At 38.5% G+C, this 288,358-nt stretch overlaps 6 protein-coding genes across 17 annotated transcripts in view; 3 read left to right on the plus strand and 3 right to left on the minus strand.

Annotated features, from left to right (window-relative positions):
- Window positions 1-1,315, plus strand: part of FBXO33 (F-box protein 33) — a 20,171-nt gene extending 18,856 nt beyond the window's left edge. For both annotated transcript variants that reach the window (XM_030042464.2, XM_041128533.1), the window contains exon 4: window positions 1-1,315. This exon is cut by the window's left edge and continues 1,098 nt beyond it. The gene's annotated coding sequence lies outside the window, so the exon portion shown is untranslated.
- Window positions 1,316-4,841: 3,526 nt separating this feature from the next.
- On the minus strand, window positions 4,842-44,443 carry MIA2 (MIA SH3 domain ER export factor 2). Of its 8 annotated transcripts, none has more exons than XM_041128467.1 (29): window positions 44,151-44,426; window positions 42,533-42,666; window positions 40,591-40,677; window positions 37,856-40,250; window positions 34,932-35,147; window positions 34,709-34,809; window positions 31,362-31,493; window positions 29,357-29,378; window positions 29,155-29,243; window positions 28,687-28,758; window positions 27,882-27,992; window positions 27,490-27,561; window positions 26,947-27,051; window positions 23,235-23,357; window positions 22,054-22,177; window positions 21,180-21,226; window positions 20,892-20,982; window positions 19,454-19,592; window positions 17,401-17,502; window positions 16,035-16,095; window positions 15,667-15,702; window positions 14,632-14,699; window positions 13,835-13,917; window positions 13,343-13,474; window positions 11,286-11,438; window positions 9,783-9,914; window positions 6,875-6,951; window positions 6,240-6,465; window positions 4,842-5,401 (listed from the first exon to the last, which is right to left on the minus strand). In XM_041128467.1, exons 1-29 carry the CDS (start codon window positions 44,263-44,265, stop codon window positions 5,250-5,252), a joined length of 5,397 nt encoding a protein of 1,798 aa, XP_040984401.1. In that variant the 5' UTR covers window positions 44,266-44,426; the 3' UTR covers window positions 4,842-5,249. The 8 variants fall into 8 exon arrangements, with proteins under 8 accessions (XP_040984401.1, XP_029898248.1, XP_040984404.1 ...); XM_030042388.2 differs by having other exon boundaries at window positions 34,932-35,150; XM_041128470.1 differs by having other exon boundaries at window positions 39,095-40,250; window positions 44,151-44,421.
- Window positions 44,444-50,528: 6,085 nt separating this feature from the next.
- On the minus strand, window positions 50,529-61,201 carry PNN (pinin, desmosome associated protein). The gene is made up of 9 exons (XM_030004424.2): window positions 61,011-61,201; window positions 60,474-60,545; window positions 59,518-59,586; window positions 58,293-58,365; window positions 58,118-58,212; window positions 56,082-56,157; window positions 54,212-54,367; window positions 53,991-54,129; window positions 50,529-52,920 (listed from the first exon to the last, which is right to left on the minus strand). The coding sequence occupies exons 1-9, from the start codon at window positions 61,121-61,123 to the stop codon at window positions 51,632-51,634; spliced, it is 2,082 nt and encodes a 693-aa protein (XP_029860284.1). The 5' UTR covers window positions 61,124-61,201; the 3' UTR covers window positions 50,529-51,631.
- An 884-nt stretch (window positions 61,202-62,085) lies between these two features.
- TRAPPC6B (trafficking protein particle complex subunit 6B) lies at window positions 62,086-69,705 on the plus strand. 2 transcript variants are annotated; one of them, XM_030004455.2, is made up of 7 exons: window positions 62,086-62,561; window positions 62,642-62,709; window positions 63,893-64,010; window positions 65,490-65,573; window positions 66,640-66,733; window positions 67,415-67,463; window positions 68,140-69,705. In XM_030004455.2, exons 1-6 carry the CDS (start codon window positions 62,481-62,483, stop codon window positions 67,444-67,446), a joined length of 477 nt encoding a protein of 158 aa, XP_029860315.1. In that variant the 5' UTR covers window positions 62,086-62,480; the 3' UTR covers window positions 67,447-67,463; window positions 68,140-69,705. The 2 variants fall into 2 exon arrangements, 1 of the variants encoding a protein (XP_029860315.1); XR_003921939.1 differs by having other exon boundaries at window positions 62,087-62,561; window positions 67,415-68,950; window positions 68,994-69,705.
- Window positions 68,203-111,548, plus strand: SEC23A (SEC23 homolog A, COPII coat complex component). Of its 3 annotated transcripts, XM_041122008.1 has the most exons (24): window positions 68,203-68,288; window positions 77,362-77,412; window positions 79,308-79,478; window positions 79,679-79,847; window positions 81,048-81,316; window positions 86,189-86,430; window positions 88,271-88,328; window positions 88,589-88,675; window positions 89,851-90,087; window positions 90,195-90,274; window positions 91,199-91,343; window positions 91,685-91,843; window positions 92,681-92,796; window positions 94,899-95,022; window positions 96,182-96,262; window positions 97,993-98,082; window positions 99,361-99,467; window positions 100,322-100,475; window positions 101,213-101,290; window positions 102,345-102,506; window positions 104,005-104,091; window positions 105,568-105,723; window positions 106,337-106,402; window positions 110,013-111,548. In XM_041122008.1, the coding sequence occupies exons 6-24, from the start codon at window positions 86,210-86,212 to the stop codon at window positions 110,100-110,102; spliced, it is 2,298 nt and encodes a 765-aa protein (XP_040977942.1). In that variant the 5' UTR covers window positions 68,203-68,288; window positions 77,362-77,412; window positions 79,308-79,478; window positions 79,679-79,847; window positions 81,048-81,316; window positions 86,189-86,209; the 3' UTR covers window positions 110,103-111,548. The 3 variants fall into 3 exon arrangements, with proteins under 3 accessions (XP_040977942.1, XP_029860253.1, XP_029860270.1); XM_030004393.2 differs by lacking the exons at window positions 68,203-68,288; window positions 77,362-77,412; window positions 79,308-79,478; window positions 79,679-79,847 and having other exon boundaries at window positions 81,250-81,472; XM_030004410.2 differs by lacking the exons at window positions 68,203-68,288; window positions 77,362-77,412; window positions 79,308-79,478; window positions 79,679-79,847; window positions 81,048-81,316 and adding an exon at window positions 81,681-81,786.
- Window positions 69,883-78,208, minus strand: GEMIN2 (gem nuclear organelle associated protein 2). Its single transcript, XM_030004442.2, has 10 exons — window positions 77,989-78,208; window positions 77,231-77,315; window positions 75,946-76,035; window positions 74,216-74,275; window positions 73,938-74,048; window positions 73,298-73,342; window positions 72,478-72,546; window positions 70,951-71,061; window positions 70,674-70,732; window positions 69,883-70,348 (listed from the first exon to the last, which is right to left on the minus strand). The coding sequence occupies exons 1-10, from the start codon at window positions 78,108-78,110 to the stop codon at window positions 70,309-70,311; spliced, it is 792 nt and encodes a 263-aa protein (XP_029860302.1). The 5' UTR covers window positions 78,111-78,208; the 3' UTR covers window positions 69,883-70,308.
- Window positions 111,549-288,358: the final 176,810 nt, after the last annotated feature.

Raw genomic sequence — 288,358 nt, forward strand, 5'->3', positions numbered from 1 at the left:
AGCGCCTGTGTCAGCTGCCAAAGAATAGATTAAAAACGAAGAAGTGCCCACATGCTGGCAGGGGCAGGCCAACTTTTGGCCAGCCAGATACTGCTAGATTGTAATATATAAGGTCGAATTTCGACCTGTGGTACACAGCTGTGCTGTGGCTCAGTCAGCAACCTCAGAACTCTTAACAAACATGCACCTGTTTCACTGTGAATAGTGAATGTAAAGGAAGGAAAGGAAACAAATACAAAGCTTGTTCTATCACAGGTATGAGCTGCTATGATGCATGAAGAACATTCCATGAAGTATGTTTTAAAATCTTGTTATATCTGAGAGGCTTTAAAAGCCGACTTAACTGTTTCAGGGCAACCGCGGTACAGACGTGGTCTCTGTGAGACTTCCACCTGACCCCAGTTTTAAGTGGTACGAATGTTGTGCATTTAATGTTTAAAGGACAGTCTGCAATAATAAAGTAAGTGGCCAACGTGGGTGCCCAGCAGTGCTGAGACCTGGCTGCTATATTGTAAGCTTTGGAAAACACAATTTATGCAACAGATGTCCAGATATGATTCTATTTATGGAAAAAGTTTATATGTGTTTTACAAATGGTTTTACCATCTTATATTAAAATGACCTTTTGACAGGTGTGCGCTGTTTTGTCTCCAGTGAGCACATACCATGCGGATTTTATATGTACATCAGTAGAGTGAATCCACTGGCACAGTGTGTGTATATGCCAGATGTGGTGAGATTTTATCTTATAAATGTGATCAGATTAAAAAAAAAAACCTCCTGACAGAAAATGTAAGGAAACCAGCTGAATGTTTGAATTGATGACTGATGTTGTATGGTTTATGTTAAATGTATATTCTTTTAATCAATGAATAAAGCATTAAAAATTGATTGCTGTATAAAACATTTTATTGTATCAGCATGGAGATTTTTAGAATTAAAATGCAACATCGTTCATAAGCTGTGTGTAACTGGTAGCTCCCATTGTGTTTAGGTCAGCAAAAGACTCTAAAATAAGTCGTACAGTAATTTTTTTAAATTTGGCTGAATTTTGTCAACATTTTGGGGGGGTGGAGGAAGGGGAAGGATGCTTTGCTAAAGATCAGACTATCGGACCAGTTAGCACAAACAGTATATCATGATATGACTTATTAGACTGATACAGTAAACTGTGGATTGTAGAATATAGAAGACTATTTTTGAGAAATTCCTGCATCCATTGCAATTGCTTAAATCAAAATCTAATATGTGCTCAAGAAAAATGTGTAGTACTTCTTTGGTGTCCCACTATTAAATAGATTATGAATACCTGCAATGCTTCAGTTTGACATTTTATCTGTACTCAAAAGTACGTAGCTGTGCATTCTGAATGAAGACTGCAAATGTCTGGTAAGCTGTCGAAGAGCTGCCATGCCCTGCAATGGCTGATTGTGCTGTGAGAATTGGCGGAGTGGCTGTTCAGTGTGTGCGTGCCAAGCACAGATTTAATTTGAGCTTTTGAACTTCATTTTATGATGGTCCAAACCCCTATCAAGCGTGAGAATTGCACTGCTTGTTGTTTAAGCAGTCTCCTAGATCTTCTGGATTTGGTAAGAAAGATCATTTACCACCTTACTGAAGAGATGCTGTGGGTAATAAATACAGTTACAGCTTTTCATGTTCCCGTAAAGTGAAATAAAGGGACTTGGTCTCAGCGCCTTTCAGGGCTCAGCCTCAGGAGGGAGGTTTATGTAGCAGTTAAATCTGACAGTGACTGTTAGCATCATCTGGACCTTAAATTTGGTTGTAAAGTGGTCAAGATTTCTGGCTTTTTCTGTGCGACTTCCTGAAGCAAATGCTGCATCCTCTGGTTTAAACAGTTGCAGGGTGTGCATTTTCCCTCTGCAGATTACTGTGTTTCTGTGGATAACTGCTTGCCTTAATGCAGTTGGGAAGTAACTTGTTTACCTTTCTGTTATATAAACAAGGTTCTCTTTTTAGTCTAACCTGTTTTCTGCTCTGTTTTTAATTAACTTAATCTTGAAAGATAAGATGAGGAGCCGGAGAAACAGGTCACTTGATGATGGTAGATGTGTAGTCCTTTTTGTTTACTGCAGTTATAGCCACAATGTTTAATATAAGTTGTATCAATGGATGTCTGTTGTTAGTGCTCCAGGTCTGATTTTTTTTTGTTTTCACAGTCTGAAGTCTAATCACTGCTATGGCTCGTGTTCCAGGTATGAAGTCAATGTACTTAAAACAAACCAACTACTATAATCTTTCTTAACTTTACAAGTAGTAAGTCCAGTAAGGCATGAGTGTGTGGTGAAACCCATACCTTGAACAGTGTTGGAGAAATACACCTCTGATTGATTGTTGTATTGTCTTAGAAATAAATAAAAGTTGGTTTTGTTGTTTGTATTTTTAGCAATAATCTGAATTAGTGATACCAAGATCAAGGGTTTCAAGCTGAAGCAATCTGAAATCGAGTGTTAGGAAACTTAAGTCCTAATGTGGAAAGTGCACTTGCATTTGGAGTGGGACCTTACAGACTGTGTGAAATTGCTTTGAGCTTGGATAATCCCAAATGGGATTTTAAATTTTTTTTGTTTCTCTTTGTTTCCTAAAGAGACAGCAGTGTCAAGTTAGTCTTGCTGCATTCTAGATTTAGCAGCAGGATCTTGGAACACAAGCCCTCAATTGTTAAAACTGGATTGCATTTTCTTTTGGGGGAGGAACAGGGACTTCCCTACATACGCACTTGTGTGACCCTTCTCAGTTAAACATAACTAGGTAAGTACATCTGTTGGGTTACTACACCCTGTTCATACTGCAAAAATCTGAGCTTGTTTTTAAATTGCTTGTCTGCAAATCAAATGTTGGGCTATTACTGGGGAAAAAAAATGTCTGAAATCATTCCATTCACTCTGTGGGATGATCTAATCCATGCTTGTCCTGCATTATCTTAGTCCAGCTAACTTTTGTTTTGGCTGCAGCTTCCAGTATCATTGCTGGGCATAGAGTAGATTGTTTTGGTGGAGGAAGAATTTTTTGCAGACAACTTAGTTACAAGCTAGAACAACTATTTAATCCACACAGAAAATACTGTATTTTCTTGGAAAATAGTTACATTCATAAGTAAGTAGTTTGCAATCGTTAAGGTGAGTTGGAAGGAAAAAAAACGGGGGGGGGGGGCTCCTATGGTGGCAGCATTATCAAACTAAGGACTTCTGTGCTGTCCACTGGCTCTACGTACAGAGGTAGTTGACAGTTGGCAGTTCTGGTTCTACAACTGATATCAAGGGCAAAGGTAAAACTGAATAGTTTCTTTTAGAATCTGGTGAAGTCTTTCAGGAAAACTTAGAGCCCTTTAGAAGGCAAGTAATTGGCTAAAAATGATGCAACAGCTGAATTAAGCTAAAACGTAGTTAAAACAATTTAACATGGATTATGCTTTAAAATGTCTGTTGTCAGAATTTGTTGCTGAATAGCTCAGGTACAAAGGCTTATCTAAACGCCTTTGAGGACTAAACTAGAAATAGAAAGGAGAATAAAGAAGTTGCAGGAGTGAGCCCTGGAAGAGTTCTGCAGCTGAAATAAGCCTAGGTGGAAGTAACGGAGTAGTGAGCTACAGAAAAAAAAAGCTCTCTTGGCAGACTTGACCTAAGCATTACAAAAAAAGCAGGCTGGAGGTTTTTTTGGTAACTTCTAATTATGTGGTGTGGTGGCTGCATTTATATTAAAGGCTGAAACTGTTCTCTGTGTGTGTGTGTGGGCAGAGAACAGGGGAAAGGCAGTTCAACTGCCCACTGCTGCTACTGCCAGTGAGGGCTTGTCTAGAAACAGTCTCCTCCTTTATCTTAAAGGGTCCTGTACCAAATTACTGCATTGTGAGTAATTATATGGTTTTCAAGTTGAAGCCAAACTGTCAGAACAGCCACCAGCTTCTAGCAGAAGTCTTTAGATTGTATGATAGTCAGTGAAAACGGAGCTAGGCTCTGTCCTGATCTAGCAGGGCATCGGAATGCCCACCTGTGCCCTGATAAGTGCACTGTGATGGCTGCTACCACAAGGGAAGAACCAAATGGTAACTTGATGTGAAAAGGTGAATGAGTCAACATACTAAATGCTTTTATAGGCAACAAAATCATTAATGGTCTAGCTCGCCACCTCTTTTGTATTTTTTTATTTCTCCTTTTTTGCAAAGCCTAGCAATCACTACAAACTGTTCATGGACACAATTCATGTCTAAAATCATGTTTGTTTGGGTTTTTTAAATGTTTGCCACAACAGCAAGTTCTCTGTTGTTTTTTTTGGTTAAGTGTATTTGGTATACTTGCTTCTTTGCTTGCCAGACAAAAAAGAAATTCTACCTTGCATTGCAGTTTTAATTATCTGTACAAGGTGTTGGGATAAGATTTCCCCACTGATAAATCCTGAGTAGTCTCTGAAGTTAGAGTTGAAGGAATGGGGAAGTGTTTTTTTTCTCCCACCCAGCTTCCCAAATGCCATGTTGAGACAGTAAAAAAACTTAGTAATAGTTTGCTGCAAGGTTCTGGTGGTGCTGAAGCATCACATAGCTATGACTCCTGTCAATGCCATCAAAAAACCCATACACACATCTTCAATAAAACACTACCCCCCACACTATCAGTTTTGAAGAGTGAGGGGAGAGTTGCTCTGTGTTTCCACTTCCAGTTCCCTCCCACTGTAGTGGTAGGACTAACTGCTATTCTGCAAAGCTGGGACAGCTCTAAGATTACGTATGAGGTCATTAACAGAGTATGTATGTAGTAGGGAATGATAGTAATTCCTCTTCACTTCAACTGCTTCTATAGTACTATGTTAACAGTGACATTGCCTTAATTTTCAGTAGACTTTTATTAACTGTTTCAATTTGTTTTCACATTCTATTCATAAAGCAGCAAACATCACTTTTGGCATGCAGAGAGATTCCCTGTACAGCTAAACAAGGACAAAGCAGCTGGACTTTTAAAATACAGTTCACATGACAATTTTACACACCTCTGAAGAGACTACTCAAGTTAGAAATACTTAATTTAAAATGACTATCATACAATGGAAATCACTTATTCACAATATTCATACTTATTTAATTCTTTATTTACAAAATACTATCCTGAGAATTTTCTATTAAGCTTCAATTTGAGCAAAGTAGTTTATATATACCTAAGTAACAATGGTTACTTAACACAAGGGAAAATGCCTTTAGGAGAGTACAGAAATGCTTCATTGCTCAAATGTCTCTGTCAAGTCTCCTGCTTTGGTTCTGGTTGTTCTACAGCTGATGGATTTAGCTGAGGTGGCTCAACTCTATTTTCAGGAGGAGGGGGTGGAGGCAAAAATCCAGGTCGTTGAGGTGGATAGTGAGGATAAGATCTCATTGGAAATGGATTTCTTACTGCAGGAGAATCAGAGTAGTCCAAGTTAATATCAATCACAACAGTAAACACATACCTGCTCCTCCTAACCCATATATGGCCTGCCTAAATAGAAGTCACAAAGTAGACCTAGGTTAGGTGTTATGCTCCAAGGAGACAAAGATGCTAAGGAGGAGGACAAAACGATCACTTTTCTCAGAAGTTACCTGTGACAGGCTCACAGCAGCAGCCCATCACTGTCTGTTAATGGGCTGCTGCTGCCACCATCACCTTTGGTCTGCTGTAGCAGCCCTTGGCTGTCATACCTTACAGATCCTTTGGAAGATAAATGGCTTAGTTCTTCACAGGTTAATCACAGAACAGCAGGAGGCAGAAAGAAGCCCTTCAGTCTGATACTTACATGTTGCTCCACTAATGCAAGCTAACACAAGCTCCAAGGAAAAACAATTAACAGGTATGTCCCAAATGCATACCTTTGCATGGACACTAGCATACCTCAAAGATAAAGGATGAAGCTAAGATTTATATATGATGCAACCTTGTAGGAGGAAAAGGATTAAGGTAAGCATCTACTTGCTTTCATACCCCAAAAAAGAACCCTTTAAATCCTGAACAGTATGTGTATGCATATTTTCCAGCCAAAGCTAGTATTTGTAAAAACACTGTCAATAGCAGCAATTGTGAAAAAGAAAGTGTACAATGTTATTAACCTTAATCAGAAAAGATGCTCCCTGTTAGTTGAATTGAGAAGTAGTATTCAAATAAAGATGTAGATATTCACCTAGTGTGGTAACTGACTACCTGCACAGAACACTCAAGTTCATCAACTTGAAATAAATGCTAGCAGAAGCTACGTACTTGGCAGTGGAGGGCGCGGAAGCCCAAAGTCTCGTACTGGAAAACATTCACGTGGTCCATACATGCCAGCAGGAGGAGGGGGAGGAAAAGGAGGTCCTCGTCTCATGAAAGGTGCTCTAGGATCCACAGGCATCAATGGTGGTCTGACTGGAGGGAAAGGTGGAGGAGCAAACCCTGAACTGATGGCTTCACTTTCAGATGTCAGTGACGGATCAGGTAGTGAGTTCTGCAACACAGTGAAAACAGGGAAGTTAGCTTAGGGAAAGGGATGAGGAGAGGCAACATCTCCAGTCCCATCAGACCCACTTTGATGTAGACTGTCACACTAGCTAACAGCTAGTTCCAACTCTGCCTCAGCTACAGCATAACTGTGAGCAAGGCTATCTGTGCACTGACCATCAGCTTGACCATAGTTTCATCTTTTGTATTACAATTAGTTTTCAGCAGGCATTATATTAGTCATACATAAAAATTAATTCACAAGATAGTAAGTGCTGTGATAAATGTAAAAATAATTTTATAATTTGGATGGCACAGTGCAATATAACATGACCAATGCACTAGAGACAAATTTTCCTAAACATTTTGCAGAAAATTAAAGCTTCTTTAAATCAAGTTTCTGTTTGGCTACTTACACTAAGGTTAGAATGGTCTTTCATCCCATTTCCACTTGGTTCTGTTCGTGGGCTATTTTCTGAAGATGTTTGTCCATCTGTAAGCGAAAGTTAAAGAAGTTATTCAGTGCTGACCTCCTTTTCTCCACCACTGATTTCAGTATTTTTTCTGAAATCAGGATATATAGGCAAGGGAACAAAAAAAAAAAAAAAAAAAAAAAAAAAAAGCACTGCTGTACAAAGCCACTGTTCTGCAGGCAGACTGAAAGACAACAGAGGAACACAAAGCTATGTTTAAGTATTTTCTCCAACTTCTGTACAGATTGCATATGCATTACAAGGTTGCAGCTTTTACCAAAGTTTCTTGTATACAAATAAGCCTTTTTCTTCTATTTTAGTTTTTTTTTTTTTTTTTTAGAAGTTACAAGTCCATTTTCCTAGCGATACATAACATTACTGTAGCAGTTCCCTTGTTCCCCTCCCTCCTGCTAATTCTTTCTTTGCTAAGTCCCACTCTGGGACTGACTGCACTATGATACGCTCTTGGCATACAGCTTAACAGCAATCCTATTCAAGTCTGACAAAAACTGATTCCTTCCTTAGTTGCTAAACATTAAGGACACTTTCAGAACTGCATCATTTCTGGATAAGCATTCAGAAATGAGAATAATCATCCTCATATTTGCTGTACTCACTTTATAAATTAAGAGATAAATAGGAACTTCAGTGTTTTTACCTTTATACATCCCTGAGAACAAGTATTTTCAGTAACTGAAGAAAATTATTAAAGAGAATTGTCAGAGGAGAATCTGACTGGATATAAATACACTATAAATATATACACTAAAGGTACTCCTTTCTTAAAAAAAAAAAAAAAAACAACACCACACAACCAACAAACCCAAAACAACAAACAAACAAAAAAAACCAAACAAAAAAACCGACCAAAACCCCCACCCCTCTCCAAGATTTCAAAAATACTGCTTTCTTACACATCTGCCTGAATTAAAGACAATAATACTAAAAAGCACAAGACTGAAACCATACTTCTCACACATCACAGATTTTTCATCTACATGTTGCATCTCTTCTCCTTTGAAGAAAACAAAGCTCTTTTCTCAATGAACAGATAGGTCTTTTCCAAAAATCTACATTACTTGTCATTTCAAGCAGGCCCTGCCTTTGCTGAAGATACAGTTACTTAACAATCTGAAGCATTTCAACTGCTTGTGTCACACACAGAATATTCATGCCTTGATACTTAGGTTGCATAACACTTTGCATTTTAAATCCCTGTAAAGTTGCTCACAAACTGTGTCAAGCTTTAACCCTTCTTTCTGACCAGAATTTTGCTGCTCCAGGTACCTGCCTCAAGTTGAAATTTCATTTTTGTAGAGTTAGTCACCCCAGCTTAGGAAAATGACTATTATTTTGTTCACTTTAAATAACATTTTGATCATCTTGCTTATACACTCTTTATAGTTGGAGCCTGGATTCAGTACTGTGAGACATGTTACTGTTCTGAAGTCAGATGGCATGTGCTGGATGGGGTGGGTTTTTCTTCTTTCAATTTGTTGGAGGTTTTTTTGCTATTTTTACAAATACTCACCCAAGTCTAGTGAAATTACATGCCTCTAAAAAGCAAGATTCACATATGCTTCATGACCTGCTAAATGCTGGCACCAAGATTATCCAAAACCGTGTTTCCATTAAGTAGGTTTTGAACTGCCCAAGAACTGAATACAGCTTTTTTTTTTTTTTTTTAATTGTTGCTTGCCAGCAGCTGAAGAAAAGGGTAAAAATGGATGCAACAAGTGACTGCAAAGACAGTGTACCTCTCCTGTCCTTCAGTCAGCATCCAGGTGCTAGAAGAAAGACCTTAGTGGAACACAAACTATTAGAAAGCAGAAGTGAAACAAAGAGAGGCTTGGGAAAGAGGGTAGGAAGGTGAGTGGCTGTACAGGAACAGAATTGTCTTCCAGTAGAGAAAAATTCCCTGTAAAACCTGAACCTTCAACCCGAAACAGAATTCAGCATTCCCAGTTCTCACATTACACACCAAGTAACAAAGGTTCTCTCTCCTATTGCCAGAAACTGGGCAACAAAGATTGTAACTTACTACTAATCATAGGAGTAAGTGAATACCAGGTGGCAAAGATTCTGTTGTGAGTTTAATGACTTCAGCCTAGCTGATCAATCAGACACATGTGATTTACTAGGCATTAAATAAGGATGAAAACTGCTTAATAAGTATTAGGGCTTTAAGCTCTTAAACTGTTTCAGTGATGAGGTTTAAGTCACCAAAACTTCACCTCCGAGCTTCTGGCTGTTGCTAAGTATCACAAACTACAATTTATGTAATTGGCCAGTTTAAAACAAATGGTACTTGGGTCAGTGAAATGTGTGATTAAGTTGGGGGCAACTGCACTGTGAACTACAAAAAGCTGCAAGTATGGTAAATAGTTTGAAGGAGGAAACCTCAGGACCTTCTACTACTTCAGTACACAAAGCCAGCAGGTATTTGAAAATTTTGCTGTTATTCTTTTGGTCTTATTGACTCTAACTCTTTCTAACTTTACCAGATATGGCATGGAAATGCAAGTGTGGGTTTGTGATATTTTAATGCTGTGGTGAGCCTCATGGGAGGGGCCAAAACAGACTCAAGGCCAATCCTGAATGGTTAACATACAGAACAGTGAAGGTGGACAAAAAAATACCTCATGACTACCATTCACTGAATCCCATCCACCTGACAGAAGAGACTGCTGTTGTTGATAAGAGGGAAAGGCTAGCAGGTGTTAAAATGTTTTTACACAATGGAACATCAGGTCTGTGGTAGCTATAAAGTTGTCCTCTTACCAAGGCTACTACACATAGTCAACTTACATTGAGATTCTCCATTTGATAGTATCAAGGAAGCAATTCTCACCTGTTTTATCAAAAGACTGCACATTATAAGTTCGTAGTTCTGCTGGTCCGGAAAGTCTTCCAGTATTTGGAGGATTAGGGAAAAATCTTTCTTGTCTTCGAGGAGGAAGAACTGGATCAGTGTAAGGCTCACCTAACATTGAAGAAATCACAAGACAGGTCAATGAAGATTTATTCCCCCCATTCCATATAATTTTACACCAGCAAAATCCTCTGGATAGCTTATGCTCTTGTAAATATCCAAAGTAACTACTAACGTGGATGAGAAAACAAATTTCAAAAAACCCCAAACATAGGAATCCCACCAAGTATGTACTATAGCTTATGTTTCTAAGGAGCTGCAAAAGAGAAAGTTCATTGATTTTTGGTTTAACATACAGTAGAATTTTGAAAGTTATGATTGCCTAAGTCATAAACAGCAGGGCTTTGAAACAAAGGTTCAGCATAGCAATGAAGGTCAAAGGCAAAATAAGGTGCTATACATTTTAAGCCATTCTTAGATGAGTGCTGTTTTCTGTTACGTGTCATAGTGCTGTAATGTGTTTCCACCAACTTCCTTGCATCAGATCTAGCAATCAATCATGCAGCTACAAGACAAACTGTATCAGTGAGATCAAAGAGCAAAGATGGGGTAAGAACACAGCTCAAGTCAAAGAAACAAGACTACCTCTCTGCATTATCCTGTCAATAGATCAGATCTGGCAAATGATAAGCTGCATCCTGAGTGGACTTTGAGTTTTATAATCAGGCCTTCACACAGATGTGTAGCAACTACAATATCGCTTGCTGCATCTAATAACCGAGGTACTTTAATCTACCTAATTTGTAAAAATTTTTTTTAACTTGTAGCATTTTTGGTTCTTTATTACAGGTGTACAGGAAGGTTGTCCTTCCCCCTGCATTGTTTACTTGAGAAATATCAGCAGTACCCTCTTTGATTCATCTGTCTTGAGTGATAATGTACAATACAGACGTTTAGCTGAAGAAGTGAGAGTGAAGACTGATTTTGTTGTTGTTAATTATTAAAGAGGCAGTATCAACACAAAAATATGTACCGAACATGATGACTGTACCACGGTACTCCTGTATAATATAAATGTTTTTTGAAAAAAACAGTATTTTTCAACATTAGCTTTTATTTATTTATTTATTTAAGGCTAATGTACCATTAAAACTTTTTACTTTCACAGATCTCTTAGTAATTATCCAGCCCAGACAGGTCTTTTAAGGCACTAAGCAAACCCCCAGTAAAATGATGAAACCAAACAGCTGATTGTACGCTGCTAGTACCAATATATATTTTAAAAATAGCATAGAAGAAATGCAAGTGAACGACACCATTCAAGAAGGGGAAAAAACTATTAAAAAACCCTTTCCAGTGCAGTTGCACATGCAGTTCCAAGAAGACGTTTCATATTTTTAAGCAAAAAATACTTAAATATACACACTTCAAGTCAGTAACTTCACTTTTCCATAGATACAGTAGCTAAGCAGATTTTTATACCTGGTGGAGGCAGAATTATCCTGCGTTCTCTGTCCCAAGGAGGAGACAGGGATCCAGTATCTGATGGTGGTCTGTGGGGATCAGTTAATCTATCAGAAGTCAGCTCTCCTCTTTCATTACCACCTTCATACATGGCAGTTGGTCCTCTGGATCCTAATCGAAGAAATCAGATAGCTATTTACCCAGGTATTTTAAATCCTCTATTATGGCTTTCTTCATTAAGTCTGAAAATAGTAAAATAAATCACAGAACACCAACACTGTCAAGATAGGAGAGGCGCACGGCTCCACAGGACTCTCCAGCTGTTTGCTGTTACGTTTACTGGAAGTGTTTAAAAGGTTTGTTTGGAATGAAAAAGTCTTAGTTCAACAGTAGTGCAACCTAGAGTACCTGCAATTTTTAAAAAAAAGAATAATCATTTTAAGAGTTTCAGTTCATTCAGATCAGAGAAACTAGTGCCCTCACAATAAATCTTCTTCTCAGTGCTAAAAAAACTGCTGCTAATCAAACCAAAAATTAGCACACTGGAAGTTAATACCCTCATCGTAAGAAGACAGCCACGTTACATTCAACACTCTTCTGGTTCTTTCTAATTCTTTATTCAAGAAAAAAAAAAGAAGAGAAGACCAAGTCAACACATAACCAAAGGCAAGAGAAACTGTAACAACGAGTGATTTTAAGTTGCAAGCTTCCTTTAAAATAGATTTGTTCTGAAAAAACTGACAGAAGTACTGAATTCTGATATCATTCTCTAATTCTCTACCCTAAAATTCAACCTAAAATTTGAAGCCATTTTGTGTCTTGTACAAAGTCAGATGAGCACTATAATTGCTCTGTAGCTGGCATTATTTAAACACATCATTTGTTTAATCTGCTGAAGTTATGTTAGTGCTCCATTGTGAAATGGGCAGTAGTTATGCCTTTGCATAGTCTCTTTCCTTGTTAATACTGCATCCTGAAATCCAGTTTTTAGTCTTCCTCACCAGCAACAGCTGAGCTACAGTTTAAAGATACACTGGACAGCTCAGTTTCATTACTTACTGTCTCTATACAAATAAATTGTCAAGTATGATTTTGCTTGTGTGTGGTACAGCTACTGTTGAACATTCAATCTCAAGCTTTTCTGACTTAGAAAAATGAATCAACTTTCATGTGCACTTGGGTATGCTTTTTACAAAGAATTAAAGTAAATAAATAGGCCATAGTGATCTTTAAAAATCATTGTTGACTAGTGAAATCCTTACAGATGAGACATTTAGACATATTTCCCATTAAATAAGTACAGGTTTCAACAGGTTTAACAGTAGTAGAGCTTCTTTATTACCTGTAACAGATGCTGAACTCCACTCTAGCATTTATCTACACTATTTCCATCAACATCAAAAACATGAAGGAACGGTGTTTTTCTTCTCTTACAACCCCTGACATCACGGCTTGCTTTCACCTACTCCTCAATCTCTGAATTTTACTCCTTGCACACAACCTTCCTGGTCCCTTTTATCACTAGGGAAGAAACTGTCTCCATGTATATGACTGCCTCAAATTTAGAACAAAGGGAGGAAAACAATTTACTGAATCGGTAACTTTCTAGTATCATGACCCCCAATAAAACTCTCATGCTTTTGACAACACAGGTACCCTCTTCTTCTTTCACCGACTGCAGACCAATGAGATGGAAGTGGCAGTATTCTTTCTTCAGAAAACTAATCGACTCTTGTTCACTTTAAAATCCTAAGTTTATTTCAGCAGAACCCCATTTGTCCAAGAAATAAAACAAGACTGATTAAGTTGGGCTTTTCACTTTTCTCAATCTATGCTTCTAAAGTAAATCCACTGACCAACCTACTAGCAACAACTAAAGTTTCTATTGTACTGTTACACATTAGACAGCTTTAGAAGCAAGTTGAAAAACAGGAAGAGTTTTTCCAATTAACTATTGATATCGAATTGGTTGTTTTAACACTTCTTGTCACCAGCAAGAGGAAAAGGTGTGACAGGTTTATAGTAGAGGAGAGAGAAATCCAGAACAGATACATTTTCAAGTTTAAGAATTGTACCTCTTCCTCCTCCTCCACCTGGAAGCATAGGTGAAAGCCTTAAAGGACCCTCCAATAAAGTTGGAGGGGAAAGAAAAGCTCTTGTTTCAGATGAAGGCCGGCCCATTGGTGAGGGTCCATATGGGGAATGCTCTGGAACAGTTAAAACAAAATACTCAAGTTCACAATATTTAGTTTAGCAAAGTGTATAAAGTAATTAACTTCTCAGGTGAAGTTTAAAACTAAAATTGTATAAGTGAAATGAAAATTGTGCTCTAATTACCATGTGTATCATATACCTAGTCTACTCTCATCGATACTACAAACACTCTTAGTTTCAACAAAATACTCGACATGACCTAGAGTCACTTATGACCCAATTATTTTTTTAAATTACTTATTTGTACATACACATGGCCAAGATAGTTTTCAAACAATTACATGCGTGTGGTCTTGGAAAACAAAACCATATACCAAAATAATTAGGCTCTATTTTACAATTCAATACTGTACCTCTGCCAAATGGTCTAACTGGAACATCAAGAGCATAAGGATCTTTTTCTAAAAGGTCAAGTTTAAATTCCGTTTCAGTTAATCTGCAAATAAACAACAAAAAAGTAGTAAATAACCAAGAAGTGCAAAAGTTTTACTGGACCGCACTGTTTACTGCTAGGCTTTCTACTTAAAGGGTTAATGAAGCAAGGTATTTTATTCCCTAAATAAAAAGACAAAGGATGTCACAGAACTCTGAACTTAAGAAATCCTGAAAGTGTTTCTCTATGCTGCTGTATTTAAACTGTAATTCGGAAGTTGAAGTGGCGTGTTAGATGTCACAATTCCTAGCATGATATTATTCTCCTGAGTACTCTAAATTGCATTCCAAGTATTAACACCTAAAGGTTCCTCCCAGCCACCACCACCTGATCTGTTAGCCCACTATTAACTTCTGAGATAAGCTGTAAAATCATGAGGTAACCATGACATCTGGTTGATACACACTTATTTAAAACAAACAAACAAAAAACAAACCCCCAAACCCTTTGAGTTCTAGTACTACCTTCTGCTTCTTTCCTGAAATATTTCAATATTTCACATAGTTCTTAAGTTCTTTCTTTCTTGCATGTTATCATTACAGGAATGCTCAAATGACTCCCTTTCTTTCAGAACTCCAATGGAACACTGTGCTCTCTCTGCCCTGTCTGGGCCACAATTGATTAACACAGGTCTAGAAAACATCAAATTGCATAAATCCAAAACATACTCACATGCCAAATTGCATTTGTTTAGAATTCGATCAGAATTGCACTTACTTTTGTCTGTTATGTGCATTTTCTTTTTTTATATCATTGAGGTGTCTTTCAGCTGCTCGGGCTGTCAGCTTTGGGGAGGGACAAAAATCAGATGCTTAGATATTGTTATTTATTAATTAAATGCTTCATAAATGTGACAGGTCCTAGATCCAAGACATTTTTTTCTATCTGAAGCATGTGGCCTGTATTTTCACAAGATATGACTTGTGTATAAGGCATATGAAACAGATCCTCACATACGTCACCAAATGGCATTAGCAGCTCTACTACGCAAATTTTTGAGGAATGATACGGCTTTCTGCATGTTCTTAAAACTGCAGAAATTAAATTATTTGGCTACAGCTGCTTTGAAGCATCTACAGAATACGTACAAGATTTAAAGCCTCAAATTTTATATAAGAAAGTTTTATGTTAAAATCATATAGTTAAAAACTGTAAAATTATGACCATGAAGTACCATAGCTTTTAACAGTGTTCTATCTTATACAGACTATTCTGTGAAACTGAAGAATGTATTAGTCAGGAGATATTTTAATAAAGTTTCTTGTTTGGGAAAAAAGGTAAAAATGGATTTTGTGGCAACATTTTCAGGAAGCTGTCAATGGAACATACTGTTCTTACAGGACATAACGTTTTCTATTAGTAGATAAAAGGAGTGAAGTACATCCACGGAAAATACTAAAATGGCATTGAAACAAGGCCAAAAGCTTTTATTATTAGCAAAATGTCACACACTTGTTAAGTGGTAACATGTTATTCCAGCAGATTTATTGCTACAGCAAATAATATTGTAATATCATTCTACTGTGCTCACTGCTATCCAGCTTAATTATTCCAACTATTTTATATGATAGAAGTACTTTTAACATGCTTTTGTGTATTTCTGCAATAAAACTGTATGTTTAAAGGTGACAGGTTAGAGTTAATTTTGATTATCTGTTTTTAATAAGAAATAAAAAAGTGATAAAGAAAGCTATTCAAATCATGGAAAAGGAAGACACACAAAGTTCAGAAAATTCAGTAGCTGGAACTTACCCAATTATCGTGAGCTTTTTTCTCATGTGAAGTAATCTGTGATAGAGAGATTTCATTAGATCATTATCATGTAAAAAAAGAAAACTTAAGATTGAGTATATGCTCTTATCCATAAACTTAACATGTGTGGATAATTTATAATGAGACATCTAAACTTAAAATTTAACTTTATTAAAAAGTTATCTGGTGATCTCTGCTATGAAACTGTGTCAGTCAAAACCACACAGCATTGGGGCGGTGCAGGGAGCAAAAAACCACCCAACAAAACCAAGCCAAATACAGTATCACAACCTAGCTGAAAGTGGTATTTCAGTTGCAATAACAACCCTCCTGCTTGGCATAGATGGTAAGTAACACAAAGCACATACCTGATTCTGGTAAGAACGAATGGTTCTTTCTAGCTCTTCTTCAAGATCTTTTGCTCGCTGTCTGTAACAAAATTAGGATTTATGACATTGTAATAAAATGTGGAGGAAAGTAATTTTAAATACAGTAAACACAATGGTAAACACAAGGTATAGTTAAGAATTGTCACTTAGGCCCATGGGATACATAAAAATCATAGTAGCAGTGGAAGTTCTAGGTCCTAGATTAGTGCAAACTGAAATGTAAACAAAAGAACAGAACCAAAAAACCCAACACCTCCCCAGCTTTTCAGTGGTCTGTGATATGTTTCCAACACAAAGGATATCCCTCCACATATGCCTAACAGCCAGCCTCACCCAGCTCAGCAAATGTACCAGTCTGGCTGGAGCATCATGCTGTTACAGGCTACCACAGTCAGTCCTGAGGGATAGTCACTTGCACTAAGGTTATTTCAAGACCACAGAAAGTATGATGCCACCTTTGCTGCCAGATGCCCTGTGCACAGCCTCTCTAGGTTCTACCCTCTCTCAGCAGGAGGGCCAAAGACACATTCATTGTTTAGTTATACTCCATCTGCAATATTAATAATCTCTTTAAAATTAAGATGTCTACGAAGTTCACGTTCTGAGTAAATCAAGAAGGGTGAATTCTGTCTTCCTGTATGAATACTGAAGAATGTCTACAAGAACTTTCTAGAGAAAGAATTAATCTAATTTACTCTTCAGGAAATATTGTTGATCAGTATCATTCAGTTAGTCAATACCTCCATAAACATTGAAGGAAGATGGGGAATATACATTACAGATTGAAGAATTATGCCATAGTTTGAGAAACCACAGAAACAAACCAGAGGTACACAGTAGGTGCAACACAAAACAGAGCAAAGCAGTTAAACAACAACTACAGAAAATATTCCCACATCACAGTATTATAGTAAAGAATTTCTAAACAACAGTACTATTTGACAGGCTTAGAGATACAGAAACAGAATACTATAACTATACAACATAAATATGTTACGATCTATAGGAAAACTGAACATTGCATTTATTTTACAGTATTCTCTTAACTTCATATTTTTATCTCTGTTCAGTAAACGGAACTAGATTAGAGACGCACTTCTACCATTCCATTAAAGCTAACACGTCAATACAATCAGCATTCTAATGGAAGAAAAGTTACTAGTGATCGATCTTCCATACCCAAATTTTTTAACAAAGCAAAACCTCCCTTAGTATGTATTATTACACACAAACACACAAAAACTGGAAGAAAATACATTCACTTATGCTGCTGTTTTTATTAATTCTCTACTGCCGTTTGTTCACTTTGGAACAAGTGATTACAGCAACTAAAATCTGTAATTACCTGTAGCTGTTTAGTTCTTCAGCAGCATGATTAATTTTTTCATCTACTTTAGAAAGCTTTTCTTCCTTCTGTAGGCGTTCTCTTTCTTCTACTGTCAGCTTCCTTTAAGAAAATTCAAAAACTATGGTTAATTCTGTTTCAAGTCAACAATTTTGTAGTTGGTCTGTCATGAAAAACTTCTCCAATTATTTAGGTGTGATGAATACATGGTATTTATCCAGATAAAAGAGTTTTATAGGCGATATATGAAGTGGCATAAATAACACTAGTTTGTATTCATATTAGTTTATTTAGTTTATTAACTGTTCTATATGAAACAATTAGATTACCACTATTCCTAAAAGGAATCTGGAAGACAATCTATATTCCCAAAGAATATTTCTATTTGGGATGTCAGGGGTAAGCAGCCACAAATCAAACAAACTAAAAATCAAACTACACTAACTTTCAGTGATATGTTCTGGTACTTTTTTACATTTTACAATTATTTTCCAGAGAAGAAAAAAGGTTGTTATTAGCTATTAAAAAAATAGTTATTAAAAAAAATTCTTTCCAGGTTCCTCTTTCTTTATGCCTTAACGGGCACTACAGAAGAGAAAACCCATATTCCAGACCACAGATTATGCACAAGATAATTCTGCAGAACACACACAGATACTACTGCTGCATACAGCCCTGAATGGATAAACTGGTCATTTTCCTGTAGGCAGCAGTCCTTTGCAATCAAACTATCTAAATCATGGGTCTTTTGAACATGATTTAAACTTTTCTACTCAATCTTCATTTCCCACTTTTCTATTTCCCTTGTTTGAACACATATAGGTTTTTAAAAGATGCTTTGTTAATACTAATAGCCTCTTATTCTGCTATCTCATCACGGTAGCTTCTCTCCACTCCTTTTTGGCTTTTCTAAAATCTTTGATAAGCAGCATACTCTTGCTGAGCTTCAATGTGGTGTTTTTAAATACCATCCACCCAGCCTGCAAACATTTTTCCTTTCTGACTGCACATCGTAGCTTCTTTTTAACAGGTTCCCTCCACTCTCCACACCACACTCCCACCCCCCTTTTTTTAAAATCAAATGTTAACGTAGGGGATTTCTAGGTTTTGTTGCATCTACAAAGGTGCCAAATACCTATACAAATATATATACACTACAGAGAAGATTACTGAAAGTAATACTTTAAGAAGGTCCCGCATACCGCTCAGTACAGGACCAAGACTTGTGCTGCTTCTCTTGCTGCCTTCAAGATTACATCTGCTACTTGAAGAAATAATTTCTGGCTAGTAAAACTGTAATTTTACCATCATGCCCTAAAACGATGCCCTCTGCTCCCTCCCTGCCTCATGCACACACACACACTTCTGAAGGTTACTACGTGCCCCATCCCATCCCAATCAACTTTATTTCTAGTCCTTCACATATTTCTGATTTCAGTCAGTAAGTCATAATCCCTGCTACCATCCTGACTGTGAGGCAGATAGTACAGCTCTCATATTCTATCTTTCCTGGTGAGGAAAAAGCCTGATACACAGATGTTCTATGTTGCTTACTGGTAATAGTTAGCTGGCCTATGTTTTAACTCTAAGCTTACTTTTATATATAGCATCACTCCTCTGCTGACATTACTAGCTCTCTTTACTATGTAAAATATACCTCACAGTTAAAGCAGCTACTGATTATCTTTCTTTCAGCAACTTTGATAGCTGTATTACACCACATCTTAATTTAATTAAAAAACAAATAAATAATCAAGCTTTCCAACTTTACCCACCTTATTTCATAGATTAAAAATTTGTTACTTCTTATCTTTGTTTCTGTACTTGCTTGTGGAAAAGTCCTAAAATAATATACCACTACTTTCATGGAAACAATTTCTATACAATTACTGTGATCATAAATGTACATGAAGGTGTAACATAACAGGGTCTTCACAATTCAGAAAACTCTGGAAAGCAGTATCCAAATTTTCAATAATTTTCAGCCCCCCAAATCAAGGAGTTTTATTCAAATCAAACAGAAGGTATTGAATATAAAAAGAGAAACCAGCACCTGTGTAGTTTCATTTCATTCTCTTGATAAAGCTCAGTCATTACTTTAAGTTTCTGCTGAAGCTTTTGAACTTCACTTTCCAAACGTTCATTTTCAGACTGCAGGGAAGCTTGCTGACTTTGAAGGTTTTCTATACGTTCTATCAAATTGAGAAATAATTATATTGGGACAACGCAAAAGTTACAAAATTAAAATATCTGCAATATTTTAGTATATAAAAAGTCTGTAAAAACCTTTGATCCTATGTTGATTTAATAATATAAGCAATAACATGTTAATATATTTCAATAATTTATACAAATTGAGAAGCAGTATTGCTCCTTTTTATGGGAAACCAGCAACTATACTCTCTACCTGCCACAAAGTGCAGCTCTGAGCGCATATCTAGCCTTTGCTCCAAATTGTATAGCTTCTTTCAAAACAATGCAGTTTTGTAATTCACAATATAAATTTTCATTTAGGGCTCTTATTATTCTAATTATTCTACTAAAGGAGTAAAATAAGTACCATCATACACTCTTGCAGATTTACCCACGTGAGGTCTTGCTGAGTAGCGTGAAGGGATAACTTGTATTTGTCAAACTACCTTATCTTTCCAAATTAAAATCAGTCATGTTTCTTTTCCTATTTACTACTCCTATGCCTCTCTTCAAGAAACATAGAAAACTTCAATTAAGTTTGAATATCTTTATGGGATAGAGTTACAATCAATTTGGAAAACACACTAGCTCAAAGAGTCAGTTTAAAGGACTATCAAAAACTGAAAAATACAGTTTTACAGAGCATTTAATCACCCAAATAACAAAGCACTGTACATTCATACATGATGGCTACTCTGCTGGCTGTTATCTATGAAAGCAATAGCTAATTACAGGCTTTAATTTGAATTAAAGTGGCAATGTTTTCATTTCATAAGGTTTACTTCAGTATGCCCTACACAACAAAGGAAAAAACCACAGCAAGATGCTTTTAGGTTCAATTCTCCAAACGCAGTATTTTGGATTTTAAGAAGTATTGAGCTTGCACCCATTACAAACTAATTACAATTAAGCTACCATTTTTAAGAGATGGTTTTAAAATTTAGACTAAAACTCCATTGTTTCATGTCCAGAAATTATGTAAAGAAGGTATTAGATATTTACTAACATCACTTTGCCCACATATTTTAAGATTCTATAACTTAACAGTTATAGAATATTCTAACAGAGTACAACAAAATTTGCAAATGGTGCTTTAGCAACTTCGATTGCTTTACCTCTAAAATCAAATATTTAAAACAGCTAAGCAACTTAAACTCAAACAGGCATTTTAAAAATCAAGCAGAGCTATTAATGTAAACTTAATTCAGTTTTCACTGGAAGCAATACTTACAGTCTGTAACATCATTGTACAAAACCAACATCTTACTAATCTTAAAGGCAGAACAACATTTAATTACCTGTAAGTTCTCCTTTAGCTTTATTTTCATCAGACAGTTTTGAATACATTTGATCTCTTTCTGTTTCCAGGGTCTTTAAACAAGCATTTAACTACAATCAAAATTTTAAAAAAATGAGCGTTTTAAGATTTCCAGAAACTGTTTGCATGCAAAAATATCTAATTAAACATTAAAAGGTGCTGAACTCTGTAATACTGATACCTACATGCAATTAAACTTACCAAAACCATTGCATATATTTCCTCTAGTTTCCCCCCTTCCATCCATAAGTTTCTTAAAATCACATACCTTTGCAGCATAGATCAATTTCTTTACAGTTCGTTTTTGCTGATCATCTGATTGACAGAATAGAATAATATGTCACATAAAAAGCACAAAACTGTTTGTGACAGAGCTTACTAGTATTATTTTATTTTGTTTTTATAAAAAAAGCAATCCCCAACATACCACGATAGGCATAGCATACTTGGAGGAAAAAGGGGGGGGGGGGGGAGAAAGGGGGGCTGTGCTATATTCTAGTGCTTGTTTGCCAATCAGACTCAGAATGCTCATGTTAAAAGTGAAATGCTTAATACACACTGTAAGATTTACTGGGATGTGCCCTACTGTATAATCAACATCAGCATAAGAAGAAGCTGCAGCAAGAAAAAGGAGGAAGAAAGGCTCCTCTGTGCTGCTGTTTTGAGGGGACCCACATCTACACCCACCTGATTCCAGTGCTATCATATTGCCTGCAACAAATAACACCTGTGTAAGGACTAGGAAACAGAAATTAGGCTCTGAGGACCCACAGTGCTACTGCTGGGACAAGCTTCAAGAAGAAACGAAAGCAAGGTTTCCACCTAAAAATGTTCGAGAATCACTGCTTAATACTAACATAGGCTGAAGTCATTCTGCAGGAGACTGAGCAGAGTCTTTACATTGCTCTATGATAATATGTATGCTTTAGCTATTTCCACACACTGCTAAATAGTAGCACAGGTTGTTATTCTGGAGGTGTCCAAGGATCAGTTAACTGTCTGACATGAATAACACTGGGTGAGTTTTTGAAAATCCAACTCTACAAAGCTAATGTTACAACCTTCCTGAAAGTTTGTTGGTTCTGTATTTCTAAAACAGCTATTAAATTAATATTTAAGATGGGAAGCTATACAAACCATACCTAAGTGCTCTCCATTCTCTGTTTCACCCTTTATATCCGTGTCCCAGTGATTATCTTCACTGTCATCATCTTCTCTTATTGCTGAACTCCAGTCTTTCATCTTCAGTAAGTATTGTGTCAGTGACTAAGAAAAAGCCACCACAAAACACAAACAGTAAAATAAACACAAACAATTAAAATGTAGTTACCATTACAATTACATTTTCAGGATTTCTGTCCTTCATTTAGTTCCCTTAGTAGATTAAGGGAGTGCCATATACAGGATTCTAGATGCCTGATATGACTTTTTCTACTAAAACATATACCTGCAGGTCAACAGGTGTGCCCTTGTGAAGACTTTTCAGATAGCCAAGTATGCATGCTTTTAGCAGAGCTTGTGTATATAAGGTACACACATGTAAGAATACACTCCCAACTCCCATGCTCCAAATTCAAAAAAATGCAAATACTCTACCAGAACTAAGAGTTTTTCCTTATCTAATGTGCTGGCTTCCAAGGCTATCAGACTGCCCCATTGTGCTGCTAAGCAACCTTTTTGCTTAGCAGGAAATAAGACATTAGAGGATGGAGACAGCAAACAAAAACCCAAAACATCTTAATGCATATTAAGACCAGGAGAGGTTGTTAGACTTTCTTGGAACTTGGTGATTAGCATCTGTCATGGTTTAACCCCAGGCAGCAACTAAGCACCACGCAGCTGCTCACTCACTCCCCCCCACCCAGTGGGATGGGGGAGAGAATAGGAAGAATAAAACTCATGGGTTGAGATAAGAACAGTTTAATAGAACAGAAAGGAAGAAAATAATAATGATAATAATAACAATAACAAAATGACAATAATAATCAAAGGATTGCAATACACAAAACAAGTGATGCACAATGCAATTGCTCACCACTTGCCAACCGATGCCAAATTAGTTCCCGAGCAGCAATCCCCCCCCAGGCCAACTCCCCCCAGTTTATATATTGGCTGGGCATGAGAAGCTGAAAAATCCTTGACCTAGCATAAAGACTAGTTAGCAACAACTGAAAACATCAGTTTGTTATCAACATTCTTCTCATACTGAATCCAAGACATAACACTATACCAGCTACTAGAAAGAAAATTAACTCTACCCCAGCCGAAACCAGGACACCTTCAGCCTGAATAATTCGATTCAATGCCAGCTGTCATAATTTACCTTGACTTGACTCTCTTTATTTTTCAATACTTCTTCTATATCTGCTTTAGACGATTCAAACATCTTAGTTTGTTCATTTAGTTCACTGAATCGTTCACCCCATCCTTCAGCTTCTTGTAAAAGCTAAAAAGGGAAATACCAGATTAGCATGATTGTCTATTACAACCGAGAATCAAGGATGAACAGTACTTGAGCCTGTTACATATATTGTCTACACATAAGCAGAATTTTAACCTCTCACCCATCAGTAAAAATTAAGAGATAGATCACAACACAGTTAAATCTCAAACGTTGAAAAGTAAGGCTTCTGTTATTGTCTAGTTGCTTTAGCCGCCATAGCTCTCCGTTGTAATTAGTTGTTAGGATATTTTTAAACATTTATAAGAACAGTTCAGTTAATATTCCACTCATTTGAAAAACCCTGATGTGACAATAGCAATGGATATAAAATAGTGACAATTTGTGTAACAGCTACAAACACTGGGGAGTGGATGAAGAGGAAAACACTCATTCCCCAACATCCATACACACTTCCGCAATTGTACCCATGTCTTTTCAACCTAGAAGAGGTTGGAGAGGTAAGGAAAACCAGGAAGCTTTTTAGACATCTATTTAAATTCACATGACTTGCAAAACTACATTATTTTTCCTACTCTCCTCCATACCTCTTAAATTAATTTTAAAATTTTATTTTAAAAAAGCTTCCCTGTTAATGAAAGTCACAGCAACTGTATGTAATCAACACTTACTAGTATGTATCTTTGTAATTAACTGTGGTTAACTAAAAAGACAGGTAGACTCCAAGGTTACATTTTACAGACATCCCCTAGTAAAATGTCATTTCACAAAAATACTTCACTGCTGTAAAGGGATTAGTACTCTGAAGCACGCACCAGTTCATTAAGAATAACCACTGCAACATATTAACTAATTAAACCATGCCTTCATAGTGTGAGAATGAAATTGAACTGATGCAAATTTCTGTTAAGACAAAACATGCAATACAAAAACATAGGGTACAGTAAAAAAAAAAAAAAAAAAAAAATCTTAAGTCTCTTTCAAAAGAATACTGCTTAAAGTTGCCCAACAGGCAACCAATTTAAAAGCAGTGAATGTACAGAAAGGAGTAACTAGGTTGAGCAACAAGAACGTAACAGCCAGTTATACTAAAAATAAAACCAGAAAATGGTACTTAAACAGGGGAACTGCCATGCAAATAGACAAGCAAGCCTGAACACTACTTATCAAAGATAAACTGGAAGCCATAAAACAAAAGGTATGTGACCAGAATTGGATGAACCCCACTTGGCACACAACTGCACCTTTCAAGCAGTAAAAGCCACATATGAATTTGCAGCATCATGCAAACTACTTATTACAGATAAAACAAAAATACTCTTTATGCTAATACTGCTCAGAAGACATACACAGGCAACTAGTTTTATCATTAATTGTCACCCTCAAAGGGAAGCTAATTAAGATATTCCTTCTTCACGAAGCCAAAGAGAAAATAAATTGATATGACTTTATAAACCTGTAAGAATTACAATAAAGAGAAATAGCAAGGATTTGCAATAAGCTGAAGCAATATGTATTTCTAAAGTTCCTGCAAAAAACAAAGTACAGAAAGTTTGGAGTTTAGTAACAGTTCCCTTGTTCAAACTAAAAGGCCCAATCCTCTCTCTGACACATCATAAATCTGAGACAGCACATCTGTTATGTTTAAGCTATGATGTGCCAGAAGATTATGACCCATTAGTGCAAATGGACAGAGGAAGAAAGTACTCTAGTTTCTGTGAACAAATAACATCTTTGTTACCTTTTGAGCATAAGTGAAATTCCATCTTTAAAAAAAAGTAAGAAAGAAAAATAAAAAGGGATATGCATATTCTAATATAGCAAACTAATTCACATGCTTACAACAACTTCATAAAAGAGAATATAAATAAGCAAAGCAGATACTTTCTCTTCTTTCCTTATCAGGTTCCATCAACTCTTATCTGGTTATTTATCTACTAAAAAGCATAGCAAAATACAGTATACACAAATGTTCTCAAATTATTAAAAACTGCAACAAAGCTCAGCTAACAAGAAAACGTAGTAATTCATCCTAAATAATGGGGTTAAGGAACTGCTATATCTAGGTTATTTTATCCAGAAGGAATGCAAAAAACCCCTTATTTTTATCTAGGAATACGGCAAGTTAATTACATCCCGAGAGTTCTTTTTATTGATTTTTTTTTCCTGGTTTTGCTTGATATAAAATGATTGCCTATAAAATGTATAGTAATTGTCAGCACTTAGTATTATCTTACTGTAAGTACTATTTTTTAATAAGAGGAAAGAAAAAGAAGATTATTTTCACACACACAAACAACTGGATAATTTCTGTTTGAACCCAAGGAATTACCAGAGAAAAAAACCAAAAAAAATCCCTCTCTATTAAAACTTGTGTACTGCTTCTCAAAATTTATTATATAAGTATACTGTCACATTTTAAATAAAGCACCGAGACCAGACCCTTCCTCCTCACAGAAACAAAGAGGATGTATAGATTAGACAAAAAACTCTTGAAAGAAAATAATTCTCAAGCAACTTCATCTCACAGTGATAACACCCAAATCTGTTTCTCCACTCACAGCGTCTCATAAAATTGTCTTCCTTTTTTTTTGTAGTCACAAACAGGTACCCTTCTAAAATTAGAGAAAAATTTGAAGTTTCACTGATAACAGAATTGTGCAAACTGAAACATTCTTCCTGCAGAAAATTTTCTATTTCCAGTAATCTTTTTTTTTTCCTGAATCAGTAAGTCTGATATGCACAATGTTTTGATAGAGAGGACTAAAGCACTCCCCAGCTTTTTATTAGACTGCAAAAACCAACAGGCCTGTACTTCTACTCCCCATCTGGCAAGGTATCTATCAGGTTACTGTTCAGACAACAAGGAGATCATCAGCCAGTCAGGAAAATAAGCACATATCCATTAAAAAAACAAAAACAAACAACCCAAACCGCCCCCACGAAACCCAAAAGCATTCCATGGAACATTTAATGTTCAGAGATAATACCTTTTTGTTAGAAAAAAATTAGAATAATGTCACTAAAACTAGTTATTGCACAGGACAACTACTGCATATGCTGAACATCTTAAAATAACCAGCATTCTTTGGGATCTGGCTATGGCACTGTGGAAAATAAACAGCTAAAATTTTGGAAGTAACATTCTTTTCTGTCCCTTTGTATTACTTACCTAACTTTCCATGAATTCATCCATAGTGGTACTACAGTAAGTTTTTTACCTGCCTTTTGCATACTCTGCAATTTCTTAATTTGTTTTCTGGTTCAAGTATAAGCATTTTCTCTCTGCCTCTGTAGAGGATCCTAGCTGTGGATGTGCTAAAATCTTTCTGCTTTCCTCCAGGTCTCAGCAACATTCTTATTAGTCTTACATTACCATATGCTCTCTTTCTCACTGAACTCTATGCAAGTTTCCCCACAAACTGCAATTATTAAATTTCTTTTAAAACAGGACTATTTTAGACAAAGTTACTCCAACATAAAATCATTTTAAAGCCATGTCCTCTTCCTCTTTCCATTTACTAGAGCACACAAGGGGTATTAACACACTGAGGATGAGCTCCTCAGAGAAATCATATTTAAGTAATATCATACCAAAATACAGTGTTTCTAAGGATAACTATGTAGAACCTACCTGTTTCTCACTTTCTTGGAGATGGCAGTTTTCATCTACTGCATCTTGAACAGATGTCTTGAGTCTCTCTGTATTAATCTGATACACTTTTAGGGTGGACTTGGCCTAAGTGGAATAAAAAATTGTGTGGTTTAAACAGTACAGGTGAAGATACAAGTGAGGTCATGATGGTATTATTGGACTTATTCTTAGGTTTTCTAGCTGTGCTATATATGTATTCTCACATTTTCCCTACAATTTCAACAGTTTTTGCTGACTGTAGTTTTGCAACACTACATATCATTGTGGAGTTAGAAGGCAAAGAAAAGGTAACTGTAAAAAAAAAAAAAAGTACCTGTACTTCCCAATAAATGTCAATCACTATATGAAATTCGAAGTTGCTAAATCAAGTCACACAAAAGTACTAAGCCTTACAAAGTCTTTTGGTTTACACAGCATATTATTTCTGCACCCTTAATAGAAAAAAAAATTAGAACAGTAACTACATGGAGAACAGATAAATTGCAAAGATTTGAAAACAGAAACTGTAAAGATTGGACATACCTCATCAATTTGTGACTGGATAGATTTTGCTTCATTCTCTAAAGACTCTACACTCTTCTGAATTTCAGCCACCTGAAAATTATTAGTTGTCATATAGCTTCTTCCACAGATTTGACTGAAAAGGTCTAAGCAATTAATAAAGTTATTCTAATTTTCAAACTGAGAAGGTTCTACTGCCAAATCAGTAAAAACACCTTTTCTTGAGTATTTTCCTTTATGGGTGTTATTTTTCCAATATGCTACAGGGAGTATGAGGGGAGACAAAATGGGAAATGTAGTTTTTGTTTCAAAAAACCCAAAGAGAATAGTTTGTCTTCTCCATGGAGAATTTTGGGGGGGGGAACTTTTTTTTCAATGAATAGGAACAAAGACAGGATTCTATTTATTCTTACCAAGTTATCATTTTCAGATTGCTTAGATTTTTCTTCTTCCAGTTCTTTTTCTAGATTCTCTATTTCTTGGTTGAGTTCCAAGTTTGACTTGTTCAGTTTTTCATGCATTTCCTAAATCAAGTTGTTTTGACAGTTAACATAAAACATTTGACATTAATTACATATGAAGACGACAAGTATGTTTTAAACATGACAGCAGAGTACGTTTAACAAATTTCACCATATCAAGGAAAAAATCTCGAAGTACTCTTGCACGTTAACAAAACCTGTAACAATTAGCTCTACAGGATCTGAGGTGCAGAATGAAATAAATCTATTTGCTTTTTTGTTACATAAATTTTATAGAACCCATCAGGTATTTGGTTCAGTTTTTTAGAACTCTTTTACAAATGTATTCTCAGTTTGGGGGATATAAACAATGTAGTGGCAATTTTTGTTTACAACTGTGCTCCAGTAGCCTATAAAATACATTTGAATTAAATCAGATGTGAGAAAAAAATACTTCATGCACTACTCTCTCTCTCTCAACTAGAAACAGGAACAATTTACTTTTAAAAAAATTAAATATTGTCTAATATGCCATTTGCTCTAGTATCAATCATTTTTAATGCAATTGTTACAAAAACGTCTCTTAATTTCAATGCCTCACTTCTATGTCATTTTCAGTAATCCAGGACTAAAATAACAATGTTCTCAATTAAAATAATTAAGTTTTGGGGGGTTTTGTTGTTTTTTAATATGGGCAGCATTTTCCTGAAATACTGCCTTAAATTGTAAAAATAACAATTTCTATTTATCTTTTTACCTCAAAAAAAGATGTGTCTGTTGATTCTTTCATAATGTTATCATCCTTCAGAGACAATTCTAAAACTTCAAACTGAAAAGGAAATACTTTATGTCAGAATGTATGAAAGAATTACTTAAATAATAGCAGCAATTTATGATGCTCTAGTCTGAAACATAGCTGCTACCTAAATATTCACAAATGCACCTTGCTGGAAGACAGGAAAGCCTTAGCCCTAGTAGATTATCGCAGCAGCATAAAACAAAGACATTTTAAAGTTGCTTCCAGTGAAATATATTGTATTAAGAGTTAAAAGCAGAACTTGCTAACACCTTAATGGCACTTAAAGGCAGTGACAGGAAAAGGCATTTGATGAATCACTTTAAAAGGTTTTAAACATCTTACTTTTAGATAAGTTTAATACTTTAAATACTTGATAAATTGAGCCCATTTGTGACACATCTGAAGGCAATAAATGAGGACCATTACCTCTTTTTTGCAAAGGCTGAGTTTTTCAAGAATTTTGCATTTGTCTTCAAGTAGTTCAGCTATTTTATTGGCAAGCTGTTTTTCCCTTCCTAAAAAAAGAAAGGCAGTTAAGTGTTGCAACATCTGAACAATTAAAAGGAGAATAAAAAAGGAAAAGAAAAAAAGTCATACTCCAAAGAAACAGTATGAAAAATAAGCTTACCTACATAAAGTCGACTTCTAACCTGAAATAAAAAGAATAAATACTGAAAATGCTGATCAATTACTCTTGCATAGTATCTGAAAACCAATCTTTTAAGCTGTGGTTCCATGATCAGTTTAACCACAGAATATAAATACAGGCTGCTGTTAAAAATGGGCAATTGCATCCTCTGGTCTTACCCCTTCTATGGCTGTGTGTTTGCCCTGTCCTTCTCCCACTCTAATTAAACAGAGAGAAGAGGGGAAAGGAGGTTAGTTTCCACCTGGATCACTTTTATAACACACCTCTGTATAGTCATCACATAACCATGACTGCCAACACAAAGTGGTAGTGGACATGCACAGCCAAAAGAGTGGGAAAAGGGAAGGAGAGGGAAGCTCCACATACCAGCTCAGACTATAACTTCCTATGAGGAAAAAAACCCACATGTTATAATGCATAACAGTGAGAGCTGCAGTAAGGGTACTACTTGATGGGCATCCTGCCCAGGTGCAACTTAGTGGGAAGTGCCAAATCAGCAGCTGCCACGTGGGGTCTAGTGCCACATAATAAAAATCTTACAAACTGCAGGACAAAATCAGTCACAAATGGCCTGGGCAAGAGATGCAGACTCGGCTGAACCCACAAAAACTTTACAGCACAGCATTCCCCTCAAGGCTGAGCCTGGGTCATGTGCCTAATATACAATGGGTCCCTCAGATTTTCCCTGTCTCCTTCTCATTTAAAGCCATGGGGTGGCCAAGAAGTCCAAGTAATAGAAAAAGGAAAAGAAAATCATAAGCACACCTTATCCTATCACCCTCCCAAAAAACCCAAACCAAACCTCATTACTTTTGACTAATCATTAATTCTTCAAAGAGCAGTCGGGCAGTCCTAAGTATGGATGACTGAAAAAGCTATCAATAACTTCTGTAATATCTAAGGCCTTAGTGACATGTGCAGGAGGAAAACAATACTAGAGTTGCTGCTTGACTGATTTCAGCTGAAATGCCTCTTTCATACCACCTAGAGGGATGCTGCTAGAAAACAGGAGGAATGACCCAAATTATAGATACATTAACTTATATAAATACAGATCCCCTTCCAGACAATCTGAATCGCTGCTGCAGAATAAGGTAGCATTTTTCCAGATCTAAGTTGACATTAGGACCCTAAAAATGCAGTTGCTCATATCTGAAAAACTAAACCGCTATGCAACCTATCTTCAAACACGAGCATCATTACACCTAGCACCAAAATCACATTATGTTTATTTAAGAATATGCAAAAATGGGGGAGAAATTTAGAATACTGAATTATGGACACTGACCCCATTTCATTAGTAGGGAGAGTATGGTAGGCAGCTGTTATTACTCAGATCCTTACTGACTCACGATAGAAGACAACCCTTACCTCAAAAATATAATCTGATTTGTGCGTTAAAACGTTTCAGTGCTGCATTTCTCAAAGTCATCAGCTTAGTGCTCACAAACAGCACAGAGGAAAATTGGTTCAGTGTTCCAATAAACAGAATCAAGGTCACTGCCCAAAGAGTTTTCAAATTCCTCCCTTAATGGGAATCCATCTGGATTGCTTTTGCTTACAATTACCTTGAAAGACTTGAGCTGGTCTGGCTATAGCCAGGGTAGTCACAGACATATCAATACACACAGCAGTACATACACCCTAGGGAAGACCTCTATATCCTATGAGAATAATTTAAGGGCTGATGTTGAAAGTCTGGTGTAGAAGTCAAAAAGAGAAGGAAAAAGGCAGCCTTACTATGGTGAGTTTCATTGCATTTCCTCTAATGACAACCGTCACTCAGTACACATCTAACCACTTACTGTCTTGACAAAACAGACTACTTCTCAATTTCTCTTTTAGAGGGATTCTAAATTCAATCACAACAGATTTAAAACTCTGAATCATTATACGTCTTAAACAGAATAACAATTTCAATTCAAACCATTTAATTCAAACCATTAATGCACTCTATGTATCTGCATGTAATTTGAACACTTACTGACTGATAACTTCTATAAAGGAACAAGAGAATCGTAAAAGCTCCAACAATGCCAGCACAAATCACTATTTCCCAGGGGAGACCATACAGATCAGGACCGGGTCTCATATCTTCAGGCAGTGAAGCCACAGCCTGAAAAATAAAGTAAAAAGCTTCAACTAAAGGAACAAAGGTTAATATTTTCAACAAAAATAGACATTACATGTTGACTTAGTTTACTTCTAAGGCTTGTACATCTATTTTTTTTCCAAAACTCTGAGAAAACGGTTAACAGAAGCCTTTGATTTTTAAATTATACATTTACCAAGTGAAGAAAAAAAATAAGAAAAAAGTTCCAACAAGATATGATGATGACTAGATAAACCTCAGAAAACTTTTCCTTCTGAACCTACCAATTACGGTAGATTCTTGTTCGAGTTGTCTACACGTTTCACTGTTAGAAGAATTAATGCTAATAAATATTCTGTGATTTACTGGTAGAAAGTGTTTGGTAGAAAAACCTGCTCAAGCAACTTCATGCTAAAACAACATAGTGAACACAGTCAATCATTTAACGCATTTTAAATGCTTAAACGCACTCACATTTTGTTTGTAAACTGATATCACTATTTTCTCAAAGATATAACCTGCTTAACGTTGCTCACATTTACTACGTGTGACCTGTGTTTAAGAACGTGTCACTGTGCAGTAAAGTCTTAATGTTGATTTCTTTAATAAACCGGCCAGACTACCCCCATTCTCAAGCCAAGGGGTGCGGGGTGTGTGTGTTCGTTTCACTGCTTTGGCTTTTCGAGACGTCCGTTACTCTCCGAGAAACGGCCAGCTTCAACAGGACCCGCGCAGCCTGGGGTCCCGTCCGGGTCCTCCCCGGCCCCGCAGCTCTCGGCAGGCTGCCGGGCCCCGGCGCACGCCAGCGAGGCACAGCCCGGCTCTACGCCGCAGCCGTGCGCTCCGGTGCGGGGCCGTTTCTCTCGGAGCCGAGCCCCTCGCCACCCCCGGCAGCGCCGTTTCCCCCAACGCCGAGGCGGCGCTGCACAAGACCCCGGCCCTCTCGCGAGGTCCGCCAGAGCCCACTCCGGGGGGCAGGCGGGTCCCGCACTCACCCTGCGCGCCCCTTCCAAGGCCAACCCGCAGTAGCGCTGCGCGCTCTCCCGCAGGCCCAGCCACAAGCTGGCGGTGGCGACGTCCAAAGCATCCCCGCGGCCGCCGGCAGCCATCTTACCGCAAGCGGCGGCACCGGCCCACCACCGCGCGGCCCCTTCCGGCTCGCTACTTGACAACCGGCCTGTACCACTGCCGCGGGGCGGGGGGAGCCGACGACAGCGCGGGCACAGGTGGGAGCAGCCGGGGGAGCCTGAAGGGGGTGGCGGGCTGTACCACTGCGACACGAATAGGGGCGCAACCCCACCGCCGGCAGGACGGAGCGGGAGATACCACTGCCGGGGGAGATGAGAGCGCGGCGGCGGCAGCGGGCCCCGGGCCTCACCGCCCCGCTCGGCCCAGAGCGGGGGTGCCTCCGGACGCGGCTCCGAGCTCCAGAGCCGGCGGGGCCGAGGGGCAGGTGCGGGGGGCGCCCGCGGCGGCGGGCCGGGCGGTGCGGCGGGCCCAGGCAGCCGCGGGTCTCCGGCACCTCAGCCAACAGACCCTCCTCTTCGCATGAGGCCCGCAGGCGGGAAGGACCGACAGCTCCCCTCCGCGTGCGCCCGCCACCGTCCCCCCGTCCTCCGCTACGGACGCGGCCCCGCTGGCCACGAACCTACTACTCGTGCCGCTCCTTAAAGTTAATGCGCAGCGACGCTCACCTCCCCTTCGGCGTCCGCCGCGTCCATCCGTACCCCTGCAGCAGCAGCTCTTCACAAAAACAAAACTATCCGGGCTAGGTTCCTCGGGCAGGGCCTGGCCCCGGCCGGGGAGACATGCCACCTCGCCGCTCGTGTTCCCAGACAAGGAGCCGGAGCGGGCATTTGCCCGGGGGTGGAGGGCGGCGGGGGGGGGGGCAACAGGTGGATCAACGACCGGCGGCGGGCGCCCTCCCTCCGCCTGACCAGCGCTGGAGCCGCTGGTGCTCGGCGGTAGTTCAACGTCATTAAAACTAGGTTTGCCCCCCCATCTGAGTTGCTTTGTTAATAATTGATCGTGCTGGGGCTGCTGATGCAGAAATGTAAGGGAACGTGGCAGAAGCGGTAGCTGCAGTGCCACATGGCGATGGATTCTTTATAATCTCATTCGCTAGGACTAACTATTTTTGTATTACATTTTTTCTCTCTTTTTTTTTTAATGTACTCAACTACACTCTTATTTTTTAACATATGCTAACTCAGTTTTCACAATGCGAGTGACTTGCCTGTGAAGCTGGTACCACCTAAGAGACAGTGATAAGTAGAAAGTGGAAGTGGCTTTTTTAGCTCTGTCAATACAAGAATGAGTTTGGTAGTTCACTGCTATGGCCAGTGAGCATTGAGATCCAGTCTGCTTCATGAGGAAAAAAAGCAAAGCCTTTCAGCTGTTTTTTTTTTTAGCCAGAATCTATGTAAGTACACTGGAAATTCGGAACAGATTTATGTGGTTCTTAACCTTCAGTTACCGAATCTAAACAAAGTTAAACCAAAGTACCAAAATTAATGAAGCTTACCATATACCACTTTACCTGATATTACTCTTCTGTTTAGAGGGGACGGTGCAACACCATCTACCTTTTCTCACATTCCTCTGGCAGCATTGTTTCTTGTGCAGTTACGTCCAGTAAGGTCAACCTTCACTCTGTCCCTACGTTTTGATACTTGAGACATCCCCATAGCAGTCAAAATCCCATTTTGTATTTTATATATTTGCTTAGAAAACTATTTTTTATGTAATTATGAACTATGGGAATCTTTGGGAAGCAAGGGTTTGAAATTACTCTTTAGAAACAACAGAAGTATTCCGATTATTTTATTTATCCTAACCCAAACTTTCTAAGTCCAAGCAAATTTAATCAGTACTGTCATGGGAACTAGAGGGAGCTATGACTTTCATTTAAAAACAAACAAAAGAAGCCAAATGCTGATATTTTTGGCCACTGAGGTGTTTTGTGGCTGTTCTGTAAAAAAAAAAAACCCAAACCACACTAACTTCATCAGATTCTGCAGTGCAAACAAGAGAGGCAGATGAGCAGCAGCTAACCTGACATTTTCTTGTTCCATCTCTATCTCATTTAGCATCAGATACCCCCAGAAGCAAGGGGACTGCAGGGGGTTTATTTAAAAGGATCTATCTTTCTTTTTTTAGGAGCTTCATTGCAGCACATAACAAATAACTGGCTTAATTTTGCACTACTGTCAGCAATACATCACATAAAAAATTCTTACCTTTCTGATAATACTCGTCACTGCTGAAAATACAGATTTTATCGATTCCCTGATCTCAAGAGCATTCAAGCACAGAAGTATCTGATACATCCAGCCTCCTTCTGGTTTGTTCATAAGGAATAAAAAGTTTTTACATTACAATTGTAAACTTAATATAATTCCAACTAATTTTTTTTAAGATTGAAAATTTATTTTCCTTAAAATTAAGAAACTTAACACTTACCATTACTTGGAACATAGTTCTGGATGGCATCTGAGAGAGGCTTTTCAACATCAAATGGAGACTCAACTACTAAACTGTCCATTTTTTCTTCAGAATTTACTGAAGGAATTGTTATTGCTTTTGAACGTTGGTCACTGTCATGTTCACTGTCTACAGCTGCATTTATTTCATGTTCCTTCTCTGGTGTTTCTTCTAGTAGCTTTCTTCTGCTGCCTACTCCTGTAAATAATTGTGAAGGGAAATCATGCTTATATTCAGAGGATTCAACTTACACACACACACACACACTTTTATGATATTAACCTCTATAGAGATTTTCTTTTTTTTTTTAATGTTATTTTCCTCAAAGAGTGCTACGTTAGAGTAAAAATGTGCTACAGATTTATGATTTAAGAAATAATGGTTCAAATAGTGGTCTCAGAACACAGTTTGGAAGATAGAGCTTTAAGCAAAACTGGTCATGTAGTAAAGTAGTTAATGTTCAGGAAAAAATATGCTTGGTTTTGATAGTTTGCCTATAGATTCCTTGTTTAGGATTAGTAGGTCTCATTCTTATATCCAAATACAAGTGGGAAAAGCTTTACAAAAAGAACAATTAAAAATGCCACATAGGATTAAAGATTAACAACTTCCCCCAAGATAACAAATTTTACTGCGAAATACAAGAAACCACAGGCATGTTCATGCAGAAGTATGTTTGACTGCTCCTAGCTGCCTCAGTTTCAGTGACTTAGAATAAGTTTCCTGAAGCAAATAAAATACCACTTTCAAAAAAACTCACACCTTGCTTACCCATGTAAGGAAAAAAAAAACAACCCAACAAACATTTACAAATTGATTTGTTTTTAATTCTATGCTTCAAGCCACTACTGGCCAAAGATACCCATCACAATAGTCAAAAGTCAGGAAGAGTAACTGGCTCTTAAACTGTTGCTATTATATTAAATAGATCTGTATTATCAGATCCTCAAAATACCATAAATCAGTCATTAACTACTATGAGTTAGGCTCGCTACCTCTTGATTTTAAATCACCAGGAGACAGTGTTTTATCTGTTGTATAGTTTTCCTCAAACAAAGCATATTTTGTTCTTGCTAAATCAGTGTTAACAAAGCATTAGTCCAGTACCTTTAGCTGCAGTTTGGGCTGCACACTTAATTGTTATAGCAGACAAAAGCTCTGGCAGCTCTAGAAGAACATTCCTTTTTTCCATACATTTTTCCTGCCCAATGTCAAAATTGCACCCCTTTTGTGCAGACACAATCACTTGTTTCCTCTGCATAACATTGTCTTTACATGAGTAAGCTGTGATTTCAGGATGAATCTTTTCAAATTGCTGGTGCAGCTGCGCCACACAGAGATGCTCTAAGGGTTGCTTAACATCTTGTTTTAAATTTAAATAAAATTGTTGGAAAGTAATCAATGGGTTTGGTAAATCTGAGTGTTTATCATACAATATTTGCCTGGTTTTGCTTGGGTTTTGGGACATGAACTCTGTCTGCCCTAGCATGGTTTTGTCAATTTCCTTGCTTTTACTGGATTTTGCAGCGGTATTTTTTCCAAGACGCCAAGCTGTCCTTCCTCAAATTTATCTTGCATCATTTCTAAATTGATTTCATAATTTTCTGCACATTCTACAGATTTAGTAGTATCTTTTTCTTGTTCAGATTCCTTTTCTCTTAACTCCATCTCATTCTTCTGTGCACTATTTAATTCTACTAGTCCTAGTGTCATCCCTATTATCTTTTTTTTTTTTTTTTTTTTTTTTGAGAAAACATGTATCCTCAGACTTTTTTCTACAGGCTTAATTGTTAGTTTTACTAAATATATTTGCCAAGAACCCTGATGGTCTGGTAAAAATACTACCTGGAACCCTTTCTGTTAGAATATAATTTTTATTATTTCTATTTCTGGACTTTGACTCTCTCTGATTTTCAGATTCTTTCTTTTTTTCTCTCCCTCTCCTATCTTGTTTTAGTAGCAGCAATTAATTTTTCAGTATTATCCATCCTTTCAGTTATAACAGTATCTTCTTTTTCAACATACGCTTTATCAGCCATGTCTCTCAGCAATCCCAGGTTGCTGGGATTGAATTAATCTGGTTTTTTTAATAGCAGTCTGGCTTTCTAGTTTGAGGGTTTTAGGAGACAGTAACTGTAATGCTTTTTTTTTTTTTTTCTTTAATATTGTCTTCTATTTTAGAGGGCTTCTAGGGTAAAAGTTCACAATCAGTCGGACTACTATCATGTGACTGCTCTGTTGCTTTTATTGTCAATAAGTTTTCTTTATGAATTTTTTTTTTGGACTTTGATTCAGCACAAGACTTTGGTATTACTGTGCCTTTTGAAGTGGTGTTTGATGATGCCTTCCAAACCTCAGATTAATTTTCTATGTTTCTGTATCTTGTCATAACGGCTTGAATTGATGGACCTAAATCTGGTGATACAGAATAATCTTTTCTTTTACTATATCACATGTGATTTTTATATTTCTTTCTAAAATCTGGATTAAGATTGTCCTCTGACCCATTGTCTGGTACTAGAGGCTCATATTGGGAACATGAATCTTCCCATATTATTTCTGCTTCACCTTTCTGATGATGTTGCACATTCATAGGAATTTTTTAATTTTGTAGCTTCCCTCAGGAAGAGCGTTAAGTGTTGTCCTATCTTTTACAAGTCTGGTAGATTTTATCGGGTTTTTTTTCTTCCACTGCCTGTTTGTTATTTTGCACTGCCAGCTGGAGAGAAAGATCATTCTCTTTGGAGGTATCTGCATTACTGTTAATCTGATTCGTTATGTTTATCCTTCTGATTTGAGGTGCCTTCAGTTTCTTTTACCCATAGTATTTTATGAAGGCTTATACTGAGACCTTTTTTCCTTATGGAAGCTTAGTTGTTCTATTCTCAGCAAGCAGTTTTTACCTTCCATTCTGAAACTCCATATGTCTTGCAAGTGGCCAATTTCTTCAGAAGCTTTGGTACCTGTTAAACTGAAGCAACTAGATGAGGGTTGAGGAGAAAAATGTTGGTCTGGAGTCAATTCTTGGGACTCCTGAGATTTCTGATCCTGTTCATCATTAAAAATACCCTGACTGAAATCTTTGATGATGTTTTCATAAAAAAACAGTGGGTCATTTTTATTCTCTGGTTCGGGAATTTTCTCTTTTACATCACCATCCATTTTGGACTGACTTTTCAATGCTGAATTTTGTTCTGTATCACAGCATTCAACTGGTTTGCCTTTCTCAGATGTTTCCACAGTAAGACTCAGTTCACTGTCACATGGGTTCCTCTTGATGCCCAGATGATTATCTGCAGTTCCTGGTAGTTCCCCATAACTTGGTAATTTGTTTTCTGAATTTACTGATTCTTGAATACAAGTGTTCAGGTTATTTTGTTCTTTTTGCACTGTTTCAACTGTTTCCATTTTTGATTTTCCCTGTAGATGAGTTCCAATTTCCCCTGTATTTTCAAAATTTAATTTTGAAGGTAGATGTAGAGAATCTTTGGAGACAGGGTCATTATAATAACCTTTTATATTGGTGTTTTCCTGACTTTCACTACTCTTAGAAACATGTTCTTCAGCACTGGAATAACTAAAGAAGGGGACATATTGAGATACTTCAAGTTGTACTAGTGTTTCAACAGATAAAGTTTGTGAAGCATCGCTATTGCTAACTAATTTGACAAAATGTTTTGCTTTTTCATTACTGTGTTCATTATTTTGCACAGCTAGTGAGGAAAACAGATTGCTTTCTTGGATGGTACCCTCATCTTTTTCAGATAGCTCCTCACTAACTCTCTGATTTACTTGTACTTTCATTGCTCTGTTATTATTTCCTTGTAATATTTCATCATCATTTTCAGTTTGAGGGGTTTCTTCACTGAAAAACACATAATCTTGCAAACTCTGCACTTGCTCTTTGGCTATTGAGCTCCGGAACTTCAGTATGTCTGCAAAACGACTAAAAGAGAAGAAATGGCTCTGTCCTTCAGCTATGTCAGGCTTTTCTTCTGTATTTTTTGTGGCTGAGGGATCACAATTCTGAGGGGGGCTAGGAAAAGAAATTTGATCTGATGCAATTGATTCATGTCCCTGTTGATTATCATGTGTGTCCATATTATAATTAATAAAGCTATTATAGATATTTGTATACCAACCTGACTGGCCACGTTTGCTTTCTGACTTCTGGTTTCTCTTTTTAGCTCCTGTTATTTTCAGCAGTTGGCTTTCTGATACCAAGTCTTGTTCTGAACTGTAAGGTTCAATTGGCTTCTCTTTGTCACCTGTTAGTATATCAAAAGATGATTCTGTGGTATTTGAAGTGGTTTGGGTGTCATTAAGACTACGCACACTTGCTGGTATCTCCCCAGGATTTGGCATATCACTGTTTGAATCTAGTATTTCTTGTGCATAATTCTCTTCATCTTCTGCATTTGTCACTGCTTTAACTGTCTCCTTTGATTCTTTGTCCATGTGTGATTCTTTCTGGTCTAAAGTCTGCTCTTCATTCTTATGTGCTTCATCCTCTCTTTCTCTGCTTTGCTTGTCTTCCATAGCAGTTGTATCTTTCTCAGCATTGCCAAAATTAAGAACATTACTTAAACCCAAATTAAACCAATTTGATTTGGATTCTTGGCTTTCACTCTTTTCTTCATCTGTCAGTAACTCTGTGACTGTTGTTTCCTGTTCATTACTGGAATGTCCAGGCACACCAGAAACATCATGGATTTGTGGATCATTTTTTTCGGATGCCAAACCAACATCCACATTCTCTTCACCAAAATACAGAAAGTCCATCAGTCCACCTTGAAACCAAACAGATGCTGGGGGATCTTGTTCCTCATCATTTGGGTCCTGTAAATAATTTTCAGCAGTTACTGCTATTTTTCGGCCTCGATATGTATTTTCTTCTAAAGATTCAGTAACGGCTTTTAAGGGCTCTTCATCATTTTTACTTCCTGTGGTGAACCATCCTGCAATCCAACTAGACTGAGTTGGAATGGGTTCTATTGGCAGACTGTTTTGCATTTGTGGCTCTTCAGTATCATCTTTTCTGTTCTCATTTTTTCTAACCAACTTTTTGCTTGCAGACTCCTCCTGAGTGTGAGATTGCTTGGAATCATTTTCAGAAACTGATTCAACTCTTTCTTCCTTCTGCATAGACTCTCTTGTATGTTTTAAGAGTTCATTTTCATGCAGCTTTGATTCTGCATCAGATGATGAATATTCACTTACTTTCTTGTGATCATGTAATGCGCTATCTTCATTTTCAAAAATGTACTTATCTCCATGAAGACAAAGAAAATCAGTTTCCTAAAAGAACAATATTAACTTTTAAAATGTTTTTATGTGTAATTTTCTACAGCACTGTGTAGCACAGCAACATATCTTTATTCTCTTTCTGTGTAGTTAATATGTGTGTATAACTTTACACAAAGGACTGTAAATAATGATATTATTCCTAATGGTTCTATATCATTTATTAGATAAAAATTATTTTAGAGGACAATAGACATGCAAGTGGAGCAATAATGAAAAAAACATGTTTTGAATTATCTGAAATAAAATATGCATTGACACTTGAATTTCTAACTGGATATTAGATTTTCAATTGCTGTGAACTACATTGGAAAATCTGGTGATGTTGGTTTACCTTAGTGAGCACTTCAACTTCTTCTGCAATAAAAACTTCCTCAACCTTCACAGCATCTTTTGGGAAATATCCAAAATGCTTTCCTTTCTGTAAAAAATACAAAAGGAATGAGAGCATTTAAACTTCAGTGATAAGCGTGTTAGGTGTTTGCATATATGCTAGAAAAGTATGAATAAACAAATAATATGTTTACAGGACTGCCTCCTACCCCCTTCATTTTGTTTGGTCAAAAGGTTGGTTTATTTTTCTTTCACGAAAGTGTTCCATTTGCCATTTCAGAAAGGAAGGGGAAATATATTACTCCATATTATTATTTTCTGTATTATTTTTATGAACATGTGTTTGTGCAGAACCAAACCAGTAGCCTTAACACTGCTCCAACTGCAGACAGCGTTCTGTGCACAGATGGTCTCAGCCATGTCCTACTAAAATCGGCTGCAAATTTCCCATTGACTCAAGTGGGAGAAAAAGTGTGCCTTAATAACTAATGACCCATAATAAGTTACAAGAAAACCAGGATATGAAATTCAGGTGCGAGGTCAGCTGCAGCTGAAGAGAAAATGGCAATGAAGATGACAATACTACAGAGAATAAGTTGATGATAATGCCCAAAAGAATCAAGTAAGGGTCAGTCTGACCAAGAAACACACCACTAGCTTTACATCAAACCATTGCACATAGCCTTTAGTGGAGGAATACATCTTGGAAAGCAAGGAAGAGTGAGGCACCTGCAAAGATACACTCAGATGAAAAAAAGGAAGACAGAACTTCACTGTTAAACAATAAATGTGACAGATCATTTACCAAAAAAAAAAAAAAAAAAGTTTTACCAATATCTTCTGGTTTTGAAGCACTTACACAGTTTTACTAGCAGTTGGATTTGGATCAATGCATCCATTCCTTCTTAGCTATAAAATAACTACATGGCTGTTCTGACTACATTGTCAGTTGTTCCAAATCATTAAATATGCATGATAACTTCTCTGGGAACTTTCCTTGAGCACTGAACTGTGAAGCCAGGCCCCACTACTGGATCACTGATTGAGCAACTGTAAAACCTTCTTACCCACAGACCTGTAGGTAGGTACCTGACCTGATAGACCTGAATGTTTGTAAGGGAGCCAGATTAAATCATTATAGATGATTAGATGAAGGAGTGTCATGGTTTAACCCCAGCCAGCAATTAAGCACCCCACAGCTGCTTGCTCACCCCCTCCCTGCCCTGTAGGATGGGGGAGGGAATTGGGGGGGGGAATAAAACTTGTGGGTTGAGATAAAGGCAGTTTAACAGGACAGAAGAGAAGGAAAAAAACCCCAAATATAGAAAACAAGTGATGCACAATATGATTGCTCACTACCTGCTGACTGATGCCCAGCCAGTCCCTGAGCCACAGTGCCCCTCGTCCAACTCCCCCCAGTTTATATACTGGGCATGACATCATATGGTATGGAATACCCCTTTGGAACATTTGGGTCAGCTGTCCTTGCTGTGTCCCCTCCCAGCTGCTTGTGCACCCCCAGCCTCCACTGGCAGGGCAGTATGAAAAGCTGGAAAATGCTTGACTCTATATAAACACTGCTTAGCAAAAACTAAAACATGAGTGTGTTATCGACGTTATTCTCATCCTAAATCCAAAACACAGCACTACACCAGCTACTAAGAAGAAAATTAACTTTATTCTAGCTGAAACCAGGACAAGACGACAGAAAACTTGGATTCTGATCTTGACTTTGTTTCTCCATGAGTGATCTCTGCCAAGATTTGATTTTCCCTCTATATAAAGATAGTACCAATGACCCATCTCCCAAATACTATATTGATCCATGACTGGTTAATATTACCAAAGAGACGGAAGATCCCTAGAAGCAAGCAGACTGCAACTGCTACACTATTAGACTATAGATTATTTATGGGGAAAGTCTTTCAGATTGAAGTACTTACACTTCCTGTCCACAAGTTTTCATTTTTCCTTGAAAGTTTGGAGTATACCATTATCTCTTCCCCTGTTTTGAAGTTAAGATACCGGCAATCAGGCCCTAGGTAGTCTGTAGTGGCTTGAACTCTGCTCATTGCCGCTAGAGTAGTACGTAGAAAGAAAGAAACAAGTAAGTACAGCAGCCATATTGCCTGAAGTCAGGTAGGTTACTGAAGAAGTATGATATATATAAATACATTAAAATGTTTGTTAATACATCAGTATGTGCTTTGTTATGATACTAATCCATTTATACCACCAACTGGAAAGCAACTAATACAAAAAGCAGCCCTATCCTATTTTCTTTCCTATTTACTACAGATCTCAAGGAGAAAAGCACTTGTTCTATATGAGCACTTTCCAGTCCTTGTTCAGCCAAGCTTTCAATGCTGAAATGTGTGTGGAGAATTAGGAAGTTAAACTACTAAAGCCAGATCCAAGTAGCTAAAAAATATTTCCCAGACATATTTGTAATTGTATATTTTAGAAATTCTAAGTTAAATCTAGTAATTATTTCGGGGATTTTGTCCTCTATTTTGAATACATTTATCTTATGAAGAAAATAGTTAAGTTTAAGCAATATAAACCTTAAACACATTGTCAAAACCAAAGTTTCCAATTCAATTTGAATGACTTTACATTCTCTTTGCCTCCACCCCATCTCCCCACAGAAACCACTACTGATGTGCTCTGGTCAGTTTGGAGCCCATTCCACATGCTGTGCCACATCATAGACAGACATCTCTGAGCATCCAAAACCCACTGAGGTCAGCATGGCTCCACAGGAAAATAAAGATCCATCAGCAGAGGAAATCTAAGGTCTCTTCCACTTCAGCACAAGCTATCCAAATTGAAAGCACAACAGTTAAGGCTGCCAAGCCAATGGAGACAGCTTAGAAACGGCTTCAACTTCATATGATTATGACAGGTTTCACAATGGTAGTCAAAAGATAATAAATAGGGCATTATATATCGCTGCCCACTCCTGATTCGGTGGCTCTGCCTCCTGCAGAGCTATTTACTTCCCAGGAACCCCATAACCAGTTACTGCTCTTATTTCATGTTAAAGCAGAAAAAATAAGTAAAGAAGATATATTAACAGGGTCTTTTGTAATAAGGATTACAAAAACACCCAAACCAAACAGTTTGCTTACAGTAGAAAAAAACCCCAGAGTTTTGCAGAATGGGCTTTGAATGTACTATAAACACAAGATACATAGTCTTCTTTCTCAATTTATAGCCTACCACAATTTGGGGTTTTTTAGAAATTTCTTTTGTACCTGTATTTAAAGCTGCTTTATACTGCCCATTTTGAGCAAACCTGAGAAAAACTAGCCATTCAAGAGTATTTTTACTGAACTTTGATCTTTATATACTTGCACAATGCAATCCAGCAAGTATTTTTTTCTGTTTGAAAAGTTTAAGCTTATTGCTCATAAACTTAGTATATTGACAACAAACATTTTCTATGGCTACTCATTTTCAGTCTGTTTCATTGCTAATTTTGACATTATGGTTAGTAGTAGCTGCACATACACCACAGACTCCTTTTGAAAAAAAAAAAAACAACACTTTTTTACTTACTCTCACATTCCCGATCACCACACTTCTTCCATTCTGAAAGTACCTTTGTACTCTGTAGCCTTGTTAAAAATGAAATTACTAACAGCAAAATTCTCCGATCGAAGATCCTTGACATTTTAGATGAATGCAGTGAAACTGTGGAAACTGCATTGATGTGCGGTTAGCAAGAATATTCTACATTATTTTTCTTAGCCTAACAAAAAATTGCAAATAAACTTATAATCCTATTTTCCTCCTCTCATCTGCTTAAACAGAAGTACACTCTGCTAACCTGCTAACAAACTGCAAAGTCAGGTGTCCTGATTATACATGTCTGTTTAATAATTAACTATGTTCTGATAGCTAGACCTATGTTTTGAATACAAAGAAACTAGTCCTGGTCACATCAAAATCTATCCTCTATCAGATAAGTTCTTTTGTACTGAGTTCGTAGAAGTTTGTGTTAGGGGAAATTCAACAAGAGTTGTATTAGGATTTTTTTCTGGATTATGAATGCATTTTTAATATACATCTTCCATTTGATTTTAACATGGACTATTGATTTTATGCTTATATTGATTTGCATGATTGCTAATATAGCTACTGACAATTTTCTAGTTTTTTTTTTTGTTTAATAAACTATATTTTGGATGCACTGATATGTTTTAGATTATTTATAGGTGGTCATTGGGAACTCACAACAGAAGTTTTTTCAGCATACTCTTTTGGAGTTTTCTCACACACTAGATGCTAAGTACTATCCTTTAGCATGGGGAATACTTACTCAACTCCAAAGTCTTTTAAAGGTGCTTAGCAGTTTTCAGGCTCTTAAGACAACGAGAAAATCCATATGCTATCTCTACATCGTATATCACAGAGCAATATACCAAAGCTAAGCAGATGATACGTCCTGCTTTTTGAGGAATACCCTCTGTTTCTTAGCAACCTATTATCCAATATGGAGTTATAAATAATGTTTTCTCAAATACAGGTTATGCTTTGAAGTAGTAATTGTGCAGGGAGTTGTACACTGGTTATATAGGTATGATGTTGTGCTATAAATGAAATCTTGCAGAAAGGTTCGCGTTAGAAGTAAGCTTTGCTTCAAAGGCTTCAACATTGTTGTCCTGCACTTCCTTGGTGACCAAAACCCCGTATGTCTGATTTACATACAAAAGGGGCTTCACCTTTCCTTTCCCACTCTCCTGCATGAGGTAGCCTCTTCCCTCTCCCTTCTTGATAGGGCCCCAAGAATCTGCATTCCTTCCCAACCTGATAATATTTGCAGCCTGCCCCTCCTTCAGTCCTGAGCATGACTCACGCAGAATTTGCTCTGCTTTCTCTTTCCATGAACCTAAGCTGTATCCTACTTGCAGCATAGTTCCCCCTCCCTCTTGCTCCACAACTCAAACCTGCCAGATGCCAGTGCTTAGCCTGACCTACTGAGCCAGCAAACAGATCATCTACTGGAGGTTGAGAGAGAGGGCACAAAGTGAGCCAGGGTCACGTTAACCGGCAATGTCCTGCAAACAAAAAAAATCACCGCAGATGACACGTCTTCCAGTTGCAATCTAACACTTTGGCCCCTTCCTTTGCCACATGACCTGGTAGTTGGACAGGCCTATTCTATGACCTAGTACACCAGCTGCCTCTGCTGTTAGGTAATCCACCGGAGAGCTGTCTTGTGCGCTGGGGAAAATACTATAGATCAGCCCCCCCCCAGTTGCTCCTGACTAGCTTTCATGCAGGCCCATCCCAGCATCCACATGCCCTTCCCTTCACTCCCCTGGATCTTGTGTTGCTTAGAGGGTCTGTGATTTGGGACTTTCCCTGAGGTCCTCCAGGTTTATCTGAAGGAGGTAAAAGGGGAGAAATGGAATACCAAGCAGCTGAAACACGACAAATGCAAAGAAACCTGGTGAGCAGAAAAGTAGGATGGGCATTTTTTTTTCATTTCCAAGTCTCTACAGATTAGGACAAATTAGTGAGGAGGAACATACAAGAAATTTATATTGGGGGGACTCTCTATATATACTAAGTGTTGTGCAAAAATCAAAAAAAGGACAGCATTTTTATCCCACCAAGATTATGAAACACTCTTCTGCCCAGTTGTTAATGTTGCACACCAACCACGGAACATGGGACAAAACCCAATAATGGGCCTAGAAAGGTTAACAGTCCCTTTTTGAGCCTGGTAACATGGAGCTGATTCACCTAAAAAAGGAAATGCCAGGTATTCTGACAGCTGAAATTAGGTACTTCAGCAAGTTTGTGCAGGAGAACAAACTATCAGACCCACACCTGAAGATGTGCACATTATGTCTCTATTTGACAAAATAGCTCTGAAAATGGCTCTGACTTCAGTTTCATATGGATACCCAAACTAATTCTCAAGTCTTTATATGGAGAGAAAACGTTGCAGCTCATCTTAGCTGATCAGTTTAATCTACATCTGCAATTTTGAAGTTACTCTGGGCACTGCTCATTGTGTAGTTTAATCTCAACAATCATTCCTCTAGCTCTGAAGCTGTGAAAAGGCTGATGAGCACTGCTCTGATCTCTGTGTAACCTGTTCCTCTAGTAACTTCAATAATAAATCATATTTATATCAAATATTCTTTTCTTCTGGGTGTAAATCCTATACTTGCAGATGTTATACAAGCATAACTTCTAACCACCTTTGAACTAAAGTCAAAGATAAAAATTCATGGAGTTTATCATAGTTGGCTTCCAAAGGACAAAGTTGAAAGCTTTATAGCAGACAGAGTGAGACTTCAGTTAATTTCTGTTCTGCAGAACTGAAGCAACAAATGTGAGTACTATTCCACATGCGAAGACAACCAATGCTAATGAGAAAGTAAGATCTATTTCCACAGCTATTGCTAGGATGAAACTATTAACTTTTTATTTGCTATGACATCTTAGAAACTTTAACTACTGAGATAGAAATGCAGAGATCCCTTATGATATATTAAAATTCACTGAAGGATCAACTCAGAATTAATAGTGTAATTTAAATAAAATGAGTAGTACAGCACACTGAATGGCTCTTTTAAGACATGGCTTTGTATAAGAGATGTTGCGTCTCCTAGACTATTCAGTATCTGCATTAACAATAAAGATCCCAAAGCAAATCATAAGTTGGTAAAAGTTCTTCTAAGTACATTAAAGTCAACATCTATTTTATAGTAACAACATTATATACAGCTTTGGTTGTATTCTTATGATAGCACCAAAAAGCTCCATACAGAATGTAGGGTTTCACTGTGTAGAATATTGCACTAATATATGGAAGAATATAGCCCATGGCAAAAGCACTTTAAAAATATAGTTCTCTTGGCTTAGGATGTTTGGATGAAAATACAGATCAACTTTTAAATTGAATCAAATGTCACGACAAAAAGATTCCTTTTTTGTTTTTTTAAAAAAAAACAAGTATCTTTTAAAAATTAATAAGTCAAAGGAAGAAAAGGAACACTAATTCACTCTTCCAGCTGGACAAACCTAAACAGGTAACAGTCATTCATCATCCAGATCTAAACCAACTTTTTCAGCCACGATAACAAATAGCAAGAAAAAGCCATTATTGCTTCCCTATTACAAAAACAGTTACAAGCATGACAACTCGCAGTGCATTTCTAGAAAATCATGGAACTTGTGACTTAGATTACTTTGAATCTTGATAATACGTTTCCAAGCTTTGAATGCCTCGCATTTTCCGATATAATAGAACACTGTCACCTAATAACAACTGCCTGAACAAGGTTTGTGGCAAAACACAGATTTGTCATAAAACTGAGATGGGGGGGGGGGGGGGGGGACGGACACCGAAAGAGCAAAATTATATCCTCCAGAACACAGATGTCTGTATATTACTCATAGACCACTGCCACAGCATTTGATCCCATCATAAATACATGTAGTCTCAGAGAAATACTTCTTTGAGCAGGGAAACTAATTTTAAATATGTAGGACATACATAAAATGAATAGGTTTGTCCTGTTGTACCACAGTAATTGCTACAGAATCAGCTGCTGAACCTGAATCTCAGAATTATAACTAGGACCTAACCACAAGAGCATTACTTTCCTGATAAACAAAAGATGCTCTAGAAATCTGTTTGCAAATTTAATGGTTTGGGAAATTAATTTTCCTGGATAGGGTGTTTAGTTCACTAATACCTACTTTCCACAGAAAAATTATGTTCAGGTTTCTTTTGAATACATACAATGAAGCTATTCTAAGCACAAAGACATCACCTTAAGTAAAGGAGCAGAAATTTGAAGAGGTGTACCTTTCATGAAAAGTCATGTTTCAGCTTATAATTAATGAACAATCTGTGTAAAATCTACTCTGACAAGGACTCCAAGTGAAGCATCATGGCAAAAAACACATTCTTGGAGCCTTCCAGTTTACCTGTGCATCAGGACTGAAGAAAAAGATAAGTAAATGGTATAGAACCACTGCATAGTACAAAAGCTCTAACCACCCCCCCCCCCCCCCCCCCCCCAAACCAACGATCTTCTAAAGTGATACTTGAAGGTAGAAGGGACCATCTGATGGAAGTGCTCCACAAGACAGGCATAAAGCATACATGGTATGTTGCCTGCTCACATAAAGCATCTTTACTTCATTCTTAGTTTTCCCCCTTTTCTATTGTTCCTTTTTCCACATTGCTTAAGTGAAAAGAGAACAAGGTATTTTTTCCTTTGATCTCTACTCACCACTATAGGGAAGGGAAATAAGAAAATGTTTTAATCATTTCCTACCCCTATGCTATCTGCACTTAATTCTTCAAAACCCCAAACTGTTGCACCGAATTCAGTCTTGAAATTGTCAGCTATTTGGAACGGTAGACTGGGCACAGAGGAAGGAAATTGCACCCATGGTCTCAGCCCTATCCACAGCTCTGAATTCATTTCAGGGTAAGAGGATGGCACCTCGAGAGCAAATGTAACAATTACTAAAAATACTACTGCTTTGTAAAGACACAGGTCTTTATGCAATATTGTGCTAATTGTATACCACTATCTTACACTATTTCTGTAGTGGAATACTGGCTGGAATATCTAGCTTTTAGAAAACTTCATTCTTATGAAATTATCACACACTGATGTTTATGTTGCATTGAGCTGCTTAGATTTAGCAAGGCTAACTATTAACAGTTTAACCATGGCAGTAAGTTTCTTCTAACAAACATTACACTATCAAATAAATCACCAGCTTTGCACTCAGCAACAAAACTCCTGTATTTTCACCTTGTCAAAAATACATTGCTCCTGGTAATATAACCTGAAACAATGTAATCAATCCACTCCCTAGTTCAGTTACCAGGACCCATCACACTGTTTTTATAAACCGTGTTAATATGCTCCTCTGAAACAGTGCCTTCTGAGTAGCAACCTACCTCTCCAGTTTGCATTATGACTACAGTATCAGCCATTAGAACCTGTACAGTAAATACACTACAGCAGTGAAACACTCAATTGAGCTCAAAATAAGAAACCTTAAAAATACTCAGTGTTAAGAAAAAAATATATAATTAATTGACAAAATTAAAATGGCTTCCAAAGGCAATTTGGAATGTGCAGTTGAAACGTGCAAACCAGTAACATCTACTCAACTACTCAGTAAAAAAGTTTGTTCCTTGTGGTAAATTGTTGTGTTGAACATCTTCAATAGGGCATTTGAACTTTTGCTTGTCCTTCAAAAAAGAAGGCACATTAAACCACCACATTCCTCTAAAGGGAAGGAAATACAGTTGGAGACTACTGACAAGAACTAAGGACGATTCTCAGTTGTAGAGAAGCAGAGGCAGATAGGATACTGAAGCAGCAAATGGACTGAAGAATCAGAATAAAGTATTGAACTTGTTGAGAAGGGGGAAGCCTGAGGAGCTTTCCCACTGTGTCTATTTGTGCTGAAAGAACACTCCACCTCATCCCTTGCTAGACACATTTCTTTAAGCCAGGAAGCTCACTCAGCACTTAACACAGAAGTCCATCACTACTCTGAGTTCAGATGAAAAATCCAAAAATTGACACTCTCCCAAACTAGAACTTTTTTGCAAAAGTCTGCTCTATGTTCCAGAAAAACAGGGTATATATGGCATTTTGTACACTAAAATAAGCTTACACGTAATTTCCATTCCAAAAATCTTTCTAGGACTTCCTGGTCTGCAGTTCGGCATATGAGATAAGAGAATTCTCTTCCTGCCAAGACACCACAGATTATAGCAGTGTTTCATATTCAGTTAACAGGCATTAATTAAAGCCTATAAGAACAATTTTGGATAACAGAGCTTCTAAGGTAGTCAACTGCAATTATGATTCATGCTTTAAAAGTAGAAAGACTAAGATAATACACCTGTGTTATAGAAAACATCATAGGCATTGGGAATAGTCTACAAAGCCACATTTATTTGCACATGTACAGAACAGAGCAACAGATGTTATTGTTTTCCATACAAAATTATATAAAAACAGTATTCACCTTCATAGATAACACCATACCACTTTAAGTTGTATTAAATACATTCAGAAAGCATTCTTGCACGCACACAACATTATTATTAGGTAGTCCCAGGTAACTCCCGCACTGCAATGTAATTATTCCTAGTGGTATGAAGGGATCAAAGATTAGTCTGCAACTAAAATAAAGAGAATCCTGGTTGAGAAGCAAGCTGAAGTCTTTCCTCCACTGGCCATCAAGGCAAGGAACATCATTAAACAGATTAACTGTCTCCAGAACAGAGATGTAAGTATTATCAAGCACCTGCAGAAGGCAGGTAAGAGTGGTATTCCAGACTGACTTGAGCTATCTTGGCCAGTGTTAACATTCCCATTTAATCACTGCTTGCCTATGGATAGGAAAAAGTTTTATAAAACTGGAAGATAGAATTGAGTCAGAGCTTGTGATTACAGAAGAAAACAAAAAGTATAGATCCAAATCAATTACTTTTGCTTCCTACCCAGCACTGGAGAGATTACTCTGTTTACTGGGTCTTAAGATTCCCATTCTTGCAAGGAATAGAGGGGAAAAGCAAAATTTTACGTTTCCTGCAACACTGCCTCCCTACATATGATCTAAAAGGGGAATTTAATTGTCAACAGGACATCTCAAACAATTTATTTAAAATGCACATTTATTTCTACAAAAAAAAAAGTGTATGATACAGAAGAAGTGATCACACCTACTTAAACGTTTACCTATTAAAATATACAGAGGATCTTAATGAGTACAGGATATTTAAAAAAAGATGCAAAGGAGTGTTAATCTTTTATTTTTACATTTTCAGGAACTTCACATAATTTTGGTAAGTAACCTTTTACAAAATTATGTAAAAAGTACAAGAATGCCTGGTAAACAGTCTGCATTTTTCCAAAAGATTTTTTACAGCATGCAATTCTTAAGGCAGCCTTCTCCTCCTCCTTACAAGGAATCCTTTCACTCAAATAATCTTCCGCTGCAAAGATTAGGCTAAGGAAGCTTGGTCTCTTCTGTTAACGCCTTTTGTCTTTCCTGTCTGATTTACGGTCTCTTTCACTCCGTGAAGTTCTCTTGCCTGACCGACTACTTTCTGATATAGACCTCTTCCTGTCAGATCTTGAACTTTTATCCTTTGAGCTTTTGGTATCTCTACTCCCACCTTTTGAGGACTTGTGACTTCTATCTACTCCTGAAGCATCCCTTCGCTTCCTGTCTGTACTCCTTCTGCGTTTTCTATCTCTGTTATGCCCTCTTCCTCGGCTTCGACTTCTACTTTCACTACTGCTAGAACTACTGCTGCTACTGTCCCTGCTAGTACTTCCACTTGTAGTGCTGCTGGTGGTGGAACTACTCCGACTGCTACTGCTGCCAGTGCTGGAACTACTTCCACTACTAGTACTGCTTGAAGTACTACTGCTACTACTGCTGCTGCTACTACGGCTATGACTCTTACCAGTTTTGTTCGCTGCCCTACCTCTGCTTCTACTCCTAGTCTTACTCTTAATTTCTACACTCGGTGTCTGACTCTGCTCTGTCTGTGCCTCAACCACCTTTACAGACACCGCAGCATTTTCATCCTTGTCTGCCTGGGGCTCTGTATCCTGAGTGGACTGAGACAACTGAGGTGACTGTGGTAGTGGCACAGACTGTGGCTGGGATAGAGCCTCAGCCACAGGTTCTGGCTGAGTTTCTGGTGCCTTTTCCTGTTTTTCTTCAGGTTCAGCTTCAATTTCCGGTTTGATACCTTTCTCCTTCTCGGGAGAAGGAACATTACACACTTTTTCTGGCTGAGCATCACACTCTGTTTCTGGTTCCACTTCTTTGCCATTTTCATTTTCTACAGGTTCTACACTATCTGCCTCATTCATTTCAGCCACATCCTGCTCATTATCCACTGGCTGAATGTTTTCACTTTCCTCTTTTACAACTGTGACCTCTTCATGCTGACCATCCTGTTGCTTGTCATTCTCCCTCACCTCAGTAGTCTCTTCTACTTTAATCTCCATTTCATGTTTCTGTTCATCCTCTTCCTGTTCTTTCTCTGCATCGCTATGCCCTGAACCTATTTTTCCCTTTTCCTCCCCTACCTCCTCCATTTCTACATCATTGTGCTGATTACCTGTCTCCATCTCTTCCACCTGCTGAGCCGCCTTACCCTCTTCCTGCTCCTTGTTCTGTTCTTCCTTCTTTTCTTCATTCTGCACCTCCTGCTGTTCTTTTTCCTTCACAGATTGTCTTCTGGGCCTGGCCTCCATTTTGTTAATCTGCTCTGCAAATTCATTTCGCCTGCTTTCAAAGAGTGCTAGAGAATAAATGCATAAATAATAGTTTCAGATAATCTATGGACACTGAAATCTATTTTCCCCTTAACTATGAGCTAATAAGTTATCAATTTGTTTTAACTTATAAATACTGCATCCTTATTCATTCTGAAGTAGCCAGCCACTCATGCATAATGAAAAAGACTGCTAGTTACCTTAAGAAAATAAGGCAAAGGGGATAGTCAGCTCAGCTGAGTATCAGAACAGTAAAGCCCTAAATCTAAACTAACAAAAAGAGGTTTTGACTTCATTAAAATCAATCCAACCAACAGTATATCAAAATAATACCTTAATTTCCTGGTATTTATATATTAACAAGGTTATACTTCCTAAGGTAAACAAAAGACAGTAAGAATCAGCAAAAAGCTGGTTAGGTATTAAGAAAGCTTAAATAATGTAATCTATTCAGACAAGTGAGGTAGCTTCTCTTATCCCCCAGCCCCACACAATGAAGAAAAGCTTTTTAAGAAAAAAAAACCCAAACCAATACATTCTCAGTTTAACAAAAAAAGAACAGTAGGACTACCATCAACTGCAGTATTTTAAATTGTTTTCCAAAAGAAAAATATAGTCATCCTGTGAAACAGAAATGAACACACATTAAGGTAACCCCCCCCCCCCCCGCCCCAAAACAAACCATCATAAAGTTCTAGTGCTGTGCTTTAGAAAAGGTTTCTCAAATCCTTCGTAAAAACCTGCATTTCTTTGGGTCTTCAATCCATAGAATCTGCCTTTTCAAAAACTAAGTTGCTGCACTGGCATACATCTGGGTACTAAAGCTAATACAAAGGACTATGTTTTAATCACATACCTCTGAGATAATGCATATACCTCTTTTGACTTCTTGTAAGAGAATCAAAGCACATCCAACATAAAAATAAGTCACTGAAAGAGTAATGTTCATTTATGATGAACACCCAATGCAAGAACATACAGTTTGCCCTAATCATGAAATTTATGTACTTAAGCAGAGAAGCTTAAAAAGAAATTTGTACAGGAAACATCAAATGGAGGCAAGAACAAGGGCCTTCGTATCATAAAGACCACCTACCATTCATCTTTTTCTGCGATTCTTCCATCAACTTCTGCGTAGCAGGACACATTCTGCCAGGTATGTAGAATAAGTGGGGTTTTGTCTTAGTTCTTATGTATTTAATTATTTTAGCATTATGTTCATTCCATTCTTCTTGCTGAGAAATGAAAGAAAATAACCTTAAGATACACAAGAATAGTTTAAACAAGAGAAAGATCAAGAGCAAAATTAAAACTCACCAACTGAGCAAGCTCAACCTTTTGCTCCAGTAACCGCAGCTCTGTCTGTTTAGCACGTCTTTCTTCAAACAGTTCTCGCCTTTCATTTTCAACTTGCTTTCTTTCTTCCTCTGCCTGCACTTCAAGTTTTTGTTCAATTTCTTGTCGTCTCTTTTGCTAAGATAAATAAAGAAGGACCCTAAATATATTTTCTAAATCAAGAAAGTGTTCTAGTTTGGTCCAATTAAAATTTTGAATTATTTACACCATTAAAGGCATTCCTAAAAACACATCAAGAACTATCTCCTAAATTACAGGTAATGGAAGGAAAGAGTGTCATTGCTTGCTGGCACCTAATTTTTTGTGGGTTAACTATAAAATTATGGGCCCCTGTGGATTTCTGTCTGCTTTCCTATCATTCGATTTGGATCTGAATTTTCAACACAAGCTTAAACATGTTTTTTTTTTCCCAGTGGCAGAAAAAAAAAAGAAATAGATTTCAGGTATTCCACTTGGAGGGAAAAAAGTCTACTCCCCCAGAAACAAATGAAGGACTGCAGACTGGTGTTTGTGACCAACAAAACAAATTACATTGTGAATACTTCCAGTACATTCATCGCTATTACATACATTACTATAATCCAGGAATGCCCTGTTTCTATGTCCTAGACAGCCATGTGTTCAGATTGTACAATAGCTGTCTAATATGAAAATACAATTCAGTACCTGGACAACAAAATAGCTGTGTCACAAAACTCCTCAGGCCTCTACTTCGATTTATAGTAAATTTTTATGTATGAAGACAACAATGCCTATACAAATTCTCAGAAAAAAATGTTGCAGAGAGCAGAAACTCCTCAAACTCTCTTTATGCAAACATATACTACTTGAAACAAGGACTCCCATGTTTCTAGACCATCCTAATCAATAGTTTCTTGTTCTAAAGGCAAGCAGGCAACAGAGAACTTTGGTCTTTTCTCATGTGCTACATGACAAGTTAGATAGAACAGCAGGATATCCAAATACTGAATCTGAAAGTAATCAATACCAACACTGCAAGCCAGCTATGCTAACACTACACAGAAAAGGTTTTAAGTTTAAAGACTTTGTATCTGCTTCCACCAGACTGCTGAAAGTAGAACTTTCAAACGCTGTTTTTAATCTCAAGGTTATTAGTATTAACTGAATAACCCATTTAGGGCAACAGTAAACAAATACCATACCCTCTACAATTTAAGAGGGCATACTAGGAATAAAGTTACCACCATCCTATACACAAGTTTTTTGAAGTTACCGCTAAGCTATGCAAAGCCTTCACTTCAGTACAATCACATATCCATTTATCAAAAAACAGGAATTCTTGTTATTTATACAGGGAGGGGGAAGCCACTTGTAGTCAAACAGATGGCATAATACAGCCATACATTTCTGTATACTTGGTTATAATTTAAACATCTGGAACACTTCAGGGTGGGCACTGCTTCAGCAATACTGAATCACCATTATTACAGAAGTAGCCTGTGACCTATTAAATAGTTCCCTGATTAAATTCCATTTACTTTGAAATGATTCCCAAATAATGTAAACAAGAAAAAAAAAAAACGTTTTACATGTTTTTAAAATGTACAGCAATTAAAAAAGATCAACAAAACATTGCCTTTTTCCTTCTGCAGTGGTCAGAAATAGTGTTGTAAAGTCATGAAATTGTTAAGAATCCCTTTCCTGCCTCCCACTACAATTCCACTAAACTAAACCAAAAACCCACATGAACTCTTACCAATTTGTTGCACCTGCAACCTACACTGTGGGGACTTTTCATTCCCATTTGAAGCAGCTTAACCATACAATTTTGCTTTATTAGTTACAATCTGATAGAACTGAAAATAAGTACCCTCTCAGTAGCAACTGTGGACTCCTGTTTAAATTTTTGAAGAGTGCCCATCAACAAGCCAAATATACGTCGATTCCTGAATAAAAACAAAAAGAAATTTGAGATTCAGTTCAAGTACCGAGATTTTTATTTGCATAAACAATCAGAGAAACCTTCCACCTCAGAGATGTTTATTTTTAAAAGCTCAGTATTACTCCAGGCCATCAGCAATAGAACACATATTGACTGTGCCAACAGTCAAGGACATAATTTACAGTCACATATCATATTTTGCTTAAGAGTAAGACACAGCTCTTATCCATAACACAGCACAGTTAGCAGTGGGAAAATTGGAAGCCTGCACATTTTACATCTGGAAATAATGACACTAATGAAATATTAAAATAAATCCAAAAGCAGAGAGTACTAAAGAAAAGGTTGAGTAAATACAGTGTGAGCTATCAATAAGGCAGTGAACTGCAAGGTCATAGGGCTTTCTGAAAAACATACCCCCCCTGCCCCACTCAGAGGATTAAGGAGAAATGGAGCCACAGGGGAATGAAAGCTTATCTGTCACAGTTTGCCTAAGAGTATCTTCTACAGTGAGACACTGTACTATGAGATGAAACCAGAATTGCTCTCACCCAATTAACTGTTGTTTTGAGAAAACTTAAATAAGTAAAATTCTTCAAGGAATTCCCTTCTTCTGAACAAAACCTAATCTCTTATCTCTTGAATTTCATCTTTTCTTTCTTTCTATTTAATCCCAAATTAAGCTTTTACAGCAAGAGGCAGACTCTCTTACTTGCCTTGAACTTTTACCCAATTAAGAGAGAAAGGAATCGCTACTGTCTTCGCTCAGTACCACTCTACTACAGTGGCACAAACCTGACACGGAAAGGTAAAAGTACATTAAACAGTAGAAATAGGAACAAATAAAGAATTGAGAGCTAGAGATTACTCAAGCGTATTTGTATATGAATGACAACCCAGAAGACACTAAGCAAAATCAAGAGTTCAATGGATGCTGCCCCCTTAAAGAGCCTCTTTCCACCACAAGTCACATAGAGATCAATACTGGTTTTCTCTTCTCCCCAGAAGACTACTGAAGTGCAAAGCAGTAAAACTACAATTCTAATGAAACAAACTTTTAGTGCCTGAAGCTCTAGGAAGTCCACTAAGAATTTTTAAAGTGTTTCAGTGAGGAAAGCAGTTGGAAACTGGTGATGGAAGCAACAGCAGCCTGTTAGTGGTGTTGTAACTGTAGAAGTAGTAAGCAAAGTGCCTTTTCTGTGCTAACTGATCTGTGGTCCTTATCAGAGAAGCTCTCTATAGTTCCTTATTCCAGCTCCCATTCTTTTATTTATTTGAGGTATGGGTTTTTATTGCACCAGGTGAGCTGCAGACTGAAGTGGATGGAGTCCAAGAGGTTGGACACAGTTGCAAATTTGCTTTTCCAACATCTCTTCCCAACAGAACTGCACCTCAGCAATAACTTTTATGCGCTACCCTGGCACAAATAAAATATAGGAAAAAGGAGATATACATAGGAAGAATCTAAAAAGCAGCAGGCAAAAGGAAGGTCAGACTGTACACACAATAACGAGTCTGAAAGTAATAAAAGAAACTCATGATGGAACTACTGCATTAAAAAAAAAAAAAAGGGAAAAACCCACACCCAAAAGCTTCCTTCAACCAACAAAATAAATGATGTACCAAGACAGTTGTAACAGTCCAAAACGTTAAGTAACCAATGAAGCTATATATATATATATTTCTGTCTTACTCAAAGATGATCAGTTACAACAGCACTAGCAAACCTATTCCTGTAGGTGGCCTGAGAAGCAGAACCCCTGTTGTGTGTGAACGATGTGTTGTTATTGTTGTGAAGTATTTAAGAGAATATTTTTAAAAATCAATTTTATACATTATGGTACCTCTTCAACATCATCTTTGATACATAATCGCATCTGTATAATACTTTTTAAATCTAAAGCTACTTCCTATGCTAGCACATGGAAGTACCAGGTTAGCACTTAAAAGATATTTCTGTATACCTTTGTTTTCCTTTCTCATCCATATTTTGATCTTGTATAAGGTCTCGACGTGTTCGCTCTTTGGAGGTAGCAACAACAGAAGATGGCAACGCTGGCTACAACGAAGAAAAACAAACTACTTTGTTCATGTTCCAGATAAGCTTCTTCCTGCACAGCTCCATTTATCATGTATTACCTTTTTAATGTCATCATCCTCTGCGTCGCTTTCTTGGCGTGATTCTCTTCTTGTCCGACGTTCTCCACCCAGCCTGAGGAAGAACAAGCATTGGTGGTCACTAGAGAACATATATTTAGGACAGCATCTGTTCTAACACGAGAAAAATACAAGTCAGCATGTCAGTCAGAAGAACCAACGCTTCCAGTAAAAATCTCCCCAGTGTTCCAATGACCAGTAAGTAGCATTTTACAAACATAATCTACTGTTGGTAAAAATCAGTGAGGGGAAACAGTTTGAGTTTTAATACAACTTGCACAGTAAAGTAAACCAGAAGAGCCTACGTTACTACCATATTTGACTTTTCAGAATACCTTTGGAATTTATTTCTTGTTTTTAATGTTTGCACTTTTCTTTTTCCAGAATCTCCAAAATGGCTACTGGTATAAAGGGATTGCAAGACAGATTTAAATGCATTAAGATACAAAGGTTGGTATGATTTTGCAAATGGGAAATGCTCTTTAAGTTACCTAGCCAAATACCTAGAAAACAGATGAGGAGGGGCAGAGCACCTAGGAACTGAGAACTTGGATGAACTGAGGCTTTAACAAAGAACTAGGCAACGTGTTAAAAGTTATTTTCGGCTTTCACCTTCAGCTGTGGCACAGCACTTTACCACTGGTAAAGCTGTTTCACAGTATTCATTTTGTGTTAACTCCAAAATTCAAAGGCAAGCCTTACTTTAGTCAAGGACTACCATTGCACGCAAGTGCCTATAGAATGAAGCTCACTATAATCAGTCACATCTGACGGATCTGCATCCAGAAGTGAAAGCTCAAAATCTGAGTCTATTGTCACACTGTATGCATCCAATTTATTTAACGGGAGATCTCAATCATAATTAAATTTGTGCCTACTGTAAAACAAATCTGGGCTACTAAGCAGAATATAATATAGCACACTGTAAACTAAGTAAACCAGAAAATTCCAAGAATCTTTGTATTGCTATACCTTTATATTACTGCTATAATCTTTATATTGCTATAAGGTATGAAAAAAAGAAAATTCACCACAGTCAACTGCTATCATCCAAATATATTTCCAACCAGTCTTGAATATGTAATCACTGAAGAAGACAGCAAAAGTCATCAGTTATTAACAGTTATTGAATCTAAGTATTTTAAATTTACCGTTATAAATTCTCATTCTGATAAAGCAAGTTCTCTGCATCAGTTTTTGCACCCACCTACTGGCTGCCCCTTCAAGATCCCTCTGTTTGGCTGGGGGTCCTCCTCCACTATCCGAGAATCCACGCCTAAAAAGAAAACACTTGTGATCTCAGAACAAGGTAGGATAGCCCCAGGTCCAACTTAAGCCTGCATAATCAAACTGTATTTTGGCTTTGTGGTCATGACATAACAATAAATTTTAAAGCAGCTCTATCATCATTTACTCTTACTACTGCAATAAAGTGTTTAAACATACTACTTGTGGACCAACTAATTTAAAATTGAATTTCTGCACTTATTCAATTGAGCGGCTACACTCAAACAAGGAGCCCCATTATGTTCAAGTGTTCATATTTGCAGTAATTTTCAAGATGTATTACACATTTTAATCAGCAATTTAATAGTGAAATTTGACAAAAAACCCACTACACACTCCATTAAAAAAGAACTACTGAAAAAAAAATTGGCCTTTTCATTCTACTTGAGATGGGGGTGGTGATGTAGGAAAACCCACAACAAAACACTAGTGATTTTACCTACATGTGTTTTAAAACTCCTGTTGACTTCAACTCTTTCTATTCTTCCTGGAAAACCTACCAACTTCTTAACTACCGAGAGACCGATTTTGGATGATGTCAAAGAGATAAAGTCCCAGATACCACACAACACCTCCCTTAATTTTGATGCCCCCCCCCCCCCCCTTATTTTTCAGACTAACGGCTGAAAGGGTTAGGGAAAACCACGAGTTTAAAGCTGTTGTAACTCAGAATGAGAAGGTACTTCAAGTGTCAGGCTGTGACATAAAACCCCATATGCCCTGTAGGCCAGCTGTGGTGCCTGCCTACTGAAACGGCAGTATGATGAGCAACGGGGTCCGACGAGAAATATCAAACACCCCGGTGTAAGGACAGCAAACCAATGCCAGCATAAAGGGCGGAAGAACCCCCCCCCACCCGTTTCTGCGGCCCCTTACCTTAGCAATAAGCTCCCACGCCCTCTACCTCCACCAGGGCCTGTGAGGGCTAACAGTCTGTTTTGAGGGGGCCTGCAAGAGACAGCGGGCGCTGTTAACGGTACCTGCCCCCCCCCCCTCCCCGCAGCCGCTGCAGCTCGCCTCCCCGGGGCGCTGCAGCTCGCCCAGCCAGAGGTGCCCGCGGCCATCACCATTCCCTCACGCACCCCACGGTCGTGTCCCCCCCCCCCCCGCCACGACGGGCAGACACCGCCAGCAAACCAGCTCTCCCCCCCCCCCCCCCCATCCCCATCCTCGCGCTGCGCCTGAGCAGCGGCGATGGCCCGCAGAAAGGCGCGGAGGCGGCGGCCCACGGGCAGCTCCTCGCCGACCGCCCCTCGGGCCCCTCGTGCACCCCCCCCGCCCCAGGAGAACAGCGCAGCGCACGCCAGTCCCCTCACCCTCGCCCCCCTCCCCGCCGCGGGCCTGGCCGCTCCTCACACCTCCCCCCTTCCCCCCGCCGGGCCGTTGCTCCCGCTGGCGGCCCCCCCGCCTCACCTCACGTCGTTGGGGTCCCGTCCCGTGAGCTTGCGGATATTCTCGTCCACGTGCTTGAGGCTCTCCTTGGCTTTCTCTAGCTGCTCCTGCAGCGCGCGCACCGCCACCGCCATCCCGCCCGCAGCGCGGCCTAGCCGGGGCCCAGCGCAAGGCACCGCTGGGTAATGGTTGGGGGGGGGGGTAGACCCCGCCCCCGCGCCGCGCGGCCCGCCTGGCGGCCCACCCCTCCGGCAACTGCGGGCCGGGACAGCGCAGCCAATAGCCCCTCGGCGCTCCCCTCCGACCGCCAATAATCGGGCACGAGAGGAAAGGGCACGCCCCGCAGGAAAGGCTCGCTGAAGGCGCCCACCAATCACAGGGCCCAGAGGCAGACTGGCATCCCGACCGACCAACTACTGGAAGCCTCTGCCTGCCAGCTCTACGAATCACCAAAGGGACCGCCGGAGTGACATCGCTTAGAGCTAACGAGAACTCATCCGTCAGTTTCCCGAGGCCCAATCAGAAAGCCATTTCGAGGACACTTATCCCCACCCTCCTAGGACGCATCCTACTTTCCCACTCTCGATGGGGCCGACAAGCCAGCATGCCGGCGGCTCGAGCTGGGGGCCAATCACCGCTCCACTACAGAGGCCGCTGTGCCAGGCGAGCCAATAGGCGGGGACGTTACTGAGGGCTGGCGCGCAGGCCGGTGCCGGAGGGTGGCGGCGGCCTCAGGGGCGGCCCGGCGCTGGCGGGCGCTGCAGGGCCCGCGCCCGTCACCCGAAGCGTAGCCTGGGCTTGGTCAGCTGGCTTTCCGTTTAGCGGCTGTAAAACTCCGTTACCGGACGCTACTCCTGACGCCTGGGGTGGCGAGGTGTTTAACCGCACTCTTCCCCGCCGGGCAGCCGGTGCCGTTTCTGTGGAGAGGCTGGGGCGAGCCCGCAGGCGCGGAGCCCATTGCCGGTTTGCAGCGGCAGGAAAAGGAAGGCGAATAAACGAGTGACGTTCTGAAGGCAATTAAAAACCCGCGGCCCCCCCCCCCCCCCCTTTCAGTAGTAAGGGACGTGCAGCTCCGCAGGGAAGAGAGGCGTTCGGCTCCCCTCCCCCCAGCTCCCACCCCCTTCACGGCACTCCCTCCTGCGGCCCCGGTTCGCGCCGCCGCCCGACGCAGCGGGCTCCGGAAAGCGCTAACGTGAGAGGCCCTTTCCCGCCTCCGGAGAGGCTTGGGCCGGCGCCAGACCAGCCGCGGGAGGCCCTCCCCCGGCGGCGGCGGGCGGGAACGCCGAGCGGTTCCCAGACGGGGAGAGCCCGCCGGGCCGCCGCTGCTGGGCCGCTCCGTCTCGGTCGGCAGCATCAGAGGCTGACGAAGCCCGGCCGCGCCGGGCGCCCTCGCCCTCGGCCCAGCCGGAAGGGGCGGCGCGGCGGCGGCGGCGGGTCCCGGCGGCAGGTGGCGGTTGCCGCGGCGCTGGGAAGCCCCGCTGCGGAGCGGAGATGGCGGACGAGGCGCTTTTCCTGCTGCTGCACAACGAGATGGTGGCGGGGCTGTACCGCGCCGCCGAGCAGGGCGAAGGGGTGAGTGGGGCCGGGGCCGCGCTTGGGGCCGCCCGGCAGCGGCCGGGGCTAACGCTGCGGCGGCGTCTCGTGTCTTGCAGGAGAACGGCCGGTGCACCACCAAGCTGGAGAGCATGGGCTTCCGCGTCGGGCAGGGGCTGATCGAGAGGTGAGTTCTTGCCTCAGCCTCGCCCCTTGCAGCGCTCCTTTTCCTGCTCCCGGGGTCGGCGGGCGTCGCTGCTCCTCGGGGGTTTTCCCCTGCGTCTGCCCGGCGAGGGCCCACGCCCCCTCCTTCCCGGCCTGCTGGGGCCAGGAGCGTTCGCTCGGTCGGGGGAAAGCTGCTCGCTGCTCTGAGCGGATAGGGGGTTATGCTGCGGATGTGTTCCTCTTATTAGGCGTTCTGGCATCCTCTCTACTGGCGTCTCGTTCTTGCCGGGGCCTGTGTTTGAATAACACAGGACAGTTTTGGACTACGTATTTGGGAAAGTGCTTTCAATCATGAAAACTAAGTCAGCGTATATGGTTACTTTTAATAGTTATAATCCTTTTTAATTGCACTTTTTGTAGACCTACTTTTCCATGCTTCCTACTTCTGGTACGTTTCATGATTTTCTAATTTGTTTCTTAAACATAATTTTGTGATTGGCTACTCTATTTCATTTTTCTAAAGCACTGTCAGTTCTTGGAACTTGACGACCGAGCACAAGTTCCTTGTTTCCCCAGGCTCTTTGGGGATGCACGATGACTTGCTGCACATCCAACTTCAGCGCCCTCATTCCGAGGTCGTGTGGAGACTCTTGAGCTTCTGAAGTCATGCTTTCGTTGAACAAAGTGGTGCTTTAGTGCCAGATAAAGACCCTCAAGGAAGATGAAGGGAGAGAATTCTGAAAAAAGCAAGAGAAAGGGGTCCCTTTTTGGGAAACAGGAACAAGTTTTACATGTTTGTTCCTATGTGTTAGTGCTTTTTTGCATATTTGAAGGACTCTTTCCAAGCAGTAGTATAGGTGTGAACTTTTTGTTTATCTTCTAGTTAGACACTTAGTTAAAGAGAAAACTGATGAAGTGCTTTGCACCTTACTGTACTTGAACTGTCTTTAATAATCATACAATTAAACCCATTTATTCTGCTGTCATGTTGCAGGTATTAAGATAATACTGTGTTGCTCTTCAGGTAAAATACTTGAATGCAGAGTGATGCTAGAATGTTACTGTACAATGGTTGGAAAACTAATTTCCATTAACGGCCTCAAAAATAATGTTGCATAGTACCATTTTTTGTGTTTTCTTTTTCTGTTTAATCGGTCAAGTTGTGTGTACCTTCATTATTGATATCTTTCTCACTTATCTCTTAGGTTTACAAAAGACACTGCCAGGTTCAAGGATGAATTAGATATTATGAAGTTCATTTGCAAAGATTTTTGGACAACTGTTTTCAAAAAACAAATAGATAACCTAAGGACTAATCATCAGGTACTAATGCTGTAGAATAAGATTTAACTTACAAAATCAGAAATAGTTTCAAGTTACTAGTGCATTTTTTGTTTTTTCTTGGTCTAGAATTAATTACCTGATAAGAAATCCCAAATGTTCTTTATTTGTTTTGTTTAAAAAGCAGATTTTTAAGGTTCATGTTAGCATGTGGCTTCAGAATACAATTTGATAATTGCTTGTGATGTCTTTATTGCCATCCTGTTTGAAAAGACTAAATGCTTTGACTTTCATATGTGCCGTTGCAGAGTTATGAACTGACAAGACAGTAATGGTTACAGTTGATTAACATTTAAACAGGAACTTTTTAATGTATCTCCCAATAAATTTTAGTAGAAAACTAGTGTGAGAAAGTGATATTGCTGTCTTAATGGCTATTTAAATAGAATGGCTGCCTTGAAGTAATTTTTTTATTTTGAAGAATATTTCAGTTTTTGGCATTTGAGACACTTAGTTGCACTCTACTGAACATACTTGTATAAGAAACAGCTGAAAAACTGCCCAAATTTGCATGTTGGTGACATTGTGTTGTATCTATGTCCTTTCCTATATCAACAGCCGCAATTTTTAAAGCAAGATCAAAATAACTTAAGGACCCATTTTACTAGAGTAAAAAATCTTTTTCCTTTTGAATGACTTGGTTTTCTTATGGCCATTTTCCTGTTGTACCAAAGTAGGAACAAGAGAATTTGTACAAGGATTGTGCCAAATAAAATAGGTTTGACTTTTCAGTGAGCTGTTTAAGTTATAGCTTTAACAGATAATAATTACCTTAGAAATCCGTTTTTGAATTCAAAGAAAGCTGCAGTATTGAGCTGAGATCTCAATTGTATATGCAGCCTTAATTTAACTTCAAGGGTTATGAAGTTCCAAAGTGGCACAGCCATTAGCAAAGAAATTAAAATGACAGGTGTAGATTAAGCTATACTGTGTCATACTTAATTTATTAAAATGGATATTGTGGCACAAAATTGTAATGTAGAAAACACTAGACTTTGATCATCTGCTGGGTGTTGCTTGTATCACTATTAAAGAAGATAATTCTTACTGAATTTGAGAATAAGAATAGTGACTTGCATACTAAATGAAGATTAAAATTTGAATGAAAAAAATCAGCATGCATTTGATATATTAACAGAGACTTTCTAATATGGAACTATTGTTTCTGATCACTGGAAGGACTCTTCCAAGAAGAATGTACATAAACATTTTTTAGAGTTAACTGATCATATTATTGTCTAGGGGTTCTGTTGTAATCTCACAATTAAGCATCTTTTGTTTTGATATTTCATGTAAGTAAATAATACAGTTTAAACTTAAATCACATATGTCTTAATCTAAAATTTCATTTTTCAACCTGAGAACATTTATATTGTATCTACAAATCAAATCCCTTTACATACAATGTTGATTACATGTTACTGTATATTCAACTAAAAAACTTTTTGTTTTTTTAAACAGGGTATTTATGTCCTTCAAGACAATAAATTTCGTCTCTTGACACAAATGTCTGCAGGAAAGCAGTATTTAGAACATGCACCAAAGGTACCCTTCAGTTTTATCCTTGGGATCTACCAGTTTGATTTTAATTATCTTGATATATTAATAATAACTTTAAATTTTGTAATTGAATGGATACAAACTCTTTGAATGGGCAGCTAAAATTTAGTCTCCAAAACCTGTGCTTTTTAGAAATGCACCTTGTTTCGGAACAGTGGATTTGATTTATGGTTCAAGAAACGGTTATAGTCATCGTGAAACTTGCTGTTCTTATGTTTGAGTTACTTGATGGTAGGAGCTGGTCTGCCACTATCTGCCGCTATCACACAAATCCTTTCTTTCTCTTTGGAAAGCATGTGCTTTCAGAAGTGTTTTTTAAATTTCCAAAATGTATTTGGAAGCTGCTATTTGTTACCTAGAACAAGCTTCTGAGACTATATGAACATTCAGGAAGATCTTCCACCAATTAAAAGTAGTTTTGAGTGTAGATGCTGAGTTAGGGAAATAGTTTAGGTAAGTAAAATCAGTGCCTCTGCAGAACCTCTTATGAAGCACTTCGGTTCAGGTGGATGTAAGAAATGGGGCATTCAGTTCCATTTTATGGTTTCTTAATTCTTGCTCTTCTTAGTAATCACAGTTGCAGGATACTGTTCTAGGGATTTTTTTTTTTTTGGTGTTTGGTGAGATGTTTCTTCTGTTTTGCAACATACACTCTAAATAACTGCAGGTCCTTGTATTCTAAGATGCGGCCTGTACAAGAATGCTATCTTGGACTGTTTCTCCTTCGTTGACTTTAATACCAGCTGTTAATTTCAGCCAAGTCTTGGGAATAATTGTTTAAGGATATTAGGTTCCTACAGGTTTAATAGAAATAGAAACAAGTGACTCAAGATAGCACCTCTAACAACAGGAGTCTGTATTGTGAGCTTTGCTGCACCATATATCAGAGCTTTCATTTGTTAGAGACATGACAAGTCTCTCAAGCACAGGAACAAAACCTCCATAGTTTTGTATTGTCCAAGTGTTAAGTCTTGTTCTTGAGTACTTAGTTTCAATCTTTAGCAACCCTTTAGCTTCACCCTTGACACTTAAAGTGCAACTTTATATTTAGTATTTAGCATTTACCTGTGGACTAATCAGAGGAGGACTATCGAATTTGGGAATAAAGAGTATTGTAACAGCTGAAGTTTCATCAATGCCTGCATGTAAGTAGTTCTCGGAGTATTCAATGATTAGCTTACTTGGTAACTTTTCTTCCTGACTTCATCACCGTATAAGCATTTATCAACATGGGATTAGTTTGAAGCTGCTGGGCCATAGGAGTCAGTATCAACTTCAGGGTATGGCTTGTCACTAAATGCTTAGTGTTTAGAAAATACTGACAAAGGGTGAACCTCTATGATACCGAGTAGAAAGCAAAACTAAAAAGTTCTATTTACATTTGGAAGCGTCAGATGCATAAGGATGTACGTTCAGAAGGCTATCTGAACAAAGGAAGATAAAAATAACTGCATATATGCTCTTTCTCTGCAGAAGTCATTAAGAAAGTTAGTAAGTGAAGTCCATTGTAACTACCCAAGCTGCTTAAGGTGGATTTAGAAATTTCCACAGACTTTGCACAAATTTTAAATTTAGCTGACAAAACTGTTGTGATGTGGGATGTGAATTGACTTAAAGAAAAAAAGAAAAGAAGGAAAAAGCTGTTCAGCTGGAGTTAAATTTAAATGCTAAATTTAAATAATGGCTAGATTGTTCACAACTAAACTGTAAGATTGAAATGTTCCTTGCTATTCCTTTTAACAAAATGATTACAAGAAAATAATTACTTGGAAAAATAATTCTCATGGTGGGTGATACTGTGATCTGACTTTGCTTTTTCTTTTCAGGTAAATTTCAGGTGATGATACAGAAGATGTAGAGCACATTCAAATCTGGGTATCTACCTTAAAAATCCTTGTGTGTGGATTCAGTTTCTTGGTTCAGCTTTGTATGTAGCTTGTAAATTATAGCAGTGCGCAGGCAGCACAATTTCAAAATATATAATAAAAAGTTCATCAAAATAACTTAACACTATCCTTGTATCTTGGTATGAAATTTATTCTATACCAAGGTATTAATGTCCACATTGTAAAAAAACTGTCTACTCAAAAGTTTTCAACAAATTATTTAAATTACCAAAACAGCACATATGGAAGACCAGAGGCATGTTTTGAGAACAGAGTGAAAGCCTGACCAAGACTAAATTAGACTAAGAAACTAATGCGTTTTGTGTCACCTAACATGAATGCCCAACTGCTACCTTTCCCTATTCACTCTGAACTGTGAGGCAGCAATTGCTTTTGTATTATTCTGAGGAAGCCATTAGCATGTGAACCAACAGCCTTCATTAATGGCATTCAGTGGAGGCTTAGTTCCTCTGTAGGAATGATATGTAGAAGAGAGAACTTACTTCTACATAGTTAAACAGTTTCTCCTACCTCCCTAAAATTAGGAGCTATTTTTTGTGTCAATAATTTTACAGCTAAGGTCATCTCTACTGGCCAGAGAAGGAAATTTGTTTTAGCTTGTTGTGCGTAAACTCAGTATTAATGTAATTGTTTTTAATTGATAGCTACAACTCACTTCTGTAATGAATGTGTGCAGGAAGATGATTAGGCCTGCAAGAAGCTATAAAGACATCACCAAGACTCTTGAGGACATTGGGGTTTGCTAGATACTACTTGTTACAAGATTTGCGTAACAATACATATCTTGCTATAGGTAAGAATGGAAACATCTTGTTAAAACTTTTAATGAATTTTGCTGTAAGACCTTTCTGTTGGCAGGCTCAGGCCTTATACTTTCAAATGAATCATAATAGAAACTGTTTATTCTGAACTGTGAGAATGCCTTGTGACAGTGATTCAGTTTCTACTTTGAGAGCAGTAACAGGCTAACTAGAAAAGCTAACACGTTAAAACAGCACCTTTGATTGTTATAACTACCTTCTGTGTTGGGAGAAGTATATGTTGTCCAGTTGCATGGTGGGCAAGAACAGTGGAGGCTGCTCTTCCCTAAGCTCTAGGGAAGGTCTGAAGTTTGCAATGGATCAAACCTTGTCTAGATAGCTGTTACAAGCTGCCAAGCTATAAATTATAAATGTTATAACCAGGAGTTTATTAGACTTGATCTTAAGATGTGACCAAATGCTGATCTTTCTGGCTATGTGAATGCTAGTTCAGATTAGCTGTAGCTGAGTAACTTGACAGTTCTAGGAAACATCTAGAGCAGAATGTGAACTAGCAGAATGCTGTCCCTGTTTATAGAACTAGCAAAGATGAAAGTAACTACAGTCGTGTGGTACTTAGTGGGGGATCAGCTGTTCAGCTGATTAAAAATGCTGGGTTCTTATACTGGTAGTTTATAGGAAGCCTGGGGTTGTTGTTCACCTTTGTAACTGATCTGTTCGAAATTGTAGGGCTAGAGAGTAAGCTAACTAGTATTCTTATATTTCATGGGTTCTTCAATTGCCAACTCATCCTGATTTCAACATGCTGAAAATGTGGCTGAAGAGACTAGAAATCAACTTGCACTACGTGTCTAATAGAGTGACATCTCAGTGTCATCACATTTTAGGCATCTGCAATGTGGTAGACATTCAGTATCAACACATACAGAATCATTGTTACTTGCATATCCAGAATGAAAACTCTAGTAGTTGTAGTAACTCAGTTTGATTTTTCACTTGACAGTTCAATACTACCATTCCGGATGCAAAAGTGCCAATCATTCAAAGACATATTAAAGGTTTATCAGTAAGTGGTTGTGGTTAATGATTATTTTTAATAGTGAGGAGAGGGACTTAAATCCTACAATATACAGAAAGCAGATGTCAGTTAATACTGTGTATCAATTTGCTGCTATCAGCAGAACTCACAGTTCCTTTCACATGGATTTTTAGTTGTTGAAGACAATTTGAACCAGAGGGAGTTGTGTATGTACCAAGCAGATGCTGATACTCTTGGCAAAGCACTCCATGTTAAATAGGCAAGCTAATGTATTTTTCAAGATACCATACAGAAAATAAATTTGTTCATTCTGTTTAATATATGCTTCTATTAAAAGCATTGAATACAGCTCTGTAATTTTCACTGGTTTCTGCAACTGTTTACTAAAAAATAATAAAACATAAACATTACTACTTCCTGAGTGGTAATACTAAAATAACTGTTTCAGTAACTTAGTTGCTATAGTTGAGCTGCTTAGCAGTGCTTAAGCTTGGGAACCAAAGCTTGAAAAAACACAGTCGTAGTTGTCTAGATTTCTATAGTAAGGCTGCTGTTAAATAGTATGAAGAATGAGAAAAGCCACAGTGTTTAAGAACACTCTTTAAAATGCTTCCATTTTATTAAAAAAGCCCTCAGTAGGTTTGTGTTAGATAAAGAACAATCATTTGTAATGTAACCTCAGACTGCACCTAATAGCAGTGTCCACAGGATTACTCAGATGGTAGAAATTTCTAACCAAGAATGTAGTTTACAGAGATAATAGCTTGAGAGATGATGCCAGACACTTCATTGACCATTTTATGATGATGGTGATGATGACATTGGAGACGGTGACAATCTCGTGCTAAAGCTCAGCTTAAGTTACTCATAGCTGTCCCAAATACCTTATCATGAGGGTGTTCTGAAGGCGTTGTATAGTGCTTCAGGTCTGAACAGTGCAGTGTCTTGCTGTTAACTCGGATAATGCTTTTTGTACCATGGCAACACAAAATACCTGATATTCTCAAAACAGTCTAGGAAGGCTCATCAGCCAAGTCACGTTGATCAAAGTACCTAGTGGAGAGAAGCGGAACACAGTAAGAAACCTGTAATGCAACATACTCCTTTGCCCTGAGTTGTTAGACCCCTTGCTTTCTAGCTCTTCTTTTAGTGTTTCTATCATAATTAGAGCTTGCAGTTCAGGGGGCTCATCCAAGGAAACCAGTAAGCTTAATTTACTTTTAGGTTTATCTTAAGTCCTTTTAGCTGAGGATATTTGCTACATAGGCCCAGGGCATTTTAATTGACTTCCACTTTAAAAGAATCTAGGTTAGGACAACAGTAATCACATACTTATTCTGGACATATTTTGCTGGTTTAGATATGTAAGTTGCATTACCTGCTAACTAAGCAGATTATCAAGTTCAGAGCTGATATTTGTTCTTCATTCTTGTTCTCCTGAAAGAGAAATAAATATTAGAACAGTTCTTTTGTTACCTGTGTCAAACAGAAAAGCTGTTACCTGCCATGTTACGTGCTTGTAATATTCCCTTCATTCTTGAGCAAACTTAGGATATGAAAAATTACTTACCAAGACTTCAAGAATTGAAAAATCATCCTCCTAATAATTTGCTAAGTTCAGGAAGTCCTTTGTGCAATGTTATATTAGATCTTACCTCTAGTACTCTGACTTCAGAGCATCGTCTTGCCAGCTGTCGAATAAGGGAGTGAGCTTCAGGTAGCAAAGGTTTTTCAAGGCATGCCAACAGTGCATAAAGCCATCTACCCTGTGTGTATTCAAGTAAGAAAGTTTTAATTATGAGCATTTCCTTGCCAACAGTGCATAAAGCCATCTACCCTGTGTGGATTCAAATAAGAAAGTTTTAATTATGAGCATTTCCTTGAAGTTTCTTGGAGTTCTTGTTATATAGAGTAGGCCTGAAGCATAGGTTTCAAAACAAAATTGCATTTAAGTGCTACTGCCAGAATTAAAAAGTTTTAAAGCCAAATTAGACACTACCCAGTAGAATTTTGTGCCTCTAGATAGGCTTCCTGTGAGCAGTACTCCTGGCTTTCCTGATTTTTTTTTTTTTTTTCTTAATACTAGCCAAGATATAAATTAATACAGCTTACACTATTAAAGTCTGAGGGAAGGATTATTTTAGTAATATCTAAAGATTATTACTTATCTATTAATTTTTAACTTCACAAATGGTGGAAAAACATTCCTGAACAGTGAATGTATCAAGTCAGATCTTTGTGGAATTAATGCTGTTGGATCAGCTTTAAGACTTGCACCATTGTGAAAACATGTCCTTAGCATTTTACTTCACTGAATTCTACTGCATGCTTATCAAATGTAACTTCTGCTACCAGTCTAACTTCTTAATTTAATTCCAGTGTCTAGTGGCTTTCATTATGGGAATAAACTAAAAGTCAACATGCACATTCTCTGCAGCATATTGGTTAAAAAGAAAACAGTCCTACAGAGAAGGACAGAACATGAAAGGCCTTTAAGTGACTCAAAAATAGTGAAACTGTGTTTAGTATTATGGAAGTAATTTTTCATTACTTTCTTGCTTTTTGGTACTGAATGAGATAAGATGCATCCACCAAGGTCTTTTGTAGATACGATGCCATTACATAGGTAGTCAATTTAGTTCTGGCCAAACTCCATGCTAATCTACCCTGCCAATCAGAATTTCGTACTAGGTTTAATTTGTCACCACACTAATGCAGCTAAGCTTTCTCATCTGTGCTGCATATGGAAAGATTAAATATGTCTTTGCCAGCACACTGTCATGCATCTCCAAACTAAAATGGCCATGTCGGTAAATACAGCGTACATCACCCTGACAGCTTAAGCTGGTCAGAATCAAAGCTGCTGCAGTCTGACCCTCTTTTCTCCCCAATGCGAACACTCATCTAACCTTGTGGTTTAAGTTAGTGTGGGGAATGATAAAAAGGGGAGGGGGGTTTGGCAGTACTTGATAGATCTGTATCTGTTATGTTTTGTAATTAGCCTTGCAAAAAGTTCTGTGAATACTCATTTCAGTATCTAATCAAGAAAGTTTTGAAAGTAACTGAATATGATACATGCATCTAGAGAACTCTTTAGAAAGTAGTTTTATATAAAATCATGAACAATTTATCCCTTGTTTAACACGTTCATGTGCAAGTAGTTAGAATGAATTAAAAATTACCAGTTCTGGAGTAAATTTTTTCTCTCCAAACCAGCTTATCAGGTATTCTAAGACACTGGTTACTGTTGCCTTCAAAAGAGGAACAAAGAGACAATACAATATCTGCAATGTTTTGTTTTGCTGTCCTTCCATCCCAAGAATTGTATTATAAAAAAGCAATGTGATTTTTTAAAAATATACACATTATGTATTTCTACTTCACTGTGATACTATATGGTATTTATTCCAGGTTGAAGTTACATATAAGGGTAGAGTAAGTGTTAAAGCACCAGTTCCTGGAAAAAAATTTGTATAAAATAGTCCTAGGTTCAGCTGGGAAGTAATTTTCTGTGTTAACAAAAAGTTATGGTTAAGTTACAGATTAGGAAAGAGGCATCACACTTGAGTGGTTGTTTCTTTATAAAGGTGACTAGTGGGAAACATAGTAAAGGAAGGGTAAGTGTGATTCTTCTAGCCTTGCAATGTACGCAAGAGTTCACTATCAAGTTGAAGGAGCGCACTTAAACACTAAATGAGAAATCTTAAAAACACTCCCAAGCACCTAATGGGGCATTCAGCAAAAAATTCAAAGATTAAATGTTCTATAGAGAAATTACAAGGACAAAATACTCTTAAAACTAGTCATGATAAATATTTACTAGTAAAGTTGTTTGTAGCTGAAGGCAAGATTATGTGTTTTCCTTGTAAATATACAATAATTGTTGTAATAAACAATTGCCTACTCTAGCACAGAAAAATAGGTAAGACCTCTACAACAGATAGAATATGAGAAATAATGATTTATGTAATGTCGCTATGGGATTTTAAGAGGTAGGCTTACCTGATTCATTCTGCTTACAATACTTAGCAAAGGGGGAAAGCCCACCTGAAAAAATCAAGTTCGAAAATGCAGACATTATCATAAACATTTTTGTTCTAATTTAGAACATACTAACATTTTGATGTGATGCTCAGACATTTGTAGTGATTTGAAAGTCTGTTCTGAGCTTCGAAATATATATAAAAAAAAATCTTCAAGCAAGTTCAAGATAAGGTCCAGTCAAATTTGGTATCAAAGAACCTTGTTTTTACTGCTATTTGTTAAAGTTTTGTTTTTTCAAAATGATGCAGTGAAGGGCATGTTTGTAGGATAGCATGTATGAGGACAGAAACCACATATCACCATTCAACAAAACATTAAAGCAGACTATGTAGAAAGCTTTCCGTTCAGTTCAGTGAGCAACAAAGTGATGTGATTTAGCTGGTAACAGATGAAGGAACTCTAACTTTTTGACTGAAGGGATAGACTTTTCCTCTGCTTCACTCAGTTTCCACTTGAAAGGGAAGAAAAATTGGGCTTTCTGGGCTCATTGGAGAGCCTACTTCCTATTTAGCACAAAGTGGTAATAAACTGTAGGATTGTTTCTGGCAGTTACTCTTGAAAATAGCAGCTGAAAATTAGATAGAAGTCCTATACTCACCTTTATGTAATCAATTCCTAGATTTTCATTATCAGATAGTGCATCTATTTCTGAGTATACTTTTTCACCCAGGCAGAACTTCTTCCAGCCTTCCTCATCCTCTGATTTTGGCTGAAGTAAATAAAAATAAGTTAAAACCGTGAAATATTGCCATCTTGAAGACAGTGAAGAAAAGACATGATAATATTCACAAGTTGTTACATTAAACTGTAAAGCAAGATTAACCACGCATTTAATGACTGGAAAAAAACCACAGCACTGTTATGAATTCTACTCACCATAGTAACATTGCTGTCCAAATGTTGTGACCGCCAGTGATTTCTGTGCTTGTTCAGGCTCTGAGTAATTAAAACAAAGCCAAATCATAGTTTAACTTTGCAGTTATTTTATCTGAGCCATAATTGCTCTTCATTATTCTTAAAATGTATAAAGAGTGTATTTTATGATGTTCTATAAATCAAGAGAGGCATAACTGGCGAAGTATTTCCCATGCCTCTTAGTAGAAGCGTAACTAAGTTGCTCATGCTGGATTTCTGGAAGTAATGTTAAAAGCTGAAGGAATTTAAAGTCGACTACATAAAGTTAAGTTGAGGTAGTAAGCTTTAATAGTCTTCTAGAATTTTCTTGGTGTAACAAGCTTAAGAAAAAAACCCCCTGATTTAGTCCAAAAGCACACATAAAGCCAATATCCTGTTTCCAACAGTGGTCTGCATCTGTATCAGATGTCTACAGAACTGTTAGAAAGGTGGCAAGTGTGCTTTCCTAGCATATTTCTTCTACCTGACAGGGATGCCATATAAGACAAATTGGCCTGCTTGACAGTTCCCTGGACAGAGGTGTAAACTTTTTGTAACAAGAAATTTTTCCCCCAGTCCAATTGTTATTGTAGCAGTAAAAATGACCACTAACAACTCTGTAACTAACAGTAGCTGATGCATAGTGTTTAAACAAGTGACTTCTGATGCTCTTTTTTCTCTTAACTATTTTTTAGGATATTCTCATACTTCACAGCGTTAATTCTGGCACAGATGAGAGGACAATTGATTTGTGTATAAAAGAAATACCTGTGTAGTGAATATGCCTTTAGATGTCAGTTTCCTTAGTTCTACTAAAACCTTAGATTATGCCTAATATACAATATACAGTGTGATACCTTGTAGAAATAGGGGCTAGCTCAATGTTTACAATGTAGATGCAGTAGTACAGATCACTGATTTACCTCCCTGAAAAAACAGGGTAAATGAGCTTATGCAAAGTTGAGTGCTACAGCAGCTTCAGGGCAGCTGGTTATACTTCAGTTACTTGAGGTATTCCTACAATGCAGTATCAATGCATTGTAAACATGCCTTCTGCAGTACTGGAGCCATAAATGATCTCTACTTATCTCTTTATTATGTTTTGCATTTCACCTTGTTTGAACTGTGGATAGAGAGAGAGACTGCTTGATTCTCCTTTTTTGTTCTGTTATTTAAGAGCAGGGTGGAAACGCAGTAGGCAAGATTTAAGTCTGTGCTAACACTACAACCTTACAAATACATTCTACCAAATCAGTATTTCCCCTCATAATGGGTGCCACCACTGTCAGCAGTATCCTGAATGGACAGTGTGTTCTACATACATGGATTTCCTGGTGCGTTAGAATCTACTTGTTTTTCAGTTACTGTTGAGTTCTGCAGAATATTCCTGCTAGCACTAGGTTTGAATATAACTGCATAACATCACAGGGATTTTTTTCCTCCCTCAGCTACTCTATATCATTTAATCTAAATACTGACAGCTATTTTTGCTGAAGTTGAAGGATAATTTTTTTTAAACATGACTCTCTCAAGAGGTTTATCAGAGGTTTAAAAGCCACACAGTATATACTCAATTCTTTTTCAAGAACTTAAAACATTTGTCCTACCATAAAGTCATAACATTTCTATAATAGATATAAGGTTGTTGCCCGTAAAGCACAGATGTGTTCTATCTAGACAGTGCAAGTCCCCTCACACACACCATTTTGTACCTGACGAACAGCTGAGAAATTGGCCACTTGCTGCTGCTGCCACTTGAGCGTTGGAGAGTATCCTTCAGGAGCAGGCTGACATCCAGAAATCTAAGAAAACACTGGCAATAATTATAATGTAAAGAAAGCTTTATAAGAAGAACCCTTAAGAGCAAGAGAATCAGTAAATATTTACTATCGGGTAAACAATATCCTTTAAATCTTTGCTTAAGGAAGGTAATTTCATGACCACATCCAAGACTGACTTAACAGATGGTTTAGACAAAATTTCTTCTGACTCTTCTCATATGCAAATAAGAAGGAAGACTAAGTATTCAAAATACATGATCAAAGAATTATTTAAGGTCTTCTTTTTAGCAATTGTTCTGCCTTAATTTCCCTGTTTATAAAAAGCAGGGTGCTGTTTCCTTATCTTGGACAGCTGCTATGAATCTCAGGAGTTCTACTTGCCAAGATAATAAATTGAGGAAGACAGAAGACCACCGAAGTATCTTTTAGGAAATTAACTCTGACAGTTAAGTAGACAGAACCTCTTTAAAGATTAGCATGAAAGATTTATTTAAAAAAACCAAACACCTTTCTACAAATGTTTAAGAATGCCACTACAAAGAGATGAGACAAATGAACTGAATAGTCACAGAAGTTACATGGTTATATGTCAGTACTAGAAACTCTTCTTGAGCAATCTAGTAGGTAAATTTCAGATTATAGTTTTCACTAGAAAAAGGCAAACTTGGTCTCTTGAACTATTTGAAAGCAGACTAAAGACCATGCTGGCAGGGCAGTGTGACAACAGAAAAATCTGCTTGGGCAGTAAGGAAAAATTCCAATAAAATATTCCACAAAAAGGAAAGAAGTGGTGCTAGAATTTCATCTAACTTTAGCAAAGCTTAGTTGCTTTTACTACCCTTACCCTAGATGTATATTTAAACCTAAATATAGGTATGGAGGTATCTTTTGTCTAAAGTTTATGCAGGTTTTTTGATTAAATACTTGTAAAATTTAATGCAACATTTGATTTCCTCAGACAGTAAAATAGTCTGCTGTGTATCAAACAGTATGGATATTACCAATTTAGATCAGTTAAATACTGCTGTTAGCCAGCAGTTGAACAGGTGCTTCTTCAAACCCAGACATTTAATTCTGTAGATGCTTTTAAAATCCAGCAGTGCTATTTAGTTATGCCAACCGCTCCCCCAAATTAATACAAACATTATGATATTAAAGCCTTTCCCCTTAATTTTTTTCCTCTCAAAACAAAACATGTAAAATCTCTCAAACTTACCGAAATGTTTACTGTCTGCTTCTTTCTCAATTTTTTGGGGTCTATTTGCGCCACGACCACATCTGGACATCGAGCTGCTTCAATCCTACAAAATAAAATCAAGTGGCTGCATTTTTTTCTTTTTGTAACAGGTGGTTATATGCCGGGTGTCTCTGAAATACTGCACCTGCGGAAACCTTCAGGTGAGTAAAACACCCACTATACGGGCAATTATTACAGAGGGTTTGACTTGAGAGTTACAGATCGAGTATTCTCAGTTGCTACACGACTGCTCTGGCCTCCTCGGAGCTTGCTTACATCCTAACTTGCCCGAAGCGCGGCCCCGGGAGGTCGCCGCTGCCGGTACGGAGAGCCAAGAACGGGACCTCCACCTTTCTGCGGGAAGCAGGGCGGCACCGGCCCCCAGAGCTGCGGATCGCTGTGGAGCTGCGAGCCTGCCCGAGGCTCGCCGCCGCCAAGCGCGGCGTGCAGCGGGCGTTCCGCGGCCCCACAGAAGCAGCAGCCCCACAGAAAGCGGACGGGTTTAGAGGCGATGCCGGACGGGATCCCCGCCGCGCCGGGAGCACTGGGGAAACGGCTCTTCTGGCTGCGGCTGGCAGGTTAACGATAGCACGACGCAGCAGCCCCCGCGCACCCCAAGGCGAAGCTCGGCCCGGGCAGCATCGGCAGCCGCGCCGCTCCGGCGCGGAGGTGACGGCGGCGGGCCCGGCCCGCCGCCCCGGCCCGCGGGAGCGTAGCCCTGCCGCCCCGCCACTCACTGGACGCGCTTCAGGTACTCCTGGGGCGTCCTGGGAGGCACCGTGGGGTCGAAGTCCTCGGCCAAGTCACAGTCATCCACGGGCAGCAGCCGCGGCATCAGCTCCTCCACGCCCGGCTCCATGGCCACGCCGCTACGGCCGCCCGCGCTCCGCCGCTCCCCCCCCCCGGCCGCGGAGGCCGCCTCACCGGGCAGCGCTGGGGCCGGCCCGCCGCGACGCAGGCGCGCTGGGAGGCGGCGCGAGGGGCGGGTTGCTCTCGCGAGAGCGGCGGCGCTGAGCGGGAACGTGCGGGGCCCTGACGGCGGGGCGGGGGCCTGCCCGCGGTGCCCGCCGCCTCCTCGGCAGCGGCGAGCGCGTCCTCGGGGTTAACGGCATAGGGAGCGCGTCCCGGGAGCGCTGCCTTTATAAACACCCGCGGGCCTCCCGTCTCCTCGTGGTCCTTGCGCCCTTGATAAGGGCGCGTTGGTATTGCGCTCTGACGTAGAGGTGATACCGTGAACGTGCTCAGTGCTTGGGGCTGCGGCACCGGGGAAGAAACCCCCAAGCCCTGAGCGGCGGCCTGCTCTGGAGGTGGCGGCTGCCCTGAAAACCCGGGGAGGGGAACAAAAGGAAATTTGGCCAAAGAGCAGTGCAGAAGGTGGCTGTGCCAATTCACTGCCCATCAAATTAGGCCTCTTTCTGTGGTGAATCGGTGTAAGCCCTTAATAACCATTTTTGTTAGGCCCTGTGCGGTTATTCTAATATACCGTGGTTTTTGCGAGTGGTTCTTTAAAACTCATCCATTAGTGTTTTCTACCTGTGGACATCTAGTAGTAATAATACCTGTCCCTTCCTTGAAATGCTTTGAGATCTGTGGATGAAATCAGTTACATAAAAGTTAATTGCTATAAATTTAAACAGAGTTCTCATTGTGGAAGGGTCTGTGCCTGAGTTTTTATTTTGTTGCTGTATGGGTTTATCTAAATACTATTATGAGGGAGTATCCATGTGCCAAATCAAAAGCAAGGTAGCGTTAGCACAGAGGGGGGTCGTTTCTCAGTTCAGATAAAAAGCAGAAGCATAACGCTGTAATCATTTTGTATTATGAAATTCCTGTTATGTAAAATGTCAATCTGTATATTATTTTTTCCTATTAGTTCTGCATGCAAAGTCAGTTTGGTGCTACCCACAGTCCATCTAGTAGATGGGAGTAGCTCTGAATACTTCTGACATAAGTTCAAAACAAGCAATGCTTTTTTTTCTGCAAGGCTGTATTTTAGCAGTTCTGAACAAACATCTACCCTAACTCCTCCTCTCCACTGGCTTTTGTTTGTTTTAAGGTGTTTCCAAAACCACCTACGTGTAACAGGGAGCTTTAATTCTGAAACCCGGATCTAACATCCTACTCGAGTATTCAACAATTGCAGTCACCACTAGAAATAAAACCTGCTTAGCTAAAACTACAGTGAGATTTCTGGAAAGGCTGACCAATGGTCAAGACAAAAACTTAGGTGAGTCCAGCTGTAAAAAGTTCTAATACTTTGGTAATATTCAGAACTTATTTTTTCTATTTGTCGCGAAGTCAAGAACTATGAACAGAAAGAGAAACCACAGATAGAAATATACTTTAAATAGACTTTCTATCTTTACTTTTTCTGGAACTTTCCATTGATATTTTTAAAATGAAGTAATGTATTTTTAATTATTACAGGTAGTCTTCCACGGATAATAAAATTGTTCCTAACAAGTTTTACCAACAATGTTGATGCAGTGGCTAGTAAACACGACTCACTGGAGGAAGAGGAAAAAGAAACTGGAAATGAATATTCTTTCTCCTCAACTGCCTAGGCATTATGGAAGAGTACTTTTCCAAAGATGGGGTGAGTTGCCATCAGTGGATACGCACTGCTGACTTAAAAAATCTAACACATCAAAATTCTGCATTAAGAAAAATGAAATGCTTTCACTGTACATTCTAATACAATAAAGTATTTTCTTGTAATGAGTATACACCATGTTAGGGTCCTATTTGCTGTTCTGTTTTTTTGCTTCTCCTTGCTTTTCTCTGTGGTTTGCACCATTGTAACAGCTGTCACATTTCTTGAAGTTTAGAGCATTGGATTGAGTCATTATGCAATGAAATTTAATTGTGCTAATGACTGATTAAAAATACTGTATACCTTTTATTTGTAGTGAACTTTCAGAATAGTAGACTTTCCTGTTCTTCCTTCTTCCCTTTTAAGTGTCAGTTGCCTCTTTTTCTCTTGTCTATAGAGTTCATCCCGAAGTTCTGACTTTGGGACTTGCCTCTTTTCAGTGTAACTTTCTGAAAATGTTTCACAGAGTATTTGAGTACTTTTGAAATTATTGCTGAATTGCTTTCTGTGCATCTGTTTGAATCGCCCTGTTGTGTGGGTTTTTTTTTTTTTTTTTTTTTTTTTTACAGACTGAGGAGGTTACATGTCCTTGGCAAGCTACTGCTTAATGCTCCCACAACCGGCAGTGAGATTTGTGGATGTGGAAATTTAAAATCCCTCCCTTTAAGTTCTGCTGTTGTTACCTGCTCATGTTTTTAGGCTGAAGAGGACTGGCAAACAATACTGGAAATAGTAATGGCATAGAAATTCTATGATAATTACATTTGACATATAAGAAAAGAGGATAAGGATGTTTTAGTCACTTATATTTGTTTGGTGGTCATAGCATGTTTTCAGAGCTGTGGTGATGGAGGACGTGGTAGTGAGCAGAAAGTTTTTCAGTCCTCCCCCATGTCCATATGGGTTGCACTGAGATATCTCAGGAAAGAGAGAAGTTACTGTTCTAGCCTTTTGTGGCAGGCTTGCTTAAAACGATTCTGAAGTGCCCTGAAATGTAAGCATCACTGTAACTTGGGTTTGGGGGAAAAAAGATAACCACACTCACAAAACCTGAACAAAACTGTACAGTTAATGGCTACATGAAAGTTATTGTGTGGATAGTAAATAAACGTGTTATATTTCTCAATATTTATAAATATGAGATAAAGTATTGTCTCAGGCTAAAAAACACCAGGAATATAATTTCAATATATTTTTTCCCAGGCAGTCCGAAGAAACACGTAAACAATCTTCCAGATTAAAAAGTTGCCATAAATGCACATGGTGGAAGACTGGCAACAAGCAGGGTTGAATTCCAGGACTCCCAGCAGCCCGGCTGGCTTGGTCCCGAGGATTTCCCTGAAACAGCCCCTCGCAAGCAGAGAACAAAGCAGCAGCAGCAGCGGAGCAGTACATCCACCGCCGGGGACGAGGACGGCTCCGGTAACTGCGGGCAGAGGCGCAGCCCCGGGCGAGCCGAGCGCAGCCGAAGGGTAGGGAAGGCAAAACTCCCCCCGGTGGCCGCGATGCCTCCTTTCCCGAACGGTTTTAGGAGCGAGATCGAGACAAACGACCTTTAGAAGAAATCTGAAAGCCGAACGGGGCAGAAAGCACAGGCGAGCAGGAGCCGTCAGGACGGTGAACCGAAGGTGAGCGGTGAGGGATGACTGACACCGGGCCCCTCCGCTCCGCTCGCCGCTGAGGGCCGCGGGGCACAGGCGGGCTGGCCCGGCGGGAGCGGGGCCGCAGCGGGGCGCGGCGAGGACTACCCCCTGTGTGCGAGGCGGGGAGCGGCGGGGTAGCCGCGCAGCAGAGCCCGCCCCCCGCCCCGGCCCGCCGCTCTCTGCCCCTTGACGTGGCGCGAACTCTCCCATCAGCCATGTTGACTGCGTCGGCAGCGCCGGGGCGGCTGCGTGCGTGCGGCGGAGAGCGAGGGAGGCGGCGGTGGCGGCCGGGACGCGGGGTGAGCGGGCAGGGCAGGGGCTGGGGGGGGGGGGGCGGCGGAGGGCGCGGGGAGCCGGAGCGGGCCGGCGGCGCGACCTGGGGGGTGCCGCGGTGAGGAGAATCCTTCGCCGGCGCCGTGGCGGCAGCCCCTCTCCTCGCGCTGCGCGGGTACGGGGGGCACCCCAGCCCTCGGGCCGTGGGGCTCCCGCCCGGCTGCTGCGGCAGGAGGGAGCGCGGTGGGGCGCTCCCCGCTTCCCCTCACGAGCCTTGGGGCGCTCACGCCGCCCTCCGTGGCGGTGGGGGGGCGGACCCCCGGGCGGCCCCGAGGGGCCGGGGGTACCGCCGGCGGCTGGTCAGCGCCGCCCGCGGCCTCCCGGGCCCCGGGCCAGGGGTGCGTGCGCCCCTTCCGATGGGGCGGGGAGCGCCCAGCCTGGCCGCCGCGGCGGAGGCCGGCTCGGGGCAGTGCGAGCGGCCGCCGAGGGCCCCGTCGGGGGGCACTCGGGTAGGGCCGGCGGGGCACGGCCTTTGGACGGCCGGTCCTGCGCCGGGTGTGCAGGGCGGCTCGCTCCGGCAGCGGCTGCAGCGCTGCTGTCGTGGAGCTCTTCTGTACCCGCGTCGTGCCGCTGCCGGGGGCTCGGACAGGGGCGCCTTGCGATATAGGTAAAGCTACACAAAAATGGTGTTTAGGCAGGCCCTGCTGCATTTGATTATGTGGTTTTAATTTAGGTGGGTTATTACATAAACTGGGTGTTTTTTTCCTAAAAAAAAAAAAGTCCTCAGTGAGCAAAACTGGGAGAGCAGGTTTGGAGGATGGCTGCGTTTGAGTAGTGAAAATGAAATTCTTAATGTTGTCAGTTTGACAACTTGAAGTTGCTTTAGATAAGTACTAAGTCATTCTCCTCATATATTTGTCTTCTCCTTGGAATTGAAATAGATTTGTATCTGAAATGCTGATTTTGGCATACAAAAGGAATTAAAGGTTTATTCTTAATCTCTTATTTTACCAGATTGTTAGTGCATAATAAACTGAAAGAATAGGTTTGTTGTAAGAAAAGCGCACAGTGAACTGTACTGATTTAGTGGTATGTAAATATGTGGTCATATGAGGGACTCTGATCCATCTGTGCTGGAGCTCTTAAAGTGCTGTAGAAAGAGAAATGTTTTGATTTCGTTTGTATGTGTGTCCAAGGATTAGTGGATATTATTTTGGTGATCTTCTCTGTTGGGACACATTTACGTGTGGTGTGTAAATGTTTAAAGGTGCTGAGATGAAGGAGGAGCTTTTAGAATAATCTATTTTGAAGAAACGATCGTTACAGTTTGCAGTTGTTTCTAGGAGCATTTCAAAATAACATCTTTTCAAAGTAATGTATTTCAAAACCATTTATTCAGCTATAGGATAGCTTTCTGAATGGTCTATCAAGCACATTTGATGTGTGCAATGGTTAGAAAGTCTTAACTGTACTCTGGCATCTAGTCAGATTTCATGAATGCTATTACTGACCTGAGAATCAAGCCTTCATAGTCAGGTATAATCTGTGCAATTGACTCTTTGTGCATTTCAGATGTGGCTTCTTTGTGTGACACAGAGTGAGATTGCCATGGTGTGGGGATGCAAGGTAAATTCAGCCTCAGCAGTGGGAGGGAGGAAGAAAGCAAGCCAGGAAGGACTGCTGGTCTTGTCTGGATGTCCCATTCTGCAGCAAAGCTAAAGTAGTGACACCCCAAGATGGGAGCTGTTGCTGTTCAGCTGTTCTGAAAATCACTTTTCTGTGGTCTTCTGAGCTGGGCAGTACGTATTTTGTGGCATTCAGGTGTGTGAAGTTTGGTATGTAGCCTGTAGATCAGGAGGGTTTGCTATTCCAATGTAATACATCTGCACACCTATCCCAGAAAATGTGCCTGCGTAGCTATAACAATGGTACTGAAACTGAACGTAACCTATCAGACTGTGAGTTTCACATTTGATGAATGATGAAATATGTAAGCATTATTGGCTCTTGTAAGGGAAGAAAAGGATGGAAGAAAAGATGGAGGAAAATCTATTAGCAGGTTCTGCCTTCTGAATAGGAAATGCATACTTTACTAGAAGGTGACAGTATTTAACTCAATAAATGCAACAGATCTTTTATGTATATATGTGTACTTTATTAGTCACCGCACACTGGTGTTCGTACATTGCCCTCTGAGGAGCAGTAACTGAATGGTAAAAGTAATGTCCACGTAAAACCATTTCAAACATAGCTAGAGTAAAATGTGGAGGAAAGATTTTAAAGTCCAGTACAGAAGGTGGGAGTTCACGTTGCAGTGTGTGGAGATGGAGTTGGTGGACTTTGTAGCAGATGCCTATGGAATGGCTGAAATGGCCTTTAAGTTGCAATTTTCTCTGTCTTCTCAGGAGGTAATTTTAAAAGGAGATATTATTCAATTTGTGGGTATAGCTGAGAAAGTTGCCTCAAGCAGATTATTGTATCAATACCTCATTTTTCAGGGATAATGTTCCTTCACCTTTTTTACAAAACACTGATGGATTTTGATGTATTAGGAAAGAAATCTCTTAAATTCTAGATCCTTTTCCAATACCAGACTGTTCTTTCCTCTCATAGCTGAATTACCTTATGTCTACGATCCCTCTGTACTAATTATGACTTCCAGATATCCTCTCCCTTTGCTTTCACTGAGTTTTGTTCCCTGCCTGATGGCCTTGTTCAGCCCAATGGCCTTGCAGCAATTTGAGTAAAAGTGATTGTGGAAATGCTTTTCTGCACAAAGTCCCGTATGGCTCCTTGTGTTGCAATTGCCATGACATGTAGATTTGCTCCTAATATCAGTAAGATGACATGTCCATTAAAATGTTGGCAGAATAATTATCATAGTATTTCTGTTACAATGTGGAGATAAGGGATAGTGATAGCACCTGTGGAAAACTTTGAGAAGTGTACTCTATAGAGTTAAGCTTGCCTGTCAGTCTGTGTTTTATAGGAACAATTTTGAGACTGCTTTTTGTAGCTATCATCACATGCTGACAGTTGGTTATCTCCTAATGATATTAACTGTGAAATGTGGGGCTTCTCTGTTTTATGGATGTTGTTAGTCTGTTTTCTTAAAAGTCAGCATTAGAATAAACCCATTAAGTTAAACTATAATTTAAAAGAACTTGAAAAGTTTTTAACTGTCATAGAAACTAAAGCTGCAATGCCATTATAATTTTAGTAAAGAGAGCTAGGTCTTTATAAATGGAGAGTTTCACAGGAGTCTCCTTTAGCATATGTAATTGCAGGACTAAGAAAGTCAGTGTGCTTGTGAGAATTCCTGATTTAAATCCCAATCCAGGAGGATTCCAGCATTTCTAAAAGCTGTTCATTAACTTAGTACAGCCTAAATTGAGACCTAGGAGTATTTTCCCAGACTACCTCTTCGGTGGTTCACTTAGACTTTTACAGTAAATTCTTAATTATTAGGCTAGGCAGTGGGAGTTTAGGTATCCTAGTTGCTGCAAAGTCTGTACTCGATGTATTATAAAATGTACTGGGAAGCACGCAGCAGGTATTCAGGAACAGTGTGTATATAGCTGAGGGTTTTTGGGTTGGGGGGAGGGAGTGTGCTTCTTGCTGGCTTTCCCAGATGTTCACAGGTACCTGTTGAGCTTTTCAGATGTGTCTGTGTTCCCCAGTGCTCCAGCTTCTGAGTAACTGTAGCTGAAGATTTTGAAAGCCTTAGGTTGGTGCCCCAAATGGTAAATTTGAGTTGAAACAATTGTTGAAAGGTGCATCTTCATAGATAATGTAGTGGAATATGGCACTTGTATTTCTTACAAAGTTCTTCCCTAGCATTGCTGTAGAGATGTACTGTTGTGGAATGTTATGTTGTTATTCCTTTATATTTGCATGTAGGCTGCATCATGAGTTACTGAAAATAGGGTTAGAAAACTCTTACAAAATTTGATACAGCAGAAGACATTAAACAAGTACACTTAGGAGAAATACTTTTTGCTATTCGATTCTTAAAAGAAGTTAGAGGATTAAACAGTTTGCAAGAATGAATCATTCTTGAATAATGAATAGAATGAATAACTAAGTGCATTAGTGAAAGTCCTTAAAGCAGCGTGTATATTTTTTTGTAAGCAAGTCTTTTTATAGTGTTAGCGTGCTGTGTATTCTCTACTCTGACCTACCCTAGAATTATTGCTTTATTTGTAACATTCCTTGCCTGAGTTTGTTGTTTTAAGTCAGGAAGTGATCAGAAATGGACTATTTTAACGCTAGGTATTTAACTTGCAACATATCAAATATTTGTTATTTTGAAGAGGTTGCTGCATGCTAGGAGTCTTAATTTCTTTTTGTTTCACCTTGGTATTCTGTGCATTGCCTTTAGGATTTAAGCATTCCAACACTCTGCTAATGGTTATCTTTTTATTTTAGTGATAAACAGAGAAGTGGACCATGACAACCTTCCTGGAATTTATCCAGCAGAATGAGGACAGAGATGGAGTTAGATTCAGCTGGAATGTTTGGCCTTCAAGTCGTCTTGAAGCCACAAGAATGGTAGTCCCGGTGGCTGCCCTCTTCACACCACTGAAGGAACGGCCAGACTTGCCTCCTATTCAGTATGAGCCAGTTTTGTGCAGTAGGACCACGTGTCGAGCTGTTCTGAATCCCTTATGGTAAACCTAATACATACGATATGCCAATATTTTACCTTACAAACAATATTTAGAATAGTGCTACTTAAACTATGCAAAAGATCTGGTGTGTGGAAGTTCAAGTACTCCTCACATGAGTATACAGCTCAGACTTCCAGATCTTAGAAGTTTCTGCACATAGATTTGCATATGTAACATATATACTTAAAGCATAGCTTTCATTTAACCAGTCTTTTCAACGTACTTAAGTAATGATTAGGTATGTTATTTTTCTGGAACTACATATCTTGTGAGTTAGTATACTCCTGCATTTTGTCTCTAGAAGATTATTTGGGTAAAAAGTTACTTTGCTGTATCTTTTTAACTATTGGGCCCTGATATAGGTTAATTTCCAAATGAAATAAACTATGTTTATTGCTGACCTTAGTTAATTTGTAGACCAAAGTAGGTTAGCTTACTGAAACAGAAGCTGAAAGATGTGATAAACATAGATAGATACATCAGAAGGAGGCATGAAAGGGGGTGAAAAGCTGTTTAAGCTCAAGGGTGATATTGGCACAAGCACAAATTGTGGACTAGTCATGGATAAGTTTAGGTTGGAAGCAGAAGTGTTTCATATGTCATTCCAATCACAGAAGTATGGAAAGGAAATGGAACAAAATCTAAGGTGGAGTTTGATAGGCATGAGAAAGGTACTGAGTGATAGTGAGAGATTAGACATGGTGTAAAAGATCCTGTAGAATGAACTCAATTTTATGAACGACTTGTCCCTGCTTGGGAGAAAAGACAATTTCAAAGCAGATGTAAAACTGTTTCAGTATTAAATAGACACAGTGGCTGATGATACTGTAAGTCAGACTTAGTGGAAGCTAACTTTTTTGGAAGCATTATCTTTTATTGAGGACTGGAAGAAAAATAATGGAAAGACAGAGCTGTAAAGGGTCAGTCAGATCCCTGATATTACACTGAACTGTGTACACTTTTCCTGTATCATGTGTGCAAGTCATGACTGGATTTTTTTTTTTTTTTTTAACAAGTTGTGATTAGAGACTCAATTTGGGGGGACCTTTTGAAGCCTGTGTGGCACAGCGAATCGGGCTAGATAACCTGCAGCCCCTGAAATTGGTATAGATCATTTGATCTCAATAGAGCTGTGTTGTGTTTACAGCATGCTGGGACTTATCCAAAGATTTAATGATGTTTTAAAAAGACTTGCCCTTGTAGGCAGGAGAAGATGTGATAGCAAGAAGTGTACATTGAAAACATGTAAAGTTTACTTTCCCTTAAGATGTGAGTACGACTTTGTAAGACATCTGTATGGCATGAAGATACAAGTTGCATTTTTTATTTTAACTATTTGAATACTAATAAAAATGTAGATAAAAGGAAGTAGGCACATCAACTGAAAAAAACGTTACTTTCACTAGAGAAAGAGCTGCTAAGTTGGAACCTGTTTTTTTAGGGCATAAGGTATACTCAGGATAGTCCCAGACTGACACCTAATAGACAGGCTGAGAAGGGAGAAAAACGCAAAGGTGGGGAGAGTTAAAATTATTTGCCTAAAACCACGCGGAAAATCTCTAATAAAGGTGCTGAGTCTGTATTCTTACATTTCTTATTTGCTTCTTTTCCTTGAAGACCATTCTTCCTCTCTAAAGACAATAATTTGCCTGATATATCTGTGTAAGACTACACTTGTTTTGAATTTGTAGTATGGCTATTTAGGAGAAAGATGTTAGGAGGAAGCTTTTTCAAAGTCAACCTCTTTTTGAAAAAAAATTTTGCATGTTGTTGCAAATTCCTCAGTGGAGGAAAATGAATTGTTCATGCTATATAAACTTTTCTTATTGTATTTTTATAGCCAAGTGGATTATCGAGCAAAACTCTGGGCTTGCAACTTCTGTTATCAGAGAAATCAGGTAAGAAAATGAAACATTCAGGATATAGAAAATCTTTTTTATAAGGTAAAAGTGAAAATCCTCATTTTTCAAATTATAGTTGAGAACTGAAGTAGACAGCAAGAGCATGAGTGTGCAGCTATATCTTCAGGGATTGCATTGAGATTTTTTTCATGACAGGAATAGTGAACATCTGTTGCAGAGGAAGGTAGTCTATATGTATGTTTTTGTAGAAGTTGTAATCTTTTATTTATACTTAATTTCTTTGTGTTTATTTGCAGTTTCCTCCTACCTATGCTGGCATATCTGAAATGAATCAGCCAGCTGAACTTTTGCCTCAGTTCTCCAGCATTGAATATGTAGTACAGGTAAAGTCCTTAAATAAAATCTTCAACTTCTGTAGCCTTGCAATATACAAAAGAATTAATTTCAATTTTATTTCTTCACTGCATTTTAATGACTGTGAGTCTATATGTGCTTGTTAGTAGCTTGAACATTTATGTCATCAATTGGAAATGGAAAACATAACTTTTTATAAGAACACAAGGATGGCTAACAAGACTGGTTTAAAAAAAAAAAAAGTGGTCTCTTCTAAAGGCAATATTTCTGTTAGGTCTGTTTCTTTACCAGGAGTTTAATTTGTGTTTGTATTGGGGGTCTGCTTACTGCTGTTGCTTGCTCAAATGATTTCAGTTCAAATTTGGCTGACTGTTGATTCATGTCTCATTAATCATTTGAATTTAAGTTTGTATTTGAATGATTATGAGTTAGTCTTAGGGCTAGCTGGTTTAGAGAAAACAGCTAATACATATTCAATTCAGGTGTTTGAATTTTAATATTAATTGTTTTTTAGGGTAGAATTTACTTGAATAGAAATAAAAAAAGGACCTAAAACCCCAAATTGCAAACATTTGCAATTGCAAATTTGTAATCTCTAAATTCCATTTTTGGGGATTAAAATTTGTAAGATTTCAGTGAGGCATTCAGATTATGAAGAACAAAGACTGAACAGATTCTCTACTTTTTGCTAACTCTTGTAACACAAATTAAAGGGGATATTTGCTCATAGTACAGCAAAATTAGTTTAATTATTTAATTAATTATTCAAAAAGAACTGGTGATCTCTAGAGTAAAATTATGAAGTGAAATGCCACAGAATGTCATCAGGTTGGAATATTTTATAATTGTGAATAACTTTATGACTATTATGTTCACTTAGAGCAATAAAAGCTCATTGTATATTAAAAGATTTATAGAATTGGCACATGCTTCAAAGTGATCATGACATCCTGAAAGGATTTTTTCTTTTCTTCTGTAGTAAGCACTTCATTTTTGTGCAGATGTCATTATGGTGGGGGTTTAGTTTCCCTTTAGCCCCAGATACTGGTTACTACTTGAGAGGGAGCCAAGTTAGATGGAACATTTAATTTTAATCACACCAATAATGTCAAACTTTTACAAAATGTACTTTATTTGTTCATTTTTGATGCTCTAAATACTGCAAGATTTGCTTTTCATGTGATTATATTTGTGTTTCTTAAAGCGTGGTCCTCAGATGCCTTTGATATTTCTTTATGTTGTGGACACATGCATGGAAGATGAAGACTTGCAAGCTCTGAAGGAATCCATGCAAATGTCACTTAGTCTCCTGCCACCAACCGCATTAGTAGGTCTCATTACCTTTGGCCGAATGGTGCAAGTTCATGAGCTTGGCTGTGAAGGAATTTCCAAAAGTTATGTCTTCAGAGGAACAAAGGACCTATCTGCAAAACAGCTTCAGGTAACCACAAAAGCAAGCAGAAAGAAATCATCAAGGTGATGATGGTGAAGAACTTCAAATAGTCTGTAAACAATTTTTGTAATAAAATCTTACGTATTTAACTACAGGAAATGCTAGGGCTTACAAAAGTAGCTGTTTCACAAGTCGGTCGGGGTCCTCAAGTGCAGCAGCCACCACCTTCTAACAGGTAATGTGCTTAAAACATCTAAAAAACATACCTTGACTACACTGATTTACTGGAAAACTTATGTTTTATGACAATGAAAACAATCAACTGACAGTTGAACCTTTTGATCAGGCACAAATTTACTAGGAGACTAATTGTTATAGCCTGTTTCTTTCCTACAGTTTGTACTAGGAAGAAAAGACTTAATGGGTGATAGTAAAATCATCTGGATGATGCTTTGGAAATGTTCTGAGAGGATGTTATATAGGCATATTATGGAGACGTAAATAGTGATGCTTCTGTTGGCTGGTATGCTGGAAAATGTTAATAGCTGCTTTAGTGCCCCTTATGTGGATATTCGGTTTTGCTGTCCCTTTTTCTCCCTTTTCTGCTCCTCTCCCCTCCTCTTCTGTCTCTCATTTGGAAATTGTTGGTTGGTGTTTGATCGTCCTGTGTATTCTACTGTGACATAGAAGAAATTGATGAAATGATGAGAGAGAGACATTTTTGCAGTCTCTGCCTTCCAATAAATAGCTGCATTTGTAGACAGCCTGTAGCAGAGAGCATGAAAAATTCTCTATACGTTAATGTTTCTTCTAATCTTTGATTTTCACTGAAGTAGTGAAACTTGAGTTTCTTTTTGAGATTCATAGGTCATCTGCTGTGTTCTTTTGACTAGATAGGGTTCTTTCTGGATAGTGGCGATATCTGTAAGTCAGCAAGTTTTTGTTTTACAAGCTCTTTCCAGAGCTTCAGCTGAGTGTGCTGTGCGTGTAGTAATACCAAACTGCATTATCTTGGTGAGGCAGAGACATGGGTCTGAATCCAAACTAGAATCTAGAATTAGACATTGCTAATATGTGTCTAATATATTGCTAGTGAGCAACTGATAAAATTTTAATTTAACAATTTGAATCTAAACTAATTCCATGTGTTTGTTTACAGATTTTTGCAGCCAGTGCAGAAAATTGATATGAATCTTACTGATCTTTTGGGTGAACTGCAACGGGATCCTTGGCCTGTTCCACAAGGAAAACGGCCCTTACGTTCTTCCGGAGTGGCTCTTTCTATAGCTGTAGGGCTCCTTGAGGTAGCAGCTTTAACTACGGTTGTGCTAATATGTAAACAGATTATTTTGTTGCAGAAAAGCTGCCACAATCAATATGTAAAAACCTTAGTAATTGATGCATATTAGATTTGTATGTTGATTCTGATGGATATCATCCCTTACGTGCATAGAATAATCGTAGGTGTTTATGCATTTTAATGAGGCAAAATTGAGACTGCGTTAACGGCAGATTTAAGTTTTGGGAGGGAAAAAGTACAGTTATTGTTAGAGTCCTATTAACATGATAAATACCCGCATAGCTATTTCTTTTGTTCAATTTGTAGCAAAACCTGATGGTTTTATTTGTCTTTTATTGCCTGCAGTGCACTTTTCCTAATACCGGTGCACGTATAATGATGTTCATTGGAGGACCAGCTACGCAAGGACCTGGCATGGTTGTAGGGGATGAATTGAAGTTACCTATAAGATCATGGCACGACATTGAAAAAGACAATGCTAAATATGTTAAAAAGGGTACTAAGGTAAGAGATGATCATGGGTGATATTTTAGGCATCTTACCAGTAAGTAAACACTTAGATTGCCTGGCACTGTAAAATACTGTTAGTAGTAGCAAATGTAGAAAGAGGTGGGAATTGTGTGGTTTTGTTTGCCTGTCTCTGAATAGTGGTATGTCTTCAGGAATTTCTTCAGAAATTTCAGTATATTAAGTTAGAACTTTGTCTAGCTCATATTAAAGTTCTTTGTAGTGTTTCCCTGGTTTAAGTCAGAAAAGATTTATGTGACTAAATGTTACATCTAGAGAAAGGCTGTCTGCTTCTAAGACAGCTGCTCAAAACTGTCTCTGTAGTTGCGGGAGGGTTAGGCAGTAGAGTTTAGGCATAGTTCATTTAATCTTAAATGTACATTTGGGCAGGTGAACTGCATCCAAAACGTGTTGAATTCATCTTAACTGATTATAATGGGAGCTTCAACAATTAGCTCAGTCGCAGGCACTTGTCATTATAGACACTTGAGATTAGAAAGGTAAATTCAATTCTGTGTGTTGGATCTAGTACTTAGTGCAAAGTTTAAAAAGAAAAAAATCAAGGTCATTTGCTAGTTTAAGTAGCAACCACTGGTCTCTCTAGTGTGAGTCAGGTTCTCAGCTGGTCAGAAAAAAAACCCCAAGTGTTGAAAATTCCAGTCTTAATTTTAACTTCAGAAAAAAAAATATTCTCTCAGCTTGTATTAGAATATGATGTGAATAAAGTCTGATAATGTTGTTTTAGAAAAATTTTGTGAGTTTAGAATTTAATATGAAGATGAGGAGAGTTCACGTCGTAAATTGCTATAAACTGTAATTTCATCTTGGATTTAGCATTTTGAAGCCCTGGCTAATCGGGCTGCAACAAATGGTCATGTTATTGACATATATGCGTGTGCATTGGATCAGACTGGTCTTCTGGAGATGAAGTGTTGTCCCAACTACACTGGGTATGTGCTTATTCATTTTTAAGTAGTATATGAAGATGCAGTTTTTCATTTTTTTTAAATTGTTTGACAGGAAGCACTTATCAAAAAAATGTTCTGCTACTTTTTAAAAAAAATGCACAAACCCACTCTGATATACTGTGATGGTCGCATTTATACTGGAATTTTGGAATTTCTCAGCCTCTGGCAAATTAATCACCGCAATTGTGGGTTTAATCAGAAGGGGGTTTGCTGTTTTTATTTTAATATGATCTGTTTGAGGCTTAAATAACATGGATATCCTTTAAACAGACAATTTATCCTAGGCACTGTTGCTATTTTTCTTTTTCAGTGTGTGTATATGTATGCTACATGTTTCAGTAAAGATAAGGAGCTGTCATCCTTCTTTTTCTTGCTGTTCAGAGTGGTACGAAAACCTGTGTTATTCTTTCTGTCTTGTTTATGCCCTTCTATATACTGTTGTTCATAGATTCAACTACTGTCTTTTAGGTGATTGTCAGGTACATCTCTTGCTCCTGATTATTGCTTCCTCTCTGCAGTTCTACATTTCAGACATGGTCTTGTATTCCCTTCAGCTTGTCTTGCCATCAGTTAAGCAACTTCTTGTCTTTCTCATGAAACCACTCCCCTATTTTCTCTCGGTGTGGATGACACCCTCACCATTCCTGTTGTGCAGATCTACAGTCTGGGATAGCTTTTGACACTTGGTTGCGTGTTAAGTACCTCATTCATTTTGTAAATCCTGCCAAGTCTTCTATTTTTTTTCAAAGACTGTCTTTTCTTTCTCCTTCTGAAAGTCTTTTCCACACTCATAATATTTCATCTTTACTAGTACAGCTTTACATACCATTTGATTTTTAGGTTAGACTTCTATATTCAGTCTGGATTCTTTTGCCAAGCTCATTTTTCTTGCTTGTTACTGTTAGCTTTGTCAATACCAACTGCAGGTAAAATTAAATGACGCATCTTTGCTTATCAGTTTAATAACAGGTATATCTGTGGGTAACGGGCTGCCTTAGTTCCCTGTCAGTATCTTCATATGAGAGAGGATCCTAAGCACATGCTACATAACTAGGCATACCAAGAAGAATGAGAGATGCAACTGCAGGTTGTGATGAACATATGCCACTGAGTTTCAGGCCAGCTTGGCCATGCTAATCACTGCTGGATTGTTTCTTTTCAGAGCTGTGTGTATAGCCTTAGCTTGGGAGTTTCCACTGCTCAGGATCTTTAAGTTTATGACTTTACCTGCATATTTGACTCCTATTCCTTTTCTGCATGAAACAAGCTGTATTTGTCTGTATACTACAGTATAATTTTGCTCTTTCTGTCTGTACTTTTGACTCACCTTACCCTGTTTCTGCTCTTCCAGCAAAACTAGCCTTAATGTATAGTTTGTCTATTTCTCCTACAGCTGTTCCTATTTTCTGTTTGGTTACATCCTGCATACAGGGAGGAATTTCTGATTCTGCCCATGACTATTTTCTTCTGTTTTTGAGTATCCACCTGAAAACTTATATAACTTCATTCAGGTGTAATGTTTGACCAATTAACATATTTTACTAATACGATTTAATTAATATTTTTGGATGAATAAAAATAATATCTCCCATTACTATTTCCTAACTGCAGCGTATGATATTCCATGATAAGTGGCAACTGTTGCAGTTACATCAACAGAATATTGCTAAGCATAAAAATAAATAATGCTTCTTGAGCATAGATTTAAGCCTGAAATAAGTTTGGAATATTGAATATTAGAAGTAAACTGACTTTGTATGACAAGGCTATGAGACATTCTTAGTGTTGAAGTCCAGTATAGTATTTTCCCAGTGAAATGTTTTGTTACATATTATAATCACAATGACCTTAAAATACAGATTGGGCAAGAAGCTCACTTAAAAATTTCTTCCCTAACACTGTAGCAAAATATTAATTTAATGATAGTCCATTTTAAGAAGGCAAAAATGTGCATCACAATGAACTGTCTTTAGCTGTAGTGTTTAATAGAAATAAGCTATATAAATCCCATGTACTAAATTACTGCATAATAAGTAATCTGTTTTAACTTGAGGGTTTTGTTTGTTTGTTTTATTGTTGTCTAGGGGCTACATGGTAATGGGAGACTCTTTCAATACATCTTTATTCAAGCAAACCTTTCAGAGAGTATTCACGAAAGATATGCAAGGACAATTTAAAATGGGATTTGGTGGCACATTAGAAATAAAGGTAAGAATACAAAAATGCAGTGTGTTAGTGAAACACTGGAATAGGATGGCTACGAACTGTGGAATCTTTGCCCTTGAAGGAATTTTTAGGAACATGCTAAACAGGTGTTCTAGGGTTGGCTTGGATGTAGCTATTACTGCCTAGCTATCTTTTTGCAGTTCCCTGATTCTGTAAACGTGAGTTAGGTATAATGTTAATTCCTACTTACTCTGCATTCAGTGACAGCTAAAAGGGGCGACTAAACTAAAATCAATGTCTTGTGTTAGAAACTCACAATGCTGTGTGCGTAGATTTTGGTATCAGTAGTGAGTATTTCTTGGTTTTAGGTCCAGGTTCTCTATTTAGTCCAGGACAGCTTTCCTTTCATTTTCTGTCCTTATCAGAATCCACTCTGGCACTTTAACAACATTCATTTTCACCTCTGCTCTTGTGAGAAGCTTAGAGCTGAATGTGCTAGGTTCAGGTACTGTCTTCCATGATGTTTCTTGCAAAATATTACAATCCTGCCTTGTAGAAGAATATGGGGCTATTTTCTTGGTCAGTAAAATTCTGTTAAATTTTTTACTAGCAGGACAAATAATCGAACCCTCTTTTTTCATGTATGTGTTCTTGTGAATTTTATTGGAAGATCCTGGAAAACACAAAAAGGGAGCCCCAATTCTAGAGGGATGTACAAATCACTTCAAACAGGAAAATGACATTGGAAGAATGTAAATAACTGGATTTTGCTTTTAGCTAAATATGTTTAGGAGATAGAGTATACATTCATTGTGGGGTATGTACAGGCTTATATTACCAGTCTTCAGTTTTAATCTCATCTTGTGAATATTTTAATTACTTTGCTAGAAAATAGACATTATGCAGTATACTTTCTAGGCCCTCAGGTTTATAAATAACAGCAGCTTTTCTCCCATGTTTTAATTTATGTTCATGCTATTGTTTCAGATGTGCTAACTGATACAGCAAACATACGTAATTAAGTGTAGAAAGTGAGCACATGAAAAGTTTCTCTAAATGTATCAAGTATTATTATATGTATAACTTTTCCTAATGGTATCAAGACTGATATTCATTGAGGTTTTCATTAACTAATGATAAAATAAGACTGAATTCTTCTTAGTGTGGCATATTAATGTATGTTTTTCTTCTAAATATGAAGACTTCAAGAGAAGTAAAGATTTCTGGAGCAATTGGACCCTGTGTCTCTCTCAACTCTAAAGGACCTTGTGTCTCAGAAAATGTAAGTAAACTTTGCTGAAAATGAAGGTAATATCCTATCGAGGGAAAAATGTGATTTAGGATTTCTGGATCTGAAGAGAGGCTGAAACTTTTCCATAAATGGAACAAATAGTGTTCACTTTTCACCAATTTTAAATTAAATACATGCAAGGGCTGTTTTTTGGATAAGCTCCTGTTCACTGCTAGATTAGATTCAAGTTGTATTAGACCTTGCAGATCCCTTGTTACTTGTTTAGATTTGTCCACTGAGTGGTTGCTTTAAAGTTATTACTAAGTTACATGCAGGCGTAGCAGAAACCAAGTAGAAAGTGAGTTAGTGTGCTTTATTGTTAAAATCAGAGCTATGTCCTTTTATCCAAAGAGAACCATAGAAGTACTTTGTTTAGAAAGACTGAGAGAACAGGAGGGCACGAGACCACGGAAACATCCCCTTTATCTTGACCCTGTCTTCCCATTTTTGTAGCTTTTTCACCAAATGCACGTTTAATTAATTGATTAAATTAAATTAAATTACAGGCTCCTGAAGTAACTCCTTTAAATTTACATCAGACTTAAATAATCACTTATTTTCTTATTGAATAATATTATTACAGCTTAATTTTGCATTTGATTGCTAATCAAAAACAGCTCCTGCAAGTAACCAAAATGTCTTACATTTGAGAAGTCTCACTTCTGTTCCTAACAATTTGCATAATAGAGCACTTTCCAGTATGAAAATGCTTACAAATGGCCTGCTTTAATCAAGCATTTTTCATGCCTAAATTTTCCTTGTATTTATAATTGCATGTTTGTGAACTAAAAATCTCAATATAATAAGCATTGGGGTTTTTTTCTTAGTGGTCTGGTGCATACAGACTGCATGTATTACAATAAAAGTTAAAAAGCCAAAAAACAATTAAATGTACATCTCATTTAAGCTACATATCTAAATCATAGGAGGTAATAGAAAATTTAATTGTGAATTCATGTCTGTTGCCTTGCAATTATATAATGATTAATTTCTATTCCAAAAACCTTTTTGTTGAAATTATCTGAATTAAAATTTTTGAGGTAAAACATGAATAAAATGTAGATGCGTGCAGCTCATTTAAAGTGGTAACTGGACAATTATTCTATCCATAATGCTTTTAACAGTGAGTACAAACACAGTGACAGCATTGCCACTATAATTTTCCTTGAATGTTTTGTTTCATTTTACTGGGTCCATTATGAATGACTGATTATTTTAATTGGTTTCGCTGGGTATTTATGTTGTTTGGATGACAAAAAGGAATTATCACTTGAAATACATCACTATGTATACGGTTACTTTGTTAGTTACTAGAGACTGTGTAACTATGTACTAGAGATGATGTAAGCTATCTGCTTGAAGTTTTACTGGCATGCCTTAGAAGAGTCATTCCACTTAAATGTGCTTCTTACTTCTTCTCTTGGGACTGTTTAAGCAAAGTCTAGTACTTTTTCCTGTTTCTGACTTGCTTTTTCCATTTTTATCATGCCCTTGTCTTTCTAATGTTTTAATCTTTTGCAACTATCTCCTTTTTTTTATTATTCCCGCATCAAATGCTGCAGTTGTTTTGCAAGAGTGTTTGAGAAGCTGACAGAGTGAGCAGGGAGAAAACTTTTGTGACAGAGTAGTCGTAAACAGTTACCTATAATGGGCAGATGTTGTACTTTGCAACCAAGGTAATACCTCTGGTTTGTAAAAGAATTATAAAAATCTTTATACAGGAGATTGGAACAGGAGGTACTTGTCAGTGGAAGATTTGTGGACTTAATCCTACTACAACACTTGCACTGTACTTTGAGGTGGTCAACCAGGTAATAAATATTCTCTACTTGTCTACTAAACACAGTAATTTTATTTTATGTGACTGCTGAAGCCTATGTTTTTGTGTGGTTCCCTTAAGCACAGTAGCAGGGATATAAACAATGTTGCCATTTTGTGTTGTCAAACTTGAGATGGACACTTACGGCTTAATGATAAGCTAATCTTCTTGGATATGATAATGAGAACAAAAGAGCTCTACAAATTTTTGATAGAGTTCATAATCTAAGTCCAATTTTTCTTTTCAGAGTGTTACTTATTAAAATGTATTTCAGTTGCAATATGTGGAAAAACTGTAATCTGTATATTTAAAAGTGCTTTTCATTATTTGTCTGATATTTTAGTTACAAGGTAATTACTCTGTAATGTTACATTTTAATTTATACTTTAATTGCTCAGTATTTGCAAGTAAAGATTGGCTTCATTGAAATATGTCAGGGGCTTATACCCTGGTTTCCTCTCTCCTTGAGGGGGTACTAGGAAAGAGGATAAAAACATGACAAGCAAATGTGGTACTTTCTTCTAGTACTTTCCCTTCTTCCAAATATTTGATGCTCAGGAACTATATGAGCTGACTGTACTTTCTATATGTTTAGTATACTATATTACATACTTTATAACCTATGCAAAGGTTTGAAAACTTGAACTTACCTTAGCCATTTTTCATTTTACTTTTTGCATGTTTATTTTGGTCTCATTTTGTTAGTAGCTCTAAAACTGGTCTGGTCATGGTGTGTAATAGTTGATTTCTGCTGTCCTTCTCTTTTGGAATGACTTACCTTGTTAGCAGCATATAAACCTGTATTTCTACTGACCAGAGTTTTGAAATTTCATTTTGCACCTGGGTTCCAATCTTTACATTTCGATGGCACTCTGGGATTCATTAATCAACATTTTAGAGTAGTTTTGTTGCCCTGTTGAACGCATGGTGTTCAGATAGAATCTAATGAAATCAACAATTGTAACACAGCCCCTTTGAAAGTATTGTCTCTGTTGAGGGTATGTGGAAGGAGAGAGCATTGCTTGCTTTAAGGATATCTGGTGGAGGCAGCAATTGCTCCTAATGTCCCTTAACAGTCTCCAAGTTTACTAGCCATGTTTAGTAAAGGTACTCAACATAATAAAAGCACCAGACAATGCATTTATGTAACTTGAGCTGCCTATTGTGAAAATTTTTATCATTTTCTAGTAATTCATTTCTACATTTTTGAATTATACTGTAAAATCTTGAGATTCCCCTCCATTTAATTTTTTTTTCCTCTTGTACTTAGCACAACGCTCCCATTCCTCAAGGAGGACGTGGTGCAATCCAGTTTGTGACTCAGTACCAGCATTCCAGTGGACAGAGACGTATCAGAGTGACCACAGTTGCCAGAAAGTATGTTTTACTTGTGAGGAATCATTTTTGAAAAAGCAGGATATATATTTGCCTTTTAATCTATAGATTAACCAGTCTATTGTTCTGGGATATGCAGTGCCACAGGTGGTGAAGGCATTATCATACCTTTGAGACAGTTGCCTCTTTTGTCTTGTGGGCTGTCTCCTCTGAAAGGTTGCAGTGGCTGTATAATAATGTTATGGGAGTGCTCTGAAGTAACACAAGTGATTTTAGATGAAGAAGCAGCTTTGAGTGAAATTCTATGGCCTAAACTGAGGAGATGGTCGGACTTAGGGAATGGCAAAGATCACTTCATAACTTGAGAGTGCTAGCTGCAGTTCATGGGGGTGCAAATACATGTTCTTCCGTGTATAACCTTTACCTGCAGCTTCCTTGATTCAATTTACTTCACAATTTTAGAAAGTGATGTTTAATATTATGCAGGTATTTTTCAATGTCCAATGATATTTTCTTTCAGCTGAAGGTGATTATTGATTAGTTAATTCAATGGAAAATTCAGTTTATCAAAAAAACCATTGCCCTTACTGTTGATATGGATACCGTGTTAACTCATATTAGTTATATTAGTAAAATCTTCTTGGTGACTGATAAAAGGACAGATTAATAGTTCATCTTGTAAATTGAAAAGAGCAAGCAAGGTGCACAAGAAAACTGCTAGTGTGGGAATGTGTGATTAGCTTCACGGACAGTGTTTTTCTGTACCTTACCTTTCATAATTAATATTTTTTAAAATATCATAACCATTTTATAAGTGGCATTGTATTTTATTTCATTGGTTGCATGGCCATCTTTCCTTTTACGGTGATGCACATACTTGCATTTTTCTTTTGCAGCTGGGCAGATGCACAGACGCAGATTCAAAACATTGCTGCATCTTTTGACCAGGAAGCTGCTGCAATTCTCATGGCTAGATTGGCAGTGTATAGGGCGGAGACAGAAGAGGGGCCTGATGTGCTTAGGTGGCTGGACAGACAACTTATACGACTGGTAAAAAGGACTATATTAAAAGAGTCAGATTGGTTTCTTGTCTCCAGACATATAATTCTTAAATGACTAGTGTTAAGTGATTGTTGTTTTAAAAATAAAACAAAACACCAAATGAACTGAATGTCTCATTTTGACAAGTGGGTATGTAGAATTAACTAAGATTTTCTTTTAAATGGAAAGAAGAGCAGATAAGTTTTTAGTTCATTTATTAATGTTTCCTCAGTCCTCAGCAGTTGGTAATTGCCAGAAATTGAGAGAAATTCTAGCATAAGATTAGAAGTAATTAAAGCTTTCTCTGCTTTCTGCTGCCTAAAATGATATTGTAGGTGAAATATTTTTATATAAAAAAAAAAAAAAGTCGAAGTATCTAGAAAACCATATGGAATTTCTTTAGTTTCAAAAGTTCAATTTTCTTTTTTTTTCTTTTTATTTCTTACTTGTAAGTGAGTAGTTATTAATAATTTAATTCTAAACATGTTCTCCAGCGCTGTTTAATCATCTAACTCTGTTTAGCGATTTTAGAGAAAAAAACCAAAAAGCCATTAAAGCCTCATATGCAAGGAAGTCACTGCTTGTTAAGAAAAGAAATTAGGTCAGTGTTTTTGCTAGGTTTCTGTTTGCTTGCAAAGCTGTGAGCACCTCAAATCATGTGTCTATTAAAAACAAATGAACTTACAGTAATGGCATGACCAAGCAAGTATGTTTCTTAATTTAGATAAATTTTTCTTTTACTCCAGTGTCAGAAATTTGGAGAATATCACAAGGACGATCCAAGCTCTTTCAGATTTTCAGAAACCTTTTCACTTTACCCACAGGTGAGTAGAAGTAAGGTGTGTCTATAAGGGATAAAGAGAGAATGCTTAGTGAAGGAAGAGGCACTGTAGCACAGAGTAAAATAAGGCTTTACACTGGATACCAGAATGAAAGATGCCCTGCCCCCAGTCGCTGTCTGGCATGTGACATTAGGCAAATCACTTCTGTTTGTGCTGCTGTGTCCCCTTTTGCCCTCTGTCCTTACAGCTAAACTTCCTCTAACTGTGTGTATTTTTTGTTTCTCCTATAATGGAATCCTCATCTTAACTGAGTTTGTAATTCAGATAATGACAGTGTGTTTTTTAAGGGCAGTTTTAATGAACAAATTCAGAAAACTTGAGAAAAGATACGGTTTTGCTTTGTTTCTTTCCTATATGATATATAATACTGACCTGAAAAGAAATGCTTATCTGGGAACCGAACTTGAGCTTGACTATATAAACTTTGAATAGTTTCTTTGCTAATAATCCATTCTGATAAATTCCTCCATTCTAATAGCTCCAGATATCTTGCTTTTGGACTCTTGATAGACTTTCATGATATTTCTGTTCGAGTTATCTACCAGTCTGTCTCAGGGTGTTAGGTGTTGTGGAGAGATTGATTCAGCAATGAAAGGATTTGCTTTTTCCATTTTACTAAAGAAGTTCAACTTTGCTGTGGTTTATGTTCTTTTTTTCTGTTCACATGCTATAACTTACCTTGTGTGTTCAAGCACAGCAGCCTCCCTCATAGGAACAGTAGAACTTACAGTAACGAAGGGTTTGGCAATATTCAATCATACTATTTATCAGTTGGTGTTGGAGAAGAAGAAGTATTAAACTTTTCTCTTAATTCAAAGCTGCTTTGTAGGTTTATCCATTCTGATCTCTCTGTCTTACTCTCATGAGAGTATATAAAAACCGGCAAAGGTGCATATACAAGTTAGAAATCTTAAAGGACTTGGAATTCAATTTTGTTGTGGCATTGGTCTCATGTAGTTTGTGGAAAACATTTCTCTCCTTGTACAACTCTCTTTTTTATCTGTGAAAGTTCAAACAAATGGTTTTTGTTTTGCAGTTTATGTTTCACTTGAGAAGATCTCCTTTCTTACAAGTTTTTAACAACAGTCCAGATGAGAGCTCATATTATCGTCATCATTTTATGCGTCAAGATCTAACCCAGTCGCTTATCATGGTTCAGCCGATTCTTTATGCTTACTCTTTCAATGGACCTCCAGAGGTATCATTGTATATAACATAATAGTAGATTAAAAGGTGCTGTTTTGAGAGAGGTGATTGTTGTCCTCACTGTCACATGTTATAAAACGTGTTGTTTTAAAATTTATTGCATGAGAAAGAATATTAATTTAATATAGAACATATTATGAACAAGGCATATCTCAGAATTCTGATATAGCTTACTCTTGAGAACGAAAGTCACTTTGTGAAGAGATGATGGTTTAAACTAAGGAATGGTATCTTTTTTGTTAGTTTCTGAGAGTTACAGGAGTTTTGCTTTTGTTTTTCTGGTGCCAGAATGTAAACATCACCAAAGATGTTTTTATTTCAAAATGTACTTTCTCTGTAGAATTTGAAAGAAAAATTGGGGTTTTTCTGAGATGTACAAAATTCCCTCTATTGTAATATCCTCATCCAAAGCTTCTAAGTTTAATGTGGTTACCACTATGTATGGATTTGGTACAGAACCTTCCAGCTGACCTTATCATGGCACATTCTGTATAAACATAAAATAAAAAGATGATCTTCCAAGAAGCTTGTGAAAGAAGTGCAAGATAGGAGATGACAAAAGTAGTCTGATAGATAAGAGAGAGTGAGGAAATGGTAAGACAGTGAAAATAAACATAGTAGGCAAGGATCTTGGCAGGTTGGAATTCTAACTTTTGTTAGGATTTTTTTTTGACTGTGTTATGGGGATAAAAAAAAGACTTTTAAAAGTGGAGTTTAAAGTAATGAGGTGGTCTGTGAAGAGCTACTCACAGGTGTAAGACCACTCTCCAGTGTATGAATAACAATTAGTCACATGAGTGATGCAAGAGAGAAGCATGATCAAGCAGGAGCTGACACCTCAATGTAGAATGAGTAATAATCTTTTTTTTGATTCTTGGAATAGTTAATATTTTTGGTATCCCTAATAAGATTGATCCAATTAAATCATATCATACTGATTCAGTTAAATCACATAGTGCCAATATAGTGTCACTGCCCTTAAAAAGGTGAATTAAAAACTTAAATTTTACATTAGTTTTCATAAATCATGAGTATTTACTATTGGTATTGGTGGATATATATGCACAGTAATAATAGCTGCAAGGACAAGACTAAAACAACCCAAACAACCCACAACCCCCAAATCTTACACTTGAATAATTATTGAATCTCTATGCGTTGAAATATCATTCAAATTAATGGCATTGTATAGGTAAATATGGAGGTACTTGAAAAGACTAGAAAAGTGCATAATAATGAAGGAGGTTTCAGCTCTTGAATACATTTTTTATTACTTTCATGAAGTTATATATTCAGAATCAGGCTGGATAACCTTAGAATGAGATTGTGTGGGTTGCAGATGTATAACATGAAAACGAGCAAATACAGAGCTTTAGCAGGTGATTGAAAAAGTTCATAAGATTCAGTGACTGATTCAAAAAGCTGGTAATGCCCTCTGGTTGCTCAGTTCTGCATCAGCTGGTAATTTTTAATTTATTTTTAAATCTTAGCCTGTTCTTTTGGATAGCAGCAGCATTTTACCAGATCGCATTCTCCTTATGGACACCTTTTTCCAGATCCTTATTTATCATGGAGAGGTAAGATTTGTCATTTCCTACATAAATATTCTTTTTCTGTAGTGCTACATTATGGAAGTCAAGCCCCAGTTCTAACGCACTCCAGTGCTTGACCTCTCATCTGCATGGCTGATACCAGACTCCTAATTCATGTTTGTTGTTTGGTGGCCTAACATGCCTATACAAAGATACCTGACATTACTTGATGTTTTGGTCCTGTTTGTTCTGATGGGTTTAAGATGAATTAGCTTCAATATGCAGATTGTTTTAGATCAGTATTCTTGCAATTTTTGAGAGTGTTATTCCCCGCACCCCCCTGCTTTTCACTCATTTATTTTAGACCTCTAAATTAGTTCTTTAGGGATAGGGAGTCAGAACACCAAGTTTTGTAGTCACCCTTCATCTGCACTGTCCTGGAGGAATGAAAGTGCTTCTGGCAGTTAGATAGATAAACATTCCCTGGTAATATAAATATAAATGCCCGTGACTTGCTAGTGCTCTGCTTCCCTGGAGGAATTAAGCTACTGCTTTTTACGACTTTGCAACTGTAAACATTTCATAGCTGACAGTTTGAGAAATACTGTTCGGGATCATGTCCTCATAGCTGCCCTTTTTAAAATAGTTACTAAACTTTAACACTTCTTAAGTAGAAAAATGTTCTCTATATTTTTGTAAGATGCTGTCAGGAAGCAGCAGGGGCAGGCTGCTCCCTGAGGGAAGGGGAACAGGGAGCTTAGCATGGTTGCAAGGCAAGCAGAGGCCTCACCAATGAGGACCTGGCCCCACACTACCTGAGCAAGGCAAGCAGAGCAGTTTGTGGGCAGTAGCCAGGCTCAGCCTCCAGTCCAGATCACCAGACAAGTCAATGGGGATGAGGCCAATCCCAGTTCAAGTCGGGAAGTCAAGTCGCCAGATGCGGGTTCAGATGAGTGGGGTACGTGGCCAGGTACAGGCATGGCTGCAGTGTAGCTCAGGCAGGAGCCAGGAATGAGAGCCTCAGCTTAAAACAGTTGCCAAGCAAAAGAGGGGGGAACCCCTACTGAAGGTTCCTCCAGGTCTTTCCTAACAACAGCCTGTATCAGTGAGCTGACCTTGAGCAGCCAGCTTCAATCCTAGAAGATTGGAAGGCTGTGCTACAGGCCTTGAAAGATAAATATCATTATAAATATTTATTTCTTAGGTGTCATAGACATGCATATTAGAGAACTGTAAATAGTATTCTTGACCTCGTGAACTAAATACTTAGCATACAAAGGATGACAAAAAAGGAAATACAGATGGACCACAAATTGTAAGAGTTAAAAAAAAAAAAAAAAATCTAGTGGCATGTTAGGTGCACATCTTGGCTTTTAAAGATTAACTTGCATTCTATAGGGCAGAAAGTGGTGAGTGATAGAAGAGGCCAGCAATGGCACGTTCTCCTCTGAAAAGCCCTGTGTATCCTCTAAGAAAGATTGGTGGATCAGTTCTAAACTTCTTTCTTCCCACTATCCCCAGACCATAGCTCAGTGGCGTAAATCGGGTTACCAAGATATGCCGGAATATGAAAATTTTCACCACTTGCTACAAGCTCCAATAGATGATGCCCAAGAAATTCTCCATTCCAGATTTCCAATGCCCAGATACATTGATACAGAGCATGGAGGAAGCCAGGTATGGTGAAGTATATATTACATAATCTAGGAAGTGGTGTGTTAGTAATGTCATGAGATTTTTTTGGTAGTAAACGTGCATTTCTGTGCTAAAATATATGTAAATGGCAAGTGAACATTTTGAATTTTAAAGCTTTTACAGAGCCAGATATTTAACAGTAGCTTTTTGTCTAATTTGTGAATCCTGTTATTTATTACTATTTTTACCATACTGACTTGGACTCCTGGATTCCTTGTGTGAGGTGTGTAGGACAAAAAAGATGATAGTACTTGTCAGGGTCTCTGGACCAATACCAGAATTATTCTTTGTGTTATTTTTTTGAAACTTATTAATTAATGTCTTATTGATAGTCACATTTGCTTTGCTAGTGCTTAGAAAAAGACAAAAACTTACTTTCTGCTGCATTGAAAAGTTGTTAGCAGTTCTGCATTAGAGCTATAGAATCCAGTGGCTTGGTTTATAGAGGTGCTACTTGCTCTTCTGAATAGGTATCTGCGCTCATTTTTATCTCCAGATAATAGAAATGACTTATTTCACACATGTAATTTTTTCTGAGTACAAGAAACTTCTATTTGAGAAGATTAATTTATTGCCTGTGTTTTGTTTTTTAAAGGCTCGTTTCCTGCTTTCAAAAGTAAATCCCTCTCAGACTCATAACAATATGTATGCATGGGGACAGGTAAGCATGAATCTGCTGTTGAAGCTTGTATGCATGATTTTCTTTTTCCCTGTTTCAGAAATCAAGTGACACATTGTATACATATAAGTAATAATGCCAAGTTTTGAAACTGAGAAAGAAATGCAGTTTTGGCCTGATGCCACCAAAATTGCAAAATTTAAGAAAAATGAATCTCATTTTTTTAGACAAAAATGATCTGGTTTGCTATTATAAGCTTCTGTTAGGCTGCTTTTGTGTCTAGCTGTCTTTCTTAGAAAGATACCTTCAGATTCCTTGGAGTGAGAGCACTTATCACACATAAAGACTAAGGGACCTTTTTGCAATAGGGGAAATAAATTTTGAAGTTAGTTATAAGCAAAACCCGACAGTGACACCAGTACCAGTGTACTGATGTTTTCCAGAATTTTTGTGGCCCAGGTGACCAGGAATGAGTTTTTCAAATCTTGTCTTCAGGAAGGAAGTTACGTTAAGAGTTCAAAAGTTAAACTTTCGGGGGCAGCTTGTATTCTTGAACATTGCATCCCAGTTCCATGGTCTCCTACATTCAGCTTTTAGAGTGGGAAGAGAAACACTGCTGTGGGTGAATGCTAATGCATTTTCTCATGAAAATGTAATGGTATCAGACAGTTGAAGCTACATATTAACTGTACTTTTAGAGTATTTTGCTAAAGGACATACAGTGTTCAAGTCATGAGTGAGAGAGCTCTGTAGCAATTTTACGGCAGTGATTTTTGTTACGTGAGTTTTACCAGGGTATGTTTTCATAGGGATGTATTGGTTCTAATGAAGCTTCTGGCAGTGAAGAGCACTAGATCCAGAGTGAAAATACTTAAAAACTTTTTACTGAGTCAGGGACAGCACGATTTGAATGCAGCTCTCTTGCCTCCAACATCGATAACCTAACCAGCAATCTGTTTAGTGTCTCTCTTCATCATGTTTCCTCCACATCATACATCCTGTAGTTTGAAAGTTCTTATTTTTATCTAAACATTACCTGGAAATTTTGGAAGTTTTGACATTTCCAACAGTACAGGACAATGTTTTCTGCTGATTTAAATTAGTAAGCAAATGAAACAGTATTCCAAATGTAAATGCAAATACAAAACAGTTCTTGAACTGATCTCTAAGAAAATTGTTTGTGCTGGACAAGTGAGACTCTTTGATACATCTTAGAAAAGACAGCTTTCCCTTTTAATGTTGGAAAGAATTTAGTTGTAGGGTAACATAAGAAATGGCGTGTTAATCACCTCAGTGGCATTGCAGTGTGTGTGCTCAACACAATAATCTGTGTTTGCAGGGTTTTTTGTGAACAAAGTTGAACCAAGTACAAATTATGAAGTGAGAAATGTAACTGTTGGGAGAAAATTTCAAATTGAATCGGTTTTGCCATTGTTTTTCTCATGAGCTTCCTGGATTGTTTCATGTAATTTCATTTTGTGCATAACTGAAAGTCTACAGAAAAATTTGTTAGTCCACATTGACCTGAAGAGGGCACCCACACACCACTGAAACCATGTTTCAGGAGGTGATGAATTGACTAGTTTGGGTTTTTATACTGAAAGTAAAGATTAATTTTTTTTTTTTTTTTTTTTTTAACTTTAGCAGGTAGGTTCCTTATATAGCATAGAAAACATTTTCAGAAAATAATGGTAAACTTTTCATACAGCTCTGTTATGTTGGTTAGTCTTTGAAGAGGTAGTTGAAATTTTCAGATTATATTGAATATGACATTTACTTGAGAATGCCTTTATTTTCAGCTCTTTTTTTTTTTTTTCAATCATCTTTTTTGTCTTGGTAACTATGGAGAATTTGCAATTTGAAATGAAAGATGAGGTCAATGGCATAAATCTTGCCAAATGCCCAGTTAGCTGTCATCAAATCATTGTTAATTAAATTTAAATTCTCATTGTATGCCTTAGATGAAAATTTTGAATGAACAGAAAACAAAACTTAAGGTGGTCTGTGAAAAATCAAAGCTAATTGTCATGTACTTTTCAGACTTGTACATTGTGACCTTGCTGGTTTTCACTTTATTCCCCAGCAAATAAAATACTCTGCTACCTTACCTACTAGAATAAAGGGTTCCCAGTCTTCAGAGCGAAGCTACTGCTGTTGGCGGTAGCACTGGTGACAGCAGCTGCCTGTGCGCACGTGTTGGATGAGGCGTTAAGCTTCAGGAATAGAGTCTGTGCATTGGTTTTAATTCCCCTGGATTAGCACTAGCAGTCATCGTGAGGGATCTCTTTTCTTAGGGGTCTATCAGCTCCTTTGGTGGTTTATTTACTAGAGGATGATGTACTGTCTTTCCATGCATAAGACACAAGGTGGCAAATCGTATCCTGCCCCAGAATTAAACTACTTGTAATTCCGTTGTGGCCTCTTAAATAAGAGAGCTCAGGCTTAGCATTTGGCAGGCTTAGAGGTAGAACATCCTTTATTCTCATCTTGCCACCATCAGCTGATAGATAATTTAGTGGGCCTTCCCTGAGAGAGTGGCTGTGTATTGTGTCAAGTATATTGTAGTGATCTAAGAACTCTTACTGCTCCTGGATTTGTCCCTTGATCATTAACTGAGAACTGGTTTTGGCCAGTTCTCAAAAAGGGGAACCAGTTCCAAGCACCCCGTTAAGATTTTCAGGTCTGTGTTTTGGAGGATTTTGTAGGAGTTTAGGCAGCTCTGATTTCATTTGGAAATATGGGTGCTTAGTACCTTTGAAAAGGTTGAATTGCTGAGATTTATAGGAATTCTTCCTACATCAGTAAATGGAAGTAATGGCAGATTGGTTTCGAAGGACTTGAGAGTTACTATGTAACATTTGTAGAGTTGCCAACTGCTGTTTTATTTAGACTGTAAAGTGTTTAAAAATAGTAATTGAAAGATGGCCATTTTGAACTTCTTGGATTTCTGAAAATTACTTCTAAGGTCAATAAGTAAATTGCAAAAATCCACCCAAAAGGTTTTTTTTTTAATCTTTTGTGATCTGATTTTGCAGTGGCATGACCTTCAGATGTTGTTTTTGGTGTTCCTCTGAGGTGGCACAGAGCTGTACGAGAGAATTGGCCCGGCTTTCCTTGAGAAAGCTAGTTGACCTTCACTCAGTGTCAAATCAGACACTTAGTGGATTTGTTTCCTCCTTTCACCATTTTGATATATCTGAGCTTCACTGACAGATACTGATTTGTTAGTTGCATCACTTGCATGTTTCTGTTTCTCTCACCTTTGTCTGGTCCACTGATGTAGGAGTGATACAGGAACTGTGGTATGGCAGTTTTATTTACCTTTAAAAATTTGTAAGTTAGTATTGGGCAGCTGTCAAAAACTCTGAGTTTTGTATGGTTGGTGTAAATATCTTGCTATACTGCAGCTCATTGCTATGTGTATTAATATGGAAGAGAGTGTAGTTGTGGTTTATGCCTGGATTTATGTAAATGTATGAAAATCTATGTAAATGTATAGTCTGCTGTTTTTTGTCAGGATTTCAGCAATGGTACGCTTCTAAGGTCTTTCTAAATTTATAAAGTGTTTATTTAATGGAATGTATTGTGGCTTAAAATGCTTTTTCTTCACCACAAGTATAATCAATTCTCCTTGTTTCCTTTTATTTTATAGGAGTCTGGAGCACCCATTCTTACTGATGATGTCAGCTTGCAAGTATTTATGGATCATCTGAAGAAACTTGCTGTCTCTAGTGCTGCCTGAGATTCTGCAGTGCGTTAAAGGCACAGATAAGCTGTAGCCGTATTTCAGCGTTTTCTCCTTTACCCTTGTCCATGTCTCTCTTGACAGAATGCTCTGATATGCACAAGTTGCCTGACTAGATGTAAAGCAGTGTTGTTTTCAAAGAAAAGCTTTTGTTATCAGTAAATGTTTTAATGTGAACTGCAGTTTGTAAAAATGACAGGTAGTAGATTAAATTAAGTTATAATTAGAGGAAAAAGAACAGTCATTTTGATTACTGTGATACTATAATTACTTTGAGATCATTTATAACAACTTTGAGATGTGATTTCAGTTTCCTTTTTAAATGGTTGAGGTTGATTCTGCTCTGCACTACAAAGGCACGTTGAACAATAAAGGAAATCTTTGCTGATGTCGGGCTTTCCAGACTGCCATATGACTAGTTTTGCTTACTCAATTTGAGCAGAAAGTGAACAAAGCAGCAGCAAAAAGCATATAAAAATAGTATTAACTCGGTCTTTTGACTTAGGCTGCCGAACTTTTCTTTTCCTGCAGAGATACTATTGTTCATGTATTGTTCATTTTGGGAGTATTTAATTTTAAATATTTCTTCCCACTTACCCTACTTGATTCTTTGGGAACAGAGTTTTTCTTTATTTCCACATAAAAAATTTGAACTGAAAAAGTAAAAAGTCTGTTATTGCACAAAAGTTAAATCCACATGTTGTATTTTTGACAAAAGTATCTATTATCAAACACAGTAACAGATGGATATGCTCAAAAGTTAACACTTTTAGCTCCAGCTAAGAAGAAATCCTACACTACCAAAATGAACTAAGAGTACAGCCTTGATTTTTATCTTGGCAAGTATACTTTAAAAAAAATAAATATATATTTACCTTTTTTTATTATTGCCTTATGTTATTACACTAATGCATGACACTGCACATCTGCTTTTTGTTTCTGCATCCTTTTTGTTATGAATTCAACAGGCTATAGTTCTTGTTGAAACAGTATTATATAGAATATGATGTAATTAATTTGATATTTAGTTCATGCTTGATTTTTTGGGGGTGAATAAATTAATAGGCTTTCCCATCTACTTGTTGAAGTTTACACATAAAACAGATGTTTACATGGGTAATATGACACTTTGACAAATATAGATGTGAAGTGTGGTAGTGGGCAATAAAAAATTGTGCCAAGTCTAAAGGAAGAGAGAGAGTTTTGACTTACGGAATTCAATCATATACTGGTGTGATAAGCATGAGGGCTTTTTCTGTTTTCTGTAAATTCTCAAAACTTTATTAAATCAACTGCTCTCCGTTTCTTTGATCTAAATGAGATGAGCTCTTTTTGCCTCAATACAAATAAAATACATGTTTTTCTCTCATTTTCTGTATTTATTGTGCTGGTTTCTGTTGATGCTTGAAATGAAATGTGGAAATAAAGGTAGTAATGATAAAATTTAGAGTAACTTCACCACTTTTATTCATGTAATAATTCATATCAACCTTGTTTAACTTCCAGAGATACTGAACTGTTCACACTAGTGGCAGTTTAGGAGATAAAATTTCAGTAGCCCTCTTAACTTTGTTTTGTTTTAGCTAATAAACAGCTTAAAAAATTTTTCTCGTAACATTAAATATGTCCAATTTATTTGGCAGTTAAATACCGTTTGACTAATAAATCAATTCATCACCAAGTCATGATAATGGATGGGGTTTTTTGTGCTTTCCTTTCTACCCTTTAACCAGCTTTCACCTTGTAACAGATTCTTTTATCCAATTTCTTGGCAACATTAGCTTCTTTTGTAACTTCAAGCATTTAACATTGTCAAAGACTTTTTGAAAATTCAAGTATGTCTGCTGTATTACCTTTATCCTCCTACTTAGTCACGTCTTCCAAAGACTCTGAGTGGTTAGTGAGACAGGATTTTCCTTCATATGAAGCACACTGACTCTTTCCCAAAAGCCCATGTCTATCCATAGGCTCATAAGTCTTGCTCTTCATTACAGCCTCTACCATCTTACCAGGGATAGAGATCAGACTTATCAGTCTGTAACTTGCAGGATTCCCTCGACAGCCCTTTTTGTGGACGAGAGTGACATGGGCAGCAGTCTGCCAGTCATCTGGCACAGGGACTGTCTGTAATGATAGTTACACACGTTTACTGGCACCTCTGCCCTTCGATGTCTCACTGTCTTCAGAACTCCTGGATGAAGGCCATCCAGTCCTGGTAGCTCGTTAACATGTCATTCATCTACTTGATCTAATGCATCTTGCATATTTACATCAGTCAGATGAGCTACACCAGGGGAAGTAAGCTGTTTGTTACAACTGAGAATGGATCAACCTTTAAAATCAAAATAATATGTTGTAGGGTTGTGCTACAGGAGAAAGCGGTTTAAAAAAGATAAATTGCTGCTATTTGCTGTCCTTGCTAGCATCTGTATTACTAGGTTTCTTGGTGAAGAGATGCTACCAATCTGTGCAATATCCGTGAGACACAGCCGTCTTATCACAAGGGTTGACCTATTTAACTATGATAGCAGGCTTTGCAATGATTTCTTTAAATATTTGGTCTTGCCTGAACACAGATTGGAAATGGGAGGAAGAGTTGGTCAGATCTCCTTGTGAAAAACACAAGGCCTTAGACTTGGAAGAAGTAGCCTTCTGCAGGACAAGGGATAAAACCATTGCTGGCTGTTCTGTTAAGGACTGGGAAGTTAAAGACCAAAAATTATCCATGGTCAGTCAGAGGTAGGGGAGCAAGCAGTCAGGTGCTGCTTCCTCTGCTTTGTTAGGCAGGCTGTGAGTTTTAGAGTAGTACAAAATCTGTTCTCAATATAAATTTCCTGACTGGACACATATGTGCCTGAAGCATTGCCATCTGGGAAGTACATTTGTCTCGGAGAGCAAGGTAGGTGAATCTGAAGTTAATGTTTTGCCAGGATCATGAAATCAGATGGAGACTCATGGCAATGTAACAGCTGTTTATGATCTTAGATACTCTTGTTGCTGGTGTTTGGGCATCGTATAGAAAAGCACATTGTGATTGGCAGTCCTTGCATAGTGCTTGATCTAGAAGGTGCTTACTTCTAGCCTGCTGCCTTTTTCTCTGGACAGCTTTCTAGGCTTTATGGGCTACACAAGCATCTAAATTTTTCTTATCTTTTTATTGCCTTAAGTCCTGTACTTACAGTCCTGTCCATTTATTATGTGCACACGCCATCTATGTGTTTAGACCAGCCCAGAACACAAAGCTCTTACTGCTAGCATATTAAAGATCAGGTAAAAGTTTGCTGGACCTTGTAAGTGTGAGAGCTGCCCTTCGTTCAGGAAAAGAAATGGTGTTTAAGCTCTTATTTTGGAATGAGCCATTTAGAGCAATAGAGGCCATCAACCAAAATGTGGATGATGGTTCCATATTTATACATATAAAAACCTCAAAGCTCTAAGTCTTTCTGACTGCACCTCAAAACCAGACTCCTTGCTGTCCGCACAGAGATGTAAGTATGCTGGAAAGAAGGTTGGAGTGTCCCGATAGTGCTTTGCTCTTTCACTGGTGAGACAGCAAGCTTTTGCTGTTTGGTTTCTTGCTGACTGTGAGCTGCTGTGGTAAAAGCCCTGGCTTGGCCTCTCCTCCCCCCACTTCACAGGTCTGGGACTGCCACAGATGGTATGTTAAGAACCTTTGGAAGTACTTTACAGTAGTTGAATCCATGTTACATTACAGCTTCAGGATCTCCTTTTTTGGAGAGTTGAGGATTTTTTTAGCTACTCTGTTTATTTCATCTTTTCTGTGTGTGGTTGGTTTTGGTGTGGTTTTTTTTTTTTTTTTTTTTTTTATACCAGCTGTCAATAATTTGCTTTCCTCTTACTTGGGAAAAGGTAGTGGATTGTTAACTTTAGACCGTCATCTGCTGCTTGGATGGGATAACTCACAAGGTACCAGCTTTAGACGCAGATTGAACAAGCTCAACCAAAAGTTGAAGTTAAATTGATTAAAGGCATGTGGATTTGCCTAGAAATACAAACACTGTCAAATTCCTAGAACCTCATAGCTTGATCTGTGAGACTATGACACTGATGAGTGGTCTCATGGCTGCCTCCAACACACAGTGGTGTGTTTGGAAAATTGCATTTCCCAATATTCCCTCTTTTCCTCAGTTAAAAATTATAGTTGATGAACAGTGACCAGGAGCCTATCCTGTTCTTCTACCAAATCTGAGGCAAACAACTATATTATCCCCCTGTCAGATTGTGAAGCACAATAGAATTGAGCTCAGTTTAGCTTTTGCATTTTGGGTTCATACAAAAGTTAAATGTTACATGAAAACCAACAAGCCTGAACGGAACAGATGGAAAAATTAATGAAGCTGTTGCTCTGCTCTGAATTTAATGTAAAATCTTGTTTAAAATAGCAGACTGTGCCTAATCGTGTAAGGTTTTGTCCAAAGAAAGGACTGCAATGCTAAAAGGTAAACAATTAAATCCATGTCCATAAATTGATTTTCGGCAAAAATGAAGCGAAATAATCACTGCATACTTTAACAATGGAGGCTTTCCAACACCTGCAGATTGTCCATCGTGTGTGTCTTTCCATCCTCTTCCATGACCACCTGGACGTAACCAGCTGCGTGGTATACTTGCCATGAAGTGGGGTAAGAGTTTGCTTGGAAGCTAATGTGTGTGGAACAAGCAGTAGGCTGTCCTTTGCCTTTCTCAGGGAGAACTACATGTGTTGTGTCATGGTCTGCACTCAGCTTAACGCATTGGAACTGTGCACATTCAGGGGGTGTTTCTCTGGCTAGAGAATGGCCAAAGACCAATATACCTTATTAGAAAAAGAGCCTGTGTCTCACAAAGCTCAGGCGTGTCAGCCCTGTAATTTTCTCCTCTTTTCCCTAATGTTAGGAACAGACAGCCACTCAAGGGATTAGCCACTTTCAAAGCATGCATATAAATTATGCTATCAGAGTAACTTGGAACCGTAATGGTTGTTGAAGTGGGGTCAAAATAACGTGGGATGGCCTCTGAGGTCCCTGAACATGCACTTCCTTCTAGTTTAGAACTCACCTCTGTGCGGTTGCCAACCTTTCAACCTCAGGAGAGGTGCCAGTGACTCATGGGCCACAGTTCGTAGTCTACAGATAGCATGTGGAACTGTATGGCTTTTATAGGTTATTTATAAAAGTTCAGTAAGGGAGCATAGTCATGTGTGAAAAATCGAAGCTAGGTGGAGACCCTGAAAAGTTTAGGTGACACTAGATTGGTATGAAGTAGCTCATGTAATTAATGAAGTACCAAAGAAGAGGAGGTTACATTTCTAGGATTCAACTGTGAGCTCCTTTTCAGCTGCATACAGGGGGCTGGTACCTATTTCACTGTTTTTTGTAGCAGCACAGACATGGTTGAGCCTTGGCTCCGAATTGATGTGAACCTTTTAAGACCCTATCCTGTATAATCTGAAGAGAGTGCTACCACAGGAAAGGGATTTTTTTTTTCCTTTTTTTTCCCTGCTAGATATGTCAGCATTACAGGATGGCTCGAATTACTAATTGAAATGTGGACAGTTTAAATTGAGCTATCCTAATCTGCAGACATGTCACACCTGGCTAATGAAGTAGAGTTATAAGTGGTTTGTAGCACTGCTGATCTTTATTCATCCTGGAGCAAGTGTATTTTTGTTAGCACTGCTTTTTAGAAGGACTTGTATTGAATTTTTCCAGAAAACACAGGAACTTTATAGGTGGGCAAAATACTACTTGCTGCATTTTTCTGGTGTGCCATGAAACAGCTAAAAGAGCCATGAATGACCCTCAGATCTCTTCTTGTTGCCACAGTCGCTGTCTGCATGGAAGCCCAGCTGCTGAGTCCCCCTCCTGTTTGTCCAAGAGCAGATGTGAAAGACAGGCTGTATGGAGAGGCACTGACAGCCAGCCAGGCTGGCAGTCAAGGGGCCAAGCTGGGACTATTAGCTGCTGAGGAGCTCATGGTTTCAAGCAATGCTGCCAGTGTAGTTAGGATCAAAATGTGACCCTCCCATGCAAGTTGCTGTAGTATATCCTCCCACGCTAGGTATTTACACACTGCACTGAGGGGAAAAATAGCCCGCATGGATCTAGCACTGTGACGTGAGCAGTCCTACAGCATGAGAAGATATAACTTCTAATTTCAGACTTGTTCCCACTCCCCTGCAGGAGGAGAAGGTAAATGGAGATGACACCTTTTAAATGATGGCACTGAACCAAACAATGGAACTGTACTCCATTTTTATCCCTGTAAAAGCAGAAAATGAGAGAGCTAACTTGTTACAGAACTTAACGGAATATATGTTTTGTCCTTTAGAAAATGAGGATTTTATCACAGACTGTTTGAAGCTAAAACTGTTTGCAGAAGATACAGTGTTTTTTCCCTGGAGTAAAGCCAGGTCTGGAAAAGAGATTGCCAACAGGGCTAATCCCCCACAACTGTATTTGTGTAACAGACACTTTGCTCTGGTGGGTCTACTTTGTGCCGTTTCCTCTGTGAATGAGCTGTCAGCCACAGAAGATATTTTAACATCTGTTACAGAACTAATACTTTTCTCATGAAAACGCAAGATGAAATTTGCGTGCAATGCCCAGGTGTGCTGGTTTTGGCTGGGATAGAGTTAATTTTCTTCATAGTAGCTAGTATGGGGCTATGTTTTGGATTTGTGCTGAAAACAGTGTTAATAATTCAGGGATGTTTTAGTTATTGCTGAGCTGTGCTTACATAGAGTCAAGGCCCTTTCTGCTTCTCACCCCACCCCACCAGCGAGTGGGCTGGGGGTGCACAAGAAGGTGGGAGAGGACACAGCCGGGACAGCTGACCCCAACTGACCAAAGGGATATTCCAGACCATATGATGTCATGCTCAGCATATAAAGCTGGGGGAAGAAGAAGGAAGAGGGGCGATGTTCCTAGTTACGGTGTTTTGTCTTCCCAAGTAACCTTTATACATGATGGAGCCCTGGAGATGGCTGAACACCTGCCTGCCAATGGGAAGTGCTGAACAAATTCTTTATTTTGCTTTGCTTCTGCATGCGGCTTTTGCTTTACCTGTTAAACTGTATTTATCTCAACCCATGAGGTTTCTCACTTTTACCCTTCCAATTCTCTTCCCCATCCCACTGGGGGGAAGCGAGCGAGCGGCTGTGTGGTGCTTAGTTGCCGGCTGGAGTTAAACCATGACACCAGATGATGGGAGGAAATTGGCCTGGTGAAATGCAGTACATTGGTAAGCCCTGCCAATCTAATCGGAGCAGAAAAATCCTTGCCAGCTTCCAAACAGGAAGCTAACTTAACCCCAAATACTAGCAAGACACCCTGGAGCTTTCATTTGATTATGAGCACCAGTTTGGCATCCTAGAGCAAGTGGTGGTTAGTGGCTGTTTCCAAGGAAGGCAAAAATGCCCCAGAAGCAAAGCTGTGCAATGGATCGGTGGAACAGCAGACTACTGCAGCCTTTGCAGAATAGGTTATCCAGTATGTTCAAGGCAAACAGATCTTTACTCAATTCTATTTTCTGATTTTTGGCCCATCAAAGGTAAATCGAGCCAAGTACACTGTGATTGCTATTTTTATGATTTGGCTTACTAAAATGAAAAAGATGGTTGTGCTGAAGTTTTAGCTCATAAATGTTCTGTTATTACTTCCTTTCCTTTGGCAATAACTGTAATGGCTTTTCTTTGTACTTATCAGATGTGTTAGTCACATGTTGACAGGATGCTTTTGAGCACAAACTGATGGCTGCGCCTTCCAAACTGAAGTGATTAACTGACTTAATAACCTAATACCTCTTTCTGCCTAAGGGATATGAATGAATTTTCCTTGAGAAAGCAAGAATACAACCCTGATAGATAACTGTAGAAAATGAGATGGATTTCATAACTGCATGTGACCTACCAAGACTACAGGATAGAGAGTCCCATTACTGTATATGTTACTTTTCACAGAATCACAGAAAGCTTGAGGTTGGAAGGGACCTCTGGAGGTCATCTTGTCCAATCCGTCTGTTCAAGCTGGGCTACCTAGAGCTGGTTGCCCAGGACCTTGTCTAGATGGCTTTTTTTGACTTAAAAAGGAGTTGAAAATTTACAAATTTAAAAACAGGTCCTTGCACAGGCTACTTGTTATCCAGCAGAATTGTAGCCGAAATGGAAATAGTCCCATAAACTGCAGGAGATGGACTGAGAGCACTCTGCTCCCCGTGTCAGTCTCTGTCTTTGTGGCACTGTGCAAAACTACGTGTATAAACATGTAGAGGATATTTCCTGAGAAATGATTTTAACTGAAAAGATAACATGTGGGCAGGACACTTTCAAGGGCTAAATCCATCTTAATCAGTAGACTGAATGCAGATTAAACAAAAATTAAATTGTTCCCTGTGTGTAAGTATCTGCAATCCATGAAGTGACAGGTCCTCATAGTAGGTCAGTTGCATCTGAATGAAAAACATCCTTTGTCCTAGTTAAGCAATGTGTATAAATAAGTCTAGATTTATTTTTTATGATGATATATTTGGTAATGTATGACATAATGCCACTCTAGGCAGGGCCCAAAATAACTTAGAATTAAGCTGAACAGAATAAAAAGGACATCTGTTTTAGTCAGATTTCCGCAACATGTTAATCTTGGAAACAACTGTCTTATTTGCTGATGGAAATATATATTAAAAATATGTATTATTTGAAATACTGTGTTGCACATTGCAATTGACAGTTCCCATATCCTTACAAGAAGCAAAGAATATTTTACAGCTTCTTCCTCCAATCTCAGAAAGAAGTGGAATAATTTGCTTTTGCAAATTTGATCCCAATGGAATAAGTGGTTACTTTGCTGTGTGTGGATCAAATGTGCATGCTAATGCCCTGCTGGATCAGAGCTTTGGTTAAAGGAAGATGTTATCTTCCGAGACGAATATCAGGACTTAATGTTAACAGGTAAGCCCTGCCACGCTTTGGCTGCAATTCCGTGGTTTTGTAGGATTGCAGGAGTAGGCCAGCTACAGAGAAAATAGTATGGATTCGCAGCTTTCCATCAAGAGGAAGTATTTTAATTGTTGGCATTACCTTTGGCAAACCTCGAGAGCGCAGTAGATGCATGAGGCTTCTGGCCTGATTCTGGTTTCAATTATGCTGGTTACTGGTGTAATCAGGTGTCTTTGATTATCCCTCTTTTACATCTGTATAAATGTGGGCCCAATCAGTGTAGAATTTGACTTAAATTCACCTTCACTTAGAAAAACACAGCAATATTTTCTTTCCTTCTAAAGTCAACAACCTGTCAGAAGCATTTTTGATGTTTTAAGAAATAATCTAGAAAGAAGAGCTACAAAGAACTGATTTAAAATATTTTAATGGAATAAGCTGAAACTCCCCTAAGTGTAACAAAGCATCTTCTTTTAAAAAAGTGAACTTGTAAGATAAAATGTGCACAAATAAATGCAAGAGAGGGAATTCAGCAGAATGATCATCTTTTGATCTTAATCTTCTGAAAAGAATACAAAATAAGCAGAAACTAAATACATGGGCACTGATTTGCATGCTTTTTTTTTTCTTTTTCATCTGTAAAAAGAGCAAAGCAGGATGTGATTGACTAAAGGAAATGAGATGTGTTGTATCTATGTGGCTGGCCAAAGACTTGTCCAAAACATTCACCCAGCTGGAACTAATGTAAGAAGACAATTATCTTGGAGGTGTAAAATATCCAGAAGAAAATTTGTTAAGTTAGGATTTTTAGCATTGAATGAATACTTCTGATAACTCCAGGTTCATTTACTAATTCAGAAAAAAACCCATGGAATATACAGGGAATTATTAGTTCAGAGAACAAGAGGATCATTGCACATAATCACTGTCCTAGGTGGTGTACAAATGAGTTAAGCAGCTCTGCAGAATACTCAGCTGGGAGCTGTTCCATGACATGAAACAGCTAAAACAGGCAAACCTGAGCAAGGAGGTTCTCCAAAATGTCAAGAAAGAGCAGCAAATAAATGATCTTGGAAGGCTGGAGCAGCCACAGGTGTCTCTGCAGCTGGGGAAAGGTACTTGTGATTTGTAGGTATTGTGGGAGAAGTTTTTACAATGATTTTACAAAAAATTGGTGGCTTTGGTGCGTGGAGTCATTGAGGGCTGTATATCATATTCACTGCTCCCCCCATGTCCACATAGCAAGTCATTTCATTAGAGAAAGCAATCAGATTGGTCAGGGGTGATCTGCCCTTTGTAAATCCACACTTTTCCTCACTGGCTTCTTTTCCTTTATTTTTTTTTGGAAATGGATCCTAAGGAGATGTGCTGCATGGTCTTTCTGGGGACTGTGTTGAAGCTGGCCAGCATTTAGTTCCTCAGGTCTTCCTCTGCTCCCTTCTTAAAGATGACTGTAACATTTAGCCCCTTTCCGTGGACCTCCCTGGATCATCACATGTTCTGAGGATGATGTGGCTTCACAATCCCATCACCCAGCTTTTTCACCATCCTTCTGTGAGTCCCATCTATCCCTGTAGACATGAATATAACCAGTTTCTCTAAATAGTCCTTAACGCTCCTACTTTTGCATTTCCTCCTTTCTCAAACTGTGCAGGTAAGTATGGAGGTCTGGGAACTTTTTGAAGACTGAGGCAAAAAAATCACTGAGTATTTCAGCCTTCACTATATTGTCTGCCACCAGGTTGTCTCCCCCATTTGACAACAGCTTCACATTTCCTTTGAACCTCAGTTTTCTACTAGCAAGCTTACAGAATTCTTTTCCTTTTACCCCTTATGCCCCTCAGCAGCTTGAGCTCTAACTGGGCTCTGTCTTTCCCAATACCATCTCTAATTGCCTAAGCAATGTTTTTATACTACTCCTTTGTTGCCTGTTGTTGTTTCTGCTTCTTGTATGTTTTCTTTTTTTGCCTTTTAATTCATTAACAGCTCCTTGCTTTGCCGCTTGGGCCTTCTGCTGAAATTTCTGGTTGTATAGAAAATCAACCCAGCCTTTAATTAGAATTAGAGGGTGTTTTGTTAGTACATCTATCTTTTTATTATTTTAGACTAAGTTCTGCCATTGGCCAATTTGTAGATCTTGCAACCCAGTTTTTATGACAATCCTGCCCTTCAGGAACCACTTTAAATCTGAATGATTCCCCTCTGTTTCTTCTTTCAGTAATTTGGAGTTTTGCCTTAATGCAATGCAGATGTAGTTAAGGCGACATTCACTTGTAACCTTTACAAGAAGCAAATGTAGCTCAGGTCCAGCTGACCTATCTTTATTCAGATCACTAATGTATGTATACTTGTAATTTTTCTAAGTCTGTAATATCATACACTACGGAATGTGTTTATTGTACATGCATATTGCATAAGGGCATGACTTTTGGTGGACTCAGCTTTTGATAAAACAACACTTTTCTCTTTGAACACAATACTCAAGGTACACTAATTGGGAAGTCTTTGTTCCACAAATCTCAGAGTGCCTTTTGTCAGCTTGGAAGGCTCAGGTCACAAGAACTTCATTCTGATAGGAAGTTTTATATATGTGAGGCCTTTAGAGACCTTGTGAAGTTCTTATGTCAAAGTGGAAGAATTTTTTTGGGGGGAAAAGGAGTCACTGAAGGTCCGTATGCTAGAGTAGTATGAAGACAAGACTCATTCCATACCATAAGAGGAATGGGGAGAGTGGTCTCAGCAGTGAAAAAAAATGTGGTTTTTACTGAAGGAAAAAATAGATATGAACAACGTGATAGTGGCAACTTGTGATCACTGAGTGCATTTTCAGATTCTTTACTAATAGTAAGAATATGTTGACTCTGTTCTAGGGGGACGGGAAATAGATTGGAAAGTTGCTTGCTTGTCTTTGTTGTTTTTTTTTTAAGGGATCATTCAAAACAGAGAAAAAGATGTAATAAAAATAAAAAAAAAAACCCAAACCAGGCAAGATAAAAATACCTTCTACTGCAGCATCGTCCAATGTTGACTTTGGTGAGGGGAGGATTCGATTTCACTTCCCAAGCAGCTATTGCACACAAAGGTTAGACTGCAGAAGTTGCTGCAGCCATGAAGCAGCAGATCTCACAGTGTGATTGAATTAGCTGATTTCATGAACTGTGGCTGCAGATGTAAAGGCTCAGGCTTGACATATAGCATGAAACATCTGTTAGAGGGAGTGATCTGTGAACAACCAACAGAGCTATGGGAACAGGCAGTAAGACAGTTGCTTTGCATAATACCTCATTTCTGTTTATTTTATTGCATCAAGAGCTCTCTTTGAAATCAAGCTGTTTATATGTTGTTGTTCCGTAGTAAAGCTTCATTTGCTAGAGAGGGCAAGCCTTCTGCAAGCTTATGGTGAATGGAAATTTCAAGACAATTGCAAGAATTTTTCTGCATCAAGTAAGGGCAACTTCAGTGACAGACAACTGGAGATTTAATGTATTTTTAATAAAAAAAAAAAAGGATTGTAAATTTTAGAAACCCTGCCATTTGCTACTGACCTGCCTGCTAGCTGGAGCGAGCAGCGGAGCTGTCCGAGGATTTTGTTCACCAGCATCTGGCCGTGGTCACTGCAACCAGCTTGCCGTGCTCACGGCTGCCATGTTTGGTGTCCCAGCTCAGGCCTTTGTGCACCAACGTCCCCGCGTGCAGGCCCCTTCTGAGATACCGGTCCTGCAGCTGCCGCCCTCCAGCCTTCGCCCCCCTCGCCCGCGCCCCAGCCCCGTCCCCCGTGTTCCTCCTCAGGCCGGCCGGTGCTGCCTGCCCCGTGCGTGGTCTGGCCGTGCACCCGCCGCCCGCCCTCCTCCCCCATGTGAGGGAGACATGGGCCTGGCTGCTCTAGCTTCAGTTTCAGGTGGAAGAAGTGTTTGTTGGCGCATCCTGGCAGAAACAGAGGTATTTGGTTTCTTCAGTCCCTCATGAAACGCAGGAAATCCCAGTCCCGCAGCACACCCTGCGGTGGATATGTCCGACGTGCTCCGGCTCCTGCCCCTGCTCTGAGGCCGAGTCCTCGGCTCCGCTGTGGATTTTTTTTTTTTTTGGTGCAAACAGAAAAATGCCCTCCCTGTTGGAAAGATATTGTGGTGCCATGCCAGGGGCTAAATGCCAGGTCCCCTGTTTACTGTAGGAGGACATCTCCAGGTACAGGGGGGCTCCTCGCTGGTAAGGTGCTGGCACAGCCATTTTCTCCCTGAAGTGCCGTTACCAAAGAGTCTGCCCAGGCTTCAGGTGCCACATGTGTGGTGACACGATGAACATCAAATACGTGAGGAAATGCAGGATGGCTGTACATTTCTGGTGAATCCAGACTCCCCTAAATGTACCAGCAGGACCTGAGAGAAGGTTTTATTTAAAGCTGCCCTGTGGCTTTACAGCAAGGGGGAGGTTAGAAAGCATGTCTGCAAGGTCTGCATATGGTGCCGCTCTCACACTGACGCCACTATTACTCCCCTGAGCACTGGGCAGAACCCAGCTCTGCTCTTCACGGTGATTTTTTATTACAGAGCTCGGAAAAGAGCACTTGACTTGTTATTTGCTGGAAGTAAGGGCAGTGTTGGACATTATCCTATAACCCGAGAAGGAAGTAAGTAATTTGGAGAGAATTTCATGCTTTCTAAAGTACCGATAGTTTAACTTTGTAGTTTTTGTACTACTGTAAAATACCTCAAAACCATGGCCTGAAGCAGTACAGAAGATTTCCGTGCAGCATTGCTCTTCCTTAAGCATGGCTCCCTTACTCAGTGTGACTACATCCTCAAATGGGATTAGGTGACAGCATGTTTGAAATGCAATGCTGATTAAAATCAAAACCATCTGTTTCCTTGTATATTAAGTACATGGCTTTGGGAACATAGCCTGACCTGACTTTTCTTTAAATTAAATAAAAAGCAGAGTCATCCAATGGAGGTACGAATTGTCATTATCTAGGTTTTTCACCAGTCATAAATTACAGGAATTAAGATGCTTTTGAAATAAATGGTACAACACTTACAAAAAAATAAATAAAAGCATCCAGGATTGCAGACCTCTTACCTGCCTAGAGCTACTGCTCTAAGCAGGCTATGAGCTGGAAACAGAGATGGTCAAAAAAAGTAATAGAGGTAAATGATATGTTGCCTCCACACTCTTACATGGTAGAAAATAGAAGTAACTGAAAAGCCACAAGGTCTTGGATACAGATGGGTCAGGACAAGTGGTAGGTTGCTCCTTGATTCCCTTTCTTCAAGCAATTCAAGTAATTGGGGCCACATGGTCCATGCAGTGAAGCATTATTTCCTTTGCTTTTTCAGGTGTGTGAGCACCAGAGGCAGCTGTAGCCGGAAAGCCTTCGGAGACATTGTTGGCTTTGTTGGGCAGTACTGTGCAGGTAAATTTTCAGCAGAATTCTGCAAACTTGCATTGGGCAAAGCAGGCAGCAGACTTGGTTTTGTAATCTGACAAGATGTGAAGCCGTTTTTTTCAAGAAGAGCTGGAAAAAGTGTATGTGAGTTTGAGTTCTTATTTCCTAACAGATCAAAGCCTGTTATATTGAGAACTCTGGCTTGTAGATACTGGATATCTTAGTAGATTGGTATTGTAGTCTCTGGGCCTAATCTGGATATTTATTTGTTGTGGTGGTATAGTGCTTTACTGAAATGGTTAAAGGACTACAGCCCTGCAGTATAGGATGTAGTCATAAGTTGGTCAGAAATATTTTGGGAGAAAGTGCTAGTGAATGTTCTTTGTTGGAGAGGAAACTTTGAATAGAGTTTCTGATTTAGGGAGCCACACTATTCCTTTAATTAAGACTAGCTAAATAACCAAGGGTACTATATTGTCTTTGGGGATCTGTTAATGCTCTAATGACCCAGTTTTTGCTTTAGTAGGGAGTAAATGCTAACTTCAAATGTGTCTTTGTACTGATTTTCTTTTTTTTAATGAAATGGGTTTTTCTGTCCAGATTCTAGTTGTAGAATGTTGTAGAGCACTTTCACACTGGAATAACTACTTAAGGGATGGATTTTTTTGTTTGTTTGTTTTCTTTAGTTTTACCACTATGAGTTGAAACAGACTAAATCTTTAAAATGTGTATGATGTATTTATTAAATCAATTCCTTTACCTGCTTGTAGGTAGAAGTATTTTATATGCTTAAACAAGAGAACACTAGGGCTTACAATGTTGCCCTGTGTTGCATCAGTCTTCTCTTTTTTTTTTTTTCTTTCCAGTAAATACATGTGCTAAAACCTATCACAAACCTTTGTTAATGTGTTGTTGTTATTGCACTGTTATTTTATGTAATAAAAGCTGTTGCAGAAGGAAAAAAAACCCTGAATTTGGTTAAGATAAAAGCTGACTATATAAAGGCTTAATTTACATTTCATTTTTCACAATAGGTTGTACAAAATGGCAGTAGCCTAGTCATTTTTGTAATGCAGTAATCCTGTGCTTGGACAGCAAAAGCCATAAGTTTAGGTGAATCTAAATAAAATCATGAAAGGGTAGAGATATTAGGAAAAACTATAGTTGTTTTCTGAGTAGTTTCTACTGCTTTCTGCCTAGCTGAGTGCTCATGGAAACAACTTTTTAAGAGACAAAGCGCTAGATTTTTTGCACTGTCACCATCTTCACCTAAGGAATCCTTTTGAGTTAAATGAAATTACAGGACAGTAAGGTTAGCAAAAGGACAGGGAGAATAGATACCTAAAGTAGGAGATTAGGTGCTGTTATGGCTCAGTACTTTTGTATTTGCTGTTGTGTTTTCACTTGCAAATGCCACTTAGTGCTTTGAGAATTTCTGTCTTAGTCACCAAATGATGCTAGAAAGACAAAGAGGAGACTTCTGAGCTGTCTCACTGGTTCAACACCCAGCTGAAAGAAGTAGTGAGATTACAGCTTCCAGTTATGGTCTACATGGACAGCAAACAGAAAATAAAGAAAATGTCAATATTTGAAGATATTACAAATATTGATTAATGTGTTGCAACTTCCTTCTGATGCTAGGATGTGTTATCCTTCTTTTATAAATAGTGATGCTGAGAGGTTAACAGGCTTAACCAAGAGCCTATATCAAATCATGGCATCACCAGACATGGTGTTCTCATCTCCTGAATGCTAGTCTGGTACCTTAAGAGAATTGTCCTTTCTATGTGCTCCTGTGACCTAGTTGAAAGGTTGCAAGCAATCCAATTCGACATATTGATATGGAAATTCATTGCCCTGTAGCGTAAAAAGTTCAGTGCCTCAGCTTAATTATGGGTCACCACTGATTCTCTGGCTACGTTCAGTTTAAGTAGAACTAATCATAAATACATTTCTGCAGATACATTGTTTCTTGGGAATATGGCTCTTGCTATGCCACCTTATTTTCAGGTTAGGACAGAGTTATAATCTCATCTCTAAATAATGGTAATGGAAGGAAAATATTTCAAAATCTTTCTTCAGACCAGTGAATGTCTGCCACTAAAAGCCTTCAGGATACTAACTTCTCAAGGTTATGCTGGGTTCTTTTGCAGTCAGTGGAAGGTGACAGTGGATGCTACCTTCAGTGAGGCTTTTGGATTTCAGTAGTTTCAGTATGCACTAGGCAGGAGACTCTTTTAATGACTGCAGTCCACAAACTGTAATATCCTGAGGTGAGCCGTCTCTTGGCACAATTGGATAAAAATTTAGGTGGATAACTGAGATTTTTAGTCTGAAACAATATAGATAGGTCTCTTCACATAAAGTTTTTTAAGAAAGATTACCTCATTTATAAACATAAGGTAGGTGTATAAACCTGTGATTTAATTGTCTTATTCACATTACACAAGTATTTTTCATGGTGACTTCTCAGACTGAATCTTTATTAACTATTTAATAAGCAACTTCTATGAACTGCCTTGAATGTGTCTTCCTTTGATCTCCTCTGTTAGCAATGACTTGTGCCTAATCTATTCAGAGACTATTGACGGTGTATACTAAGCTGAAAGAAGCTGTCATAGACAGTTTTCCATTAAGTCATGAAATAAAAAAATTGTGAAAGCTACTGTAAATGAAATGTAAAAAAGCAAGCTGGTAGCTATACAGCTAGGTTGTCATTCATAGCATTTTGTAAATGATAGTAAATTACTTACATTAATAGAAAAATAATATTCTCACCATTATAATTTTCAATGGGTATGTTTTCATCAGACTCTTTTTCCCTAGGGTATTAAAAAAGATTGTAAACCAAACAGATACTTTTCTATTTGATGACGTGATAACTTAGTTATTGTATTAGTATTAGCAAATCCAATGATATTCATACTAGAAGAGAAGAACAAGCGAAGAGAAGAACAAGCTCAAATAAATGGCCTGTTCATATGAACTAGCTAAAAGGGTTTGTAATCTATTTGCATAAAGAAGTTTTTTTTTTAAAAGCTTTCTGGAAAAAGATATCCTTGGTAATAGATGTGGTGCTAAAAACAGACAACAAAAAGACCGTGACATAAAGGGCAAAATCTTGTGCCTGCTGACACTAGCAGGAGATGTACTGACCCCAAATACTCTTACATTACTCAGAGATTGATGAGTGAAGTTGACTTCAGCTTTCTTGAGTAGCTGACCACTTCAGGAATAGAAGAAAACTAACAGTAGTGGCTTCTCCTTACACCTTTGGACAATGAGTCTGAAGAATATAGTAGCTACTTGTGGTGTTAAGAATATGCTTTCAAGTGCTATAGTCAGCAGTCTTGCTGTATGTCTGCTAAGACCATCTCTGGCAGCTCAGGAGCATTTATCCTCTTTCAAAATCTGTGTTTTAGACTCCCCGAGGGCATCCTATCCTATCCTAACTACCCCAGTAGTTACTAAGGGCAAGAGACGGCACATCTTTCATCTTCTGTCCATTTAAAATGCATGGAGAGGCCTTTAGCAAATAGCAAAATGTGGTAAGAAGCTTCAAACAATCAGCTTGTGTGGAGGAACTGGGAAGGAGATGTAGCCTGTCAAATAAAGAGAGCTTTGAATAATAATAATAGTGACGGTGGTATATAGTGGGTTTCTTTGGGCTTTTCTTGGAAACATGGCAAGAGATCTATTTGGAGTAGTAGTGAAGTGCTATAAAGCCTACTGGATTTGGGAAGTCGAGGGTTTGTCAACAGCCAAGCACAACTTACTGGAGTGAAAAGCTATTGGTACATCAAGTCATGTATCTGAAGTGAGGAAGCTTGAAGATACAAAATCAGTAGATGTAGGCTCTACTTTCTATTTTCAAATAATTGTTCCATTGTTTCTTCTTGGACTGTGGATGCTGTTACTGCTGTTTGCCAGTTGATATGTTGTCAGCTTCTCATACATTAAAAAAAAACAAAACAACTTTAAGTGCATACTGCCTCTTTATGCTGGTGTGATCTTATGTTGAATTTAAACATTTCATGTACCACTAAAGAACACAGCTGGCAAAATTAAAATGCATACTGAGCATTTAGCTTTGTGGTTGTTACAATGAGCATCGTAGCTGTACTTGAAATATCATTGCTCCTGAACTGGTTGATCTGTAATTACATCTGACCAAGTGTACCCTAAACCCCACCCCACTGTGGATGTTGGTGTTATGCCATGTAGCACCACAGAAAGTCTTTTGTAAAGCTGCAGCTCAGCTTACCATGTGCCTGGATCTCCTGTACTAAACTGCTGCTATATATCAAGCTCTTTCATTTTATTTCTTTTGCCACTAAGAATTCCAGTAGTCTATCAAACCAAGGAGAGCCAGTGCAGAACTGTGTTGCTGCTGTTGCTGAAAAGGTGTCCCATTACAGCTTTTTTATCTTTACACAGTTAGTGGCCCATCTCAACAAAGTCCGAACCCCAATTGTAGCTATATGCTGTAGCCTATGTAACAGCTAACGACAAGTACAGACGCTGCTATGGTTGAGGAATGCCCTTTTTGAAGCTCTGGTCTTTTGAAGTTGGACAGTACTAAGCAGCAACTACTCCTTTCCTTGGTAAAATCAGGATATATTTTATTTTATCCCTGCGTTCTTAGTTGAAAACTTACCTGAGAGTCTGCGCAAGAATACTGTAATTTTGCCAAGACTGTTTGGCTTTTCCACTTGGTAAAGTTGGCATTTATCATATGAAGAGAGGGGTTTGGTGAACCAGAAAAACTGGTAAGATGAGACAGCTGGTAAGAAATTTAGTCAAGTGTAAATCTGTGTGCTGACAGAAGACACTGTTCAAAGCAGTGTCAAACCTCTCTCTGACTGTAACATAGAGATGCAGTTTTGAAGAGTAGGTGGTCTTGGTATGTGTCTTGAACAACTTGATAATTATGAAAGATCTTTAATTTTTCAGCAGCTTTATCAGTCTCAGCTTCTGCTGAGAACTAATTAACAGTAGCCTCCAAGTCCTTGACCTGCATTATTCTGTTCTTCAGATAATGCTTGGTTTATCTGCATCTTAGGCCTAAGCTCCTGAAAAGCAGGAACGCTGACAGAGCTGCAAGTGTTAGCTTGTCCTCAGCAAGAATGTCTTTCTTCTGGATCCTCCTATGCAGGCATTTGATTACTCCAAACATTGGATATATGCAGTGAATCAAAAATTAAATAAGGAATATGGAAACCTGTTCCTAAATCTATGCTGCTACTTTCTGCTGGCTTCTCTAGGAGACTAAGAAAGGTCTGCAGGCTTAAAGACTATGAACACAGTTACTCAGAATTCATCCAGTCCTGTGACACCTGGCACTGTTGATATAAATGAGTATTGAGAGTGTCTCAGAACAACGAGTTCCAGGTCTGAGATCGGTGTGCAAAGTCCTTGTAGCTCTAACTGTGCGTGCGTGTGTGGTCGAAGACTGTGTATACTTCAATGTGGAAAAGGATTTGTTTTCTTCTTCAGGCTGTCAGGGACACACAGATAGCTGAAGACACACATATGCATGTGTTTGCAGTGGCAAGTCACATCCTGGGTGTTCCTACTACGTATGCCATAACACTTGGTATTCCTTTTATCCTCCATGTAGTAATCGGTCTTCACAACACTTTTCCGAGCAGATGTGGAGACAGGAGTCCTAGTCTACAAAGACTTTTGATATCTGTTTTTCCCTTGAGCTGCAAGATCAACCAGTGCTATCTCTTATTATCAGTGTGGGAAAACAAACCTGTTTTCTCATTGTCTACTTTAGATGCTACCTGAAAGTTACAGAAATCCTGAGACTATTGGTCCAATACACATGTTGTAGACATGCAAGAAGGTGGAAAAAAATCATAAGGCTCTGCAGAATTTGAGTACAATGGATTTTTTTTCCCCTCCAGCATCAAAGAGGACAACAAAAGCTATGGGTTCACAACTGAAGTACTGCAACAACAAGCAGTGAGGCTGAGGTAGCTATAGAACAAAAGGGTCTGTGGACTTGAGGAAATATGCATGAATATATGGCAAACATGAGTCAAATAGCTTCATCTATCCAGGCAGGCTGGGAGGCTTGCCAGTTTAAACAGCTCCAGTGTTCAGAATCAGAAAACTGTCTATTTTAACATTAGCAACTAATTGTCTTAGGTGTCTTTTTGTTTATTAACTTTATGATTGTAGGATACCTCGAAAAGAGCTGAGATGAAAGTCACTGTTAGCTACAGAGTAAGTGGGCAGAGAACAGGGGTTGGCTTAAAATGTCTTGAATTTTATAATTTGTCTGACTTTTTAAAACTTCTGCTACTCTTTACAGTATCGGGCTGCTTAATGGCCAAATGGGCCATTGTTTTAATGTGTTTTATACATCCTGAGTTACAAATGCTCTGCAGCTCTTGAGTTGGCTGATATACGTGTGAGTCCACGAAATAGCCCAAATTAGGGGATAAACTTACCGTTTGGGGTGTATGGGGTAATTGTTCCCAGTGGAGCACTGACAGAGGCATGGAAGATTCTTTAGGCACAGAAACTCCTCAGACTTGTGCTTTGCTCGTGCCAGTGTACAGCCTGCGGTTAGCATTAGTGAACTTTTTAAGTCTTGTTGCACTTAGAGCAAACCTCCCAGAGAACAGGCTGAAATGTCATGTTAAGCCTCTGAAGTTCCGACTGCAAATCTGGACTTCGGTGGTTAGGGAAATTCTTGTCCCTCCTGCACGGCCCCCTGCCCCCTTTTCTGTTTCAGAATTTTTTGGGGAGTTTTAACCTAGCTGAAATCATCTTCAAGCAAGATTTAAACAGTCCTTGCCCCTCAAATTGTCAGCTGTATTGACTTTTTTAACACCCAGTGTGGATGTTTCCTCTCACAGTATCTTTGTGGCACAACTGATTCGTTAATGGATTCCATAGTGCCTTACAATCTGCATATATAACCATGTTACAAGATCCATCCGAGGCTGAGAAAGCAAGCTGAGAAAGCTTAGAGGTTTAACTGATTAGGGAAGGGATTATCTCCCTTCTTTACAACGAAGATGACAACTGGTGTTTGCTGTATTAAAAAAACTGTTGTTTGGCGACGTTGATATCCTCTGCAAAGGCAGTCTGCTTCCTTGTCCTGCAAACTAGTGAACATATACAGGGAATAGTTCGTGCTTCTCTTTCTTTAGGTGATACATTTTGATCCCATGTGGACTGTGCTCTGAAAAAGGCCTTCAGCTTGCACAGTGAATCAAATCTAGCTTCAGTAATAAACTGAGCTACAAAAGATTCTTGAAACTAACCATCTGTAGTGTGAGATTGTCCATGATGCATTTCTGTGTTACAGTCCGTCTCATTCTCCATGCCTTTAAAGGGATCTGAGTATGCACCTGATGCCTTGTAACTACTGAACAAAAAAGGGCGTGCTTTTCTTTCCAAAAGGTTTTGACTCAATTAACCACAGTATTTGGATAGCAAGTTAAGCATAGTCTGATTTTTTTGTTTGTTTGTTTGTTTGGTGTTTTCTTTTTTTTTTTTTTTTTGGGTGTGTGTGATGCTATTTAGTTCACTCTGTGTTTTCGGGGTTATGTTGTATGTTCTGGTCAAAATGATAGACTTCTGAGCTGTGGCTTTTTTTTTTTTTTTTTCATTCATTAAAATCTTCTGTTTCATATTTTATTGTAAGTTTTTACAACAGAACTTCCAGACAGATCAACCTCTCAATGGAGAGGTACATCTTGGATCTGTGCTGTTTAAGTGGGTGGTAAGGAAAGCACAGGCATACTTACACAGACTGTGCTGAAGACAATATTGCTGCATCTTCATTACAATCTTAGGTGAGTTTGGGCATCTCTCTGCATGCTCCTGATTGCAGTGTATCTCCCATTTGGCATCTGCTAGTAAAATACCAGTGAGTGTCTGGAAATGTGCACAGATTTTCACTTCAAATAATATTGATTCAAGTTTATGTTGGAAACTTCCAACAGTTTAACCGGACTTTCCTTGGCATTTACTCCAGGAGGACACTCTACTTTCCACAGAGACTCTCAAATCCTGGGTGCTTCACCAGGAGAGGTGTCAGGAAGAAGCTCCAATTCCTTCTCTACCTTAGGCACAAAGTGGTGTGGAGGCAACTGGATGCTAACGCGAGCTGATTCCCCAACTTACAAATGAGCATGTAAATTCAAGTAGCTTTACTGGGAACAGGCTTTGAAAGGGATGTTCTTGAATGTTCTTCTTGGCCTATGAGTTGTCTATATGCACAAATCCTTTTCATCGTGAAATCTTAACTGGAAGAGCTCTGAAATAGAAACTTCAGCTAGGCATCTTTCTCTAGAAATTGACTGCAAATTATAGCACATTAACACACTGCTAGGAATAGTTTTGTGTTGAACATGCTTTTCAAATATACAAGTGAATCCCATCTAGACACCTACTTATTATTCTTTGAGGCTTTCTTTAGCCTGGGGGTACCTGGAATTACAGACACATGGAAAACAATGAATGCTTTAAAATACTTCATTTTTTCATAAGATACTTTGCTGGCAGACAGTGTAGTATATTCTTCAGGTTCAAATGCTCGGAATATGCTTCAGGGACCAACTCCTATTACAAAAGCAATAAATGCACCTTACACTTATATTGTGACTCCTGTGGCAGATTTGTAGGTTGTCGTGGTTTAACCCAGCCAGCAGCAAAGCAGCATGCAGCTGCTTATTCACTCCCTGCCCACGCCCCCCCCCCAGCCGCTCCCCGCAGTGGGATGGGGGAGAGAATCTGAAGGAAAAAAGGTAAAAACTTGTGGGTTGAGATAAGAACAGTTCAATAGAACAGAAAGGAGGAAACTAATAATGATAATAATAACAATAATAAAATGACAATCAAAGGATTGGAATATACAAAACAATGATGCATGACGCAATTGCTCACCACTTGCCGACCGAAGCCCAGTTAGTTCCCGAGCAGCGATCCCCCCCAGGCCAAGTCCCTCCAGTTTATATACTGGGCATGAAATCACATGGTATGTAATACCCCTTTGGCCAGTTTGGGTCAGCTGCCCTGGCTGTGTCCCCTCCCAACTTCTTGCGCCCCTCCAGCCTTCTTGCTGGCTGGGCATGAGAAGCTGAAAAATCCTTGACTTGGTCTAAACATTACTTAGCAACAACTGAAAACATCAGTGTGTTATCAACATTCTTCTCATACTGAATGCAAGATATAACACTATACCAGCTGCTAGAAAGAAAATGAACTCTATCCCAGCTGAAACCAGGACATAGGTACCAGTCAGTTCTTTGTGCTTACTGCTGTTGGGGACCTTGAGATGAAATAGGACCTTTGGGAATTCAGGCAGCCTTCAAAACTTCTGCAGTGCTCTTAAAGGTGATTCAAAAGGATGCAAGTAAAAACGATCAGATGGTGTGGAAGTGAAACAACATTACTTATCAACCAAAGAGTAGAATAGCAAGTGGTAGGTGCCGCTGATGACAACAGAAACAGAAATAGTTTAATTAAATGCAGTGTAACTTTTTGTGAAGGAAGTACTGCTCTGATAGTCTTTCATATTTAATGAAGAGTCCAATATCTCAGCTGTGGTTAGAAAGCCACCACATGTGTTTTGTGCAAGTTGCCTCCAGCTTGGTCATGCATACCAGTCCTTGGGAAATTTCTGTGAGTACAGTATGATGTGGTAGGCTGCAGGGAGGGTTTTATCTGTGCCGCTGTAGATATTCCCTGACTCGAGGGAAGGGTGGTGTGTGAAAGCAGGCCAGGAAAAAATTGCCAGCACTAAGTGGCAACTGCTCCCAAGTAATCTTCTTTGGGGAATCCCTGCTATGACTGCATGGTCTTTATGCTTGACATGACAAGAAGAGAGAAATCTTCCTCAGTCTCTTTGGCTATCTTATTGGTTGCATCTTGTAGAAGTAAAACCAAAACAAACTGTTAGACGAGCAAACTCTGTTTCTCCCAGCGCTACAGTTTTAATGTCAAGAGGAAGATAATCTGATCCCAAATGGATGGTCCCCAACATGTTGAGGGGAAAGGGTGGCACTTCAATATTCTGGCCTAACATGTATGGCAATGTAGTAATGATCTTCAAATGCACGAAACCAAAGCTGAATGTCATTCTCTGCAGTGCTTCCTCTCCAAATACAATGCTCTCATAAGATTATTACTGGCATTTTACACTACACTCCTCAGACCCACAGTAACTAAGGTTGTCTTCTGACTTTTTTTGGAGAATGGACTAATTCCACCACTGCTTGAGATGGTACGGTCTAGAGTATGTCCACTGCAGTTAGGGGTGTATCTCAAACGATGCCACTGTATTGATTAAAAACTGAGTAAAGTTATCTAATTAGCTCCTATGTTCTCAAAATGAAATGGGTCTGTAGCTTGCATCTAGGCCATAAATAGCACTGTGACCCAGCCAATTTAGTTTTGCCAGGTGCTAGTAGTAGTTTTTGTGAAAATAATTTAGACATATCAGGCCTCAAGCTTTAAACTTGTTTTAGGCTTTTTTTTTTTTTTAGCTTTATTAGCAAAATTGTTTTAAGAAACTTTCGATCTGCCTGCAATTTGGTTTATGATCAGGTGACTACTTTCCCGACTGCAGTAGCAAAATCACCCAGTGTATGTGGTGTGTTGCCTACCCAGTGTTTTTGGGCTTGTTTCAGTGAACTGTCTCACAAGTTTAGTTATGCAATGACTGTTTTGATTTAGTAGTATTTCTCCATGTATAAAATGATGTTTTAAACTGTCTCATAGTGTGGCACTGTACATGTGTGAAATCTTCAAACTCCTCTTAGACCCTGAAGATATCATGGCATACCTATATAGGCATTTCTGTTAAAGAAAAAAATACTATAGTTCCAAATAACTCAGCAGTTCTTGAGGGATTTTTTTTATATGCCTGGAGAAGCGTCAGGCCTTGAACAGAAAACGGATAAAATAAAAAAAGTTGGCTGCCAGAACACACCAACATAAAAACATTTTGTTTCTTTAAAAACATTTATTACAAATACAGCTGTACAACCACAGACTCGGTGGATGTGAAACAGTTTTTCAAACATACAGGGTTTTAAGTTACCACTAAAAGTAACAGATTTTCTATCCAAATATCTTTTGATCTTCAGCACACTAATTTAATCTTTCCAGATGAATTTTCCAGAGTGTGGGTGAGAGTCCAAGTTTGTTATTGTACACTATGGACAAGGATCCTGAACTGGAATGCCATCCTCTGGTGTTAGTTAAAATAATCCTAAGACTACTTTAACTTGTGCTGGGATTCGGCCTGGACTCTCCCTTTCACTAGCTGTCAGAGATAAGATAAGGTGAGGTAAAATGTGTGCTATAATTCATACCAACAAATCCTCCAGGACCACTCTATGTTGCTGCCATGTTCCTGAAGACCTGTTCTTGGTCTATTATGCAGGAGTTTCACTAATGCTGATAAAATGAAGAACTGCAATTACTGTATTCAAATATAGCCCACTTTTCTTAAGCTCACCAGCCTCAACTCTTTTCCTACCTAGGCTTAGTTCATTTGCTATTTAACGTTTTTATTACTGCTCAGTAACCACAAAGGTTTTTCAGTGACATGACATATGAATAGATATCTGTGCGTGATTGCCAAATCTTACACCATATGTCAGGATATGACTCAAAATATTCAGATAAGTTCTCAAACTGCTTATAATAGTAACACTAACTGATTCATGACCACAGCTCTGTCGTATAAGCTGTTCTGTGAAGTTTTCAGTCTAAAGCTTTAGTGAGTGAAACAGGCCTGTTTATTAGCTAATCCTGTGATAAACTGCAACAAAGATAGGAAATATTCATGACAGTAAAATCTTCATGTAAATGCAGTATTATGAAACTTGCATTATAAAAATGCATCTAGATCTAGGACAATCTTGTTACAACAAATAACAGTAAATTATTTCTGACCTTGTAACTCTTTCAGCCTTCAGCCAAGTCACTGTAAAAGTTACTGTTTTTTTTTCCTTCTAGTTGGCTTATGCAGGACAGATTTCTGACTATCTTGGTAGCCTGAACTGATCCCCTCACAGGGGGAATATGGGAAAATCTCTTTTTTCTTAGATGATGGCAGTAAACCGATGTTACCAGACAAGATATCTCTTCTACAGTAGTTGCCTATGTGCAAGTTCCCACAGGAAAAAAGGCAGCAGTCTTCCTTGTGTGCTGATCAGACTGAGATCTAATAGATTAGGTCTTAAGTTTACTATATTGACTGAACTGCTTTAATAATGTTCTTTTCACTCTTTTCCCTCTTCCTATCGGCTCTTCTTTGTATCCTTAGAAATGGGAACATGCTTCTTGTCACAAAGTACACAGAGACAGACATTTCTAAAGTATGCCGTTGAATGGAAGTTAGTACGTTTGACTGGAAGCTAATTACGATGGTTGGGAGATGGCTCAGTGACAGGCCCAGCACTAGAGAAATTATTTTGTCAAGTAGATTGGTGTTGTAAGTGATGGCATATCTCTGTTAATTAATTTACAAACTATGTATGTTAGAATGAATTGCATTGTGGTAATAGGAAGGATTTTAATTCTCCAGTTAATTTCCTTTTGGCTAACACGATGGTATGTTTTGTCTGGCACTGGTTAAGGATATATTCCCTAGGAATGAAATAGAAACACTATTTTTATTCTTGGAAGTGTTCTGTGATGCTCATAAATATTCCATTGGCTTTTATTCTAATAAATTAATTTCAGATATAATGGAGGTATATCAAGTTAAATAATGGAAAAAGATACATTGTTTTTTTATCAGTTTTCAATGAATACACACGCAAAGTATTACACAGCTTTCTAAAGAACAAGCCTTGCAGCTATGGTATCCTTGATATAACTGGTATGTATGTGTTTTGATGCTTGACTTCTCTTTAGGAGGTTTCTGGACAGACCTCTGTGGACTGCTTCAGAAGCTGGAAGACTTCCAGATGGTGAGGTCAGACTTGGCACCTCCAGCACCTTCAACTTATTTGTAGATGTGTTATTCACCTTGGGTTTTTAATTAATGCTTTCTTATCCAACCCATCAAAGGAGGCCAGTTGGCCCTGCTTATCTGCATGACTGGTTTCTCCTCCCCCTCCCCCCCCCAACCTGTTAAGAAGGAAAATGACCTTTTTATTCTTACCCTCTCTTCTATTAGAATTAGCCCTCTCAACATCTTTGACATGTGGTTACAGTAAATATGTTTACAAAGCAATAAAGATAATTACAGTTTTCATGGTGACTTGGGATCAGTCACTTGAAAACATCTCTACCCCTGAGTATTTGTTTACCACTGTGCAGCTTCACTTAAGAGCAATGAAAACCAGGCAGCACTAATTCCATGTGTGTCTGTTTTGCCATTTTGAGACGGAAAATGAAATTCTATGTTTATTTCATCCATGTAACTATGCGAAGTGTAAATGGTTTCTTTCTAGCTTAGTAACCTTCAGGACAGTTACAGATTCTGTTTCCTGCCTGGATGGAAGATGTTTGCACTTAGCTATGCAAAATGATATTTTTGGGAGCAGTGAGTAGCGAGGGTGAAGTGGAAAGAGAGTGGAAATAATCTCTGTGTGCAGAAACCTCTTGAACTGGATTGAACGAAAGGAAGATGGAAGTGTTTCCTTTTTCTGTCCATTCATATAAAACTTTTGAAACTACATTACCTATGTTTTAATTTAAATGGATTTTCATTTACTTTTTAGCATAACCTCTCTTTAAGGGTGATTTTTCAAGGTAGCTGCAAAGTGTCAATGCAATATATCCATATTTTATTGCTTTTTGGGTGGGAGGAAAATGCCAGTGTGGGACTTGATAGCAGAAGAGTCTCCACGGGTGAGAGGTTTCCTCTAACAGACAGGTGACACCAGGCAAATGGCAAACAGAAGGACAAGGGGGAGGAGTGCTTAAACTTTGAGAACCACAGGAGGAAAATTTAATAGGAAACACTAAGAGAATTGATGAAGAAATGTAGGTTGTGGCATGTTTAATAAGCTACTTATCCTATCTTGATACAGATGGTGTTGGGATGGAAAAGCAATTGGAGAGTATTGTAAGGTTTACTTGTTGAATGGGTGTATCTTCTTGCTGGCTAGCAGGTTCTTAATCAAATCTAAATGGTCACCCACTTATTGCTGAGTTACTACATCCCTCAACAGCAGAAAAGATAATTTGATAAAATTGCTTAAGCAAACTATTCAAGAATGTGCTGAGGTTCTTGGCTTCATAGTGACATGTTTTTTTGCTTACATGCTCTATTTGTTATTTATTATAATTCACAATTTTTATCCACATATGTCATTGCCAGGATTCATGACTTCTGGTCTAAATATTAGAGTCCTGTGTTGATCTACATTTTAGGCTTCACCATAGATAGTAAGAAAGATAATGCTGAAAGCTGCAGCCTCCGAGATAACACATCCAATCTATCCCTCCATGGCCTCCACTGGCTAGTTGGGAATTTCTAAATGAAGTACAGGGAGGAGCTGCAAAGAAATTTTGCTTCATTGAGACTTTTGCTGAAATAGTTGGCTTTCTCTCTAGAAAACATGGAATTATGTATTTAATTGCATCTACCTAAACTTGGTTCAATGTAGTGTTTCAGTGACACAGAGTTCCACAGTTTATCCAGGGAGTTGTAACTTATGTCCCTATGCTCTTTACTAAAGCCCCGTGTACTCCTTTGGAGAGATGAGCTTTGTGCTTTGTCACCTGTGCAAAGCCATGTGCTTTGGTGCATTACAGGAGACTGGGCCTGTTTGAAAGATTTGACCCATAGAAGCAACTGAGGGTATGAAGTACATGAGAACAAGTCTTATGAGATGTTATGAACCACACGTGAGAGACAGACCTTTTGAGTGGTCTGCCATTCATTGTAATGATCTCTTGATCAGACACACCTGCCTTAATTCCTTGAGACTTTTTACACTGGAGTCCAACTACTGAGCAAATCAAGGCAATTGATGAAACTTGCTCATCCACGCCTTTTTGATTAGAGCAGTTATGGCACTACTCTTCCTGGAAAGGGAAGAGGCAAATCACTGAAAAGTTAATTCCTCGGGGCTGCCCAGGCCAACGGAAAACCTTAGCATTGAGTTAGGTGAAAAAAAACCCCAGCCAAACTCCCTTCCCTTTCACCAGCAGAAAAGCAATTTTATTATAATTCAAAGATTTTGCTGTGTGGAGTGTCAACAGATAGGAAAGCCAGACACTAATGTTCTAGCTCATACCAGATTGGATTGCAATTTAACATTTAAATGGGTTAGTCTGTCTATAAATCTATTTGTGGCTATTTCTGATCTTCCCCCGAGAAAAGCAAGAAAAAGTAATCTATAAATCATGCTGTTACAAACGCCTTTTATGTTCCTGGCTCTTTTTAGGAAGAGAAAAGGTATATTTGTTTCTTCATTTCCCTTCACTTATGCTTAAAAAACAGCTTTGGTTTTATCTTTGTTCTACAGAAATGACCTTTCTGTTAGTAACTGGGCTGATAATGTTGTATAAGCATTTGGCAATGACTGCGCACTGTGCAGATTGTGTCAGAAGCGGGTAGGTCTATTCTTTCAAAGCACCAGTAGAAATGTAATTGCACATTTGTGTGGCAGCGAGTAAGAGCAGGCACATAGGTTTACCTGCTCTGCCTGTTGCAGCAGTGATGAGTCTGTGCTGCTGCTGGGGAGCTCTGCGGGTGGAGTTTCTGGGGCACTAGGCAGGATTGGCATTTGCCTACCTTACCAGCTGCCCTCCACATGTTCCAGTAAAATGCATTGTTTTATGTTTTCTGTGCATCCCTATTACTCTCCTTCTGGCATTTACTAGCACATTATTGCTTCTGCCCTTTACAGTGATCAGTGTTAAGAACCTGTATTATTACATCATAGTGTTATAAAACTGCTTAATTCAGAAAGCAGAGCTGTGTACTTGGCAGGACCTACGGAAATAAGCCCTTGAGTGGAGGTGTGAAAAATGGAATAAAATCAATATTCATTTGTTTAAATTTATGCAATGCCCTAGTAATGCCCAGCTGTGACAGGTTTAGTCAGAAGTACTTACTCCGCCCCTTCCAGCACATCTTCCCTACTTCCACTGTGACCAGTCAGAGATAGCTGTCTGGAGCCAGGAAAACTTATATCATTAGCTGGTGCTAGCTGGAGCAAAGTTTGTCAGAGGCTTCTTTTCTAAGCTAACACTGAAGAGGTTTTCAGCTAAATGTATGTTCCCCAAACATATTTTGCTTTAAGTTTCAAGCTTTATTTATATTTTTTGAAAATGGATGGCAGGTTTTCTTTTCTATGAGTGTTTGGGTGTTTTTTTCCCCCTTTGTTTTAGGACAGAAAGTTCTCAGGTACTGGTGGGGACAAAAAGGAAACCATTTCCCTTTAAAACTCCTGTTAAAAGGAGGAAGAACTCTAACCTTTTATGCACTTTCCATGCTGGCCCTTTTAAGTATTGGCTGGCCAGTGGCTGTGGTTAACTTCAGTAGAAGCATGTAACTGGAGCTTACTACATTTTTTTCTTTGGTACAACTGATCCATTTGTTTTGGCAGTGTTGACTGTTTTGCAGGTGGTGAATCTGTTTTCTTATAGGCAGATTTCTTAGGTATGTGGAGATTGTGCTTTAAGGCTTTTAGTGAATTAATTCAGTTTGTTATATGTGGTTTTTCGAGTGCTTCAACAGCTAAAAACTCAATCGATGGAGAAAAGAACAAAACAAACACGTGTTTGTTCCTTTAGGGCATGAATAGCTGATCTGATGACAATAGTAAAGGCAATTGCACTAGTCAGTGCAAAACTGCAACAGTTCACCTGAGACCTCACGAAAAAGTCCATGACACAGATGAGGAAGCCAAATCCAGTGAGTGCAGCCTGTCCACACTGCCAACTGGGAATGGATCTTGGCACAGGTATGCCAGCTCCGAGTTATGTATGTGCGTTGTGCTGGAGAGCACTAGTTTCAGTATGGCAGAACTGTGCCAGGGTGACAGCAAAACACTAGGGGCAAGCTGCAGTCCTGTACAAGAGCTTGTCCTATGGACTTCTTTAGGACTCTATAACTCTGCTGCTGAAACAGATCTGCAGAACATCATCTGCAAGGTCAGGCCATCAGAAATGGTCTACAACTCCTGAGGCTTTTATGTCATCTGTGAAGTAGCAAGCAGCTCTGCTATGGTGCAGAAGAAATGCTGTGTGGTTGTCAAAAAGGCCAGGTTGGATGGGTCTTTGAGCAACTTGGTCTAGTGGAAGGTGTCCCTGCCCATGGCAGGTGGGTTGGAACTAGATGATCTTTAAGGTTCCTTCCAACCCAAACCATTCTATGATACTATGAAAAAATAACCCTGTGTTGAGTAACATAGGCTTTGATTAGATTTTTGGGAAGTGTTGCTTGTATGTATTTCTTTATAGAAAGAAACACTTGCCACACCTAGAAGGGGTTTGGTAAAATATCAATAAATATCAAGTGGCAGAGACAGGGGAAATTGGTCTGCACTATCAATGGGACGGTCATGTTCTCACAGGTGTGATTTGGCTTTTGCTCTGTAGACATTCAGTCACAAATACTACAAGACATATAGCATATGTGTTATTTTGAGTCTTGTGCATCTTTTGTAGGACTTCTGTGAAATTACAGTGTTGTTTTCTTCTAAATTATTCCCCCGTGAAATCTGGTGACTTTTTTGTTTTTAAAATCAGTGTTCCATCTTGCTTGTTTTGCTTTTAGTTTGTATGGAGTTTCTAGACACAGTTGCAATTTTGAAAATACAGCTTCGTATTATAAACAAAAGTGCAATGATGCAGAAGCAACTCAATGAAGCACTGTGAGGGTTTTGGCTTACAACAGATGTTAAAAGAACTTATTGGTACAAGAATGTTTAATAAGTTGATAAGTTCCTAGTAGTTCTCATATGATCTTCTTGGGAATAAGTGAGTTCTGATTTCACTGCCAATGTTTCCTAGGTAGAAGTTCAGATAGGTAGTGAATATGATGTATTTGTTACCTAAGGCAGAAGGGTTCTAAAAAAAACATGGTGGGAAGGTGTCCGTCCTCTAGCCTGAGTCCCAAAAAGCTGACTGTTTATATTGGCTTACAATTGGTCTCTATCCCACTTGGCTTTCCTATCTTTTTCTTTCAGTTAGTACTGTTAGCTGTAGTTGTGTTTTTGTGTGTGTGGTGGTGGTGAAAAATTACTGTAGCTGTGTGTGGCCAGGTTTTTTTTCCAGTATGACAATTAGGAGAGTAAGTAGTCTGTAAGATCATGCCTTAAATTCATAGCATAAGCTTCCACTGCCCAGGGGTCTGTGAAAAATTTGAAAATCCTGCTGAATAAGTCAGAAACTATGAAACTAGCGAATCATTATTTCTCTAGTCTAGATTCCCTACAACTTTTTTGGGGGGGGTGTGTGTGCCTGTGTTTTAAATCAATTTTCTTTCACTTGGGGAAGAAATAGTTGTTTTTTCAAAATAAACCCAAACTTGTATAGATGTGAAAGAGAGAACAAAGCTTGATGACCTCTAACTATGAGATTGCATATTTCCAAAGTTGTATGATGAGGCCCATGATGAAAAATATGTGCTAAGCCAGAGAAGTTTACAATAAATGAAACTGCACAAAATTGGAATGGGAACTGAAAGCAACAGAACTTCTGAAACTATATCATACCTGTGATAGTATTTTGTATTTAAGGAACAAATATTCTAGGAGAGTTTTGATTTATTGCTTTACCTCCAGATTTTTCTTTCACAGTCTTCTTGCTTCTCTAACTCTGGAAAGACTAGTAAATGCATGACTTGGACTACTTCATTCTTATGACATGATGACTCATCTGTCATAGTTAGCTGCATTAAGCAAGTCATGTAATTCTGATTTCCTTTCAGGGAAGAACTAGTTTGCAAGGTTGAACAACTACAGGATATACTAATTAGTATCATTCTCTTCTCAGATCTCCTTGAAATTGATTTAGATTTTCTTCCAAAAGATTAATAACTGAAGGTCTGGGAAGAGAAATGAATGTAACATTTTATCATTGAAACAGGATATTTTGACTTGATATTCATTTGAACTGCTATCTTTAGAACCCACTCGGATTGCGTGTGTACTGTTTTTTCTTAAATGGACTGTTGCTTAAAAAAAAAAAAATTAAATCTGCCTTTTTTTTTTTTTGTGGTGGAAAGAGTGCTTGCCAATAATCAAATCTCAAATAGCCTAAGGGTTAGTCTGTTGCCGTATGTTTTCCTAAACCCAAGGCCATGCATTGAAGCACTTGATCTTATGTGTTCTCAGGACCTAATGGTTGGATAGAAAAGGATTAGGGAGTCCTGGATGGCATTGGTAAATGTCAAGGAGCTGTAGTTTAACAACTGGCAAATATTTGACTTGCAGTTTAATGAGTAAAACATCCGCTATTGCTCTAGAGCTGATGCATGGAAATTTATATTTGTTTTGCTAATGATTGCAATAATACAGGAAACCATAAACATTTTTCAAGTGACTCTAAGGTATTTTGCTAAAAGAAACTTTTACACAGATCTTTAATAGCTTACAACAGCAAGAAACTTGGTGGTACCAAACTCAGAATACACATTTTTTTTAAAAAAGTTGGGTTACGTCTCTAGAATATTGTATTTGGCTAACATACTTCTAAACATCAATCTTGTAGTCCTTGAATCAAGAACATAAATGGTCCTTTTAGCCAACCTTGCAAAATATTTTTACAATTCTTTCAGTTACGTAGTGGGGCAGTTATGTTCCCATTACTTCATGGTGGCAACAAAAGGTCCATGCTACTACTGCAATGCAAGCAATAAGACTTACAAGCTTTCCTACGCTGATGGGCTAATGATGGCTAAAACATGAGTTTGTTACTAGAGTAATTGGCAGAGGATGCAGCTGAATTTGTTTATCTTCCCATACTGGCACTGTTTTGGGCCAAGTCTAAAAAGCTCTGTTATCCTCACTTGTAAATCTAATGTAGAAGCTCCAAATAATTTTTGGGGTTTTGTTTGTTTGTTTTGGGCAAAAGATGTTAAAGTAAGCATTTGCAAATGCTGTCTTTTGCCTAATATGGTGGGGAAAACCTATTTTTCATTAAACAGAAGCAAGTTCCAAATTAAATTACATGTGCCACCACTCAGTTGTGGTATGGTCAGACCATTTGGAAAACGTGACTGTATAGGCAGAGGCACCTTTCTGTAGAGGTTCAAGAAAGTGTGGGTAAGAGTCAGATGGAATAACAAAGGAAAGGAGAAAATTCAGAACATATCTACAGAATCCAGAACCCCTGAGAGAAATTTTGGCTTTCAATGTTGAGGATTAGATATCGACTAATGGGAAAAAAGCTGAAGATGTGAGAAAAGACTTTTTGTTTCCTTTTGATTCCTCCTGCACTCTGAAGAAACAGGATTTTTTTATGTTCCTTGTAAATAAAGATACCAGACTCCATTATTAAAGTCTTATCTTAAGTAAAATCAACCCATACATCTTTGTTACTTCAGTCAGCTGCTTGGATCAGATGGGTTACAATAACTGTGGATATTCGCTCAGAAAAACTCCTTTGCTTGCAGATGTACTACTATTTCAATGTCTCCCCTTGTTATTCTGGAAGACATAAACAGAAACCATTAGTGACTTCTAACAAGTCTGTCACTTCATTCTCTAAACATGAAATGAACTGTGATACCCCCTGTGACAAAGCTAAACAAATAATCCCCAAATTTCAGGTCAACTGCATCATGAAATACTGATGTAAATATATTATCTCAGAGGAAAATATGAATAACAGGCTAAATTTTCAGCTATACTAAAAGAAAAAATGGATTAGGACAAAGGAGGATCTGCTGCCATCAGCAGAAAATGTCATCAGGAATCTGTTTTGTGGTGAGTTTCTTATATAAAATAGGAATATGCAGTTACTACCTGGAAAAAATTAAAATCAATAAATCACAAAAAAAAGTGGTTTTATGGCATAGAGAAAGAGGCAGCTATGTGAAGGAGGCCTTAGGATGACAGAGGAAGAATATATAAAGGAAAAGAAAAGCAGATGTCACAGAGAACAAGAAAGTCAACACATACAAATTACACCACAACAACAGATTGAATGTCTAAATGTATTGACTGTGTTGAAAAATGAAAGTGGTAAAAGGGGTTGGAAAGCTAGCTTGCAATGCAGGTACCAGGCTACATGATTTTGTCCTCGGGTATCCATTGTCTTGTGCAGATACAACATTTTATCTCTGCTAAGAAACAAAAAATTTGGGAATTACGTGGTCATTTTGCAAGGGTTGTCAAAAGATTTTCATGTTCAGACCTTTCAACAGTCTTTGAAAGAATGCAGTGATCCTTGGTCACTACTTTTACTCTGAGGAAGACTTCCATTTTGAAGAATGGTTTATGATAGATGTGTTTAGAAAGAAAAAATACTACAGCAGTCTGATAGGGCCTCCTAAATAATCTTTTTCTTTGATATATTAATGCTAGTTTATAAATGGCATGCCCTGCAGGAGGCTTTTTAAAGGGAACTGTAAATATTGAATAAACCTAGAGGTGAAAACTCAGTTTTTAAAGATGATTTTTTTTTCTATGTCTGCACATCATCAGATAATCAAAATATCAGCTCAGTGCATTTTTAGGTTTCTATATAATATGTTTAGTTTTCTTACTTACCACGTATTTAATACACCTAGTTTTCTTAGTTACCACTTTGTAAAACTACCATTACTAGCTGTGTCACATTGCCATTCTCCCTTCCAGATCTGAACCAGGAGAGGTTTTGATTGGATATTGGGAAAAATTTCTTCACTGAAAGGGCTATCAAGCATTGGAACAGGCTGCCTAGGGATGTAGTTGAGTCACCATCCCTGGAGGCATTTAAAAGACATGAAAATGTGGCACTTAGGGACATGGTTTAGTGGTGAAATTGGCAGGGTTAGGTTTGCGGTTGGACTCGATGATCTTAAGTGTCTTTTCCAACCTAAAGAATTCTGTGATTCTATTCTATGATTCTATGAAAATCCTTGGCTCGGAAAACAAGTGGTGCTCAGTAAAACTACAAGTGTGTGAAGTATCCTACTTGAGTCAGACCGTGTTCATGATTGAAACCCCTCTTCCAGTACCCATCTAGGAATACACTGTTCTAGCAGGGGAAGCTCAGGGCTGAGAGTGGGAAGACCTAGTTTCTGTTTTGAACTTAGCAAATAGCAGTGATCCTGAACGTGTGAGCCTGAGCCTCCTGTGACTCAGAACATACAACTGTAATAAACAAGGATTCTGCATGGGAAACTGCTGTCCTTGCTGCAACCTGTATAATTGTTTTTGAAATATGTGAGGGAAGCAATTGTTTTAGCTAATAAAAGAAACAAGCTTAAACTGTTTTTTATATATTTGCCACACTATTTCTTTCCTAGGGTGGTACAATGACAGTCCTTTGATATTGCAGTAGCTTGTACTACAAGATGTTCAAAGATAAGGGCTTTGTCTCCTGCATTTTCAATGTGCTGTTTCACATACCATTCTTGGACCAGTTTGTACACATACCATTTTAGGCTTCCAGGATACTTCTTTACCCCTTTGCAAAATGTCTACCTGGATGTCAGCAAGAAGAACAACTGAAATATCACGTTCTAGCATCTTGCAGGAATTGTACTTTTCAGCAGTTTTGTGTTGCTTTCTTTATTTGGGGTTTGGTGCTTTTTTTTTTTTTTTTTTTTTTTTTTTTTTTTTTTTTTTTTTTTTTCTTCCTTCTCCTGGAAGGACAGTGGAATTCCAAGAATTTTGGCCCATAAGGAATGGTGAGTGCTGTCATTGAAATTACTGAGACTGAACATACGGCTGCAGAATTAATCTCTCTCTTGAGTGTAAGTAATTCAATATGGAACATGATGATTGGAAATGAACAGTGAAATTAGTAAACAGGAAAAGATGACATGATAAGAACTTTCTCAGGGTCAGTAATTCCAAGCCAAGCACTCGTGTCTTGCAAACATGTGAAAACTTTGCTCAGTCCCCAGACAGTAAGATGCTTTGGGATTTGTCCAGTAATTTTTTAGCTCTACTGAAAATACGAATGGCTATGTAATCTCTGTGGTGGGATCTTAGTGGAAGGCAGAAAACTGAAATGAAAACAATAAAATAGCAGCGCTACACTCAGGAAGCTGAAATTTGTGGAAATATTCATAGGCTGAAGAAAAATGTTAGATGATAAAAGGTGTTGCGAGCTATTAAAAGAAGCAAAACTGTATAAGCTATTGTACTGTGAATCTTGGATATAGATTATTCTTATTCCTGACCTACTAGATCATACTGAAATATTTCAAAGCAATGATGCTTACACTGGCTCAATGGGAACTCTTTCATTATTATAATGGCAAATGAAGAGAAGACAGACAAATACCTGAAGATGTTTCTCCCTTTGTGTTTGCTCCTTCTTCCTCTCTGTGGCTCTGGCCTGCATGTTTTGCCTACATGAGTATGAGTATAGTGAAAATGATGCCTTGTGAAAGCAGTCAATCAAAAATATATATGTTGACAGGAATGGAGTAAGTAAGGGGCAGTACAGAAACTTGGTTTTCTTCTGAGTTCGTGTTTGAGAGGACATGGTGACTGCCGCTTTATTTGCTTTCTTTGAGCATGGACAATTTCTCCCTATACATGCCCTGTTCCTCAGAGTACTCTGCTGAGAGAGTAGGGTACATTTTGATGATGTGCTTCTGGGGGAAGCCACGGGACAAGGAAACAGGGTGCAATCCTCTGGACAAAGGCATTCTGGGCAGGTTACAGAAAATGTTCCCTGTTCCACGTGAAATCAGAGGCACTCATAAGTAATACAGAGCAACTCTTTTTTATCCACATGAGTCACTGGAAGAAGCCTCTGACAATCCTGAACTCCTCTAATTTTCCTCTACCACTCCATATCATGTTGTGTTCCCTGGTTGGTAGTTCTGGTCTGAAACTTTTGTTAACTGCCTTCTGTGTTCTCAATCTCTGCAGAGTTCTTTTTAATCACTTAGTAGAACTTAACTTACTGATTCTGTAGACTGAACTGTACAGTTTTCTTAAAGACAGTACCTTTGTGAAAGGGAATTATGTTGGTTATCTGTTCATTCAGTTTGTAAAATGGACTGGAGAGGCAGGTATATTTTTAGATGAGTCATCCAGTAAAATTGAACTTGTGAATAACCCTTTCATATAACATAGGAAAAGTAGTAATTGGACTAAATAAATCAATCTGCAGTGAACAGCTGAACCAAGCTGTCATTTATAGATATTTAAAAGCTTAAAAAAGCAACAAAGATGTTAATCTAGTTTAAAGAAAACAAAATAACACCTACATAAATCCTATCAGGACAATGTGGCTTGCAATCTTTAGACATCACAAGATTTCTTAGCATTCCTGATCTGTTAGGATGTGTGAAGCATCATTTCCAGGATGTCTGTGTTTAGACAATATGTCTAAAGGCAGAATGTAATATACATTAGGATTCCATTTTTATGTAAGTAACTTCAGTTTAACTGCATTCTTAGGTTGGACAGTAACTAATTACTATCTGAGTCATATTTTAATACTATAGCACCTATGAAACCTTAAATACTACTTTAAAATACTATGCAAATATTATCTTAAATGCTGTTTCATGCCCTGGCTCACAGATGCAGAGGCTGGAGCAGGCTACTGTCAAATACACAGCATTGGCACATGGGCATCAAAGCTGTGTGGGAGGAAATGCCATCCTGTATCAACATTTCAAAGATGCAATTCCCTGCCATTCTGCTGCTAGCTGGAGCATAATTGCATTTTTAGTATGGTCCTTTGCATATTCCTTCAGTGTACTATTCATTATGCTTACAACTTTTCTGCAGAAGAGTTGGATGGTGGTTCCCATTCTTATCCTGAACTTCACCACTCATCTACCATTCAGCTAGTTTAGGTCATATTTGTTGCAGCATTTAAGTTAGGTAACTGGAGGCAGGCAAAGTCTTGGTTTTCCTGTGCTTCAGTTCTGTGTTGGCTCCCACTTACAGCTGAGATGGGCAAGATGGGAAAAGGATGAATGGTTTTGGGGGAAGAGATAGTCTCATGCTGGAAGGGATATGTTGCATTGTTCGCTTCTAGCAACTAAGACAGGTGTCAAGGCAGAGCAGGCAATGTAAGTAATGCTTGTGTCTGTCAGTGCCTAATTTGGAAGATCCTGACCTGCCTGAGCGCTCTCTAGTGTCTGTGCAAACTCTTATATGTAAACAACAAACACTTCTACAAGCTACGAAATATTGTCTCTCAACAAATCATTTTTCACAATATAAAACGCATTGTTTATTTGAACAGTCACAGTAAATGTTATAAATGGGTCCAGGCAGCAAACCTCAAATCCTGATCTTAATTATCTGTTAGAAAACCTGGTTTGGCACCATCCATTGAAAGCAGTGGTAATATTTGCATTTAAAAATGACTGTCTGTCTGGTGAATTAAGGCCAGTTGTGAAACTGCAGCCAGAATTCTTACAATGTTTTCACTCCCCCCACCAAAAGTAATCAGCCAGCTGTCCAAACCCAGAAGTCATTCTTGTCCTGTGCCCATGTAATTTTTTTATTGAAAAAAATGTTTTGTTTATAGTCATTGTTTACTTTGCATTCAGTTTAAATTATTATAATAGCTTTTTCTTTTAACTTGCATGTTCTGATTACGTATTTTACTTCTCTGGATATCAGGTACAAGAAAATGCCATATCTCTTTTCTGCAGTGGGTAGCTGATAAGTCTTTCAATAGCTTTTAACAATAATAACAAAACCACAAATATTTCAGAAGTTTCTGTTGGAAAAAAATCAGTCATTACATGTCTACATCCTTCTTCTGAGATCAATAACTTCTCCTCGGTACTTTTTCATTCACACTGCCTGCCATGATTTGCTATTCAGACAACCAAAGCGTAGCTGCTGTAAGTGAAAGCAAATATTAACACTAGTCTGGTAGTTTTCTTTTAAAATAGCAAACGGAGACTCAAGCTCCCTTTTGTCTGTGACCTTTTCCATAGCCTTAAATAGAATCCAACCCTTCAGCTGAGTAATCAGCATGAAGAAATAATGAGGCATACATGAAAAAGTTAATATAATAAGGAAAAAGACTTTTATCATAGCAACTGACAGTGATACTGTATCATATGAGACAGAAGTCTATTGGATGTGTGTTTGTTTAAATGGATTTATTGTTATGTGGTTACACATGGCACACTTGGTGCTAGTCAGATTAAGCAAAGACAGCAGTGTGTAACCTGAAGAGCATAGCATTAATGACATTAATGACAACGTAATTGTGTATCACTATCTATCCTGTAAATTTTTTTTTTTTTTTTCTTTTCCAAAAAGCTAGTTGTATATTGGAGATTCACAAGACTAAATCCAACACAACTTCTGCAATTTCCTTCAACAGTTGTTGGACTGAGGTCGTCGTCCCCCTGCTTCCTTCCCCAGAAACATAATTATTGTGATTCTTTCAATGTCTTAGCCCATTACAAGGACACTTCTTCCTGTCTGGGCAAAACCAAAATAAATCCTTCAAATAAAAAAGGGAGAGTGAAACTAGTGGAGAAATGACAAAATTAGGAATAAAGTGCTCTGCTGAGAGAACATGTAGAAAATGGTCTCTTTTCTGTATGTGGGAAAATACACTCCTCTACGTATCCAAGAATCTATGATTGGATGGATTCTTGGATACGTAGAGTCCTCTGTCCTTGCAGATGGAGGTTTTTCAGAGCCAAACCAGTGTTCATTCCTTATGCCTTTTTTTTGAGGCCTATTTTCAGAGTCTTTTAGATTGGTTGGGGTGGTTCCTGCCTTCTTGCATAGAAAGGATCAATTTTCACTTTTCTTACCAAAGTTTGTTTTATCTACGTTCACAGGACTTCCTGCTGATAAGCAAAGGAATGTAATGTGTGAATTGGAGTTGAGTGAGATGGAACCTGGGTTGATGTATTTCAATCTAAGTGTAATGACTATTAAGTTCCTGTTGCTATCTTTGTATGTCTTTTGTCAGAGTACTTTCAAAAGTCAGCAAAGCAAACATTATTCCAGATTTATTTTGATGTATTTTTAAAAAAAAAAAAAAATCACATAGTGTGTTCCAAAGAAAAGTGAAGGAAAGCTAATTACTTAATCTGAATTGATTTTTTTCATTCTCTGAAAGGTTATACTTTTCCAGATCTTGTAATTAAGTTTTAACTTGTTTTGTCCCTTTCTGCTTTGTCATAGTAATACGAGACCTTATATGTTCTATATGGCCAAAGTATTTATCCTAATTTAAAAAAAAGGAAAAAAAATTTTAGTAATTATAGTGATGTATTCAGCTACTTTTTCTTTATTCTGTTGGTTTTTTTTTCCCTGTATGTACTTAGCTAGACACACTATTCTTCCTAAGTACCACAACTTTTAGACTTAACACATTTGCTTGTAGTCTAACTGTTTTCTTTCACCTTTGGTTGATTATATTGACTTGTTTTCCTTTTAGCTTGACTACTATAGAGCTTATTTATTGTGTTTCCCCATCTCTCTCCTCTGCAAGGAGTGGTCTTGAAAGTTTTTTAGTGTAAGGGGTGATTTTAATAGTCTTTTCTTGCATTTTAATCTAGGTTAAATAGTGTAATACTCAGGAAAGGTTTTAAAGATAAAGTTTTTAGCACCACAAAGAGAGTGATCTAATTTTTGTGAGATTGAGAACATCTGTTTATTACAGTAAATGGAATTATGAATTCATCAGTGAATTCTTAACCTTTCATTTGGAAGACCTTCTGGAAAAAAAAAAATCAAAAGAAGTTCTGTATATCCTTACCATATTCAATGCATCTGAACGTGCTAACCTATATGCACTTATTCTGGTTCCCATCAAAGTCTATGGCAATTTTGTAGTGGGAGTCAATTTCCTGCAGTGCACGATAAGTGAGACTGCACCAGGGACAGCAGTTGTTCACTCAAGGGCCACCAGTAGGATTGTGAAAACACCCAAGATAGAAGGTCCAAGGCAGCTGACAGTGATACAAGATGAACCAGAAATGAAACAAGATTTTTGTGTAAACCTGAAGTAAGATTTTTCATTTCTGTTGACAATCAGCAATTTCAGGAAAATCTTCAGTATTGTGAATACTATAGGGTGGGTTGTTTGGGTTTTTTTTACCTTCATAGGAAATTTTGTTCGCAATCTAATATCTGTTAGCAGAGATACCCAGCATGAGATATGCAGAATTTATTTTGCCTTGGGCTTCCTAATGTGCATGACACATGACAACATATACTCTATTAACTTCAGTTTGGAGCACACAGTTCTGAAAACTTTGATACATTTGTCTGAAATCAGGCACTTGTCAAAGTATTCTTCCTCATTGTCCTTCAGCAGCTTAAGGTTTGCCTGGATTATCTGTGACAGAGGCAGGGCTAGACACTTCAGAAGCTGAATTACTTTAAGCATAAGGCCAATTTATCTCTTTGTGAGCACACTTACTGTATTCAGTGTGCATTTTTCAGTTTCTGTTAAAAAAAAAAAAAAAAAAAAAAAAAAAGGAGAGAGAAGTTCTGCAGACAACCATAACACATTTATCATGATTCATCATTTGTAGTGAACTCAGATTTAGAAGGGCTATGTGTGGATGGAGGAGGCAATGAACTTCTGCTGCATTGAAAGTATGAATGCTCGCATTTTTTTGAGACCTGTTTATTTGATGTTACAGTCTTGGTGTTCTGCTGACAGAATGGCCTTGTGCTTTCCTAGATTACAATTAAAAGAAAATCTGTCATGCATTACCATACTGGAAACTTTGAGCTGCATCCATAATCTTGGACACATGTCTAGAACTGAAAACTTGCTGGAATAGCTGTTATTCTTCACGTGCACCTGGAGGCTTTCAAGGACACATTGTTTTTTAAGGAGATATGAGACAAATTATTGGAAGAGGAATCTGTAGAGTTACGATATGCATAGAAACCATCTCTGGTGTAGAAAATCCCTGATCCACCAACTGTTGGGCCTGGGACAGTGGATGTATAATTAAGCAAAGACAGTACCTCTGTTTCATCATCCCTCCATATTTTTCTCAGTTCCATTTCTCTTGTTCATATAATTAATATTTCTTAATTTAATCCAGATTTAATCAAACTGGTCATATGTGCCCTTACTACAACCTGGCTATCAGCCATAAGAAGCCTTATTTTCTCTTATTTTTCATGCTAGACACCACAGCAACTCCTATTAGTTGGAATACAAGCTGCTGGAAGAGTACAGTTCTCCCATTTCCAAGAGGCTTACTTCCTTCAAAGGGATGGCATTTTGCTCTGTGCAGATGGCACATGCTGATGCACAAGACTTGTGTAGTTGGCAGATTTTTATGGCAAAATGTTCAACTGTAAAACAGAGGAACATCTTCTGGAGAGATTTTTTTCTTCAAGACAAGGGCTAGCGTTTTTTTCAGCAAAATGGAGGAAAGCATTTGAGTTAAATGGGGCACTACTTTTTCTCTACTAGTTCCTTCTCAGAATGAAGGAATGGTTTTAATTGAAAATTTCCATACGCTATTCCAAGGCACACAGTTGGTACAGGAAATTTTAGTCCAGACTCTTAGAGCTCAGGAAGCTTATCAGCATTGAAAACAGGACCTTCACCTGGAAACCGTGAGGCTATGGGAACAAACATGCTAGAACAGAAGTGTGTGGTGTCAGTTAAGGTGTTTAGTGTCTCATGAATTGCAAATCTGTGAGGAATATTCCAAGTAAAATGTAGTTATTCTATTCCAAACTGTGAAAATTGTATTATTAACAAACTGCTTCAGGGCTTCCTGAGACCTTTATAGGTGTCTTGATATGTTCTGGTTGAATATTATTGACTGCTACAAATTATCCTTTCTGTTATATTCCTCTTTGCTGTGAAGCAGAAATTTGATGTTAGTGTGCCACAGAAGACAACTTTTTTTCAATGTCTGTTTTAGGATTTTCAGTTTTGAGTTGAACAGATACTCCAGATTACTTATTATTATACTCCAGTGATTCCTAAAAAGATCAATGACAGAGCATGACGTAATAGGGTTAGGTAGAAGTAAACAAACAATTTTTTAAACATAAAAATAAAAGGAAACTGCACTGCTATGAACGTTGTTGTCATTATATAGTTGTTGCTATGAAAATTGCTGTACTGTGAATATGCTTCCCCTGAATAACAATGGTTCAAGTGTGTACTCATCAGGCAGGGCAATAGAGATAATTTAGTCTTGATTATTATTCCATTGTGATTGGTAATGGAAATGCAAAGGAAATGACTGCTCTGCATTTCAGGAGGGGAGGAAAAAGACAAAAAGGGTAGGAAAATATCAGCAGCTAGGGGAAAAAACATGAGAGGAAATTAACAGAAGAGGCACTTAGAGTGCTCACAGAAAGAATAAGGAAGGAAGCACCACAGAAGGTTTGGGTGGGTTGAAGCGTTTGGGCATACTTTTGAGGGAAGGGCTAGAACTAAGAAAGTGAACTGCTGAAAGCGCAGTACTCAGAAGACATCCAGACACTTGCAGCAGAAAGCTCCAGCCATTTATTCCAGTCCTTCTTAGCCTGTTTCTTAGCCAGCTCTTAATCTGTGAGAAAACTTTCCCTTTTGTCCTATGGTACATTTAGATTATTTAAGAGCCTTAAAGGAAGAAATTAATAAAGAGGAAGGAAAAGGGGGAAATAGAGACATGTTTAACGATGTAGAGGAGAATACAAGTAGAGCCTAGGAAAGATCAGTGCATGGACATAATCATTTCATTGTGCTCATGTATAATCCTGAAAGCTGAGCAGTGATGTGGCAAAATTTACCAATGACACAAAATTTTCAAAGCAGTCAGGTGAAAGGTGACTGTCAAAAGTCTCAGGTTTTGTGTTATCATCACTTTCTGTACATGGGTCAGGAGCTTTCAGCTGTCTATTACTACCCAGGAAAGATTGTGGCATCACTATTCTTTGCCCTATGAAGAAACGGTTCAGGGCTTCATGATAATGACATCATAATAACAATAAAAGTACTAGGGAATAGTAGGAAAGAAGCAAATGTGAAAATCTCAGGTTATGATCATGCCGTTTTCTAAAACTGTATCTCATCCATTACACAGTTCATGTCGCCTCTTCTCATGAGAAAGATTTAAACAGCGTAGAGGTCTTCAGTGTGGAAGAGAGAGAAGGTAGATACAGGAAAGGGATATAAAATTCTGAATGTTATGAAGATGTATAAGCAATAATCATCCACTTTTGACTATAAGGACTATCCAGCAGCGGGTTTAAATGAATAATAGCAAAGTAGAATTTTGGCATATGATATCTCAGCAAGATTTTCCACAGGACTCCGGGAATGAAGAGAGGCAAGAGCAATTGTGCAAATTAACATTAGAAAGATTTCTCAGATTCTATTAAATGCAATGCTACGATCTCTGACTTGGGAACCAAGAAGATATCACTCAACTTGCTGTATTCTTACAGACTCTCCCTCCCGGGAGATAATGGTCAGAGGTGGCTTTTGGTGATTCAGTTAATCTCCACTTAATGAATTGAGGTGAAAGAAAATGAAGGAAGATTGGAAAAAAAAAAAAGAAAAAAAAAAAACAAATCAGCCGCCAAACCAAACCTGTCCTAGTTCATAGATGGTAGTGATAGAAGGGAATTCTGTCCTTCTAAATGTTGCTGTCACAGATGCCATTGCATCTTCCAGGTTAAGGTGAGCAGGGTGGGAGGATGCTATAGCCAGGTAATGTATTTTCTAACTATCTACCTTCTTGTGCACTTTATCTTATAAAGAAACAGCAGAAATATCTTGGAAAATATGCAAAGCTGATCTGCATGCACCTTTCTGTGTGCTTCCTGAAAACTTGAGCTGTATGCTAGGAAGCTTGTATCTCTTGTGCTTACAAACCGAAATTTGCATTAAGTCCCTATTCTTGGAGCCCAAATCCATGGGGAAATTTACATTTCAAGAAAGCATGTGGGTGGGAGAGAAGAAAGTCGAGCCTCCTTCAGCTTGGAACTGTTACGCCTGGAACTGTTACACCCAGACCTGCAGCGCAGATGGGTTGGGCAGGATATACACCTGGTCTCTCCCCTTTCTTTACAGAACAGATGAGGAAACACCTCTTGCAAGAGCAAAGGGTGCCCAAACCACTGAATGACCTTGCTTGCTCTTTTTACAGATCTAGGCTGTTGGGAAGGGGTGGAAAATGGGCTATGGGATCAGGAGGGAGGAAAGAATAGCTACCTGCTCTCTAATACTTCTGACAACTTCAGCAGGCTGGGTTTTTGCATCAGGTCTTAGCAAATATAGGCAGGTACATTTGCTTGTCACTGAGGCAAGGAATACTTGCTGCTAAGACTGGACAACGTAGCTTACTTGCTTGGTTCCCCCAAATCCTGGACGTAGCCAGATACTGCTGCTGAGGTCAGACCATCCTGATATGACAGAGCGAGAGGGAGGCTATGACACAAGCATCAAATTCATTTCCTGAATGTGGAGGAAGGGTATTTGCTCACTTAAAAAACATACAATAAAAAAACAGGTTACTCATAAGGTAAGTGGTCTGCTGTGCCAAAGTTGGGGCCGGGGGGAGGAACATGGGGGAGACAGGGTATAAGGAAGCACACTGCATAAAGGGTAGCAAGAGGGAGGGACAGGTTTGAAGCAAGCAAATACATGTCACCAGGTAGAACTAGTGTGGCTAGGTCTGAAAAGTGCTTTTAGACTGTTTCAGTAGCAGGTCCTCTCTGCATGTGCTTCCTACAGCTGAAGAATAGCAGCCTAGTGCCCCAGGCTAGGCATCTGCTGAGCAGCTATGAAAGCAGGAGATGAGCAATGACTTTGCACATCTCCATGCAGAGAACTTTCTGATGTTTTCTTGGTAATCTGTGTCTTTCTGGACAGCCACTGAGATTCATTTATGGAGGGAGAGTTTTGATATTTGCAAGATTATAGCAACATGTTTTTTCATAAAAGTAAACTGTTTTTCTGTGCTGGTTCTATGCATATACTCTCAATTAGTGCTGTAAAGACAAGTAGGCGCCTACAAGAACATACTTAGGATTTCTTTTGTTTAGTGAAATTTGCAGTGCAAAGTAGAAATAACCTCTTAAAAATAGTATCTGATAGTAAAAGCTGTTGTCGAGCTGAAAAAGGAATGGAATTCAAAGCAATAAAATTCTTCACTAGCTTTCAGAGACGAGAAAGCAACATGAAAAATAATCAAGGAAAACATGTAACACTTGTTAAGAGTTTTGTTTTTCCTCATCAAAAGCCAAATTGTGGCTTATCTAATGTGTGAAGATGCTCAGTCTCTCATTCCCTTGCTTGTCTTCTGTGTATATCATCTAACACATCCAAGAGAAACAATCTGATGGCATGTTACATAGTGTGGAGCAGTTTCTCTTGTGTCAACACATGCAGTACTTCATAGTGTCTGTTCATGTGCTTTCTCTAGTCCTGTTTCTGCTTTCCCAGCTGTGATTAACTTGAGGAACTTCAGTTAAATACCTGACTTTGCGGACTGCTGAAAGAGGACATTGCAGAGGGCTTTCCTTCCTTCCTCTCTTCTATTTCCAGTCTGCTGAGGTAGGTAGAAATCTGTCTGCTCCTTTGTCTGGGATGAGAGCTGCGTTTCTGAGCTATCAATTAACTTTGTGCTGTGCTGGCCTGTGGCCTTCTCCCCTTCCTATGAGAGCTTTCTGGCAGTGACCCAGGCTCTGCTGCAGCCTTGTCGGTGGCATTTCTGTTCATCTTACCTACGGGGCATTTCAGATGAGTTCAAGGGAGAAATGTGAACAGAGAAATGAATACTGAGCTGGTTAATGAAACTATGGGAGCTTCAGTGAATGTGAGGCCTCTGGAGCAAAAAATTTCCATTGGCCTTGTATTAAGAAGAGTAGACTTTGGCATTTTGCGTGTGTGGATGCTATGGAAAACTGGTGGTGATAGTCTCTGTTGAAAAACAGCTCAGATTTGGTCCAGAGCATATGTGAACATACTGTCTCTCAGCAATTAAATCAGTGCTCATATGCTCTTTTTATGACAAGCAAATTTGTAAATATTGGTAGTCTATTATGAAACAGTTTCAGGGAAGAAAGACAGGCTGGCATAAGTTTCTTGCTGTTTCACTGGCAGAAATAATTAAACATTAATTTTAATTTAAATTATTCATAATTATAGTTTCTACAGAATTGCTTGGGGCAGTATTTAACCTTTAAAAATGTTTAATGTTTTCTGCTTTAGTTGCTATAAGATTCACATATTGCTGTAAAACAATGAGTAACTAGTTTTGCTTATGTGATGTCCCTTAAACAGTATATTTGACACTAATGTTGACTAGTGTTACAGCAATGGTTATAGAAGTAATGCAAACTGCACAGCACCCTAGCTAAACTTAGCAAAATTATCCAATATAAAGATCTGATAATCTTAAATGGTATTTAAAAACCAACATAGATATAAGTGACTTAATGTTGATGCCAGATATACTAAATAAGATGAAGTTTAATAAACCCTCAACAACTGAGCCTGTTGTTACCCTCAAGCATGGTTACTTAACCATGCAAAACTGGCATGAAAAACCTCCAGACTGGAATGACGATGGTGTGCAATCATTCTGATCCAGGTTAATATATTTGTCTGGGTGCTGTGCAAGGTAGTGAGGCAGTGGATTGCTGGTGGTAATCTGGAGGTGAAGCATACTGATTTAATAACATTTGCTATCTAAATGCCTTTCAACACTTTGTGTGATGGAGGAAGTGAAACTTCCTTCTTTTGATTCTACAGATTTGAAAATTGAAACAGAGGGCTAAAGTAAGTTGTACGCCAGGCACTGGAAAAAGAAAACAAGTCTCATAGTCCCAAAGAAGCAATTTCATCCAAGAACAACTTCTCCATTTGTGGAGGAAAATGTTAATTACATTAATAATTAGTTTTAATTAAAAATACATTTTTTTCTTCCTTTCCAAGTAGTTCACACTTCTTTTGCTGCTCCCACATCATGCTGTCCCAACTCTGTCCTGAGCTGTTGGGTACCCTGACAATTCCATCTAATATCATTCCTTACTTCATTCCTATCCTCCATCCTATGACATCTTCTTCTGGGCCACACAACCTAATGTGCTTCTCTGGGATCAGTTTGGAGTTTGCAGCAGTGGGTCTTGCAACACTTGATCTCTTTGAAGACCAAACCAAACAAAACTCATAAAGGTCAAACAAACCAGAAAGGAATTAGTGGAATATTCAGAGAGCACCTAAAAATTAGTCACAATCCATTATGTCTCCTTCTTGTGGTGTCCTGGTTTCAGCTGGGATAGAGTTAACTGTCTTCCTAGTAGCTAGTACGGTGCTATGTTTTGAGTTCAGTATGTGAAGAATGTTGATAACACACTGATGTTTTCAGTTGTTGCTAAGTAGTGTTTAGACTAATGTCAAGGATTTTTCAGCTTCTCATGCCCAGCCAGTGAGAAAACTGGAGGGGCACAAGAAGTCGGCACAGGACACAGCCAGGGCAGCTGACCCAAACTGGCCAACAGGGTATTCCATACCATGGGACGTCCCATCTAGTGTATAAACTGGGGGGAGTGGGGGTGGGGGATCGCGACTCAGGGACTAGCTGGGTGCCGGTTGGCGGGTGGTGAGCAATTGCACTGCGCATCATTTGTACATTCCAATCCTTTTATTATTGCTGTTGTCATTTTATTAGTATTATCATTATTAGTTTCTTATTTTCTGTGCTATTAAACCATTCTTATCTCATCCCATGGGTTTTACTACTTTTTCCCCGATTTTCTCCCCCATCCCACTGGGTGTGGGGGGGAGTGAGTGAGCGGCTGCATGGTGCTTAGCTGCTGGCTGGGGTTAAACCACGACATTTGGAAACTGCTTATTTACTGTTTTTATTTAGCTGTACTTTGGGCATAAATCTCTAGGTGCCCTCTTCACATGTGCAATTCCTACTTAGGAAAGTGTTATGGTTTAACCCCAGCCTGCAACTAAGCACCACGCAGCTGCTCACTCACCTCCCTCACAGTGGGATGGGGGAGAGAATTAGAAGGGTAAAAGTGAGAAAACTCATGGGCTGAGATAAAGACAGTTTAATAGGTAAAGCAAAAGCCATCCGTGCAAGCAAAGCAAAACAAGGAATTCATTCACCACTTCCCATCGGCAGGCAGGAGTTCAGCCATCTCCAGGAAAGCAGGGCTCCATCATACGTAACGATTATTTGGGAAGACAAACACCATCACTCTGAACGTCCCCCCCCCTTCCTCCTTCTTTCCCCAGCTTTATATACTGAGCATGATGTCATATGGTCTGGAATATCCCTTGGGTCAGCTGGGGTCAGCTGTCCCAGCTGTGTCCCCTCCCAACTCCTTGTGTACCCCCAGCCTACTCACTGGTGGGGTGGGTTGAGAAGCAGAAAAGGCCTTGACTCTGTGTAAGCACAGCTCAGCAATAACTAAAGCATCCCTGAATTATCAACACTGTTTTCAGTACAAATCCAAAACATAGCCCCATGCTAGCTACTATGAAGAAAATTAACTCTATCCCAGTCAAAACCAGCACAGAAAGAAACCTTGTTCACTTGATTCTCCTCTGTGATGTTCTGGAGGCTCACACTGCCCACCGCTAGTACTGTGTGTTTACACGACTGGCATTTTCTGCTCTATTATGCTTGACTTGACAGGTGCTGTTTACAGTCTGCTAAAAGTTTGAGGCATCAGCTAAGCTTTCTAAAGTAGAGCTTATAAATATTTCAAAACTTCTTGATCTTCCAGAATTATTATTAGCATCTTATGGCACCCTTAGAGACTACCCCAGAGGAATATTTTGTTACAATTTGACTGCAGTTCCTTCCCTATCCTCCCCCTTCAAATCAACAAAACAACTTTTTAAGAAGAAAGTTCTTCATTGATATCCTTTGCTATTGAGTCATACTATGTAGCAGCTAGTAGCAATTTTTAAACTAACACATCAGACAGACTATAATTCTGTGATGATTTCCAGCCTTCAGTTTTCCCAGGAATAATCTTATTCATGTCCAAATGAGTGTCCTATATTACTGAAATCTTTGATATGCTGAGACACAGTAAATCACAGGGGTCGAACTAAGAATATTAAATAGGGTACCAAATATGAACAGAAACAGAGCTGTTCTATAAATGGATTTCAATGGGAAGAAAAAAAAAATCAATATCCCCTTCATCCACATGTTTTGTAGGAGCAGTGATAGATAATAAAATATTTAAGAACACAGCATACATTGCAGTCTTCTAAGTATTTTAACCTGTTATTATCTTTTTTCCCCCTCTATTTTCAGAAGTTCCACGTTTTAACTGATAGTTGACCCATTACCAGGCTCCTTTGTATCTTATTCTATCTTGTCAATTGGAAGCTTAGTACTTAAGCAGATCTTACAACCTCTCATGCCATTTTTCTTTCGATGGGTGAAATCAGAGGCAACTGTCCCCATTATTTATGTGGATTTGGATTCAGAAAGATGGTGATTTGCATTCAGATGTTATCCTTAGTGGAATAATAATAGTAATGATGATGATGACAATGATGTGACACATAGAACAATAATAACTAAAAACAACCCTGCCAGTGATGTACCTCTTTCAAAGCAAACTTCTTGGACTGCTTCAAGTACGGTACTCCTCTGTTCTTTTTTTCCTAATCTTGCAAAAGCTTAGTTCACATATAATGAAGCTTGTCTGTATGAGCACCCTTTATTTGTATCCTCAGCTATTTACTGACAGTACTTTTCTTCCCCTTTAAAGCCTCATTTCAAAGAATTCCTTCATAAAACATACAATGATGCTACTTAAAGTGTTAATAACTCTTGGGTATGTTTGTTGTCTGCATTGTGGGATCAAGGTATATGAACTTTGTTCTCTTTTTCACTCTTAGGTCTTAATTTTGGGGAGCTGCTCTTTTTGAGTTGATAACATTTCACTATTAACTGTTTAGCATATACAAGGGCCAATGAATAATTAGAAACTGGGAAAGGGAGTTGGGCAGTAGGAATAACAGGGTCAGTGGAAGACTTTATAGCACTATATCAAAACTGAATTTTCTTACATGAAAGCTGAAGCCTGATATAACCTTAACTCTTGCTGTGGGAAAAGGAGCAAGGATATGAGCCACACAGAGCTTATTTTGTTTCTACTACTGAGAATGGGGGAGGAAGGGAAGATGGTTACTTTTCCTAGGAGTAGCTAGCTTGATTCTGGCAATGGCTGCTCTTCCACATGCCCAAAGTACTCCAAAATGAAGACCTGCACATGCAAGCAAATGTCTTCATTTCAGAAGTGCAGTGTACCTAGCAACTCACTCTATAGCAAAATGACTGGTAGAGAACATAAAGTTTTAAGGTAGCTCTGCAGCATATTACATGATCTTGCTGATTTGATTTTAATGTCAAATACTTTTATTTCTTGTTCTTGCTGGTATTTAAGTGAGAAAGATAGTAATTTATACTTGATCTTTTTAACATTGACAGGTTTTGGTAACATCAAATGCTCACGGAAAATTTAAATGCATAGCTAAAGCTTTTAACATTATGATCCTGACTGCTCAACATTATAAACATCTGACCCAACTATTTTTTTGTAGAAAACAAGTGCAAAAAACAGAGAGAGTGGAAAATGCAGACTAGTTTGCAGAACTGGGTCTTGCTTCACAAAGATCATTTTTAAGAAGTATTGGTTAAATGGAAGCACATTTCACTTAAATAATTTTCTGCTCTGGTGAGAACAGAAACATTTCTATTGGGAACTTAATTTGCAACTTTTAAACTACATTTTATGTACTCTTCCCCCACATAATTACTGCTTAAATTTTGAAAGGCAATGTACAGAAAACCATCTAACTCAATAATAAGAATTTAATTTTGTATAAACTGTAAATAGAACGAGTGCTACTTTAAACTTGTTCACTAGCGTAGATTCAGATAAAATTGGCTTTCTTCCTATCGCTATCTTCAAATTCTCAAAACTAAATCTGTTGTAAAACATAGAGCTGTTAAAAGGCAGTAGGACAGATAGATACTGTGAGGTTCTTCTGCTCAAATATTTGGATAGACCTATACAGGAAAAGTGAAATGAAACTGAACCTTCTTTCATTTCAGTGGTCAGTTGCTGTTGTCCTTTATTTCTCAAGTGTTGCTGTGAGGGGAACTACTTAAAACCTTGAATGTATCATGTTTTTAGGGGCATTCTAGACAATTTATTGCATTATTATTATGATGCATGCTCCTACACTACCAGCAACAGTGATACTGTATAGGCACAGGGAATTGTCTGGGTCACTAGGCCATGTGGGATAGCAAAAATATCTGGTACGGGCAGTGTGTAGTCCTTGAACAGCCTAAGGGCAACTGCTGCTGTTGCTGCAGTGTGTGGGAAGGCGGATAATGCTTCCTCCAATTGCCACGGCAGCGTGCTTCAGCACTCCAGGGCTTTCCTGTTATTCACTGTCACGCTTCCACCCTTTTCCAAGGCAGAATTAGCCTACTTTAATGTCCTCCTCAAGGAGAGTTCTTGTTCTGGGCACACAGCTATGGAAAAACATTAACAAAAAATCTCTAAGGAATTGCAGTCTGAATGCCTGGAAAAATTCAGTGTGAGACATGGCTAGTGATTAGAAATGTCATATCGGGCACAGACTATGGGATTTCTCCATCTCTCAGCTTCCCTCTTCGTGAGTGCAGGCAGGTTGACATCTGCATTCACATAATTGTCTTACCCGTTGCTGCTTCTTAGTATAAGGAGTTCAGAAGGTGTTTTTCTTACTGGCCTTCTCAGCAGGTGCTCCTGTGGCTCTAGGATCCGGGAGCCTTGACATTACGAATATCTTTATAAACTGAAGATACCAACTCAGTATGAAGAATTTCACTAGCTTCTTTCCCCTTGTGCATTCTCTCTCTCTAATGTTTTTACTCTTCAGCCTTAGGAAAAGGTTACATAAGTTTTGCCGATATTTGTAAATATGTTAATTGCTAGTAAAACAAAAACTGTCCACAAAAACTAGTCATCTTGGTAGAAAAGGCTAATATGGAAAGTTCAACCAGGTTTAAGCAGAATTCTGCTAAACTTCCCCCTGCAACCTAGCAAAGATATTAAATATATCCCAGTTACCACACGCTTTTCTAATATTGCCATAATTTGAAAGTAAGATGTAGCAATATAAGGGATGGCAGGTAAATGCGGGAACCTCTACAGAGAGAAACTGAGTCAGGTCCCTGCTGCTCTCTCCCTTTTGGCCCCTGTACTCCTCTGTCAGGAGTGAATAAAAATGAGTGTTTCTGTTACATGTATATTTCTGACCAAAGTCAATAGATTATTGTACTCTCTGATGCTGTGTGTTTCTAGTTAAGGTATCTGTCCCACTGTCTGAAGGAATTCACTTCTCTCAGCATCCTCCCCCCCCCCCCCCCTTTTTTTTTTCTTCCTGTTTGAGGTACGTAGATTTGTAGCAGCAGTATTTGAAGCAAACTAGATATTTTAGAGAACAATAAACTATGGTATGAGGTGAAATAAAGATTACAGTAATTGCACAATATTTAGTTATGTTCTACATACTTATCTAGGAGGTGTATCTCTGAGTAATACCAGTTAGTATTGTGATGTGGGTAATATAATCAGTATCTCAGTCCTTTTCACAGTTCATTATTTCAGTACTTGTTGGCAAGATTCCTCAATTTTTGAACATTTACTTTTCTTCCACCCACCCCCAGATTTACTTATTTACTTGTACTTGAATGAATTAGTGAGATTTCTTAGTGGAACATGTTAGGGCTGTAGAATCTCTTTTGTAAATAGGATCAAATATGAATATATCATCCTTATTTTCTTTCCTGTAGTTAACTAGATGAACTTATTGGGAACTAGAGCAGGTCAATGACTGAATGTTATACCTCTGTTTATTCTCAAAAGGCACAATCATAAAATATGTAACTCTTGCCTCTATAAAATTCCTGTGAACCATTATGAATACTGAGAATTTGCAGAGCAGCAGAATCAGTCAGCAGCTATTTGCATCAGGTAATAAAATGTTAATTTATTAGATTTTTGCAATCACACATAATCAGATATCTTTGCTACAAATAAAAGCTTCTTAATTAAGCATATGTCAAAAACAGTGCTTTGGAAATTAAGTAGTCTAGTGCAGCTGCTTAGAAGTGTCATAAGAAAAACCAAGAGATTAACTTCATACTTTCAAATAACAGGGCATTTTTATCACCAGAGGGCACTATCCTTCCAGGCTAAGATTAAAGTACTGTTAGATGGTTTTACATCTTGGGATCTTTTTTAATTTAAGAAAGAGGATTTCAGGCAATCGTTTTTATTTTTTCTTACTTATATATTAATTTAAATAAATACATTCTGATCATCTTCTCCTTTTCCTTAAGTTTTCCATATTTATATAGGAAGAATGTCTAGATTGATGTTTGACTAATTTTTAGAAACCCCAAACAATTTGTGAAAAATGCAAAAGATAAATGTTGTTGTACGTTGGCAGATACCTTTTTGTTGCAGTCCAGCTGCTGTTATAGGAACAGACCTGCTTTTGAAAAACTGCAGATTATTCCTTCCTGTCTCCCTCCAGAGGGATTTTTAGGCTGCTGGTCTGTTTTGCTTCACTCCCACCAACCAGTGCTTCAGTAACAGATAGTGGAGGTGGCTTGCAGGCCATGCTGACCACACCCCAGCATGAAGCATTCCTCTTTGCTGGTGGGTCCTGCTGGGATTTGTCCCTTGCTAACAGCTTTGTTCCAGTGACCAGTTCCGGCACTGCAAGGACTCCAGTTGCTATTTGCCCTCCTCTCAGGGAGGACTCCTAGAGACAGTATGGGAGAGAGTAAATCACATTTGATACAGTGGTGGCCACACAGCAGCAGTAAGTTCCAGCAGCATGAATCCAAGGTGTTGTTTCCTTATAGCACAAAATGGTATTTTGGCTTTTTGTATGTAGTATTATGCACTAGAAGCAATTGTTCATGGTATGAATATATATAACATATCTTTAAATGCTATATTTGTACATTTCCCTGTCTTCATGTCATTCTCTTATTAACCAGAGAAGACCTTAATTAGTCCTTTGGACTATGGACGTCTTCCTTGTTTGTGTCTTTACTAGCTGCGTGGCAGTCCCTCTCAAGTTCTGTCAATTCAGTTGCATGGGTATGGGAATAAAACATCACATCTCTTGGATTTGCCTGCCTTGCATTAACTGTGTTACACACTGGACTGAATTCCCTTCTCAAATATTTGAAAGGTGATGATCTTGAAATGAAGACATTAAAACTTGCCTCATTCCTAGCAATGATGAACACCCACAGCTCTTGCTTGTAACAAGATACTTGGAACTGTCAAGTTATCAATCCAAACTTGTGATTGACAGGAAGGGAGACGAGTGCAAATGGTTCGATGTTCTTTGTTGCCTTCCACTTCACTGCTGTGTGAAATTTCAAGTAGTGATGATAAACACTTCAAGTGACTAAAAGACCCCAGCTCTCTAATACTATTATTTTGTGTTTCACCCCTAGCAGCAGGCTACATAACTGGAAGGAGTGCTTGGTGTAGGGTAATGGGAGCTTCCACCAGTGAGGTGCCACTTGCTTTGAGCAAGTGGTTGCTTTGGTTTCCAGTCCTGCTGTGTTTATTCTTGATCTGGACATTGTTGGCTTCAAAACAGGGACAAAGACCACTGCTGTTGGAGCTTTCTGTAACTGCAGGCCATTGCCTAGGTGAAGAACAGACAGTAAGAAAATCTGTTATCTTGGTTGACTAGAGATATGGTCCTTTATTTAAGGGCAAAAGAAGGATTTACTTTGTGGAAGGGAACTCTCATAAGAAATCATCTGAAAGGTAAAATCCTGCATTAAATGAAAGATTAGAAAAATGAAATGTAATGAACCCCTGCTGCCCCAGGGTGTTCATGAGTGTGCCTTTCAGTAAAGCAGATCAGGTAAAACTACCTTTCCTCTCTTCTCTGAGTATGTCCCGTTAGCATCAGGCCTAGGCATGCCCTTTACTCCTGGTGGGTGTCTGTGACTGACCCCCTTTTTCCCTGACCTCCTTGATCTGCTTTTGACTGGTCAGAGCAATAGCTCTGATTCCTGGTGCTGGAGCTGCCATGAACCACCATGTACAGTCACAGGGAACCACTTGTACAGAGCATCATGTGATTTGTTTTCCATAGGAGTTTTGCAGGCAAAAAGATTAAAATAACCAATTCTTAGACACACAGAGTCTTATCTAAATTTGGCTACTCTTTGCAAGCTCAGGCAGGTCCTTGCTGCCCAGTTACAATCTGCTTCTCTGCAGACTCTCTTTTTTCCATGCTGTGGCTTTTCAGCTGTTTCCAAGTTCTGTTTAAAGTTTCTGCCTAAGATTTCCTGTTCAGGAGTTTGTCTCCATGCCTTTAATCTCCTTGAAGAAGAAGCTGTAGGAAAGTATCAGAGAATAATTTGGAAATTATAATTTCTAAAGGTAACTCAAGCTGATGCAAGTCCTTGGTTAACTCTTACCTGATTATTGCAGTCACCAAATCAGTAGAGATGTGACATTTGTTGAAAAAAAATTAAGTCTACATTTGTCTTACCCTACCAGAATAACAAAAGCAGGGGGCTGTTTTTCTGAGTATTTCAAGCTATAATGTAATGAAATGACTGTAGGGATTCTTGCAATCTACATTGCCAGCAACAAATGTCAAAATTATGGCAAATTTTTTATTCAAGAAAAGCTCTAAAGGATTTTCAAGAAGCCTTAACATCCATTTAGTTCTGCTATAAGTAAAGCCAGTGGTATAATTAATTTCATTTGGAGATAGCAGAGTTGAGAAAACTATAATCACGTCTGAAAATCCCCCTCAGTTTCTGAAGAGCTTCTAAACAATATCAAATGCAAATATTACAGTACCTTGCATAATACCTTACAGTATTAATGTCCCCAAAATGTAGCAGTTACTGCTATTTTCTTCAGTGAGGATGACGCTATCTTCTTCTGAAAAAATATATTGTAGTTGGCAATGTGGTTGTTTAGTGTTTGAGAACATATCCTTTCTAATGCATAGTAGAACTTGCAAGATCTTAGCAAACTGACAAGAGAACTTTGTGTCTTTAAAAAAACCAAAATGAAACAAACCCCACCCTTGTACAAAGGTATTCTTGAATTCTGGCATCAATATGCAGCTGGTTGCTCACTTTTCAGTACAGTTTTCATCATGCCATTTGCAGCATTTGTCACTGACTTCTGCAGCAACTGGCCTTTATGGATGCAACTGCAGTCTCTTTCATTTTATAAATATATATATGTGTGTGTATGTGATAGATATATATGCATGTGGATGTACATATTTACATAAAAATTACCTTCCTCAGGTACCGAATGTAGCATTGTAAGGCTACATTCTTGAAAAAAGTGTTTGGTGAAAGTCCTTTTAGTGTTTAAATGTCACATTGAGGTGGGCAGACTTTAGAAGGAGAGTTCAGTCCTCAAAGACAAAGTAAATTCATTAAGTAGTATCATTACTTTTCTTCCCCAAGAGGACAGCAGTGTTGAAGCTTTCTTGCAGTTTTGGTGTTTAACTACTGTTTTGTGTTTAATGGCTTGACAGCAAAATTTCAGTTCAACACATGTGAGTTCTTGGAGTGACCTGGCTTGAGTATGCCACAGAATTGTTAAGGATTTGAATACTTAATGATGGAAGCTTTCTTCTGCCTTTGTGTTTTCCTATGGCAATTAGATATTGTTGATATATAATCCATCCAAGGAAACAGCAGCTGAGTCTGAGACTGTGTAGCTTTCAGTATTGTTTATAGATGCCCACCCTAGCTTTAAATGAGGTAACTTGGGTATTTGTAGAAATCTTGCTGCAGCAGCACAAGGCTTACGATGGGTAATTTACTTTGCTCGGAAGCAGGATAAATTATCCTCTGCTGAGCACCATGTGGCCATGTCTGGGCAGATTCTTACACAGGCTTTCTCATTTCAAGCTTGCTTGGATCCTTACACCACATTGTAGTCTGTGGGATAGCTATAGCTTTTTGAAGTGAATTTTTAGTAGAACCAAAACTGAATACTAGAAACATAGAGTTTTGAGTGACAGTCAAAAAACAGCAACTGAGGGGTTGTTGGCAATGAGTAGACACTGGAGGAGGCTCCTCTGGTTTTACAGGAGGCAGCTGTTCTCTTTCTGATGGGCCTCTACATGGAATAGCTACTCTGTGTGTGAAAGGCATAATGTAAAACAAAACACTGGATAATCTAGCTTCATTAGGCAAATGTTTGGCTAAAATCTGACCGTCCTTTTTTGCCTACCTGGCAGTTTACTTTATGCAACCTTAGGGGAGATGGCTTGGGTCAGAACTACAAAATGAAGTAAACAGTTAAGGTTATGGAAGCTGCAAAAGAAGAGAAAAAAGCAGAGAAATACTGCATTCTGTTGCTAGTGCAGAACTCTAGCTTCCAACCTACCCACCTTCTGGATTAGCATTCGAATCTAATGCTTAATATGTCTCAGAGTTATTCTCTCCTGTGCATATTCTCAGTTATGTAATAATAAGTATTAAATGTGATCTGCGCAGCTGCATAATCAACAGCTGAACTGAATTTGTCCTACTACTGAAGAACAGGTTCACGTGCAAATGTGCATGCATACTATTCCTACATCTGTTCCTGTGGTCTCAGCAGTTTCTGTGTTGCTCTTGTGTTCTGGGCAGCCTGCGTTTAAAAGATAAGCACTGCAAGGGGTATTTAAGGTCTGAAGCAAAAGTTCTGGTGTTCTTACAGGACATGCTATTGTGATTTATGCAGGCCAACTTGTTGTTAATTACTGCTTCTTAACAGCTTAGGTGAAAGACTGATACCAACTCTTCAGAACATTATCATTCTTAAATTTCAGGTGGCTGTACAGCACCAATAATTACATTCAGATTTTCAACTCTCATGGAATGTATTTTGAAATGAAATAAAATCCTAAATATCTTGTGAAAGTAGAAACAATTCTTGATGTGTTCTCTAACACAGGCATTCAAGTGTACAGGGCCCTGATTTTTCCTTGCCTCCTGCCCATTCAGTTATTCACATCTGTATGGGAAGAGAGTATCCAGTAGTATTGGTAGCATTTAGTTGAATACCCATCTAAATGATTACAGTATGTGAGGCTGTGGAGGGTCAAGCTTGTGGTACTTAGATGGAAAACTAAAATTTTGGAATAATATTTCTATAACTCATCTTTCTACCTGCATAGCTGTCAGGTTGCAACATATACAAGGTATTTCTTACCGCCTCTAAAATTAGAAAGGAATACGTGCTGAATGTCAAAAGGTTGTAGAATAACTCCACTAAAAAGTTCAGGGTGTGATTCACAGTTCTTTGGCTTTGCCAGCTATCTGTAGTCTAAGAGCTTGTCTACACAATGGAATTTATCCTCTACTGAATTGTTTTGAATAAAAAAGTCTTGTCTGCACTGGGCAATTCGCTCATAATGTAGTAACTGATGCCATACTGTGTTGCTTGGAAGCAGCAGTTAACTCCATCTTGTGATTTATTATTGCGTGCTAATGTTTGCCTGCATTGCACGGTGCTTTGGCAGACCTCCATTTGCTCTCCCATGTTGCTCAGGCCACCTGGTCTGCTACCTGTGTGCTTGTAGCTGCTCTGCAATCACACAGGTAGAGCATTTGTTCCCTGTTTTTGAATGCTGGGGAGCAATGATGTTCAGTTCTTTCATGGTTTCAGGCTCTAGCATTCTATGCAATTACCATGGTTTTGTTTTCTAGTCTTCTTTTCTAGCCTGCATCCACCTGGTGCAACAAAAAATGATCCCCAGAGGACAGAGACTTGGGAGGGGAAGCAGTTCCTGAACTCCAGACATCATAATGTGGTGAGGATGCTAATGTTGCTAATGGGGATGGTGAAACAGTCATGACCTTAGTATGTATTTGGTACCGTGTCAGAAATCATGAATGTGAAACCATCTTGCAGTAAAACTAGACATCTACTTTTTGGGGGAGCTGGAGCAGTGAAGGGTTCAAATTCTGCTGATGAGGAATTAGTATAGCTTTAGTACAAGGCTCTAGTAATTGTCTATTTCACATTTGGTACTGCTGGTGCTCAAAATAAAGTCAAGGACTATGGGTGAGGTCAGGATTTTAGATTAAGATTATCTGGCAGTCAGGAGGCATCCAGCACCCTAACACCTTGTCCATGTCATAGCCCCACAAGGCTGCCAGCAGGCTGGCAGAGGGACCAGTAAGCAGCATGGCACTGGCTTCTGCTGTAAGTCAGTCCTACAATGAACAACCACTCATTCTTCAGTTTTCTTCCTGAAGCCAGAAGCACACTGGATTGCCCCATAGCATGCCAGGCACAGCATCTTTCATGCTGCCTTTCTCCCTTCTTCCTCCCAACAAGTCCCATCTGGCCGTACATTGCATTCAGAAGCTAGCTGTTCTGGTGCTAATCGAAGGAAATCTTATAATAGAAACGTGTTTGTTGAGGGCATGTCATTCTATAGTTCTGTAATAAAATATGTAGTACATAAGGTATCTTAATTAAACCGGAAATTAATTCAATTAATCAGCACAAGTCCACCCGCCTTCTCCTCCCTAATAACCTATGTTCCAACAATAAGGAAACTCCAGATAGGAAAATTGCACATTGTTGTTAACAAGTCACTAACACTGTTAACCTTTAGTATGCTGGACACTCACTGAAAAGCAGCATTTATTGAACAGGGGCCTCTGAGCGTGTTAAAGAATGAGATTCTTAGACTCATAAAGTGCTCGAGTTGGCCCTAACTGTTCAAGACCAGGGTGCTTTCCCTTTCACATTAGGGAAGCTGGCTATCTCCTCCAGAATGTCAGGGTGTTGTGGTTTAAGCCCAGTGAGCAACTAGGCACCATGCAGCCGCTTGCTCACTCCCATGCCCCGTAGTGGGATGGGGAGGAGAATCAAAAAAAACCCCCAAAAATTTGTGGGTCGAGATAAGAACGATTTAACAACTAAAGTAAAATAAAATGTAATGCTAACAATAATAATAATACAATATAATAATAATAGTAATGAAAAGGAATATAAAAAAAGGAAAATAAACCAAAAAACCAAGAAAAGATAAGTGATGCACAATGCAATTGCTCAGCACCTGCTGACCGATGCCTGAGCAGCAAATGGCCCCTCCCAGCCACGTTCGCCCAGTTTATATACTGAGCATGATATTCTATGGTATGGAATACCCCTTTGGCTAGTTCGGGTCAGCTGTCCTGGCCGTGCTCCCTCCCAGCTTCTTGTGCACGTGCTTTCTGGCAGAGCACAGGAAACTGAAAAATAGTTAACTTATCCTAAGTGCTACTTAGCAACAACTGAAATATCAGTCTGTTACCAATATTATTCTCACACTAAATCCAAAACACCCTGAACCAGCTACTAAAAGGAACATCAACTCTATACCAGCCAAAACCAAGACACAGGGAAGGAACGTTTCAGTGACTGGTAGCAGCTGACATCAGTCTTGCTCATTTACTTGGGGGAGTCATGTGCAATTTTTTTTACCTTGCTGTTCCTGGTCTTAACCTGTCACAGATGACCAATATGTTACATCCATTCACTTGGATTTTGTGGGTAGGCACTTTCTTCACTTTGCTGACTGAGGACACAGGCCAGGGATGTGTCCTCTAGTATTAATGGATCTGCATGCAATTAATTACTTGTTTGCCTGTCTTCAGCATCTATGTCACTCCTGATAGCACCATCAGTAAATATCTTGGTCATGTACTCTTTAAAGCTGTGGCCACAGACCCATTAGTGTGAAATGGAGTTTAAAAGAGTAGCCATCCAACATGCCCTGAGTTCAGCATGACAGCTACCCACCTGACTAAGAGTGTGCAAACTAGAAAGTAGTTCTTATTGTGGAGGTTGGCAAGCACAGGTGTTCAAAGAAACTGCCCATTTCAGTTGGTTAAAATACAATATTCTGAGAATCAAGAAGAGAAAGCACTCAGCGAACCTCTCAAGTGCCACATAGCTCAAGGTACGAGATGGTTTCTCAAGGCTGAGAGACAGGAGGCAAGACCAGAGACACCACAAGCCTGTCTGAGAGAGATGAAGTGATAGGGAAGATTTTTTTCTGTGAACAGGGAGAGGAGAAATAACCCCCAGTGACAGGGAAACCACCAGAGACAGTAGGGAACACCAAGACAGATGCTGGGGATGAACATGCAGATCTTATTGCTGGAAGAAATATTCTGTGGAAGCTGCTCTTCCAGTGAATGACAGCAAACTTTTGTTGGGACACGGGCTCAGGAAAATGGCCCATTCTGAACCCCAGTGCCCTATAGCCAGAACCTTGAATTTTGTGTACATTTTTTCTTAAGACGAGTTACCATACAGCCTCTTACGTAGCTCTCCTGTACAAAGTTGCATAAGGCAGTTTATTACCATCATGACCAGTTTACAGATAACTGTCCTTCTGCCTCAGTTTCCTTTCTGGTAATACCTTTAGTTGCATGCCTTAATAAAGGCTTTTTGGCACCCGTAGTTGTGGATGAATGACAAAAGCCATGTGGGATGTCTGGGATTTGGCACAACAAACACCAGGCCTCCCAAGTCTTGTGTCCCTCTGTTACTGGCTGCTGTTTGTGACGACTAAAGGAGTGCTGTAAGACTAAGGGATGCCTGTCTGACATTCTGGGTGGTCTTGGTGTTGAAGGGATACTTGGATGGCACAGAAACACTATAACTTTTCCTGCAACTGACTTTTGCAGCATAATTATTTTTCATTACTTCTAAGGTTCCTATAGATCTGGGACTTCCTATCCAACAAGTAGCTTCCTTGGAGCTGTGAGTCAAGAGATGCAGTAACTCACAAGCTGCTGCGGGTTTGTATTGTAGGTGCCTGAATCAACAAAAGCTGATAACACATTTGTCTCCCTGTGTGCAAACCAGAGCCTAACTGACTGAAAGATGGATATGGCTTTCTGTGGGGCATTTCCCACGTCTTTGCTCTATTCCTTGCTTAGAGGTGTCGGGCTTTTCCTGCGTGAGCAGGTGGAGCTCTGCCTTGGATGGTCTGAACACAAGACTGGTATTTATGACTTCCTCATTTTTGGATTGAGTTAGACTGGAGGGTTTCTCTTTGAACTACACAGAAGAAAACACTGTACAACCTTTTCCATCTGATGTATCATTAACTTAATTCTGGCTAATCACAGCAATAGCTAGGTAGGTTGTATTTTTTTTTTCTGGGAGAAAACAGTTGCTTTTCTGATAAAGAGGTCATTTAATAAATGGGTTAATGGTTAATGAGTTCTGACTCGCATTAGGTAAGAGATAAGGATTGCAAACAAAGCATAAAACCCCCCAGTTTCATAGCTGTTAATGGAACTCCACAATCATTCAATAAGTTGTATTACAAGTCATAGACAAGCTGTTTTAGTTCTGTATGACTTTTACTGTCTGAGCAATTTATTTTGTTTTCATAAACCTAGACAAACATCAAACAGCAATAAAACATTAATTCAGTGTTAAATTTAAACATGGCAGAATATATATGCAGCTTCAGTGATCAAAGAAGCCCATGGGAGTGACAGGTCAATTAGCCTGTTAGTACCTGCTGTTATGATAGGGATCAAATTTTCAACATTGATGTATATCATACATAGTGTGCCCAAGGATTATACAAACAGCATTGAACAGCAAAGACAGAAGATGAGCAAGGGACAGGATCTGAAACTTGTTGAAAACTCTTCTTTCATAATTTTTTTTTCTGATTTTATTTAAAGATTTGTAAAAACCATGAAGCTGAAACAGAAAAACAGCTTTTTAAAGGTATTGACTCTGGAAGTTGCAGTAACTGCAAATACTCAAATCTGACTAATATACCTGTTCTGGGTACCACACTTTCACCTGCCACTTGTAACAGCAGGGAACAGTTAGAGAGATCTGTATTATTGTTTCTCTACTGGGATCATGTTTTTTTTGCCCTGAAATCTTTAATGATCTTCAACTTGCTCCCTGACACTCCTACTTATAAAAGTTTGTGGATTTTTTTTTTCTTTTTTTTTTTTTTTAAAGAAAAAACTAGCTACTGTAATTACTTCTTTCTGGCTGTCTAGTTTGAATAAAAAATATCAAGGACATGTCAAAATGCAGTTTCAGCATAGCTGTTAACCTCTGTGTAATAGTTTATCCTAATATACCTACTGTAACTGAAACCTATTACGTTACTGCATCTGACTTGGGGTAGGGTAAAAGAAGACATTTCTGAATTAAGTTTCCTTAAGGAACCTTGGTATATGAATTTTTTGCGCTGTTTTCAAACAATGTTATGGTGTCGCTATTGGCTATCTGAGTTATGATTTGCTATGATGCTGAAAATACAAACCAGGTTAAAACAGTTAGGAATGAGAGCTAGGACAAGAGGAAGTGGCCTCAAGTTGTGCCAGGGGAGGAAGGCTTAGATTGGATATTAGGAAAAACTTCTTCACTGAAAGGGTGTTGTGGTTTAACCCCAGCCCGCAACTAAGCACCACGCAGCTGCTCACTCACCTCCCTCACAGTGGGATGGGGGAGAGAATTAGAAGGGTAAAAGTGAGAAAACTCATGGGCTGAGATAAAGACAGTTTAATAGGTAAAGCAAAAGCCATCCGTGCAAGCAAAGCAAAACAAGGAATTCATTCACCACTTCCCATCGGCAGGCAGGAGTTCAGCCATCTCCAGGAAAGCAGGGCTCCATCATACGTAACGATTATTTGGGAAGACAAACACCATCACTCTGAACGTCCCCCCCCTTCCTCCTTCTTTCCCCAGCTTTATATACTGAGCATGATGTCATATGGTCTGGAATATCCCTTGGGTCAGCTGGGGTCAGCTGTCCCAGCTGTGTCCCCTCCCAACTCCTTGTGTACCCCCAGCCTACTCACTGGTGGGGTGGGTTGAGAAGCAGAAAAGGCCTTGACTCTGTGTAAGCACAGCTCAGCAATAACTAAAGCATCCCTGAATTATCAACACTGTTTTCAGTACAAATCCAAAACATAGCCCCATGCTAGCTACTATGAAGAAAATTAACTCTATCCTAGCCAAAACCAGCACAAAGAGTTATCAAGCATTGGAACAGGCTGCCCAGGGAAGTGGTTGAGTCACCATCCCTAGAGGTATTTAAAAGATGTGAAGATGTGGCACTTAGGGACATGATTTAGTGGTGGACTTGTCAGTGTTAGGTTTATGGTTGGACTCGATCTTAAGTGTCTTTTCCAACCTAAATGATTCTGTGATTCTATGAAAATAAAATGATCTACCAGTGATATGTCCAACAGCAGGAGGATTTTTCTTGTGTTTTGTTCTCTTTTTTTTTTCTTCTTTTTTGTTGTTTTTGTTTTAAATATAATTGAAGATTCCTGTCAAGAAGTTGTTGGTGGTTTTGGTGGTGTTTTTGTTTGTTTGTTTGTTTTTTTGTTTTTTAAATACATTTTTATCCCTTTTGAACTTGACTCTGTAGTCCTCCCATAGCACAGCCCTGGTGCTCAATGAAGAGGGATAACAAACCAACACAGTCTTCCTAGTTTTCCCTTGCGCTGCCCAAGGACAATTGACTTAGCCTGCCCAAACTAAGATGATTGACTTTTACTGTTTTGTAAAGGACTTTTGACCTTTCTATTTTCCTTCTTGTCCAGCTACTCCAGGGTTGTCCTGCCTCAGACATGACTTTTGAGGTGCTCAGACTATACTGGAAGGCAATGATAAGATACAATGCTACTGGCTCTTTTGTCATAGGAGGCAAAAGGAGTACAACACAACTGGGATACAACAGGCACATCCATGCAGTTATGTTATAAGCCCCATGAGTGTAGAATATCCTGCCTGATTTCTTTGTAAAACAAAATAGTTTTTAGGGAGTCTAGCTATTGTGACACATGTCCTGTCTTGAACTTTTGGGTTTTTGGGAATGTTGTGCTTATTTGTCTGTCCATCTGCCCGTTGGAATGTCCATGGCACTGAATAAAACATGTAACTCAAACCTACACCAGAAGAGTTAAATTGGTTCACTCAATGGAAGTCAAATAAAATGAGTAGTTTGTGGCTTTATTCTCTATTTTACTTAAGGAAAGAAAGTATGTTATTTGCAGTTCAATTCTTTCTGGTGTGATCTCTGTTCTTACAACTGAAAAAGAGGAGGGTCTAGTTCTGGTCTCCTGTCTTCACTAAAGCAAAAAACAGCCAGGAAAATCCATTAAATATTCAACCTGATTTCTATAGTGAAACATGTAAAATATATTAATGACTAGGGATTAATTATTTTTGTTATTGTGAAGGCTCTGTGTCCTTCAGGGAGGAGGATGGCAATGCTGTAGGGGGATGGGCAAGCCAAGCCATGAATACACAAACATCTTTGTGTGGTGAGGCACCTTTTTCGTGATACAAGTTGTAGCATCTCTTATAAGGTGAGCTGCTCTGCTGCTGTTCTTGTTACATTCTTCACTCACATGCCTCTCCTATACTTGAGAAGAATATCTGTTCCTTTCCCTTGCTCCTTGCTAACAATAAATATGTCAATGATTAAGACAGTTTCACCAGAGCAACTAGAGTCCAGATGAAGTCAGTCAGTGTCAAGCATATGTCTACAGGCTTGTATGCAACAGAACATTTATTAGAAACTCTTCTGGAATAAGTAAATACGTTAATTTAAAATGGGCTAATTAAAATCACCTTTAATTCCTGTGTAGATGATGACATTCAGAAATGATAAAGCCTCAGTGTATCTGTATTAATTCACTTCAAGACTAAATACAGATAAATCTTCAGGTGTTTGATTCTAAGGAACTTGCTTCTGTACCATTTCTGTTAGATGACAGAGGTAAAAGCTACAAACACACCCCAGTGCTGTTCCACAGCATCCTCCTGAAGCGTACTGTCTTAAACTGTCCTGAGTTCACTAGTCCTTGGGCTGGCTTGGTTTTAGGATAGCGTAGAACAGTTTTGGGCATATTAGCAGTTACTTACAGCTGCTTATGTCCTTTCTGGCATACAGATGTGCTGACTGTGTCACTGTATGAGCAGAGGCAATAGGCGCTTTCTAAATATCACCATCTGCTAACTGCTAATTGTCTTCAAAGGGAGGACTCCTATGAATTTTTCTACCTTCTTTATATTATAGAAATAATATGAAGGAGCAGGAGCAGACCAAGGACTGCTTCCAGAGTGTCCATCCACTTAACCAAATGTAGTCATACAGTCTTTAAAAGGAATACATGTACAGGTTGAAAAACTACTCCTGGGACTATTTCATATCTCTTCAGCTAAACCTGCAAGTTCAAACAAGGACCATCCCTCCCAATTGTGATTTATCATTGCAGCTCTTGCTGTCAGGTTTGGGCAATAATCTAGAAAATCAAAACTAGAAATGCAGAAGGAAAAAGTTTGATCTTGCCCATCCCTCTTTGTAATTCTTATCCAAATAAAAAGAAAATACACTTCGAAGCCAGCATTTGAGGTGTTCTGATCATGTCAGATGCAAGCCACAACACCAAATGCCTCTGAAGATATATTTATTGGCAGGCACTCATGTGAATTATAAAACTAGATTAATAAAGAATAACAACCAAATAAAACTAGAAATAGCAACTCTCAGGGCAAGGTACACTTAAAAAGTCTTAATTTGTATGGATCAGATCCAAGAGAAGCCATAATATGGCTGCTTGCAAAAGTGTATGTCTTTACTGTCCACTAGAAACACAGATTTCAGGTGTTGTGCAAGTGTTAACACTCTCTGTGTTTCTGTTTGTCTCACTTGCTACCTACTTCAGCTGCTGTATCTGTGTCTTGGGGTTGTTTCATTCTCAGTCGGTTCAACATAAATTTCAGATCCTATATGCTTGTTTATGTAGAAGTATTGTCAATTTGATGTCAAAGCTAAATGGTTTTGTCTCACCTTTCCCATACCTAAATAGATGCTAAACCAAGACGTAGGTAGTTGTTTTAAAGAGCAAAGAGAGATACGTGCTATACTCGCTCCTACTACGCCAGCTAGTGCAGAGCAGAAGGTGAGATGCAGCAAACGGCACTAGTGGCAAGTCTCATGGGGGTCAGGCGGTACAGCTGAGGAGATGGACAAGACTTCCAGCTCAGGACTGAGCACACCACTCCCTGCCTTGTCTTTGTGAAGTCTGGGGCCCAGGGAAAATGTTGAAAGTGATTTAAACTGAGGTCCTTGCTTTGGATCTGAAACAGAGTAAATGTGCTCACACTACTGCCAGCAGCTGGTAAGTGTTCTAGGAAACTGCTTTTTACTGCTTTCCAGCAGAAAAACAATACCTGATTGTAAGAGTACATATGGATTCAGCACATACTAATGCACCAAAAGTTGATGCAAAATTGCTGCTTTGTGAGGTGTGCCATGAAGGAACTTAATTATACAGATTGCATAATTATACAGCTGTTACAGGTATGCCTGTAAAGCACAACTTAGAGAGCTTCAGATACATGCTGCAGTTCTTTTTCTCTTTATACCTTCTGAATGGAAGGCACTATGGACTAATCTTGCAATTTTAAATGTTGGGGAAAGCATTCGTCTCTTATTTGTCTATTTCTTTGCTCGTATACTTACTTAACTGATTTCAGTGGAAAGAAGACATCCAGAGTGGCAAATAAAACATTTATTAAAGTATATTTCCACAGCATGGTGCACAGGGGCCTTAAACAAAGGCTATAAATGTTAAGTGCCAGCTTGTAGTATAAGTCTTAGAGCCTCTACTTCCTTTCTGATGCAGACTGCCTGCAGTCAGAGAAAGCTCAGACAGTAGTATTAAGCAGTGACAATCTAAGTTTTCTGAAGCAAAAATCATGGGTTCTTGTCATTTAAGCTCTTGCAAGCTAAGGAAAAATGTCCATTAGCTGTTAGATTAATGAAGGCTTTTTTCATTTGTAGGCCTGGTTCTGAGAAGCCATTCGTCTGTGGGTCTGCTACTCTTTCCACTTAGGGTAGTAGAAAAGTAATCTTTTCTGGTACAAATTTCACCTATTTATTCTAGAGAAGTATGCAGTGGACATGTATCAGGCTAAAGAGTGGACCATGTGTCATATTAAAATTGAAGCTAGGAATGTGCTTAAAGAAGCATTAAGATGGTAGGGTACATTCCTAATATTACAGGGATATTTCTGTAATTCAAGCTACTCCTTTAAAACAAGGGATGATCTGATCTCAGTGGACCAGTTGCAGTTTAGGAAAAAAAAAGGAGGGGAAGGGGTAGTGGTTGGCAATTTCTGATCTTCCGATAATGATTCAGACTGGTGTTTAAAGGTATTGAAGGCCATTGATACATACTGTATACCAATGTAATCCTCTCTGAATAAGTGAAACCAACACATTTCTCAAGGTTTATTTCCTCCTTTTCTCTCGTAACTAAAGCATCTGAGGGCAATTAACGCTCGATCAGACTGCCTAGGAGAACATAGCATTTAATAATTGTGCTGAAAGGACAAATGCAAGAAGAACAAACAATTAGATAAAAAGGGGTTCAAATTCTGGCAGAGAGGCCTCAGATATTCTTTGCTATGTATAAAGATTCCAGCTGCTCTTAACTGAGTTGCATTATCTTTTCATTGCAGATGTTTAGGGATGGGTTTTCTAAATTATCAAGAACAAAAGCATTTTTACTAGAAAAAACAAATGCTATCATAAGAAATATAATTGGTAGTGTGATAAAAGCTTTTGATACTCAAAAATCTGACAGAGTAACAGGAAAAGCACAAAACTTTCACAAAGACATTTAACTGAAGAAAAGGGTGAACACAATGACAGAAACCAATGTATTTCCAGTTATGTTGCCTCTGAACCAAAAATTCTTAAGAACAAATCACTGGGTTGAACGAATATTGTCTGGTGACATATTGGTATTCAATCATGAGTTGTTCATTAACTGTATTGCTACTGCTAATGATAACTAGTTAGCACTAGGAAAGCTATAATGAGAGACTTTGGTTAATGTATGTGGCTCCTAACAGTTTTATAAATCATTCTTGCAAACAGATCAAAGCAGATAGAAGAGTAATGTGACCACACTTAGCTTTATGATGGTTTTTCCTGTCTCTTTAGTTATTGGCAATGTGACCTTCAGCAGAGGGAAAACATCTCATGGATTTAAAACCTTTTTTGTTTGCTATTTTGGCTATATACATGATCTTAAAAGAAAAGCAAAGCCTACACTTAAAATTTATTATCCTTTAAAAAACCACAGGTACAAATGGTAAGCACCAGTGTTAAACTAGGGGTAAGTCTACAAGTATACTTAATCTCATGATAAGTGGAAGCACAGAGCTCCTGGGGGCTAATTTGCTCTGCTTCAAGGTGCTTCGGCTGTATATGATACTGACCAAACTAGCTTATTTAGAGCTGGTTTGGAGATCTTGAGCTATATGCTAGCATGCAATGTAGGTAAACCATTAGTTTAAGATTTATGCTGGTCATTTTATTGCTACTTCTTTAGAAAAGTTCATAAATCTATAAGTATAGATTATGGTTAGGAATGCCCTGTATCATGTGTCTGTCAAGATTCATTTGATGGTGTGTCCACTGCCCATCTTTCTAGAACAGATAGAAGTTGTATTGGAGAAAATTACTGGTAATATAAACTAGCATGGTACACGTGGTTTTACGATGGTAGAACTGCCTTTACCATTTAATATAAAGCTATGAAAAAAATCAGAAATAAAGGACTGGCAAAATTTTTTTATTTTTCCTTTTTCCCATGGAAATTTTTAAATAAACACTCATGTAACAGAGGCTAAGAGACAGAGGTTCAGTCCTCAAGCTGTTGTTCAGTGTCCTCTGTCCTGCAAACCTTTCAGAAGTGTTTAACACATCATATTTATCATGTTAAACACGAGTCAGTGGAGTTTATGTAAAGTGAGGTGAAAGGAATCAAATTGCAGGTATGAGCTCACCATGTCTGCTATACTTTTCCCATGCCAGAATCTACGTGCAGTAGTAGGGAGTTCACAGTAAAGCCTTAGGGAGAGCATAGTTTTTCTACATGTAGGGATGCAGTGTGCTTTCCAGCTGAACAAGAGAGGCTTGTAACGAGACATAGTGTGTTGAGCTTAACAGTTTACTCCTGGCAGAAGGGAATGCTAATGCAGTTGGACTCTTGTGACCATCTCCACGTGGTGTGTGCTGTGCCACGTAGGCAAGGCTGGAGTTTTCCAGCATTTTCCATGTGGTACTGTGTTGATATAGGTCAGCAGAAGAATAATGAGACTGCTGAAGAACAAAAGCTGAAAGAACCAATCTACCTCTTCGAGCACCCTCTAGCTGGAAACTTTAAAATGAAACATCACCAAGGAAGTTGTGTCTGTTTGGGTTGTATGTGGTACAGAGAAATATCTGCTCAGTATATTTCAGAGATGGGTTCTAAACCTTCTTTCTGAGCTGATCACATTTTCTAAACAGAGCTTGCTTGTGTCTTCCTCCCTGAAACTCCTTGTGAGGGAAAAAAAGAATACATTTTATAGGTAATTTTTAATTCCTTTTGCTTTCTTTCTTCCTCACTAAATTAAATAGACAGATGAAGTCCAGAATCTTCATGTTTTCTATTTTTTCCTTTGCCTTTTCTAGCTCTGCAATTTTAAAACTTTGACAATAATGTCAATGTAGTAGAATGGAACTGCTGAGAAAGCTGTGAAGTTACATAACTGGTTTCTGTATTTTTTCCTTTTCTACTTGAAATTCTCCTAGAGGTAAAAAAAATTGAAAAAACACAGTGACAACAACAAAATACACTCCACTGTTTGGTGGAAAACATCCATCCAACCTGGAAATAGAAAATTTCCAGCTTCTAAAAACTGAATCAGGATGAAAGATTTAATTCTAAGTAAATTGAATGCTGTAGTTTCATTACAATTTTCCCATAATTAGTTAAGATAGTTAAATAAAACTTTTCTGGGGGAAAGAAAGGGAGAGAAATATATTTTATCAGTTCCAACATTTAAGGAGCATGCCTTTAACATCATGCTTCTGCTTTTCTCTTTGAATTCCATCTTGGTGTTACAGGAGGTTATTGATACCCTGACCTCGTTTTTGTTTCTTGGAGTACCTAGTGGAAATGATGAAGAAATACAATTAAAGAAGAGTCACTTGATAGTACCTGCTGGCATTTGTTATTTGTTCTGTGTGCGTTTTTGCAAAGTAAAATCTACATTAAGAGTACAGTGGTGTCAGAAATTTCCATTGCAAACACAGCAAAGAATTTGTTTATGAAAAGTGGCAGGCTTTTATATATTTGAATCTATTTAAGTTTCTTGCTTAAAACCAGCTTTGAGACGCTGGCTGCTGTTGTGCTTTGGTCTGCTTCATGCTAAGTTTTAACAAGCAGGAGTCAAACTATAAGTCCTCAGTAGGAGACGCAAGAATAAGGAGCTAGTGCTCAGGCACATATGGGGTAGAACTTATTCCTAACACATGCATTAAGGAGTCTGTAACTTGTGGAAGTTAATTGAAAGTTGTTTTTGTTTTTTTTTTTTTTCTTTAGAGTTCTTGAGTGCCTTTTTTCACCCAGCATCCAAGCAACTTTGTTATGTAACTAAAACAAAGGATTTTTTTTGGGGGGGTGGGGGTAGTACTGTCTACTGCAGGTTGCTTAGACCTTAGTCTCCCACTGAGAGAAATACCTTTGATTCACATGAGTTACAAGCAAACTTCATGAGACGCAGTGACATTTTATTTCTCTTCACAGGCAATCAGTAAAACTGAAAAAGGTCACATTTTGTTTTCAGCAGAAGTACCTTTGTTTCATAATTTAAGGTCAACTACGACTTCTAGCTCCATGCAGAAAGACATGTATATTTTATATCTAGTTTAAAGGCAAAATGTTAATTGCAAGTTCACTAGAGTTTAGAAATTCAAAGTGCACATTTCTTAATGGTTACTCTTCAACAATTTATATATATATATAAATAATTTTACTTCTGTATGATTATTTTCCATCATTGAATCATTCCTACCATATATTTGACAAAATTAGAACAATTGACTATCGATCTCATGAAAAAAAAAAAGATGTAATTTGACTGAAATAGAAAAAGCACATAATATTTAGTTATTGGAGCTACATAAAATGTCAAACCAAAATATGATCCTTTCCTGGATGCAGACTGTAAATTTTGTGTTAAATAGGACTTTCTGCAGTTTCACTGTTCTGGCAGTGAAGGATCAGCTGAATGAGAGACCAGGAAAACAAATGGCAGGTTTTGTTAAACTACCTTGTATTATCTTGCTGTAGTTGTCCTAGCCTTCAGTGAAGATTTTTATTTGAAGAAACTTCATTGGCTACTTTAGAATCTGTAAATCTAAAGTTATTTACTGATTTTCCCCATTTGTGGATCTAGTTGCTCCTGGTGTAGGATATGATTTTATAAACACTTGAACGTAAGAGTGACTTTACAAATACAGAACTAGTACCTTGGATGAAGTTATTCATGTGCAGGGATTGATACTTCTGGATGAGGAATATCTTCATTAACTTCAAGATGGCTAATCAGTGGAAAACTGGGAGAAAAATACCAGTGACCTCATAATGTATTTCACTTTAGAAAAAACCACTTTCTACAAACAGAAACTTCATGCTGAATCCTTATTACAAAATGACACAGTTTACCTTGAGACATACTTTTTTTTTTTTTTTCCTTTGTTGTAGTAGGGCCATAATTCTGACCAAGACTCCTGTAGATCTGAGATGTTTTAAGAGTGAAATCTTTTTTTGGTTATGTACTGATAACTTCATTTGTAAAGGTTAAGGCAGATGAGATGTTCAAGCTGACTCTTATTACATCTTGTAGGATTCATTCTAGGGCTAGACTGAGACTTTTTATGTTGCTCCGAGAATGAGAGGGCATGTAAATACATGACTTTGAGAGGAACTCAGGGAAAAAACAGTAGTTATGAACAGATCCTATGCACTCTTGGGGAACAGTCTGCAGGATACTGTTTACCCTTCCTGCAAAATCTCCGCTGTGTTGCAGAATGCTCTGCAGATTCAAATCTTTGAATGATTCAGATGAGAAATAGGAGAAGGGAAAGGCAAAGAACAAAGTATATTTGCCAATGAGACTTGGAGAGAAGCGAGGAAAATGAGGTAACAAGGTACAGTTAGGTTGTTCCAGATGGGAAAAGACATAGAGTAAATGAGCCTTGCCAGAACTGGGAGAAACTGAAAAGGCTTTTTATTGCCTCATGGGCACTAGCGCTGAGCAACTGGCTTTCCTCCTACTAACTTAGTGCTTTTTATGCTGGCATGGTATAAGTGCAGTTGGTTATCTAAGGTGCAGAAACATGGCAAAGCTGGTCCAATGTGTGGAAGGATTTGAGCACCCACTGAGAAAAAGAGCTTAGTTGCCTTATGGTGGGACCAGGAGCATGAGGCAAATAACTTGTTCCTTCTCCTGGAACTCAATTATTGGTAGGACAGCAAAAAAAAAAGAGAAGAAATATCTTTAGATCTTAAGGAAGTATACTTACTCTCCTACTGCATTCCTGTGCATCTCTCTCTCTTTTTTATTTATTTTTTTTTTCTCTAGGTGGCTGGCTGATATATTTGGTTCCTTCATTATGCACAGACTGAAAGTTGTATGCATCTGATGTTCAGTTTCAGTTATAATTGTACTTCACTGGTGACTCTGAAATCTCCACATTTCTATAAACATTATTTCTGTAGAGCTCATTGTGCTTGAGCTGCTTGACTTGGTTAAAAATAATCTCTTTTAGACATCAAAGAAGAAAAGAGAGTTTGAAAGGTTGTTTGAAAATCTTAGCGAGAAAGAATTCTGTTGCTGAGATGTATATGGCTGATAAGTGTGTCATATTCTTTGTGGCCTGATAGCTTAGTAAATAAAATGCCAGACAACTTAGATCTGCCTCTATAGTTGACTAATTTAGCTCATTTATTCCCCTCTTCACTGACTTCCATCTTTTTCCCATAGGTTGTATTTTCATCATTTAATCTCTGTGTTTCAGACCTTTGATACATCGTCATTAAAAAAGATCCCTCATTTTTAAAGGAAACCTTTTCCATTTTAGGGCCAAATTCTACAAGGTCTAAAATAATAACAGAGAGTCTATAAACCAGTGGACTTAAGCTTTTGGTCCTAAATCTGTTTCACTGATTACAGCAGGAAACCATGAGTGGAGGCTGATTGCTTGAGAAGTTCCTCAGTTTGGGTCACTGCCTTATTTCCCTGGTAAAGGCAATAATAATATATTTGCATAATTCTCCACATTTTTCTTGTGGACTAATCCATGCTTTTGTATTCCCAGTCTAGAGCTTGTTGCTTTCTCTCACAGTTAGACTGGGGTTGGGGAATGAGAAGGGAGGGGATGTTTGAGGCTTTTAAATCGTTTTGTTAAAGAATGAGTGCATATAAGTACAAGAGCTGAAGAATTTGCCCAGAGTATGAGGGGTGCATAGTTACCTTCTTTGCAAGAAGGGATTAAAATCAAACCTTCTTGAAAAGAGGGATTTCCCTTATTTGGCTTCTTGTTCTCTGTGTTGCACTGGATTATGCAGAGGCATTTAATGGTTGCAGAATGTAGTATTAGAGCATAGGGGCAACCAGGTTTCCAAGTAAAATATCAAAAGCTGAGCAGGATAAAACTAGGCCTAGAGTTTAAATAAGAAACTTGAACAGTTTTATTTTCAGTACATTGGAGCATCCTTCCTCTAAATTCTTTCACAGCAGGTTATATGAGTTTATTGACCTATTCATCAGTACACTTATGAGTACGTTTCTTGTCTGCCCCTGCTGTGCTGTGCAGTTTGCAACATGGAGCACTTCATGTTGCACAGCCTCACAAGTGAAAACACCCATTTTCAAGCATTGTTCTAGGATAGTGTCTAAGGAGTTAAGCACTGCAGTATAGGAGTGATGCAGACATGCAGAGAGGGAAACGGTCTCAAAGGAAACAAGTTTCAAATGGAAAGAACTCAGCCTGTTTAGGGAAAATGCCATGATCTTGTGGGCTACCACGTTTTGAGCAGGCACTGCCTAGAACAGCACAATACTGGCACGTAATGGGCCTCCTCCTCTCACAGTATATATTTATATGTCAAAAGCCATCCTTAACTTTTGTTACTTCTCAGCGTATGAAGAGCTTTTCAACAGTCACTTACAATACAGTCTTAAGATGTGCTGGTCATCTGCGGTTCCCTTAAAAACAGAAGGATCAGATCCTCAGCATCATTCTGGATTTTGTTTCTGAGTAAAGAAGAGTTGGGTGATTTCAGAGGGCAGATGTCTCAAACTTTTTCCCCTTTGGATTTGAATCAGTAGTAAAGAGTTCTATTTTGCCACTTTGCCCATGTTGAAAATCCTTTAACCTCATAATACAAGGCCAGATGTAAGATTTCTGTGTGAACACTACCACAGGCACTGGGAAAATACAATTACTTCTGTTTATTTAATTTCTTTAATTTGCAGTCTGACATTTCTCAACTGCACTCAGAGCCAAGATTCACTTACAGTATTAAAGCACTTCTTTATTTTTTCTTTTGTATGAGTGAAGAGATTTTATGGAATGATCTGAGGTTTTACAGATTTTTTTTTTTTTTTTAAATATTAAAATCAAGAAATTATTCAGAAAGTCAGATTTACTCTAAAAATTCCCAAGGAGGGAAAACTTATTGGAGTTTAAGTATCTGCTAATTTTGCTTGAGATTTTGGATTGTTTTTTAATTGTCCTGAAATTGTTTTTTCCTATAGATGCTGAAAAATCCCCTAATACTTTATTTGGCACAAGAACAAACCCCTCTGTGCAATCCCCAAACCCATTCTCAAAACTCAGAGACTTAAAAGGGTCTATGCCATCTGTTCCTCTTCACTTTGGCAGCTCTGACTTGACATCTGGTAGTTACAGAACTAAGTGTGAGCTTGTAATTGGAATTCAGGGATCATGACAGAGATCTCATGTTCCTTGTTTTAATAAAACTTCCCTATGCTATGTAATGTTGCAGAGATGCTATCTGAATACTGGTGCATCCAACATGCTTGTACGTTTTTGATGACTCGTCTAAAGTATGTAGAAAGAAGCAGCTTTACAATGATTTTTGATTTACTTCTTTCAGCCGTGAATAGACCATGCTTTAATGATGACACTAGTTATTTTTGTTGGTGCTATAGCTTCACTATTTCTATAATCCTTCTCTGGATAAACAGACAATATGACTTCTTCCACAGGGAGAGTTCTCAGTTGAAAGATACCAGGATTAATCCCTGAGGAGGTACTGTGTTCATTTGTAGTATATGAAATGGCTGAGAGCCTCTAAAGAGTAAAGCACAAAGTATTTGCGGACTGGCAGTGTTATGAACTATGAAATTGAACCCAGATGCCAATGGAGAAAGGAGGGGAGAGGAAAATAAGAAGCATGGGCAGAAATTGGTTCAAAGATGAAGTTAGCCAGTAGCAGGGGGAGAAAGGAGAAGGTATATATAAGAGAGACTAGAGAATCAGTTAAGGAGTTGTACTTTTTTTCTTCTTTTTTCTATAGGTATGGCTTTCCCTCTCCACTCAGGATTTCTGTCCTGAACTCTTTCTGATGGGCCCTTTTCATTCATTTGCCCTTGTTTTTCTTTGCTTCACCATTGGAAATCATTTGGGGTGTATATCCTTACTTCTGTGAAGAGACAGCGATTTGGCTTTTTGCTTCAGTTAGCAGCTTGAGTTCAGTTCTGCAGGGGATCCTGAGAGTAAACTCGAGCAGCTGAATTTGACTGAAAACCCAGGTTAATGTGCTTCTGCTGCCATTTAAACCCACACTTTTTAAGACGGTTAATAATTTCTAAGAAATTCTCCCCACCCTTTCATCCCTCACTCCTCATGTCCCGGTACCCCTCTTCAGTCAGTGAAACTGAATTAAAATGCCCTCTTAAAGGCAAGGTACATTATGCTTTTTGGAGGATGATGTTTATTTTCCCCTGATTTGTCATGATGCTGCTTTTATGAAAACGGTGTGCTTTCTTTTTTAACAGCTTTTCATTTAATTCAGACTTGGGTTTGTTTATATCTCTTACAGTCTGTTCCCCTGTACGTTACTTATGCAGCTCTAAATTTGAGAGAGAGACATTATCTTGACATTTTATTTGGGCTAGATTTTGAATAAATGTAATTAGACTTTGTCACACTTCTTTTAGACAGTCAACACAAAGTTATTTCTTTTCTCATTGATATAAAAAGCTCTTTTAAAATGGTTCCCTTTTAATTACTCCTGAAGATGTTCATATTTGAATAAGGCTGTAAATGTCAAGTCTTGATGAGTCAGATCTAAAATGTTAGAAAGCAAACTATCTCTTAATGTTCTCACTCGAGCCCAATCCTTGTGAAGTGCCAAGAACTTCCTTGTAGGTGCTGAGCACTTTTTTCCAGCATCAAAGACAGGGAAAACTGAAATTGCCTAGCACCTTGCAACACAATCCCATATCAAACAGCCTGCATTAACCCCAAATATGCCTGATCTCTATACAAAAGAAGCTATGACACTTTTTCAAGAATTAAGTATCTTATTATAATTGATGTCTTCATTTTTGAAAGGCAGAGCCACAGCCAGGTTGCATTTCATGTGTTGGTCCCACATTATTATCTATTTAGACATAAAAATTAAATTAGCAAGAGCTACGCGTGTAGGCAGATGCTTGCATAGAGAGGGGTCGGTGAGTGCATGAAAAGAGAACTATAGAGCTATAAAGGTGTCCTTAGATATGTGTACCCATACTAGCTTTCTTCAATACTTTCTGCTCCCTCCCATCTCTTCTGCCTTAAGCTGCACTGTGGCATGTTAATTAGAACTCATTTTTACTTGGAAAACAGATGTAGCAAACTGTGCTAAGTTGGGAGAAGCAGCAGACCATGGGCCTGATTTTATGAATCTCTTCAGTTTCTTATGCTTCAGTATTCCCAGAATGTTACAGTATTATTTAGATTCAGGAGGCAACCTGGTCTTTCCACAAAATCTTTAATTCTTCTTCCCTCTGTCCCCTTTCTTTTTCAAAGCACCAAGGGTCTTGGGACAGGTCTCCTTTTGCTCCTGCCACCTGACATTCACACTCTGCTGGGGATATCCAGAGGAAGAAAACCTACAGATCCATTCTTCTTCCATAAGCATCGGGTGACGAAGGGAATACTAACTCTCTCCTAGCTTGAATGATTCTACCAGATTCTGTTTTTCTGCGGAGAAAGGGCTTCAGCCTTGTAAACTGCTGGTACAGTCTTTTTTGTTGCTTTTTCTCAAGATTTTCCTTTTGGTTTAACAGTCAGTGAAGGACTGGAAAGGTGGAATTAAGCTCAGGCTCCTGACAGGGGAAAATAGTCTCTCATTCCACTTGCATCTGTCCTTCCACATGTCCCTGGTAATTTTTCACAGCTGACTGGCAACTTCAGAAAGTTGAGCTCATGCAAGATCACTGCAATGTGAAGTAAAGAAATCCAGATTAGTGTTAACCCAATTTGTTTTGTAGCTACGTGACTATTCATGTCAGAGTTTAGAATTCAGCACTAACTTCCTCTCACTTGTTTCTGCTGTGGCTGCACCTCTTCCATGAGTTTAGCATGCTGAGATGTCTGGCTGGAGTTATCTCTACCTTCTGGGCCCCTGCTAGTGACCTCATTATCTCATCAGCTACAGTCTCTGCACTGATTTCCGATCAGAAGTCTTGTTAACATCCCTGTGATAGCATCTTTAGCTTGCTGGTGTGCCAGCTATGAGAAGCTTTACAGCCCAGCCTCTTAGTATTGTGGGTGGGTGGTAAGAAATTAGTTTTTGAGTTTAATGGGTTGACAATTTTCATAATGTTCCCATGCCTGTATTGAAATAATAAATTGTTTGCCTTCTCCATGTTTCCTATGCAACTGTGCTTCTCTCTTGTGTTACCGTTTTACTGTGCCAGCTCGGGTTTAATATGCTGTTCACAGTAACTCTTGCCAAACATTGTTTTCCAGGTGACAGCCATTCGATAGCTTTGCTTCACACCATAGCTTTTGCAGTTGTTCTAATGTTCTGTCCAAGGTGACTCTTAAGTTGCAAATTCTCTTTCTCGCTTTAGTCTCCAAAGCATTGCAGCTATTCTTCCCTTTTAGTGGACCTGTGATTGTGACTTAGACTTTCTAATCAGTGTGTTTCATTTCGTTTATCAACATTAGTAAATTAACAGTTTTCCCAGAGTCAGGGTACCTCCCACCAGCTCAGCATCCATTTACTGCTTCATCCATTTTCTTAGTCCTTCTGACTGTATTTATTATCAAGTTCATTTGAATTAGTTTTGTGACTAGGAGTGCCAGGACATAGTAAAAATCATTCAAAATGATGATGTTTGCCACTTCGTATTGCTGTGCTAGGTTTTAAAAGAAGGAAAGGTAACCTTTCTTCACAGGGTAACAAGTCTGAATTGGAATGGGAATTGTAAAGACAGAAACTTCTAAAAAATTTGAATCAGCGTTCTTTATACAGCCATTAAAGAATACAATAAAGTGAGTGGGGTTCATGGAAATATTAGAGCTCAGATTGTTAAACTATTTGGGCACTCTGACCCAGCAGATGCAGACAATCTCCACGAAATCCTGGGATGATGGGCAAGGTACCACTAACATTCAACAGAGCAGAGACAATACCAGAAAACTTTTGTTAATATTGTCTAGCGCTTCCTGATATACTCCCTGTTTTCAGTTGTTTACAATTCTAGCACAGGATAAACCTTCTGGCTGAAACTTTTCAAGTTTTTTTCTTGTGTCGACTTGAATTTTGAATATTTTTAATCAAAGCTTTCTTACACAGGAAAAAATTATTAATTTTTTAAGATGGAGGAATTAAAAATGGATAGTGTTGCTGATGTCGAAAGCTCCTTTCATCTGTTTGTTTGATTTGCCATCATTTGGTTTAACTACTTCAGTACCTTGCTTTATGTTTATCTACATTACATTTCATCAGGTCCTATGTTTGTTACCGTAAGGTCTTTCCTTGGCAGTCAGCCCTCGCCTTTCATAGCCTGGATTATATGTTTCATTGGCAAACTGTCTCACATGAGGCTTCATCTTCTTTTCCAGATTGTTTATGAATATATGAGAGAGAGAATGGGCTCAGTACAGATCCCTGTGAGATTTCATTAATGACTACTTTCATTAGAGAATGTGACTATTTATTTCTGTCTTGTTTCCTAATTTCTAATGAGTTTTTCCTAACTTTTTAGGTATTTATTTTTTTAACCATGTGAGAACTTCTGTCTCATTGCTTAGCTTCTTCAGGAATGTACAGAGAGGGGACCTTATCAAACAGACTACAAATTTAAACAGTCTGCATGGCCCATTCAAACGCTAATTTGAGTTGTTGAATTGTTTTATTCACCCATGGGACAGTTTTCACATCAGATCGAGCTCTCTGAATGGTTGTTTTGTAAAAACGTGATTTTCTGGACAGAGGAGTCTCCGTCTAAGATCTCCCTGTGATTCTCTGAACCAGGTCTCTGTCCTAGTTTTCTAGCTCAGGCAGCGGTAGTGCTTAACATTGCTACAGCTTTGCCACTGTCTCAAATGGGTGGTCTATTTGGAGTTCTGAAACCACTGCTAAATCTTGGTTATGTGTATGGTTGGACTCCATGCGCCAACAAGACCAAAGATTTTTCTGCTTGAGAATGTTGTTTGAGACCATGCAATCTTCCTGCTGGTCTGGATCTCCTTGCTCTGTGTGTGTACATACATATTTAAGTATATATTGCAGTGAAGAGCGATAGGGATGACTGCATTTAAGGGCCAATTTATTCTGACTGGAGTGAGATACGGAGAACACTGTAGTGCTGGGTCAAAGAAGCTCCACACAGCATGATCTGGTGCAGATATATCAGTGTGTGTCCTCAAGGCTGTTCCCGCAAGTCCCCATGGCAATGAACCTGAGCTAACAGTCTGCCACTTCAGTGATGCTACAAAACCATGGATAGGATGTTTCTGGTTCTGAAACTACTTTAGTCCTTCCTAGGCTGGGGTTCTCTACATAGCACTCAATTTTATTGTGGAGATATGCACAAGGACTCCTGGAACAGCTCCCAAAGGTGTTATGTTACATTTTGTTCCATAATGTCATGCATCAAACATAATGTAATTTTCTGTCACAGAAAAAGGTGATTTATTCTTCTGTATGTCCTTCTAAGGTTAAAACTATGCCTACAGAGAAATTCATACAGGTCTGTGATGCTAAATTTCATCCATGTCACACAGCATATCTTGCATTAATCCTCCATTCACAGGACAGATTTTATTGTTACAACAACAGTTTAGTGCAATATTATGTGATTGTTCAGCTGTGTTTTATCCTAACATCAGTGTTTTCTCTGACATACTCTGTTTCTTCTAATCACCTGAAGAAATTAATTCTGAAGCCTTTAATATACTTACATAAAAATACATAGAAGTATATATAGAATACAGCCACGTGAGGAATTTTAAGTGCAGTAGCTCCCCATTTTCCTGCTCATTCTCCATACATTTTAATGCCAGTATAATGAACATGAAAGACAAAGCGATTTTTCACTGTCAGAGACCTTATAAGTCAATTAATGGAAGGAATTCTTCAGAGAAAGTTACCAAATACATTTTAGGGTCAGCTGTGGATAGGTAGTTGTCAGTAGATGTAAACATAGAATGACAGACCTCTGAAAAGGTCTGAAAACAAAAGTAGGAGTTCACATCTTTTATATGATAGAGCAAAGGATTTGATGGAATAACTTATTTACTTCAGTTGGGTTTCCAGAACTGACATTCATAGGAACACAGTATGGTCTCATCAGGACTCAAGTCCTGATTATCTTTTATATGTGTAGAATACAACATGGAGAACCACAGCTCTGGTCTAGAGTGTAATCCAGGTATTCCTGAAGGGCAAGAACTCGGGTTCTGGAATTCAATTTTTAAGCATGATAGAGACTGTTAGCTGTGAGTGAAAAATATATTAAAGCATTTCTTGAGATGATGTCAGGTTAAGCTGTGTGTGCAGACACAGCCAATGGGAAAGCAATTTTCAGTGTTTTTTCTGAATAAATGGTGTAGCATCTGTCATTTTCCTAGCCAAACTCTGGTAAAATACTTGAAAAAATAACCTTTTTTGGGGAATACCAAATCAACATGAATTCTGGACAACTTCAATAAAGTGAATTCCATAGTGACTAAGCAGAGAAAGATCATTTCTTTACAAAGAGGATGTGCTGGGAGGCACTAGCTGTTGTAAAGGATGTTGCTTTGTGCAGAGTTGTGCAATTACTCGCCCAGAAGAGACTGCTGCCCTTAAAAAAACGTACTCTTCTGAATTGGGAAATGATCAAAAAAGGTTCTTTTAAATTAAAAGCTGGATTGATTTGTTATTGCACCATAGAGCATACATCTTTCCAGAGGCATGTTTTCCTAATAGTTTTCTCCTTCATATTTTAATATTTGGTATATATGAAGTTCATGAAGGCATATTTGTGTTAGAAATATACCAGCTGTCAGTCTGTATTTTTTTAAAAGAGGAAAGCTTATTGGGTTCTTTTACATTTCTTCCTGTAAAGCAGTTTTCCAGCATTTTACCAGCCTTTCATAATTCTCCAAGCTTTCAGCATCCTGTTCTAAAATATGGGCAACAGAACTGCCACTCAGTATAGTTCATTGATGCTGGACATCAACACATAACCATTTTACTGCTCACTATTCTGTTGTTTGTGAGACTGACATTCACATTAGAAACTCCTGTTGAGGTGTTCCTGACCCATTATTTGGAAAAAAAATCATTTTAGTATCTGTCCTAGTTTCAGCTGGGATAGAGTTAACTGTCTTCCTAGTAACTGGTACGGTGCTATGTTTTGAGTTCAGTATGTGAAGAATGTTGATAACACTGATGTTTTCAGTTGTTGCTAGTAGTGTTTAGATTAATGTCAAGGATTTTTCAGCTTCTCATGCCCAGCCAGTGAGAAAGCTGGAGGGGCACAAGAAGTTGGCACAGGACACAGCCAGGGCACCTGACCCAAACTGGCCAACGGGGTATTCCATACCATATGACGTCCCATCTAGTATAGGAACTGGGAAGTGGGGGCGGGGAATCGCCGCTCGGGGGACTAGCTGGGTGTCGGTCGGCGGGTGGTGAGCAATTGCACTGTGCATCATTTGTACATTCCAATCCTTTCATTATTGCTATTGTCATTTTATTAGTGTTATCATTATCATTATTAGTTTCTTCTTTTCTGTTCTATTAAACTGTTCTTATCTCAACCCGTGGGTTCTGCTTCTTTTTTCCCCGATTTTCTCCCCCATCCCACTGGGTGGGGGGGGGAAGTGAGTGAGAGGCTGCGTGGTGCTTAGTTGCTGGCTGGGGTTAAACCACTACAGTCTCCCTTTTATTTTGAGCATGGTCACCATTTCTATGAGATTGTCTGACATAAATGTTTCCTAAACATGTAATTGCTTTTGTTTTGCAAGTGTTAGAATAGTAAGCAAGCTTGATGACATGGTATGCTATTGTTATTTAGTGGTTTACCAAACACTGGCGTATATACACTTTTGTTAAAAGTAGTTGTATATCTACATTTGAATCTTAATTATTGTGTTGAATAATATCAAGCCTGAAAACAAACCCTGAAGAGTGCTACTATCATACTGAGTTATAAGACAAATGACAAAAGCAGCTACTTTCTGACACCTAAATATTGAACAGTTCTCAGTTTATTTCATGTAGGACAGATTGATCTTTTGTAGTGCTAACTCTTAAACAAGATCGTTGCCAGTTAGGGAGGTTCAAACATCTTTCCAGACTATTGTATCTACCCAGTTATCTTTATCAGTCTTGTAGTCTCATGCCAAATTTATCAATTTATAAGACCTATCTTCTGTAAAATAATTTTGGCCAGCATAAATTATTATTCTCTATTTATTAATTGAGTTTCATATCAACTCTTCTTTATTTTTTCCTTGGTTTAATGGCAGGCTAGCAAACCTATAATTACCTGGGTGAATGGCATTACTCGTGTTGAGTGTCAGCAGAGCACTAGCATCCTTCCAGGCTTCTTGAATATCTCTGCAATTCTGAAGCCAAAAATATGCGCATCCAGCTGTTTTGGGGTGTAAATTAACAGGGCCTCAATTTAAGAAGTATCTATACTTCATAGGGCTGTTTGACATTTACAATTACTAGTGAACTGTAACTCACTTCAGCGTCTTCTTTTGAATACCTCATTCTGCTTCCTTTTTAAACACATAAGAGAAAATTAAATACTTACTTTTACTTTCCTCATTATTGTGAATATTGAAAATCTATTTAATGGTGAGGCTATACCATTATTACAATATGTTTTTCTATAAGTATACTTTAAAAAGCTTTCACTCTTATTTGCTTTAGCTTTGCTAGCTATGAGTCTTCCCAGATATTAACTTTCCTAAACATTTTACTCCTTTTTCATTTGATATATAAAGATATATATATATTATTTCAAATATTTTAAAAACTCCTACCTTCATTGAATATCTCTCTTAAGCAGCTACATACATGTAGTCACATCTTTGATTATTTTCCTTCAAATTAATGGTCTTCAGATTTAGAAAATTAGCTCTATTGAATAACCTAGTTTGCATTGGAACTGGGGTCTGTCTGCTGTTATGAAATTTAAATCATGTTGTGATTACTGATTCTTAGATATCCACAAAGTTTCAGTCCAGCGATTAATTAATCTTTGTGTATTGTGTGATTCTGAAAACAATTACGTCATGCCTGGTACAATGCCATTTGCATTAGAAAATTGTCATCTGTATTATTTAGCTAAAACAGTTTCAGATTTTGGATTCAATTATGGAACATGGTTAAATTAGTCATGCGGAAGTGTTTTTGATAGAAAAAACAAAGTCTTGAGACCTGAGCCAGGCTGAGATGGAAATCTGAGTTCTGTGCCATAAATCCTTTTCAGATTTTGAGGTAATAAACTGAACATAATTTTTGCTTATGCCTGGAAGTGTCTAAACTCAATAAATTGATATTTTATTGTGTTTTGAAAATATGATTTATAAGTGTTTAATTGTCTTAAATTAAAATTATATGAAAGCAACTGTGTATTAACTGCTTTTGAAAGGTGCAAGAGTCACAAAGGGGAAAACAAAATATAAATATCATAGGAGGGATGATGCTAAAAGTATATTAAAAGTATTTGTTGATTTTTGCATGTTCCCTTAGAACAATTGATTTGGATGCTTATGGTTCCCATAACAACCAGATACATGTTTGAAGTTTTTTAATTCACTTAGCTGAGGTCTGTTACGTTCACTGTTTGTGACCTCTGCATATGGCCTTGTTCCAGGTCTCATTCACCAATCACTCATCTGCTGTTGTCAGTCTGTGAAGCCAGAAAAGGTGAGGATAACCAGAGATTACCTCCAAGTCACTGAGGGATGCTGCTGACATTGGGTATAGACAGCTTTTTAAGGCATTGTCTGTATAGGTGGATTTATTGAAGCATGCAACGTGTCTGAAGAATGGGAATTTTTGACAGCATACCAACTCTTTCATATCCCTAACCACTGTAGTGTGCTTAACATCTCAATTATGTACAAAGTGAGCAGTGAAATAAGCCATGATGTTTTCTTGGTCTTTTATGTAATTGAAACAAAACATGTAATGGCAGAGTCTAAAAAAATGTGTAGGCAGAGTGAGTTGCCCATTCATAATAAACTTTATTGGTTTGGATGGCACATTCCAAAAGAAATCTTTGTGATAGCAAATCCACTGAATTTACTAAATTTAATAGATCTTACAAGCAATTCTAGATTCCATTAGCATGAAAAATGTCATCTATATCAAATACCTTCAAAACAACTCATTCAAGTCTCTTTCTTCAGTGCCTGTTTTTCCTGTGGAATAATTTTTTATTTGTCACTGCGGTCCTCTGCTTAATACAAAGTGGATATTAGATTGAGTTGAAACACTTCTGTAGTGAAGGAAAGGCTCAAGACTCTATCAAATGACTATTGATACTTAAGAATTGTTAAGAGACAACCTTGAGTACTCTTTGTCTTCTGAACTATTGTCCAAAGCAGTCACCACTATAAGAATAATGAGCACTGCTGATTTTGTCTTGACCTCCTTCACAGATCTGGTTTAACTAGAAAGACCAAAGCCAACAATAGAAAAAGAACTGTGACAGGATTAAAGAAAAGGCCACTCTGTCATTGATATAGAGGCAATTCAGCTGAAACAGGGCCAAGATAAGAATGTCTCTCGAGTTACTTAAGTAGACTTCATTTGTAGTAACAGCTTTAGATAAGAGAACCATACACACAGACTTGTTTTTAAAATCCCTTTTTTCTCTTACACCTGTTTTTAAAATAATACTAAAAACCCCCACTTTGTTATATAAGAAGAGGAAAGTTTTTCTTGCCTATCACTGTTTATGTTCTGGATAGAAAAAAACAGTAGTGGCAGTATGCACTGAATCCTAGGGACTGTTTTAAGAAGAAGAGAACACAAAAATGGTAAAAGCACAAGGTCTAACTCCTGAGTGAGTGAACTCAGGGAGACCAGTCAAAATTTCAATAGCTTTAAAAGATATGCACTGTACTATATGTTACACTCCAAATCATGATGGAGTTTGTATTACTCTACAAAGCTTTGCTATCTGTAAAGCTTGTTCCCTTCCCAGATCGTAAGGAAACAATAAAAAATGTTGTGCCTTAAAAAAGAGTATGGATAGAACAAACCCTAAAATGGATGTAATATTTCCTGCTCCTCCTCCAAGGACCCTCCCCGCTCTTAAAATCTTCTACATTGAATCCATATTTTCTTTCCCCATCTGCTGGGTTTGGCAAACCTGCCTGAATTCAATATTTCTAGATTGCACAAGAAAATAATGAAATAAACTTAAGCCCGTTCTGATAAGTGTGGGAAAGTTGGTGCAACCTGCCTGGATTTCCTTATGAGTCAGAAAATCTCTACTAAATAAGAGCCATGAAATATTTTGCTAACATGAATGGGACGGAATCATAAAGTTAGAGCAAATTGCAGCAGCAGAGTATGTACATGTAGCTAACAAATATAGCAGCTCTTCTTTCAATAACTTTGTCAGAAATCCACCCACTCCTTTCTCATTGCACAGCAGGGGTACCCCACAGAAAGCAGTCCCTCAGCTTCACATCCTCTGTACAGCAAACCCTTCTTTCTTGGACCAATGAGTAGGAGTAGACCAGGTTCCTCAGTGCCTGCCTGTTGCCAGGTCTAAAGGAACTTTTTCTCAGTTCCTCTCATGAAAAGGAGAAGGGCAAATATTTGTCATTACAGCCATGGGAAAATAGGGTTGATACTGAATTTCCTTGTAAATATATCATTCCAGGGCACAAACCCATTTCTGAGTGTGTAGCATGGTAGCAGAAGTGGACAGCTTGTGCAAAGGCCCCTCAGCTCTCATTTTGCCCTGGTCTTTGGCAGAAGGGGACCACACTGGGCTCTTTAGATCTATTCTTCCTCCCTGCGTGAAGCTGCAGCCATTCATTAACCCCAGGATAGGGGTGGGAGCAGACACAGACCTTCTTGGTGAAGGGAAAAATCCACCAAAGACCAAGAAAAAATCTATTTCTGTAATCATCTAGTCTATTGCAACCACAGGAACAGTGCTTGCAGTGAAGCCTTGCTGTGATGCCTAGTTTTTAATACGTCTCAATATCCCCTTACAGCATCATAAAATGTCTGGACAGAAAACCACATTCTACTGCCCTGGAAGGTTTGGTTTTGGCACAAATCTTGTTCTCTACTTCATTAGTCAAAACAAGGATTTTTAAGATGGCAGCTGCTTCCACCTATCAACAATTAACACACAAGTATACTTAGGGGAAGCCTGGGGTTATTCATACTGCCAAACCCTGGCATAAAAGATGGCGAACTATTGTTCTTATTGTTAAAGGAGATGTCTAAGCTTCTCCAGGGAATTTTTCAGAGCATTTAAATCAGCTTCTGTTTTAAATTGCCCTTTGGAGGAAACCACCTCTTCTATACAGAGAGCTGAAGGAGCTAAATACAAGGAAATATCGAAACTTACTGTACCCCGTTGTTGGGTAATTATCAAATGATTTTCACTTGCAGTACTGACTTCAAAGAGCTGTTCTCATTATACAGCTAGTGTCACAGAAATGGGGCTTTGTAATCATGCAAACTTTTTTCTCCCAGGTAAATTAGTACTTTATATTATTGAATTGGGCTTTTGAAATCCTTTGGGCTTTTAAATTCCTTTTTTTGAGTTGGGGTTTTGAATTCCTTTTATTTGATTCAAATTAGCTGAAAAGGAATACTTTAATGTGAACATTTTGGTGCAAGTTTATTAAAGCTGTATTCTTAGAGGCATTACCTTAAAAGGGGTTGTAAACATTTACAGTACATAGCTCGGAATTAGCATAGCTGAAGTGGGAGTAATTTTTCATTTTTATCACTCTCTGCCATGCCTCACTTACCTACTAAGTGCAGTCTGTTCAGTGCAGCCTTGATGGATGAAGCAACATACTTGTAAATAACAGATATATTTATATTGCTTGCTGATCGGGAAAGAAACACATCACTGCCACAGCCATGTGTCCATAGCAGCTTTAAGACTCTGCCAGTACTCTCAGGTCAGTTTTTCAGTTTGTGCCCAGAAAGTTTTCAGTTTTCATATATTTACGACATGATGGAAAATAACAGGGCTATAAAATGACACTGAAGTTAACTTTACTATTGACTTTTCTGCTTTTTTACTGTTCTCTATTAAAACTGTTTTCATGTTCTACATAACAACGTGGGAAAGCTTGGTTAGGACAGAATTTAAATCCAACTCCTAATTTTGTATTTAGAGGCTCATCAATATGTATTTACATGTCAATAACCTCTGTCAGTTGTCTTAGCCCAGTGAGAGAGAAATCTAGAGGTCACTCAATCAGAAAACCTAGATCCATTTGCAAAGGCCAAGATCTTCAAGGCTCTGTGAGTAATTACAGTTTACTAAAATGTAGATTTAACAGTCTAAAATATGAGGGCTACCTTTCAGACATACTAAACAACTTCATATTTTCATTCACTGCTAAATAATGCAAAACTGTTGACTGAGACCTTCAAACTGGTAAGCAATTAAGAAGGAACTGCAAAATGTTATACAAAATTCTAACTTTTTCTAAGTTATAAATTAAGAGGTGGAAAACCACAAGAGGAAAGTTAATCCTGAAACATGCATATATGCAATTTCATGTTTGACATATTTCTAACTAGAGAAGTTGACTGAGAGAAGAAAAAACAGAATTTTCCCAGTGAGAAGGAAGACTTGTATTCTATTGCTCATTTTTCCAACACACAACTTTTGAGGAATAAGACTACAAAATCAGATTTTTCTTATATATAGTTCATAGGTAGCAGGTTTTGACATCTTCAAAATCTGCTGCTGATTTCATGGAATCATCAACTGAATTTTGTAAGCAGTTTTTTTTCTCTGTGTACCTGCAAAGAAGTGCCCATTTTCCAGCTTAGGAAAAGAAGGAAGAAGAAAACTTTTCTACTAATGGCAGTAATACAAGCTCACTAAAAGGGGGATGAATGCTCTGAGTGGGGTAGATGAATGCTGTCTGGATCAAAGAGTAGACATCTGTACTGTGCTGGGGTGGGGAATGGGATATGCACACATACAGCTGTCTGTAAATGCCTGGGCTTGCTAGGAGAGTGTGTCTTGCTCTCCGCTGGTGACAGACCGAATCATAGCACAGCTGGCTGCCCTAAGGAAGTATTCTTCAGCCAATATGAGGCTGTTCTTTGAGTTGAGAATAGGTGATCTATTACATTAATATATTTCCTTTAAGACTATGGGCCAATGTCTTTCTCTAATACATTTCTAGACAAATGTAAGGAAACAAAGACTCTTACCTGACTGGGTTTTCTGAACTGTGTTGGCGGTCTAGCCAACAGCTTGCAAAGGAAAGGAAATGCTGAAAGAGCCTTTGAAATAGACGTCTCCCCAAGTTGTCCAAAGACTTCAGGGCATTGGGCCTATTGGCTTAACAATGGAGACCTGTACAGTGGTGGGTATCAAATTTGTCATGGTTCTAACTACACTGTCTGTAAGATTGAAATAGTCCCTCAGCTTTGCTACAGAGTCCTCTTGGAAGAACCTAGCTGGCCTCCCACAGGGAAGGAGCAGGGAGTCCAAAAGAAACTGTAGACAGAGTCCTCTGTTTTGACTGGGAGGTATGGCCAAAGGAAGAGAGTCTGGCTGCAAGCTGGTAGTGAGACAAATGTAAAGCCTGAGGACTCTTATTGTTGGCTTGATCTGGAGTACTGAGGGGTGGACTGGATCAGAACCAAGGCCAAATCTGTGTTTATCTTTGACCCATTGGGACAGTTGGCCTGACAGTTCCACAGTCTATTTTCTTTGCACTTTCTTGTGCCTCTTGTTACCTCATGGTGTTATTTCAGGTGTCTTCTTGCTTCCTTCTTCCAGGCAGTGCAACCTATGCCTTATCATCTAAATTCTTCACTGCAAGTCTTGAGGGCCCCTGTTGTCTTAGAGTGGGGTAGGGAAGACCACCACGGAGATAACTTTTCTTCAGAACATGGCAGTGATATACCAGGAAGCAATTTCAGTGGCTATTTTGTGCTTCCATACTATTGGGATTTCTGTCTTGGGAGGAAGTCTGTTACTACTCATTGCTTTTTAAGAACCTCTCAGAAGTTGAGGGGTTTGCCTGTTTTTCTTTTTTTTTTTTTTTTCCTCCCCCCGTTTAAAGTAAAATCCTTTTCTTTTCCAGGTGAAATTTTATTGATCAGAATGGTTTGATGCTTTACCTTCAAAGAGCAGTTGATGTCCTCAGAGATTTTTGCTTTCAGCAGTAACAGGTGTGAAATTTCCCACTTTATTATCACATTTCAACAAAAAGATCTCTGGACAAAATGTCAAATTGTTGATCTCTGGGGTATTTCCAATTTATGTTTGGATTAAGAGCTTGGTTTGAAGCAAATCTGCTCATTCCCCATTTATGGTTTGGTTTGCACTTTGAAGCAGTCTCAGTTGATCCTTTCAGTATCCTTTTTGGCTTTCTTTTGGATGAAACTGAGTTGAGAGATGTGCTCCAGGAGTGGCTTCAGATGCAAATTGTCATTCAGTCCAAGGGGCCAGGCTAAAGTTAGCCCAAAGTTTAAAAAGCAATCCCAACTGCCACTGGAATGAGTATAGTACGGACATTAAATCCTTATCACCAACTATTTGGCTTTACAGGTCCACTGTGACTTGTCTGCATTATTGTCTAGCTGGACATAGCCTTCATGAGACTCTGTGCTGAATAAACAATGCTTGCACCACTGAAAGAATATCCTGACAATCTGGTCATATTTTACTACAAGTAGATTCCAGATCAATGTGTACCTGTACCAAAAAATCCAATTGAATACCTGTATTAAAATATAGTTGTATTTGTACTGTAACATAAAAGCAGTGAGAGTGCATTTAGTTGGTATTTTATAGAAGGAAATGTTTAATAGGAATATGTTAATATGAACATTGATATATTTTTCTGCATTGCTCACTGTAGTCTTTTAAATTAGTGGTTCATTGTGATGAGTTTTAAGGTAATGTGTCTTATTAACAATGGAGCATCTGAAAGTTTTAGGTTCATAAAGGGTTTATAATTAAGCCATGAAAATTAATTTAGCCATTTATAATGGATTGTTAATTAGTTTGCTAATAGGGCTGTCACTTCCAAACTCTCTGCAGAAGGTGAATATTAGGTTAGTTCTGTCTCTTGAGGTTTCAGGAAGGCTTATGACATTCCTTATGAAAGGTATTACTGTCCACATTTTTCTTGTGAAGAGAACTCTTTCCTGCCAAATGTTTAAGGATTATTACTGTGAATGCTGATGATTTCTATTCTGCCATGTCTGCTTTTTGACATAATTTCCTGGGTAATCAATGACTTTTTTCCCCCATGTGGCATTGATTACCTCAAATATTAGAACGAAATGGAAGTAACAAAAAATCCTATCTAAATGCTGGAATAACCTTAGTGTGCCCCGAGCTTGGAGTATACCAAATACCTTCTAAAAGAAGAAGAATTGATCCTCTTCAGAAAGAATATATTCCAGAAAAGAAGTTACCTTTATTACAAAGATATTTGGTGTTAAATATTATGCCAGTAGTACTAAATCCTGAAAATTACAGTGAATGTTAATTCAGGCCTATTTTGCATGGAGGTCAGAGTGTATACAATGTAACAGTAGTTTTCTGTATGTTCCATCTATAACTAAGCCCTTCAAAATGACAAAGTGAGATGCTGCTTCTAAAAAAAATATCATTCTGGTCTTTGTATAATAAAAGTATTCCCCGCCCCCATCTCCCCTGTTTTTTGGTGAATGCTATCTCTGGTGGCATTAATGTGGTGGTATAGCTGTCATCACTTAGACCGAACAGCTGAGGCAACTGACAGTTTAAAGATTTCTGATTGATGATCCAGGCTTCTTCAGACTCAATCTGCTATTATGCTGCTTTTAGGTGCATTTGGATAAATTAACTCTGCCACTGTAGCCTCTAGAAACTTTATAAAATCTACAATTAAAACATAAGCTCTACAGACTCTAGTTATAGACCAAGATTTTTTCTTCTGTAGTTAACTTCAGCTTGTTAAATCACATGCATTGGCTTAATCCAGCCCTGGGCTATGAGATAAACTCAAAGTCCAAGTGGTTCCAAGTCTGTTGAGGTACAGCTAGCAGATGTATTTGCATTTTTAATACAACTGTAAATTGCTTTGCCTTGTGGTTTTGTCAAAATAACAGTTACATTTATAATCTGTGACCATAAGGAATTGCTCCAGTCAGATTTGATACCTGAAGATTCCCTATGTGGGTTTAACCTTGTATTCACTTAGTGTAAGATCAAAGAATGAGGCATAAATATATATACTGTATAAAGGATGTCACTGGAATGAAATGGGAGATTCTCCAAAGCAGGGAGTCATTCTAAGTAAGAACTATACTAAGGAAGGAAAAGGAGGGCATGGACTACCATTAGGGTTGGTTGGTGGACTGACTTTAACAACAGAATTTCAAACATTAAGCCTGTCTAACCAACAACGTTCAATTCCACCTTATTCACTTATCATAATTATTTTACAGACACGTAAATGGACCACTGTCTGTGTCATAAGTAGGTCTGGTGGCAGAGGGGAGAAAGTAATCAGTGTCATTTCTCTTGTTTCTGTACTTACTCTCAGTCCTGCCCTATTCACGGTATTTGTGCTTTATTATTGTCATGGCTGTTTGAAACTGGGGGAGAAGAAATTCCTTAAGCATAAAATGGAGAAAATTTTAATGGATTTATTTTCAACAAATAAAATACATTTATTCAAAGTAAATCAAATACATCAGGTTCTATAGAAGTCTCAGTGCAAATTTATTAACTTCATAGGGATTAATAAATGTAAGGAGTGAAAAGCCTTCCAGTATTTTGAACCTACTTTCTAAGGCTACACTTGTTACTAGTTTTGGATTCTTTGCATAAGGGAAATATTACCATTTTAGAAATTAATTTCCCCATTCTGCTTTTATCTTAAAAGTATTATTGCTTTGTAAATTGCTTTTCCAAAGATTTCTGTAGTCCTCACAGAAGGTAATGTATCCTTGAATTCTTTATTGGTTTCTGAAGAAATAGCCTGAGAAGTAGGTATTTCCTTCAATCTTTTTGTTAATACTAAATACAATCAAACACAATGACATGCAGAGTTGTAAACCCATGAATTCAGGGAACTAAACTTACCATAAAGTTCACTTACAAATGAAAACAAATGTAGGTTTCCAATACTCTGGTTTTCAGGGATGATTCTGGGGACAGCTGAAGAAAAGAAATATATTAATAATTCTAATATCACTTGCAATAGAACTAAGCTTGTGTTTGGTTTTTTTTGTTTATTTTTTGTTTATTTTAAATGAAGGTTTGTTAAAATGTATGGGATAGGACTGATTATTTCGTAATTTGATGAAAATCCTTGAAAAAGAGCTGAAAAAGATGCTAATGAAAAATTCAATGTCCCTTCATCTTACTGTGATTAAGAAATCTCCAGTCTCCAGATCTCATGCTATTCAGTGACAATAAGCCAGCTGGGTTGTTAAATTATTGATATTCAAGGTGGAACCTTAATCCACTTTATTTTCTGGCCTATTAAATAAATGATAGAGAATACTAAGGCACACAAATTCAGGTTTGCTAAAATTCTTAAAAAGCTTCAATTAGCTGTTAGTATAGATCCGTTTTAAACTTATTCATTTAGAAAAATTTACGTGTTAAATAAATCTAACAGATTAGTAAAAATCTTTATAGCGACAGTTGTTTAAGATGATGTGGCAAGAAAGAAAATAGTTACACAAATGAATAAGAATTCTAAAACATGGAAATTATAATCAGTAGTTTGATATAGTTTGGATTCTTTCTGGATTATTATTTAGCTGAAATCTGCTAGCCCTGTATTTCTGTGATAAGAAGGCTTTAAACAAAGTATTGTTTACTCAACCAAAATGAGGAATGCATATTACACGTATTACACATGCAAAATTTAATGTATATGTATGCTTGTTTGAATTACACATTTATGCCTTGCCATAGCCAGAAGCATAACTTCCCCAATGTTCTCAACATTCCCATTTTTAAAATTAAGGCACAGTGTATTTGTGAGAAAGTGAATATATTTGCATTGTGGGAGAGGGACTTTCTGTGTGCTCTATGTTTGACACTGATGTGCCTCATTTCCAATCTCAGTCAGAAAACTCTATTTAAATAATTAAGGTAGCTTCCTACCAAAAGTGAGGGGAATGTGTGATTAGAAAGGGGTGAAGAAATGAAAAACTATGGGGCGTGGAAAGTTTTGCCCTTTACTTATTTCTTGTACCTGCTTTTATTTCTATCATTGCTTTGCTTGCAGATGCTAGATGTTCATAATCTTTTTACACCTCCTTGCTTCATATTCTGTATGTCCTTTTTCATAAGAGAAGTCAGTGGCCATTTGGAGTCTTGACTACTTTTTTTTTTCTTTTACACAGAAATACTTGGTCATCACAGGTTCTCCTACTCTGCAGTAGTTCCCCTCATAATGTCCATTATGTCCATAGACAGGGATGAATGCAGTTGTAGTTAGCTATTTTACTTCCAGGTTCAAGCTTTTTTTCATTTAGCACAGTGGCCAAAAACCTCTGATGGCTTTCTTCATGGCCACATTATCAGTGATGCTCTTGCCACAGACACAAACAAATACCCATGTAACAGCATTCATACTCTGCACCAGAGATTTCTGTCCTCCCATACAACTTGTGTGGTATCTGTGTTGTAGTCAGTGGTCCCTACTGCCTCAAAAGCTTTTGCTCCAAAATAGAGTTTAACTACTGCTTACATCTGTGGTAAGTGAAAAGTGACTGTCTTACCTACACCTTCAATGAGGTTTCACCTAATCCCAAAATAAGAACATTTTCTTCTAGTGGAAGAAAACATAATATGAAAAACACTAAAGTATTAGGCATTATACTGAAATTAAGTATGGCATACTGAGACTTCAATGTTTATATCCCACAGCAAGTCAAAATGCCTTATATTTTAAGGCATTGGATGAAAAGCCTTGCTGAAGACCCAGAGTATGAATGTAGCTCCACAGCAATCCTTTCTATACATGGTCAGCAGAGGGGAAAAATTCAAATCCTGCTTTGATTAGGCTAAAACTTATTTGCTATGTGTTTTTTCATAGTCGCTTAATTTTAATTGCATTAAAAATGATAAAATTTAAACCTTAAAGTAGCTTCTCCTGTCTTGTCAGCTGTTGCGCAATTCCTGCAGAAAAAGGACAGAACACTGCATTGTCCAAAAGAATTTTAGTAAGTTATTATAAAGATAGAAAGTAGCTGTTTTCACTGTAACCTAAATACATAGTTATGTAAGATTTTTAGGCTGCTAAAATGGAGATACTTTCATCCATCACTGAAAACATGATGAAAAGGTACCACATAGCTTTTAAATCCTTGTGAGTATCAGGCATGAATTTAGGAGGAAGGCTAAGAAGGCACTTAGAAGACTTTAGTCCAGAGACTGAGCTATCATGGACTTTGGGAAGGGGGTCACGGTGTTATGAAACAAAACATTAAGGAAAGTAAATGGTTTATATTATCTTATATTCATTCATTCATTACTCTCTGTCACACCACTTCTATATCAGGCATCTAATTTCTCTCCAATATTTTCAGAACTCCATTACAAGGTCAAAAAACCATCTGTATCTGAATTCTTCCTAGGCCATCTGCTATAAGCTGGGACATAAACAAGGTATTTCTATCTACCCAGGCCCAATCTCTTTTCAAATCCTCTCTAGTAAGTCTTGTACATTTTCCTTATTCACATGCAATTTGACAGAAAGATGCTTTCAGCCCTTTTTGCGTCTTTCTGCCACTTGATCCACCACATTTCTCCTGTGGCAGATTCTTTGGCTTTGTCCTTTGTATTTGTCCCAGATATTTTCATCTTCTTTTCTGTAAAAAGACTGGCAGGGTTTTTTGAATTCTCCAGATCATCTCTGCACTTGTTTTTAAATCCTTTTAATACCTAATCTTCCTCCTGAGGCACTTGCTTTGGGAGACATTTTAGATATGCCTGCACTACCCTAGATTATAAAAATCTTATTTCCTATTGTAAAGATTAGCTTTCACACTGCCATAACAATGAGATGGGCAATATTACTCACTAACCTAACCAACTGTATCTCTACAATTCTCCCACTAACCCACCTCTCCTCACTATGTCAGTTGTGCCTGGAGAGGATGGGGCATGGTGACCTTGGGTTCTGCTCCTTCCATGCACCACTCAGTAAAACTGGCAGTGCAAGGGAAGGGGAGGAAGCTGCGCTCATCATGGCTTTTGCTGGATTGAGTGTAAGTGGAATGAACAAGCATTTATGAAGGATTTCTTTTTGTCCCTTCTCTGAATTATTAATTTCTGAACTCACTGAATTGTTTAACATTTCTATCTTCTAACAAAGGAAACAATAGCTAGAGGCATGTAATGAGGATATTTACAGTAATCCATCTGTAAATACAGCAAGTGTATGGTATAATCCATTTGAATTTAGAAGCAAAAGATGGATTATTTTCATGCTTCATTTACACATGTGTTTATATACAGCCATATTATTTTTATTTGTCACGGACAATAGAGACATGGGATCCTTTTGTATAAACACTTATTAGTAAGCCTTTTGTCCTGTAAGCTGAGATATTCATCTGAGCAAGGGCAGATCATGGACTGTAGTGTGAAACATTGGCTTTGACAGAGTTATTTTACTGTGAGAAAATGCATGCTGAATTGAGAACTTTGTGAAATAAGTTAGAGCTAGGTGAGACAATAAGGCCAGCATCTGGCATTAGCTTACAACAGGTTTGAAGGACAGCTCTACTACAAGGTCAAATTTAGAGTAAAAAAAAAAAAAGAAAAAAACAATGAGCAGTCATCTCAAATACAGTCTACTTTGAGTTGCTGTCTTAAAATATCAGTGGAAACTCCTGTAGTTGAAATTTTACAATTGTTGAAAATGCAATTTGATTTCTTTGACTGTCAATGAAATTCTATCCTTTAAAACTTTGCTGGCATGCAAGAAGACAGTGTTCTGCTCGTATTGTGTCTTGTGCATTGTTCATATAGTGATTGTCCTTTAGAAACTTTTAAGTTGTCTTTGTACCTACTCTAATGATCCTAGTAATGTTACTAGAGGCAAAAAGTATGGCAACATTGTCCTTAAATAGCACAGAAATAATGATTTAAGGTTATAATGTGCCATTTCCATAGGGATCTAATTTCTGTCCAGATGGCAAATGCTGTTTAAGCTGTTTCATGAATTAAACAGAAGAGACCGATTTTAGTTGTTACAAACAAGATGTCTCTCAGCACAAAAAGAAAGTCAAATGTGGTTGTATTTTTCTTAATAACTGCTCTGAAATGTTTATTAGCAAATATATGAAATTTCTAAGAGGAAAGGTTTTCTTTCCTGCCCTCTGAGAGACAATACAACTTCTCTATCCACAGAAAGCAAAGAGTTAATATACTCCCTATTGTGATTTACCCTGGAATAGGGCCACCACCAAGGCTACCATAGGAGATCATATTTACTAGCATGCCTTTGTGTCCTGGGCCTAAAAGAGAAGCTTGTTAGACCTGTCTTGAACCAGGTTGATGTCTGGCCTCTGATGAAAAGCACAGAAAGCCTCCCTTTTTCTTACAGCTTTCTCCTAAAAGTTGATTTGCTTGTCCAGGGTTAACAGAAGGGTGTCTAGCTCCTTCCTTGAACCTCACCTTCCCCTTGTGAACACAGTCCCTGCTCTATGTGACTTTTTATTACCAAACAGGGACCAGTACTAGTATAAGAGGGTACATGAAAGTTTATGTATGTAGCAAAATCTACAATCTCTGTGCGATATGCGCACTTTGACAGAGCAGTCATGAGAATAACAGCTTGTCTGAGTTTATATATTTTTTTATTATTCTTTCAAGTAGGTGGAAGCAGGAGCTTTTTGAACTACTGGATCAATACCACTAATAGTTATAAACATATTTCCATCCCTAGCAAAAAACTGTCTCTAGTAAAAAGCCCTAAAACAACATTAACTAATGCAAACCAGATAAATGAGAAATTTTCATATTATCTAAGATATCTTATACTTGTCTTCCAGAACCAAAAGTATATTGTAAATGTCTTCAGAATCATGTGCACTAGAATCCATTTATTTTACTCTTAACATTCTTTTTTTCAACAACAAAATATCATCTAATAAGAGTTGTTCTATTTAGTGCTAGATTATACATGTTTTATCGTTGCCTTTCTCAGTTCTTGGTCCAAGTGCAGCTGACATAAAAAAGGGAATGTAAGTATTTTAATCAGCATAAAATTCCCATCGAACTCTTATGTACAATACAAATCATAGAATCATAGAATCATTTAGGTTGGAAAAGGCCTTCAAGATCATCGAGTCCAACCATCATCCATGCCCACTAAACCATGTTCCGGAGTGCCTTGTCTACGTGCTTTTTGAATACCTCCAGGGATGGTGACTCAACCACTTCCCTGGGCAGCCTCTTCCAATACCTGACAACCCTTTCAGTAAAGAAATTTTTCCTAATATCCAACCTAAACCTCCCCTGCTGCAACTTGAGGCCGTTTCCTCTTGTGCTATCTCCAGTCACCTGACAGAAGAGACCAACACCCACCTCACTACAACCCCGTTTCGGGTAGTTGTAGAGAGCGACAAGGTCTCCCCTCAGCCTCCTCTTTTCTAGACTGAACAGCCCCAGTTCCCTCAGCCGCTCCTCATCAGACTTGTGCTCTAGGCCCTGCACCAACTTGGTTGCCCTTCTCTGGACACGCTCCAGCAACTCAATGTCTTTCCTGTAGTGAGGGGCCCAAAACTGAACACAGTACTCGAGGTGCGGCCTCACCAGTGCCGAGTACAGGGGAACAACCACCTCCCTGTTCCTGCTGGCCACACTATTTCTGATGGAGGCCAGGGTGCTGTTGCCCTTCTTGGCCACCTGGGCTCACTGCTGGCTCATATTCAGCTGGCTGTCAACCAGCACCCCCAGGTCTTTTTCTGCCAGGCAGCTTTCCAGCCACTCTTCCTGTAGTGCTGCATGGGGTTGTTATGACCGAAGTGCAGGACCTGGCGCTTGGCCTTGTTGAAAGTCATACGATTGGCCTCGGCCCATTGATCCAGCCTGTCCAGATCCCTCTGTAAAGCCTTCCTGCTCTAGAGCAGATCAACCCTCCCTCCCAACTTGGTGTCATCTGCAAACTTGCTGAGGGTGCGCTTGATCCCCTCATCCAGATCATTGATAAAGATATTAAACAGAACCGGCCCCAATACTGAGCACTGTGGGACACCACTTGTGACCAGCCACCAACTGGATTTAACTCCATTCACCACAACCCTTTGGGCTCATCCATTCCAGCCAGTTTTTCACCCAGCGAAGAGTACACTTGTCTAAGCTGTGAGATGCCAGCTTCTCAAGGAGTATGCCATGAGAGACAGTGTCAAAGGCCTTGCTGAAGTCGAGGTAGATAACATCCACAGCCTTTCCCTCATCCACTAGGCAGGTGTTGTGGTTTAACCCCAGCCAGCAAATAAGCACCACGCAGCAGCTCGCTCACTCCCCCCCACCCAGTGGGATGGGGGAGAAAATCGGGAAAAAAGAAGCAAAACCCACGGGTTGAGATAAGAACAGTTTAATAGAACAGAAAAGAAGAAACGAATAATGATAATGATAACACTAATAAAATGACAACAGCAATAATGAAAGGATTGGAATGTACAAATGATGCACAGTGCAATTGCTCACCACCCGCCGACTGGCACCCAGCTAGTGCCCCAGTGGTGATTCCCCGCCCCCACTTCCCAGTTCCTATACTAGATGGGACGTCCCATGGTATGGAATACCCCGTTAGCCAGTTTGGGTCAGGTGCCCTGGCTGTGTCCTGTGCCAACTTCTTGTGCCCCTCCAGCTTTCTCGCTGGCTGGGCATGAGAAGCTGAAAAATCCTTGACATTAGTCTAAACACTACTAGCAACAACTGAAAACATCAGTGTGTTATCAACATTCTTCACATACTGAACTCAAAACATAGCACCGTACCAGCTACTAGGAAGACAGTTAACTCTATCCCAGCTGAAACTAGGACAGCGGGTCACCTGGTCATCGAAGGAGATCAGGTTGGTCAAGCAGGACCTGCCTTTCTTAAACCCATGCTGGCTGGGCCTGATCCCCTGGTTGTCCTGCACATGCCATGTGAACGCTCTCAAGATGAACTGTTCCATAATCTTCCCCAGTACCAAGGTCAAGCTGAAGGGCCTGTAGTTCCCTGGATCCTCCCTCCAATCCTTCTTGTAAATGGGCATCACATTGGCAAGCCTCCAGTTGTCTGGGACCTCCCCTGTTGACCAGGATTGCTGATAGATGATGGAGGGTGGCTTGGCAAGCACCTCCGCCAGTTCCCTCAGTACTCTTGGATGGATCCCATCTGGTCCCATAGATTTGTGAGTATCCAGACAGCGTAGTAGGTCACTAACTATTTCCTCCTGGATTAAGGCGGGTATATTCTGCTCTTTGTCCTTGCCTTCCAGCTCAGGGGGCAGAGTACCCCATAGTTATGTTTCTGTTTAAAGGAAAATGAGCAATAATACTGACTTGGCTCATACATTAAAATACAATTTATTTCATGTAAATGTTCTTTTCGTGCCTTGCTAAAATGTTTTTACTGGGAAGATTAGTGTCTTTGTGGAGGTTTGTGTTTCCCTTTTTTTTTAATCAGACTTTCGACACTGATGTTTTCAGATAATGACTTTGGCTAGACTTAGCCTGTTGCTTTAGGTAGTCAAATCTCCCATAGGAGGACATCGGGCCAGAGGAAGGAAGGTGTGTTCTGTCTTTAGCAATCAATAGATGGAGAATTGGCTGCTATGACACACTCGTTCAACAGCTGGTTTCTATTTAGTCTTAGTAGCTGAAAAGAGAGCTAGAAAAAACCATACAACTAGCTGCTATTCCTATTAAAGCTCAGGTTTTAATATATCTGCTCCACTCAACCATACATGTAAGGATGGGAGCAGTTGGATTTTGAGATTTGAGCTCAGATTATTCCCTCTGGAAATATTCCTAAAGGTGAATTGTGTCTGGTCTTTTAGACTTGGAATTCTATTTAAGCTTTCTAAGTGTTAGTATTGTCTATTCATGTTTACTGTGTTTGTAATTAGATATGCATACTGTTACTTCTGCCTTGCTACCTTAACCGTTCTACGAGTTATTTGTGTGTTCCTGCAAGTTGTCACCTCAGAAAAAAGTAATCCAATTCCTGACAGTGAGTCACAGATTTTCTATTTATTTTTCCTCTCTTGCTACAGTCCAAGACAGATGACCATCAGGTTATTTTTTTTAAACAATTGCTAAACCACAATGTTTTTTAAATGTATCACCCCTGTCTCAGAGGAGCATATCTCAAATTCTCTTAAAGAACAATACTCTCAGAGGACCCTTCACTGCTATTGCTCTTGATGGAAAACTTCCAGCTTTTAGGTATGTTTGGAAATCTAGGTCAAAGGTTTGTAATCCTGACTACATCTTTGACCGTCTCTAAATTCCTCCTTTATCTCATTTATAGACGCCTTCTTTTTCATTAATGTCTCTTAGTCTGTGATAGAGCCACTAACTGTGCTTGGCTTCTGAACTAGTCTTATATTGATTTTGTGTGTTGTATTGGGAGTTTATGTTCTCATCTTTTTTATACTTTTTTTTTTCTCTCAGAAGTTCCTGCATTTCACATGCTTTCACTTTTAGAAGATAACAAAAAGAGTCAGTCTTCAGAATGGGCTTATAGGTTTTCTTTTAGGATTTTAAAATACCTGCAGATATATGGTATTTTGGGGGAGTGGAGGTAGCTGCGAAACACAATGTACATGCAAGCTGTAGTCTTCTTACAGCTTTCACTGTCTCTGAATTACTGCTGCAAAGCAAAGTTTCTGCTATAAGAATATTGAAAGGAGGATCTTGTTCTGTCCATTAGTGACAAAAGACAGAGATTCAAAATCTAGAAAACATTTTCAGGAAATGGAAAGTCTATTAGCATTACTGATTCATAATAAATAGTATAATAAAAAGAGGAAGGCCAAGGTGTATTTCCAGGAACTGCAAATTGACCCTGATTTCTCAAACTAAAAAGATAGTATGATCTTTTCTAATAAGAATGTAATTCTGATTTAATTAGCCAATTGGGACAGATTTTTTTTCCATGAAAGTCATTCATCCTGGGTTTACAGGTGCAGACTAGATACAAGGAAGAAATTTTTTAAGATGAGGGTGGTGAAACACTAGAACAGGTTGCCCAGAGAGGTGGTAGATGCCCCATCCCTGGAAACATTCAAGGTCAGGTTGGACAGGGCTTTGAGCAACCTGATCTAGTTGAAGATGCCCCTGCTCATTGCAGGGAGGTTGGACCAGATGACCTTTAAAGATCACTTCCCACCCAAACCTTTTTATGATTCTGTGATGCTATACTATAAAGGTAATGGGATAAAGAATCAAATAAGTTATTTATGTATGTATAGAGAAGTGGAGCTGGCTTACATTTTGTTTTATAGTTTACATTTTTTACTGCTTCCTGCCATGCAGCTTTTCAAACTAGAGGCCCCTTCTGATGTTCCACAACATGGTAGTATGATGGTTAGTAGAAGAAAAAATGAAACGAGATTTGCATATGATATTAAACTACCAGCATGTCACTCTGACCTGTGCAATGGGAAGTCAATGGCCCAGAAAATCATTTAGCATATTTCATAAAACAGTCAATGATAGAAAAGACAATGCTGCTGTAAAAAGAAAGATAAAGTCAAAACCTGGTTCTGACTAGTTCTGACTCGGCTTCTGGGATATAACAGCTGGGGTCGTGAGTGTAACAGCTGCTCAAAAAAATTAACAGGGAGAGACCAGGAGGGACTTTTATAATTAGTTGATCTGACTGTTTCTGTGAAGCAGATGTTGGCATTTCTCCTAATAATTCCAGCATTCAACCTAGTGTCTTCTCATTCGACTACAGCATGTCTTTTGGAAGCAAGGCAAGCCTTGGTTTTATGACTAAATCTAATGTATCAAATTACAACCTGAATGTTTTATTGTACAAGTAGCATCTCATAATTCAGGTGACCCAATGTATTGTACAGTTAGAGGAGCAGATGAAGAAATGGAGAAGGAAACGAGTGGGAAAGATCCCAAACTTAGGACTTGGTTTTTTTTTTGAGGAGGAAGGAAGCAGTGGTTGGACAGAGAACAGCTCAAATTTTTGAGATCTAACTAGCAGATCAGTGGACTATGCATTTGCCTACTATTTTCCTTTTGGCTTAAAGAAAAGATTACATTGGATGGACTTTTGAAAAAGCTTGCTTCCCTAAAAGTGTCTCTTTATTGAGAAAAACAATTATTTAAAACCTGTTATACTTAAGTACTGATCACATCAGCTGGAGAACAGAAGTTCTATGAAGAGGCAGTAAATGCCTCTTTTATAAGATGGCCCTTGGAACATATTCAGCTTTGATCATAACAGTATTTTTTATTACCTGAAAAGATGTGTAAAGAAGAAGATAGGTTGATTCAAACTAGAATGTAAAAGGAATGCTTGTTGATGGATGTAAATCCTAAGTCTATCTGAAGAAAGGATGAAATGGACTTCTGGGTTTGTGTCACCTCAGGAAAAAGAACAGAAAACTTACTTTCTCTCACTGACGTATGTTGCTGAATTCCCCCAAATGGCCTTTTCTTGTTGTAATCCATAAACAATTGGAGAGGCGTATAATCCATTTAATCCATGAACTACTGGAGAGACACAGGTGATTCCACATCACCTGGAGATGTGAAATCACTTACCATTAGACTAAACTGTCAGCAGATGTCTGCTATTCTGCTCATACACCCTTCCTAGTCATGTGCTTTATTTTACCCTTGTCATCCATCAGTGTTATCTTTATTGAAGGAGCAGCTGTGATTTTGTCTGCAAATGAGGCTTCTCTTTGTTAGGCTCTGTACACACATGTAACTAAAGATGGTCCATATAACCAGTGGTTTGCAGACCCTGTGTGATACAGGAATAGGTTTTTATTCTTTAAAAAGGCTTCACCTATAGAGATTGCACAGTTTCCCCTAAGCAATCTATTCTAGCATTTTGCTATCCTTACCACTAGGAAGATTATCATAATAATTAAATTTGCTGGAACTTTTGCTCTTTATTGCTAATCTAGACCAGATAAAGAGAAGGTTTCAATCCCTTAATTTGGGAAGTTTTCTGCATGTGTCTTTTACATACGCGGAGATATTACATTACTTCTTAGTTTTTCCTTCTCTAAACTAAAGAAGTTATCCTATAATTTCTTTCCTAACAGTCTAAGTGTCCTAGTCTTCTGATCATTAACTCCTTGAACTCTTCTGGGCTCTGTCTAGTTGTTTACATCTTTCTTAGGGGCAGTGGTAACAGTTAAACAGAATTCTCTTGCTGGAGCCTGAAGACTGGAAACATTATTTTTCATAACATACTGACAGAATACTTGTTTGTGCATCCCAACATGAAGTCATAACCCAGATCTTGTTCTACAGAACTGCCTGTCTTTGACTTGTCTTTACTGAATTGTATGTTTCTTTTCCCTATGTTTCTTCAGTTTTTCACAATTGTCCTTAACTGCACCCCTGGACTTTTATGTGTGCATAGAACCTCCTTTTTGATGCCATCTTCTAAACATACACTCAGTTTCATCCAACTGGTTACTAACAATATACTTGGCTTTCCAAACCCAGAAAAGACAGCTGCTCTTGAGTCTTTCTGGTTTGAGAATACTCTGTTGATAACTATTGCTTTGCATGTGTCTCATAGTAATTCCATTTATATCCTGAGCCTTATATCATGCAAAACCATATCAAAAGCCCCCTTAAAGTCAGTGAATATGGTATCTATACTATAGCCCTGGACAGTTGCCCTTTCACAGGAAGAAATATGTATTTCATTGAAAGCTAAAGAGCAGGAAATTGCCTAAGCAGTTTCCTACTCTCTCCTTCCTTCAGCCCCTTGAAGTGAGATATATAATACAAACAATTATATTTTTAAATATTTTGTTGTTTCATAATAATTTCCCCTATTTAATTGGCAGTGGGGCAGTCCTTTCATAGACTATCATATCTGTTTACCTGCTAGTAGTGGCTCATTTCTTGTTTTGTATAGACGAAAAATACTGTATAAATAAATGAAAAGAAATAACTTAGAAAAATCTGTTCATTTTTTTAGTTAAAACCATTCCCTTTTAAGGAACAAATATCAGACAATATGTATGAACGGACTATGTTGAGCAGCATGGTTACTACTTCTTCAGTTACTGTGGTTGATTAGTCTGAAAAGGCACTATGGTTGATTAACGTGTTTTCTTGGAAAAAAGCAGGCGCTTCAGCAGAAAAAAAATTAAGACATATTGTATTATAAAGCGTGTTCCCATAGTCTGTAGTAGTTTACAGAGAAAAACAATTTTTTTGGTACTGTAAGAATTACATATAAAAAGTAACTTTTATTGGAAAAATCTCATATTTCAAATACAGGGGCTATCATTACTTACTATGAGCATGCACATAATTTCTGCAGCAGTGAATAAGTGTGTCATTTCTTGGGGTTTTAAAATCCACTGAGAAGCAAGAACATGTTTCTCTTCAGTAGTTGTCTATTTTTATCCTGCATATTTTCATCAGTCATGACAATTTTTGCTTTTCTTAGTTCTCTGTCTTCAGTTCTGCAGGCCACTTGTCCCTCTAGGTTAGCCACAGCCAACCCTTCTAACTGAAGAACATTGCACAGAACTTCCAAACAGTCCAAGTTCTGGTTACCTTAATTTTCAGGTATTACATTGATTAGTATGAAACATGTCTTCTCTCTTCTCTATGATGATGCCAATCCAGTGCCTACCACTGCCAATGGAAATCTTCATTTAACTTCAAGACACACTGAATGAGCTTCAGCCAGCAAGTCCTATCAAATCGGTAACTACATGTTATTTATCCAAGTAAGGACAAAGACTGTGGGCTGGGTGCAGCAGTATTTCTTGAGCAGATAAACAGAAGAACAAATAAATATTACAGTGGGAGACATGAGAATGAGCAAGATGGTATTTGCTGATACTTGTTATTGCATTCTTTGGCACCATGTTTCTGTTTAGAAAACTCCAGATTTCTTCCTGTCCTTTCTTCATGCCAACAATAAATCTTAAAATAGTAGAAAACCAACTTTGACAAGAAAAGGAATTTACACTGGTGCAGGGTGACTTGCTCTTTCTTTCTAGAGCCAGAATAAAAAACAATTGCTAGACCTTTCAGTGGAAGACCTTTGAGTCTGAAAACCTAAGAATAAAAGGTATTATTTAGTTCTGAGAATATGTGAGATATCTTGCCCTTGTTTATTAATGGACACTGCAGTCCATGACAATTTTAGTTTTGGGCATACTGAAAATGCCTGCCCTCTCTTTTTTAAAGTTATGAGCGAGTTCAGAGACATTTATAACTATAAATGCCCTTCTTTTGGCAGTTATAGAAAGAATATTCCCTGCATCCTCTCAAGCCAGTGGGCTGTATATCATCTCGTGCCTATGGTTTTGTTCACAGCACTGGAAACAAACCCTAAGCTTCTTGTCTCCAGTTTTCTTTCTGCTGTTCGTCAGTTCATTTAGATATTGTATTCTGCACATTTATATGAAAAATTCAGTTATACCTAGCCAGTTAATGGCCACTTAATCCAGCTGGTGCCTAGATGAATTCAGAACCTTGTGATCTCTCACAGCAAGTGTCAAGAGATGACAAAGGCTTAAAGTAGCTTCTACAAGCATAGCACTAATAACGTCATACATGAAAGAGGAAAGTAAGGAAAAAAAATATTTCAATTTACCAAGTTTTCCTTCTCCCCCATGCACGATGGTTGAGAACAGTTATTTTTGAAGGGGATGCCACACATATCTTAATGTGAAGAGTGTTTAACCTTATGACTGCAAATGCATTACTTGAAATAGGAATGAATTCCACCCTAGCCAGGGACAATTAGAACAGGAGAGAAGATGAAAGCCTTTAGTAGATGAAAGTGAAACTGTGTCTGGTATTTCCTTATCAAAGCTTAGGTCTAAAGAATTAAACTTCAGAGGGGACGTGTTATTAGGCAGAGAGGACAATTCAGAATCAGCTTTTCAGTAAACCTTGGAAGATAGTAGTTTACTGAAAGTTTAACCCTCAAAAAAAAGGAATTTGAGTCTTCTTTTACCATAAACTGAATTATTTTAGCCTGAATCATGATCGCTGGTGCTTAAATTAGATCCTTTCCTTCAAATGAAATGTTTTTTTAAGCATAGATTAGCATTTCAGATCAGGAGCTCAGAGGCATCTGGGAATCTGATCAAAGTCTCAGCATGAATATGCAGTTAGACTATTTTACAATATATAAAGTATACAATTATCAAATTCTATAATCAACAGGAAAAATAAAAAATTGCTAAGCATCTTATAGTTCAGTTGTCTTCTTCCTTTAATTCCTAAGAGTTGACAGGATCAGCCCTTACTTCAGAAGTTCCATTGATCTGATAGAAGATATTACCTTTGCCTACAAAACTTGTCTGGCTTGTATCCTTTGAATATGACAGCTCCAACCCAACCACTATTTCCTGTTATTTCAATTCCTAACTGGAAGATGAATGGGCATTTCATTTCTGGTCTGACTTCTCTAGCCCTGCTTTTATGAGTTTGCTTTTCAGAGACTGGGTCTGAAACCAGTGAATTGATAAAAAATTTCTACTTCATGTGTCCTACTGGAAAAAACTTCCTTACTGTGGCTGCTGAAAGTAAAGGTATTGAATATTTAAACTTAAACTATCATAACATCTTATGATAGTATCATCAATACCACAAGAGAATACTGAAGGAATAAAACAGAAACCATGGTTGCAGCAATTGAATGTGTTTTGGAAAGAAAGAGTCTTTGAAAATGCAAAGATTTTCATCTTTTGCTAGAAACAATGTAACAATATTAGAAGATTGAACAAAACTATATCACAAAAATTGGAGTTAAAAGGTAAATAACAGTATTGTTGATGTGAGAAAGACTTCAAGTCCATTCCTCCCAGACTTTGAGTAGCTTATCCTCTGGCTGGATTGTGAAATCACTTCTTAGTCATTCAGACAACATTATAATACTTTACTGAAAAAGTCTTGCAACCATTTCTGCTTTATTTGTATTAATATTTCAGTATACTAAATTGGAGTAGGAATGTTCTCCCTCCACCCTAGTGTATGTGTGGTATGTGCTTGTTAATCTTTCCTCAGGATGTGTGCAAAATAGGAAAATAAATTGATTGCATAATGAATCAATGAACAAAGTACCTTTATTTGAAATTACTATTTTGAGAAAAAATCTAATTAGGCTAATGAGGGCTTAAATCTTCATTGAAAACATGAAATGTTCTGCAATTTAACTGTTAGTGATAAAAATTCACATACTAAGAAACAGACAAGAAAAATGATAAAATCCCATCTAAATGAGAGACATTTAACTCTAGAAAGGAATAAGTATAGAAAAACAGCAATAATTTAGAACAATGCAGTATCATTTCACAGGTGAGAATACTTATTTTGGTGTGGGATTCATATGAAATCTACAGGTAATATAGAATATGAAGAAGACAAGAAAAAAGATATCTTTGTTTTAGATTTTGTTTGTGTGTGTATATCTATCTGCATCAATATATATATGTATGCAGTCAGATATCAAACAGGGAAGGTCAAACTTTAGATTCCTCACCACAGACTTCAACACAGCATCAAGCCTTAAGACTCTATGGCCTCAGTAAGGTATTTCCAAACCATGAGTTTCTGGAGAAGCCTCCACTTCCATTGTCTGGGTAGGTGCCCCAATTGCATCTTGACTCTGAGCTGGGATGAGGTGTAGGTGTGCATCATTCCCTCCTTCTGCACTGGTTTCCATGGAAGGAAATCCAAGGTCAGGGCTTGGAGGAGATTTATTGCTGACCTTGGCTGGGTCCCTGGTTTGGATGACTGAAGGACTAGGTCTTGCATGTGCTTCATAGACTATATTTTCTCTGTCATCCATTTATAAAATTAGATATAATTTAACTTAGAAGCATGATGCAGCACAGCATGCATGCATAACTTGTTCTGTCTTGAAGCTGTTAGAAAGTATAGCTCTGTAGCATGGGTGGAAAAGATGTTTGGCAGTGAGATGAGACAGGGCTCTAGCATCGTTTCAGAGTCCCAGAGCTACACTTCAGAAACTCCTGGCATTTCCAGATTCGAGCCATTGTGGTTCAAGCATTTGTTTTAAAACATATTAATGTGATATTTAAAACAATATGCTGGTTTTTTTTATTATTTACCTTCCGTTGTTTGAACTTTCTAAAATGCATATTTTCAAGGTTTGCTCTTCAACTACAAAAGGTATGTCTTTTTCTCTCACTTGAGCCTCCCACATTATCGCAAAACTCTGGGGTTTAAGGCTCTTGGGACAAGTGCCAAGTCTCTGAAATTCATGATAGGACAGTGAGAACTAGCAACTGCAGAAAACCTGTGTACAGAAGGTGAGGTGTGCAGTTTGCAATGTATGACAGATGGCTAGGAATATGTGCCGATTTACAAACTATGTATATATTCTGTTATATTTTAGTCATACTGGTTGTTGTTATTGACTCTCTCATTTTGTGTCTGTCACTTGGATATGCAAGATGTAAATTTTTTCTATATAAGATTTGGGGTTTTGTACTGATACAATAAGTTGAAAAATTTCACCTGCACTCTAACTTTAATTAGATGTTGTCAGTCTAATGACACAGCTCAGGTGTGCTTGAGTCTGTGCTGGTTACTTATCTGTGAAAGGAGCAAATGTAAACCTGAGAATATGTACTGCTCTGCCTAGTCATTTTATAACTCATAAGGTTCAGGGACTGGATCATAAATTTTAGAATCTGTTTTCTTATTTTATCATGGTTAAAAGGAGACAGATACTTCTTCCCCCTATATCCTGTACATTACCAGTTCTCTTTCTCCTTGCTATCTCTCAATATACTGGGATCATACCATTGCAGCGGCTGTCATGATCTGAAGATGTCAAATTGTCTTTCAGACCTCTGTTAAGGGACACCGAGCTAAATGATGTAGTGGCATATTGCATTGCTAAGCTAGGTTCAAAAACTAATTAGGATGCAAACAAGAATGAATGCATAATGGTTTTGTTCTAGAGCTGAGTAGAAATTTGACTGAGTTAAGCAAATAATTTCCAATGAATAATTGATTTCAATGTCACCTTTTCTGTTTATGAATTATCCAGTAGCTTATTACAAATGTCACTGGTTTGTTAATTTTATCCAATCTGTGCATTTTTAAATAATTGGTCATTTCTTGAACAGTGTAAGTGAACATAGGTAGATAATGTGTGCATGTTTCTTTTATCTGATGACTCAGGTAATCAAACAGTTCTCTGAAAAGTAAAAATTCCACAAATAAGAAGTGCAAAATATATGTTTGGCAGGTATTTCTGGATTTTAGTTTCCAAACCAAGAAAAGTTGAATGATAAAACTACTGGTAATACTGCCGTACTCAAGTGTTCTTGAGAAACTGTTCACAAGAGGATCTCAAACAGAAATGAAAAGGAAATTTGCATCTGGGTAGATTTGGCTGAAAGTGTCTTTCTACTTTTTGCTCTATGCTAATTGATACCTCAAGCCATAAAAACATTCCCCAATGGTTTTCTGTTAGAGAGTGGAACAACAGAGATGTGTCACATGAGAAGAGTATATTATAATCGTTCCTTAATATACAAAACATTTTCATCAAGGCACTCCTTACGTACTCCAAAACAGGATTGCAGCTGGCTCTTCAAATGGGTTCGTAGGATAAGTAAGGCTGGGTAAAAGGCCTTGCTACTTTGTAGGTATCCAGCATCAGGGACTGATCCTTCTCTAATCCTTCCTGCATATCAGGTCTCTCTCTTTGCCTACAGGATGTATACTAAAGGACAGTTTCCCTCATCAGGAAGAAATTGGGCCACGCTGGCCCCAGAAGTGTTGACCTCTTTGCTGTATGCATTACCAAAATTAGACAGTTTTCAGTGCTCATCAAGAACTACTCACAGGGTATCATGACCCTTAATTAACATGGCAGCTGGTGCAGAGTGCTGCTGCTGCCCTATTTGGCTTCACAAAGATGTTAAGCCAAATCTGTAAGCCAGTACAGACTTTTTTATTCCACTCTTCCTTTGACTTCCCATTTATGTGTGTGGATCAAGCTGTTGACACTCTTTTCAAGTATTTTACATGGGAAAAAATATGGGCTCTGTGCAGCTGCCTCCTTCATCAGTGGCCTGATTGTAAATATAACTGATTTTGCTTTTAAACCAGTATAACTTTACTCATTTCAGGGAGTAACTCAGTTTCACGTGGGTGGAAAGGAAGAGTCCTTTATATCTTCTAGAAAATTGAAGAGCTATGTTACTATATTCAAAACAGATGCTGTGGGTGGAATTATATTTGCCAAGGAAAGTTCTGAATTTGGAACTGAGGTGTATCACTACTCCTTTTTATATTCATCATACTGAAGTTATAAGGCACTCAGAACAATTGAGATGTTTGGGCCATGGAATATAGAGCCAGCTGCCAAGTTTCTGGATGCACGTGCTAAATACAAATAATTCATGGGGCCTCTAAAAAGAGTTAGTTAGGTACTACGGTAGTTTGAATTTTCCCTGTGCTCCTTTACAAGCAGGTTTTTTTGTTATATTTAGCTGTTAGTTGATAAGAAACGTTGATTGGCAGACAGCATCTCTATCTCTTTTCTCATTGTTAACGGCTTTAACAAAATGAAAAATGGCTTTGTATTGGCTAACAACCTACAGTCTCTAATTCTAAAGCAAGCAGGGACAAGATGCATTAGCATGTTAATAGAACTTTGCACCCTAAGGTTCTGGTTTATCAGATATTAAGAATGCATTAGTGATTCACAAACAGTGATGGACAGGATTCCTTAGCATGTTAATGCTACCTGAAAATATATGGTTATTGTTGTATCAAGAATCAAACAGTATCAGTGAAAGAATATTTTATACATGAGCTTCTCATTTTAGTAAGCTTTCCCTGTAACCTTGTTTGATAAAACATGTTGCAACATTTTCAAACATGACTGATGATTTTAAGCATCTTAAAATTGAAGTATTATCTTAAGACTCTTTGAAAGGGCCAAATTTTCAGAGATGATCATGTTTAGATTATCTCATATCTAATCTAGTGATTAGATCTTGGTATATAATCTAGATACCCAGTGATTGGTATCATGTACCCATAATGAAGACACCTGAAATCACTAGCCATTTCTGATTACACAGTAGGCCAATTTAACCTTTTTGTCAATTTATGCAGCCAGGATTTGGTTTATATTGGTTTCCAGCTCGCTGAGAACACTTCCCAGCCTATGTTGTGGCTTTGATGCATAAATATGTGGATCAGGCTATAGAAAGTGAGCCAAGATAGGTGAATTTGAGTTAAATTATGTTGGGGGTTCAAAGCTCATTGGAAATACAGTATTTTTGCACAGTCTCAAACTTGTTTGAGCTGAGTTTCACTTAGTGTTTTAGATGTCTAATTGAGTGAGGAAGTTTGAATATACATACATAAAAAACAGGCAGCACATTTCCATGAAGCTGGCTGGTCTGAAAATGCTGTGTTTCCCAACACTGTAATGGATGATAGTTCTATTTGATTCATCTAAGTGCTTGAAGTGAAATTAATAGCTATCTTAGGGAGAAACAGGTAGATTTATCACTGTGCCTTCTGTATTTGCTCTTCTTTATCTTTTTTTCTTTATGCTTTTGATTCATAGTGTACCTAAAGCTAGAAGCTGACAGACTGTTACTTGCACAGACACATGCTACACTGAAATACTTTTGATAGGTTTATGTCAAGGTGACAGGGAAAAATGACAATATAAAGTATAAACCCTAGTGTAATTGTTGGTAAAAATACAATTTTGGATGTGAAAGCCTACCAGGAGAGCTGCAAGGAACACTTCTGGAGCTATAGCTGATTGAACATGTCTTCCTATTATGATTTTTTCTAAGAATAATAATGTAGCTTTCACATTGTTTATGTAGATTAACAATTTCACTTGGCACCTCTCCCATAATTTAGAGTCAGCAGAATTCCCAGTCTTCAAGTGCAGTAATGCCATTAAACATGACATTGCCAATGAACCAGACAGCTTAGATCACAGTTTAGCCAATTCTGTATACCTTATAACAAGTCTCCATTTTTCAGTCACCATCTTAATATTTTCAAGTATAGGCTTATCCCCATCTTCATACTCAACTTCCCCCTGCCTCACCTCATCCTCTGCCTCCAAGTAAAGGCTCCTGGTGTTTTCTGAAGATGTAACTTTTTATACAGTACTTCGTGTCTATAGAGTTAGGAACCATACTTCCTAATCTCTTTTATCTGGGTGGTGCTTTTGGGTAGGCATCAGTCTACTATCTTCCACCCCTCAGATTGTGCTGACCTGATATGAGTGGGTCAATGGGGTTCATATGATGACAATGTGGCAATATCTCAAGGAGATTCCACCTCCCCAGACAGCTTCTTCCAGTGTTTATCTACCCCATTAAGTACTCATTAGAGAGAGCTGATCTAGATCCAGGAGTAGTATAGCTGCATTGGGAAGAAACAATGACAACACTGTTTCTAGGATCTGTGGATTTTTAGGATCTGTTTTCACAGCTCTCTAAGCTTATCAGTTCCGTCTGTTCTAACTGAGCTACCCCTAATGTACTAAATTGAGTGGCATAGTATGCCTGTAATTGAAGGGGGTTTTGTGATGCCCTCCTTAACTTTTCTATGAGGCAAATCAAGCAGATTTATTATTGATTTTCCCCCAGTGAACTAAGAGAGCAATTTAGGGTGGTGGGAGAGGTGAATCTGCATATTACATGACATGTGAGGATGGTTTGTCTCTGGAGTATAAGCAGCATCTCTGGATCTTAACCAGCACAAAGCATTTCTACCAGAGCCCAGTAATTCAACATGTTTGCTGCTATGTCTATATCACCTGGGCTAGCATGGGAAAATCATGAGGAAGCGTACAGGTAAGCATTCTATATTATTTATGTATGCAGCTGGGAAAAAAGCACTGGTTAGTGCTATCTCAAGATGTTATTTAATGGTGTATGTGTAGATCAGAAATCACTGTTCTCTGCAGGGTAGAGTACTTCATTTAGTCCTCCACAGCGAACTCTAACCATATCATATATCAGTGAAATGACTGCCCTTTGGTTTTATTACAACAGTGCTATCAGTATTGCACCTGTATTTGGGAATCTCTTCTTGTGATCACAGTCTTTTCTTAATAAATTCCTACCAATAAATTAATGTGAAAGTAATAAGAAAGTAAGACTCAGACAGGGAATACTATATTATATATAGTATTATTTTAAATGTATTAACATATTGTTTTTTCATTTAACACTCATGTTGAAATGCCCAGAATTTAAAGTCAGAATAGGAGGCCTGTCATGTGACTCACCATAAAAAATCCTAATAAGAGATTTTTTTTTCTTCCCTCAGGACTCACTAATAATCATATCTTGCTCTTACTCAGCATGTCTTATCCACAGATCTCAAAGCACTGTATAAAGAAGTTTAAAATTAATTTTAAAAAATGAATTCGAAACAGGTTGCTCTTTTATGTAATTTAAATTTTCCTTTCCTTCTTTCAACTGAAACTTTTGATATTTCTCCCATAGAAACAAAAGCTAACTGGAGATACACAACCCTGAATATTGGGTGACTCAGTGGTTAGGATGTTTGGTTAAGATGTAGTTCAGGGCTTGTTCAAGTTCCTTCAGGCTTTGACTTAAAGGAGAGATTTGTGCATTTGTTGTGAGCTCTTTTCAAATCATTCAGTGCTAAATGTAGTGAAACTCCTAGCTGCAAATAATTAATATGATCAGTTTCAGTCTTTTCGTTTTGTTTGTCCTTTGTAAATAGACCTTGGAGCTCATTAATTTATTTGCTATTCATTATGGATTGGATGTATCACAAGAACAAATTTCAATCTGTGTGAACAGTGTTTATTGGCTGCATCTGCTATTCAGTATTACTGCTCTCACTGATGTGTGGGATTGGTCACTCTAGCTCTACAGCTTTGTTTTTCTCCCTTGACTGGTTTTGTGGTCAAAACATGAGGCCAATTGCTGCCTTGGGAAGGGAAGGTAGTGGTTGTGGTGCCGTGGTATTAGAATCCAGGAACTCTTGCTGAATAGTAGGAATTGCTAGATGATCTCTAAATGCAAAACTGGATTAAGACTCTCCAGGCCGCTGGCAGCAAAGGTGTACTGCCTTTAAACATGGAGTGGGCTGACATTCACACATCCATTTGCTCCTTTTCACACAGATGGACCCTAAATGATTGGCTGAAACAAAATAAAATAACCTTGCAAACAGACCATGAAGTTTCTATTGAGTGAGGAAGGGAAGAGAAGGGATAGAAAGAGTAAAGCAAGCATGAAAAAGCAACAGAAGAGGAAAATTATAAACACGATGAAGGAAGAATTAAAACTTTCTTTCACTTCTCAGCACTCTCCTTTACAATTGCTTTTTTTTTTAATTTCTTCTGTTATCCTGTAGACTTATGCCAACACTTTAAAGCTGCTCAAATATGTAGGTTTTGGCTGTTCAGGACTTCCAGGCTGACTCTCTTAACACTTGAACAATCAGCTTTTATGCTCCCATTGCACATATGGGGCATCATCATAAATGGTATCCTGTCTCTAATGTCTCTTATAAATAAGATAGGGAATAAAATGGAAGAGGAATTGACCAAGTTTGTTTGAGCGAACATAACCAACGTTATCCAGATTATTTTTCAATTTAATTGGAAGCCATATTTTGTTGTACGTGTATGCCAAGACTATGATTGTACCAGCCATCTTCATCTTTAAAGCAGCAAACTAAACTAGATAATATCCAATCTCTCCTTTCAATGGCATCGCAAAACTGCATTAAGTATTTCATATAGGAAATTATGCAGGCAGGTTTCTGGAAACAGTTGGTTGGTTAGGTCTATTTTGGCAGATTTACTATTAACTTTGTTGCACTGTTACATGAATATCCAGACTAGCTTAAGTACTGCTGAAGTTGCTTGTGCTAACCATTTGCCTCTCACTAATAAAAACAATGAATTTACAGAAATTGGGCTGACAGAGTACCTGAGAAATAAAGTTGATAAACTCTGAAAACATCCGTCTTCAAGGGTAATTAATTTTGCAGCTGAACTTTCAATGTTTCATGCTTGCCCGGAGATGGACAATGATGCTAGGATTTCTGTGATTGAACGAAGAATGTTTATTTGCTCATGCAGTCATAGTTCTTCACCCAGTGTCTAGTTACCTCTGGAAAGAGATGATAAGAGACTGGTAACTCTGTCCCAGCTGTAGTGATACTGCCATTGTACTGTATTTGATCCCTTGCCTTCTATTCTGGTAAGCATGTATCAGCTGGAGTGCATGAGCTAGCCCAGAAAATATATTTATTGATCATATAGGATTTGTTATGAAAAGTTCTTTTTCTTGCTCCTATTGTGTTTTCTGACATTACACAATTTCCTTCTTTAAGAGGAAACAATTGTTATGTTAAAGATGATATGCTGGCTGATATGCTGTTGTGCCAAACAATAAATGACTAATATAAAGGTAAAGGTTGTTCATGTAAGCAGAAGGGAGTTGCTTGGAGTTGCTTGTAGCTTTGATGGTAGCCCATCTTCCAGTACCACCTCCATGTGACATTTCAGGCTCAGTTTTCTATGCTACTCTGAGTCATCAGTGACAATCCTTTCCTTTAACTACTTTCAGTCGCAAAAGGCATCTTGGCTAAGGAAAATAACAGAATGTCAGAGGAAAAAATAACGAGTTATCATGAGAAACACTTGGAAAATGCCAGCCGTTTGGAAGTATACTTTCTAAAGTCTTTGAAGATTAAGTCCTCAGCTGCATAAAGTAAAGTAACTGTTAGTTTAAGGAGCATTGCATTGATTTACCCTAGCTAGAGGTGGCTCTATGTTCTAGAAAGAAAGTGTGCTCCCAAATCTCAGTAAGAAGTACTTCAGCAAGCGCTGCAATTCCATTAACTACACCCTTTGCAGTTTAGCAAATGTTCAGTTATGCTAAAATGATGTTGGGCTGGCCATGTCCTGGGAGACGGCATTATTCAGTTTAAGGGGAAAAAAAAATTTAAGAATGAGAATTTCCAATACTCACAAGTCTTTTTCACCTCTAGCAGATAAATCTAAATCTCTCAGTTGTTCAGCAAAAGGGCTAATACACTAGAAGGATGAAGAGGCTATCATAAAAATACGTGATATCATAATTATTTTATATATCTAAATACACCTCAGCAGCAGAACTGTGGTAACTGGCAGTATTTAGAAAAAACCTTACACTGATATAAAGTGGCATGCTTACAGCTGCTTTTCCATATTGCACAGAAAATTCATAGTTTCTGAAAGCTGACTGTCGTGGTTTAACCCTAGCTGGCAACTAAGCACCATGCAGCCGCTCACTCACTCCCCCCGGTGGGATGGGGAAGAGAATTGGAAGGATAAAAGTGAGAAAACTCATGGGCTGAGATAAAGACAGTTTAATAGGTAAAGCAAAAGCCACATGTGCAAGCAAAGCAAAACAAGGAATTCATTCACCACTTCCCATGGGTAGGCAGGTGTTCAGCCATCTCCAGGAAAGCAGGGCTCCATCATGCGTAATGATTATTTGGGAAGACAAACACCATCACTCTGAACGTCCCCCCCCTTCCTCCTTCTTTCCCCAGCTTTATATACTGAGCATGACATCATATGGTCTGGAATATCCCTTGGGTCAGCTGGGGTCAGCTGTCCCAGCTGTGTCCCCTCCCAACTCCTTGTGTACCCCCAGCCTACTCACTGGTGGGGTGGGTTGAGAAACAGAAAAGGCCTTGACTCTGTAAGCACAGTTCAGCAATAACTAAAACATCCCTGAATTATCAACACTGTTTTCAGTACAAATCCAAAACATAGCCCCATGCTAGCTACTATGAAGAAAATTAACTCTATCCAGCCAAAACCAGCACACTGACTCAATGAAATGTGCTGCATTCCTTAGTTCAGAGTGTGAAGGTCTAAAGAGCAGGTGCCGTGTTCTAATGTTTTCTGAAAATGTTACAATTTTTCTGGAAAATGTGCTGTCTGGTAAATTATATTAGTTGCTCTTTTTTAAAGTTCATTGCCTATTTTTGCTGTTTCACTTATTTGTTTTGGGTTACTATGCCAGAGTTTCTTTTCCATTCTTTTCTTTTCAAAACTAGGGATTACACTGAGCCTTTGTTCATTTGGTTATTCTTGGCTAATACTCCAGCTGCCTATTTCCTATTGAGAAATCATCTGTTACACTTTATGCTTTATTTATTTATAGTTATTGCTATGACGGTTAAGTTTGTGTTAATTTTGTAACAGTGTCTTCACTGCAAATAATCTTGTTCCTTTAAATGAATAAGGTTCTGAATGAGTATAGTACAATAACATGTTTGTGCACAGCACTCCAATAACCAGCATGTTATAACCATACGAATAAATATGTAGCCAATATTACATTTCTCTCCAATGCATAACATTAAAAAGATGGAATTTGTTTACATTATCTTAATGGGAACTTCTGAGTATGTAACAGAAGTGTTCAATAATTTAAAGAATGAACATCTGAGCGCCATCCAAAGCTTGGTCTCTTTTGAACCATAGAGGGGATTAAGTTCTTGAAAGGGTGTTTGAAAGTAGCCTGAAGTGCTCAAATATCAATGATTTTTCAATGGGAATTAGGTAATTCCCTCCTGTAGACTCTATTTGCAACATCTTTCCTTTTCCTGTATTAATTAGACAATCTCTCTAGCTATAGTGAGATCCCAAACCAGGGGACCAAGCTCTTATTTGGATACACTCCTAGTAATGAGATAATGGTCTTCTCATGAAATAGAGCCTGATGTCCAAGAAACCTATGAAAACAGCTCATCTTTCAGCATTTTTCTCTGTTTTGTTCCAAAACAAGACAAGAAATTCAAAAGAATTATTAAATCAGCTAGAATTTGATGCAACATGAAGGGTGGCATCTAATTCATCCTTGAATTTGACTAACTCATTGCCACCTCGGTCCATTCCTTATCATACAGTGTTTGAAAAAACAATTAGCTTCTTCCACTTATTTATATATGCTCATGTTATTACAGCATGTCAAAATAAGGAAAACCTTAGTGTACCCTGGTTTATATTTCTTGACACTTGTGGGGTCTTTGCCAATAAAAATACGAATCAAAGGTGTGAGTTCATTACTGTCTTTGAGAGTCCTGCCAGATTTTGGGTTTGCCCTGTTTAATTTCCTTCCTCTCCTCCCACCCTCATTTGCTGCTACGACCTTTGAAACAAGAATGGGAACTGACAGACTGACTAGCTACAGAGGAGAAAATAATTAAACTGACCTCCTGCAGCACTGTCAAATGTAGAGATAACAAACTGAAGGGGGGAAAAAAAGGAGAAAAATAACTTTTTTTTCCTTTGATCTTTTCTCATCATAGTTCTTCTGGGCTATATATCACTCTTACAAAAGATTCTTAAATAAAAATGTCTTTAAGCATTTTATATCCATTATAAATGGTATGTTATATAATATATTCTTAAAACAGAATGGATATAATAAAGTTCTGAATTGTTTTGATGCATTTCCAAAAAGAATCTGCAGAGCCTCTTAACATATTCACTTTAGAGAGACTGTTGATAAAGTATTCAGTGTATTGTACTGTCCTGCCATGCATTTTAAATATCTGCAAAACCTATTTAAATAACTGGGTACCTGTGCAATTAACAATAGCTACTACATTATGCATGATTCTTGGCTACTTATAGTAAGAATCAACTGCAGTGTTCCATTACTGATCTTCAATTTGCTGCTAAGTTTTCTGCAATTGATTTATGCTACTTGAGTTAGTCCAAAAAGCTGCAAAAACAAAAATAGTGTGCTTCCCATCTCAAAGAAAATTCTTCCCCAAGAAAAGGAACGTTTCCTTCACAGATAGAATGAGAGTGGGCTAGAAAGACTGAGCAGACATAATCTCACATTTCCCATCGTGTGTCATGATAAAAAGCTGTTTCCTGGCTGTCCAGCAGGCAGTGACGTTCAGCTACTCCAGTCAGTTCTGTTTGCAGCACAGGAAGTTGCTCTGCATAACATAAAGCGGTCAGGATGAAGTTGACTGTACTTATGGCTCATCCTGATGGGAGCTGCTTCAATCTACACTACAGCATTCTACCACTTAATCTGAGAAAGCATTTCACACCACACACACAGTGTGGCACACCAAAGTGTGAAGACCTACACTGTGAGGAAATGGCAGGCAGAGATGGAAGTTTAACTTCTGCTCAAGGGCACTTTTATCGGTTATGTGAATATGGCAATAGGAGGTTTATGGATAGCAAGTGGGAGTGTGGCTTATGGCTAGTTTTATAGCTGGCATCTTAGGGGATCTGTGGAGCTTCCTTCTACCCCACTCTGTGAGGCTGTGTTCTGTGTGCCTCTACAAAACACCACTAAATCCAGCTGTACTCTGAGCAAAGTCCTGATGCCACTTTGGGACGCGTGAGGTAACGATTTCTCCATGTTAAGCCATGTTCAAGAACAAATCCCACCAACTCTGAAGATGATCCTAGAAACCATGCTGGCCTGGGCTGTGGCACCTCCCTGAATCATGGCTGCTTAGCATAAACAACTGGGGGGACACACAGGGACATGTGTTGGTAAATCCTCTTCAGGAATCCCTAAATGCTACCCTCACAAAACTTGCAATAGTGTTTTTGTTGCCATATTTATCCCTGGCACCTGTAGAAACTGCGAACTCCTTCCAGGCATGTCCTGGTAACGGGATTCCTGTGTGGGTCTGGTTGCAGAGCTGGGCTGTTCCCCAGATGTGAGATAGCATATGCCCAAGCATGCTGCTGGACACATAAAGGGGAGAAGGGAATGGAGAAGACAGAGATGAGGAACCCCAGAACAAATGTGTGTCAGAGTGTTATCTGGAACAGGGCCTTTTCAAAATGGGCATTGCACAAGACTCTTCCCCGTTGGAAAAATGTCTTATTATTGATGGTTTCTGAAGCAGTATCTCAGCAATTGAACATCAAGTCTCTTGGGTCCACCCTTGGGCAAAAGGTTTCTTGTCCACCTCCAAGAAGCTTGGTAGTATTCAGCATATATGATAATGCTAAATTTGGCATGCTGGTGATATGCGATCTTTCACTAACAGTTATAGCTGACAGAATTTCTACTGAATCAGTGTTGTCTTAAGTCAGATTTTAATTCTGTGGACAAACGCTTTTGCATAGCCAATTTTTTCTTTGATGTCAACTCTGTATTGCCATAGCATTTGGGAGCATGGAACCAATACATCCATTAACTTTGCATGCTTAGCGTAACAAAGCAATCTCTGCCCAGGAAATGAGTGCTGGTATGCAGAGTACAGAATTCCTCAAGCCTGAAATCCTTACAGCATGAATCAAAGGTTGTAGCTACATGTGAGCCACCATGAAAGAGAATCTGGTTTTTCAGGAACAAGACTCAGCCTAAGACCTGTAAGTGGTAAGCTGCTAAAGCCATTAGGCAGTAAGGTCGACTGCTGAGAGAGTAGCCTGTGTTATTACAGAAATGTTACCAGTATATTGCTTCCATCCACACACAAAACTACATCTGGCTCAGTTATTTCACATATTTTATAGTATAGTGGAGCATTAAGGCATATGGTAGTAAAACATCCAATTGTTCTACCCATTTTGCTTCTTTTGCCAGGCATTCAGTGTAATTTGCAATGTGTTCTGTAGATCCATAGAAGCAATATGTTTTCCTCTGTGTTTTCTGAGTTGGCTGAATTTATGTTTTGGGTTTTTTTTCAGTACTGTGTTTTTACATATCAGACGTCAAACCCCATACAAAATGGTTGCACAGCTTGAACAGTGCTTGCTGTACTCTGATTTATCATTTTCTACTTTTGCCATGGGTGGCTTAGTTATGGTCTCCTGTATTGTCAGGTCTTATTCAAGCTGCAAATGCTCTTAAGCACAAGTACATTGTGTAATGATTTTCAAGGACATGATCTTTAATAATTTCTTTTGCCATACTTCTAAACTTAAGTATGACTGTTATCTCCTTTAAAGCAGCATTGTATTGTCCGGCTGCTACCTGATTTCTGTCTACACTGGTAAAATTTATGGTGTTTGGCTTTATCATTGAACAGAAAAAGTCCTTTAATGCCAGAAGTGCAGCCTTTCATTTCTCTTCAGCAAATATGAAGAAAATGTGCAGAAGACACATTCTGATGTAAAATGTATAAGCAAAAGGAATAGTTCTTCCTCAGAATTTTTTTTGGCTTTGCAAGTACAGAGTTGAAGCAATCTCATCCAAGTGTTTTAAAGGAAGTACAGGTTTGCCTGGGTTTTGCAGACTGGTGTAGGAGAGAGTTCAGGCTGGCAGAGATATTCTCGTCACTATCTTATTGGTCAGTTCAGTGGAAATGGTTGAGTACAATAGAAAGAAATTTGTTGCACAAATCTGGGCTCTTCAACTGGCCTGCCAAAACTGTCATCTGAAACACACCACAGGATAGCAGATAACAATACTAGCAGGCATGCAATATGTGAGAAATACCACCTGCTCTGTACAACCCCCAAAGGTCATGCTGAGGAGCCAGGTACAATGCAGAGGTTAAACAGTAAGGCAAACCCCGGTAAGTGCAGGAGCAGAGTCTGGGTTTGGCAGTGTGGCCAAGCTGTGCTGCTCAGCTGTGAGTTCTTTGTATACACAGCACAGCAGCCCCCTGGCTGGACTTGTTCTTGTGGGGTTTGTGTTGAGAGAGGGGAGTGGTGTGATATTGTCCAGGAGACTGATACGAGGGAGAAGAGGGGCATTTTTGTACCCCAGAGCTGCAGAACGGAGATAGTGTTCTGGGTAGCACTGACTTCTCCTGGGAGCAACAGAGAATCTGACAGCTTAGAGCTGCTGCACCTGGAAGATCCTGAATCTTGGATAGTGGTGGGGCAAACCCTGCTCTACCCATTTCTTGAAACTTGATGGTCCTGAAAGGCTGAGGCACTGATTGGCACAAAGCATTGAGATACCTGACATACCTGAATTTTCTCCTGCCAAAAGGCAGATAAGAAAAGGATAAACAAGATATAAGACATGGCTTGCAGAGTGGACGTGTATGGATCAATCTGAGGGGAGAACAACACATGAGCACTTCCTTGGACATGGGGTCATGAAAAACAATGCAGGTATACCCATAGAGAGACCACCTTCATAGTCTAATAGAAGGGCCCCAAGCAGAAGCCTTATAGGATGGTGTTACTCGCAATACAGAGTTATATTGCAAGAATCTTCTTCACTGTCAGATAAAATATATGGTAGCTCTGGTTACAGTATATGCAGTCATCTTTATAGATTGGTGGCTGTGAGTATCCAAAAGCAAGAAATAAAAATGTTTATTTAAATGTAAAATATGATCTTGGGACAAGGGCTGAGAGATTGTTAATGATCCATATATATGAATATGCACACATACGTATATTTTTCCTGATCACTCTTTGTAATTTGAAGCAATACTTAAAGAGCCAAATGGTCTCCAGGGAAAAAGAGAGGCAAGTGGCTACTGTCCCTGCAGGAATCTATTGCACGTAAAACTGCAGCACAAGCATAGCACATGGGCATGAGCCATGTGATCAGAGCAAGGGCAATAGTTCCATTCAGTGTTCTTGATGCCAGGAATACATCTGGCAGCTGCTGCTCACCTGCAGATCAAATGTGTATACAGTGCGTGCTGTACATCTGGAACATAATGAACTTACGAGATGCACTGACTGATGATGACTTGCCTTCACAGTAAGTTCCTTGTGTTCAGCAAACACTGAAGGTCTATTCTGAGTATATTGCTTGTCAGCTTGCCATGTAAAATAAGCCTGCACTGTATAGAATGGTCCAGATTCATGGCATGTGCTACACAAGGTGTGTGCACCTATTTGCATGCAGGACTTCCTGCAACTGAGACACTGAAATCCTGCTCCTTCTGTTCTCTTTCTACACCAATCTAGTAAAATGCCCTCAGGCTGCAACTCTGGTTTTCCTTATGCAAATTATTTTAGGAATTTTAATTTGCTTAAAAGTTATGCACTTCAGCAAAGCAAATGTACTTTCACACTTGTGAAAGTAATTAGCATGTAATAGATTAGAAAGCTTGGCAAGGTGGTTTGTTTAGTCGGGACTAACATATTCTTCACGTGCTGATGTTTTTTATAGTCCTCACAACTTTTGTGAGACATCAACTTAAACATACAAAGTGCTGTGTTAGTGAAAGGGGTCAGTTCTTTTGAAAATATTTACTCACCATCCAGCATTCCTCTTACAATATAGGCAAAGAGGAACTGTTTAATGGAATAGAGAATTCATTGTAAAATATATAGTTTTAATGGAAGATACTGAAAGTCTTTATGATGAAAAATCAACAGATGACAATTTTAAATGCAAATTGTATAACAGGGAGTCTGTCTGGCAGACAGAGCACCCAAATTATATCTGATACTTTCTTTCAAAAGCAAAAACACAAACCCAACCAACAACCCCAAAAGTCTGCAAAAAATATTTAATCATATTGAAATATTCTGTTTTATTTTTCAAAAACCCATTTATAGATTAGGTGATAAATGATTATAAAGCCAGGCAGTGCTTCATAGTGGAACCCTGCTGCTGGGTAGTGATGTTGCTTAGCAACACTTGAACACGAAGCATCCTCCTGGATTGGCTTGTGCGCAGTGTCAGTGCAGGTTATAATGTGCAGCCAGAGAAGATGCATATGGGGGTCATGAGCCATCTCTTAGCTCTTTCCTTGAAATCTCATTTTCTGTTTAAATGGGTATTTTGATTTCTTGCTTTATTTAGTTACTCATCCACGCTAGACACTTCTGTATTTCAAATACACAAGGAACTCTTTGACTGAGCAGAACATAGTAAGTGAAGTTTTGAAGCTACAGAAGTAATGGTCTATATTTTCTAAAGGCTTTGCTACCTCTTTCTATGATATTTGCAAATATATCTAGTCAGTAACGCAAAATCTCACATTTCCATTCTCTGCTTATGCCACCCACACCACACATGTATTAGCTGGTTTAGTGGGATAAAAGTTTACCCTTTTAAGGTACTTATTGGTTAGACAGGCAATTTCTTTCTCTCTTTTTTTTTTTTTTCCCTTTAGTTGTATTTGACCCTTCCTATTCACATGTAAAACTAGTTCAAGGTGCTTATCTAAGAGTAAAAAAGGTTCTCAGAAACTGCCTTGCCTTTTATAACCTATTACAGCAGTAAAGGTGAACATGAAAGTGCTTGATATTAGTACCTAAGTACTAGTGCTTGGTTCAATTCAGTAGCAGTTCACGCTTGTAATTTATACTTCTGCAAAATGGATGTAGAAAGCTACTATTCTGACTTCATGGCACCTTCTACCTGTTTTTGTAAATTATACCTTGCAAAGTGTCTGCTGAGTGCTATCAAACCAAAAGTTGCATTTTATGTCCGTTGTGCAGAGGTACAAATTTCAACAAGAATTGCAGTGCATTGCTGGATTGGACATGAAGTATCTTTATGGAGACTTATATGAAACAAAGATATCAGCCCTGAAGTCTTTAAATAGATAAAACTACCAAAATTATGGTTACATAAGGACTGTAGAGTATAACTTCCATTACCTGTGAAATGCTTTGGAAGTTTTAGTGCCAGTCTCTACATCAATGACTTGCACAGATCTACCACTCTACTCCAGACTTACTGACTATAATCCAAATTAAACTGAAAACTATGCTGATTGTCTGACAGAGGTCTGTTGTAGATGTCTAGCCATAAACACAGAATATCTAAACCAGAACTCTCAAGTGTCTTCCTCAAACCCTCTCTGCCTCAACCCCCCCTGCTTTCTTACTCGCTATTGATAATAATAACAGTCTACTTGTCATGTAGATCTATTATTTGAGACTGACTTCTTTCTTGGTCCCTTTGTCCATCTTACATCTAAGCCTTTTACCTCTGAAATACAGAGGTATTTCAACTTTCATACTCTCCATCCTAAAACCCTTGTCCAAAATACTCATGCTCTGAGTATTGCAGTGTTTCTTTTGAGGCTTGACAAATGCAATCTAGTCCTCTCCCATCCACTCAGAAAGTTACTGCACAGATCATGTCTTCATAACCCTTCACTGACTGTGCCTCTTGCATCAAACAAAAGATCCTTCTCTCCACACTGACTCTTAGCTCATGTTCACTCTTGCATTGTTGATTTCCAGCTCCATTTGACTGTGTCTTAATGAATTCCTCTAAGACGTATTTTAGTTCAGGGCAGGAACCCTAGTAGCTGTGAAGTTTCTAAAGTTGTCAGACTGGCTCATTCATGTTAGGGCTACTCAAAAAATGACTAATCCTGTGGTTGCTCTCTGTTTGCTGTCTTCAAAGCTGACACCGAGGAACAAAACAAAGCTTCTATGCTATGTGGTGTAGGTGGCAGTTTAGGAATCCCTAATCTCATTTCTCTGTTGCTTTCAATTTGGAAACTTAATGTCAGCTGCTTCTGTGTTTTGATGATTTCTGACCTGATGACTAAAGGATTGGAGCATCTGACATTTGAGGAGAGGCTGACATATGAGGAGAGAGCTGGGATTGTTTAGTCTTGAGAAGAGAAGGCTCTGAGGGGATCTTAGAAATTTATATAAATACCTGATGGGTGAAAGTAAAGAGAGCCAGACTCTCCTCAGTGGTATCCAGTTAAAGGATAAGAGACAAAGGGGAAAAAAGAGTACAAGATATTCCCTTCAAACAGAAGAAACAACCTTTTTTACTGTAAGGGTAATTAACACTGGAACAGGTTGCCCAGAGAGGCTCTGGAGTCTACGTTCCCGGAGAGCAACTTTCTGCAGTTGACCTGCTTTGATCAGGGAGTTGGACTAGATGATCTCTGGAGGTCCATTCTAACCTCAATGATTCTATGTCCTTCTGGTCAGCCATGACTGGAGGTATTTCTGATCTAGATTTGTGTAATTACCAGTCTGAGAGCTCTGAGTTCCTGCTCACAAGTGTAACCTCCAATGGTTTTAAAAAAACAAAAACCAAAACCCCAAACCCCCCAAAACCCTGAGTGGAGGGTGGATGTGGGAAGTAGCCCTTTCTTGAAAGATCTTTACCCATACTCTCTGTGATCAGAGGTGAATGCAGAAACCATGGTTCATTGGTGGGAGCAGTAAGGTATCCTCCAGAAGGTATCTTCCAGATCTGATCACAGAACAATTGCTATGTTGAGTTAGACAGCTGTAAAACCCCATATGAAAACATGGGATCAGGGAAGCCTTTTGGGGCAAGGCAGCCACTCTATTATTGATAGGACACTGGAGTGTCTAAACTCTCAGATGAATATTGGCCTAGCTGCTGACCTCTGCTGGGACCTGGGAGCAGAAGAGAGGTTGCATCCTAGTAGGAGGCTGGGAGGAAAGGGTTATCAGACTCCAAGTGAAGTGCTTGTTACAGGGTGAATGAAATGCAGGTTGGGCTTACCAGTCATGGGGCTTTGACCCTGTATACTTCTCACAGTTTTTGAGACACGCAGGCAATGCTGTAGCTACTTATTTTAGCTAGCCAAAATCATCCCACTGAAAGAGGCAATAATAGAGATTCAGTTTTGTAATAATTACTATTTAAAAGACTTTGTTCAAGTGACTGCTTCTGTAGGTTGTTTAAAGAACATAACTGCAACCACAAATTCTCCTGAAGTGGGTTTTTTTTTGCTGCTTTTATAATTTATTTCCTAAACTGTATGCATTGCATACAGCTAGCAGGCCTTTTTTCTTCTACATTTGCAAACTTCATGCAGATTTCTTCCCATGAACCAGTCTTTAATTTTCTTTAGTTTCCTATTTGTCGTGCCTCACACAGATTCACCAAATTATGCAGGAAATCTTTGATTTTTCTGAATGCTCTCCATGTTATTTCTTGAAAGATAAACCAGAAAGTTTAGTCACGTTTTGGCCTTCAGTTTCTTTAAAAGTCAGTTAAATGTTTTCAGTTAGACTTTGACAGCACTTAAACACGAATGCCAGAGTTGTATTTTCTTGTATCCTAAACTCCACTGTTGAGGAGAGAATGGTATTATAATTTCCAAGATCACAACACCTGCTGCAAAGAATTCTACTACATCTGTGTGTTTGCTCATAATAGAGTTCGGTACAACTTCAAACTTTAAATTTTCTTTGCCCAGATTGAGTAGGCACAGAAAAATAGACTATGTTATGTTCATAGAATAGAGGCAAGTCTTTTGAAAATGTTGGCCTGAAGGTATATGGAGCACTTATTTTCTTTGCTCTCTTTAAACAAGTAGCTGATAGCCACCCCAAATGTACACTTTCTCAGAAGGTTGGAATTATCATACCTTGGGCATGCATTGAATATGGATGAAAAAGAATGTGTAAAACAATCAAACACAGCAAAAAAAGAGGTTCTTATATGGTTTTAGATTCTTCTAGGGATGTTCAAGAACTCACAATTTCATAGTTGCTAACTGCACCTACTGTCATCAATACTGTCCAATCACATTATTTACATAAAGCTACAAGGCAGTAGGTGAATGGGTTTTGCAGCGACTGAGAATACTAAAACTATTCTGCTCCTCCTTAGGATGATTTAAAAGTTTTTTTTTTTTCCTTTCCCCTTCCAAATAAATACTGTGATGTAGCTTTTAAATCACTAAGCTGTATAAAACAAAGGGAAACTATAATCACATAGGGAATTTGAGGAAGCATTGCTGTATGTCTGGTTAATAGTTAGTATGTCTGGCACCGGGTACTGTAAAGTACCTCAATTATAGCAAAACCCTCAAGTTTTTCAATGCTGTATGTCTTCCATTTATTTGTATGCCACACTGCATGAGATGCTGTTTCTCAACCTAGGAAATTTGTTTTTCACAGCCTAGGGGAAAGTTCTTTTCATATCTGTTTTCCCAGGAAACCTCACTAAGAAAAGATGCAGTGTGATTCAGTTTTCAAAGTTTAGTTATTAGAACAAAGTTGACTAATGTGTTTTAGATATGTGTATAGATTTTACTAATAAATTATTGGATAAGAAATCTGCAACAGCGTTGAAAAAATTTTGAAAACAAGAACGTAATTTTTCTCACGTGACATCTTGAAACCAATTCTACTTCAACAATATGGTTAGCTGGAAGCCTAGGCATCTTCAGAAGGATTTTGATTCATTTGATTCAGTCCTCCTATGTATTGAAACCTTTCAGCTTTATTTTCTAAATTGATAATGATACATTTTTACACTTTTATATATAATATATATATAATCACTAAAACTTCTAGTTTCTCAGAGGAAATCTCAGTTTACAGTTACAGAAACTAAGCTGACAGTCATATAAAGTATTTTCTTTACTAGGCCTATATTTCTCTGTTTCAGCAGCATTACTCACCAAAAGACACTACAAAGGTATTGTAATATGATTGTTGAGTATGAGGGTAAAAGTAAGCTGTGGGTTAAACACTTGGAGAGAAACTGGGCTAGGCCAATGGCCCTTCCACAAATGTGTTTGGGACGAGCAATTAGTACACTTGTGTACTGATTTTTGGATAGTAAAAAAAAAAAAAAAATAAAATTGTTGTCTATCACTTCTTACTAAGAAGTAAAAAGAAGAGGTAAAATTTTTTCACCTATTTTTCCTAAGATGTTCCCAAAATTATTTTTTTCTTTTTTACTATGACATGTACTATATTTAAACAAACAAACAAACAAAAGCCCACCAAAAAACAAAAGCAAAAAACAAAACCCAAGAGGGATAAAGATGTTAAAGTAAATAATGTATAAAAGTCAAGTAGATATTGATCACATCAGCTAATGATATTCATATTTAATGGACAAACATGGCAGAATTTGTTGTCACTGTAGGGAATTTTATATTGTGCCATTCAGCAAGATATAAGCCTTTCAGAATTTGTTTCTTTTTCATTCTCTTCTAGGTACTCTTTTGAGTCCTGCCAATTTCAAAGAATAATTGTAGCAGTCTCATACTTACAATAAGACAAATCCATGGAATGGATAAATTCCATTTTTTATGGAACCATGATAAATCAGATGTTATTTCTGTCTGCTGGCTTGTAAGACAAACAAAAAAACCCCTACAAGAAAAACCACAAACCTGAAGTTAAAACCAATCCTACAAATACCCTCAGTCATAGGCTTTGCCTATGTGTGTAAAGACAGCTAGGCTTGTAAGCATTAGCAGAATAAGTCTTCAGTTTATAAATCTAACTCGCCTTTCAGAGGATTTATGGCTTCAAATTCACATAGCATTACCATTTCTGATCACTCTTGAATATACAATAAGCTAAAAAAATGCCCAGGCTGGCAATTATTCAACAGATGTACACTGTGTATTATGCTCAAAGGAAGAATTTATGAAAACCCTCAGTGGTGGCCTATCTTTACTCCAATTGAAGCCAATGGGCACTTTGCCATTCATTTCAAGAGAACATCTGGGTAAATACTAAGCACTTCTAAAACCCTAACATTGATGTCTGAAAAGAATCAGAATTCTGAAGCTTCTATTACCATATGCTATTATATTCAGAAATAAGGCTGTTTTAATCATGGACAGAAAATAGTAAAAATGTCAGTGAGCATCCTTGTAGATTCAGATCCAAATAATAGTTCTGCTAGAGAAATAACACCTCCAAGGTCTTCTATGAAAATATGCTATATAATTAAAAGTAAAAAAATAATAACGAAAAACCCCAGATTAAAAACAGGTTGCTAAAGCTGGAATGAAAGCAGAATACATAGTTGTAGTGGTCCACAATAAGATCAGGTAAAACACTGATTGCAATTAAAAATTATTTATATTTATTGCAGTTTCTCTACATGCATGTTAAGAATGTTTCTCATCATCTGACCTTCAAGAATGCTTAAATGATCATATAAAAAACCCGTTCGTTTACTCACCCCATTATGGTTAGCTTTTACTGTGGCCTTGAGAAACTCACACAGTGTTCTGGGACCTTTGCCATATCTATACTGAATAGGGTGTGTAAATCATGGAGTGTGACTCTTCTACACTTCTTTTGCTTTCAGCAGTTCTTACTGGATACTTTGGTTCATTTTTAAAAACTGGACACAAACTGGGGTGAAAAAACCCATACTTGTATCCTTAGCAAGCCTGACAATTTTATTCTGATAATGCAGTGGAGTTTTATCAACATTTTCTCATCAAATAGATTTTGGCTACAATCTGTTAGATACTTTAAAAGAAGCAGCAATAATGACCCCAATCTGAAATTAGGTATTTGGGTCAGCTTTCATTTATACATTGTGCCTGGCAGGGGGAATTTGGCTATTATCTGATAGTATATAATCTAAGGATAAAAATGCAATTTCCAGTTTATGTAAAAAGGTCATACTTTAATAACTGAATAGCTATTAAAAGATTTCTGAGAGGACACTGTATATCAGTGCTGTTGACAACAAAAGAGGCAGAACTGTTTAGAAGAGGAATGCTCTTTGCCCTCCTAAAACCAGAGCTGCTGCCTTTGTTAATCTTGTGTTACACCAATTTGGAAGTGTTGAACTCCTGAATTTCCTTCTTAGGAATGAAATTACTGATGCACTGAATTTTTTTAATTTTTTAATTTTTGAATTCCTTAATTGTTTTATTAAGTTCAGAAATGTATGTTTTCAGCTTAATGATTTCTTTGAATATAAAGCCTATAGCAGCAAAGGCAAATTTTCAAATTAATAACAGCTATCTGAGTTTATTTATTCAAGTAAATTCCTTTAAATCATGTTGATATTTCTAAAGAAGGCAGTTTAATTTCTTGGCAAGTAAAATGAAATGAAAATATTAAATAGAATATGAACTGTTTTAATAGGAATCATCAGAAACGACCTTGAAAGCCAAGGACACATCGCTATATTCTGTATCTATTACAATTAATGCATTCATTTTCTCAGAGCAAATATTGTGAGGCATTAGATAATAATATTTTAAGAAGATGGCCTCTGAAGTGTAGAGAAGATGTATGCATAATCTAGGGTTTGTTTTAGGATTTGATACAGCATTGCTTTGAGATTTTGGCTGTAACTGACCCAGAATGTGAAAATGCTCCCTCTCTGTCACATGCAGGGCAGCAAACCAATGTAGAAGGTTACATAGGGAACCTGGATATCACAGTTGGCCTAACCTTTTTCAGTCAAGACAAGTTGTGGAATGGCTGCTCTTTTCTGCTCACGGGATCAACAGGAGGCTGTGGCAGGGAATGCATCCGTGTTCGCACAAACATCCTACAAGACTCTACAATGACATGCCATTTTCAGGCACTCAGCTTGTGCACCCAAATCACACAGGCTGGAAGTTGTATGTCAAATTATTTTCTAGTGGTAACAGTGATGCTGTACTTAGCTGACATGTTCAGTGCTCTATTAAGCTGAGATCAATGGCACTGTTGCTGTTTCAGGCAATACCTGTTCCATGTGCCCTGTTTTGTACAAAAGCATGGGGACCTGGAGACTTTTTCTTGTTCCCATTGGCTAATGGCAGAAACCAATTTTTAGGGCATTATGTGAGGAACCTAGGAGCAATACTGCCAAATCCCACTGCCAAATCTCAACAGGTAGGTCTCCTCCCACTGGCAACTTGCCTTTGAAGAGGTGAAGTTCTAGAAAACTTACTGAAGGAGTGAGTTTAAGGACATGGGCTACAAAATTCCCCATAGGAAGAAATATCTAACTATGGAATACAGCTATAGTCCCTCTGAGACACTAAACCCCAGCAGAAGGCTGAGTAAATAAGGGATTTGCTATGGCAAGGGACAGTGAGGCAGTGCAACTGCACTAACAAAAGAGAGGGGTTGCTACCTCATTAGTTTCAGTTATCTACAGGAAGGCTGTAGGTATACAGATTGTCCAAGATAAAGTCATGGGTTTAATCACTGAGATTTTTGATAGATTTAGTACAGAGGTTCAGACAGGAACCTGGACATTTGAAAAGGCAAAAGAGAAGTAGAATTGTAGAAGGTGTTTGTGGGGCTCTCTAGCACAGTTTGCAATTGCAGTCAAGTTGACAGTAGAGGAATCTCAGCATGTATTTTTCCTGGGAGTGATAAATCTTGCGCGGCATGGAAAGGTTGTGATGGGTCTAAGTTTCTCCAGCAGTGTGGCTACACATGAGAATTTGCAAAAGAGAAAATGTTGCATCTTCTGTTTTCTTTCTCTCCCCTTTTATATGCTTATGTATTACTTTAAAGGAAGAGAGCAATAACAACAGTATGAGCTACTTTAATATTTTTCTTTTCCCCCAAAGGGACAGATACTTTTTTTTCCCAATTAAAGGCATCTAAAATGGAAGTATTCTCAACAAAAATTTCCATGCAATCAAAGTGAAAGTGGGATATTGTTAAAATGAAATAATAATATTTTACAGTTCACAGATTTATATATTTTAAAAGGTTAAGATATTTAAAATGATGTTACAGTTGAAGCTAAACCAGAAATAATTTGAAACAGGTTCCTAATGCATTTAACTATTTAACATGGCAACAGAACTCTTCTTCACTTCTAGTTCTTTTGCTTTTGGGATGTCTCAAGGCAAATAACCCTGTTAATCAATTTCTCTGTGTTTTGAGAGTTCAGAGGTCTAATACACCTTGTAGTCATGCCTGTACTGGCTTTAATTTTAGTGGGCCAATGCTGCAGTTCTTAGATTGCAAGAAGTTTCTAGTGAGGACTCTCTACATGTGTAGCAAAGATCACAGTCAGGCTGCGGTCTTGGATGAAGCCTCAAACCATTGTGTAAAGTGGTAATGATGTCTTTAGAAGTGTTTGGACAAGGACTGCTTGTTGTCAGTCATAGATTCATTGAGGCTTCCAGAGGTCATCTAGTCCAGCTTCCTTTGACAATGCTTATGGTAAAAAACCCCAACAAACAAACAACCAAAAACCTGTTTTCTTATATCAAATTGGAATTTCCCATCTTGTACCTCAAGTCTGTTGCCTCTCGTCCTTCCACAATGCACCTCTGAGAAGAGTTAGGCTCCGTCCTCTCTATACCTTCCCATTAGGTAGCTGTAGACAGAGATACGATCTCCCTTGAACCTTCTTATTTTTGAGGATGAATAAACCCAGCTCCCTCAGCCTCTCCTTACATGCCATGTGCTCCTGGACTTGATGCATTGTGTGAAGGTCTTTGGAGAACTGGTCTCACAAATGCCACACAGAGGGGAATAATCACTTCCTTGGCCTGCTCCCAGAGCCCAGGATGCAATTGGACTTCTTGGTTGTGAGGACACAGTGCTGACTCATGTTCAGCTTTCTGTTTTCTAGGCCCTCCAGGTCCTTTCAGCCACGATGCTCCACAGCCTGTACTGTTGCATGGGGCTATTCCATTCCAGATCCATACTTTGCCTTTATTTAGCTTCATGAGGTTCCTGTCAGCCCACTTCCCCAGTCTGCCTACATCCCCCTGTATAGCAGCCCTACCCTCCAGCATATTGACTGCTCCCTCTCAATTTGGTATCAACAACAAAGTTTCTGAGAGCGCACTCTCTCTCATCTTCAGGGACTAGGCTGTGTTTAACAGCGGCTTGGCACGTTCAGGTGGTCACACCTACATGCTTGTGCTGTAAAAATAACTGCATGCTGAATAAAATAACTACAAACTGCATTGTTTTGTATATTCTATTATTATTATTAGTAGTAGTAGTAGTATTTTCCCTTCCATTTCTGTCCTATTAAACAGTCTTTCTCTCAACCCATGAGTTTTACTTTTTTTTCTCCCGATTCCCGCTGGGCAGAGGGGGGGTGAGCGAGCATGGTGCTTAGTTGCCGGCTCGGGTTAAACCATGACACTTTCCACAGGTGGGACCAGCTCTCTAATGACTAGCAACTTTAATAGCTGACATAACGATCTCTTGGTTTAGTTGAGTAGGTGCTTTAAAAACAACTTCAAAGAAAAAAGTGGTTACATTCATAAGGTAAATGCAATGAAGCAACGTGGGAGCAGCAAACATGCAGAAAGGTTTTGTATAAGCCACACAAACCTGATGTTTTATTGAAAAGATGAATGACTTTTTTTTCCCCTAACCTGAAATAGTGGCATGACCCCCATCTCTCTGGATTTCCAGCCTGCATTTGATATGTTGCCATTCAGGAATTACACTTATCAGGGAGATTAGGCCCAGAGATGTAAGGTTGAAACGAACTGTCTCAAGGGAGAATTACCACCTGGAGGGAAGTTATCATTAAAGCTCTGTCAGGTCGATATAACAATAGATTTTTGGTAGATGGTAGAACCTTACGTAAAAATATATATGTGTTTTATAGCTTTGGAATGCTTTGCTGCACTGTAACATCTGGCATAAGTATAAAGGGATTTCTGTTACTATTATTCTAATCAGATCCTCTTGGAATGATAACATTAGGTACTTACATACTGGTACATCAAAGGCCTCATTTATCATTTATCAGGAAACAGAAGGGAAAACCTAATTTTTATGTAAATGCAGAAAAAATGTTAATAAAAAGTGCTTAGTGAAAATCTCAGTATTGCTATAGGGGTATAATGACTAGCTTGACTTTTTTTTTTATCTTACTGTTTGCAATGTATTACTTGGGAGATTCTGACAAGTATTAGATGTTAAAATCTGATTAATGCTAGCTGGACAAACAGAATTTTTGTTCTGATATGGAATGAAAATGAGAGCTGTCACTGGGATGAAGTAAAGCAGAAGAGACTATATGGGGATTTTTAAATGTATAAAGCAGAACTGCTGAAGAATAATCATGTATTTCAATTTGTGAGTCAGGATGGTGCAAGGACAAGAGATGTTCAGAACAGCAGTTCCTTGAATCTAAATCACAGAAGACTTGTGCTCTGTGTCAGGCAAAACAGGAATATGAACTTGAATCTCTAAGCAGTATGTTGTTGGCTATTATAGCTTGAGTATTTTGTACCAAAAATTTTGAATGGTTTCATTTTTATTTCAGAACAGAACAAGTTCTTGTTTTCTAACTAGTCTCTATATTACTAGTCATTTTTTCTCTAGTGATGTCTTCAACAGCACAGTAAAGATCGCTGTGTCAGGTAGTGCATCCTAATTATTTTTGTGCTCGGAAAGCTTGCTCTTAGCCTCTGGTTCAAATAACTCATCAAGGGACAGTGATAATCTTTAAATATGGGGAGACAGAATCTAATGATATTCAGGTAGATGAAAAGCAAGATATCATTCTACATCTGTTTCAACATGGATGTTAAAAGTGTTTGATTTTCCAGTTGCTGCTCAAGAAAAGAGGTGAAGAGCTGAGTTCATGAAATGGATAGTATTTATGATAATATAATAAAAATTCCTAAACTGCAAAAGAACCAGATAGTGGAACCTTCCCTTACTAGACACAGCACTTAACTGCTGTGAAAGGAGCTATCAGTAATGTTATACATGGTTCCTATACCTTGTCCCTGATTATTCTAATTTTACTTTCAAATCATTTAAGTACCACCTACTTATGGATTTTTTAGTCTTCTTTTGCACAGAGGATGATATTCAAAGTCTTTATGGTCTAACATCCTGACTCTGAAGCTCCAAGTATCTTTTGGGAGGGCCTGGAGTAACTCTGGTGGCATTTGCACCCAAAGCTCAGTGAAGGACAGAATGGTTACTTCTCAGGAAGCTACCGTTGCTGTCTGTCCCAGTCTAGAAAGAAAACCAAAGTTTTTTACATTTCTCATGAAGCAATCAACAAAATATGAATTCTGAAAACATTTTAGGAGGAAAGTTTAAATGCAAATTTTTGAAAATGTGTGCTTTTTTAGAAACATATTACCAGTGGTATAGTCATCCAGTACGGCATGCCGACACTGATGTGTTGTGGTGTTAGTAGTGGCACTGTAAAGCAATATTCTTGCTGTTGCTTATAATATCATTCAAGCCATGCCAGAATAATTGTGTGCAATATGACATGAAATATAAAAATAATGGTATCACAGAAAAATTAATTTTAAAAATAGGTATCTTCTCAGAATCTTCATAAAACAAGAGTACTTCACAAAAAGACCAATTTTATTTGTCTCAAATTAACAGCTCCAAAGCTGCTTTGGTGATCTCTTATTTAACATTTCATTTGACTGTACATAAATTCATTGAATAGATCCAATGCAAAAATCTTTGTTTCTAATAAGTAGTATCTAGTGGTTTTAAAGAACCTGTGGTGTTTTGTAATGTTCATTTACAAGATGTTTTGTGTTGGTCTCTGTTAAAACCCCCAACTCTATTAAAGGATTTTTACACCAGATTAAATTTATGGAAAGAGCATACTTCAAATTTATTTGGTCTTGTTTTAGCCAAGAGAAAGAATAAACTTTTTTTCAGACTCTTCAGAATAAGAAGATACTGACTCTGAAAATCATCTGGTGCTTTCACTGAACCTCAGCTGAAAGCTCCGGGTGATTGTTTCCTGTGGCTGTCTAAAGCAGTCTTATTTAAAACCTCTTATATACAAAGACCTGGAATGAAACAGACTATTTGGAAAAACAGCCTTGTAGGAAACAGACTTTCTTGTAGAAGGAAAAGAGTACAAAGCTGAGCGGTTGTGAAAGATGTTAAATACTTGGAAATCTTCATCTACTTACTGCATTTCTTTTTTGTCATTCTCTGAGTTCTATAGACAAGTAATTGTGTTTGAGCAGCAGGCCCATGAAGACAAAAGTTGAATGACTTGAACTAAAATTCCTGTTGAAGATTTTAGCTAATAGTTCTTAGAAAGGACCATCAAGGCTGCATTTCAATTGCCAGGTTGGTTTACTTGTACCTTACTGCAGCTGCTCCAGTCTTCTATGCATCATGTATCCTATCTGGAACAGGTGGGTGATCTGACTAGGAGCCAGTTGTTGCTACCACCCCTCCTATGGGGCTCTGTGTTTTGGCCTTTAGCCATGTGCAAAGAGACTGCAAGCAGGCACTATGCAGTTTACAAATATTAGCAGTTATTTATCGTCTAATACTGGGCTGTTTCTCGAACTGATGGATGTGTAAATGCCCTTGCAATAGCTTTGTAGGCTTTCACAGTCGTTCTTGAGGTTTCCTAGCATCCACTGTACTGCAGTATTACTACTGAAGAGCTATAACTCCTAACTGGCCTGAGGATAAATAGGTTTCCTTGTACCACTCATTCCCATTGTCATCAATTTCATGCTTACTTGGGGGAGTGTTACCTGTGCTGACTCTTTTTGTGTAAGAAGGGTATGCATTGTCATGGTAATCTGGTAGATCTGATTTGGAAAAATCTGGATGCTGTCAGCTATCCCAATCCCTGTAACAAGGGTCGATGTCTTCTGCTCCGTGTCCTGCACACTATACCTTGTGCTGCATCCCTTTTTTCAGGGACTGAATTGGCTTCTGGCATATTGAATGACCTGATTCACAGCATGGTCTAGTTTTCATCAACAGTTTTGGAGTTGCTTCAATCTCTTTCAACTGCTGACTGAACTTGGTTCAAATTTCTAAGGTACTAGGTGTTCTATGCTATTCATCATGTTTTGCCTGAACTCCCTTCATTACAGAGACTGAACATACGCTCTCTTCTCTGGAGGCACACTGTTCAGCATTACACCTCTCTTTTTCTTCCAGCTTAGCATAATGTTTACTTTTTCATCCCTTAGCTATGCAATAGGATGCCATTTTGCCTCTCTCCAGAATCTCATGTCTGCTTTCAGAGCCATTTTGTTTTCCTGCTCTTTTCTTGCTTTTTTTCTCTCCAAGTTCTCCTTTTACTCTTTTTAATAGAACAGGCAAATTAGCTGCAACCCTCCACAAAGCTCATGGCATAAAAGCTCAAATATCTACATCAGGTTTAGAGCTCTCATGACAGATAACAAATGCCTTTCCTGCCTCTCTCTCAATGCACCTTAGCCCTGAAAATCTTCCTTATCCCATACAGGGTCACTTCTGAATGACCCACACCTCCAAACTTTCCTCTGGAAGTAAAGAAGTATTTTCCTTTTTCTTTCTTTCTTTTTTTTTTTTCTCAGGTGAGTGATGATGTTTGGGTTTAGGTTGTGACCTTTTGTGCAGAACAATCTGAGCAGGACTCGACAAATTACCAGCAATTACCCTAAATTACAAATTGGCGATCCTGCTTTCAGTTTCTGGCTTTCAATCAAAAGGATGTAGGCTGTCTACACTGTGCATTGACCTGTTACACCTCTTCTTATGGGTCACTGTGTTCAAGTATCTTCAGCCCTGTGCAAAGAGACTCTGCAAGCAGGATATATGCAGCTTATGAACATAAACCAATTACCTACTGGCCAAAAAACAGTTAAAAAAAATTCTAGAATTTAATATGCTATTGGGCTATGCAATAGTATGCTTAGTCTAAGCTAAGCACCTGCTAAAACATCCAAAGAGTCTTTGCTGGCCAGGTAGCCATCAGTCAGTTGAAGAATGATCAGTATCGACTGGTCCTAGGGATGGATACTGACTGTTACTAAGGTGCTGGTTTGCACCAAATCTGTCAACACCAATGATCTGACAGTTGACCTGACCAACTGTTAATTTGCCTCCTAGTTTTAATTTCTTTAGGAGGGTTTTACACCTTTTCCAGGATGGTTTTTCCTCTCTTGAATCTTTGAGTGACTAATGATTCGGCCTCTACCATCTTCTCTCTCTCTCTGTGACTATACCTCTTTAAGCTTTCCTCAGAGTTTCTTACAGCTTTCTCTCAAGCTGGCAATGGTGTCAGCAGCCTGAGCTAAGAGTACACAGCTGGGCCTTGGGTCCTGGGAATATGCACAGCTGAACAGAGGTGGAGAGGGCTGCAGAGAGGGGGTTCCAGGATGTACTACCACAGAAGTGACTGGTTTCTTGATGGACAAAAATGCTCAGAGGATGACATGGAAGGGCAGATGCTGAGAACTACAGATGTGACCTTCCACACTGTAAAATTCTGTCCCCAACAACCATTACAATATCGTAATTGTCCTACAAGTAGATGCTAACCCCCATAGGACCCATATCTCCTCTTGAGGAAGTATAGATTGGCCTGGCCATAGCTACGACCTAGAACATTACTATACGAGGGAGGAGGAATGAAATATCCTTGGCAGGCATTTTCACCACGTCTTGTTCTGAGAGAACTGGTTCATGCAGAATGATGGCAAGATTCATCCTCCTAATGTGGGCCATGCTGCCCTAAAGCCAAGAAACGAGGGTAGCCATTGTATGTCACTGCATCTAGAGCAGCAGCAGTGGCAGGAGAGCAGGCAGCACAGCTTTGCAGTAGATTTTATATACCAGCTGTGGCGATGTGTCTGCCGTTGCCTCTAATATGGAGGGTCACAACTGTGTACAACAGACAAGACATGGACAGAGTGCAGGCGGCATGCTGAAGAGACCTGTGCTGGGTAGGCATAAAAGACTGCAACACAGCTCTCACAGAGACGCACTCCCAGGAGCACACAGAGGAGAAATGAGCCATCATCTCCTCAGAGACTCCTCTCATGTGTCCCAGGTGGAGTGCATGCAAGCCAGCTTTTACCCCTCAGCCTGGGGAACAGGTCTTGCTCCCCGCTGTAGACAACAAGTGTGGTGTACACATGCTCTGCACCATTAAGGGAACTTGCTGGATTACAAGAAAAATGCAGGTTCAAACTAACAGGGATGTGGGGATAACTGGGAATAGGAGTCAAGGGGGAAACAGGGAGGGTGCCTTGTGGGATGCTGGAGGCACCTCTTGGAGTAAGTCCCACTCTGGTCTCCTCAGAACTGCAGGGATTTGCAACACGCAAGTCCTGTGGAATTGCAGAAAATTGTAGGATTTGGTCTTTTGCTGTAGATCAAACTCCTAATACTTCTCTGCTATAGTTGTGTAGTTATCTTCTATTTGATTTAATTGAAAACTGTTAAAATCAACAAATGTTTCATAACAAGTTGCTGACAAAAAAAAGTCTGAATTTGGTAGCACTGTCTGTATATGGAGAGCATGAGATAGTCTATACAATCTTTCTTTGACTGGATTTTCAACTTGAAGTTTTAGGCAAGAATCAAGTCCTGCCTAGAGCTGAGAGGCTAAGATACTATGTTACCACACAGCAAACCTGGAAGGCAGAGGCATGTCTGACTGCCTTCCCCAGCCCCGTATGCTTCAGAAATGTTGGGCTTCCCACTGTGGGTTTGTTGGCCTGGCAAAACCACGTTTGGTTTTCAGTGATCGACAGTGAAACCAAGCAGGACTCTGGAGGAATCCTGCTTTTGTGTCTTTCCTAAAGCCTGTGTATTCTGAGATGTTTTGTACAAAGCAGTTTTCTGGTACTCATCCAGGTAAGTTTTGTTTTCTGTGTATTAAGACCCTCTTTTTGCTTCCCTGAATATTAGGGGAAGGAAGAGAAAAGGTAGATGGGATGATTTTGAAGATTGTGTTCTGGAAAAATCCTCTTTCTCCTATTGTTTTTCCCTAAGGATTTTCACTAACTCTTCTTGTCATTGCCATTGGTTGAATCTCATAGCATGACAGACCTGCCTTCTGTTTCTTCAATCCTTCTGTTTTCTAATGTGGGAGTAGCCTTACATCAGTTGCTCAGGCACTAGAATCTGCTCAGGCTTTGTCCTTTTGGCATTCCAAATTGGATATAGCACTGCTTAACCGACTTCTCAGAAGAAAAATATCACAGAGCTACAGTCTCTTTCTTGCCTTTGAAAAGTGCAAAATATAATTGACAGTTCTAAGGACTTGGTAGGCATGTTAGGAGAAGGTAATGTTATATTCCTGAGATGGCTGGAGATTTTTCATGTTTTATACTTCTACAGTATTTAAATTATAGATCCATTACAAAAGATTTACCTGATTTATGTTTTATAAGCATTTTGTTCCTTCTAAAAGCAATATGAGACTATAACGATTTTGGACTTTTTTTATACAGTTTGTGGACATTCTGTAGGAAACTGCTATTTTCCTCTTGAATGGGCAGAGAAGTCAAATGTAAAAATCTGCTGAATGATAAGTTCAGAAAAATGTTGCCTCACAAAGACATCATTGATTCTTATGAGATTGTGGCATTTCTTCATTGGAACTTTTCAGTTCACATGGAACGAGTTCAGTCCTAAAATGTATCTATCTAGGCTGTGGTGATGTCCTGCAAACAGTACAGTTTAAGTAAGATGATAATTTGTATGTTTTGCTTGCAGGCTGAATTAGAAAGTTTTAGCCACGAAGTATACTACTTGTTGACTTTGAATAATATATTAAGCTGTTCTTTCTTCATACTATTTAAGCTGCTCTTTTGCCAGTCTGTAGTGTCCTTTTCAAATAACTTTTTTAATATTACAAGTTGTATTCTTTGGAAAGTCCAATTTAATTTGAAGACTTGTCTGTGCACATTGAACATATTGCCATTTTTTCTTAAGAAAAAGTACCTTATCTTTTGTTAATTTATGCCCTATGCTGCAAGGAGGTACAGAGCTATTTAATAAATCAGTGTATAATATTAAGAATGTGCGTAAGTCTTTATAAGATCGTGTTTCAAATCAAGATTAAATCTAACTCTACAACCCCTGCTGAAAGCGACTAGCTCCTAAAGAAGCAGGCTCAGGAAAAATAGTGGGTTTTATTATGTAGGAGAGAGAAGTGCTCTTAATTAATATTTGATAATGCAGAAGAATTAAGCTGAAAAATGTATACTTTTTACAAGAAAGTAATTGGAAGGCTAGAGTTATGCGCTGCGATGAATGTGATATTGTGATTTATTTTATGTATTCTAAAACAGGTATAAACTTTGTATTGGAAAAAAGTATTTAATGTATTAGATTAGTCTACAAGACCCTTAGTCAAGAAACTAACCCAAATAAAATCAGTGCAGTGCATTTTCTGTGTAAGTGCTCATCACTGCGTATAAAGGATTCATGAATAAATCACAATAAGATACACTCTCATGACATTACAGCCTGTTAGTTTTTTTCCTGTGCAAATTCATGAAAGGAAGGTTACTATGGTGACAGAAGACTCATCTGAATGATTGTATCTCAGTTGCTGAGCATTTTTATGCCTGGCTTCTCTGGTATACCTTTCAGTTTCAAACTAAAATTTTGAAGCTATAACAGATGTTTTAAATTCCGCTGCAAGGAAATCATGACCAAAATATAAGAAGTCCCTCAAACAGATAAGTAAAAAGAGATGAGAAAAAAGAGAGAAGAGAAAAAGTGATTAAACTTTGTGCTATAACTAACTGTCTCTGTAGAATCTGTTTTCTTAAAGTAACATAAAATAAAATAAAGATCAGACCTGTTAGCTAGTAATTTAAGATTTTCAGTATGTTTTTTTCCCCAGGCTAGTTTTGCAAAAATATACAAAATAAGATCTGCTTCTAAGAAATTTGGCCTTCTTACGGTAATTGAGTCACGAGGTTTCTTCAGCAATTTTATAAGACTGTTAGTATAAAGCTGCAAGCACCCCCTCTTAAAGAAGGATGAAAAAGGTATTGCATATACCAGCAGTTCATGACACAGGAGTGTTGTAATAGTTGTGATTAGTATGCATCTGAATTCTCAAACCCCAACCTCATTAAGTATTTTGAAGAAAGACATTGTCTTTCAGTTTCAGTAACTGGTGCTGAAAGAAGCAAGGACAAGTGCTTACCTTACTGCTCAAAGCCCAGGTTTCCAAATTCTGGAAGGAAATCTGCTATGTGGATTAGATTACAATGATTTTCAGGCTCTTTGCCCTAGAATTTCAAGACTTGTGAACCTTGTAAAGTCTCACTGAGTTGGGAATATTCACTGTCTGTAGTTCTCAAAGTTTCTAGGCTCAGTAAGGATCTAAAGCTGAAATACAACATGGATTTAGTATTAAATTTCTAAAACTAAATGCTATTATTTTTATAACTACTAATTATTTTAACTATTGTTATTATTTACCATGACTCTCAGGGATCACTCTCAGCACTCTGCTCCTTGCTCATGAAGTCTTAAAAGTTCTGCTTCTGGAACCAAAGTGAAATTTTATTTTCCCCAGAGATCTGAAGTGGAAATTACGATTTTCAAAGGGTTCATCGAAGAAGGTTCTATCACACATGACTGTAAGTTTATCTTGTGTTCCCAACTTCAGAGTTGATATATTCATGAATGATTTGGCCTTGATATTTGAAGTAGGATTCTGCCAGCCACTCTTCTGCTTTATCTATTGTGAAAAACAGGATTGCATTGTTACATGAGTGATTTGAACATATACCCTAGAATGCCAATTTATAATTAGTGTATTGCTGCTGGTGAAGTTCAGTCCTCTGAATGTCCAATGTCCTCCAATGTCTCAAGACATTGTGTATTTACCCTCTAGTTGTGTGGTACTAAACTGTGTGGTACTCTACTGTTGCCAGAACCTGAGATAAATAGTTTAAAGATAGTCTGTGTCTGTGTGCCTGAACTTAAGTGCTGCAGTGTTTCCAATATGGACAGAACCTTGGTTTCTGCAGTTCTCTGTTTGCTCATAACTCCTCCTCACTTTTCCCTTTACCTTGAGGAGAAGTTTTGATCAGCTTGGGACAGCGCTTAGATGTTAGTAACTGCCAGAAACTGATCCATCCTCTCTGTTAAGTGGAAGAAGGAAAGGGTTAACAAATTATCTACAGCTTCTGCATTTGCTCAGAGAAATATCTGTGTACCTGGATCCCATGTCTAGCTGTCTTGGAGGGGTGTGAAGTGTAAAGGAATAGGGATGAATGTAGATACTACCTTCATGTTAGCTAGAACAGCTGAAACTGGGTTAGGTCTCTGGTATAGAGGTTATTGTTCTCTCAAAACTGCTGAATCAGCTGCTTATGAAAATGGTGCCAAACTGTCTTCAGTCTACGAAGTGGGTTAGCTTAAGTTTAAACTGAAGGGTTTTGCTAGTTTTGCTCTTTGTCTTCATGATGGAGGTATTTTTAATTGGGATTTTATTTAAAAGGAAATAAATGTTGGTTCATTTTGAATGAAATAATTTAGCACTTACGTGAGCAGATCTGATGTTGGAAGGTAACAACCATATGGAGGTATGCGGCTAACCTCTTCTATCTCGCAGCTTTTTTGGGAATGCACATCTGTCTACACCATCAGAACTGTCCTCATGATTTGCAGTCACACTCTAGGCCCAAGCCTCTAATCTCTTTATATTTTGTGGAATTATAAATAGTTTTGTTCAGTTAAGTTGCACAACGGGGTACACTTTGTTTGTACTGAGGATATCTTCTAAGATCTCAAATGCCACACTTTCCAAAAGACCAGGCAGGTCTAATCAGCATTTCACTAGCATGTCTAGAGCAACAGATGAGTGAACCTCCAGCCTGCAATTTGGGTAAATCTTAATTTTAGAGACGCCTTCCCAAGAATAAATCATCCTGGCTGGTATGTCTTTCCACATGATTCACAAAGCTAAATATGCTTTTTATAATCACAGTGCTGAAAAATTGCGAAAAGCTGAGTGCTTAAAACTGTACATTCAGCAGAGTGCTACAGACTAGGAATCTCAGAGCAGTTGCTTTAAAAGAATATTGGTGACTAAATGAGAAAAGTGGGAGATGGAAGAAGTGATTTGTTTGAGCTATTCCAGTTTTTTATAACCCAACATATTTTATTTCTACCTGAAGAAAAGCAGAAATAGAAATATTGCTTTTGCAAGGAGAGAATGAAAATTATCGCATCAAAAATTAATCTGGCAGAGTTGCCTGTTCCTGAATGATGTTCGTGGCATAGCATCACAGTGTCACCAGGAGGCCAAGGGAGGTGATTAGTCCCCTCTATTCAGCACTGGTTGTACCCTATCTGGAGTGCTGGGATAAGTTCTGGGCCCTCTAGTACACAAAAGACATGGACAAACTGGAGTGAGTCCAGTGAAGGGCCATTAGGATGAATAAGATGCTGGAGCATGTATCATATGAGGAGAGACTGTGATGTGGGAAGATACATTTCTGTAACTACAGTCAAAACCTGTTTGTGGTTTTTTTCTGTAGTTGTAGAGTAAGATTATTATTTGGAATATGTCTCCCTATTGCATGTTCTGAACTTCTCTACTTTTGCTGATCATGACCCTAAGATGCATTTTGTCATGCATAAATGATCAACTGGGAGACTAGGGTAGGAGAATTAGGTTTGCAGTAGCATTATAAGAGACCGACTTCCCTATAACTTCACTGAGGCAGATATGATCAATGTCACAGGGTTTGCTCTTTGACGTCAAACAGGGCTGGGAGAGGGCTGTGGTGTCTTGTCAACACGTTGTTTTCTAGTGATTTTTCTAGTGAAAAATGTGTGGCTTTTCTCTGCACCTGTTCTTGCTACAGCAGGGCAGTCAGGCAATGTGTACTAGAAAACTAAAGGAGACCCAGCGCTTGGGGACAAGTCCTGTCCCACTCTCATCCACACTGTTAAACTGTTAGCACAATTCCCAGAGAGGTTTTGGCTCAGGTTATACTCAGGGATCACAGCATGATCCCCAGCTCAGTTTGTTTAGAATAGGTGTACACCTCACAGCACTGCAAGGTTCCTCCTGGACTGGAGTATTTCTGAATTTGGCTAGAGTTGGTTAGATCATTCATTGTGAGCCTGTAAGCTTACATTGTAAGCTTTTTTGTTTTTTTTTTTTTTGTTTTGTTTTGTATATTCTCTTTTCCAATAAGCAATGCTGGAATAGTCATAAATATTTGCTAAACCATTATGTAAATAAAATCCACTGAGGACTGGTTGGGTGCAGCTTTTGCTTCTTAGTCTTTTTTTTTGCTGCTATTAATACCATATTGGTTATGTGGATCATGTGGCTGAGTCCTAAAACTCTTTTCCTCCAGGCTGATATCTTAACAGTTAAAAATGAAAGCATACCTAGAACAAATTTGGCCCAAATAATTAATTTGCATTAACACTCATGGCACTTTTTAGACTGATCACTGCTTTTCTGAATAAACTGGAGGCTGTTCAAAAAACTGCCAAAACTGTATGTATGTTACCTTGGGAGTTAACAGTGGGGAGAAACTACCCCACTTAATTGCAAAAATGTTCATGAATCTGCCTTTGATTGTTCAGCTCTGCTGTAATTACTGCAGTGGTTTGAGTCTTCTGCTCTTGTAGTAACGTCCATTTCATTTCATGCCTGCAACATTAATTATACGTGATGGAATACTATACCAATGGTGCCTACTGGGATTTTATCTGGCTTTTAATTGGCAGTTGATGAGGTTTTTTGAATCCTGAAAAACTTGATGCCAATTTTATAGTGTGGATTTATAGTGTTTCCTGCAATTTGACCACAGTTTGATTAAATTTTTTTTCTTTAATTTAGATTTAGTGTTATCTTGTATGTTCATTTTTCTTTCAAAATGTACCAGCCAGACATTTATGTGGAATAAAACTAATGAAGAAATATGTATAAATATTTTATAGTGCATGTATAATGTGCATTATTTTTTTTGCTAAAGAAACAGCACTTCGGAGAATTTCTGGAAACATCCCAGATCAGTAGGCACCACTTTAATCTTCAAGTTTATTCACACAGAAATTTTTAGAATGAAAAATTAGTTGAATTGGAAAGTACGTATATATTTGGCTGATGCTATCTTACATTGCAGAAACAATGCCAAACTTGTGTACCAAAAAATGTATTCGATGCTCATTGAAACAAAAAGGAGAATGGTAGAGAAAGGAAATAGATATTCATCACTGATCTTGTTCCTGTTTTGTGAATGTACCCTGGAAGTTGTCATGGTATGACTAACCCTATTGTACCATAGGCTGTATTTCTGTAATGCAAATTGAGAGCTCAGTGAAACTCTGTTTTCAGTTCTCCTGTCACATTTACTCTGAACCAGAAAGAACATTTTGCAGCAGAATGAATATTGAATAGATCTAACATAATAGACATGATGTATATTTGTCAAATACATCACACACACATATATATATTTATTCATATATATTTGTGTCATACTGGTTATGCAAGGATTCGAAAACAAAGAAGTATCACAACAGTTGGTCTCTGTGATAGACAGGGATGTCCTGGCCACTTGAAGAATAGGATTATTGAATAGTATGAGATTAAATGAGAAGAAGTTGTATTCTGGATTTGGTGTCCTGGAGGCAACTGAAAGTAGGTACCTTCCCTTTAGTTTGTTTCTTTCCTCAGGAGCTTCAGATACCTCTTTCATCACAGCAATCCTTTTAACAGTCTTCCCTGAATACGAGCAATTTCACAAGGCATGGATTGGAAAATATTGCTTCCTATAAAGACCATTTCCTTGAAAGTGTTTTGTTTGGGTTTTTTTTAACATATATATATATATATAAAAAATATAATCATTCATAAGAGGATGGTTAGCAGTCCTCTTCCTTGGTTGCATGCTAAGAGGTTGTTTCTGTGTAAGAGAGGAGTTATCAAAACTTCTTAGTTACAATGGAAGAATTATAAGTTACTTAAGCTATAGCTATAGCGCCTGCAGAATTTAGTTGCTCAAAACTTTGTGATTATAGCTAATCTGAATTAATTCAGGCTTCCTTCTGCAGAAGGTCCCAGATGTTTAAGTTTATGTCTGTTTAAAGCACTTATATTAAATCTTTGCTATGCTTGTGTTAACAAATACTAGAAGTTTTGCTTATCTTATCAACAGATAGAAACACTGTGAAGAGAAACAATTCCAACCTTCAGGGTATTCCTCCCTACAGCAAGGAGAGAACAGAATCTGCAAGTGCGTGCTGTTGGCCAGACTGTAGTGATCATTATTTGAGCAGCTGTCAGTGTTCTTGTCTGGAGAGAACTTGAGGGAGAGTGGTGGGTTTGTTTTTCTTTTTTTTTTTTCCTCTTGGTTTAGTTTTGATTAGGGAGGCAGCTATTTGAAGATGTAACAAAAACATATTGCCTATATCTGTTCATTGTTTCTAGATTTGCAGTGTCCCTCCCTGATATATCCTTTATGACTCGTTTGTTGTGAAAACAAAACTTTAGAACCAAATTATATTTCTTGGTACTGCCAGGATTCAAATCAACTGGAGGACTTGAGATGTGGGAGGGAATAGTAGCATAGAGTGGAGAAATATGAAGAAAGGAAATATCCTTATCTGTTCCTGGGGCTTGATGTCAGCTATTACAGCCTCAGATTTCTGAGTAGCTTATTTTTTCACCCAGTACTGGGTTCCAAAATAAACACAAAATAATGCTTCTGCTTCAGCTCATAGATCAATTTGTAATGCAGGGTACATATGTGTAAACAGGATAGACAGCAGTACAGAGAAATAGGAAGTTTGGTAGCAATATCACTGGAAGGGAAAATGATGCCCTACCTCTGTAAGCAGCCCTCACATGGGATGTTTCTGCCATCAGCAAATCATTATTCACTTCTCTCTTCCCCTTCTCAATGATCAGCCTAAATATGGTAGAGTTTTACTTCTGCTTTGCCAATTGCAACTTATAATTCCATTAGGAATTAACTACAATAGGAATCTGACACCCACTTCTTGATGCTCTCTCAAACTCAGCAGTCTTTTAGAACCACAGTGGAATTCCTTTCCCTCTTTGTGCTTGCTAAGAAATTCACTCCATCAGGCTACCAAGCTTCTGCTGTTTCTGCCTTTAATGATTTTTTGTTAAGTTTGATAGAAATTGTGCTGTGAACAAACTGCTTCAAAATACAGTGTAAAAAGATCTTGCAGCACCAAATGATGAAATACCAAAATAATTCTTGAAAAGCACGTAAAAGTCTGCAAAATAACTGTGCAACCTGTCCTTTACTCATGCAATCTCTCTTCCAGTAAGACAGAAAATGTAAACTGTAGTGTGTATCATATTAAAGGGTATTTCTGGTAAAATATTGGACTATGATATGTGTTAAGGTCTATTAAATTAGTCCACACTTCCATGTATTGATTTGAAACTTCTCACTTTTGATCAATGAGGCAAAGCATTGCAGTGAAGGAGTTGAAATAATTCTCAAATTCACCACTTCTTGGTGATTATAAATAAAAAGCAAACGGTTCATGTATCATCAAGAAAGGTTATTAAAAAAGGAGAGAGAGATCAGAAGGAGTTGTGTGTTTTCATTTTTTAAATTTATATTAAGATATATTCCATTTCAGCCAGCAAATTCCAGGAAGAAGAGATCAAAGCAAAAGAATAGCATAGGACCAGAAATATAAGGAAATTAATTTAAAATGGGGATTTTTCCTTGAACTGCAGCTTATGGTCTAAAAATGTCTAAACGAGTGGACCAAAAATAAGTTTAATAAAATCCACGCCTCCTCCCCCTTACAATTACAATCTGCAAAGATTGTCAAGTAATTTTGCAGATTATATGAACCATTTGCATATATTATTGCATATATTAGCAGGAGAGTTTATCCACCCTACCTTGTCTGAATTGGTCTAAATTCCATACAATTTTTGCTCCTTACATATCACTGAACATTCCAGCAAAACACAGAAGTGGTGGCATGTTTCTGTGTTTTCCCCCTGATTACATGTCCTTTTGACCATGAATTATTTTATTGGCTTTGGAGCTGAATGTCATTTTTGCACATGAGCTGTTCTAATAATCGAAGTGTTTAATTCTACATTGCAAGTAAAAATGTTATTAATAGCTAAATATTATAAATACTCACGTGAGAGAGAGTTAGAGAAAAAACCCAACAATTTTAGATCTGGGCAGAAAGTAGTCTTCTATCCCGCAAAAATCAGATATCTAAAACATTTTCTGGTTTCATATTAGCATGAACTAGCAATCCCTTCATTATTTTTGTCAGCAAATAAAAGTATTTCCCAGACTCCAACTTTCAGCATACTTCTGTAGTACCTATAACCTGGCATTTAAGACAATTGCCTGAGCTGTGATTTTGATTCCATTACTTATCCATGTTGAAAAGGCCAAAAACTGCATTCAGCTGAGTTTTGAAAATTTGGAGGGGTGTTCTTTGACTCTTCTCTTTTCCCAAGCTGCAGAGGAGAAAAAGAAGAAATATTGAAGTTGTTTTGCCATACACACAAAATATTTTTCCAGGCAAGCTCCACCTTCTTTCCCCCCAAAAATCTCAAGGAAGACAAATCCAAAGCCAGCCAGTAGAAATCTTTCCATTAACTTCAGTGAGATTTGTATCAAGCCAGAAATATCATCTAGCTGAAACTGGGGTGTTAATTAATGTGGCATTGAAATACTCAAGTAGAAATTTTAGGAAAACCAAATGTTTAACATTGCTGCTCTTACTAAAAGTAATTTTTAATTAGTGCAAGTGGTAAAGGAACTGAGCATTGCTTTAACTATTAGGATTTGCGCTAACATAACTTGGATAACAAAGATTTAAGTGAGAAGTTGAACATATCTTTTGAATTTTTTTTAAAAATTACTTTAGCATCAGATTTACCATTCAGTTTACTTAATTGCTTCAGCACGTATATTCCCTTCAGGAAAGCATTCCATGGAATCACCTGAGTGAGGTGCACAGTTTATCATGAGTGCCTAGAAAATATTTTGGGATTGAGTCCTTGGTAGCTGAACAGCACACAGCCACAGTGAGAACAAAACTACTTGGAGTGGGGAAGGTCTCTTGCCTATGTGCACAGAAAGAAAAATAGAACTTTCTATAGACTGCTTCTTCATAGGCTGATCGAGTGCAGGTTTCTTATGGAACTCATCTGTGCTGTTTAATGTCGTCATTTAATGTGGGAAATAATTTATAATGCCTTGGATCTTAAAAAGCCCTTGTCGTGCTCCATGCATTATTTGAGCTGGATGGATCCTCAGATAATTCAGTGTTTTTGTGATTATTCCATTTGCCTTTGCTCGTGAGAAAAACCAGCCATCTTCAGTACCATTTCTATTTTACAGAAGTAAAAATGCCTTCATTTAAAAAATGCCCTTATGCAGAAGTAGATCATACAGGATAATAGATAATAATTTTGTGGGTGATGAAGCGAAGAAAATGCTCTTGTTAAGGAAGTATGGCTCAGAAACACTGAGCTGTCTGAACAACGCTGGTCCATTATTTGAATAGATAATAGCTGAAATGCTGGAGATGTCAGCCACTGATAAACATGTTTTTGATTTTTTAAATTTCTGTTTGATACAGAAAAACCAATTTCATCTTAGACAAGACTTATTATTCTGAAGTGATGGCAAAGTTGCTAATGCAGTACCAAACTCGATGCCAGTTTTCTTAAGGAAGAATTCTGAAGTGATGGCAAAGTTGCTAATGCAGTACCAAACTCGATGACAGTTTTCTTAAGGAAGAATACAATGTCACTTGTCCTCACTCCACAAGGCCATGACTTTCAAAAGGTAGTTTTAGTACTGTCACAAGTTAAATCTGTAAAAATCACGATGGCATCTTTCTATACATAGGCCAGTTCAGGAGAACCAGAATAAATTTCTCCTTTCATTTTATAGATGCAGCATTCTTCTTAATCAGTTAGCAGAGGCAGTCCACTGAGATGTCTGGCTTACACTGCAGTGAGGAAAAAAATTGTTTTCCAGCTTTTTGCTCTGATGGACACTGATGCTTTTACAGCATTTTCTAGTGAAACATGTTAGCAAAAACCAGTAGCCATCACAGTGCCTACTTTATTTGAGGATAGCCAGAAAACCTCATGCTTTTATCACTGTTTCTGTCCTGCTATAATATATTGGTTGTAGTAGGAACTTCTACGCTATCAGCAGTAGACTGTAGTGTGGGTAGAATTCTCTAAGGCATTAGGTACTGCTTAAAGAATGGCACAGAGCACAACATTTTGGTAACATGTGATTTGTGAAAAATCCCATTTGCAGAGGCTTACCTGCTAGGATGTAGGAATTCCAAAGCTACAATTACATCAGCCATACCCAAGTCATGAAGGGCTGTATTTATTTTTTGTACATGTGTAAAGAACATTTGTAGATATCTGTGCTAACATGGAGTAATGTGCACACTGAACCAGAGTTGGATCTAAACATGCCACTGTATTTCAGAAAGAAAAATTGAAAGAAAAAAAAAAGAAAAGAAAAGGAAAAATAACCAAAAACTTGCATGGTGGGGTTGCAAGGCTGCTTTTTAGTTGTTGAGTGACATTTCATTTCATATGTTACTTAGGAAGGAAAGCATAAGTGTTGGGCATTCATCTACACCCCTGCTTCATCCCATTAAGATCTGACAGAAGTACACACATTCTCTTGTCTAAATTTTTTAGTTTTCAAAAACAGTATGTGTAGTTATGCCAAATGCAGTCCAAAGAAAACTTACAAGGGAAGCAATTCTGACAGGTAAACTCATTCCTGGGGTGCTTACAATAGAAAACTTTCCAATTTTCATTTTTGCAAATCCAGACCATGCAGGTCTGGAGTGCCTCCTGAGAGCTGTTGCGAACCTTCAAGTCCAGGGCCAACAAGACAGAACTGTATGCTTAAATGTGCATGGGAGAAATACCAAAACACATATTGCAATCTCACGTAGTTCTGGTTCTCTGGCTGTAAGGAAATAGTGATTGAAATGAGGCATCCAGTCATTAGCATTCTTTGGAGAATCATCTTCCATACGATGCTGCTTCTAATGCAGGAGTAGCCTGTCATTTTGGGGCAGGCAGTGCAAACCTATTTCTAGCTCACTGGGCCAAAATTGCATTGACTGTGATTAGGATGCCAATCAGTGCAGATACTCTATGAAAAAAGGGAATTATTTACTAAGTGGAACTGAGTCACTTTACTGTTGCTGCATATTTTAGTTTATTTTTGTCTGTATCTCTAGGGGTGATATTGCAATCAAGAACATTTGCTGACTTGGTGGTCAATGACTAGGCTGACTTACAGATATTCCTTAAAGGCTTTGGGTATTGAGTACCTGCAGTTCAGTCACTAACTTCAGCAGATGAACTCTACCCTCCCTTTAGTGGAAAAAATTAGCCTTTTATTTGTCTTTGCAGTTCTTGAATACATTTGAGCTTCACTTTTTAGCCTTTTACAGGCCAAGATTAGTTAAAGCATAAAGCTGGAAACTGCAGGCCTTCAGCTTGCTCTGTAGTAGATCCTGTTCCTTTTCATCAGCTGGATTTATGCATCTACCTTCGGGACTTTACTGACACTACTAATTTTAGAGTGTTAGTCACCCTTGGCAAATTCTTTACGTTTTGGAGGGAGGAGTCAGAATAGTTCAAACACTTAAAATCATCAAACTCTAGATCATCTTCTGGAGGTGCCATCTCTTGCCATTGATGCTAGAGGATACCTAGGATAATGGGATCAGGTGCTCAGGTCACTCAGCTTAGCGCCAGTTCTGTTCAACGTTCCTATGAATGAGCTTGCCCAGTTCCCTGTTGGCAGTTAGGCAGTCTGGCTCTCTGATATCCCAGTCTGTCTTCTTCCTTGCTGTTTTATAGGTTTTGCTCAAAGATTCCTAATGCACAGGTGGAAAATACTGAGTCACTTTAGCAGTATCACCACAGCTGTATCTCTGGGGAGAAAAATGAAAAATTGAATCATTGTACTTCAGTTGCCAACACCATCTCTCTAAACAGTTGTCAACAGAACCCAGTGTTATTTACTATTAAAATTTTTAGATCAATTTGTGTCCTGAAACACCACTGTGTGGTTACTGCTGGTAAATTTTGGCTTCGTAATAAGTAATTGTGTGATATTTGTTGTGTCATAATGGTTTAACATATATACACCACTGTGGCTTATTGATCCCTTTTCATTAGAGGAGAGTTTTGGCAAGTGAAGTGAGGGTTATTAATGATATTTTCTGTGTTTCTTCTAAGTAGTTCATTGGAAAAAAATTGAGAACTTGCTGAGAAAGTAATAATAAGCAAGACATTTTAATGAGGCTATGGATATGTATAGCTTCCTCAAACATTCACAAGTACAAAAAAGTAAGTTCAACTTGTCATAGAATTAGTTCTGCAGGAGAACAAATGCATGGGCATGTTTCAATATCTGCTTTAACAGATATAGTTAAACAATTTAACTATTGATTTGTAAAGGCACAGGAGGCTGAAAGATTTGCACATTTCACTATGTATCAGGAGCAGTTCCTGAATCTAAACAGAAGGAATACTTAGCAAATGCATAGAAGGGAAGAGAACAGCAAAATCTTAGTCCTCACTTGGCCAAAATGTTTAGAGTTTGTCATGGGAGTGGTAGTTGATGGAAAAAATAACTGGTATTTTGTTCTTACACTTTTGTTCTGAGGGAACAAATAGATTATTTTTAGGAGATATAGTAATCTATATTTGATGTCCATCACTGACTTTTTAAAGCTCACTGAATTTCACTTTATTGGCTTTATACATATGTTAGAAATACAGTATTGTGTTTTAAATCCCCCAAATGATCATTATAAGCATAGTTTCTCTCTCACAGCTAAAGCATGCAGTATATTTTAGCATATATATATTAATCTCTATTTAGTCACACAACAAAATATCTACTTTGTAGCAACTGTATTGTATGGTAAATTCTTTGCAATTGTGCAAAATTTGAATTGGTTTGCTATTGGCTTATAAAATTATAGATTAATGATTTCACACACTATTTATTACCTGCTCAATCCATGTCAGTCTTTAGAATAGAATACATTCTCTCTGAAGGTTAAATACAAGTTAAAGCCTTTTTCGTTTGAAATTACATTTTGTACTGTCCACTACTTTTATCTGGATAAATATAATTTTCTTACTGAATGTAAAAAGATTTTTTTCTTCTCCTTGTAACAATAAAATGCTGGTTAAAACCAAAGAAATTTCAAACTTTTCTTTTTGCTATTATCGCCCTCTGGAAATTCAGCACTTTCAAAGTGATAAATTTAATCCTACTTTTATAAAAAATATTTGGACGGGTGGCAAGAAAACATTTTCTGTTTTATGGTGAGGGCTGAATGTCAGTAGTGGCAGTATATGACTTTTGATTTATAACGTGCTTTTGGCTACTCTAATAAACTCATATTCATTTTTTCCCAATGTATTCACTATACGGAACCAAATGATTTGATGCTTTGATCACTTACCTTTGACCTCTAATGCTTCCATCAAGAAAGAACACATAGATTTTTTTGAGGCTTCTGAAAGTGAATGGGTCACTTGCAATGTCTTTTTATATGCCTTCTCTTTACACATACATGAATATACACACACACACAAGTGTACATAGAAAGAAAAATGCTATTATAAAAGCCATAGATGAGAAAGTTACTCCACAAAGTTCCTATTAACTCTAAGATGAATCAGTATTTTACCATTTATTGGAAAAAAGTTAGGGTAACAGCAATACCAAAGATTAGAGCTTTTAATGACTTTCTCATTCTGTACACATGGCATTAAAAGACAATTTAAGCTATTATGCAATAGCCAAAATTGAAATTGCAGAAATGCTGTGAAAATGCTGAGAAAAATTCTCTGCATATGTGACAGAGGTCTTCACTGAATTTATACTCACCTTAAACTAGAAGACAGTCTTGTATTGGGAGCAGGGTTTCTGTTGTAGGAGAAAATTCAAAAGCACCTCCTAGAAATAGTACTTCTTATGACCCAGTATTTGCAGAATAATTAAATATTCACATAGTATCACTGTGATTCATTTTATAATGGATGCCTTTATACTGGTATGACACTACTGCCCACACATGGATCTCTGCATATATTAATAGGTTTACTAATGATTTAAAAAACCATCTAATTTTTAGCTCAAAGAGGAATTCTGACATGTCTGAAATTAAAACCAAGTATTTTATTTACTTTGGTAGAGCCAAGAATTAATATCAATTATTATTTAGTAATGTTATTCAGTAATTTGGGGGGGGGAATAATAATATGGACTGTCCCTTGTTTTTATAGTTATTCAATCTTGTAGCTCATCTTTACTGATGTAAGAGTATTGAAAAGAAAACCTTACAATACTAGAAACGAGAGTCCCCTTACCTGTGTAATCTATTCTTAGAATTTGTCAGGAATTTGCATAACAATTAGAGGAGCAGATGCATCCAAACTGACAGCAAGAGGCTAGTTCATAGAAATGCATCAGATGGCATTTAAAAAAATGCTAATACAAAGCAATGTCCCTAGGCCCTTATTTCCGGATGCTCAGTACATCACTGCAGTCATTTATACTTGCATTAAAGCTGGAAGGTTGAAGGGTATTGCCAGCTTGAGTCTTCCTGATTTTGCTTGTGACCAAAGTTCTGTTTCCAAATGCAGAATATTGTGTTAGTTTTATTAATGTTTTGTACTTCTTTCTACACTAAAAAAAAAAAAAAAGTGGAAATTTGAATAATTTACTGCTTGAACATCTTTATAATTAGCAAATCAATTCTTTTCATGAGTTTTGCTATGTTGCAACTTCAGCATAAATTCATGGCTGTAGAGAAGTTCTCTAGTCTTCTTCACTTTACGTGTCTGTAAGGTAATAATAGTCCTGAATAACCACAAACTTCAACCGCCACCCACCTTATATCCTTCAACCCCTGCCCACCTAATATCCCCAAACCTAAAATTCATTAAGAACATGTTCATAAGTGAAATAATTACAAGAAAGATGCAAGTTTGAGAAGTCTGATTCTTAGCCAGCAGCTGTAAAGTTCATGCAGGAAAGCAGCTATTTTTATTTTAGTCTTGCTTTGAAACTCATGCAGTGCATTATTAAACATACTAAAGGGTTAGATGAAAAAGTGAGGACTTCCTCCAGGGTGTCAAGGTTTGACCACACACGAAAAGAAAGTAGGTACTTTTAACATTAGGAATATGTTAAACTAAACTGTTCAGGAGCTTATTCAAAATACTGGATGCTCAGTTTCCAACCTTTGGCTACTTCCCTTTTTGCTCCATATATAGCTTCCATTTTTGCTCCTTAGAGATTTAGCAAGGATGTGATATATTGCATCAAAAAAAGCATGCACTACACTGTTAGCTTAGGCTGGGAAATAGCTCCATGTTGGAGGTGCAGGAAGAGCCAAAGGAGGAGGCTGGGAGGGAAGCACATTTAGCCACAGGCAGAATTTACTTTGCACAAAGGTAAGTGAAGGCTGTTTTTCCTCTCATGATCCAGCTTCTCCCATGCTGTGCAAGTTACAGCTACAGGGAGTGTTTCACTTAATCTCTGTCTTGCTCTCTTGCACAGACCTGGTTCATTTCTCTGCCACAGACAGGTAATTCCAGTCCTCACTGATTCCTTTTGCTCTGCTCATTAGTCCTGCACTGTCTGATGATCCACCTTCCCAAAGCTATCTTCCTGTGAGAAAACTATTATTTTTTTTTCCTTAAGAGAGAAAAAGGCAAAAAGAAGAAAATGCTTTCCTTTAGTGCCTGAATTCCTTTAGTCTGAGGCTGTGACTACCAACACTGATACCACGTCACCTCACCAAATGCTGTCAAAATGCTTCCAGCTGACATGTCATTAGGTTGTGATTTTGTTTGACAAAATCTTAATCCCATTTCCTGAGGTGAAAAGTTCCATGTCCTATCCTTCGTATAGCCAATTCTCTAATTCTTTTAAACTTTGATGTTTTGTGGAGCCACTGCTTCATTGTCAAAATATCCTGTTGAGCCTGGTGAAAGCTGTACTTGCCAATGAGAGTTAACACTTCACATTATTTTTTTCTTTTTCTCTTTATAGACAGACCATGTAAGATGCAGGGGTTTTATGAAATCTTTTCTTGTGTTCTTTGCTTTACATAACAAGACAGGGCAAAGTTAATAAAACAAAAAACCAAAACCCAACATCAAAAAAACAACCCGTGTAGATTTCAGGAGGGAAGATCTAAATGATCAATATTATACATCAGGATTGACATCTGACATCTTGTTCAATAATTCTTTAGCTAAGGGCTTGAATAGACACAGAGTTCTTCTTATACAACACCAGAATTGAACTCACAAATCTTCTCAGAAAGAGAAGAGAAAGTGATTGCACTTCCAAAAAAATCAATATCGTGTTAAGTCCCATATCTTTTGAGAAAAGTATCCTTCTACACATATCTAACTTTAGATCATAACTTCATAACAGTCATAATTCTAGGATTACTAACAACTGTATTTAAAACTGTGTGTTTGTTACTTTTTCATTTACTTTTTTGTGTCCTGTTGGATTTGGATTAAGGGCTGACATGATTAGTATCACTTTTTCTTATTGTCAGTTTACATTCTATTTTAGTGCATGAAAGCTGAAATGAGCCTTCTTTTGCTTAGTTGGAATAATGCACGAATTATTGGACTTCAGATCTTTCAACACCATTTTTCTTAAATATTTAGCCATATCAATTTTTATAGTATAGTAGTGAAGACAAAGTAAACATTGTTGATTTAACTTGATGAGTTTACTTTGATTCTTTCCTGACATTTCATAAAAGCAATGAATTCCACAATGCACAAAAAAAAAAAAAGAAAAAAATTAATAAAAAAATTGGAGAATTATATGGAAATGATCAATTTGCTACTAGGTGGTTACAGTCAAGGTCAATGAATTCTTGCCAAAAACCAGACAGCAACTGCAGGCAACTACCTCCTTTGGAGACAAAGTAATTTCATTTTATGTGCCTGGAAACTTAGGTATAACATAGGTTACATCCAACTGAAGTGAAACTGAATATTAAACCAGCCAGAAGAAAGAAGTGAAACATATGTGTTTGCTTTGGACCAGGTGTGAGTCTCTAGCTCCTTGTTTTACCTCCCATCCCTTGTCCATGGATTTATAGGTTCTATTTTATCATCACTGACAGCAATGTTGTTCTGTTATTATTGCTCCTATATTGCCTATTTAGTGACAGTAATTATTGTGTTCTTTAGCTTGGTGGAAGACAAGAAGAAATGTAGAAACATTAGCAGGTGTGCTTTAGAGGAGAGCTGAGATTGGGAGAGGAACAAAATGCCTTCTTTTCCTTCTCCTCTTAAAAAACCTGGCAGATGGGAAGGTGTTTATTATCATTCACTGTAGTGGCCAGTCTGTTATTAAAATAAGTAATTAAAATGGTCATCCCACTGCAGTATGTCACAAAGTGTTTGCACCTCACAGTGAAGATGACAGGGCAACATGAGGCACACTAAGAGCTCTGTGTGTGTGAGCATTGTAACAGTTACTAGGCAGAAAGGTCTAATAATTTCAGATATTTTCAAAATCTGTTTTGAGGGGTATTTACTTTCCATACAGAGTCTTTTCTCATGATGGCTACTCTTTCCTGTAATGTCTCTTGAAACTGGGGAGGCAGGGGGAATCTTTTTAACCTTATGTATATTAGAAACAAGAAATTGAACATTTTTTAATATTTCATCCTTCTTTATCAAGGTTAATAGCAAGAGTTTTCAGAGCTTGATCCATATTTCTATGTTCTGACCCTGCACAGAACCTGCACTTTCATCTTTTCATATGCAGTTCTTTGCAGGGATGGGTAATGACAAAAAATTGTATCCACGGTACATTGCAGAGTCTATTTCAGTGCCTGTAATATTGATTGATGCAGGTGAGGAACAGTTCCATGACCTCTAAAGAAATAAAAGCTTGAGTTTTTACAATTTGGGATAAAGAAAAATGGACAGTAGAAGCCTCAGAGATTCCATGAATCATGCACAAAGAAGGAGCTGTTGCACATGCTCATGGGAAAATAGATGTGTAAGAAGCTCTGGCAGAATTCATCTGGTGCGATGTACAAAACTAAGCAGTTAAGTGACAGAAAGTGAAGCCAGCTCTCTGGTTGATTCCCTGGCATTGAGTGATGGCTGTTTCAGAAATAAACTGTGAAAACATTCTGGATGAAGAAAGGAGCAGTCAAAAATCTGAAACTGTGATGGACAAACAAAGAAGACTCAGACTAACCTTAGTAGCTTCAAGTACTGGTGCCAATGAAAAAAAAAGACCATGGGCAGGATTATTTTTGCTAATAGCTAATCCAAAAGCAGTTGATGGCACTTAATCTAAGAGTTTATTGCAAAATGTGGTTCTGGATATATTAATATGCTTCCCTTTACTCCAAATTCCAATGGTTATTAGGAAAGGGACATAATCAAGTGTGTGCTGAAAGGACTGTAGAATTGCTACTATCTATAGCTAGAGCTTTTAAATTACAAAGGCACCTATGACATTTGTCTGTTAATGAGATTTTGCCTAATAAACCAAAATCAATTCCTGCATGGTAATTGCTGAGATGAGCCATCAAAGTTTGTCCAGATGCTTAAGTTCTCTTTAGGTACATAATCAGATAAGATGGCTTTATCTAACTCAGATATACATAATGCTTTTATTTTACATATCTGGTAGTATTTTCAAGACCAGTTTTCACTCAGCCATAACAAGGCGCAGTTTCCATGTCTGTGATGAAACTTAATTTCATTTTATAAAGCACCTCTGCTGTTTAGAATTCATGAATTTCAAGCTATCTAATTTCCTCCTACAATATGGGGAACAGGCTTTGTGGAGAAGGAAGAAAATTTCACACTTAACTTGACTTTCAACAGAATTTGGTACTCTTGCACAGTATTCCCATAAATGAGTTATAGGAAGATTAGCGAACTGGAGTGGGTAAACAAGTGGCTGAAAAGTCATACTGAGAGAGCTATCTGTTCACAAACTGAAAAGATGAGTAAAGTGAAGTTTCTCAAGGTCAGTATTATTTGTTATTTTCATTAAGGATTTGGACAGCAGAATAGAGAATGCCCTTATTAAATTTTCAGCCAAAACCAAACAAGGGCAGGAAGACTACAAGCACTTGGGAAGATTAGAATGTGAAATGTTGATTGATTGGAGCAATGGCATGAGACAAACATGATGCAAATCAGTTAGAGAAGGGGCAAAATTCCACACATGAGTATAATCAGCTATGTGCATGCAAGATGGGGAATGCTAGAAAAGTAGAAGTTCTAAAGAAGAGAACCTGCAGCTTTGAGAGGATCAAAAACTAAGTGAGAGACAACAGTGACTTGGTGCCCTGCCTTGTGATAAAAAGCAAAAGGTTTAAACTGAAGCAGGGAAAATGTTTGCTACACTGTAGAAAAAAGATTTCAAAACACTAAGGATAATCAAGCTCCAAAACAGGATGGTTGTCACTGGAGATTTTTTGGTATACGTTGACAAATAAAGTACAGCTGTAGTTTAAAGGCTCATTAACAATACCTGTTTTCTGTGGTTATCAATCAAGCTGGTATTTCTCTGTAAATGCTGTTCATAGTGTTAAATATGTGTTCTCCTGGTCTGTTTATGATGAACAAAGGACAAATTAGATCCCAGTACATGAAGCAACATATCTGGAACAAGCATTTTGTCATTATTTTAAAGATAACTGGTAAAATACTTTGATTTGACATTTCATATATTTCTGAAATTTTTTAGTATAAAGATGAAAAGTTGGGAATGGTAAAACTGGCTCATAACATCTCTAGGTACTTGGTCCCATTGTTGTTGCACCTGTGGATGTTGTATGCAATTGTCAAGTGTATCTGTATGGAACCTATAAAACAGGTGAGTGAGCTATAAGGACAGCTCCAATTAGACATGCAAATAGTTTTAATGGAGTCAGAAGAACTGGTTCAAATGAAAAGCCATTAGTAGAGCTTAGCTCTGAATTCTGGTGTTCTAAGTCTCAGAAAAGCTCTTACACCACAAATTCTTTCTGTCCCCATTATTAGAATTGAAGGTTGCTTTCTGACATGGTTAGATGATGCTTAAGTATTAACAAGCAAGGCACTGTAAAAGGAAATCCTGTGTAGCTGGATTATGACTGCTGAGAAGAATTCCTGATATTTACAGGGATATTTACAGTCTTCCCCTTCAGTAATCAGTTTAAGTTAATGAGGTTTTTTGGTCTGCTGATGTTTGCAGAAATCCTGAAAAAAATTAAGCATAAGTTTACTTTTTCACATGCCGAGCACAATGAATAGAGGTGAAGGAATTTGCCCATTGTTTTCAATAAGGATTGAGTTGGGATATGGGAGTAGTTCCGCTGTCTTTGTGTATACATGTGTGTGAAGCTAAGCATGCAGGCAAGTCACAGCCAAAATTGCCTCCTGTATTCACTGTTGTGAAAGGAAAATGGAGAATGCCCACACAGTCCTTTTAAGATTATACTTTAAGGGTTTAGACAGTTGTGAAAAAGATGGAAAAGCAAATCAAGAGATTATCATAGGTATAATAAACATTCACATGTAAAATTGGCAGGACTTTTTTCTTCCAAAAGGAACTCCATCTTTCTCCCTACTCTACTCTATTCTATTTTTGTTTGCTTCAGATACAAAATGACCTAATTATTGGTGTAGGTGAAAAAGAAAGGCATTCAGAGTCATTTCACATAATGACTCTAGGCACTAAATACTTGATACTTTATAGTATCAAGCAAACTTACCTAACAGGCTACTTACAGTAAAATATGGGTGTGAGCTATGTCCTACCCTTGGCCAAGACAAGAAGAGTTTAATTAACTGCTCTGGGAATAGGAAAGAGGACCAGCCTTTTCCTGTAAACACTATCCAGTGCTCATGTTCTAAAGGGAAGGCATTATTGCGTTGGCTAATTAGGAACAGGAAACAAAAGAAGGAAGCCAGCTAAATTTGTGTTTGCACAGGAATGGGCAGCAAAATCTCTGTAACTAATGATGGAAGATATAAATGTTGCTCTCTTTAGCTGCAAAGTTTAAGTTTGTCAGGAGATGTAATTTGGTCATAACGAGTAATGACCTGGCAAAAAGAAAAAAAGAATATATAATCAGGTCTTAGAAAAGAAAATATCTGTGTGTTCATTTGGCCCTGGAGTAAAGACCTGAGGCTGGTTGAGGGCGTTTTTTGGTAATGTTCTTGTTTGTTTCTCTTCAAACTACATTTGTATGCCAAGAGCACAACTGCTTTTCTTCTCTGTCTGTAACTCTAAAGGTTGAAGTACACAGTGTGTTCTCTGCTGAACGTGGAAGCATTGTGCATGCTGGCATGTGATTTAATGCAGAAATATTTGAGGGATTTATGAACTTGCTCGGCAGCTGAAGAAAAGGATTTTGGAGGAAGGCATACTCATGTACGCAGAAATCCTTGTGCTGCCCCTTTTTATTTTCCTTCATTAAATAAAAGCTTTAAGATACATGTTTCAGTCTTAGTACTTTGAATAATAAGAAGCAGTAAGATTAAATTTCTCTTTCCCTGACCACTCCCAGGTCACGTTACACTCTGGTGATATTGTCAGTAGATCAGTGAATTGGCCAGTCTACCAAGTCTTCATCCTAAATCCTCCAGTGGCCCACTCTTAACACTTGAGGATGGAGTCCTGTTTAGCTGTACACATCCTGGTGGAACTGGTGACTGGAGGACTTGGTGGAACAGTCCCATTGATTCTAGCAAAGGAAGGGAGATTGTATCTCAAGAGGCTATACTATGTCTTGCAGAAATGTTTGGATGTCAGGAATCCTTCACAGCTATTTACTCATTTACTTTCCTTTCCATATCATTCAATGTAATATGTAACTGAGAGCAGCTTGGCTAAGATTAGGAAGGCAAATTTGTTCCAGCTAGGTACAGTGGGTTGTTCAGCTGTATGAAGCTATGGGTGACGCAAAAGGCAGTCACCTCTGATTGTAATAATACAAGTTGCTGCATGTTAATATTATACTGGAATAGGTGTTTGAGCCCTGTGGTGTGATTAGTGGTTTTAAGGGAGCAAGTAGTTCTTGTTGAGTTGCTAGGGTAGTTTTGATGCTGGTGACTTCATTACTTACCTTTCTAATTTTTCAGAAGTTTCCCATTCCACAAAGGTGATGGAGTGCTTCCTATTACAAATCACCTAGCTAGCCGCAGCTTAGTGCTTCAGATGGGACTGGAGAGAAGAGATACAGAAGCTGATCCCTTATCAAAAGACTGATGGCTCATTTCAGTGAACAGTAGTCAGAACATGCCTCTCCTGCAGAACTGATTTATTTTGATGGGCCACCCTGATAGGCTGGTAAAAACTGTGGTCTGTTTGTCAACGATGCATAGCAATCATTGATCTTCTACAAGTTATATTCTGCACACTGTGCATAACCCTTGAAAATAGTCTCCTTTTGCCTGCAACAGACAATGTGAAAGAAATTGAGTGAATCAGTACCAGACATTTTAGAACAAATCTGTCACCATCTAAAAGGTAGCAAAGAAACCTTTCTTGTCTCTCCTGACAACTGAGGACAAAAGGCTGGTTGCATAGAAGTCGATATACTACCAGCTACCTTGCAGAGCTTTTGTTTTTGTGAAGAATCTCAGACTTGTTTTCCAGAATTGTTTTCCTCTTGCTAATTAGTTTTTTTCTGTGTAAAGCTGGCAAAACATCCTAAGTGTGTAGGATGGGGAAAACAAATTAAGACTTCTACATGTTTACAAATAGGCAAAATCAGATCTGATGATGAGAAAAGTACGGTTCTGTTCATTAATAGTCCTACTTCCATTCTGTTAACTGGCCTGTTTTCTCAAGTTGTCATAGCTGAGATGAGGTTCTTGACAAAGTTTTCTCTTCCAAATTTGTTCAAAACATTTTTTTGTCTTAAGGTTGCATTTAACACAAGTGATACAAAAAGGAAATAGCTCAGTGAGCAGCAGTGGTTTCAGATCCATAGCTTGTAAACAAAAAACACCTGGCTGACATAACGTGCAAAGAATACAGTTGCTGAATGAATGATTCCATTAATTGGGCAGTTTAGCATTAGTGGCTGTCTTCTGTGAAAGTATTATGCAGCAATCACAGTACAGAACTAGCAGATGGCAACTCTGGAGCAGGATTGCCCAGAAAACAAACCAGTTTTGTTAAAAATGGTGAGGTTTTGACACTTCTTTGGTACATTGGAATGAAAATGATACTTTCAAAATGTGAGCATTAAGGACCTGAGGGACTGTGTGAAAATTTATTTGTAGTTTACACTAGGGAATAATTACATGGAGAACGATGGTGGGGAGTGTCTCTTAATTGCTGTTGAAAGTTGTTCACTTTGTATAAACTAACCATTAATTTTCTCACAGAGAGAGAGAGAAAATGTTTTAATGATAAAGCAGATGAGGGCCTGGGTCTCCTTGGTTCTGGGGGATTGTCCTGGACAGCAAATTTACCAGCTGAGGTGAACAAGCCTCTCTTATTTTTTAATAGAGCTCTCATCAGGAATCTGAAATCTTTCTAACAAAAGTTTAGCTACATCTCATACTGCACTTTGAAATTTTGGATTAGTTTGTTTGTAGCGTTGGATTCAAAACTGTGAACAACACTGCGAACAGGCATTTTAACAAGCATTGCTGTAAAATTAAAGAAATAAACTACAAATATATGATATGTAGTTGTGAGTTGTTAGTCTTCCAATTTTCTGTTCTGTTCTGTTCTTTGCAAACGCTTTGATTTCATTTATAAGTTTCCAAATAAGGATTACCTTCCCCCTCAAAAAAAATCAGAGTGAACCAACTTTGGCAGTCCCAGAAGCTGGATCTGCAAGGACCACCAAACGCTCCATAGATTTGCTTTCTGGCACAGAACTAGGTAATTTCATGGAATCTTTTCTGTTTTATATCTCTTTTTGGACATAAAAGTGATCTCCATCCCAACAGCAAAGCTCTCCAGAGCTTTGTTGTTGGCTTCCACAGTGCCAGGTTTTCACTATTGTATGTTTTTGTTGTCTTGCCAGATGCCAAATGAGCGAGCCAGCCACTGGTAGTGACTTTGGACCTCTACCATTAATTCCATTAACTTTTGATTTTTGAGCTACAGATTTTGTTGTATTAGTTAATAGGTTATAGCAGACTAGTGCACCACTATTAGTGTCTTCTGGAATTTTACAGGCATGATGACACTTCTAAATGCAGGCTCATTTCTGTCAGGCTTATGACTACCAAACATAAGCAATTTAATATCTATCTGAATTGCAAACACTTGTGACTGTTCTGATCCATTGTTGATGAAATGCCACTTTCTGTTATCCATAAGAAATGAATAGTTATACAGCAAAGATTTACTGGTACTCAATGTCTGAATTCTGAGGTGACTGCTCATGTTTATATCTTTATGTTGTGATCCTGCCAGTTTTCTTCTTCAAGGTCTTAAAATGAGTGAATTTTCCAATAGCCTAAGATTGAATGTTTATAGGCGTGAAACAGTCATTAGTGTATTTATGAAAAAGCAGTTCAGAATGGAGCAAGCACAGAATCAGCTAGTTTAAAATCTCCTATGTTGTATATGAGTTTTGCAATATTTGCTTAGTGCTAATTCTGATCAGTGTTTCAGAACCGTGATTTACAGATCACTCCATAACTTTGCACAGTTGGTTGGACCTGCCTATTTATTCTAATTTTTTTTGTTTCCAGTCCCAAGGTGACCGCACACTGCACATTGATTAGAACCATACAGCACTTCTAATAGAATGTCCCATTGCCCTGGCAGGAACAAGCACTGCTGTACATTTGCATGGTTCTAATAGTAAACATTGTTCTTAGCTACACTATTCAGGATTGAGGTTGGCACAGGAAAATGAGATACAGGCCTGAAGTCTGTTATGGGTTTTCACTGTCAATTTACCCATCTGTTGTGGCTTTTCAAGGAGGAAATCTCCAAGGATCTGTTTGGCCATGCAAATTGGTATAGAATTGATTTTGCAGTTTTCAGTTGCTATTTTAATGGTCACTGTCCATCACAAAATAATTAAAAATGTTACTAAAACAGTATATTAAAATGTAAATTGCTGGAGTATAATTAGATATTTGGAAATTGTACTTCTGTATAAGTAAAGGCTACTGAATATAATTTTTTTCCTTGAATTCTTTCAGATATATTTCATTTTTCTTCATTATTTAACATCACAAGTAATTCTGACTTCTAAAAGGCTTTATTTATGAAATGCATTTCTCTGAGTTAAGTATTATTTTGCAATGTGTTGTATGTATGGTATATCGGCAGCCATTCAAGGTTAGAGTAAAGCCTTTTTATGTAAGAATGTCAGAAGGCACAAGATACAAAACATCATTTAATATATGCTGCAATTCAGCAGCATTTCAATGATTCTCACCACTGAAGGGAAGAAAATAACTCTGAGCACAAATCAAGGGCTCTTTATTTTGCCAGTATTTTTGCAATGTTGCATTTTGAAGTTACCTATATATTCCAACATTCTAACAGTGACTGAAAGGGCAGCTAAAGTCTGACAAGTAATTTTAGAGCAGAAAGATATGTGATAGGCTACCTGGCATAAGGACCTCATACAGAGGTGTAGAGCTAACTTGTTGACCACATCTGGATTAAGAATGGAAGAGGAGCCACAAAGGGTCAGTCTGGAGGTCAATCCATCTAGCCCAGCATCCTGTCTTTGACAGTGACCAAAAGCAGATGCCTAGGGAAGAGTATAAGAACAAGGCAAATAAATATGGTCCCCACAACTATTCTGGCATCCAGTCATTTGTAGCTCAAGGGCTTGTGGAGACAGCTGTAGTTTATTTTATAGCACTAGCAGATATCTCTTCTGTGAACTTTGCTAACTTCTCCTGGAAACCCCATAAACTTTTACACTGTACAGCATCATGTGGCCAGCAGTACCGTAGCTAAACTGCTGGCTGTATGAATAACATCTCTCTTTGTTTTGGACTGCCTTCCTCACAGTTTAATTTCACATCCCCAGTTCTTTTCCTGGAAGAGATAATGGCCAATGAATCCATATACAACCTCTCCATGGCACTTCTGACCTGACAGAACTCTGTCATATGCCCCTCAGTCATTTCTTTTTCACTCTCAAGAGTCCTAGCCTACTTAGTTATTTTTGATGCAGAAGCTGGTCCATATCTTTGATTGTCCTTGTGGTCATTTCTGAAACTTTTCCAGCTCTACTATAACCTGTTTGAGATGGATAGCCCAGCACGACATGCATTATTCAAGATGGAGGAGAATTATGTATTTATAGAGTGCCTTAATGACATTCTTTATTTTGACATATCTTTCCTTGTAGTTCCGGGCCTTCAGTTTGCCTCATAAGCCTCTGCTGAGCTCTGAGCTGTATTTTCATTTTCACTCCTCAGTGGGAATGACCAGCTCAAAGCCCACCATTGTGTACGAGAAGTTAAGGCTGGGTTTTTTCCCCCGTTAACTACATCATTTTATGTTCATCTATGCTGATATTTTTTTTGCTATTCCACTGGCTGTTCACTTTGTGTCATAAATCCTTGTGCAATTCTTTGTGTTTCACCTTCAGTTTTACTTTAACCAGAATAAGTTACGAACCCCAGCAAAATCTGTGTCCTCACTGCTCACTCCTTTTCCAGACTGTTTATGAATATGTTGCACAATGCACAACCCATCACTTATCCTTCTTGAACTCCATTCGAGACCTCCTTCCACTGTAAGGACTAAGAATTTGTGCCTGTCATTCTGTTTCTTGCTTTTTCTTTTCTCTCTCTCTCTTTTTTTTTTTATTAAATTGTTTAGCCATTCAAGGTCCTTCCATTTTATTCCATGGCAATTTACCTTCCTCAACAGCCTTTTTCAGATAACTTTGTCAAAGTCAACAGGATTTCCTTTATGCAAGTCCCTAGCAACTCCTTCAAAGAACCCCAATGAGTTTGTAAAGCAGGATTTCTTTTCACAAAAGCTGTGTTGACTTTTCCCCAGTGTATCATAGTTATCCATGAGTCCACTAGTTCTAACCTCCAGTGAAGTTTCTAATAATTTGTCTTATAAATACATCCAGATGTTGGCAAAAATGCATGTTAAAAATGTGTCCCATTTCCATCAGGGCTCAAGGGCAAAGGAAAAGAAACACAACAGTGTCGTGGTTTAACCCCAGCCAGCAACTAAGCACCACGCAGCCGCTCACTCACTCCCCCCCCACCCAGTGGGATGGGGGAGAAAATCGGGAAAAGAAGCAAATCCACGGGTTGAGATAAGAACAGTTTAATAGAACAGAAAAGAAGAAACGAATAATGATAATGATAACACTAATAAAATGACAACAGCAATAATGAAAGGATTGGAATGTACAAATGATGCGCAGTGTAATTGCTCACCACCCACCGACCGGCACCCAGCTAGTCCCCGAGCGGCGATTCCCCGCCCCCACTTCCCAGTTCCTATACTGGATGGGACGTCACATGGTATGGAATACCCTGTTGGCCAGTCTGGGTCAGGTGCCCTGGCTGTGTCCTGTGCCAACTTCCTGTGCCCCTCCAGCTCTCTCGCTGGCTGGGCATGAGAAGCTGAAAAATCCTTGACATTAGTCTAAACACTACTAGCAGCAACTGAAAACATCGGTGTTATCAACATTCTTCTCATACTGAACTCAAAACATAGCACCGTACCAGCTACTAGGAAGACAGTTAACTCTATTCCAGCTGAAACCAGGACAGTATCCACCCCTTATTCTATACCATTGACGTCATGCTCAGTTCCCATACCTTTAGTTACATCCTGGTCAGTCATTATCAGCTTTTCCATCCCTTTGAGACATATGAACAATGATATATATATATGTATACATACACAGAGATATCATCCCTTTAGTTTATGTGTTATGTTCATTAAATGTTCGTTGAGTTTATTTAGTTCCTGACTCGAGGCTCCATCTGTCATACCAGTCTTTCTGGGCAGGAGGAATGGTGCAAAGTCCTCTCAGTCGGTAGAGCAGAGTTGGGCTTCAGTGCAGTGTGACGAGCAGTTGACATTGGACGCAGCAGGAGGATGGTGTGCACCATTGGATTGTTGCATGCTGGAGTCAGTTCTGGTTCCATCACTACTGCGTTTCATTCAGTTTTATCACAGTTTTTCTTGTTTGATCTAAGTGATTCTTACTATAGTACTATGGATATAGCATATAACAATTATAGTAACGATAACATACAGTAGCAGGGTTATATAGCAACTAATATCATACAGGTTAATTCTGGCTATTCTCACCTAAAATTAAATCCCCTTGAGGCACACATCGAACTTCCCCATCTTTTCGCATCACCCACCAAGTGCACCCAGGCCCTTGAGCAAAAGCAATCCCACGAATGGGTTTACCTTTGCCTGAGGCAGGAGTAACCCAGACTGTCTTCCCTAACATATTTTTTGTGTGCACTACAGGGACTTTATCCCCTTCTACAGTACGTAAAAATTCTGACTGGGCAGGGCCACCCCGATTGGCAGATCCTCTGGTGTTGACTAACCAGGTGGCTTTTGCTAAATGTGTATCCCAATGTTTGAAAGTTCCACCCCCCATTGCTCTCAATGTAGTCTTTAACAGTCCATTGTATCGCTCAACTTTCCCAGAGGCTGGTGCATGATAGGGGATGTGATACACCCACTCAATGCCATGCTCTTTGGCCCAGGTGTCTATGAGGTTGTTTCGGAAATGAGTCCCGTTGTCTGACTCAATTCTCTCTGGGGTGCCATGTCACCACAAGACCTGCTTTTCAAGGCCCAAGATAGTGTTCCGGGCGGTGGCATGGGGTACAGAATATGTTTCCAGCCATCCGGTGGTTGTTTCCACCATTGTGAGCACATAGCGCTTGCCTTGGCGAGTTTGTGGGAGTGTGATATAGTCAATCTGCCAGGCTTCCCCAAATTTATATTTCAGGCATCGTCCTCCATACCACAGGGGCTTTAACCGTTTGGCTTGCTTAATTGCAGCACATGTTTCACATTCATGGATAACCTGTGCAATAGTGTCCATGGTCAAGTCCACCCCTCGGTCACGAGCCCATCTATATGTTGCATCTCTTCCCTGATGGCCTGAAGCATCATGGGCCCATCGAGCCATAAATAGCTCACCCTTATGTTGCCAGTCCAGATCCACCTGAGCTACTTCAATCTTGGCAGCCTGATCCACCTGTTGGTTATTTTGATGTTCTTCAGTGGCTCGACTCTTGGGTATGTGAGCATCTACATGACGTACTTTTACAACCAGATTCTCTAGCCGGGACGCGATATCTTGCCACAGTGTGGCAGCCCAAATGGGTTTACCTCTGCGCTGCCAGTTGCTCTGCTTCCATTGCTGTAACCACCCCCACAGGGCATTTGCCACCATCCATGAGTCAGTATAGAGATAGAGCACTGGCCACTTTTCTCTTTCAGCAATGTCTAACGCTAGCTGGATGGCTTTCACCTCTGCAAACTGACTCGATTCACCTTCTCCTTCAGCAGTTTCTGCGACTTGTCGTGTAGGACTCCATACAGCAGCCTTCCACCTCCGATGCTTTCCCACAATGCGACAGGACCCATCAGTGAACAGAGCATATTGCCTCTCATTTTCTGGCAGTTTATTATACAGCGGGGCTTCTTCAGCACGCGTTACCTCCTCCTCTGGCGACATTCCAAAATCTTTGCCTTCTGGCCAGTCCGTGATCACTTCTAAAATTCCTGGGCGACTGGGGTTTCCTATGCGAGCCCGTTGTGTGATCAGTGCAATCCACTTACTCCACGTGGCATCAGTCGCGTGATGTGTAGAGGAGACCCTCCCTTTGAACATCCAGCCCAGCACTGGCAGTCGGGGTGCTAAGAGGAGCTGTGTTTCAGTACCAACCACTTCTGAGGCAGCTCGAACTCCTTCATATGCTGCCAATATCTCTTTTTCAGTTGGAGTATAGCGAGCCTCGGATCCTCTGTATCCTCGACTCCAAAACCCCAGGGGTCGACCTCGGGTCTCCCCGGGTGCTTTCTGCCAGAGGCTCCAGGTAGGTCCATTCTCCCCGGCTGCAGTATAGAGCACATTTTTAACATCTTGTCCTGCCCGGACTGGTCCAAGGGCTACTGCATGAACAATCTCCCGTTTAATTTGTTCAAAGGCTTGCTGTTGCTCAGGGCCCCATTTAAAATCATTCTTCTTCCGGGTCACTTGATAGAGAGGGCTTACAATCAGACTGTAATTTGGAATATGCATTCTCCAAAAACCCACAACACCTAAGAAAGCCTGTGTTTCTTTTTTATTAGTCGGTGGAGACATAGCTGCTATTTTGTTGATCACATCCATTGGGATCTGACGACGTCCATCTTGCCATTTTATTCCTAAAAACTGGATCTCCTGTGCGGGTCCCTTGACCTTACTTTCTTTATGGCAAAACCGGCTTTCAGAAGGATTTGGATTATTTTCTTCCCTTTCTCAAAGACTTCTTCTGCCGTGTTGCCCCATACAATGATGTCATCAATGTATTGCAGGTGCTCTGGAGCTTCACCTTTTTCCAGTGCAGCCTGGATCAGTCCATGGCAAATGGTGGGGCTGTGTTTCCACCCCCGGGGCAATCGATTCCAAGTGTACTGGACACCCCTCCAAGTAAAGGCAAACTGTGGACGACACTCTGCTGCCAGAGGGATTGAGAAAAACGCATTAGCAATGTCAATTGTGGCATACCACTTAGCTGCCTTTGACTCTAGTTCGTATTGAAGTTCTAGCATATCTGGAACGGCAGCACTCAGCGGTGGCGTAACTTCATTCAGGCCACGATAGTCAACTGTTAGTCTCCACTCCCCGTTAGACTTTCGCACTGGCCATATGGGACTATTAAAGGGTGAGCGAGTTTTGCTGATCACTCGTTGGCTCTCCAGTTGGCGAATCAACTTGTGGATGGGAATCAGAGAGTCTCGGTTGGTGCAATATTGCCGCCGGTGCACCGTCGTGGTAGCAATTGGCACTTGTTGTTCTTCAACCCTCAGCAACCCCACAATCGAAGGGTCTTGAGAGAGACCAGGCAGGGTAGACAGCTGTTCAGTGCCCTCTGTCTCCAATGCAGCTATACCAAAAGCCCATCGATACCCCTTCGGGTCCTTAAAATACCCTCTCCTGAGATAGTCTATGCCAAGGATACACGGAGCCTCCGGACCAGTCACAATGGGGTGTTTCTGCCATTCATTCCCAGTTAGGCTTACTTCAGCTTCCAATACAGTTAACTCTTGGGATCCCCCTGTCACACCAGAAATACAGATGGGTTCTGCCCCTTTATAACTTGATGGCATTAGAGTGCACTGTGCGCCGGTGTCTACTAGAGCCTTGTACTCCTGTGGGTCTAACGTGCCAGGCCATCGAATCCACACAGTCCAATAGACCCGGTTATCCCTTTCCTCCACCTGGCTGGAGGCAGGGCCCCTCTAATTCTGGCCAGAGTATCCGGTATTCACTTCTCGTAAAATTGGCTCAGAAGTCCCTTCAAGAGGATCAGAAATAAGATCAGCCCTTCTACTCTGTTTGGAAACTGGAGCAGCATTTTTCCTAGTAGAATCCCCTTTTGTGGTGGTTTTTCCTCGCAGCTCACGTACCCGTGCATTTAGGACCGAGGTAGGTTTTCCATCCCATTTCCTCATGTCCTCTCCATGATTACATAGGTAAAACCACAGGGCACCTCGCGGTGTGTACCTTCTATATTCTCTCTCTTGGGCAGAGGAGCGCTCACTCCTAATAGCTGAGACATTGGTCCTTACAGGTGGGCAATAGGACATATCCTCTTTGAATTGTTGGAAATCCTCGGACAGCTTCTCCACAGCCGAAATGCAGGCTTGTAGGGAGGAGGAGAGATTTTCTTCGTATTGACAGAGTTGGCGAGCCACTTCATCCACTGTCGGTGCCTCTTCGTCTTTCCAGGTCATTATTGCCAGTGAGTTGGCACAGGACGATGGTGCGCTCCGTACAAATTTCCGCCACATGGGTCGTGTGCATTGGACTTCATCTGGATCTTTGGGTAATTGTGGGTTGTCCGGGTCATGATGAATCGTCTCTAGCACAGCTAATTCCCTCAGATATTGGATACCTTTTTTCATGGTGGTCCACTTGCTTGATTGACATATAACATCTTCCTTAAAGGGGTACCTTTCCTTCACACTTGACAAGAGTCGCCTCCAGAGGCTGATGGCTTGTGTTCCTCTTCCAATTGCCTTGTCAATGCCACCTTCCCTGGCAAGTGATCCCAGCTGCTTGGCTTCCCTACCTTCTAATTCCAAGCTATTAGCCCCATTGTCCCAGCATCGGAGTAGCCAGGTGATAATATGCTCACCTATACGGCGGCCAAAATCTTTTCGCATATCCCGCAGTTCACTCAAGGATAGGGACCGGGTTATTACCTCTGGTTCTGCCTCTTCCTCCTGTTCCCGTGATGACCCTGGTTCACCTTCATCCTTTGCTAAGCGAGCTGATTTTTTTGTATATTTCTTTTTCTGTACGGGGGCAACCGATACTGGTGCAGGTTGATCCGCTGGTTCAGTTGCAGTATCGCTCGCCGGGTTGTGGATAACTGCAGCGTCTGTCGCCAAGGTTTGGGCAGCAGCAGTGCTCGTTGCCGCAGCTGGAGGGGCTGCAGTGCCTGTTGCTGATG

This window comes from Aquila chrysaetos, chromosome 2 (assembly GCF_900496995.4).
Source record: "Aquila chrysaetos chrysaetos chromosome 2, bAquChr1.4, whole genome shotgun sequence".
Lineage (NCBI taxonomy): Eukaryota > Metazoa > Chordata > Aves > Accipitriformes > Accipitridae > Aquila > Aquila chrysaetos.

Excerpts from the sequence above, each read along its gene's own strand:
- MIA2 (XM_030042388.2), bottom strand. The coding sequence starts at position 44,265 with ATGTCAAGGATCTTCGATCGGAGAATTTTGCTGTTAGTAATTTCATTT. Across the intron at positions 42,667-44,150 it reads TGGTGATCGGGAATGTGAGA|CGGCAATGAGCAGAGTTCAA; the intron begins GTAAGTAAAAAA and ends GTACTACTCTAG. Across the intron at positions 20,983-21,179 it reads AATTGATCTATGCTGCAAAG|TTAAATGCTTGTTTAAAGAC; the intron begins GTATGTGATTTT and ends TTTTGATTGTAG.
- PNN (XM_030004424.2), bottom strand. The coding sequence starts at position 61,123 with ATGGCGGTGGCGGTGCGCGCGCTGCAGGAGCAGCTAGAGAAAGCCAAG. Across the intron at positions 60,546-61,010 it reads CGGGACCCCAACGACGTGAG|GCCCCCTCAAAACAGACTGT; the intron begins GTGAGGCGGGGG and ends TGTCTCTTGCAG. Across the intron at positions 59,587-60,473 it reads CGTGGGAGCTTATTGCTAAG|GCGTGGATTCTCGGATAGTG; the intron begins GTAAGGGGCCGC and ends TTTTCTTTTTAG.
- TRAPPC6B (XM_030004455.2), top strand. The coding sequence starts at position 62,481 with ATGGCGGACGAGGCGCTTTTCCTGCTGCTGCACAACGAGATGGTGGCG. Across the intron at positions 64,011-65,489 it reads ACCTAAGGACTAATCATCAG|GGTATTTATGTCCTTCAAGA; the intron begins GTACTAATGCTG and ends TTTTTTAAACAG. Across the intron at positions 65,574-66,639 it reads ATTTAGAACATGCACCAAAG|TATTTAGCATTTACCTGTGG; the intron begins GTACCCTTCAGT and ends CTTTATATTTAG.
- GEMIN2 (XM_030004442.2), bottom strand. The coding sequence starts at position 78,110 with ATGGAGCCGGGCGTGGAGGAGCTGATGCCGCGGCTGCTGCCCGTGGAT. Across the intron at positions 77,316-77,988 it reads GAGTACCTGAAGCGCGTCCA|GATTGAAGCAGCTCGATGTC; the intron begins GTGAGTGGCGGG and ends TTTATTTTGTAG. Across the intron at positions 72,547-73,297 it reads TTGTAAGCAGAATGAATCAG|GCAACAGTAACCAGTGTCTT; the intron begins GTAAGCCTACCT and ends CCTCTTTTGAAG.
- SEC23A (XM_041122008.1), top strand. The coding sequence starts at position 86,210 with ATGACAACCTTCCTGGAATTTATCCAGCAGAATGAGGACAGAGATGGA. Across the intron at positions 90,275-91,198 it reads CAGCCACCACCTTCTAACAG|ATTTTTGCAGCCAGTGCAGA; the intron begins GTAATGTGCTTA and ends GTTTGTTTACAG. Across the intron at positions 106,403-110,012 it reads ATATGTATGCATGGGGACAG|GAGTCTGGAGCACCCATTCT; the intron begins GTAAGCATGAAT and ends TTTATTTTATAG.